This window comes from Dendropsophus ebraccatus, chromosome 1 (genome assembly GCF_027789765.1).
Source record: "Dendropsophus ebraccatus isolate aDenEbr1 chromosome 1, aDenEbr1.pat, whole genome shotgun sequence".
In the NCBI taxonomy this organism is placed as follows: Eukaryota; Metazoa; Chordata; class Amphibia; order Anura; family Hylidae; genus Dendropsophus; species Dendropsophus ebraccatus.
This window is the reverse complement of record NC_091454.1, coordinates 19,374,917-19,663,274: the sequence shown is the minus strand read 5'-3', so window position 1 is coordinate 19,663,274 and position 288,358 is coordinate 19,374,917. Positions and strand designations below refer to the sequence as shown.

The following is a 288,358-nucleotide window of genomic DNA, read 5'->3' as shown; positions in this document are numbered from 1 at the left end:
ATGTGGGTTCTCATATTCTTTATATGATGCTATTATCCATACCTTATTTCTTATTTTGCTTTTTTCTATCCTTTGGTAGTGGGTCCCGTCCAGTTTTGTTATAGGGCTCCATGAGTTCAAGTAGTCAAGTATCTGCCTCTAGTGTTCCTCTTGAGGTGACGCTCTATCCCGAAACTGGAGAGATTACATATTTTTATGTTCTTTTTAGCACTATAAGTAGCAATGGGGGCTGACTTCTTGCTGTTAGAAGTTTTCGTCAATTGACGCACGTATATTGCAGCAATTCAAGAATGAGTCAAACTATTCAGATCTTTGTTTAAATGTTCAACAAAACAAGTAGAAATAATCCGGTTGATAGAAAACTAAAAATCCTTCTTTGTTCTATGTGCTCTTATGCCCCTGACACACTGCGCCCGTGACAGCCGTATCAATATAACATCGACTTTTCAAGTGAAATTGTTTTTTATTTTCTAAACAATGTAAACAATAAAATTAGTTCTGTTTGTTCTGTTCTTTTGCTATACTTATCCCTTGCCTACAAATAGAAGTATTATGTGGGCCACAGGTATGTGGATTTATTATGGGCTATAGGCCCACATGGTATCTACTCATTAATACTGAGGTTTAGAGGCTGAGAGTTATACAGATTTGTAAATTACTTCTAGCTTACTTACTTCTAGCACTTATCAGCCGCTGTATGTCCAGCAGGAAGTGGTGTATTCTATCCAGTCTGACACAGTGCTCTCTGCTGCCACCTCTGTCCATGTCAGGAACTGTCCAGAGCAGCAGCAAATCCCCACAGAAAAACTGTACTGCACTGGAAAGTTCATTGTAATCATTGTAATTCCAAGCTGTTAGTACACCTTGAATGGAGACTAGTGTTGGGCACACCTGTCAAACTGTTAGGGTATGGCAACGGTCTCCGAACCTGAATGTTCGACATTTGATTCCCTGTGGCTGCATAAGTTGAATACCACCCTAGGGCTGCCAGAAAAACATAGATACAGCCGATGGGTGAGAGGTCCTGCTCTCATATATTATACCACTCCATTATCCGGGGAGTAGGACCATGGTGGCATTCCCTCCATGGCGTGGCCATTGGTCTCTGGACCAATGTTTGGGTATTTTTGCATCCAAGACAATAGCAGGACTTATTGCCGAATAGGATAGACCTCCATTCCAGCCTTCATTGCCATTTTGTTTTGCCCTACAGCCTACATTATCGCATAATGTATGATAACTAGACCCCCTCTATTCCAGGTGCATGGCATCCAGTGTCGGACTGGCCCACCAGAGGACTGGAGAATCCTCCGGTGGGCCCCCAGCTTTATAACCTACACTAACACTGACTCACATGTCGTCTCTCAGTGGTTCCTCATTGGTGGGCCCCAGATACCCCAGTCCGACACTGACTACATTGATTTGTTTGTGGAACGGCTAGTTCTCCGAAGGGTCCCAAGTGGCCTTGCCAAGTGGATGCTGACACCCGACACAGCCACTACACAATGAACAAAGCTAAAGCTTCATATTCTCTTTACTATGTATCGACTTTGCCCTACAGCTTTCCCTTGGGGGCACTCCACCGATCAGATATTGATGGCCTATCGATGATAGGCCATCAACCAGTTGAGTCCATATAATTCCTAACAGGAAATTGTGCATTAGTTAAATGCCTATGGGACTATTCATCTACCTTTTCAGTCCCATAGTCATTGAACGCACTCCATTCACGCATCTTTTGCAAGAAGAGAAGCAACGTCGATGAAGCTCTGCCCAGTTATGACATCAGAATGTGATGCATACACAATGGCAATTTTCAGAAGCTTTCCATTGAGATGTATTTCCGTTACGGTTACAGGCCTCGTTTGAGCTGCTTACGTTTTTTTCTATGTGATGGTTGCGGCTCATGTCGCTGATAAATGAGGCGGATTCATCAGGGATAACAGGGACCTGAGAGCAGAATGACTTTTATTGACCTGGTATTGACTATAAGTGAATGAATGTGCTCTAGCTAATGTAGCGTTCACTAAGGGGTGAAGATGCCAGACGTAAACACATTAAGTTCTGGAAAGGAAGACAGAATCATTCTCTGACCTGAGACAGAAAGAGAAAACTAGTGTAAGGGTTCCATTACGTGTATCGATAATTGGCCTACTAATGCTTCGTGTAATATAGACAATGATCAGCCGATGACAATGATCATTGGCTGGTCGTGTCTTGGTAAAAATTGTTGGCGTCTTCTTGCTTCCCAGAGCCGCCGCTGTAGCCCACCACTGGCCATGGTGGTCCCGTCCAGTGGCCTGTCAGTTCAGAGACCACTCTGAAACTACAGTGGCGGCTCCGGGAAGCGAGAAAAAGAACACCGGGAGCGTGGAGAGGTAATGTATACAGGGCTGCACTGGGCTTACCTGGGCCCAGAGAGGGAAGGGGGCCCAGTGTCTTAATGTTCAGCCTGCTCACAATAGTGGGAGGAATATCAGAAGACAGAGGAGAGGGTGCAGGACCTGCACAGAGAGAGAGAAAGGGTGAAGGACCTGATCACATGACCTGAAGGTCCTCAACCTTGCAGTGTGGAGAGCAGCAACAGAGAGGAAAAGGAAGAAAACTGAGCTGTAAGTTCTGTCAGTTTCTGTGTGTCAATGTCAGTGTCTGTGTCAGTAATGTGTGTTTGTGTATGTTAGCGGTGTCTCAAGTAATTGTGCATAGTGTGTGGATGATGGGTATATAGTCAATGGATGAAGGGCCCGCTGAGGCTCTGTACCCAAAGGGCCCGCAAAAACCTGGAGTTGACCCTGAATGTCTACAGTTTAGGGAAAGGGCTGCATGTACATCGTTATCGATGTCCGTGCATCCCTTGCTAAATGGTTATCTAGCCGTGTAATAGCCTCAGAAAAAGAGTGCCGATCTAGCAGATCAGAGCTCGTTTACATTATTGATAGGCTCGTCTAATAGGGCCTTTAAAGGGTTGTTATAAGGTCAAGAAGAAACCATCCAAGTAGTATATGAACACGGCCATCTTTACTGCCCTACTACAGCTAGGATTTTGCTTCATGCCATAAAGTGGTTTAGAATTATTTTAAATGATGTTTTTATCAGGTTTTATCAATGTGTGATTGGTAGGATCCGATTGGTGACCCCCCCAAGGATCAGAGTGGTCAGGGTAATCAGTGAACTGCTGCAATTCCTTATCTTTTTTTTTTAGACATTGAAGTCCAGGGACTATTTTAGTATTGATGATCAGCACTATTCATTTCTCTGGTCCTACTTTTTCCTTATTTTATTTTATGGTCCCCATAAAGGTCGTCTAAACTTTAGTGGGGCTGGATGACTGTCTAAAGTGAAAGGGGGTCTCCTGACTCTTTGACAGATAATAGTCAATAGGGAGAAGGCCAGGCATGACATTCACCTTCCTGACCCCTCTCCCCATGAAGAACACATTTGGCCAAGCAAGCTGATTACTCATGTATGGGTGTAACAGAAGAGATAGCTGCCAGCCGAATGAACATTTGGCTATTGAAGGAGTATTGAAGGTGGTCATGTACATTAGATAAAAGTAGGTGATGTGCGAACCTCCGAAAATTCCTGGCTTCTATACTGAATTCCAAAAATATCAGTTTCGGCCACATCCAATTTTTTAAAAAATTCAGAGCAAATTTGGTTTGTTTCAATCAGCCAGCTCCTCTCTGTCGGTCATGGTTGAGCAAATAAAAGATTGTCTGATCGCAAGCAAAGTCATTACCTATCAACGTTGTTCCAACAGGCTATACCTGATCAATAATGTTGGTTGAAGGAAGAACAAACACTGTGGGATAGGAAGACCACGCTGAATCCCACCCCTGACAATGATGCTGGGTCTCGCTCATGGCCTCCAGCTGCAAAGCCACTGCCTGGCTGATTAATTAGGATGGTGTCCCACCCCAGTCACTGATTGGTTGAGCAGGCAATCTATCAGGCCAGTGGCTGTCAGGGAGACCCGGGAGCAGCACTATGGGGCATGGGGATGGGTAAGTATACTTTCTAATTATGTTCCCGCACCCCACCTTCCTGCCTATTTTTTATTTCTCCTTTAATTGAAGACAGACCATAGGCATATTTAAAAGAACGAACCACAACGTGTTTCCATCATGGTTAAAAATGACTTCATCAGGGGACCTTAGTAAATTTATGTAGGGTTTATTGTTATTTAAGGCAGTAAGATACCATATCCTCCTTATTGTCTCAAATTAAATAGAAGCTACTACAGATTTGCTAATGGTGCGTTTACACAGGCAGATTTATCTGACAGATTTTGGAAGCCAAAGCCAGGAATGGATTTGAAAAAAAGGAGACAGCTCAGTCTTTCCTTTATGACCCGTTTATGGTCTGTTCCTGTCTTTGGCTTCAAAAATCTGTCAGATAAATCTGCCTGTGTAAACGCACCATTAGACCCCCTGATAAAGTATTTTGGAATTTATGATGGGACCCATATTTTTAACACTAAGCCTCAACAGGTAGGTTTATGGTATATAAGCGTCGCAAATTTTCAACCGATCGCTTATTTGTACTTTCTTCCAAAAACGGCTCCACGCCTGTCCTCAGGTTATGTGTGGTATTACAACTTCATTCACTTCAATAGAACTGAGCTGCAAAACCACATCCAAACTGAGGACAAGAGCGGTGCTGTTTCTGGAAGAAAGCGGCCATGTTTTCCTAACCTCTTTAAAACACTTAGAAGTAGAGGATGCCAGAATTAAAATACCCCCCTGATTGGCACAGCGACCCAGTACTAATGCCAGTAAGAAACGACTGACGAGTGACAGCAACATAGCCGGTGATGGCGAGCAGGTGCAGAGACACGAGGACGGGTGATGGAGTGACGTGCACTAGAAATGCGTCAAGAGGCCGACTCTTCTGACTGATCAAAAATATTCTTTTATAAAAAATTTTTAGTTTCCGCAGATCCTGTGCCTGCCTCATTGTTTTTTTTTCATTACTAATCCACCTCCATTAGTCCTTTATGCACGTCTTCCAAGTCTTAGAAGTAGGACATAACTTACATAACGCTTTCCGGCACGTTGTTGTCCTTCCAAAAAAGAGGCACTTCAAAAGCTTTTAAGCGGAAAATGTCTCTCTCCATGTAAAACACTGGCTGGCATTAGCTGCCACTCCATTATCCAGCAGCATGGTTCCTGCCGGCTGCCGGATCTGCTTTCTATTCGAGAAAACTGTTATCGAATTGGGAACTAATTTGGTATTTTGTTATTTAACTTCATTAAGTGACGGGCAGCAGATTGGGCACAGCGTGTACAGTACCAGGGGAGGCGCGGGCGTCCTCGAAACACATTGTACCCTCTACGGCTGTAAAACAAGATAACCGAATCAAACTGGCAAATCAGCAAAATTTACTGCAAATTAAACCCGTCCCCTAGGTTAAGTACAATGATGTCCCGAATCAGCGCTTCCGCTGTACAAAGAGTATAAAAACATCTACACAATCACACAAAGGAAATGAAATATTTAAAGGGGAACTTCTGTAAAAAAAATTTTTTCAACTGATGCCAGAAAGTTATATAGGTTTGTGAATGGCTTCTATTAAAAAAAAAAAAAAAAAAAACTCTAAACTTCCAGTGTTTATCAGCTGCTGTGTGCTCTGCAGGAAGTGGTGTTTTCTCTCCAGTCTGACACACAGATACAGATACATACAGATTTGTAAATTACTTCTAGCTTACTTACATCTAGCACTTATCAGCTGCTCTATGTCCAGCAGGAAGTGGTGTATTCTATCCAGTCTGACACAGTGCTCTCTGCTGCCACCTCTGTCCATGTCAGGAACTGTCCAGAGCAGGAGAGGTTTTCTATGGGGATTTGCTACTGCTCTGGACAGTTCCTGACATGGACACGTCAATTATTTTTGTCCGCTAGAGTGCGAACAACGGACCTTGTTCTGCACTGTGCAGACAATGTCTGACGGCTGAACATTAGATAAAGTTCAATGGTTATTTAGATTGCAGGCACACCTAAATAAATAAAAATAAAATGTTCCTACCATAGTATCATTTCAACATTTCAAACAACAGCCGCTTTTTATACAGAATGTGAACATAGCCTAAAGGGGTAGTTTACAGAAAATAATTATCTTTCAAATTAGCAGTGCCTGAAAATGCCAGAAATTTATAATTTACTTTTACTGAAAGAACTACAGTCTTTCAGTACTTTGCCACTGCTCTAGGTAGTTCCTGACATGGACAGAGGTGGCAGCAGAAAGCACTGTGTCAGACTGGAAAGAATACGCCACTTCCTGCAGAACAAACAGCGGCTGATAAGTACAGGAAGACTGGAAAAATTTCAATAGAAGTTAATTACAAATCTCTGGCACTTTTTGACACAAATTTTGTTTTGCTGGAATACCCCTTTAAGGCTATGTTCTTATGCACCATGTTCGTTGCGTATTTCAAACTGCAAATGAAACCTGATGCAAAACTAATTACGTTTGATGGATGATCAGGCTGTCAATGAGCAGGGAACCAGGAGAAGCAAGCAGGAGGGCGCTGGGGGAACGTGGACAGGTAAGCATGGTCTTTTTATTATTTTTACCATGACAGTAGCTAAATATTTAAGTTTAACAAGGCTATGGCACTATATTCTCATAGCGAATAGGTTTACGTATTCTCTACATGTCTAGGTTTACTTTGTGGGACTCAGAAGGCCTCACAATGTAAATGTATATATAAATGTAATCACCATAAGACTATGTTCAGATTAATAAAGTCAATGGAACATGTGGACATCCTTTTTTTTTTATAAATACGACATGGAGAGAAAGGAGCGCTGCACCTCACACCTATGGCTGAGACTAATACCTCTCGGCTACATTTAAAAACCAACATCAGGATGTTGGTATATAATTTGATCAAACCATATTGCCTCATGTACCACGTGCAGGTCCCCTGGCTCACATGAGTCCCTATTCTAAATCAGCACTGTGTCGGTCAGCGTCCGCTAACCCCGCAAAGCGAGTGCAAGCAGGAAAGGGAGGCCATAGAATGGCCCTGCAACCCCACAGTCACAGGACCAAACCCCAAGGGCCCCCCCAAAAACACTGCAGGCGCCGCCGGTGGAGGAAGCGGCCACCAAGCAACACAAGTGTGAACAAGGTGTTGCCACTCACCACTGCATCAAAGGTAGAATGTCCGTATTTTACTTTTCTCCCTTTTCTGAGCAGTTAGCACTCCTCCTGGTAAGACCCATGTGACCCCAGTCAGCAGGAAGCACCTGTGCACACATGGCAAGTACCTCCTATTCTTCCCATTCTACCTGCAGGAGCAATGGTGAGTAGCAAGACCATGTTCCCACTTGTGTTGCTTGGTGGCCACTTTCTCCACCGGTGGTGCCTGCTGGGTTTTGGGGGGGGGGCCTTTGGGGTTTGGTCCTGTGACATTGGGGTTGCAGGGCCATTGCATGGCCTCCCTTCCTTGCTTGCGCACACTTTGCGGGGTTAGCGGTCGCTGACCGACAAAGTGTGGAGTTAGTGTAGGGACTCAAGTGAACCAGGGGACCTGCACGTGGTACATGAGGCAATATGGTTTGATCAAATTATATACCAACATCCTGGCGTTGGTTTTTAAATATAGCCGAGAGGCATTAGTGTCAGCCATAGGTGTGAGGTGCAGCGCTCCTTTCTCTCCATGTTCGTATAGTTTTTTTTATAAATACCCAGAACCATGATGTCAACAACCCCATCCTTGCCGCCTAAGTAGTAGGTCATCTGAGGCTGACCAGGCAATCCTTTAGGGGCATCTAATCTTTGTCTCCCTTTTATTATGTTATTATGTAATAAAAAATCTTGAACTATACAAAAAAGCCTTATGAAAGCCACAAAAGACTGAAGAGAGACTGGTTATATTCTGCTATTGACAGGTCCCCTAGTGATTCACTGTAAGTATTGTTATATCACTGTCTCCTCTTCTCGGAGGTCATGGAAGGAGAAGGATCGGGGGACTCAGGACCAACTTGTGATAGATTGGGGTCCCAGAGAAGGTGTTTACCCCTATACTACTTCTACTGGTAGTTTTTTTTTTACGGTAAAGCGTTGTTACTGACTGCTGTTGTATCAAGTTTCACAACTGGAGTTGTGGATCCGCTGTACCACCGCTAGCTAAGACATAAGCCGCACCAGGCAGTGGAGTCTAAGGCTGGGTTCACACTGCGTTTTTGCAATCTGTTTTTTTCATCCGTTATTTGCAAAAAACGGATGAAAAAAACGGATGCATTTGTATGCATCCGTTTTGATCCGTTTTTCCATTGACTTCCATTGTAAAAAAAAAAACGGATCAAAACGGATCCGTTTTTTTAATGGACACAAAATTAGTGTCAGCTACGTTTTTGTGTCCGTCAAAAAAAATGGATCAGTTTTGATCCGTTTTTTTTTTACAATGTAAGTCAATGGAAAAACGGATCAAAACGGATGCACACAAATGCCTGAGCCTAAGATTTTTCCTCTTTTCAAATCCATTCCTGGCTTTGGCTTCAAATCTTTGGCAGATAATCTATCAGATAATCTTTCTGTGTAAATGGACCGATAGATAGATAGATAGATAGATAGAAGATATATAGATAGATAGATAGGAGATAGATAGGAGATAGATAGATAGATAGATAGATGGATAGATAGGAGATAGATAGATAGATAGATAGATAGATAGATAGATAGATAGATAGGAGATAGATAGATAGATAGGAGATAGATAGATGATAGATAGATAGGAGATAGATAGATAGATAGGAGATAGATAGATAGATAGATAGATAGGAGATAGATAGATGATAGATAGATAGATAGGAGATAGATAGATAGATGATAGATAGATAGATAGATAGATAGATAGATAGATAGAAGATAGATAGATAGATAATAGATAGATAGATGATAGATAGGAGATAGATAGATATATAGATAGATAATAGATAGATAGATGATAGATAGATAGATAGATAGATAGATAGATAGATAGATAGGAGATAGATAGATAGATAGATAGATAGATAGGAGATAGATAGATAGATATATAGATAGATAGATAGATAGATAGGAGATAGATAGGAGATAGGAGATAGATAGATAGATATATAGATAGATAGATAGGAGATAGATAGATAGGAGATAGATAGATAGATAGATAGATAGATAGATAAATTGATAGATAGATAGATAGATAGGAGATAGATAGATAGATAGATAATAGATAGATAGGAGATAAATAGATAGATAGATAGATAGATAGGAGATAGATAGATAGGAGATAGATAGATAGATAGATAGATAGATAGATAGATAGATAGATAGATAGATAGATAGGAGATAGATAGATAGGAGATAGATAGATAGTTAGAAGATAGATAGATAGATAGATAGATAGATAGATAGATAGATAGATAGGAGATAGATAGATAGGAGATAGATAGATAGATAGATAGATAGATAGATAGATAGATAGATAGATAGGAGATAGATAGATAAATAGATAGATAGATGATAGATAGATAGATAGATAGATAGATAGATAGATAGGAGATAGATAGATAGATAGATAGATAGATAGATAGATAGATAGATAGGAGATAGATAGATAGGAGATAGATAGATAGATAGATGATAGATAGATAGATAGATAGATATAAAACAGGAATCTCCACGGCACTCCAAATTCATCAAAATAAGTGTTTATTCCATGGTGGAAACAGCACAGCAAAGTGTCAAAAACAGCGACGTTTCGACGACCTCCGTCGTCTTTTTCAAGCGTGGTAACACTACATACATCAGATCCTCTTATACAGGTGAGTGAAATTAGTCCACAACAGTGATTGGTGCACAAGTGCACGTGACATATACTTGACAAAACAAAACATTTGTTACAGAAATTATGTTATTTGTGTTTAAGGTACAATATTTCTTGTACAAGTGCATAGTGAAGTGAAAAACAAAAAATAAATAAAAAATGCTCGAGCCAGACGGCGAGTCATGTATCAAATCCAATGGTTATATTTAGTAAATACTGATTGTAGCGGTTGCGGCTCACACCCAAATGATCCAGGAACCTCGGCAGCAGGTAGTAAGAAAAGTTCATGTCCACACCCATCAGGTGTGGAAACAAAATTGCATGTTGAGAGTAGTAGTACAATGGAAGCAAGGTACTTCAGGCCGCTCTATGTGAGATCGCATCACCCCAGTACACATGTGTGTATGGTACCGCTGTCTCACTAATTGGAGCTGCCTATTCCCCTGTTATAGGATACAAAAAACGTATAGTGTGTGAACATTCACCAACATGTTGAAAAATTGCATAATGAAAATAGTAGTATAATGGGAGCAGGGTACTTCAGGTTGCTCTATGTGAGGTCGCATCACCCCAATGCACATAAGTGCATGGTACTGCCGTCTCACTTGTAAGGGCTACCTATTCCCCTGTTCCTAACTACAAGAAAATGGTCGAGACGAGAACTTCAGTGGATTTTCAAAACAGATGCACTTACCCCAAATGGTTTAAATGTCGAGTATAAAACCTTTAAACATATGAACAGATAGGAATAAGTATGTCTTTCTATTGTGTCTTTTATTTTCTGTGGTGTCCTATGATGTAAAGTGGTGTAATAACTTCTGATCTTCTTGACATCAATCTTTATTTTCTATTTCAGACAATAATAATATATATGAATGATGGATTGCGGCGGGCTGACTCATCACCCATGGAATCTTTAACAAGAACCGAGGCATGCATGTCAACACTTTACATTGGAATTTTCCAAATTTTACAGCCACCATTCAGAAACGGCGTTTTTTTTAGCCGTGATCTGTAAGAAAAAACATGAGAAAGACCTGCAGAGGTCACAGAGAAAAGAGAGGAGACGGTACTGGAGATGTCATAAACCCGGGGTGAGGTCATACTCTCTGTCTGTCTCAGTACCATGTTGGTGACTGTTCACATATAACATGTGTTTTTGTAGTTAGGAACAGGGGAATAGGTGACTCTAATAGGTGAGACAGCGGTACCATACACAATTTTTGTGCATTGGGATGATGTGATCTCACATAGAGCGACCTGAAGTACCTTGCTCCCATTATACTACTCTAATCACCGTAATGTTCTCCCAAACATGTTGGTAACTGTTTACACACCATGCGTTTTTCTTGTAGTTAGGAACAGGGGAATAGGTAGCCCTTACAAGTGAGACGGCAGTACCATGCACTTATGTGCATTGGGGTGATGCGACCTCACATAGAGCAACCTGAAGTACCCTGCTCCCATTATACTACTATTTTCATTATGCAATTTTTCAACATGTTGGTGAATGTTCACACACTATACGTTTTTTGTATCCTATAACAGGGGAATAGGCAGCTCCAATTAGTGAGACAGCGGTACCATACACACATGTGTACTGGGGTGATGCGATCTCACATAGAGCGGCCTGAAGTACCTTGCTTCCATTGTACTACTACTCTCAACATGCAATTTTGTTTCCACACCTGATGGGTGTGGACATGAACTTTTCTTACTACCTGCTGCCGAGGTTCCTGGATCATTTGGGTGTGAGCCGCAACCGCTACAATCAGTATTTACTAAATATAACCATTGGATTTGATACATGACTCGCCGTCTGGCTCGAGCATTTTTTATTTATTTTTTGTTTTTCACTTCACTATGCACTTGTACAAGAAATATTGTACCTTAAACACAAATAACATAATTTCTGTAACAAATGTTTTGTTTTGTCAAGTATATGTCACGTGCACTTGTGCACCAATCACTGTTGTGGACTAATTTCACTCACCTGTATAAGAGGATCTGATGTATGTAGTGTTACCACGCTTGAAAAAGACGACGGAGGTCGTCGAAACGTCGCTGTTTTTGACACTTTGCTGTGCTGTTTCCACCATGGAATAAACACTTATTTTGATGAATTTGGAGTGCCGTGGAGATTCCTGTTTTATATCCAGCCTGGTCGTGGTCTCGACTGTCCGCTGGCACCCACTACACCTTGCTAGGTGGTGCCGCTCCAAGATTCATTTTATCTAGATAGATAGATAGATAGATAGATAGATAGGCGATAGATAGATAGATAGATAGATAGATAGAAGATAGATAGATAGATAGATAATAGATAGATAGATGATAGATAGGAGATAGATAGATATATATAGATAGATAATAGATAGATAGATAGATGATAGATAGATAGATAGATAGATAGATAGATAGATAGATAGGAGATAGATAGATAGATAGATAGATAGATAGATAGATAGATAGATAGATAGGAGATAGATAGATAGATAGATAGATAGATAGATAGATAGGAGATAGATAGATAGGAGATAGATAGATAGATAGATAATAGATAGATAGATAGGAGATAGAGAGATAGATAGATAGATAGATAGATAGATAGATAGATAGATAGATAGGAGATAGATAGGAGATAGATAGATAGATAGATAGATAGATAGGAGATAGATAGATAGATAGATAGATAGATAGATAGATAGATAGATAGAAGATAGATAGATAGATAGATAGATAGGAGATAGATGATTGATAGATAGATAGGTAGATAGATAGATAGATAGATAGATAGATAGGAGATAGATAGATAGGAGATAGATAGACAGACAGATAGATAGACAGACAGATAGCAATAAGCAGCATTACCATATACATTTCTGCAATTATAAACATCAACAACAACAATAATAATAATAATAATAATGATTTCTGAATTTCTTTCACATTTGTCCCAGTTTTCAAGGAAATCTTGATTGTGTTCTGCAGACGCTTTGTTATACATAATACAGGCGGTTACCTTGTTATATTTTGAAGTGCTTTAATGGATTTGTGAACCATATAATAGATTTTACCAAATGGAACCTTGCGAGAGATGTTTCTCACTTATTAATTTTGCCCTCGATCTTTCCTTTGTAAGTCCTCCTAAGCCGTGACTGCAGGAGTGTTTGTCAAAATCTGCCAATTTGGGGTATATTTGTGACAGATGAATGGCTCGGATGGCGCTTATGAAATATTGCGATAGGTCATGTGCCTTTTGCACAGAACAGGATGGGTGAAGGGGTTTTATATAAATACCCAATTGTACTTAATTTCATAAACTCTTTAACCTCTCATCTAGAGCGAGTTCTGCAGCCTCCTAACTGCTTACCAGGCACAGCGCCGTACAGTTTGTAGTGGCTGTGTCTGGTACTGCAGCTTTGGCTGAGTGGGCTGTCACCTCTGAGACAGAGCTGGGAGGACGCCAGTGTAGCACGATGAGGTAAGCCTATCTTCTTTATTGTTTTTTATATACTTGCAATGATATGCAGAAAGTTTTCTCTATCTATCAATTTGTCAATTTGCAATTTGTAGCAAACTCGTCTTCTCCTGATATGCTGCTCTTTCCCTCCGATTGTTGACAGTTCATTGTCTAGGTTACCGACCAGCGCTGTGCTCTAAAAGCAGTCCAGAGGATTTGTCCAGAGAAGGAGCAAATTTCCATAGAAAGCCTCTCCTGCTCTGGACAGTTCCTTACACGGACAGAGGTGGCAGCAGAGAGCACTGTGTCAGACTGGAATGAATCCACCACTTCCTGCAGGACATACAGCAGCTGATAAGTACTGGAAGAAGAGATTTCTTAACAGAGGTAAATTACAAATCTCTGGCACTTTCCGACACCAGTTGATTTAAAATTATTTTTTCCCCCTCGCTGTAGTACCCCTATAAGCGCTGTGTTTGCCACCATAAGAATACAGAAGAGTATAAATTCTATGTAGAGCTATAGTACTGCTAAATGATCGGAAAAAAAAGAAAGATTTTTTCCCCCGTAAATGACAGAAATCTGCCTAAAAACGTGATTGTTATGGGTTCAACACATTTTGAAACCTTTTCTGCCATTGTCCTCATATAGCTCCATATTTAGCACCCTTTTTACGTTTGCATCACTCTCTTACGTTCATTTTCTTTTTGCTCTTTTTATAGTAACAATCATCCATTTATTGAGCGAGGACGCTGCCAGGTGCTGTATAAGTACAATCTACCGGGAGGCACGCTTTGTTAAAGGAAGATTTGTCTGGCTCAGCAATGTTTTCTCATCACTTAGATGGATGGCTGTTCACGGGCGCTCATTTACCAGCACAAAAAGGCAGAAAACAATGTCCTGACAATGGTTATTGAAAACTCTGATTCTATCACCGCATTGATTTCCTGTGATCAGGTCCGTGCCTGGAATATTGTACTGTGTGGGGGGAGCCGTGACATGATGGGGGGGGGGGGGGGGGCATGACCAGCTGTACGGGCAGTAAGTGCAGAACACAAAGAGGAAATTCATTGATGCTAATAATGTCACTTCGGTTTCTACATGCCTGATAGTTGTTGCAGTCGCTTAAAGGGGCACTCTGAAGAGGAAACAAATATTTTGAAATAAACTGGTGTCGAAAAGTTATACAGATTTGTATATTCTGTTTAAGAAACTTCAAGGAGAAGTCCGGAGAAAATTTTTATTAAAGTATTGTATTGCTCCCCAAAAGTTATTCAAATTACCAATATACACTTATTACGGGAAATGCTTATAAAGTAAATGCTTTTTCCCTGCACTTACTACTGCATCATGGCTTCACTTCCTGGATAACATGGTGATGTCACTTCCTGGATAACAGGCTGATGTCACTTCCTGGATAACATGGTGATGTCACTTCCTGGATAACATGGTGATGTCACGACCCGACTCCCAGAGCTGTGAGGGCTGTGGCTGCTGGAGAGGATGATGGCAGAGGGATGCTCAGTGTCCCTCCAGTGCCCTGTGTCCCTCAGTGTGTCCATCATCTCTGTTACTAAGGGTCAAAAGTAGGGATGGTCCGAACCTGGTATTGTACGAACCCGAACTCTCGGAAATGATTCCCGCTATCTGCCCTCTCCGTGGAGAGGGTGGATACAACAAGAGGACCACCTGGACAACTGGGATACAGCCATAGCCATAGGCTGTATCCCAGTTTTCCAGGCGGTCCTCCCGCTGTATCCACCCGCTGCACGGAGCGGGCAGACAGAGGGAATCTGATGCCCAGCGTTCGGGGTCATACGAACCCGAACCTCGGCAGATTCGGACCATCCCTAGTCAAAAGGAAAAGAAGTTCATGCCCCCCCCTTGGAGATGAGGGGGGGGGGCCCAGATGGCATGAGTTTCTTTTCCTTTTTTTGACCCTTAGTAACAGAGATGATCCTGCACAGATGAAAGACGGGGGAAATAATTATGCAAAAAAATGTATAGTATGTAAGACACAACATGTGATGTCCAGCGAATAACGTAAAGAACAATTAACCCTTTAACTGAGAGGACATTTTTTTGCCCTCATCAAAGAAAAGGTCAGAAATAATTTTTTTCACTTTTCGCTTGCCTCCATCCCCGCGGTTATAACATTTATGTTTTTACGTCAAATCAGAATTGAAGAGTTCCCCATGCTTTGATTTCTCTTAGCATTTTTGCATTTTACAGTTCTAGTAAAATCTTGATTGTTCTTTTTAAACTTTTTGTAAAACCTTAAACTTTTTATTTCTTTTTTAGAATGTCACTTTTATTTTAAAGGAAAAATTTGACAAAAATCTTTAATAAAGTATTGTATTGCCCCACAAAACTTATACAAATTAGCATTATACATTTATTATGGGATATGTTTATAAAGGGCTTTTTTTCCCTGCACTTCCTACTGCATCAAGGTTTCACTTCCTGAATAACATGGTGATGTCACTTCCTGGATAAAATGGTGATGTCACTTCCTGGATAACATGGTGATGTCACTTCCTGGATAAAATGGTGATGTCACTTCCTGGATAAAATGTTGATGTCACGACCCAACTCCCAGAGCTGTGCGGGCTGTGGCTGCTGGAGAGGATGATGGCAGGGGGACACTGAGGGACACAGGGCACTGGAGGGACACTGAGCATCCCTCTGCCATCATCCTCTCCAGCAGCCACAGCCCACACAGCTCTGGGAGTTGGGTCGTGACATCAACATTTTATCCAGGAAGTGACATCACCATTTTATCCAGGAAGTGACATCACCATGTTATCCAGGAAGTGACATCACCATGTTATCCAGGAAGTGACATCACCATTTTATCCAGGAAGTGACATTACCATGTCATCCAGGAAGTTACATTACCTTTTTATCCAGGAAGTGACATCACCATGTTATCCAGGAAGTGACATCACCATGTTATCCAGGAAGTGAAGCCTTGATGCAGTAGTATGTGCAGGGAAAAAAGCACTTAATAAGCTTTTCCGGTAATAAGTGTATATTAGTGATTTGTATAACTTTAGTGGGGCAATACAATACTTAAAAAAAAATAAAAAATTCGCCCGGACTTCTCCGTTAAAGGGGTTGTCCAGGGAACTTACTTCTATTTAAATATCTCAAGTCTTCCCATACATATAAGCTACTATATATCCTTCCTGGCCGAGTCAGGAACTGTCCTGAGCAGGAGAGGTTTTCTATGGGGATTTGCTGCTGCTCAGGACAGTTCCTGACTCGGCCAGAGATGTCAGCAGAGAGCACTGTTTCTGAATGTAAATAAACAACACTTCCTGAAGGATATATAGTAGCTAGAGATGAGCGAACCTGGAGCATGCTCGAGTCTATCCGAACCCGATCGTTCGGCATTTGATTAGCGGGGGCTGCTGAAGTTGGATAAAGCCCTAAGGTTATGTACAAAACATGAATATAGTCATTGGCTGTATCCATGTTTTCCAGACAACCTTAGAGCTTTATCCAACTTCAGCAGCCCCCGCTAATCAAATGGCGAACGATCAGGTTCGGATGGACTCAAGCATGCTCGAGGTTCGCTCATCTCTAATGTAGCTTATAAGTACTGGAATACTTGAGATATTTAAATAGAAGTAAATTACAAATCTATATAACTTTCTGACACCAGTTGATTTGAAAGAAAAAAAATTTCGCTGGACAACCCCTTTAGGGTATAAACCCACACACCGTATATGCAGCGTATTTACTGCTGCGATACGCAGTAAACTCGCAGCAAACTCGCAGCATTCTAGATCTAAATAATTGAACACAGCATCAAATCTGTACCAACAAATCTGCTGCGTATTTGTTGCATATCTGCTGCGTATACGGTGTGTGGGTTTATACCCTTTAAAGGTATAAATAGTATGGGGCGGGGGTGTTTCATTTTGTAATTTTTTAATTTTGCGCAAACCAAGGAGATTTGCACAATTTTGGACAATTTGTTGATCAGTAAAGAGTCTGTTGAGGAGTGCAGAGGTAGTGAGAGCCTGCACCGAGTTTTAGCCCATCATCTGGTATACAGAGCTATATACCCAGGTTACTAAACCTTTTTAAAGCGAATGTATTATTAGTACATTCAGTGCATAGAAGAGTCAGACGGCACTCATAAATGCAAGGTCTGTTTATTGTGACATGCAATCACCGAACAGAGTGGGAGACAATGTAGTAGGCGGGAGCATTCCACAGGCGTCCTATGTGAGTTGGCAGCTGTTCACACTCCAATTATTCACCACGCCGCATAGTTCATCACGAGATTAGGAGCAGTGCCGGGTTTTCTTCTCTACTTGCCTTGCATTACTATTAGTACATTCGCCTTAAATTTAGCACATGGATAGAACGGTGCTGGCGCAGGGAAGACGATGCCGCAGTCCTTTTTTTTGAACCAAGGCCCAGTTTCTCGTGTATATCGCCGTTCTATTCCTGGGTACTGGCCATGGCTGAGACACTGAGGCGGGCAGGCCCGCCCCCAATGGGAGGAACCCCCAGCCTGGCCAGTGCCCAGGAATAGTGCGGCTCTGTATGCGAGAACCGGGCCGCGGTTCAAAAAAAGGATCCCGAGCCAACGCTGTTCTATCCATGTGCAAAATTTAAGGCAAATGTGTGGTGTCCCACCATGGGTGTTTTGTATCTCTCCTGTGCACCTCTCAAAAAAGCTTCTTACTCCAGGTTAAGTGGTGATGAAGGTATTTTTGTAGTTTCACCACTAGATGTCAGTATCGTTTATATATGTATTCTTATGAATTGCACAGCTAAGAAAGGTAATGGGTTAATGTTTTCTGTGTACCATGTGTTCTTAATGTCCAACAGGAGGTGCTCTCTACTTCTGACCTATCTCTTTCTTTCTTTATTTTTTTTGCACACAATTCTTCCCACCACTCACAGGGTAGATTACTTAGCCCCTCTAGGAAGTAGCTACTTGGTGGATGAGGTGTAGCGTCAGTTCTTACGCAGACTCTCACAGAGAAAGGACACACAGAGCAAACGTCCCTGCTGTAGCCAAGCCAGGGCCTGGCTCCTGCCAGGACCCTTGTCTGGGAGCAAAGTTTAGTTCGGAGAGGCTAGTCTGAGACACACGTGTATACAGATGCAGCTAGAGATAACCTGTTCTTCCAGTATTCCTACTATATCTACTATGCAGTGCTAAACGCTACAAAGGAAGAAGAGTCTAGGAACATCCTAACCCACACCGTGAACCAGTCTAAAAAGTGCAGGGCAGTATCCTAATATACAAGAGGACATAGCTAGGATAGGACAAAGCTACCAAGGAAGGGCTACGTATCCTATCTCGCAGCACAGGTAAATAGGACACCCCTGGGAGCTTAGCTTCAACCAGACAACCATGACTGGGGCTAAAGGTAAAGACGCACATACACTTTAAAGCCCCGCCTGGAGATCTAGGATACATCTACCAGATTACTAGACAGGCCACTGAGACTCCTTGGTGAGCCTGAGTGAAGCATCCGCTGGCCCTTTAAAGCAGAGAGTGTCCCTTCACTTTCCCAGGTTAACCGATGGCTGACAATTGGCTCTGGGTATCGCTTTAATCGTACTAACACGTGGAAAAAAATTCATGGCTTTAGTAGGGAAAAAGATAAGTAGAATTATTAGAATGTACTATATGAGTTGATTGTGGTTTCAAGGCCTCTGCTTCCTGTCATTCAATGGAAAACCTTCATACAGTATGTTCACTTCCAGTAGAACCATTATAACCACTATCATCAGAGCCCCAGAAAAGCCGCCATAGCCTTGACTTGACTATTTTCTTTCAAGACTATGCTGTACGGTATGACGTCAAGTATGAATGTGCCAAAGGAGAATGTTCTTTTGAAGAAGATAAACCCTCGAAAAATTTATTTTTGCCTTCTGCCATAGTCTTTTGTATAGCCGGGTTCCTAACATTTTATCTTCAGAGCCTCAGCTGTGGCGGCGATGAACATCTCCGAGCTCCAGTCCAGTCCCTAATAAATATTGATTAAAACCTATCTGCCTTTAGTGTCCCGCTGTTCGGCATTACCCTCCAAAATAGATGGTTACATAAATTGTAAATTGACTGTTTGCTCGGGGCTATGAATAGCTTTTCACCAATGCTTTGTCATAGCCAACAATCGGCTCAATGAGAACCGCAAGTCGAAATTTACCTCGGTTACTATACGCCTGATGCGGAATTAGAAAAAAAAAAACCTGGAGTTTTCAGAATGTATCTCTGTACATCAAAGACCACAATGATTGGCTTCATTTTCGACAATTTTCTCGGAACACAAGAGGTGACTGGATGTATTATCTTCTCTTCTTGGTAATAATTGTTTTCCCCACTTTTTGGACAATTGAGCTTATGGTCTATTCAGTTGTATTGTTATCACGCTGTGAGTTTTCGACTATTGAGACTGTTACATGAGCAGCGGGATTTTCTCGTCTGTTAGATAAACCTATTTAAGGGAAATATATACCTATTATTATATTACCTTATTTTTAGGGTGAAATACTGTGCTGAATTTTATGATATTATAATCAGTATTTTGACAATATATAATAGAATAAAAAGATAAAATTCTGGTTGTCCATGTCCATCTTTAGGGGAAGCTTACTGAATCTATATTTATATTTGTAATGGAATTTAAAGTATATAAGTGTATACAGTAAGCTCCCCCTAGTGGTGGCTTCAAGAAGCTAGAATTTTATCATTTAGAGAAGTCTGGTGCTGGGGCAAAAAATTTTTTGGGGGGTAGGGCATGGGGGAACATAATAGAGAGGGTATATTTACCCATCCTGATGCCCGTGTAGCACCATAACCCGCTCCTGAACCCTGCTGTCAGCCTGCATATCTCCCCTGCTGCTAAGATAAAATTCTGGCTGTCCATGTCCATCTTTAGGGGAAGCTTACTGAATATATATTGTATTTGTAATGGAATTTAAAGTATATAAGTGTATACAGTAAGCTCCCCCTAGTGGTGGCTTCAAGAAGCTAGAATTTTATCATTTAGAGGAGAAGTCTGGCGCTGGGGCAAAACATTTTTTTTGGGGTAGGGCATAATAGAGAGGGTATATTTACCCATCCTGATGCCCGTGTAGCACCATGACCCGCTCCTGAACCCTGCTGTCAGCCTGCATATCTCCCCTGCTGCTAAGTCATGACCCAACTGATGGATATCCCACTCAGCCAGTCAGTTACTGGGGCAGGACACTGCTGCAGTCACTGATTGGCCGGCTAAATCCCACCCCTTGGTGATGTTTCAGCCAGGTGGCGTAGCCCGAAGTCGGGAGAAAGTGACATCCGGTGGGGTTCAGGAGACCGGTAATGTGGCGCAGGGCGGGCACGTGGTCCGATAAGTATACTTTCTTTAATCTGTTCCCCCACCCCCTGCCCAAAATTATTTTTTACCCCCACACCAGACTTCTCCTTTAACTCTATGGTTGTACTAAATAGGACATGCCACATGATGAAGCAGCTATAGACCGCCAAAGAGCTTTTCTAGTAGTTTGTGGCTATTCTGAGCTTTGTGTTCTTTCGACCTGCTGGAGCCTTAAAAATAGCAACTTTACTGTGAGCTGGTTAGTGCGGGGCACAAACTTTTAAAATCTATTCTTGTTACACCTGTATTTACACAAGGGACATCTGTCCTGAGCTTTATGGGTGCCGAGAGATGAAAGGGAAGCGTTGATTTACCTTTGAAGAACAGTGTAGTCAGACTGGCTCAGTTTGAAGGTACACAGCTCAGGCTTTTTGCACATGCTCAGACCAGCTCCCATTCTCAGGCCCAGATTTATCAAAGGGTGTAAAATATACACTGATATAAACTACCCACTGCAACCAATCACAGCTTTTCTTTAATTTTACCAGAGCTGAAAGCTTAATTGGTTGTTATGGGCAGTTTACACCAGTGTATATTTTACACCCTTAAATAAATCTCCCCCTCTGTGTTTTGTCTTGCTGTATCTGTTACTAGAGACAGTTTTCCCCTAACAACAGACAGAAGACAGCAGATTTCAGGGAATGGGGGGCACCTAGTCACCTGCACATGTTAATCCTGGGTAGCACAGATCAGGGCCATTTTAATACATTGGTGGGCCCAGTGCACAGCCCTCAAAGAGTGGCCCCCCCCCCTTCCCTTTCGGCACATTGTATAATGTACTGAATTTGCCCCCACACTGTATCAAGAGCCCCAATACATACAGTAGTTACCTTATAACACTATTTCCACAATACAGTAATTACATATTACATAAAAACTGCACTAAACAAAACAAAAAGATATCACCAATGATACCATTACATAATACCGCCACACCATGACCCCTAACACTACAACCCTATAACAGAGTGCAGTTACATCCAGTGACTCACCAGGGGCGTCTTCTTCGATCAGAGTCTGTCACCTTTTCTTTTTCTCTCCATCCAGCCTGGGCCACCTTGAAGTCTTCTCCTGGCTGTGAATCTTCTCTCCAGAATCTGCCAGACAAATATTTTAGGCTCCAACACATACAGTAGTTAGGTCCCTTGTACCCCTATACAGTAGTTACACCCCTCTGTACCCCTACATAGTTACACCCCTCTGTGCCTCCATAGTTTTAAGGTGTCCCTATAGTATATAGACACTCATGTGCTCCTCCAGTTATATACAGCCCTCCTGTGCGCTCCCCCATTAGTATATAGTCCCCCTGTGCTCTCCCACAATAGTATATAGCCCCCCTATGCTCTTCCACAATAGTATATAGCCCCCCTGTGCTCTCCCCCAATAGTATATAGCCCCCCTGTGCTCTCCCCAATAGTATATAGCCCCCCTGTGCTCTCCCCCATAGTATATAGCTCCCCTGTGCTCCCCCATAGTATATAGCCCCCTGTGCTCCCCCTCCCATATAACATTTAAAAAAACAAACACTTTTACTCACCTAGGTCCCCGCGTTCCTCTTCTCTTCCCTCTTGTGGCCGCACTTCCTGCGATCACAAGAGGCTGCACTCCCCTTACCCTTGCGCCGACGCTCTAGTGACGTTGGGCGCTAGAGAGAGAGTGTGGCCTCTTGTGACCGCAGGCTGACCCTGACAGGCTGGTGGCCAGAGCCCTGTGCGACCGCAGTGGTCGCACATAGCAATGGCCGGCCTGCTCGGGGGGGCCCCTTTAACCAGTGGGCCCGGTGCACGTGCACCATGTGCCCTCTGGTTAAAGCGGCCCTGGCACAGATGGGCAGCATGTTGACTCAGTGGGCAGCACAGTGGTGTACACGTGGGTTTTCTCATGGTTCTTCAGTTTCCCCACACTCTCCAAAACATACAGAGAGGTAAACTTTGATTGTAAGCCCTAATGGAGACAGGGACCGATTTAAGCAATATTTAGAGGTAAAGCACTGTAGAAAAAGTTGGCACTATATATTTTAAAAAAATATTACTGATAGAATTTTTTTCCTCTGCAGAAAGTTCTGCAATTTGTCATGACCTAGCTGTTACTAGAGACAGATTTTCCCTGACAACAGGCACTGGACAGTAGACTGCAGGTAAGTGAGACATCTAGTGGCTAATTCTTTAGAGCTTTTTTTCTGGGGTTACAAGTCCCTTCTGGCTATTGAAGTGATTTATAAATGTGAGGAATCACCTAGGCACATGACCATATAACATGAAAGGAGGTTGTTAGCTTATTTAAAATGTGCCCATCCCACCCTGGGTCCTTGCCCCCATAGGAGCTACCCATTGTACATATTGTGCTTAGACTCCAAGTTATGAACGAATACTTATTTTCGGACTTTCTGCCAAACTTTTTTGTTGGCAGGAAGAATGAAAAGCGATGAGCGAAAAAGAGCTTGTACGGTTCACAACGAAGCTGAAACCAGCAACCTTTCTGCTTTCCCTTCACTTCCATTGATTGGTACAATTATTCTCCTGTACGGATATCAACCAGTTGCCCTTTTCTCCTACGTGTGACAAATTGAATAACTTCCTGTCTGCGCCATCAGCCCCATCCCAGGTGTAGGATCAAACTGTGCAGGCAGCCATTCCGAAATAATCCACTCGTATAATGAGCCTTCTTCAACGCTCCAAATAGAGATGGAAATGTCAATTCTACCTCTCTAAGTACTTACGTTGCATGCAAGGACGTAAAACCATTAGTAAAAGTCGGTCTAATGCCATGGCGCCTCACAACCAATTAATCACTTGTCTCATTGCGGTAAATCTCCCAGCCGCCATCCATTGGCAAATCTCATTTTAGCTGAAGAGGTAAATATTTTAGATGAAAAGAAGGTTAAGTACTCTGCATCCAAATGATATAATCACCACGCGTAAACAAGCCGAATGCGGGGCCAATGGATGACGTAGAGAGAGCCATAGATAGGCTTTCCGGAACTTGGTTTTTGTCTTAGCCCTGTATCTTTGCCAATTGGTTTATTGGTACCCTGTAGCTCCTCTAGCTATGTCACTGGAGTAGAATATTTACACAGTATTTTTTGTTAACTTGAGAGTCAAGAGCATTGGGTAACTTTTTTTTTTTTTCATTATGAAATTATAAAAATTTTTTCAAATAAGAACAACAGTACAATGAAACGCCAATTAGGCACGGGTCACAAATCACATAAACAACGTGAAAACATTACAACAAACGGAAATTAAACAGCAAATAACAAGAAGGAGACATCACAGAACTCCCACAGACATCTGGGGCATTATAAAAAGAGGTGCAGGGATCGGGCTAACACCCGAAACAACATGAAACTAGGGGGAAGAAAAAGGGGACAGAGGAGAACAGGGAGAAGAAGGGAGAGAAAAGAGGGGAAAAAAGGGGGGAGGGATGAGAACTTAGGGCCCTATTCCACGGGACGATTATCGTTCGCATAATCGTTAACGATAGACGATCCAAACGACCGCTATTGCGAAAGACCTGACATCGTTCACCCATTTACATGGAACGTTGATCGTTACTTATGATCGTTCTCGCGGTCGTCTTGTCATCGCTTTTGGCTTTGTCACTACTGCCAATGACCGAAAGACATCTTATTCAATGCAAACGATAAAAATAGGTCCAGGTCTTATTAAACGATCAACGATTTCTCGTTCGGTCGTTAATCGTTAACTGCTATTCAAACAAATGATTATCGTTTAGATTTGGACGACTTAACGATAATCTGAACGATAATCGTCCCGTGGAATAGGGCCCTAAGAGAAAGCCTGCCACATCACTGTGCTAAAAGAGATTTGTATACATCCGTATCGGTAAATTGGTCCCAATAGAACCAGGTGCTAAAAAGGGAGAGGATCAGTGGTACAATTGTGCCGTGAGGTCTTCCATACGCTTGATATCCTCAACCTTACGTATCCATATAGAGATCCTGGGAGAATGCATAGATCTTGCCGAGTTAATCAGGTGACGGAGAACAGAATGGAGGTAGGTTCTAAGAGAGATGTCCGATATGTGCAAGAGGAAGAGTGCAGGGGTGAAGGGGAGTTAGCCGTCCGTGAAAGTCGAGGTGATACGCCACACCTCCTTCCAAAAAGGGGCCAACTTGGGACAGCTCCAGAAAGTGTGTAGGAGCGAACCTTTTCCCCCACAGTTCCACCAGCACAATGGAGAAGCTTTCGGAAAAATCCGGTGGATACAGGTAGGGACATGGTACCAATGGGAGAGTAGTTTATACCCCGCTTCTTGAAGACGGGGGGAAATGGAAGAGGAATGAGTGCAGGTATACACCTAGCATTGCGTAACTTACCCATTTATGGTGGATGGTCGAAAGGAGTTCATGTTGGATTTTACCCGACATCATCTGTCCATTGAGGGTTGGGAGGTTGTCATACAGGTTCAGTCAACTTTAGTCTAAGGTGTATGGGCATCTTAAGTATTTAGTCCCAGATTTTGGTTCTCATCAAGACATTGGCCCGGTGGCATACATAGATAAGAGGATGGCTCTTAACAAAGATCTGAAGGGTGTTGCCATTTTGTTGCTAGACTTTGCTAACCGAGACAGAATGCCTTGATGTTTGTCTCCTCTTCCATGTTTTTTCCATTCGGCCAATTTCGCACCCATTGGTCTGTGTAGAGAGAGGGGGTTCAGCCTAGGATCCAATAGGGGCCAAATAGTACCAGGACCCCTTTCTTCAAAGTCACATTGTATGCCCCCATGTTTCTCTGTTGCATATACAGATCTGTGCAGCCACCATTGTCTAGTTATATAGGACCAGTTACAGCCACTGCAAACCTGTTCTTATATTGTATAGTGAAGTTCTTTGGTCTGTCTTCCTTTGGTCGTAGCTCTGTTGTTTCCTATTATCCCCGGCAGCACATTCTTATGGAGTAAAAATATGAGTAAACAAAGTCATACTTGTAACGTCGCATATAGAACATTCAGCTGTAGCCTTGATGTTACAGACATCCTAGGAGGAGATCTGGACCAATTCCTGTGAGAAGGTAAAGTACACGGAACACAAAGAACAATGATAGGACTCATACAGTAGAAATGCAAACAACATGTGTAAGTATTACAGAACATAGAGGTTAATAAAGTCACATTCCCCGGGTGCTGAATGAGGTTCCTTCATATGTAACCATCACCAATAATAGGCACTATCATAGTCATCATACATCATCATCACCAATAGTCAGCACCATCATATCCATCATACATCATTACCAATAGTGGGCACCATAATATTCATCATTACCAATAGTGGGCACCATCATTTCCATCATACATCATTACCAATAGTGGGCACCATAATATTCATCATTACCAATAGTGGGCACCATCATTTCCATCATACATCATTACCAATAGTGGGCACCATCATTTCCATCATGCATCATTACCAATAGTGGGCACCATCATTTCCATCATACATCATTACCAATAGTGGGCACCATCATATTTATCACACATCATCATTACCAATAGTGGGCACCATCATATCCATCATACATCATTACCAATAGTGGGCACCATTATATCCATCATACATCATTACCAATAGCGGGCACCATTATATCCATCATACATCATTACCAATAGTGGGCACCATTATATCCATCATACATCATTACCAATAGTGGGCACCATCATATCCATCATACATCATTACCAATAGTGGGCACCATCATTTCCATCATACATCATTACCAATAGTCGGCACCATCATATCCATCATACATCATTACCAATAGTGGGCACCATTATATCCATCATACATCATTACCAATAGTGGGCACCATCTTAATAATCATCATTACCTATAGAGAGCGCCATCATATTCATCATCATTATCAATGGTGGGAACCATCATATACATCATCATTACCAATAGTGGGCACCATCATATCCATCATACATCGTTACCAATAGTGGGCACCAAAAGTTGGACCCCAATATGAGCCTCCGCCATGTTTCATTCATAATACTAATGTCTATTCATAGGCCCAGGTGGTCCTAACAAAAACACGCCAGACCCACTTACCCCCTCATGGCTTGGTATTTGGTATATTTTTGGTATATTTTTGTAATGACAAGGGCTCGGTTAACCTCAGCTGCTATACGTGACTAAATAAAGGTTACGCTTTTCCGAATGATGAGCGCAATAGTATCCGCCATTCATATCTATGAGTCATATTGAAAACCTTGATCACTATAAGTGCGCTCTTCTCAGTTTATGCACCTGCCTCCTCTGACGGTCACAAGTAACCCTGAGGAAAGTCGCCATAGCAACCATAGCACTATCAGTCAGGTCACAGGTCAGGCCCTACTTGTTAGAAGGGCCCCCTGACAATAAGCTGATCATGGGGTGTTCCACGCTGGGACCTCCAGCGATCATCTGTGATCTGTGGTGAAACCTGACAGCAAGTATTCAATTTCTCTGCAGCACCTCCACAGGGGAAAAGAGGTATTACACATTGTCCATACAAATCAATAGGTTGTCTGTGTAATGCAGGAAAAGACAGGTCCTCCAGAGAGAGGGGCACTCTCCTTTCTGTCCAAGGCTGCGTGCACACTACGGAATTGCCGCGTATAAACCGCGGCGTATTCCGTCGCTCGTCCCCGCACGCGGCGGCGTGCTTTTCCGCCGGTGCCATAGACACTGTTCTGTGCACGGACGGACTACGCGTTCCGTCGAAAGAATTGACATGTCAATTCTTTCGACGGAACGCGTAATCCGCCCGTGCACAGAACAGTGTCTATGGCACCGGCGGAAAAGCACGCCGCCGCGTGCGGGGACGAGCGACGGAATACGCCGCGGTTTATACGCGGCAATTCCGTAGTGTGCACGCAGCCCAAGAGATGAGTACCCTGCTCAGAATACCCTAGGACGGTATAAGAAAAAAGTTTTCTAAACTGACCAATCCCTTTAAGTACCTCATTCATTCTTCACTCCCTTTCTTCCTTCCATTTAGTTCACCCCTTTATGGTGCGTTCACACCTACAGGATCTGCAGCTGATTTTCTGCAGCAGATTTTATTTAAATAACTGAACACAGCATCAAATCTGCTGCAGATCTGCTGCAAATCCTGTAGGTGTGAACGCACCCTGAAATTCCTCGTCTTTCCTTCTTTGCTTCCTTCTTCTCTCTCTCTCTAAACAAATGGGATCTGTTCAGTTCATGGTTGCTCACTTTCTCTGCTGTAAAATTGACCAGGTTTTTTTATTAAAAAAACATGGCTGCTTCTGTCCATAATCAGCCCCATTCCCCTCCATGGTGTAAGAATACTAGCAGTATGAATAGTTGCAGAGCTTTAAGGCCATATTCCACGAAACGATTATTGTTCGTATTCGGCCGATATCGGCCGCTACGGACGATAATCGTCCCGTGGAATAGAGTGCAACGATCAGCCGACATCGTTCATGTCGGCTGATCGTTGCAGTCGCTTGTTTTTCAACATGTTGAAAAACAAGCGACTGATATAGCAGCGATCTGCTGCCGTCGCTCCATTGAATAGGAGCATCGGCAGCAGACGCTGCTATATCCTATGGGCTGCCCGGATGATCAGCGATCAGCGATCAGCTCCCCGCTGCCCCTCCCGCACTCACCCGTTCGCTGCAGCCGCGCTGAATAGCGGCGGCAGCGAGCGGGGAACGAGGAGCAAACGAGCGCTGAGAGCGCTCGTTTGCTCCTCTAACGACCCGTGTAATAGGCCCATTACCTATTGCTGCCACCTTTCTGGGGTTCTAGTAATGGCTCTCCATACTCAAATGCCCCCAGGGCTTAGTAGTAGTACCTGCAGGATGATTAGTAAGTAATCACTTACAGGATGAGTGAGCAACTAATTAGGATATTTAGGAATGATAGGAGTAGTACTCACAAAGTCATACATACTAATCCCTAACCTGCAAAATACACATATGTCCTGCTCATTCCTTCATGCTCCCTGCAGTCTCTATCAGTCCTTGTGTTTCCCATCCTCTTCATTCCTGCTATAATGTGCCTGCACTTACACTCAGCTATAGACACTGCTGCTATAATGTGCCTGCACTTACACTCAGCTATAGACACTGCTGCTATAATGTGCCTGCACTTACACTCAGCTATACACACTGCTGCTATAATGTGCCTGCACTTACACTCAGCTATACACACTGCTGCTATAATTTCCTGCACTTACACTCAGCTATACACACTGCTGCTATAATGTGCCTGCACTTACACTCAGCTATACACACTGCTGCTATAATGTGCCTGCACTTACACTCAGCTATAGACACTGCTGCTATAATGTGCCTGCACTTACACTCAGCTATACACACTGCTGCTATAATGTGCCTGCACTTACACTCAGCTATACACACTGTTGCTATAATGTGCCCGCACTTACACTCAGCTATACACACTGCTGCTATAATGTGCCTCATTTACACTCAGCTATACACACTGCTGCTATAATGTGCCTGCACTTACACTCAGCTATACACACTGCTGCTATAATGTGCCTGCACTTACACTCAGCTATAGACACTGCTGCTATAATGTGCCTGCATTTACACTCAGCTATAAGCACTGTTGCTATAATGTGCCTGCACTTACACTCAGTCATTTACACTGCTGTATAGGAAAGTTTCTGTCACTGTCCTCCTATACAGCTCTGTGATTCTCCCTTCCTGGTTTGTCCATGCTGAACACCTCTTCCCCATTGCTGTGACCACACAGACCTCTGACAGCAGCCCTGCTTCTCTATTCTAGCCTGTTGTACTACGCTACTACCTTATGGGGATCTACAGCTCCATCCTATATCTACAAACTGCTGCTGTTTTTTTCATTCTTATGCAATTACCATACATTATACACCACATGCTGGTTGCTATACTGTACAGTAACTCATAATATCACATATTCAGCTGTTTCTCATTGTTTCATTTGTTTTACATGTTATTCTGAATAATAAATCATTATTTTTGGGGCCGTGGAACCAATTGTCTACATTTCTATTTCTTATGGGAAAATTTGCTTTGGTCTAAGAGTGGATTTGGATTACAAGCACGGTCCCGGAACAAATTATGCTCATATATATATATATATATATATATATATATATATATATATATATCTTCTCAAGCTCACAGCAGCCATTTTGTATCCCTTTATATAACACGTCCCCGGGCCATTGTTATAAAACAGACTTTTCTGGAACTCGTCCAGCAGACGACATTGAGCAATGGAGAATTTCTGTTTTCTTGGTTTTTCTGGTTTTTCAGCTATTTGAGTCAGGTAAAAGGAGGGCAGGTGACACTAAATATCTAGGTCACTGTATCAGCATTGATAGGATGTAAAACAGTGTCCCCTAATCTAAGGATCATTGGCTCCTGCCAAACTACAACTCCCATAGAGTTACCAGGGCATGATGGGAGTTGTAGTTTTGCAACAACTGGAGAGCCACAGTTTAACTATATGCTTGCAAATCCCCCCCGACATATGTGTGACTGATGACATATGGTAACACCTATCACTGATAGAATATCATGGCATCTTTGTAATGGATATAAAATATTTGTTTTTTTTTAGCAATTATTCAGTTAAAGAGAGAAAAAAATGTTTCAGAATCACCTGGTGTCAGAAACATATACAGATTTGTAAATTATTTCTATTAAAAGAATGAATCCAGTACTTATCAGCTGCTGTATGTCCTGCAGGAAATGGTGTACTCTTTCCAGTCTGACACAGTGCTCTCTGCTGCCACGTCTGTCCATGTTTGGAACTGTCCAGAGTATCAGTAAATCCCCATAGAAAATCTCTCCTGCTCTGGACAGTTCCTGACATGGACAGAGGTGGCAGCAGAGAGCACTGTGTCAGACTAGAAAGAATACACCCACTTCCTGCAGGACATACAGCAGCTGATAGGTATGGGAAAACTTGAGATTTTTGAATAGACGTAAATTACAAATCTATAAAACTTTCTGAAACCAGTTGATTTGAAAGAAAGATTTCGCCGGAGTACCCCTTTAAGAATAAGACATCAATACCAGATCTATGGGCTGCAGTGTATTAATTTGTCTCTTTGTAGACCTATTATACAACCGCATTATTACTCCCATTGAATCGCTTCGGGATGTCTCATACTAACCTATTTGTTGCCGACATACAGTATAAGTGCAGCGTTATAGGATATAATGGGAGGAGGAGTCCTTTCTCAGCATTTCACCTGTTTGTAATTAATATTATATAAAGAGCAAAAGTTTATGATCTGACTAAGAACTCAATAGACTATAATAAGTCAGGAATACAGTAATAAGGCTTGAATGCCGGGAGCACTGTCCATAGGTGCGGTGTCTCTAGTTTGGCTCAATCTGGGCTGTGATTCAGGAATCTCCCCTTAGGTGGCAGCAGAGAGCCGGGTTTCTTGCCTTTTATATTCTTATGTGATATCCTTCCCCCATCTGCTGGACGTTGCGGATAGCACGTGGGGACGTCATTCCTTTTAGGTTACATTTGTCACTTTGTAATGTTATATAAGATATCGGCAGCTGTGTCACATTTTATACTCAGCAGGAAGATGATTGAATCCTGGTCACAGGCAATGAGGATACAACATTGTGATATAAAAGTATAGATATGCTTAGACTGGGTTCACACTGTGTTTTCAGCATCTGTTTATCGGATCCGTTTTTTTAACGGTCAAAAAAGTATTGTCACCAGTACTTTATTGTGCGTCAAAAATGGAAGTCAATGGAAAAACGGATCAAAAACGGATGCACACAAATGCATCCGTTTTTTGCAATCCATTTTTTTTTGCAAAAAACGGATCCGTTAAACGGATGCTGAAAACGCAGTGTGAACCTAGCCTTATAAAGGAAATGCAGTAGAAGGGAAATTGTTGCAGGGCATTTAAAGTGGCTGTATCACTGCATCTAGAGGATGATGATGATGAGCTGTGAACGCTGGGGAAAGTTGTAGGTGGATATATACTGATCAACCATAACATGTACGGGACTTTAATGCTGCCCGAACCACAAGTCATCAGTCCTGTCCTGGCAAAGTGCATGCCAGGGCCGTTTCTAGGTAGTTTTGACTACAGGGCGAATCTTGCTAAAGCGTTGGGGCGTTGTTGCTATGAGTGAAGAATCAATGTTATTCAACCATTTTCAACTGGAGGCAAAAAAAAATAAAAAATCAATTAGTGACTCAGAGGTGAAGACATCTTTGACCTGAGGCCTCACTTTCCTTTTCCTCTTCTTCTGGCCCGGACCACCATAATGATTTCTTGCAGCAACAATTCATGTTTTCTGAACCTGCCACACAGACATCTTAGGCTCCGCACTTTTACAACAACTTCCACTTTTTTTGTGTCATGTGCAGTAAAGTCCGTAGATATGCATACCTCCCAACTTTTGCAAAGAGCAACATGAGCAACCCTCCATAGCCACGCCCCCATAGCAACCCTCCATAGCCACGCCCCCATAGCGACCCTCCATATCCACTTCCCTACAGTCACCACATGCTGCTGACTGAATAGTGCCCGATATAGTATCCAATCCCCCTAAAAATGCCCTATATAGTATCCAATCCCCCATATAGCGCCCCACATAGTAGCCAATCCCCCATCTCGCACCCCACATAGTAGCCAATCCCCCCATTTGTGTGGCCCGACCAGAAAAGCAATAAACCAGTAACTCACCTGTCCGCCGGTCCCAGCAGCTCCTCTCCCGGCAGAGCGCGCACTCCCGTCATCCTTCAGGCGGGCAGCGGGGTACAGAGACACTGACTGTGCCGGAAGTAATTCATGATAGAGGCTGCAGGTCACTTCCGGTACAGTCAGGATGATGGGAGGGCACGCTCTGCCGGGAGAGGAGCTGCTGGGACCGACGGACAGGTGAGTTACTGGTTTATTGTTTTTTTGGTCAGGCCACGTATAATGCGGGACACTGGGTGTCGTTCCGGGACCGTGGGACAGCACCCCGAAAACGGGACTGTCCCGTGGAATCTGGGATGGTTGGGAGATATGGTTATGTGGGTTGCCCCCTCTATCTCCTGCTGTGCCCCCAATATAGCAATAATGCCCCCTGCTGTGCCTCCATATAGTAATAATGCCCCCCTGTGCTCTGTCTCCATAGTAATAATCCTCCCCTGTGCCTCCATATACAGTGGTACCTCGGTTCTCGAACTTAATTGGTTCCGGAAGGCAGTTTGATAACTGAGCAGTATCTTCCTATAGGAAATAATGTAAATGTGATTAATTGGTTCCAGCAGCCACCAATAATTACCTACAATACTCATTTATTACACTGATAAGTGCTCAGTATAATCACTACAGTACAGTACAGAACAGCACTATACTGTACAGGACATTACACATAAGAAATGTTCATCAGAACCAGCAATTATAGTACAGTAGTCACTAACTCCTCCCCAACCTTTACTGTATAGCGTCCCCCCCATCCAAGCACTGTAATGTATGGGAGATGGTGGTGCACTGCCTGTACTACTACTGCACTGTATATGCACTCCAGCAGTCTTGAACAGCACTGTACAGTATGTGAAGCCTCACCACTGCTTAACTCGCCAGGTACAACCCACCATCCACGCTCGCAAAAACGTTCAAAAACCGAGGAAAGTTCGAATTCTAAACACTACTTCTGGGTAAATTGTTGTTCGAGTTTGAGTTCCAAAGCGTTTGAAAACCGAGGTATTACTGTAATAATAATCCCCCCTGTGCTCTGTCCCCTTAGTAATAATCCTCCCCTGTGCTCTGTCCCCATAGTAATAATCCCCCTGTGCTCTGTCCCCATAGTAATAATCCCCCTGTGCTCTGTCCCCATAGTAATAATCCCCCCTGTGCTCTGTCCCCATAGTAACAATACCCCCTGTGCTCTCTCCCCATAGTAATAATCCCCCCTGTGCTCTGTCCCCATAGTAACAATACCCCCTGTGCTCTCTCCCCATAGTAATAATCCCGCCTGTGCTGTCCCCAATAGTAATAATCCCCCCTGTGCAGTCCCCAATGGTAATAATCCCCCCTGTGCAGTCCCCAATAGTAATAATCCCCCTATGCAATCCCCATAGTAACAGTCCCCCCTGTTCTCTGTCCCTACAGTAATAATCCTCCCCTGTGCTCTGCCCCATAGTATTAACCCCCCTGGGCTTTGCCCCAAAGTAATAATCCCCATCGTGCTTTCCCCATAGTAATAATCCTCCCTCCCATGTTCGGTCCCATAGTAATAATCCCCCATGTTCGGTCCCATAGTAATAATCCCCCCCATGTTCGGTCCATAGTAATAATTCCTCTCCCATGTTCTGCCCCATAGTATTAATCCCTCTCCCATGTTCTGCCCCATAGTATTAATCCCTCTCCCATGTTCTGCCCCATAGTATTAATCCCCCCTCCCATGGTCTGCCCCAAAGTATTAATCCCCTCTCCCATGTTCTGCCCCATAGTATTAATCCCCCCTCTCATGTTCTGCCCCATAGTATTAATCCACCTCCCATGTTCTGCCCCATAGTATTAATCCACCTCCCATGTTCTGCCCCATAGTATTAATCCCCCCTCCCATGTTCTGCCCCATAGTATTAATCCCCCCTCCGATGTTCTGACCCATAATAATACTGCCCCCCCCCTTCATTGCCAAACACAAAACACACACAACAACAACAACAACAAAAACATTATACTTACCTTATTCCATACAGCGGGTCCCTCTCTCCCTCTGTTGATCTTCTCCGGCCTGTGAGGAGCAGGGCTATCCTCCAGCAGGTGCAATGACGTCATGTCAAGGCGCCTGCTGGAAAGAGATGTGTGCGGGGGCAGAAGCAACGGCATGTCAGGTAATGGGCGGCTGAGCACGGTCTCTGGGGGAGCTGCGGTCCGACAGGAGGTGATCTGCGCAGGGGATGGGGCAAAGGGGCAGGTGGTGGGGCGGGTGGAGAGGCACATAATGCGGCGGGTGGGGGCGTGCGGCTAGGTGAGGTCTGGGGATGTGCCACGAGCACCCCCTAGCTGTCGGCGCCCTGTGCGGTTGCCTGGCCCGCCCGTCGCTAGAAGCGGCTCTGGTGCATGCAGAGTCTCCCCTGATGTCTGTATAATACATATTAGCATTAGAATAGACATTTCACTTAGGTAAGCTGTCTGTGTCAGCAGTGCTGCAGCCTCCCCTGAGGCTAACGATGTCTGTGCAGCCCTTGCTGCCCGATTATTGGCCCTGGTAATAGCTCAGGAAACTAGCGCCGAACTAGCAGATCAGCTCTCGTTTACTGTTTATTATCGGCCCGTGTAATACGACCCTTACTCATTTGGTCAGAATTGAATTCACATCCTCTTACACTTGCAGTAAATCATTCCAACAGCAGATGGCGATGTTACTCTATAGAAATCAGTGACAATCCCTCCTCTACATGAACAATTTCTTGAACTTTCTGAGCTTAAAATTCTTCTTGTTCTAGAACTATAGTGCTACATCAGCCATGTTTTGGTCAGTTTAGTCACAGACTGACCTGAACTTCAATGAACGCTACATTCTCTCTTTTTCGGTTTCTCAATTTTTATCTGTTTCTTTTCAACTAAAAAATAGGGGGTGGGGGTAATGCAATTATTCCAATGTAACCCTATAGGCTTCATGCATATGTTTTTATCTGACTGTGGAATGTTTTATTGGATATATATTTCATTTATAGCATGGATTGGAGCATTGCATAATCCTGCCTGTAGGGGTCACTGTTCTCTCTAATCTTCACTGTTAAAGGGGTTGTCCAAGGAAAATCTTTTTCTCTCAAATCAACTGGTGTCAGAAAGTTATATAGATTTGTAATTTACTTCTATTTAAAAAGTCTACAGTCTTCCAGTACTTATCAGCTGCTGTATGTCCTGCATGAAGTGGTGTAGGCTTTCCAGTCTGACACAGTGCTCTCTGCTTCCACCTCTGTCCATGTCAGGAACCGTCCAGAGCAGGAGAGCTTTTCTATGGGGATTTGTAGCTGCTCTGGACAGTTCCTGACATAGACAGAGGTGGCAGCAGAGAGCACTGTGTCAGACTGGAAAGAATACACCACTTCCTGCAGGACATACAGCAGCTGATAAGTACTGGAAGACTGGAACATTTTAAATAGAAGTAAATTACAAATCTATATAACTTTCTGAAACCAGTTAATTTAAAGAAGAAAAAAAAATATTTTAGCTGGAAAACCCCTTTATGGTGCGTTCACACCTACAGGATCTGCAGCTGATTTTCTGCAGCAGATTTCATTTAAATAACTGAATACAGCATCAAATCTGCTGCAGATCCTGTAGGTGTGAACGCACCCTTAAAGGACAACTCCCGCGGGACCCCAAAAAAAAAAAAAACACAGACACACACAGACACCATACTCACCATCTCTCCGGTGACGATCGCCACTCGATTCGCCCGCCGTCCGCCTCTCCGTCGCCGCCTTTCGCCGCCTTCCGCCATGTCTCCAACTTTCGGGTCCAGGGGATGGAAAAGGCTGCCAGTGCGCTTGCGCACCGGCAGCCTTTTCATTGGCTGGAGCGCATCACATGGCTTCCAGCAAGCTCAGCCAATCAGGGCTGAGCAAGCTGGAAGCCATGTGATGCGCTCCAGCCAATGAAAAGGCTGCTGGTGCGCATGTGCACCAGCAGCCTTTTCATCCCCATTCACTTTGCATGAAGACGCCGAGGAGGAAGAAGACCCGGACCGCCCCTCGGCTCTGACGTCGTCGTCACCAGATGCCGCCCCGGAGAAGAGGACCGTGACGATCGTAATAGGTAATGTATACATTCCTTAACTTCCGGGGTGGGGGGTCGGGGGTCCGAAAGTGGGGGAAGGGGGCCAGACCGGGTATTTAACCACATTACAAAGTTATATAACTTTGTAATGTGTGTTAAATGAGCAAAAAAAAATTTTTGTGGGAGTTGTCCTTTAATGATACAGTTAAAAAATTCTGCACCCTGCAGACAAGAAGAGGGGGGGTGTATGATCAGCTATATAAGCGGCACCCTAGATAATGACAGGATGCAGAGACACCTCTCGCCATCCGATATGGACGGGTTTAGTCACAGTGACGTCCGTGTCTTGAGAATAACACTAGACTCGCTTTGCGTAACCAAGAAACCCTTCGATACGGCAGAACCATCTGTCACCCAGACCGATCCATCTAAAAATACAAGATAAAAATAGCCGAGATGAGTAAAAACTTTACAAATAGCATTAGGTACATGACATACGGAGGTGGGAGCTGGAATGAATAAACAGGAATCGGAAGCTTCCAAGCATCATTTCACACGTCTCTATGAAGCTGAATGCAGATCAAGGCTCTGGGAAATCCCATTCGGTGTAAGACAAGGGCTCCACAGTGACAAGTTATGACATCCCAGAGCCGCTGATCCTGCTGGAACTAATGATTTTTTCCTATTTTTTTTTTATTGGTGGGGGGGGGGGGGGGGGGGGGGGAATAAAATGTTTAAAATGGCTACAATAATTTTTTGGGTGCAGACTGGGTATGGCAGGGGAAAACTAGAATTTAGGTTTTCAAAAGAATTTAAAGGGGTATTCTTTCTGCAGCAGTAAGGGGAGACACAGCCTCTCTGCTGCCACTGGTGGTTGTCTCAAGAACTGCAGGGCTGCTTAAGCCCTGGTCCCGGCACAGTGGGTGGTGATGCATGAGCCTCCCCTTTAGTATATATCATACGTTTTGGCATTAGAATAAATATTACAGTTGGGGAAGCTGTCTGTGTCACTAGTGCTGCAGCCTTCCCTGATGTCTATATGTAATACACGTTAGCTTTAGAAATTCTAATCCTAACATGTATTATATAAACATAAGGAGCGCTCTAGCACTAGAAACACAGACAGCTTCCACAAGTGTAATGTCTATTCTAATTTATAATAGACATTACACTGGGAGAGCTGTCTGTGTCACTAGTGCTGCAGCCTCCCCTGATGTATATGTGATACATGTTAGCATTAGAATAAACATTACACTTGGGGAAGCTGTCTGTATCACTAGTGCTGCAGCCTCCCCCGATGTCTATATAATATATGTTAGCAATAGAATAGACATTACACTTGGGGAAGCTGTCGGTATCACTAGTGCTGCAGCCTCCCCCGATGTCTATATAATATATGTTAGCAATAGAATAGACATTACACTTGGGGAAGCTGTCGGTATCACTAGTGCTGCAGCCTCTCCCGATGTCTATATAATATATGTTAGCAATAGAATAGACATTACACTTGGGGAAGCTGTCGGTATCACTAGTGCTGCAGCCTCCCCCGATGTCTATATAATATATGTTAGCAATAGAATAGACATTACACTTGGGGAAGCTGTCGGTATCAATAGTGCTGCAGCCTCCCCCGATGTCTATATAATACATGTTAGCATTAGAATACAAATTACACTTGGGGATGGCGTCTGTGTCAGGAGCGCTGCTGCTGTGGCACCTTGTAGTAGATAACTGTCAATCACTGCTCATTCTGCTACAGGCTTCGGTGGCTGCAGCGCTTATGACACAGACAGCTTCCCCAAGTGTAATGTCCATTCTAATGTTAACATGTATCACATAGACATCAGAGGAGGCTCAGTATCTGCAGCAGCAATGCTAGTGATATGTAACTGTGCTGAGAACAGGGCTTGAACAGGGTGTAAAAGCGCTGGCAGTTATATCAGAACAGACCTAGTAGCTGGGAAGAGGGATGTAAGGCATGTGCACTGGATACTATGTGTTATGGGGCTGCCAACAATCCATACGCCATGGCAGCTAAATACAAAGCTAGAACAGAGAACAGGAATCTGCCTGAGGTGAAAAAGTCTAGCTACTACTCTGACTTAAAGAGGTTATCTAGGATTAAAAATAATAATAATAAAAAAAAGCTACTTTCTTGCAAAAACAGCGCCACCCTGTCATCAGGTTGTGTGTGGTATTACAATTTAGCTGCATTCACTTCAATGGATCTAAGCTGCAAAACCAACATCCAAACTGAGGACAAGGGTGGTGCTGTTTCTGGAAGAAAGCAGCCACGTTTTTCTAAGAATTGACACCCTTTTTAAATTTAAAGGGGTTCCCACAACGGACATTCATCGTCTACGTCTACACACAGCATAAGTGACAGGGCATGATGGGTGGAAATTCAACCACTGATCACGAGAGCTGGAGTCCCATATTCATTCATTTTCATAGAGCGTGGTCATACATATACACTACAGCTCTATGCAACTCTATGGGCCAGACAAAGATAGCCGAATGCAGAGCTCACCCAGTTAAAGGAGAGGCATGCAAAACCAGCACTCTATTCAAATAAAGGGGTGCCCCCACAAATCACAAGCTCTTACCTATACTGTGGATAGTTTGTGGGAAATAACCCCTTTATTATGATAAAGTGTTTGCCTGCTATGGCCTACAGTGGTCAACAGCAAAGTAAGGCAGTAAGTTTTCTATTTTCCTGCAGCGCCCCCACAGGCAAAGTAAAGTATTACACAGTGTCCATTCAAATCAAAGGGTTGTCTGTGTAGTGCAGGACAGGACAGGTCCTCCAGAGTGAGAGACACTCTTTGTAACCACACTTTTTTTTTTTTTCAAACCTGTATTAAGAAAGTTCTATAGATTTGTAATTAAAAATCTCAAGTCATCCAGTACTTATCAGCTGCAGGAAGTGGTGTATTTTTCCCCAGTCTGACACAGTGCTCTCTGCTGCCACTTCTGGCCATGTCAGGAACTGTCCAGAGCAGGAGAGGTTTTCTATCGGGATTCGCTACTGCTCTGGACAGAGGTGGCAGCAGAGAGCACTGTGTCAGACTGGAAAGAATACACCACTTACTGCAGGGCATACAGCAGCTGATAAGTATAGGAAGACTTGAGGGTTTTTTTTTTAAATAGGAGTAAATTACAACTCTATACAACTGAAATCAAATGATTTGAAAGAAAAAAAGATTTTCACTGGAGTACCCCTTTAAGTACTCAGCCTCTTATATATGGGGGCCTTCTTATTGACTGATTTTTCTCTTAGGCTAGGTTCACACTGCGTTTTTGCAATCGGTTTTTTTCATCTGTTTTTTGCAAAAACGGATGCATTTGTGTGCATCCGTTTTGATCCGTTTTTCCATTGACTTCCGTTGTAAAAAAAAAAGGATCAAAACGGATCCGTCTTTTTTGACGGACACAAAGACGTAGCTGACACTACTTTTGTGTCTGTTAAAAAAACCTGATCCGTTTTGATTTGTTTTTTTTTTTACAATGGAAGTCAATGGAAAAACGGATCAAAACGGATGCACACAAATGCATCCGTTTTTTGCAAAAAAACGGATTGCAAAAACGCAGTGTGAACCTAGCCTTATTTGGTCCAGTCTCTCTTTAAATCTCATGAAGCGCCCCTGATGACCTTCCCTTCTGGTGCGGGATGATCCCGTCCTTTTCTGCATATAAATATAATATAAGTACACACGATGCTGGTATAAATAAGCTGAACGTCTATATAAAAACAAGGGAAGGATGTTGTATTGTGGCCTGTCACCGGCTGCCACACCCGCTCCTGTCTCATTCATCACCGCTCGTATGTACACACACAGATCACACTAGACTGCCGCTCCGGAATGTGCGTATTCAGGTTCTGTCTTCCAGAACAGCTGACTTGTCTCCGAGCCTCTTACACAACCTGAGACATCAGCGTTTCCTGGAAACCAGCTTCCCCTGTTTTCTTCCTTAGTTTCTTTGTCTCTACGTTTCTCCAGTCTCTCTCTTCTGTAAGGACAATGCAACATTTTTTACTATTTATAATATTTATATTGAAACCTGATTTTTTTTTTTTTTTTTTTATTTGAATTTATTTTATTTTCTGATTGAATTATTCATATACTTTTTTATGTACATTTATATTGGGGCAGCCATCTTGCATGAGAACAGCACTTGTAGAGATTTGCTTTATGGCAGCTAAAGGGATGCCACAAATCTTGGAAAAATGCCAGCGGACAGATGTTAGCTGGAGGTCAATGAAAGTTTATGACCTTCCTTACGCACAGGACCGGCTCCAGCTTTTTGTGGGCACACCAACAACAGAGGCTAAGCGGGTCCCCTCATCCATCCACTATGCACCCATCATCCACACACTGTGCACAGTCACTTGAGACACCACTAACATCATAGTTGCCAACAGTCCCGGTTTTGTCGGGACTGTCCAGATTCTGAGGAGGCAGCCCGGGCAAAACCATGTCCCCCTTCCAGCGCGAGTGATGTCACTGATGCAGAGCAGGGAGAGGAGTCCCTGGGGGACTAGAGGAACGTTACTGGTGAGGTAAGTATAGCTTTTTTAGTTTAAATACAGATGAAGGGAAAAGAGGATGCTGAAGGGGGTACTGGTATGATGATGAAGGGACAAGAGGAGGATGAAGAGGAAAGTAGTATGATGATGGAGGAGGAAGGAGGATTAGAGGGGTAGTACTATGATGATGGAAGGGCAGGAGGATGAAGGGGGTAGTAGTATGATGATAGAGGGGGAAGGAGGATGAAGGGGGTAGTAGTATGATGATAGAGGGGCAGGAGGATGAAGAGGGTAGTAGTATGATGATGGAGGGGCAGGAGGATGAAGGGGATAGTGGTATGATGATATGGCGTGCAGCTGCATCATATGCATACAAACTACCAGTATATACAGTGAGTCAGTAGAGTGCCATCTCTGAGTCTCAGCCTGCTCTGAGTGGGGTGTGTAATATACTGGGGACCTAATACTGGGGTGTGTAATATACTGGGGACCTATAACTGGGGTGTGTAATAAACTGGGGACCTAATACTGGGGTGTGTAATAAACTGGGGACCTAATACTGGGGTGTGTAATATACTGGGGACCTAATACGGGGATGTGTAATATACTGGGGACCTAATACTGGGGTGTGTAATATACTGAGGACCTAATACTGGGGTGTGTAATATACTGAAGACCTAAAACTGGGGTGTGTAATATACTGGGGACCTAATACGGGGGGGGTGTAATATACTGGGGACCTAATACTGGGGTGTGTAATATACTGGAGACCTAATACGGGGAAGTGTAATATACTGGGGACCTAATACTGGGGTGTGTAATATACTGAGGACCTAATACTGGGGTGTGTAATATACTGAAGACCTAATACTGGGGTGTGTAATATACTGGGGACCTAATACTGGGGTGTGTAATATACTGGGGACCTAATACGGGGATGTGTGATATACTGGGGACCTAATACTGGGGTGTGTAATATACTGAAGACCTAATACTGGGGTGTGTAATATACTGGGGACCTAATACGGGGGGGGGGGGGGGTGTAATATACTGGGGACCTAATACTGGGGTGCGTAATATATTGAGGACCTAATACTGGGGTGTGTAATATACTGAAGACCTAATACTGGGGTGTGTAATATACTGGGGACCTAATACGGGGGGGGGGGGGGTGTAATATACTGGGGACCTAATACTGGGGTGTGTAATAAACTGAGGACCTAATACTGGGGTGTGTAATGATCCTTTTGTGTTCTTCTGACTGTAAATTCTAACTGGAAAATTTTGAACCCACACCCATGTGATCAGGTCCTTCACCCTTTTCTCTCTCTGTGCAGGTCCTGCTCCGTCTCCTCCGTCTTTTGATGTTCATCGCTCATCCTGTACTACAATGAGCCGGCTGAACATTAGAACACCGGGCCTTTCTCCCTCTCTGGGCCCCTAGAGATGCTGTGAGCCCTAGCACTTGCCTGGGTAAGCCCTGTGCTTACGCCGGCCCTGCTTACGCTCATGATGTTTTTTTGTGGTGGCGGTTTTTTCTCCGCCGATACGCCGAAACGCATTGCTCTATAAAAAAGTTTATTATCATATTTGGTACCGGAGAGTGTATCCTACAAATCCAGCGCCGAGGCTCTATCAGCTATCCACAATCTTTTCTTCATGTTTCTGGTGTTTTTGTCACCTTTTGAGATCCAGTAACTTGGTCATGCACAGCACACAAAAATACCTATACCAAAAACAAGATCATTCACACATAAAGTAAAAAAAAAATTGTCAGCTTTTTTTTTTCTTTTTTTTTGAGGCCTCAAAAATATACCACACAAAAAGGATGTGTGGGGGTACCCTAAGACCAAAGTTTTATATTCTAGTCCCATGTCAACCTAATATGCCATAAATATCTGATAGATGCTAGTCCAACCTAGTTCACACTATGTGATTTTTCGTCCGTCATTGCTGATGGCCATCAAAAAGATGTCCGATTTTTCCTAATGACGGCCACCTATAATAATCATGATCATTATAGACGCCCGTCATCTGCAAATATCAGATGTCTTTTTGATGGTAATGACAGCTCTGATTCCAGGTGTTGGCAACCCACCAGTCTGATATTGATTAGCTATCTTCAGGATAGGTCATCAATACATTTTGCATAAAAAAACAAACCCCTTTTATCAATTTTTCAAGGTATATTATTAGTTTAGCCTGGCCCCTTCTGTGTGAATATCCTCCTAAAGTAGCTTCTGTGTGAGTATCCTCCTTAGCTGTGTACGGGCGGTAGCAGAGCTGCACTGGCCACTTGCTGTTCTCTGGTGCTTTCTCTCTCTATAGCCTTACCTGATGCTGGAGAGAATGTGCATTGGGTACTTCATTAGGAAAATCTATTTAGAGATAAAGAGAGCACTATAAATAGCTGAGTACACTTAGCTGACATGGCTCTGTCATTTCCTGCTACTGCCCGTTCAGGTGCCCTATAGGTTAAAAGACCTACCTCCAAGACAGTGGACGTTTGAACTCACAGACCTTTTTATATGAACTTCTGTCTTTGTTCATTTAAAGGGGTTTCCCATAAAGATACACAGAAATGTATGAAGCTGCAGGAACTTGGGACCCCTGAGGGCTGGGGAACTTGGGACCCCCGTACTAGTAGTAGGTGGAGTTCTCCTAGTGACGTAACATTTACCACTTATTCTGTGAATTGATGATAAAGCTCTTTGGGGCATAACCTCATTAATATTTTTTTGTTGTTGTTAAAACTGCATACTTACCTTCCCTGCTCCCCCCACTGATCCCGCTTTTAGATCTTCTTGTCTTTACTGCGCGCTATTGTTTTACCAGCTTCCGATTATGCCCTATTATGTGTGTATGTAGGAGTGGGAAGTCATCAGAAACTGGCAGAACAGTAACACAGTGAGGACCAGAAGATCTCACGTTGTGAGTAGAGTGATAGCGAGAGAGGTGAGTATAAGGTCTTCTATTGTTTTAATTAGGGATGGTCCGAACCTGCTGAGGTTCGGGATCATATGAACCCGAACGCTCCGCATCATATTCCTGCTGTCTGCCCGCTCCGTGGAGCAGACGGATACAGCGGGAGGAACGCCTGGAAAACTGGGTTACAGCCTACGGCTATGGCTGTATCCCAGTTTTCCAGGCGGTCCTCCCACTGGATCCGCCTGCTCCACGGATCGGGCAGACAGCGGGAATCATTACCGAGGGTTCGGGTTCTTACGAACCCGAACCGAACTCGGTTAGGACCATCCCTAGTTTTAATCCATAAGGAGGCAGTTATCTAAGTTTTCTATTTGTCCAGAAAACCCAACCTATCATCTATCTTCAGGATAGGGTATGTAGGGTAGGGTAAGTATGTAATAAGTTTGGGTCTAGTGACTGGTTCTCCCACCCCCACCCCAAAGGAAAAAAACAGGGGTACCTTGTCCACTCTCTATGGGACTTTCAAAGTACAGCATTCAGCCATATCAGGCGCCCACCCATCATATACTGTACTTACCACCTAAATCTTGCGGTAATCCCTTTATAGATGATAAATAATGTTAATAATCACGACGGCTGCATAAAACACATTGTTCACAAATAAAACAGTCATAGAATGTTATTTTGAAAAACTCGGTCTTCATCTAAAATTTTTGATGATTGTTGTCCAGAGCAGTAGCAAATCCTTATAGAAAACCTCTCCTGCTCTGGGCAGTTCCTGACATGGACAGAGGTGGCAGCAGAGAGCACTGTGTCAGTCTGGAAAGAATACCCCACTTCCTGCAGGACATTCAGCAGCTGATAAGTATTGGAAGACTTGAAATTATTAAATAGAAGTAATTTACAAATCTATATAACTTTCTGTGTGTTTTCACCGTAAGCCTTGTGGTTATGGCCGACTACATAAGAGACATATTGGACACCACAGTAAAATATGTCCCCCCCCCTCCTGTGGTCCTCAAAGCTGGACCATGTCTGCTTTAAATTATGGCAGATATAGGTCAGAAGTCTATGGATCTCTGACGTGCGAAGATTTACAGTAACAGCGAGCTGCAATGTATATGGTATATAAGAACATGAGAAGGGCATGAGGACAGCAGAGGTCTATCGATTGTCTGCCTCTAGTTACCATATAACAATGCTTCCTTTATAGAAGAAACCTTAGAATAATCCGAAAATGAGGATAAGATGTAACGAATAAAACGTAACACAAGAATCTTACGTCTTCTTTGCTGCGAGGGAGACAGACTATCGGGTGTATCGCTTTCAAGGAGGGGCTGGTAGGGTTACTGCAGAAGGCGATGACATCATAGAGAGAACAGCGTCGGGTTATGGAGAGATATAGGGTTGTGCTGATAGATGAGATGCCCCTTCCTTACGTACAACTAAACCTGGTGATGAAGATAGGTAGGAGCAGACTGAGAGTAAAAGGAAGAATATAGGGCCTCTAGACAAGTCAATGGGTACAATAAATAGTAGTTACAGATGATATGATATAGTAAATGAACATAGTTTACTGTTAAGTTAAAAGTAGTGGTACCATGAATGGTTAAATGATCCAACAATAAATTTTTCAATTACATAGTAAAATCACATACACCTATTGGAGAAATAAAACCATAGGGGAAATATAGGGAAATGGAAAATTGGTAAAAAGAAAAAAAATGAAAAAATAATAATAATCAAAAAATAAATAAATAAAATAAAATAATTCATTTATTCATTTTTTCATTATTATTTTATTTTTATTATTATTTTTTCATTTTTTCTTTTTACCATTTTTCCATTTCCCTATATTTCCCCTATGGTTTTATTTCTCCAATAGGTGTATGTGATTTTACTATGTAATTGAAAAATTTATTGTTGGATCATTTAACCATTCATGGTACCACTACTTTTAACTTAACAGTAAACTATGTTCATTTACTATATCATATCACCTGTAACTACTATTTATTGTACCCATTGACTTGTCTAGAGGACCTATATTCTTCCTTTTTCTCTATTATACTATATACGTTAGTGTCTTGAGGGTATAGACACCCAATAGGTTAACCTCGTCAAGTCACCAGCAGTTGAACTCACACTAACCCTATCCTATGATGCAGACTGAGAGTAGTATAGGTCCACAGAGGAGTCCATACCTGCCCCATACCTAATAACTACCAACCTGGACAAGGGAACATGATCACTGAGCAGGGGGAACATGATCACTGAGCAGGGGGAAACGTGATTCTTGAGGGTGGGATGAACATGATCCTTGAGGGTGGGATGAACATGGTGCTTGAGGGTGGGATTACCATGATCCTTGAGGATAGGGTGAACATGATCCCTGAGGGTGGGTGAGCATGATTCCTGAAGGTTGTATTACCATGTTCCTTGAGGGTGGGAGGAACATGACCCTTGAGGGTGGGTTAAACATAATCCCTGAGGGTGGGTTGAACATGATCCTTGAGGGTGTGGTGTTTTTGCATATGGAGATGGGCCACCATGTTAGTCACTAACCTGGTACCTTCCTTGTTCTCAAGATAGAACCAAAGGATCAGGGAGCAGCTTATTCCTGTTTCCCTACTGAGAACACATGCAGGCTATGCTTAGCTTTGCCGAATGGCTATCTTTTGAAGTTTGTCCCCTTTCCCCTCTATACTATTGTAAGCTTGTTGCTTAGGTTCCCGATCACCGCTTTCAGCTCTGAGAGTGGTGGCCGTGGTGAGATGCCACTTGGGTGGTCGGGACAAGTGCAGATCCAGTTCCGCACTGGTGCATTCCATCCTTGCTCCCCCAAGCCGAGCCAGTAGTGCCCAGCTGAATTCTCCACCGAACAACACAGTTTTTTGTGTCTTCAGCAGAAAGCAGCAGCTCAATACTGTGGGAAGGAGACTGATATAGTAATAATAAGTATGGAACAAATTGTTAGTCTCCAGGAGGAGGATGATTTAGTGTGTATTTTACTTGAGGGGAATATCCCTTTAAGCATATTGAGTCCTGTGTAATACTTTCTTTCACCTGCGGGGGTGCTGCAGAGGGAGTGATCACTTGCTTCCAGGATCTTTCTCAAAATAAAACTTTCATTTGATTATCAGTATGATTTTAATGTGTGGGAGGGCTCCGGGGTACCCAGAAGAATCCCCCACCTACATGATAAATGACTAAGGTTAGAATCTAGAAGTCATGACTCAACTTTTTTTTTCCTTAATTTAAAAATTCAGCAAAATCTCAAAATCTTCACAGTTGAACAAAAACGAAAGAGAAATGTCACTGTATAAACTTCCTTCTACTGTACACACTAGGGTTTATTTATATCTTTATCTTCTATCTATGTAATGGGAGATACCAAGAAGTCAGTACTTGTGGTTTCACATAAGGACGGTCGGTGTTCACGCTTGGGAATTATCAGGATGTTTTTCACTTCCCTTTAAAGCTGAAATATATCAGCTGAGTAAGTGACAGCAATGTGTGTTAGATACAGTCTACATAAAACCTTAGAAAAAAAAAATCAGTGGTGGTGCCGACACCCGGTTTCCCCGCCGATCAACTACTTAGCACCCATACTACGCAGTGAAGACATGCGCTGTTCATTATATAATACTGGTGTGGCATTATATAATACTGGAATAGCTCAGCTCTGGTTTACTTCAACGGTACCTAAGCTGTAGTTACACAGTGCCACCACTACATGGTGAACGGAGCCAACGTCTTCCAGCCCCAATCACTGTGTAATATGGATGCCAAACAGCTGATAGGAGGGGTTGCACTCCGCTAAATAATTAGTTTTTCCTCAGAAAACCCCTTTAATTTATTTAGGCAGTCCAAGGTTGGAGTTTCCCAATGAAAATATTTATTCTAACCTTCTGCTAGAGACAGAGGCCATTGTGCACTAAACCACCGAGCTACCAAACTTCTCTCTGGCTCCAACTATAGGTTGTATGAACCCTGCACATTGTAGCTCCTTTCTAACTGGAGTTGCTCATGCTCATTCTAAATGGTAACTCATTCTAATTTGTAGCTGCACATGCTCAGTTGTTATAGCCACACATGCCCAGTTGTAGTTTCACATGCTTAGTTGTAGGTGTAGCTGCACATGCTCAATTGTAGTTGTAGTTGCACATGCTCAGTTGTAGGTGTAGCTGCACATGCTCAGTTTTAGGTGTAGCTGCACACGCTCAGTCATAGTTGTAGCTGCACATGCTGCACATGCATGTTAAAGCTGCACATGCTTAGTTGTAGGTGTAGCTGCACATGCTCAGTTGTAGGTGTAGCTGCACATGCTCAGTTGTTATAGCTGCACATGGTCAGTTGTAGCTGTATCTGGACATGCTCAGTTGTAGGTGTAGCTGCACATGCTCAGTTGTAGTTGTAGCTGTACATGCTCAGTTGTTGTTATAGCTGCCCATGCCTAGTTGTAGGTATAGCTGCACAGGCTCAGTTGTAGGGGTAGATGCACATGCTCAGTTGTAGGTGTAGCTACACATGCTCAGTTGTAGGTGGAGCTGCACATGCTCAGTTGTAGGTGTAGCTGCACATGCTCAGTTGTAGGTGTAGCTGCACATGCTCAGTTGTAGGTGTAGCTGCACAGGCTCAGTTGTAGGTGTAGCTGCACATGCTCAGTTGTAGGTGTAGCTACACATGCTCAGTTGTAGGTGTAGCTGCACATGATCAGTCATAGTTGTAGCTGCACATGCTCAGTTGTTGTTATAGCTGCACATGCTCAGTTGTTAAAGCTGCACATGCTTAGTTGTAGGTGTAGCTGCACATGCTCAGTTGTAGAAGTAGATGCACATGCTCAGTTGTAGGTGTAGCTGCACATGCTCAGTTGTAGGTGTAGCTGCACATGCCTAGTTGTTATAGCTGCACCTGCTCAGTTGTAGGTGTAGCTGCACAGGCTCAGTTGTAGGTGTAGCTGCACATGCCTAGTTTTTATAGCTGCACATGCTCAGTTGTGGGGGTAGATGCACATGCTCAGTTGGAGGTGTAGCTGCACAGGCTCAGTTGTAGGTGTAGCTGCACATGCTCAGTTGTAGGTGTAGCTGCACATGCTCAGTTGTAGGTGTAGCTGCACATGCCTAGTTGTTATAGCTGCACATGCTCAGTTGTAGGTATAGCTGCACATGCTCAGTTGTAGGTGTAGCTGCACATGCCTAGATGTTATAGCTGCACATGCTCAGTTGGAGGTGTAGCTGCACAGGCTCAGTTGTAGGTGTAGCTGCACATGCTCAGTTGTAGGTCTAGCTGCACAGGCTCAGTTGCAGCGGTAGCTCTGGCTGCCAGTGTATTTGGACTTTGTATATGGAATTGGATCATGCCCACAGACTGCAGCTATTTCTCCACCTGTTTCTGCAGGATAGGATGACAAACCTCCATGGAGAACAGTGGACACCCTTACATTGTAGAGGCCTCAAGGCATGTTCCCTAAGTGCCCTCCCTACAATCCCACAGCATTGTATCTCAAACTATATACCTCCAAATAGCATTGTTGTTATACTGTGATAAATAATATTGTAATCATGCCCTAAATCATATCCATCACAACCTCCATAGCCATACATCACCACCGTATTCCATCCTCTTTATCACAAGGACTCTTAGTATTACCCTCCATTATCGGGTGCTCAATCTTAAAGAAGCTGAAGACTCCTGTACAATTTCATGATTTTTTTTTCCCTTCTAAATGTAAAATCGGACTCATGATCAGACCCATGACTATCCACAACTAATCCAGAGTACAGGACGTGTCCTTAGCCCCCCTCATGCACCTCTCACAAGGCTCATCATGATGCCGCCATCGCTTCTTAGAACTAACTCTCTCACATCTCATCACATGGAGATCTCGGTCTGATTAAAAAAAAAAACAGAAGTGGTTAACAAGTGGTCAGATCCAAGACGTCCGGGAAATACACGAGTCCTCAAGTCCTGATACTCACAATGATATCTAACAATTCTCCTATTGTTTGTCCTATGACCATCATATCTGAATATTTATCGAATGATCATGACACCCACCATCTTCTATGACATGGAAGATGAGTCATGTATCTTGGGTTTAGTTTGTATTCTATATGTTTGACAAGGCATTTAATTGGTTTTATTTTTATGGTGTTTTTCCCCATTACTCAGCATGTTCACAGGGATCAGTATTGGTGTAGATTTTTTTTAACATATAGAAGTTAATGAGTTGTTTAAAAATTCATGTATAGTTCACTAGGCCATATTTTCTGCTTTTCGAATCTGTATTTCAGCAAAAACAGCAGAAAAATGTTAAGTTAGTGAAAATTGTATTTAATCCCTGGATAATTCAGTGGATTTGTGGTTGGCTGAAGGATAAGAGGGTTGTTGTCAATGGAGAGTATATTCTACATTACAAAGGGTGTCCACAAGGGTCTGTTCTAGGTCCTGTTCTTTTTAATAAATTTATAAGTGACATAAGTGAAGGTTTGGTAGGTAAGGATAGTGACAGTAGAAGGTTTGGTGGGTAAAGATAGTTATATAGGAGAAGGTTTGGTAGGTAAGGATAGTGATATAAGAGAAGGTATGGTAGGTAAGGATAGTGACATAGGAGAAGGTTTGGTAGGTAAGGATAGTGATATAAGAGAAGGTTTGGTAGGTAAGGACAGTGACATAGGAGAAGGTTTGGTAGGTAAGGATAGTGATATAAGAGAAGGTATGGTAGGTAAGGACAGTGACATAGGAGAAGGTTTGGTAGGTAAGGATAGTAACATAGGAGAAGGTTTGGTAGGTAATGTTAGGGACATAGGAGAAGGTTTGGTAGGTAAGGATAGTAACATAGGAGAAGTTTTGGTAGGTAAGGATAGTGACACAGGAGAAGGTTTGGTAGGTAAGGTTAGTGACATAGGAGAAGGTTTGGTAGGTAAGGATAGTGACATAGGAGAAGGACTGGTAGGTAAGGATACTGACATAGGAGAAGGTTTTGTAGGTAAGGATAGTGATATAGGAGAAGGTTTGGTAGGTAAGGATAGTGACATAGGAGAAGGTTTGGTAGGTAAGGATAGTGACATAGGAGAAGGTTTGGTAGGTAAGGATAGTGACATAGGAGATGGTTTGGTAGGTAAGGATAGTGACATAGGAGAAGGTTTGGTAGGTAAGGATAGTGACATAGGAGAAGGTTTGGTAGGTAAGGTTAGTGATATAGGAGAAGGTTTGGTAGGTAAGGATAGTGATATAGGAGAAGCTTTAGTAGGTAAGGTTTGTCTGTTGCTGATTACACAATACTGTGCAATAGGGTTGATATTCCTGAAGGTGTCAGTAATATGGAAAATGATTTAGCTTTACTAGATAAGTGGTCAAAACAATTGAAACAATTCAGAGATTCCAAATGTAAAATAATGCACTTGGGGAGGAGGAATCCTCTATCGTATTGGCAGTTCTGTGTTAGCAAAGACTTCAGAAGAGAAGGATTTAGGGGCAGTAATTTCTTACAGCCTTTAAATGATACTGCCCCCTACTTACTTTATGTGCGGTTCTCTGCAAGACCCACAAGCTTAGATGGTGCACATACCTGTATAAAATTTGTCTCTGTCTTCTTTCTGCTCAAAAATTGCTTAATTTCCTGGGTGGGCAGTGTCACCTAGGCAGGACATTTAAGGAGAGATGAGTCCAATGTCACCGGTGCAATGATTTCCTATGGACATAGGACCTCTGCTTTGCCATTTGCCTATTGAGCGTGCAGACGAGCAGGTGGCGGGACTGGCATCAGGAGTGGTAACGGCAAGAGGGGGTAAGTATATGAGCCTTTATCCAGGGGTAGTGTGGGTTCTGCCCCGGCTGCCAGGGTGACAGGTTAAATCTCTATTGTCTGGAGGAAAGAAGGGAAAGGGAGGACATGATGGAAACCTTTATATATGTTACAGGACTAAATAAGATTCAAGAGAGACAAACTGAACACAAGAACAAAGGGGACAATCTAAGGTTATTAGCGGAAAGATCGGAAGCAACGTGAAAAATATTACTTTACTGAAAGAGTAGTAAATACTTGGAAGAAACTTCCAGCAGATATGGTATGTAAATCTACAATAACTGAATGTAAACCTACCTGGGATAAACATATATCTGTCCTAATATAATAATATTAATAATAAGAGTGGACTAGATGGACCAGGCGATCTTTCTTCTGCCCCCAATCTTCTATGTTTCCATGACAACTTATAACAACAATGGATATAATACAGAACCAAAAACTAAAAAAAAAAAAAAAAAAAGATTAAGATTAGGCATCTGTGTTTAATTTGTATTTTCATACAGAAGTGGGAATAAGGCCCAACACTATTAACTGTGGTTTCCATTAAAGCCCATTAAAAAACAACAGACGATGGCCGCCAACCCTGTAATTCCCCACCGCTGCTCTCAGTACTCAAGTCTGGTTTGGATGGTGCCCATTGCAGTGCTGTATCTCCACAGAGGAAAGGGGCAGCACATAGGGGAGCCCATAAGATAAAGCATCTAATCCCCACTGTATGAAACCTCATTCCCTATTCATTCCTATGGGAGTTTCACTTGGCAAATATCTCTGTAGAGGAAAGGACTATGGAGACATGAGAGCAGTACATAGTGGAGCCCATGAGGGCGGATATTCCCAGAAGAAATTAAGCCCACATGGCATGAAAACCTCCTCATGATTTCCATAGAAGTGTGTCTCACTTTGGTTTGGCAATCTATTCCCACCCTCGCCTACTGCTGTACTGTCTTATATCACTGATTTACGGGATTCTAGATAGGTCCATACACAATAGCTAAGTGAATAGATGTAGTTTATTTAACCTCCTCCCGCTGCTGGGTACAAAATTAACGTAGCTGCAGCCTATGCCTGATGGTGCAGTGACGTTAATTTATGCCACAGGATGACACAGGCGCAGGAGCTGTGCCTGTGTTATCTGCGGAAGGTCCCGGCTATCAGTGATAGCCAGAGACCCGCTGCAACTCTCAGCACCAGAGCCCCACTCCGGTACTGAGAGTTAACCCTATAGATACTGCGGACAGCACGACCGCAGAATCTATAGGGCTTCTGACAGAGAATTCTCCCTCTACAGAGGGAGAATTCTCTGTCCGCTGTCCATTGGGGCTCTGCGAAGTGATCGCAGAGCCCCGATGGTAGCCATGGAAACCGGAAGCCTCAGGCTTCCGGTTTCCTGGCTACGGAGGTCGGCGGGGGGAAGGAGGGAAGGCTGGGCGCGTGCCCGTGAGCTCTGCCCCCTCCCCTTTCTCCCTTGCCGCTGTCACAAAATTGTAACAGGGGCAGGGGACAGAGGAGAGGGGGCAGACACAGGGACATCAGCTTATGGGATCATTATGTCCTAAAATTGATGCATCAATGATCCATGGTCGTGAAAGGGTTAAGATATAGTAAAAGTACAAAGAAGTAAACAAAAAAACAACATATACTTATTAATAAGTCAAGAATACAGTTAGCCATTGGGAGGCTCTGTGATGGATGGATATCCAGCGTACAATCGGTTTTGGAGCAGTTTATTCCAAACATGGCTGAGTAACCGATGTGGAGTGTGAGTGTGGACCCGCTGGTCTACACCAGGAAGCGGAGTCTAGGTGCCCTCTGGGTCTTCACCCTTTATCCCACTCCAGGAGATGTGGAAGCTGGACTTTTGCGGCAAGAGGCACCAGGTCACTCCACAGGGGTGGTCCCGGTGTGAGCAGCAGCTGGTCCCCAAGGACCAGACAGAGTCTGTGTAAGGCACTGGACACAGGTTGAGTATACATGGTCATCAAGCTGAGTTGTCAGCCGGAGATTCAGTGCAGTACCAGGGATGAGACGGATATCATATACAGATAGGCAAGGGGTCAGGACAGGTGGCTTCAGAATCAGCCATGGAAGAGGCAGGCAGTACAGACAAGGATAAGGCAGAAAGCGTAATCCAAAGAACAGGCACAGATCAGGATTCACGGGAATCCAGTAGAAACAGCAGACAGGCATCCTCACTTGGAATGCAAGAATCCAACAATGCTCAGGTGGGAAGGGGCAGGTGGAGGTAGTGTAAATAGGTGCAGGTGGCTCTGGATTGACAGATGGCAGTAGCAGGTGGAGACAAGCTTCCTCTATAAGGGTAGCTTCACACGGGCGGGCTCGCAGCGAGATTCTCGCTGCGAGCCCGGCAGGTCCTGTCAGTTTCCATAAACTACATACTTGCTGCGGACCGCAGCGAGTATGTAATTGTACCGCGCTTAACCCCTTCTACTCCCGCCGGCTCCCCCGCTGTAAGCACCATACATTACCTGTCCTTGCTGCACGGGTCCGGCGTCCTGCTCTCCCGCCCGGCCAATCAGTGGCTGCGGCTGGGCAACACACTAATTGGCCGGACGGGAGAGCAGGACGCCGGACCCGAGCAGCAAGGACAGGTAATGTATGCTGCTTACAGCGGGGGAGCCGGGCGGGAGTAGAAGGGGTTAAGCGCGGTACAATTACATACTCGCTGCGGTCCGCAGCAAGTATGTAGTTTATGGGAACTGCCAGGACCTGCCGGGCTCGCAGCGAGAATCTCGCTGCGAGCCCGCCCGTGTGAAGCTACCCTAAATCCAGAGCAGTTGGTCACATGCTTACTCTAGTGGCAAGAAGTGTCATTGCAGCAGAAAGCGGAAGAAAACGCGAGCAGCCCCAGGACAAGCATGGAGTAAAGCGAAGGAGCAGACAAGACAAAGTCAGCAAGCAGGGACCTGGATGCCTCCTCCGTTGGTAAGTATCATCCGGCAGCGTTACAGGCTGCACTTAAGTAGACTTGTTCCACAGGAACCTCTGCATAGCTCTATAGCAGTGTTCCAAAGTAAGTAAGAGATTGCAGGGGGTCTGACCTCCGTATCCCCCGGGGATTTCTGGATCACCCCCCTCGGCCCCTTTTTTGAATGCAAGTGTCCCGCGGCTTTATTTATTCTCCGTGGAGCCACCGGAAAGAGTAGAGTAGACTATGTCCATCTCCACCACACACGTCACCCCCCTCCATAACACCAGGCCTATCTTTGACTAAAATCTAATGGCTGATGGTTCTTCTTCACCAAGTGTCTAGCAGGGCTCCTTCTCCATTGGATTATTTATGCTTTCATATCTAGTTGCTGAGCTTGCATACATCCATCCAACAAGCCGACATCATAGACATTACAGATGCAAATATTTGAAATCCTTTACCCTGTATATGACGCATAAGGGAATTTTCCAGAACATCCATAATAAACAAAGCCCTATGTAAAATGTGGAGCTTGACAAGTTCTCCTTAAAATTTTTTTATTTTCCCCAAAGTCATCTATTCCCTTCCATGATTCACTTAGCGCCTCTTCTGAAGCCGCGTCAGCAGGCGTCACATCTGATATCGGCAATGTTAATAGTAGTTCTGCCGCTGCCTTGAAGTTAATGTAATCCATTTCCCTGCGTTCCCACGTCCTGGCACCTCTCCACCGATACTCGCTGTTTTCTTGAGAATCTTCTCAAACGAATTCCATTCCCTGTGTAATTATAGACATCTTTTAACATCTGTAGATTTATTTTTACTGTTCCGTGCTGCGGCCGCCTATTATTTCTTATTTTTACATTGCGCATCCCTAAAAGAAAAAAAAAAAAAAAAACTTAAAAAATGGATGTCTTTCAGATCTCCGGATTTTGGGTCATGTTGACATTTTCATTTTCTCGTGTTATTTTAAGCCGTCGTCAATGTTTAAGCTCAATCATGGCGGTGAGTCATATAAAGCTTGAGTGTTTCATCGATACCATGAGAGAGATATGGCGGTGCCTGCCGGTGGTGATAGCATTTAGCAAGCAGCAAGGACTTTTACTCTTGGTGCTTTAAGCTGGGCATACACATATAATAGCTGTCGGTCAAATGCCCCTACGCCTGCCTCCCCCAAACTTTGCTACTGAGTACAAGACAGTATAACTAAAATAGAAAACAGTCTCTACAACAGTCTTTAACGAGAAGGAGTAACCTTCTTAGAAGAGCTCAAACACTCTCCCTTGGCAGTCTCTCTCGCACCCATGGGCAACTGGTCGTTGGCACATGGGTGGGCCAGGCTCTTTTGTTGGACTTGCAAACCCACTGGATAATCTATGACTTACTATTAGTGCTAAAAGAACTTGTCGAATTGTTTGGGTTCGGCAATGTTCAGCATTTGACTTCTGGAAAACTTGGACACCAAACTAGGGAGTCCTAGAAAACATGGATAAAGCCTATGGCCTATGGATATATCCATGTTTTTCAGGACTCCATGGGCGGCATCTAACTTCTTCAGTTCCCGGGACTCAAATGCTCAGGTGCTCAAGTATTCAGGTTCGGAGAACATTGCCGGACCCAAACAGTTGGGCAAGGTCACTAAACAATACTTAGCTGTTCTTTACTGTTTTGATTTAGTAGAGTTTAGTGATGAGCAAATACTGTTCGATCGAATAGATATTCGATCGAATAGTGAGATATTCGAATATTCTATATTCGTATGGATATCCCGCGAATATTCGATAAATATTCGATAAGCGTTCATATACCCCAGCTTCCGGTTTTACCCTCCAAATGGTCAAATAGATATTTTTCACTAATCAAATACTTGTTCCCATAGACTTTAATGGGATCGAATATTCGAATATTCGCGGGATATTCGTACGAATATCGAATATTCGAATATCTCACTATTCGCTCATCACTAGTAGCGTTTTCTTTGTCCAGGCATCGGTGGAGACTTGGAATGACTTGGGCCTTGTTCCATCTTCTATTCATAATCGTTTGTTACCTGTCATCTATTCATGAGTTGCTATTCTTGTTATTTGTAGCTGTCAGCATTGATACATGCTTTTTTTTTTTTTTTATACTGTCTGCCTGTAATACAATTGTACTGTAAATCCTGGGGGTATCTGAGTACCGCGAGCCACAATTAGGATCCAGGAAAGGGGACTGCTAAAGGTGAAGTCCAGTTCTGCTGCCATGTAATACCACACTTCTCCTAGAGCAGCTACTAAAAAAGAAATATGTGGTTGTCCACAGTAAAGGGGTATTGCGACCCTAGGGTAAAAAAAAAACAAAAAACATACATACTTAGCCTCAGTTTTGCCATTGTATCCCCACAGCTCCTCTTCGGCCTTGTCCATTCCTCCCTATCTTCTCTTGGTCATCTTGAAAGTAGGACCTGCAGGCCAGGAACTCCACTCTGGACAGGGATTGGCTGAACAGGCAGGTTCTGGTCCTGAATCTTGAAAGCAGGAAGAGAGAAGCTCGAGGAGACCAGACACAGTCAAACAGAAGCAGTAAGGGAGCAGTTGGGTACTGAGGCTAGGTAAGTATTTTTTTAATTCAATTTTTTTTAACATATTTTTTTTTTTGCCTAGGGCCAGAAAACCCCTTTAAAGATGATGGCTGGAGATATTTTCCTGTTGAACCCCCAGTCCTCAGTATAGATGCTACTCACAATTTCTCAATAGTCCCAAAGAATCCCTTTAAGGTAATGGTCTGCATGATTGCTTATCCATCAATAAATTTAGCTTTAATGGTCAGGACTGGTTTACAAAACCAATGACTTCAGTTCGGCCCTTAATGTAGTTGTCCCCTGAGCATTAGCCATATACAATTAGGTCCCATCCGGCAAATGAATAATTGTCGAGTTGGGAAAAGTGGAACAAAGAGTCAATGGACGTCATTTGCAAAGTACAAAAAGTCCAATAATGTCAGGTTGACAGTCTACTCCTTGATTTGTCATAACTGTAGCTGAGCCAAGCATTATTCCGAGAGGACGCAGAAAGCTTTAAGTTAATGAAATATTCAGCTGGAGTCATGAAAGCAATAATGGTTTACACCTTGTACGCCCTTTGTAGGAAGTTCTCCAAGGACCCTTATGTCTTAGACACTGCAAAGAGCAGCAACAAAGATCTCCTCTTGCTATGGAGGACCCAGCACTTCCTTGTGTTACATGCAGCCCTCTGTAATACTTCATTTCTCCTGCAGGGGTGCTGTGGAGGAATTTATTACCTACATCCAGATTACTCCTCAGTTAGAACTGATTACTGGAAAACATTGGGGAGATTTATCAGTCTCATAGCAAAAATGTCATTTGTTGCCAACAGCAACAAGGTACTTGGGAATATCCATTATTAGAAAAGGTCTTTCAGAAACAGCGCCAATCTTGTCCGCAGGTTGTGTGTGGTATTACAACTTTATTCACTTTAATGGAACTGAGCTGTAATGCCACACATAAACTGAGGATAAGAGAGGTGTTGTTTCTCATAGAAAGCAGTAGCATTTTTCTAATCCTTAAAGGGGGTTTCCAATTTAAGTTACCCACAGCTCCATTCATTCTCTATGGAGCTGCCAAAAAGAGCCGAGTGTTGTAGTTGACTCTCTCCGGTGGTCAATCTACAGATCCCTGGGGAATATGGAGGTCAGACCCCCTGCAATCTTATACTTGTCCTCTATCCTGTGGATAGGGGACAATTAACTTTAAATCTTAAAGCCCCTTTACATTGGAATCAAAACTATCTGAAATTTTCTGGCACCAAATTTTGCTCTACAGTAAAGAAGAAAAAAATGTGAGCATTATATTGCGTTGAGTAGGCAGTATATGACACTACACTCTGGCGTAGCATTATTTCAGCACTGTATGGCAATATATTGTGCATAGTTTATGCTGCTATTCTGCATATATAGTGTGTTAGTCATATGTGGTAGCATAGTTCTATGTGTTCTACCTGTTTAGTTAGTTCTATGTGTTCTACTTATATTGTTACAGTTATATGTGTTTTATTTATATCGTTACATAGTTATGTTTTCTACTTATACACTTACATAGTTATATACTTATAAAGCTAGTTGTATGTGTTCTTCTTATATAGTTACAGTTGTATGTGTTCTACTTATATAGTTACATAGTTATATATTTTCTACTTATATAGTTACAGTTGTATGTGTTGTATATAGTTACATAGTTATATATTTTCTACTTATATAGTTACAGTTGTATGTGTTCTACTTTTATAGTTACATAGCTATGTGTTCTACTTATATAGTTTCAGCTATATGTATTTTACTTACATAGTTCTATAGTTTTATATATATATATATATATATATATATATATATATTCCACTCATATACAGTAGGTACAGTTATGTGTGTTCTACTTATATAGTTACATAGTTATATGTATTGTTATATGTATAGGTACAGCTATATGTGTTCTACTTATGTATTTATATAGTTATATATTTTCTACTTAGATACTTACATAGTTATATACTTATATAGTTTGTTATATGTGTTCTACTTATATAGTTACATAGTTATGTGTTCTACTTATATTTTTACAGTTATATGTGTTGTATATAGTTACATAGTTATATGTATTCTACCTATATAGTTACAGCTATATGTGTTCTACTTATATAGTTATATATATTCTACTTATATAGTTACAATTATATGTGTTCTACTCATAGACAGTTGGTACAGTTATATGTGTTCTGCTTATATAGTTACATAGTTATATGCATTCTACTTATATAGTTACAGCTGTATGTGTTCTACTGATATAGTTACTTAGTTATATGTGTTCTACTTATGTAGTTGCAATTATATGCGTTCAACTTATATACAGTAGGTACAGCCATATGTGTTCTACTTATATAGTTACATAGTTAATGTACATTGTTGATCTCCCAATATGCACATTTTCTATGTTTCAGCTGGGTACGGTTGTTTTTCCCTGTACAGTACGAACAGCGGCCATGTTTGCTATAGAAAGTGATTTTTTTTCCCCCTCCAGCGATGTAATTATAGTCAGCAGTAGCAGTTTGGTAGCCACGGAGCGTACTATTTCAGAAATACAGAGCGTATGATGTAGTGCCAGCACCTGTCTCCCAGACACCGGGGACCCATGTACCAGTTGGGAATCTTTTACATTCCTGAACTGCAGAGAAAGACAGAGCTGAGCATACTTGGACGGAGAATGTAGATCTGTGCCCTGGTGTACTCAGCTGTTTCCAGGACTTTCTTTGCATCTTATTCAATAAGATATATTTTTGCTGACGCTTGGTCTAGTGGTGGGATTTCTATGACAAGATTGTAGTGTGTATAGAGGGAATAAAGAAGTGTAAATAGTTAGAATCGGATAATATTTTTGACTTCAATTTATTTTTTAAATATTTCACACGTTCCATGTACAACAATTCTATTTAGATTGTAGGGTAACTCTGTTGTCCAAATAGGGTCAGGTTAAAGGGCAAGGATGGCACCAACCTTGTATACATTCACCAAAGCTTGAATAACAGGAGGGGTAAAAAACATGGGGTTAGCCACCAGGATAAAAGGCTCATCTACTAAAGTGGGATAGCCACCAGGGTAAAAGGCTCATCTACTAAAGTCAGATAGCCACCAGGGTAAAAGGCTCATCTACTAAAGTGGGATAGCCACCAGGGTAAAAGGCTCATCTACTAAAGTCAGATAGCCACCAGGGTAAAAGGCTCATCTACTAAAGTCAGATAGCCACCAGGGTAAAAGGCTCATCTACTAAAGTCAGATAGCCACCAGGGTAAAAGGCTCATCTACTAAAGTCAGATAGCCACCAGGGTAAAAGGCTCATCTACTAAAGTCAACATCACATGGCTAAATGTTCACTAAGCTGAACAATTTTTAATAGACTGTGCATCTAAAGTATATTGCGGTGCTATAACTAATATCTAATATCTAATTACAGTTGTTGGGTTAAAGAAGGATCATATATGTTGAATTTTTAGCACAGCGGTCCTTTGTTATCGGTAAAAAAAAAAAAGCAAAGGAATCTAGCAGGGGCTTATTCCCCTTTATAAACAGCATGCTTTGGCCAAGCCAAAAATCCATGTGCATGGGCTAGTCAGGTGGAAAAGCTTAAAGAGGACCTGTCACCCCCCGCGCCGGGGTGACAGGCTCCCCACCCCCAGATAGATCCCCTTATACTTACCTCATGTCACCGAGTCCCGCTGCTGGAGCCGGTCCCGGGACGGAGATATCCTGGTGAGAAGCCGGCGCGCGCGCTGTGGAGATGAGTCCAGCGTCCATAGAGAATGAATGGAGCCGGACTCATCTCTGCTGCGTGCGCACGGCTCCATTCATTCTCTATGGACGCTGGACGCTGGATCTATATGGGGGTCGGGAGCCTGTCACCCCGGCGCGGGGGGTGACAGGTCTCCTTTAAGAATTTTTGGGCTCATTTTGGGTGTGGGTTTTGTAACTCAATTCCATTGAAGTGAATGAAGCTGACATGTAAAACCACACACAACCTTAAGTCAGGGGTAGCGCTGTTTTTGCAAGACAGTAGCTATTTTTTCCAGTCCTGGAGAAGCCCTTTAAGATTTGTGTTTATTCACATGGCGCGGTCTCGCCGCAGTTATTTTCCACATTTTTTCCAGTAAAGCTCAGAAAAGATCAATTAGTAAACCACTTATTTGCTTAAACTATCAAACACGGTCATCAATATTTAATCAAAGCAGATTGAGTTTTGCTGAAAACGCAAAATAGCAGATTCCCGGAGAAAATGTTATGTATTTTGACAGCTGCAGCACAAGGTCATCGGCTCGCTGATGTATTTCGCTGCTGGGCAGCACTGATCTTGCGGAGTGATTTTACACTGTAAATAAAAGCAAAATTACAGTCTTTTTTCATGGAGAGTAGATGACAACATCGAGTCAGAGGAAAATAGGGACCGAACTGCAAAAATGTTTTCTTTTAGCTGAAAATTTTGAATAAAATTTTGAATTTCCTTCAATAGCATCAGTCACCCATATGTAAACAGCTTTCAAAATTCTTTGCAATAGGCCAACAACCCCCGACCAGCTGGCCACACAGGGGTGACTGTTCCTACTGGCTAGTATGAGACTAAGGGAGCTAATTTGGATAAAGGTTCCCATGGGACATTGTCTTTTTTGCAGAATTTGTAATGGAGATGCAGAGGTGGCACTGTCTGCCCTTGCACCCACTCAGCACCTGCTGCTCAATCACTACTAGACTTTTCATGTCACCCTAAGCTATCAGCTATCAGGAGCAGGGACTCCTGTGCAGTAAGTGGTAGTGCTGTATGCATTGCTGCTTGCTCAATACATTTGCTGGGCCACCCAGATACTGCAGTTGAGCAGCAAGGCATACACTGTATGGACAGGAACAGGGACTCTTCTCTTTTTCATGGGAGTTCCTGCTCCTGCATGTAATTTCCCTGATGTTCTAGTCATGAAATGTTCCTACAGGAGCAGGGACTCTTCTCTTTTTGATGGGAGTTCCTGCTCCTGTATGTAATTTCCCTGATGTCCTAGCCATGGAAAGTACCTATAGAAGCAGCGATGCCTCTCTTGAGTTCTTGCTACTTTATGCAATTTCTGTGATGTTCTAGCCAATGAAAGTATTTACAGAAGCAGGGATTCCTCTCTTTTTGACAGGAGTTCCCACTCCTGTATGTAATTTCTGTGATCTCCTAGCCAATGAAAGTACAGTACTTACAGGAACAGGAACTTATCTCTTTGTGATAGGAGTTCATGCTCCTGTATCTAATTTCCATTATGTTGTAGCCAATTAATGTACTAACAGGAGCAAGGACTCCCTTTTTTTAACAAGAGTTCCTGCTTCTGTATGTAATTTCTGTGATATCCTAGGCATGGAAAGTACTTAAAGGGGCAGAGACTCCTCTCTTTTTGACATTAGCTTCCACGTCTGTATGTAATTTCAGTGATGTTCTAGCCATAGAAAGTGCTTACAGGAGCAGGGACTCCTACTTTTAATAGGAGGCCCAGCTCCTGTACACTATATACAGTAGTTTTGAAGGTGCTCTTTTCCAGTTGCATAGCTCGCCTTGGGAAAGATGTAGCAGGCCACCAATCAAGTTGTAAGCATCTCTGTTAGCATCAACTATTAGGGTAAATGCACACAGGACAGTTGGTAAATCTGCAAATCCGCAAAGCAATGCAGCAGTATATGATATTATATATGTTATTATACTATACAATGTTATATACTGCACCCTCTCGGTAATGAACATTTAAAGAGGAACAGATGAATCTTTTCCATTAAAAACAACTCCTGGAAAGTATTAAAATTTATAACTTCCTGACAACTAATGTCCACGATTAAAAGAAAAACTTGTCTTTAAAGCTAGAAACATGCGCTCCCCAGAATTGACAGCATTCCACCAGCTATAACCCTCCAAAAGCCCAATAAATCAGATAGTCACAGCTTTGAACATCACCAGGGGGGTCTGCCCGCAAATTACAAAGACATTGGGTGGAATGTAACTGTACAGTGGGATTTAGCTATTTGATTAATATTTCTTAAAGGTGATTCTCCTTCTATCTTGGAGTATGTGCACGCAATGGTGATTGCGGCACAGAATCAATGTATAGAGTAGAGATGAGCGAACCTGGAGCATGCTCGAGTCGATCCGAACCCGAACTTTCGGCATTTGATTAGCGGGGGCTGCTGAAGTTGGATAAAGCCCTAAGGCTATGTGGAAATCATGGATATAGTCATTGGCTGTATCCATGTTTTCCAGACAACCTTAGCGCTTTATCCAAGTTCAGCAGCCCCAGCTAATCGAATACCGAATGTTTGGGTTTGGATCGACTCGAACCCGAACCCGGTTCGCTCATCTGTAGTATAGAGTAGTCTCCAGAAAAAAGAAAAAAAAAAATCGATGGCAGAAGTCCAGTTGGGAGACAACTTTGCACTGATCTTTTTTTTTTTTCATTACTAGTTTGTTTCTTTAAAGGGGAACTATAAGCAGCATGAATCTAAGCTGCTGATAGCTCCATAGTGCACATAGGGCGATGAAGATGAAGGTACGTCTGTTGTCTTCATCCTCCACGCCATTACTGTGACATTTGTTGTGAAATCCTTGGTCTGGTAAGGGTGGTAGGACCAATCTGGCCCACCCCCCGGATCGCTTCTCGGGGGGGGGGGGGTGAGGCCTCGCCCAACCCCAAACAACCCCCCCCCCCCCGAGAAGCGATCCGGGGGGTGGGCCAGATTGGTCCTGGGGGGGGGGGGGCGTTAGCGTTATCCCCAATGCTCTAACTGCCCTTACCGGACCAAGGATTTCAGAACAAACAGCATGGGAATGGCACTGAGGATGAAGGTAACATATCTCCATCCTAGGGATCTATCAGCAGGTTAGATCAGTCTTCATTAAAAATTACTTACCATTTACTGTAGCTTTGTGTTTTTACATGAACAGACCAGCGCTAACGTGGGGATGACTATCAAAAAGAAAATGGGCAGATACTGGGAGAGTCAATCCATCCAAATTACACAAAAAACTGTCAAAACACTGGACTAATAAGACTCTAAATTTACCCTGGATCTAAGGAATAATAAAAATACCTTTATTAATAGTGGGTATATATAATAATGTAAAGTATAAATTTAAAACGTGGGGATGACGGTGCCGCCGTCTCTTTTGTTTAACTGCCACCCATTTTTCCTCGCACAGCACCGGTCTATTCCCGAGCACCGGCCTGGCATGAAGCACTGGAGGCAGGCCCGCTGACCCCCAGTATGAAGAGTATATGGCGGCCATCCACTTAATTACAACATTATGTGAACAGAGCCTTTCTGTGTTTTCAATCCACTCCTGGTTTTAGTTGCTATGAGGACCTGACATGAGGACCAAATACTGCCTGAAATATACTGTGTGTGAACCCAGCCTTAAAGTGATTTAGCTAGTGGTACATTCGTCGATTCTCCTTGCGTTTAGAGATGTATCACACACTCTTCCTAGCTTGTATCTCTTTGACTTTGTCTTGGGATAATGGAGTGGAGATAATGTGACAGGTGACTTATTGCCTCCTTCACGGGCCAAATACTAATGCAGAGATTTGTACATAAAGAAGGTTATTTTAATCATCCGTATTATACAGAGGAAAAAAAACACTGGATCCTAGGGATCTGGCCAACAAAACTTGGCTCACCGGAAATGAAAGAAACCGTATAGGACCAGAATCATAATCTCCAGGGACAAAGAATTCAGTAGACACAAGGGACTAGGACAAAAAACACCAACATCTAGGAAAGGACCCACCGGACACATAAATTACATGACAATAAGTAAAAAGAACTAGTTCACAAAATTATAAAAAAATTCATGCCATTGCTTGGAGTCTCCATGTATATTGGGGGAGATTTATCAAACATGGTGTAAAGTGAAACTGGCTCAGTTGCCCCTAGCAACCAATCAGATTCCACCTTTCATTTTCCAAAGTGTCTGTGAGGAATGAAAGGTGGAATCTGATTGGTTGCTAGGGGCAACTGAGCCAGTTTCACTTTACACCATGTTTGATAAATCTCCCCCCATATTCAAAAAATCTCCTACATAGTTTTCAACAGGGCGTTATCCTTCTATAAACATTTTAGCTCTCTTCCATTAAAGTGCAATACCACACATAACCTGAGGATCGGTGTGGTGCTGTTCATTCCTCAACAACTCCTCTAATATAGCTTTTTTTTGCACATAGTAGTCATCTAAAGCATTAGTTATAAATCCCCATAATCCTTAACTTACAGCTGGCCGGGCCTACATCTAACACGGCGAATGTTCTGCAAAACCTACGACGCTTCAGGTTACCCAAATCTGACACACAAGCTTTATGTTTCACAGAAAAAAAATTCCCTTTGAATTTCTAACATCCTATTAGAGACCATTGTGCAAGGACAATAGGCGAAACACGCCGGGATATTAAGCTTAGGCCTCTTATCATCAGTCGGAGGAAGCGGCGAACGGTTTACTGATGCATGCAGAGAATGCGTCCGCTGTGCGGCAGGGCTAAGACGCGCGGAGGGCTCGACGGCATGTGAATAAATCACGTCCGAAGCAAAAAGACCCCAACAGCTGGCAGACCTGATAGACAGGCCGCAACCAATGTGACAAGGCCCGGGCCTGCTCCTCTGATGTACGTGGTCACGCTGAGATGTAGAATTAGCAGATAAGAATGATGGTACTGTATACGTCCCAGGTGCGGCCTGTACAATCCTTTTGAAGAATGAAGTCTGTGAAGTCCTCTGTACCATCCATAGGTCGTGGAGATGAGAGGAACACATGATTCAGAACCTTAAGTAGACTCATTTTCCTCGAATCAGAGGAACATCGACGCATTAAATTCTTAAATATTTTCGCAAATGAGCGATAATTAAACTCATTTAGTGGATGAAGAATAATTTGCCGTACACCTCGGCCAGCTTTGATGGAGCTGATGAGAAAGATGAGAGGAGGAAATGTGCTGAGCCGCCCGAATGTTAGTCAAGGAGGAAGCATAATCTTGTTCCTCACATCTTTCTACTTCAGGGTCTGATATGTAAGGAGTGGCACAAAAATGCTCGAGAGCTTTTTACTTAAGTTCAATAACAAACCCCATTAAAGTCAATAGGAGACTTGAGCATTTAACCAGGTGCCCCCTTGCTCGGCAGAGGGGAGGGTGTCTGGTACACCTGAGAAACTGGGAAAGTGGTGGAAACACCGAAATGGAACGGGAATTCGGCCTGTCACCCCTCCACCTACACAACACAGGCGCTCTCGGCCGCGCCGAATGATCGTTCCATTTCCATCAGCTGTCAGTTATTGAAGGTGGTGCAGTGGTACTGGTTTAGTGTATGTTTTTGGCTGTATACCAGTGACCAGCATTAGTATACTGTCTAATACTGTTATAGTGTAATTCAGACGTCTATTTTATAAGGTGCGCTTACTAGTCCTGAAACAGACAGAGGTTTTTATGGGCTACTGACTACTGACCTGCCTACATACATATAAACAGTGTAAACGAGCGCCGATCTGCTAGATCACTGTGCCTATTCCACGGCCCGATAATCGATTAGCGAGGGCTGCAGGGACATCATTACCGATGTCCTTGCAGTCTTGTTTATACATCATACTTTACCTCACCAGGCTGCAGGTCTTCTCCTGCGCTCCTTCTCCCGATCCCACGTGCAGCAGCAGCTTTGGAGCGGCCTGTCTGAGCTGACAGACCGCTCAGCCAATCACTGGCCGGGACCGAATAGGCACAGTAAACGAGCGCCGATCTAGCAGATCGGCGCTCGTTTACACTGTTTATCGGGCCCTGGTCGGCCCGTGGAATAGGACCCTTACACTACCTATTTTCTATACTAACACTGTCCCTCCTCCTGCATCTCTCCCTGCCTGCTGAATGATGACAACTGAGCCAAGCATCAGGTGACCTGGGCTGCGGCCAGCCAGTCACTACTATGTAGGAGTCCAAGGAAATTAGAGGAATCTATTGTCCCCCGTGTGAATAGAGTAGCACATGATTGGCCATAGGTGCATTCAGCCCCCAGAGTGAGACCCCAGACTGATCAAAATGTTTGACATGTTCCTATGACAGTGTCTATCTAAGAGAGCATTATGGCGTTGGGCCTAACCAAGTATACTTCAGGATACAATTTTTTTTTTTATATGGTAGCACTTATATAGTTAAGTTCTTTTTATACTCTTTGTGATGGGTACCCAGGATTACTACTCCATGAGGACAAGTAGCTAGCCTTCTGGGAACCATAGAGGAGCTCCATTGGAAACATAGACCCTAAAATAGACTTTCATCTTTACTAGAGATTAGCACAACTCTAGCATGTTTGAGTGCGATCGTTTGGCATTTGATTACCGGTGGCTGAAGAAGTTGAATGCCGCCCTAGGAAGTCCGGGAAAACATGGATACAGCCAAAGGTCATAGGCTGTTTCCATGATTTCCAGCACTCCCTAGGGTTGCATCCAACTTCTTTAGCCACTGGTAATCAAATAGAGAGTGATCGGACTGGAGCATGCCGGAGTTGTGCTCATCTCTAATCTTTACTCACTAGTAGAAAAGAAAAGATAAAAAGACACAAAAAAGGATTAGCCCTGCTCTATTCCCATTCTGAGTGTGTTTTCAATGCACCATGACGGTCTTCTGATAGCACATCTCCCATAGAAGCCTATGACAGCTAGGGCCTAAGGAGGTTATTCTAAGGATGGGGACCTGTAAATCCACCACAGCCCAACATTCCCTCTAAATTAAACCCTAGTTGGAACTTGAAAATCGCTCAACCAGTGAAAATCGCTCAGCTCAGACAGGCCACTCTGAAGCTGCAGCCGCGGCGCATACAGAGCGCAGAAGGCGACTCGAAGCGTGGACAGGTAATGTATTAACTGTTTGTTCAACAGTCAGCCGTCAGTCATGCATCGCCATTATACGTAGCGATGCGCCGTTGGCAGACAATGATTTTAGGTCAGTGCCTAAAGAAACCATCAATCTATAATCGGCTGATCGTTGTCTCTATTACACGGAGCTATAATCGGCCGAATCGGGCAGATTTGTAATAGGGCCCTTAGCCCTAATGCCCTATTTGTATACAGCAATGTCTGGGTAACCTATCATAGCTCTTCACCTCCATCCACTATAGTAAGCTGCTCCGTGAAACAAGAACATCAAGTAACTGATGTGACGTAAAGCCGGTAGATGGGATGACTCAGCTCCTGTCTATTACCGAGCACAAATTCTGAGGTGATTATGTAAATTGTACATTACTGTGTAATTCAGGGCAATTACACACTATTACCTAATGTGCATGTCCATCCTTTAAACACCATCGTAAAGCCCAGAAGTCACAGGACAATGCTTAGTGTATTATGTAATGTATAACCATACACCCCCCCCCAAAAGGAAACTAAAAAAATTCCTCATACTCATAATAACTAGAAAACTCCAAAACGACCCATGTGACCAAACGTGCTTACAACACAAAGACTATTTAACTCCCACCAGACTCCATTCGCATCCTGCCTTCAGGCTATCACAGGCGCCACCCCTGTCTTCAGGTTGTGGGTGGTATTACAATTCAGCTTCATTCACTTTACTGGAAGCCGAGATACAAAACCCCACGCCCCAAACTGAGTGATGATGTTTTTGGAAGAAAGCGGGCATGTTTTTCTAATCCTGGATAACCCCTTTAATAGACCAAAAGAAAGTATACATATGGAAAACAGACCAAGCACAGTCACTACTAGTAGACTATGTTCAGTATATAAAACTTACCACACCATAGCTTTTTTGCCAGTATTTTCACATTTCTTTTTCTATTTTTTAACTCTTCATTTTGAAAAGCGCTGATCTGCAAAATAAAGTTTTGCGGCAAAATGAACAGCGTAACAAAGAAATGCCTCCCTTTCTGTTTCCCTGATATAGTTTATGGTAAAATGTAGAGGGTGTCTAAAAAGTACTATTGGTCCCACAGAAAACAAGTCCTCGTATAGAAGAAAAAATTCTTGCTTTTAGACCCCCTTCACGCGTCTCTGTTCAGGAAACATTGATCAGGAGGATTCAGGAAACCATTAGCGTTTCTTGACCGTAAAAATGGAGGAGAAAAAAAAATCATACTCACCTTCTGCAGGCTGCAGTGGTGCTCCTGAGGCTTCTTCCTCTGTCTTCCGGCTTTGGGGGGAGAGAGTGACCTCTTGTGGTTGGAGGAATAATGCTGCCTCCGGCCAGAAGGCTCCCGACTCTATCAAGCACAGCTCATGATTAAATGGAATCAGCATAAACTAGTGACAAAAAATACTGAGCAGATCAGTGTATTACTTACATCATACTGTTCAGCTGTTCTCCTAATATGCAGGAGAATAGGTGTCTTGCCGCACACCTCACCTCCCCTCTAGTTGCTGATTGACAGGTGACTGCCTATACACAGCATGGATAGATAACTGTCAATCAGCAACTGGTGGGCGGAGTTTTCTGCTTCTCATGAATATCCAGGACTATTGGGCTCATGCACGTAATGGAGAAGACTATTTATTGCCCATGTTATTCAGGAGGATATCTCTGGATCAGCTGCACATAACTATGTAAGGGATACATCATTCTGTTAAGCTTCTCTGTCACTATTTAATGCTACCCTGAGATAGGACGGTCTAAACCTGCTGATAGAGTCTCTTTAACTGTATGCACTCCTGATTAGGAGCATCTATAGATAAAGGGCCAGCATCTGCAGAACTTGCCTGGGTTCTGGTGATGGCCCAGGCTAGAACACAGTGCATCCCGAATTCCGGACAGTTTCCAGACTCACATCCGGAGCTGTCCAGAATTCCGGATGCCCCCATAAAGTTCTATGGGGCATGCGTGCATGAAATTTTGAGAATTATAGGACATGTCCGGGCCTATTTTCCAGTATGGACGCCCTTCAGGCGATATCCTGAGGATGTCCATACCCATAGAACCCTATGGGTCAGGAAATCTATCTGGATTTCCTGATAACCATTGGCTCTCCAGCTGTTGCAAAACTACAATTCCCAGCTTTAGCTTTGGCTGTCCAGGCAGGATGGCAACAGCTGGAGGGCTGCAGGTTTCCCATCATTGATGTAGACCTTCCGTATAGCAGGTACAGATGGGAATCCTGTATATTTTGATCAAATATATCTTTAATCCATAATGAAAAATAAGAAAAATTAGGAAAATGTTCCATGTTTAGTCCATCCCGCCTGCAGAGCTGCGTATTTGCATAATAATCCATTAATACTTAATATTATGTAAAATATTGCATGTTCTGAGCGCCTTTTCTGGCTGTTAGACACCCTTGAACATCCATCCCCGGAGATTCCTCTCCCTGAAGCGGATAAAATGAAGATGATTAAAAACAGTGTTATGTTATGAGGAATCTGCTTAGAAGTGTTCTTATATCATTCACGTCTCTTGTGAGATTGCTGGACGTGCCTTTCTGATATATCATACATGTAAGACAACACAAAGGAACATAAAATGGGCAACCATGGAGACATTAAATCTGTGACTTTATACCCCACCAAAGTCATGGGTGGAGGGAGTGCTGGTTCTGATTGGGGAGAACTAGCTGTGTATGGAGTCTTAAGAACAATACTTCATGGGGGAAATATGCAAATTAGCTCTATTTAAGAAAGTCTCTCTAGCACCATCTATAGGTAACTACCCTGTAAGTGAATGTCAGACCTGAAAAAAGGCCTTGAAAATTGACTAGGGGTATTATCCAAACCATTGTATCTTGTAAAAGTTTGAAACTCATTTGGGGTTCTTGCCCCTCATCAGTACTAAGAAGGGTGCTTGTTGGCTGGGTGTGAGTTATTTTATGCTCTGAGGGCACTAGTTGTCGTTGAGGAGATCCAGTTGTGTATGGAGTCTCACAAGCAATGCTTCATGGGGAAAATATATGCAAATTAGTCCCACTCTGGAATGAAGAAGAATGTTTTCTAGTGCCACCTATAGGTAGTTACTCTGTAAGGGTTTGCCATATAAGAACCTTGAATTCTGGCTAGGAATTTTAGCTACATCAAAGACTTCTCCAAAAAGGAGAGACACCATCTCTAGACAGCTTTATTGAGGTGGGTGGTGTTAAGTTGTGATCATCTAATATTGATCGCAACTCCCCAGAAGGGAGGGGGGAGAAAAAAGTTTCAGCGATGGCGAGCAGAAGGCTGTAAAGTCTAGATACATCAAAGACTTCTCCAAAAAGGAGAGACACCATCTGTAGACAGCTTTATTGGGGTTCTTGACCCTTGTCAGCACAGAGAAGGACGTTGGCTGGCTATAGAATTTAATGCGGTACTGGAGCCTAATGACAACATTCAGCCGCATTGAGTCTTAAAGGGGTTGTCCAGGTAGCAGAAGACAGCTAAAGCCTTCTGCTCCTCAGCGCTCACTTTCTTAGATCAATATTGCGGAGACAAGGTGCAGCTATTGGTTGATCGTGACTTAGCCCTTCCACCTCCCCACAACTCGAAACGGAGGAGGAAAAAGTTTCAGCACCGACGAGCAGAAGGCTTTAGCCACCTTCTGTTGGACATCCCCTTTAAGGCTACCATAAACATTAGTTAAAAAATATCTAAACCCATCAACTAGAAGGGAAGGGGGGGGGGGGGGGGGGGCTACCAACTCTAATGTGTATGGGGGCCAACTAACTATCTTCCCAACCTGATTTCACTCCACTCACTTTTATGAGTATGGCATGAACAGGAGAGACAACCTCATTCCATATAAGAGACAACTCTTGGAGCTTGAGATATCCCACTTCTTGGAGCCTTTACATGCTCCTTGTTGACATTAGTGGTATCCATTATTTAGAGTGCAATCTGTCCGTCATCCTGGGCCGTGTACCGTACAGGACATGAAGCATTATACCTCTCCCCTTGAAGTCAGCAGTCCGCCATTTATTTCAGTGGTCCTCCTCAGCTGAGAACATGGATTGATGCTTTATTGAATAGATGAGACCAGAGAACCATGACAATGTCGATTATGGAAGCATGGCCAACAAATGCGTGCATTACAACAGAGAGAACATCGCTCCATCCCCCATGTTTCCTCCGGTCACGCTAGTTTAAAAAATTACACATCCCGTCCCGAATGTTTGCAGTGTCGACATCCTCTAAATGACATTTTGCCATCTCCGCTATTTTATTACACTACAACCCAAGACTAATAGTACAAGGCAAATTACACAGGAAAAGCAGGACGCCACTGAGTATCCCTTTCATGCCGCACGTTGCGGTAAATTTCTCGCTGTGCCACATTGAATTAACATAATGGAATGAAATGATAATTGTCCATGTCATTATATTCCTTAAAGGGGTTGGCCACTTTATAACAAAATTGTTTTGTGTGTAGTATAAGGCCTGATTCACACAGCGTATGACACCGGCTGTTCTGTGACAGTGAAGTTTATCCTGGCCGGTACTGCAAATGGGCAACAATGGCCGTGATTAATACAAAACTTACGTTGTGTGAACATAGTCTAATTGTAGTATTCACATTACTTACTGACAGCAGCCCACTGTGTACTACATAGATGTAAAATCAGACTCCTCTCCTCCAGGCTGTGCTGTCCTGCTCTATGGCGAATCTGTCCATCTGTCCATAAGATGGCCGACATGGAGGAGCATGTGACCATGCCCCGCCCCCAGTGTCCTCCATAGGCATATACAGGCTCAGTGGTGGACACTGGGGGTGGGGCATGGTCACATGCTCCTCCATGTCACCCATCTTATGGACAGACTCACCACAGAGCAGGACAGCACAGCCTGGAGGAGGGGAGCCTGATTTTAGTTCTATGAGATACACAAGGAGCTGCTGTCAGTATATACAGTTAGTACACAGGGAGCTGCTGTCAGTATATACAGTTAGTACACAGGGAGCTGCTGTCAGTATATACAGTGAGTACACTTACTAATACTATACACTCAGCAATTTTACTATAAAGTGGCCAACCCCTTTAAAGGAGTCGGCACCGCGGAATGAACACAACCCAGCTCCATTATTCCGCCACAAACCGGAACAGGTGGCTTCACAGTTTACGTCCCAAATAAAATATGATACTCGCCCTCTGACCCCATGTATTTTAACCAGAGGGCCATTCCCTGTAAGAAGTGTACGGAGAGGCCAGTGTGGAGCCGGTTGACCTTCTGTTTTCTTTTAGCAGGAATGTGACGCTCTGAAATAGACAAACCACATCAACAGCTTCCCGAAGAAAACCCCATGCTTCCTTTCCAGCTAGAAACATGAATGCTCGGAAGGTTTACTATATTTGCCTTTCTTTACTAGCACAACATTCTCCAAAGCTTTATGGCTCTTTAGGTATCTTTATATAGGGCCTCAGCACAGCACTCATGTTTGGCCCCTCGGGCCTTTTTACAAATGCAGAGAGTATTTATATATGAGGCTTTTTTTTTCACTTTTTTCCACAATTTCAGTTCTCTCCATCACTCTGCATTGAAAGTGAATTTTTTTTTTGAATTTGCAAAAAATTCAAAAAATTCTGTTTTCACTTTCAATGTAGAATGATGGTGGTGAGAACTGAAGCCACTATAGAAGTCATTCCACCCTCCAGTCTTCTTGGCTATGAGGTTACACGGTTTATACCTGGATTTGGGGATTTCCTGACATTCTTCGCTTTTAATCCTCTCTAGCTCTGGCAGGTTGGATGGAGGGGGCCATCAATAGAGCCATTGTTAGGTTTCTTCAGAGATGATCCATTAGACCACCGCCCTTTACGGTTCTGTATATTAAGATAACCTTAAAATAAACAGTAGTTAAAAGCACCACCGGTCTAATGCTTTATTGGTCCCTATAGTGCTACCAAAACAGCTGTGACCGATGGACATACGGACTCCAGTGGATCCTGTAAGTTGTGAGGAAGGACTTGTTCCTCTTGAACATCCCACAGATGATTGAGATAGTTGAGATGTGGAAGATCTAGAGGTCGAGTTACCACCGTTATCTCTTTCTCCTGTTCCTCATTCCTAGACAGTGTCTGCAGTGTGGCCCCCAGGCATTATCCTGCTAGTAGAGGCTGCTGGCAATAGGGTGTACGGCTACCATGATGGGGAGAACTTGGTCTGTACAATGGTTAGGTAAGTGGTCGGTGTCACAATAACATCCACAGTGATCCACAAGGTTGGACCACTTTCGGTAGGTACTAACCTTTTACATACCTGGTACATCTCACAAGACCCAGTCCTCTAGCCATTGCAATTTAACCCTTGTTGAAGTTGCTCTTATCCTTTGCACTTGGCCCATTTTTCCTGCTTTCATGACTTCAAGACTGTTGCCTAATATATACCCCCCAACATTATTGACACAGACACTGACTGACATTGATCGACTGACTGACACAGACTGACTTACACAGATACTGACACACAGAACGTACAGCTCAGTCTTCTCCCTCTTCCTCTCTGTACAGCTGCTCTCCACACTGTAAGGTTGAGGACCTTGGGGTCATGTGATCAGGTCTTTCACCCTTTACTCCTGCTCCGTCTCCTGTGTCTTCTGATGTTCAGCCCGCTCACCCAGCACTACAGTGAGTGGGCTGAACATTACAGCACTGGACCCCTCACAAGACCCAGTCCTCTAGACATTGCAATTTAACCCCTGTTAAAGTTGCTCCTATCCTTTGCACTTTGTCCATTTTTCCTGCTTTCATGACTTCAAGACTTGAACCTTCACCTGTTGCCTAATATATACCCCCCTCCCCCGACACCATTGCCATGATATTATCAATGTTAGACTTTGTTCTGCGCCTTATCCACCTGCCCATCACTGGTTTTAATATTATGGCTGATCGGGCTAAATCCTTTAAAGATCTGCAATCTGATGTCTCCAGCTACGTGATGAGTAATACCATCTATTCCACACTTACAGAGAAAAAAAAGAAACCAGATACAAGGAGGGGGGGCGGGCAAGATTTACAAGCAGGAATAGAACTTGGATGAATCCCATTGCAACAGAAGCACTGCAGTGTCACTGCTGCATTGGATTGCTGGAAGACGCCTGCATTTCATTAATTTGAGAGTAACCCATAGAGACAGGCTGCTGCATTGAAACTATTGATTTAAAGTGATTGGAGGCGGCCGCACACCGCCGCGCTCAAATGTTTTGTAAGGGATTTGGACCCTGGGAATGGAAATAGATCAGGGCAGAGTGATTAACGCAGTCAGACTACTGTGCGGAGAATAGCTCCCCCAGCCTAGCGCTCACTTATTCTGATTTGTTGGACTCTTCTCCGGATTCCAGGGCTACGGTATACATTTCCTGCTGTTGAATGACGTGTAACTCCTTCATTGCCGCAACCGCTGGGAGAGCCAGAGCTGCAGTAGGCAGGGTCTGGGCTGAGATCTGCATTGGGGATGACTGCAGAACAGCTCGCTCACCTTTATCGCCTCGGCTAATAGACGGTACAGGCGTATCATGGTGGTAAATGAGCGCACGTTTCATGCAGATTACAGCAGATTTCATGCCGATTTCTCATGCGGAGCCAGAAGCTGATGGACAAGAGGGAAAAGAAATAAGGGGGGGAGGGGGTCAGAGCCGTACTGGGCTAAATAGGTGGCTTGGTGTATCTGATTGCATAGGAAAATGTATGTAATGGATATGTACATGAGTGCTAGAGGAAGAGGAAGCTGAAGAACGTCATGTTATAAGGCTATGGAAAAATATGGGACTAATACACCTTTATAAACATCCTTGAGTTGAGTATGATGCTTAAAGGGGAACTCCGGAAATATTGTTTTTTAAATCGATTGGTGTCAGAAAGTTGTGAAGATTTGTAATTTAGTTCTATTTAAATAGTAAGGTATTCCAATATTTATCAGCTGCTGTATGTCCTGCAGGAAGTGGTGGGTTTCCAGTCTGACACAGTGCTCTCTGCTGCCACCTGTGTCTGTGTTAGGAACTGTTGGGAGCAGAAGTAGTTTTTTCTTATGGGGATTTGCAACTGCTCTGTCCTGACAAGGACAGCAGTGGCAGCAGAGAGTCAGACTGGAAAGAATCCACCACTTCCTGCAGGGCATACAGCTGATAAGTACTGGAAGAGCTTTGTATTTAAATAGAAGTAAATTATAAATCTGTGTAACTTTCTGATACCAGTTGATTTGAAAAAAATAAATAATCTTATTCAGCTATTTATTTATATTGATTGACACAGCATACAATCTGCAGCATAGCCAATATATGTGGATATACCCTAAGTACCTGCAATCTGAATCTGTCCTCCAGCTATCCTGGTCATGTACTACCTATTTAAAGGGATTGTCCAGGATTAGAAAAAAAACATAGCTGTTTTTTTTTCTAGAAATAGTACCAGTCTTGTGTGTGGTATTGCAGCTCAGTTCCATTAAAGTAAATGGTGCAGACTTGTAATACCACACACAACCTTAGTCCAGGGGTGGCGCAGTTTTTAGAAGAAAACAGCTATGTTTTTCTAATCCTGGATAAGACTACTTCTCCTGCTTGTGGTTTTCTATAGAAAAGTTGTTCCGAGAAGTCGTGCGATTCTGATTCCAGTGTTCGACATGTACCTGACATGGTTGACACAGTTTTTTATGGACAAGTTATCCAAGTTTTTTATGGACAGTCGAGATTTTTTACAGACATTGGAAAATCCTACTGAATCATAAAATCATAAGTGATATGTGTCTATAGCCGCATTTACTGTAAACTATAAAATTACAGTAATGATAACCTGTACAGGTTCCTCCAGCTTCCCTGGAAATCCCAGACACATCCAATTGTTTTTTATGGTTAGTGATGGAATAAAAAAATCCCTAATCTCCTGACTAATCCTCTACCTGACCCCTATGTAATGCATTGTCTCTGCTGGGCTTGACCTGGATTGCTTAGGACCCTATTAGAATCTAAACGATAATCGTTCGGTTGAATAGCAGTTAACGATTAACGACCGAACGAGAAATCGTTGATCGTTTAATAAGACCTGGACCTATTTTTATCGTTGCTCGTTCGCAAATCGTTCGTATTGAATAAGACGTTGTTCGGTTGTTCGCAGTAGTGACGAACGCAATAGCGATGACAAGACGACCGCAAGAACGATTATAAGTAACGATTATCATTCCATGTAAATGGGTGAACGATTTCAGGTCTTTTGCAATAGTGGTCTTTTGGATCGTTTATCGTTAACGATTATGCGAACGATAATCATCCCGTTGAATAGGGCCCTATTACACAGAGCCATAATTGACCGAATCGGTCCAATTCGGCTGACAGGCCGCTTAGACGTTGCTGCCGCTGGGATTGGGAAGCTGCGGAGCACAGGAGAGAAGACCGGAAGCGGGGAGAGGTAAGGTATCAGGTGTTTGGGCAAGGGCTGTATGGACATCGCTAATGATGTCCATGCAGCCCTTGCTACCCGATTATCGAGCCATCTAATAGATCCAGTAAATGAGCGAAGTTCACTATCTTACCTGTACCTTACTGCTTGCTCGGACCCTGACCTGCCCTACCTGACCCGTCATTGTCCCATATTAGTGTCATCTGGTCCACCAGGCCAGTCACTACCCCCATTGGGGAAACTTTTTGGAAACAACTTCAGTTCAGTTCAGTTTCCACATCCGGGACTGGGATTAAGATGAAAACCTAGATGATACTTGAGGCCGTATTACATGGCACAATATTAAGGGGGAAGCGAGCACTGACCTGTCAGGTCAGTGCTCGCTTCCCCTTCATTCCCCTCTCACTGCCTGTGCTATTACACGCACAGACAGCGAGCGGCAGGAACCAGAGGGGGTGGCCTGCGGTAGCAGTGGGAGGGGCAGCCCATTGAAGTCAGCGGAGATCTGCTACCTCGGCTCCTCTTGCATGGAGCGACAAGCAACAGATGGTCACTGACATTATCGGGCCGTGTCAACATGTTGAAAGACCATGATCAATTAACATCATGCATGTCGGCTGATCGTGGTCTTTTAATGTGCTTTTACACTCAGCGACTATCGTCCGGAATGGCTGGTGATTGGCCATGTCATTTTGTGTAATAGGACCTTCAGATTTTGTTCTTGAGTTTGGCCCAAAGTCAAACCAGTTGGGTAACAGAGTGGATCCACACAGTTAGAGTTAAAGTAGGAAACACTTGACTATAGCTGGGGTAAGGGCAATCGTCGCCCTACGATTTTAGGTCCAAACCTAAACCAACAATCAGATGATGATCATTTCATCGGCTGATTATTGTCTCTATTACACGGAATGATAGTCGGACGTAAAATAGGGCTCTAAGGGCCCTATTCCACAGTAACGATAATCGGCCGGATCGGCCCCATTTGGCCCGATTCGGCCGATTATTGTTCGGTGAAATAGAGAGAACGATCAGCTGATGATCGTGTCATCGGCTGATCGTTCATTTAGGGCCAGACCTAAAATAATTGTTCCCCCACCGCGCATCGCTACGGTTAAATAGCGGTGCGCGGCGGGCGACCGACGATTTGACAGCAGCAGCATCATCATACATTACCTGTCCAGGCTTCTTCTCCACGCTGTCTTCATCCCAGGGTCCCGCGCTCTCTATTTTCTGAATGGCCGGTCAGCTGATGGAGCGCTCAGCCAATCACAGGCCGGGACCGCCGCGGCCTGCGATTGGCTGAGTGTGGCCTGTCAGCTGACCCGCCATTCAGAAGATAGAGCGCGCGGGACCCTGGGATGAAGACAGAGCTGAGAAGACCTGCAGGTAATGTATTACTGCTGCTGCAAGGGCTGCAAGGACATCGCTAATCAGCCCTCACTCAACGATCATCGGGCCGTGGAATAGGCCCAGTAAACGAGCGGCGATCTATCAGATCGCCGCTCGTTTACATTGTTGATCGGGCCCTCCTTGGCCCGTGGAATAGGTCCCTAAGGCGGCAGTATACTCCCCCACTTTGACATTGTTACTGCAAAAGTGCACTGGCCTTAGTTCTGTTTCGGTAAATAGGGTTGAGGTACAATAGCGAATACATGTTTTGGACCTTTTTGTCAGCAATGCATAGTTTTCCACATTTCCACATTAACTAAGCTGTCTATCTCTGGTTTTAATTTTGATATTGATTTTAATAAAGGTTTTGGACAAGAAACGTAACCTGATCCTGTTGTGCTGGACTCACATTAAGGGCCCTATTCCACTGGACGATTATCGTTCAGATTATCGTTAATCGCTCGAATCTAAGCGATATTCGTTCGGTTGAAATGCAGTTAACGATTAACGACCAAACGAGAAATCGTTGATCGCTTTATAAGACCTGGACCTATTTTTATCATTGCTTGTTCGCAAATCGTTCACATTGAATAAGACGTCGTTCGGTCGTTCGCTGTAGATTCGAACGCAATTGCGAAAAAATAGCGAAAAGAAAGAACGATCGCAATTACGATCATAAGTAACGATTATCGTTCCATGGAAATGAGTGAACGTTTTCAGGTCTTTTGCAATAGCGGTCATTTGAGATCGTTAACGATTACGCGAACGATAATCGTCTGGTGGAATAGGGCCCTAAGACTGTATTAAGTTTGGAGCCGAGAATTGAGCCCGTCCGAGCACACGGATTGAGGGAGTGCCGGGTGAGCTGACTCCAACCCACTTTGCAGTTTTCCACATTTTTCCAAGGGTGCCCAATGTTTCCCTTGCCATGTAAATGCTAATATTTGAGTATGCAAAAAAAAACGTCCGTGGAACCTCAGTTACAAGTCTCAAAACACAGATTTTTCCCTTGTCATGTCACAATACTGGCAACTGAGTTCGACTTTGACGCAAAAGGGGCCACCTTGGTATTTCCCGACTTGTGTCCTAATACTTGCAACCCAGTGGGACTTTCGGGAATATATATCATGGTGGTTTGGTGATCTCCCAACTGGCAACAGGTTTCCTTCCTGGGAGGGATATCTGGCTATTCCTACGTTTTAAGACTCGTAACTGAAGCTCCACGTATCCTTTTTTTTTTTGCATACTCAAATCGTTTAGGGGGCAAAGTATCAATGGAGACTCTCCAGATTTTTTCGCAGTGATATAGTTGGAAACCTATGGTGCTATTCATAAGGTCTACAACAGAACATCTCTCAAGTCTTTGAGCGTATAACATTTATTTTAACATTCAAATAGCTCCTTCGAGATTTCCGCCATAGAGCAATTTCCAATCTCCACCTTTGTACCTCCTCCGTAACCTCCATTCTTCAGCGGATAATCTCGTCTATGGGAGGGTCAACCATTAGATGATGTCCACAGTCAGTATCGGGTAAAAGAACTTTCGCGGAACTACAGGTGAGAAGTAGTGACACATTCTCCGTAGCTATTGTACACAGCTTGCGTCTTCCCCCGCCATGAGTTGCTTGCCCTTGTTCTGTAAACCGTTCTCTCTGTCAGCGACCATAGCACACAGAGAATCAATTACGAGGCTACGGCCATGAGTCACTAGCAGCTGGGTAGGAATCAAACATCCTTTGGTTTTATTTTATTAGGTTTCCAGGAGTATATTGTCCCTTGTTGTCTCCGACGTTCCTGAAATTATCGCGGACGTTTCTTTTTGTGAGGATGTGTTATCTGACCCAACAAAGCATGGTTCACGTCCATGAGTACAGGCCACCGAAGGCTCATTATGATGGGCAGAACTAGAGAATGAAAGAGTTATAAGATAAAACAACCTTTAAATCCCCACAATGCAATTTTCCCGATCATGGTCTTGGCTTAGGTCCCGTTTCAGGTTGTAATTTGATTCAATGAGCCGCTCTGTCACATCTATAGGAACCCTCTTGTTCCCACTCATGGAAAGCGACAGGCCCAATATGACGACAATTACCGCCACTTTTACTTAGAGGATTTGACCTGTTTCAGGGAAGCCATGATCTACATCCACTCACGCCTGACGGGAAGTATACATTCATCCATCAAAACCAATAGAGGGGCTTTACGAGAAGAATTTTTTCCATTAAGAGTCAAAAACTTTCCCAAAAAGTAGACAATCAAGCTGATTCAACGTGTTGAAAAAAAAGTACAACAACAACAATGGTCTGCTGGCCGTCGCTCAAGGAGGTGACCTCAAGGCCGTGCAAGCAGACCGCCATCTCCCATGGGCTTCCCGGACAAACTAAAGATTGTCCGGGGAGCCCCTCCTGCAGCTCCCCGCGGCCCCCACTCATACCCATTTGCTGTCAGTTCGTGTAAGAGTGCCGGCAGCGAGCCAGGAACAAGCGAGGTCCAGTTCGGCCTGTATAATAGGGGCTTAGGGGTCCTTTTAGACAAAGCGATTTTTAACGATTAACAATACACGATCCCAGACGAGATCATTTATCGGTAACTTCAAATCGTTGACCATGATTCGTAGGTGTCCTTTTTTGGAGAATCAAAACGCACAAGGAACTGGTATTCCTATGGGTTCCAGTACTATTTTACATTTACCTACATTTGACCTTTGACCTCTCGTTTCGTCCCCGTATTGTACCTCATCTCTTGTGTGACTGTATGTTGCAGTACCTTTAACTCGGTCCTGTTGGCCGAACAGACCGATATTGTTTTGGTCAATAGGGCTAGGGATCTGCTTATGAGTAAAAAAAAAAAAAAAGTGTTCATTGTCTGATCCAAGAGTAGGGAACCTGGGCGCTCCAGCTGTTGCAAAACTACAACTCCCATCATGCCTGGATGATAGGAGTTGTAGTTCAGCAACAGCTGGAGAACAAAGATTCCCTACCCCCTGGTCTGATCTGTCCATCCTGAGAGGACACTAAATCATACAGGCCCGATGCCAGGAATGGCTGCATGTATAATTTATACGGTCCGGTCCTGTAAAGGGGCGTCGATCACTGTGATCAATGCTTATTTACACAATGCTCGAGTCCGACCGTGCAGCAATTGATTACCGGAGGATGAAAATGTTGGACAAATCTGTTGTCTGCAGCCTCCACAAGGGAAGCAACCACATACAAATTGATGGACTTCCATTGAAGCCAATGGGAGCATGTTCTGCAGTCTTCTCTTCTCTGAGCCTGTAACATGCAGGGTATAGCATTAAAGGGGTTGTTCGCAAAATTTTTTACTTCTATTAAATTTACTTCTATTAAAAAAATCTCCAGTCTTCCAGTACTTATCAGATGCTGTATGCCCTGCAGGAAGTGGTGTATTCTTTCCAGACTGGAGAGCAGGAGAGGTTTTCTATGGGGATTTGCTACTGTTCTGGACAGAGGTGGCAACAGAGAGCACTGTGTCAGACTGTAAATAATACCTCACTTCCTGCAGGACATACAGCAGCTGATAAGTTCTGGAAGACCAGATTATTATTATTTTTTTTAATAAAAGTAAATTACAAATCTTTGGCACTTTCTGGCACTAGTACATTTGAAAAAAAATAAATAAATAAATAAATTTTGGTGAACAACCCCTTTAATTGTACGTCCCCTTCTATCTCCACCTGTTGTAAATTTCCATACATTTCTATATAGGAGTTCAATCACTCCATAATATAATAAAAGCGTATATTCTCATTCACATACGTTAACCAAATCCTACGCTATACTGGATTACAATTTTTTTTTTTTTTTTTTTTTTTACTAAGAAATTCAAATTATACTGATATAGATGAGAAATCAATTGAAAACAAATGGGATGTTGGCTGTAATGGTATCAGCTTGGCGGCATTGCATTATCTCCGCACTATAAAAATCGTCAGCACAATCAGCCTGTGATCATTTAATAAAAAAGCTATTTATATGGACAAATGCGACGACTGAGCCATTAATCACATCCGGCAACAGCGAAAGGCAGGGATGAGAAGAAATCAGCTTGGAAAACACATGCGACCCATAATCCTATTATTTGTAGATACATAAGAGATAGCTACGTAAGGGATCAGAAAAACATGGCCGCCTTCTTTCACAAACAGCGCCACCCTCATGTGATGTGGCCATGTCTGGTATTGCAGCTTAGTGCTTAGTTCTGTTTCGGTGAATAGGGTTGAGGGACAACAGTAAACACGTGTGCATAGTTTTCCGCATTTTTTATTCTCTTGGTGTTACGTGGAAACCAACAGCAAGCAGGATATCATACAGAAGTCATCAGTTTTCCGAGTCAATGTTGAAATTGGCCAATTATGCAAAAACTTTTAGGAGGTCTACAGGTAAAAATAACCTAAAACGTAAAGGGGTACTCCATCAAGAGACAGAGATTTATAATTTACTTCTATAAAGAAATGAAAAATCAAGTCTTCCAGTACTTATTAGCTGCTGTATGTCCTGCAGAAAGTGGTGTATTCTTTCCAGTCTGACACAGCGCTGGTAATGGTACCATTTTTTGGGGGATTTTTCTTTTTACTCTTGTTTACACACGCAGTCCTGTGAATCCAGCTAGCAAGCGAGAGACCCCGTCTTGGATATTTCCCCTAATTAGGGTGATACGCTACTAGCCCAAGTGGCTTTAAGGTGAGCACAATACCACCCCTACACTCTCCACGTTTGCCTCTGGTATCACACGAGGCGCCTGTGCCTCTTTTTTCTTTATTTTCAGGAACTGTCCAGAGCAGTAGCAAATCCCCATAGAAAACCTCTCCTGCTCTGGACAGTTCCTGACAGGGACAGAGGTGGCAGCAGAGAGCACTGTGTCAGACTGGAAAAATACACCTTCCTGCAGGACATACAGCAGCTGATAAGTACTGGAAGACTCAGGATTTTTCATTAAAGTAAATTACAAAACTGCATAACTTTCTAAAATCACTTTTTTTCTGAAGTACTCCTTTAGGGTGCGTTCACACCTACAGGATCCGCAGCGGATTTTCATGCAGCCGGTTTGCAGCGAAATCAGCTGCGGATCCTGTACTGTGAAGCTCAATGGGTCCCATACACGCAGCCTGCATGGGACCCGGCCCCTTTAATCCCTGCGCTGCCGGGGCGGCGATTGGGCGTGCGGGCGGTGCGAGGGTTTAAGGGGGCCGGGTCCCATGCAGGCAGCGTGTATTGGACCCATTGAGCTTCACAGTACAGGATCTGCAGCTAATTTCGCTGCAAACTCAAAGCATGAAAATCCGCTGCTGATCCTGTAGGTGTGAATGCACCCTTAAAAGCATTTCCTAGATTATAAAAACATGGCTTTTTTTTTTTTTTAAACAGCACCACACCTGGTGCTGGTTATGTCAGGTATTACAGCTCAGCACAGCATGAATGGTGTTCTCATACACCAGTATATGTCCCCATCACCTTATTGGAGGAGATTTATCAAACATGGTTTAAAGTGAAACTGGCTCAGTTGCCCCTAGCAACCAATCAGATTCCACCTTTCATTCCTCACAGACTCTTTGGAAAATGAAAGGTGGAATCTGATTGGTTGCTAGGGGCAACTGAGCCAGTTTCACTTTACACCATGTTTGATAAATCTCCCCTATAGTCTTTATAGGGTTAACGTCCAAACAAGTAACTAAAACCAGAATACTATCTCGCAGCAGCTTGTCCTCCCGTCATCCTCTGAAGTCTTTAATTATATGATATACGACTCGGCTGCATCTTATAATGATTAGACGTGTTTGCTATTAATTTGGAGGGATCTCGCAGCGTGTTGACTTGATTCAATTATTCTCTCTGAATGCTCCCAGCCACAGCAGTCGGTGATTCAGAGCAGATATAGTCGCTGACTATTCAGCCCGTATCCAGTTAGCCGTTGTGCCTGTGCAGGTATGCGAGTTATTATCTGCAGTGCTTGGGGCTAGGGGTGTTGTCACAATGGCACTTTAAGTGGTAGTGCTGTGACCGCAATAAACTCTGGAGGGTTCATAGCTCTCAGTGATCCCTGAGGTCACGTCCACCCGTGCTCTGATGGGATTGTCACTCTCCTTCACCCCATCTTACAGTGACGGATGACTTCTTCTATATGGGGTCATAGCTATAAGGGGGCAGTGGTAGTCTACAAAAAAAAAAAATAATCGACTGGTCCCAGCAAGTGCCAGAAATTTGTAATTTACTTCTATTAAAAAATCTCAAGTCTTCCGGTACTTATCAGCTGCTGTATGTCCTACAGGAAGTGGTGTATTCTTTCCAGTCTGACACAGTGCTCCCTGCTGCCACCTTTGTCCATGTCAGGAACTGTCCAGAGCAGTAGCAAATCCTCACCCTGCTCTGGACAGTTCCTGACATGGAAAGAGGTGGCAGCAGAGAGCACTGTGTCAGACTGTAAAGAATCCACCACTTCCTGCAGGACATACAGCAGCTGATAAATACTGGAAGACTTGAGATTTTTAAAAAGAAGTAAATTACAACGATCTGCTGCTGTCACTCCGTGTAATAGAAGTGGAGGCAGCAGGCCGCCCCTTTCTCCTATGGGTTCCTGTACCCCCCCCCCCCTTACCCGCCCCGGCTTACCTGCTCTCGACGCACTTTACATTGTCGGCGATGGATATTTGGAATGGGGGCATACCTGAATGTTCCCGCATTCCAATTCTAAAAAAATGAAGTTCACAGACAGCGGCCGTTCTGTGTCACGGCCGTATCACAGAATGGCCGCTGTCACACAGCGAGTGAACCGGGCCTAATTGTGTTTACCACATGTTATGATGACAATTGTTCTTTTTCTTATCAGGCACCTGTTGATGTTTTTGTTCAAAATTTTTATAAATCCAGAATTAAAAAAAGAAAGAAATAAGATTCCAGACGTCTGAATCCGAATTGATTCAACCCTCAGACTTCAGAGTCCAAGAAGAAATGAAATCCTTTCTGATGTCACGGAGGGGCGGGGCCAAGGATGGAGCTGTGGGCGGGGCTAAGCGGCACTGTTGCCGTGAAGCCCCACCCACTTAGCACAATCCGCTGTTTATAAAAGATCACTTTTTACTTGAACAAGCACCATGACGTATGATATAAAATTAGGTGTGAAAACTGTTAAATTTACCCATTACACCTGTGTAGAGATAGTGGTGAGAGTGTCACTTTAAGACCCCAAGATGAAACTAGATCCAAGACTTCTGAATACCAAAATTGATTCAGACCCCAAATTTCAAAACCCAAGATGAAAGTCTCGGACTTCAGGACTCTAAGGGGGCGTTCACACCTACAGGATCTGCAGCAGATCTGATGGTGCAGATTTGATGCTGTGTTCAGTTATTTAAATGAAATCTGCTGCGGATCTGCTGCGGATCCGCAGCAGAAAATAAGCTGCGGATGCGGTAAGTGTGAACGTACCCTAAATGAATCCAGACCCCAGAGTTCGGACCCCTTCATCGACCACAAAACCAGTCAAATTCCTCTTCTGTTTACTGGTGAATTGGCAAATCGGAAGGAGCCCAGTTTGTTGTGGCCTGGGGCCCCATCCTGTATGAGACCAGCCCTGAGTATACAATACTAATGCAGGACGTAACCATCAGACGGACCAAACCAGACGGGGTAATACATCTTCACCTGTCAAAAAACATGTTGCTATGCTAACAAAATAACATTGTTTTCCTGTGCAATCCAATAGGAAGTCATCTCCTAGATAGGATTGTCTGGTGATGGCGGCATCAGTGTCTGACATGGAAGATTCACCGTCTGATGACTGAGACGCTCAGATCTTAACTAGTGATTCACATTTTTATATCTAGGTGTGAAATATGAGACCTTGACTAAGAGGTGGAAATTCCACAGAAACTAAAAACTGTCTCTATCTTAGCAAATACAAAATGTGTCATCATTATATCTATTTTTTATTAAAGGGGATTATATCAAATTTCACTTTATAAACTCTGCTGCCATTCCATCCCGGACGAGCCCCCAAAATTGTAGGTGTTGTAATATTAAAGGGGTACTTTTTCTTTCAAATCATCTGATTTCAGAAAGTTATATAGAGGTGTAATATACTTATAGCTAAAAATCTGAAGTCTTCCAGTACTTAAAGGAGAAGTCCGGCTAAAATTTTTATTAAAGGGAATCTGTCAGCACCTGGGCTGGTCCCGAGGTGCTGACAGTGTAGTGCAGATGTGTGTCCCACATTGTCTGGCCTCTCTTTTTGTCCGCGGTGCTATAGTTTGTCCCCAATCCGTCCCGTTACCTTGGTATTAAGTGTCATAGAGGTGTAGCAGTGAGGCATTCGTGCCGCACTTCGGCACGCCTCACCACTACTGCCTCCTCCTTGTTTGGCGTGGCTTGTCATTGCAGCCCGCCCTCCTGCTTTTCGGTTACAGAATCTTCATGCGCGCATGCCGCAAGTGCCCGTTTGCCCAGCTCGAGCCTGCGCCCTGATTTTGTGCGACCTGCGCTCTCCCGACGGCGTTGGCCTAAAGCCAATGCTCTCAGTTGGTAAGCTCAGTGCGCCTCCTCCCGCACTACGGCGCAGGTGCCTTAATGCCAGTGGGAGTGTGCAGGCTGCACACACCCAGGGCGCAGGCGCGAGCCTGGGAAGCAGGAGGGCGGGCCACAATAACCAGCCACGCCAAACAGGGTGGAGGCAGTAGTGGTGAGGCGTGCCGAAGTGCCGCACGAAGTGTGGCACGAAGGCCTCACCGCTACACCTCTATGACACTTGATACCAAGGTAACGGGACAAACTATAGCACCGAGGACAAAAAGAATGAGAGGCCAGGCAATGTCGGACACACATTTGCACTACACTGTCAGCACCTTGAGACCAGCCCAAGTTACCATCACCATGTTATCTAGGAAGTGACATCACCATGTTATCTAGAAAGTGACATCACCATGTTATCCAGGAAGTGACATCATCATGTTTTCCAGGAAGTGACATCACCATGTCATCCATGAAGTTATATCACAATTTTATCCAGGAAGTGACATCATCATGTTATCCAGGAAGTGACATCACCATTTTATCCAGGAAGTGACATCACCATGTTATCCAGGAAGTGAAGCCTTGATGCAGTAGTATGTGCAGGGAAAAAAGCACTTTATGAGCATTTCCCGTAATAAGTGTATATTGGTGATTTGTATAACTTTTACATTCATCTAGGGGACAGAGTCTGTCTATAGCCATCTATGTCCATGAGTCTTGCTGTAAAGCATATCACTAAGTGCTGTTAAAAACAGCTCAGGCAAGATGGCAGCCCCCCATAACCATGTACAAAAAGTGAAATAAAATATATTACAGTCAGAAAATAGAAATGGATTGAAATAAAAGAACAAGTTTTAGTATCTGACTCTAATCAGTAAAAGAACATTTAGGTGACACATTCCCTTTAAATTGGAAATGTTTTTTTTTAAAATGTTTTTGTCTTGTTGTTTAGAACCTCTGAGGTGCATGTGGTATGTGATTGGCATGTTGTAGCTTTCCCGCATTACCCTGTTATGACACTTGTGCATTTGCTGTATAAACACTCTTCTTGTTTTGATCAGAACTGTTAGACCTTAATGTTTCAAACAACCTTGAGTCACTCGCTTCTGTCTCTCGGCGGGGTTCTCGTGCGCTATGTAGCGGGTCACAGCTGCTGAAAGGGAATGAATTTGCAGCCGTTATCTGAGTTGATTATAGGGCTTCATCCCAGCCCTGCCATCTCGCTCGTCTATTGTCTTTTCTTTATTAATCTATTTATATCTACTGAAAAACTTTTTGTTTTTGGTCAGAATTACTTCAGACTTTGATAAAGTTTAGTTCTATTAAACCCAATGGCAAAATGGACAGTAGTTCCCATTCAGTAAAATGTTAGAAATGTAAATTTACAGGGGCAAAAGTAAGTCCTTATTTTGGCCGTTTCCAGTATTGCACTTTTTTTTTTTTTAACCATTTTTACCCGTCCCAAAAATCGCTCATTTGCAAATCACAAAAAAAAAAAAAAAAATTAAAAGTCCAAAAAATTGTCTAAAGAAATCACTTAGGAAATTTAGGAAAGTCAGTGAAAAAAAGTTGCAGTTTTAGGCTATGTTCACACAACGTATATTTTCATAAAACCATGAAAAAATATATTACGAAAATATACATTACCTTGCAGTCTATGCAGCGTATGCTGTAGTATAAGTAGTATACGCTCTGGCCGGGATCCCTAGCAGCGCCGGAAAGAACTGACTGGTCAGTTTTCTGCGGCCGCTATTCACTGAATAGCGGCCGCAGAACACTCTGGCAGTGCACACTATGGAGCGAGCGGCAAGCTCCATAGTGTGCAGTGGAGAGTTCTGATGCAGGCGCGTATGGATGCTCCCGCTTTAGAACTCTGCGGGGCTAAAGATCATCCAGCCAGTACTGCAGTACCAGCATGATCTTTTCAGAGACCGGCCGTTCCGTGACCCGGTCGGGTCACGGAACGGCCGGTCTCTTACAGAATGTGAACATAGCTTTATTGTCTAAAAACATAATTTTGGGGGGTAAAGAGGCTTATCCAGGCATACAAAAACATGTTGTTTTCCCCTCGAAAACACTCTCACTTCTCAATAGAACTGAGCTGCAATATCACACGCAAACTGGGGACAAGAGTGGTGCTGTTTCTGGGAGAAAGCAGACACATATATAAAAAAATTTTTAATCCTGTATAACCCCTTAAAAATATAGAAACATAGCTTGGCCACACGTTTCAGATAGTTGTTGGCTGAATTTTTGTTTGTCTCACCTGATCTGTGCATGTGTTGTACCTTGCTCCTCGGTGTCGGTTGTGGTAAACTGTGCACTATTAGGAGCACTGCTACGTCATCCGGCCCGCCCACTTTATTGATTATCATTAGAAAGGGCAGGCCAAAGGGCGCGACAGTGCTCCTAATGGTGTTCTGGAGCAGAGTTTACCTGACTAACAGCACGGGACTGGCGCCAAGGAGGAAGGCAAGACACATCCCTTCCATCTCAGTGTCCTCAGCGCTATAGGGGGCTATCAGCAGATTAGATTTGTCTAACCTGCTGATAGTTCCCCTTTAAAGATATTGGGGGAGATTTATTAAACATGGTGTAAAGTGAACCTGTCTCAGTTGCCCCTAGCAACCAATCAGATTCCACCTTTCATTTTCCAAAGAGTCTGTGAGGAATGAAAGGTGGAATCTGATTGGTTGCTAGGGGCAACTGGGCCAGTTTCACTTTACCCCATGTTTGATAAATCTCCCCCATTGTCTATGGCGCAGAGAAAGTTTTACCTGTTCTGCTTCTCGGTGACCCACTTCCGTCCTCTGGCTGTCTTGGAAGTATACTAGTCAAATAAGAGGGAGGCGGTGCAAATTACACCTGCACACAATGTCCAATAACCAATGTATCATCAGAGTTCATGTTCCACACTAGCGTGTCACTGCGCCTGCACCCTCTAGGATCACTACAACCTATGCACAATTCAAGAAACAAGCATTGGAGACCAAAGATCCAACCTGGAGGGGGTACAAGATTCCAGGGGTGGGACGGAGAATACAGAGACGGCGCAGGACTAGGGCACTGGCCCCTATTTACTCCACTACTAAGGAATAAAATATGATTGTTCAGACGGCACCAGCAGCATTTTAGAACAGACATCCGGGAAGGGCTTGATCTAAGGAACGGTACCAGTAGTTTTGTGGGAGTGGGTCAGTGGGTATAGATTCACTTTAAGGAAAGAATGCTGATCTCTGATCGGTTGCTTTAGCCAACCAAAACAGCTTTACTATTAACCAGTTTTAAAACATTATCGAACTGTAGCAACCAATCAGAGCGCAGTTCCAGAGCATTAATAGATACAATTGCTTATCTCTGAAATAAGGACAGTTTTATTCCGTTAGGCTCAAACTTTTAAAAAGTTTAACCCTTTAAGGTCAAAGCCAATTTTCGTTTTTGCGCTTTTGCTTTTTCCATTTTATGTTTAAAAGTCCATAGCGCTTGCATTTTTTCACAGAGAGACTTATATGAGCGCTTATTTTTTGCTAAACCAATTGTACTTTGCAATGACCGGCATTATTTTTCCATAAAATATGCTGCGAAACCGGAAAAAAATAATTTGCGCTGTCAAATTGAATACTAAAACGAATTTGTTTTCATTTCGGGGAGTTTTGCATTTACGCCGTTCGCCCTATGGTAAAACTGACTTGTTATCCATGTTCCTCAAGTCGTTACGATTACAACGATATATAACATGTATAACTTTTATTGTATCTGATGGCTTTTAAAAAAATCAAAACATTGTTAACAAATACACGTTCCTTAAAACCGCTCCATTCCCAGGCTTATAGCGCTTTTATCCTTTGGCTGTGTCAGGTGTCATTTTTTGCGCCATGATGTGTTCTTTCTATCGGTACCTTGATTGCGCATATACGACTTTTTGATCACTTTTTATTACATTTTTTCTGGATTTGATGCGACTAAAAATGCGCAATTTTGCACTTTGGAATTTTTTTGCGCTGACGCCGTTTACCGTGCGAGATCAGGAATGGGATTAATTAATAGTTCGGGCGATTACGTGTGCGGCGATACTAAATATGTTTATTTATTTATTAATTTATATTTATAAAATGGGAAAAGGGGGGTGATTTGGACTTTTATTAGGGGAGGGGATTTTTTATTAATAAAAACACTTTTTTACTTTTTTTTTGTACATACACTAGAAGCCCCCCTGGGGGGCTTGTATATACACAGCACTGATCTCTCATAGAGATCAATGCTGTTTATATACACAGCAAAGATCGATTAGATTGGTCATAGATTACTATGGCCTGCTGCAGGCCATAGCAATCTATTGCCGAGCCGGGATCAGCATCATTCCGACGCTGAGGCCCGGCACGGGCAGAAGAACGGATCTCCCCCCCGCGATCGCATCGCGGGGGGAGATCCGTCCCACTAGACACCAGGGATAGTGTGCATAAAGCACTTCAATGCAGCTGTCAGGTTTGACAGCTGCATTGAAGTGCTTAATTAGCCGGCGCGGCAACGGGACCCGCGCCGGCTAACAGAGGCACTGCCCGGCTGCACGTGTCAGCCGGGATCAGCGCCGTTCAGAGCGGGGTCCCGGCGGGACCCCGCTCTGAACACCCCCCGCGGCACCATGACGTATCAGATACGTCATGGGTCGCTAAGGGGTTAAAGGGGTTTTCCCCTTTATTGTAAAATTTCTCAGTGTATAGTATTAGTAAGTGTACTCATTGTATATACTGACAGCAGCTCCCTGTGTACTCACTGTATATACTGACAGCAGCTCCCTGTGTAGTCACTGTATATACTGACAGCAGCTCCCTGTGTAGTCACTGTATATACTGACAGCAGCTCCCTGTGTACTCACTGTATATACTGACAGCAGCTCCCTGTGTACTCACTGTATATACTGACAGCAGCTCCCTGTGTACTCACTGTATATACTGACAGCAGCTCCCTGTGTACCTCAGAGAGCTAATATCAGACTCCCCTACTTCAGGCTGTGCTGTCCTGCTCTGTGGTGAGTCTCTCCATAAAATGTCTGACATGGAGGAGTATGTGGCCATGCCCCGCCCCCCAGTGTCCACCACTGAGCCTGTATATGCCTATGGTGGACACAGGGGGAATGGTCACATGCTCCTCCATGTCGGCCATTTTATGGACAGAAACAAAAATGAGCAGGACAGCACAGCCTGGAGGAGGGGAGTCTGTTTTTGGTTCTATGATGTACACAGGGAGCTGCTGTCAGTATATACAGTGAGTACACAGGGAGCTGCTGTCAGTATATACAGTGAGTACACAGGGAGCTGCTGTCAGTATATACAGTGAGTACACAGGGAGCTGCTGTCAGTATATACAGTGAGTACACAGGGAGCTGCTGTCAGTATATACAGTGAGTACACAGGGAGCTGCTGTCAGTATATACAGTGAGTACACTAATACTGTACACTGAGCTATTTTACTGTAAAGTGGCCAACCCCTTTAACTAGAATTACTGACAGATGTGATCTATGAGACCCAATGATTAAGTTCACGATTATTCCACATATCCCGTGTGTGTCAGGTTATTGTTCTCTCACTGTAATAAATTTCCCATTCTCCATTCCTCTCCTGTAATATCCTTCCTTATTACAGGCGATCTGCTTTATTTATTGCACTTCCACAGGTAACAAGGGGATTAATAACACCAGCCGTGACGTGAACCATCGTGCCGATTCATAGCTCCTATCACACCTTCGTTAAGCCCCATTTAAAGCCTCTGCTTCCTGTGAAGTTTCATTGCCTGGATGGAGAGAATCCAGTCTTTGTTATGTGGACTATTTGCTGCTTATACACATGGTATCCTTAAAGTGGTGGTTCACCCAAATTTTTTTCTTTCAAATCAAACGATGCTAGATCAGAGATTTGTAATTTATTTATATTTAAAAATCTCCAGTCCTTCCAGTACTTATCAGCTGTATATCCTGCAGAAATTGGTGTATTTTTCCAGTCTGGAGAGCAGGAGAGGTTTTCTGTAGGGATTTGCTCCTGCTCTGGACAATTCCTGACATGGACAGAGGTGGCAGCAAAGAGCACTGTGTCAGACTGGAAAGTATACATCACTTCCTGCAGGTCATACAGCAGCTGATAAGTACTGGAGGACTGGAGATTTTTAAATAGATGTACATTACAAATCTCTGGCACTTTCTGGCACCTGTTGATTTCAAGGGGAAAAAAATGGTAAACAACCCCTTTAAAGAAGGGGAAGAATAATTTTATGCTTCCAGCATATCTTTTTTAGTCGATCCTTTGTTGCTCCTCCTGGAAATGTACAACTGATGGACTATTGGTTTGTAATTCTCCTTGTTTTTACTTGCATCAGATTTATGTTGACTGGGTAATCAATCAAGTTCTGGAAAACCCTTTTTAAAAGGATCCTTTAAGATCTCTGTGGCCTCACAAAGTAAATAAATCTTTAAAGGGGTACTCCAGAGAATTTTTTTTCCCCTCATATCAACTGGCGTCAAAAAGTGATACAAATTTGTTAATGACTTCTAGTAAAAAATATTTCAGTACTTATCAGCTGCTGTATGCCCTGCAGGAAGTGTTGTATTCTTTCCAGTCTGACACAGTGCTCTCCGCTGCCACCTCTGTCCATGTCAGGAACTGTCCAGAGCAGTAGCAAATCCCATTGAAAACCTTTCCTGCTCAGGACAGTTCCTGATATGGACAGAGGTGGCAGCAGAGAGCACTGTGTCAGACTGGAAAGAATCCACCACTTCCTGCAGGACATACAGCAGCTCATAAGTACTGGAGAGCTTGAGTGAGAGTTTTTATATAGAAGTAATTTACATATTTACATAACTTTCTGACACCAGTTCATTTGATTTTTTTTCCCTTCAGAGTGCCCCTTTAAATGACTTTTTTTTTTTTTTTTTTTTTTTTTTTTAAAAGCTCTCTGGAGTGTTGTTCTTCTGACCTATTTGGCCCTGTAGACAAATCATGTAAGGACATGTCTGATTTGCATCTAAAATAACACTCTGTTAACACTCTGATGGTAGATAGATTAGGCATAGGAGAGCAAAGGGTGCACGGAACAAAAACGTGCTATACAGATATCCAAGTACTATACTGTCACCCTTGCGAGAGTGTATATGACATAGGTGTTTTCTTGAGGCACAAATATATACCTCGTGCTTATGTGCAGAATAAAACTCTAAAAAAAAGTGCTATACAGATATACAAGTACTATAGTTAGACCCTTACGAGAGTGTAGTGGAGAGACTGCTCCTTTACTGCATTTGTGACCTTTTTCCTGCATACACCCTGTAATGGTGAATATTGAAGTCTAAAAAAAAAATTTACTTTGAGATATTGAAAAGATAATGATGTTACTGACATGTAGAGCCCTAAATTCAAATACACTACCCCCGTATCATATAGATGCTTTAAACCAGGGGTCCCCAAACTTTTCACACAGGGGGCCAGTTCACTGTCCCTAAGACCATCGGAGGGCCGGACTATAAAGAAACAAACAATAATCAAATCCCAGTGCAAAATGCCACAACTCCTCCCCCCCAAGTAAAAGCATCCCTCTTTCTTTCCACCCCTCACCCAGCCCCCACTCAACCCCTCACTCCCCCCTCAACCAGCCCCCTTACTCCCCCTTCACACCCTCAACCAGCCCCCCCCCTAACTCCCCCTTCACAGCATCAACCAGCCCCCTCACCCCACTTTCAACTCCCCCCCACTTCACCTTCACCCCCTCAAGCAGCACTCAAGCAGGTATGTGGGTTACCCTCTGTATGTAGGATCCCCTGCTGTGCCCCCATATAGTAATAATGTCCTCTGCATTGTCCTCCATGTACTAATAATGTGTCCCTGCATTGTCCCTCATATAGTAATAATGTCCCCCATATAGTAATAATGTTCCCCTGCAATGTACCCCATACAGTTATATTGTCCCCCTGCAATGTCCCTCATATAGTTATAATGTCCCACTGCAATGTCCCCCATATAGTTATATTGTCCACCAGCAATGTCCCCATATAGTTATATTGTCCCTCTGCATTGTCCCCCATATAGTTATATTGTTCCTCTGCAATGTCCCCCATATAGTTATATTGTCCCCCTGTAATGTCCCCCATATAGTTATATTGTTCCCCTGCAATGTCCCCCATATAGTTATATTGTCCCCCTGCAATGTCCCCCATATAGTTATATTGTCCCTCTGCAATGTCCCCCATATAGTTATATTGTCCCCCTGCAATGTCCCCCATATAGTTATATTGTCCCTCTGCAATGTCCCCCATATAGTTATATTGTCCCCCTGCAATGTCCCCCATATATTTATATTGTCCCCCTGCAATGTCCCCATATAGTTATATTTTCCCCCTGCAATGTCCCCCATATAGTTATATTGTCCCCCTGCAATGTCCCCATATAGTTATATTGTCCCCCTGCAATGTCCCCCATATAGTTATATTGTCCCCCTGCAATGTCCCCATATAGTTATATTGTCCCCCTGCAATGTCCCCATATAGTTATATTGTCCCTCTGCAATGTCCCCCATATAGTTATATTGTCCCCCTGCAATGTCCCCATATAGTTATATTGCCCCCCTGCAATGTCCCCCATATAGTTATATTGTCCCCCTGCAATGTCCCCCATATAGTTATATTGTCCCTCTGCAATGTCCCCCATATAGTTATATTGTCCCCCTGCAATGTCCCCCATATACTTTGAATGTCCCACTGCAATGTCCCCCATATACTTTTAATGTCCCACTGCATTGCTACAAAAAAAAAAAAGAAATAATTATACTCGCCTAATACTGTCTTCATCTCTCCTGGCCTCTTCTCTCCTCTTCAGCCGGTCAGTCGCAGGAAGGATCCCCCAGCAGGTGCAGCAACTTCATCACTGCCCCTGCCGGAGGATCCCTTAGAGATCATTTCCAGGTTACATCCGGGGCGGGGGGTTGGTGGTCCGTGTGGCGCCGAGGAGGCAGACGGCAGGGCAGACATCTCACACTGCTCCGGGAACTCCCCCCAGAGGGCGGTGCATCGGACCGCAGATCCCAGAGCAGTGTAAAATGTTTGCCCTGCCGCCTGCCTCCTCGGCGCCGCACGGACCACCAACCCCCCCACCCCGGATGTAACCTGGAAATGATCTCTGAGGGATCCTCCGGCAGGGGCAGTAATGACGTCGCTGCACCTGCTGGGGTATCCCTCCGACTAACCAGAGGGATTCCAAGAGTGTGAGGGGCTGATGACGGCACCGGCGTGGATGTGGGGCAAGGGCAGGGATAGGCAGTGGTGTGGAAGTGCGGCGGGAGCCGGATAAATAGCCTCGGGGGGCTGCATGCGCGGGCCGTAGTTTGGGGACCCCTGCTTTAAACTATGAAATCTGAAGAAATCGAAATTCGGTCAAACCCAACTTTTCAAACAAATCCGGAAGTCTGGTCGGAACGAACTTTTGAAAAGTTCGCCCATCTCTAACCATATACTGTACTATAGACCGTACAGCATCATAACTACAGTGTATGAAGCCACCAGACCATTTATAGTAGTAACTGTGCCCAGAATGGCGGAAATATAGTATGTAACAAGAAGGACGGAGCGGTGAGCAAAGAATACGTTATCATTGAGGCTACTTGTTTGTGTTATAAGGTAGGAAATTGAGAAATATCTTGGACTGGATGTAATATGTAATGTCACCCCATTACACCCTCTAACCCTTCGTACATCCTGTGGTTTTGTTACTCCAGAGATTTGTAATACGACATAAGTCATTGTATATAATGAGAGACGAGAAATGTAAAGAACAAAAGTATAATCAATATCTATCTATCTATCTATCTATCTATCTATCTATCTCCTATCTATCTATCTATCTATCTATCTATCTATCTATCTATCTCCTATCTATCTATCTATCTATCTATCTATCTATCTATCTCCTATCTATCTATCTATCTATCTATCTATCTATCTATCTATCTCCTATCTATCTATCTATCTATCTATCTATCTATCTATCTATCTATCTCCTATCTATCTATCTATCTATCTATCTATCTATCTATCTATTATCTATCTATCTATCTCCTATCTATCTATCTATCTATCTATCTATCTATCTATCTATTATCTATCTATCTATCTCCTATCTATCTATCTATCTATCTATCTATCTATCTATCTATCTATCTATCTATCTATCTATCTCCTATCTATTATCTATCTATCTATCTATCTATCTATCTATCTATCTCCTATCTATCTATCTATTTATCTATCTATCTATCTATCTCCTATCTATCTATCTATCTATCTATCTATCTCCTATCTATCTATCTATCTATCTATCTATCTATCTATCTATCTATCTCCTATCTATCTATCTATCTATCTATCTATCTATCTATCTATCTATCTCCTATCTATCTATCTATCTATCTATCTATCTATCTATCTATCTATCTATCATCTATCTATCTATCTATCTATCTATCTATCTCCTATCTATCTATCTATCTATCTATCTATCTATCTATCTCCTATCTATCTATCTATCTATCTATCTATCTATCTATCTATCTCCTATCTATTATCTATCTATTATCTATCTATCTATCTATCTATCTATCTATCTATCTATCTATCTATCTTCTATCTATCTATCTATCTATCTATCTATCTATCTATCTCCTATCTATCTATCTATCTATCTATCTATCTATCTCCTATCTATTATCTATCTATCTATCTATCTATCTATCTATCTATCTATCTATCTATCTCCTATCTATCTATCTATCTATCTATCTATCTATCTATCTATCTATCTATCTCCTATCTATCTATCTATCTATCTATCTATCTATCTCCTCAATTTTTTGAGGTGGAAAAGCTCTAGCGAATGGAAATCATTAACATAGTCTATAATCTATAACATATAAGAGCCAAGATGTCAGCTATATAGCCCATAGTAACCACATGGACACTAGAAGAATTCCTTTAATAGTCATAGTGTGATAACTTGTACAGGGGGGTAACGATATCGGTGGGATAAACAAGAAGAACCCCCCCCCCTCGAGGCTTTATCAGTAATGAGGATCGTGCCGTCGCTCGGTTTATCGTATATGTACAATAATTGGTTGGGAAATGATATATAAAGAATCCTTATTTCTCGTTTCATCTGCTTTGTGGGTCTCACACTGGGTTATAGTCCATAAAACCATAAAACTAAAAAGTGTAATTTAAAGGGCACTTGGTTTATTATGATCATTTAGAGTATTAAATGCAATAAACAGTTGTAATAAGCAATAAGCTTCCCCATCGGACGGCCACGGCCAAGCAGAAGGTCATCAATATCTATAGGGAGTCCAACGGTCACATGATTGAAGGGTTTGCTGTTCTCATAAAAGTCTCATTACCAAACACAGCGCCATATAGTGGGTAGTGGCTGTATCTGGTATTCCAGGGAAACACTGTCAGATTTTTATCAGACACAGTGCTCTCTGCTGCCACCTCTGTCCATGACATGAACTGTCCAGTGCAGTAGTAAATCCCCATAGAAAATCTTTCTTGCTTTGGACAGTTCCTGACATGGACAGAGGTGGCAGCAGAGAGCACTGTGTCAGACTGGAAAAAAGTCACCACTGGAAAAAAGTCACCACAGGGCATACAGCAGCTGATAAGTACTGGAAGACTTGAGATTTTTAAATAGAAGTACATTACAAATCTATATAACTTTCTGACACCAGTTGATTTGAAAGTAGCTCATGATGTTTGGGATTTCTCTACTCCTGTACGACGACCAGTGAGACCTATTGACATGTTGACTTCACAAAACACTATTGTTGGACTAGCGCGGACCAGAGCGGTATGATCCGACACCGGGCGCTGGAATCAGGGAGGTAAGTGGACGTCGTTGCCTTCATCCACCTCCTCCCTGGCTATAGCGAAAAAGCCCAACTGCCCGGAGTACCCCTTTAAAGGGAACCTTTCGGCATCATGTTATAGAGCAGAAGGAGCTGAGCAGATTGATATATATCTTTATGGGAAAAGATTCAGTATAACTTGTTATTTATTGATTGAAATCTCTGATGTTTCGATGCTAAAGAGTCCTGCCCAATGATTGACCCCGCCCACTGGACTCCATAACAAAGAATGAGCAGGAATTTTATTCAATTAATTACAATCTTTTCCCATAAAGATATATATCAATCTGCTCAGCTCTTCCTGCTCTATAACATAGATTAGATAGCATTGTCATGTTGACAGGTTCCCTTTAAAGCAATATATTCTGCCCAAGATGGTTTTTACTGTGTATACTAGTTTAGCTGCACCTGTCTTCTGAATGACCCCTTGTCTAGGATTCCTGAGAACTCTGGTTAGGAAACCTATTGCGTCTATTTCCTGGTTGCAGAACATTTCCCCCTGAGGGATGGGAGGGGGGGGGGGGGGGTGAGGCAGACGTTTTAAGGACAAAATATTCATTCAAATACAAGCAAATCTGCTTTTTTTTTTTTTTTTAGGAAATACCTGGAAGATGTAAGTGTTTTGACTCTTCAGACGTCACCAAAATTCATTCTTACATCTGGAAGTCGGATAAACTGGTTGGGTCACCTGTCAACCCGGAAATGAAGTAACGCTCATGTTTTCACATAGGCGAGGCCTGGAGGTGATACAGACTTCAAGTGATCTGTGAACAAATAGGAAACACCTGTACAATAGCACTATAAACACTGACTGACGAGCATGGACCAATGACTACAGAAGATGATAGGGGGCGCTGTCCATGTTGGATATCAAATACAGTACAACAAAGAAGAAGCATATTAGCCAAACCTTAAAGGGGTATTCCACTCAAACTTAACTTATGATATGTTGCTGCCCATGACGAAACTAACAATTCATTCCATACTTATTGTCTATTCAGTCTCCTTCCCCCAGTTCTGAGCTGCTGCTTTCTGCTGAAAACACAAAAATCTTTGTGTAAGCTTTTCTCTCTCCGTCTCCCTCTCCTCCCCCCTCCCTTCTGAGACGGCTCACACACAGATTTTTGTGTCTTGTGCAGAAAGCAGCAGCTCAGTACTGGGGGAAGGAGACTGATCAGATAATAACAAGTATGAAAGGAATTGTTATTCTCACCATGGGCAGCAACATATCAAAAGTTATGTTTGAGTGGAATACCCCTTTAAATCCTAGGAGGGTCCACTGCTTGTATTAGTGTAACCTTTAGCCTATTTGCCTCTTCCATGGTCTAGTTACTTTGTAGAGTAGGTGGCGACAGCGGAACTGATCTATAAGGAGCTAGGATGAGCACACCCCGGCAGAAGCCCCATCTGTCGCTATGTATTTTTAGTCCAAATGGTAAAAGGCAGTATGCACTGAATAATATTATACTGCAGATAAATGTAAAGAAAGCGGCATATTCATGCAGTCCTTAAAGGGTTTTTCCAGTTTTGTTAGGGAATAATAGAAAGGAAATCCTCTATTTTGCTTGACCAGAGTAGAGAACAGTTAGAGAGAGAGTCTCTAATTCTGCATTATACTGACAACCCGTTAATTGTGTAATGCTCAACATCGCCTGGGGTGGCGCTGCAGGGAAACTGAACACTTATTATTTTGTTTATGCTGAGATCACAGCTGATCTTTGAGGGTGCCAGTTGGAGAAAAAAACCTTTAAGAAAATCTCTCCTTTCACTGTGGTAGCTTAAGTTCAGGGAAAAAAAAGTAAAGCTTTGAATTCTTCCTCCTTAATGTGAGACTCAAGCATTTAAAGTGACACTGTCACCTCCTTTTTTGCATTCTGACTTCTCTACACAGGTGTAATGGGTAAATTTAGCAGTTTTTATACCTTATTTTATATCATACCTCATGGTGTTTGTTCCAGTAAAAAGTTACCTTTTATCATCTGCGGATTGTGCTTCTTGGGCGGGGCTTCACGACCCAAGCGCCACTTAGCCCCGCCCACAGCGCCACTGTGGGCCTCGGCCCTCCGTGACATCATTGCCGCATAGGCCCCGCCTCTCCAGTGGCCATGGGCTGACCTAGAGGGAGTGGGGCCTAGACCTTTAGGCCAACCCATTCCAATGGGCGTCGAAGGGGCAGGGTCTATGTGCCGATTATGCCATGGAGGCGGGGCTAAGTCATGAAGCCCCGCCCAGGTAGCACAATCCACAGATGATAAAAGATAACTTTTTACTGCAACAAGTACTATGACATACATAAAATAAGGTATAAAAACTGCTAAATTTACCCTTTACACCTGTGTAGAGAAGTCAGAATGCAAAAAGGGGGGCGACAGTGTCACTTTAAAGGGCAACTCCGGGTAGGGCGTTTTTTTGTAAAAATGCTGATGAGGCCTCCCTGGCCCCAGCGCTGGTTAGAGAGGGGACCCGGGTTTTGACATGTCAGGACCTCTTAGCCAGTCAGTGGCCATAATGGGGTCCTGCCTTGGCTGCTGACTGGCTGAGCGGCCCTGACACAACCCGGGTCTCCTCTCTAACTAGAAAGTGGCCGGGGGACCGGAGCGGCAGTAAGCGACATCAGCGCTGGAGTCAGGGGGCATTAGAGCACAATGGGTGAAAAGAAAAACTGGCTCAGTTGCCCCTAGCAACCAATCAGATTCCACCTCTCATTTTCCAAAGAGTCTGTGAGGAATGAAAGGTGGAATCTGATTGGTTGCTAGGGGCAACTGAGCCAGTTTCACTTTACACCATGTTTGATAAATCTCTCCCAATATTTTTTTTTAGCCTCCCCCTCCCCAACATCTTTACAGAAAATTGCCCTGGCCGGAGTTGTCCTTTAACCAGGTGCCCCTTGCTCAGCAATGCGGAGAGTTAACCTATTTAATTTTTTTGTTCCACTTTTTTTTTTTGCAAATTACATCCCTTGAAGGAAATATTCGAAAATTAGAATGAAAAAATGTAACCTAATGCTCGCTCAACGCTAGTTACTATGGATGGACCCTATTTTGGATGGATTTATTTTCATTCATGTGTTTGGAGTCAGGAAGGTTTTTTTTTTCCCCGTAAAATGAGGAAATTACAGGTTTTACAACTGCTGGAGAGCCACCCATTGGGTCACACTAAATGGACGTGGAATTAACAATGGTCATGACCTCACCAGTGGAAAATATCTCGACGAGACGCGTTTCTACGAACAGCGAGAAATTACATGATACGAATGGGCTATTTTCAGATTATGACATTAATTTTTTTAAATGACTATTTCCGTTCAGTAGCACTATGTGACACCAAGTCCCGGCCGCATCTTTATAGACAATTCTTTGTACGTCTTCTTGGCGCAATTCTAAAAACCCACCTAATGAATCATGGGTAATGGCTGACATGAAAGGGGCTATAAAGAGTCATATGTATCATTAAACATGGAATACAGAATATTGTCCATATTCTGTGAAATTGCAGAACTAAAACAAAGTTAGGAACCAACGCGTTTCAAGGTGACATAGCTATTTTGCCATGAATAAAAGGCATATCAGCTCGAAACGCATTGCTTTCTAGCCATTTTATATAATAGCTCTTATGCCACACATGAAGGCTATTGCAGCTTGAGATGCGTTGGTCTGGCTTATTTAGCTCTTATGTCATAAATAATAGCCATATCAGCTCGAAATGCATTCGTTTCTAGCCATTTTATATATTATTCAGCTCTTTAGCCATGAATAAGAGTCATATCAGCTCGAAACGCATTAGTTTCTAGCCATTTTATATATTATTCAGCTCTTATGCCACACATAAAGGCTATTGCAGCTTGAAATGCGTTGGTTATTTACTGTTTTCTGGCTTGTTCAGCTCTTATGCCATGAATAAGAGCCACATCAGCTCGAAATGCATTGGTTTCTACCCATTTTATATATTATTCAGCTCTTATGCCACACATAGGGGCTATTGCAGCTTTAAATGCGTTGATCCTTAACTTTTTTCTGTCTTAGTCAGCTCTTATGCCCTGAATAAGAGCCATATCAACTCAAAATGCATTGGTTTCTAGCCATTTTATATATTATTCAGCTCTTATGCCATGAATAAGAGCCACATCAGCTCGAAACGCATTGGTTTCTACCCATTTTATATATTATTCAGCTCTTATGCCACACATAGGGGCTATTGCAGCTTAAAATGCATCGGTTAGTTACTGTTTTCTGTCTTAGTCAACTCTTACGCCATTAATAAGAGCCAAAGCAGCTCGAAATGCATTGGTTTCTAGCCATTTATATATTATTCAGCTTTTATGCCATAAATAGGAACCATAGCAACTTGAAACGCGTCTGTTTCTACCTTTTTTCTTTCTTGTTCCGATCTTATGCCAATAAATAAGAGCCATAGCAGCTTAAAATACATTGGTTCTTTTTCTTTCTTATTCAGCTCTTATGCCGCACATAGGAGCTATAGCAGCTTGAAATGCGTTGGTTATTAACTGTTTTCTGTTTTATTGAGCTCTTATGCCATGAATAAAAGCCATATCAGCCAGAAATGCATTGGTTTTTAACCATTTTATATATTATTTAGCGTATTTATGCCTTCAATAGGATTCATAGCAGTTGAAACGCGTTAGTTATTACATTTTTTCTGTCTTATTCAGCTCTTATGATGTGAATAAGAGCCATAGCAACTTGAAACGCATTGGTTCTTGACCTTCTTCATTCTTATTCAGCTCTTATGCCATAAATAAGAGCCATAAAAGCTCAAAACGCGTTTTCACTTAAACATGACAGTATATTAATGATTGACATGAAGGAGACTATGAAGTATCACTTGCTACATTAAATATGGATGACAGTCTGCCCAGACTCCAGCTATTAGGCCTCAATGGATAGAAAATTGTCCGTTCCAAACTTCACCACAAGGTGATATACTAACATGTCCAAGATGGAAAATACGAAAACCAACACGTTTCAAGTTGCTATAGCTCTTTCTTATATAAAAAAGGCATAGCAGCTCAAAATGCGTTGGTATTAAAGGGTTACTCCAGTTTCTATGGACAGTACAGAGTACATCTATCTTTAGAAGTCATACTGAGCCATGCACATGTGTGATCATAACATGACCAGGACACACTTCCCTTGAATCACAGCAAGCAGAGATATTGAAAACAAAGAGGAATTTGTGCAAAAAAAGTATACTGGTAAATTGTACCTTCTTAAAGGGATTATGCAACCAACACCACTTAGGCCAATTGGGCACAATCCTTCGAGTGGGTTATCCAGGATTTTTTTTTAAGGCGTTTATTTTTGTGAAACAGCGCCACTCATGTTCTCAGTTTGTGTGTGGTATTGCAGCTCAGTTCCATATTGAAGGGAATAGGCTATGTTGTAATACCACATACAACCTGATCATAAGTGTGGCGCTGTTTTTGGGAAGAAAGCGGTTTTTCTAATTCTGGATAAACCCTTTTAGTTGGTGCTGTTTATACCTCTGCTACTTGTCCTGTGTATAATCTTCATTAATGATCCATTCCATCTATAAACTGCAGACACATTTATGAATCTCCCATAGATATATATATATATATATATATATATATATAAAAATATATAAAATTATATTAGGGTCTCTAGTCAATGTGAACGGAGGCCTACACATCTAATACAGCTATATATATATATATATATATATATATATATATATATATATATATATATATATACAGTCTAGACATTCCGCAACCACCTGATGATATCAATAGCACAAATCTTTTCTGCTACAATGTATCAGTCGGAGTGATCTGTATCGGCCTCAGGCCGGATGTTTATAATGCACCGGTCACAGGGGTCAGTCAGCGGGGGTCCGACAGCTGTGACTACAGTCAGTGGCCAGGCACTTTCTATTAATATCAGCAAATGTGATGGAAACACAAGACCCTAATGGTAGGACCAGAAAAACGTGTCTGACAAGTTTCCCATAGACTATGAGGCTGCAACTTACCTGAAGTAATGAATATTGTACTGAGGTTAGAAGCACTGAGGGGGGCACTAGTACTGAGAAAGAGGCCACTAGGGGGCACTAATACTGATTGAGGAGGCAGCAGTACTGAGAGGGGAGAATTAAGGGGTACCAGTACTAAGAGGGGAGAATTAAGGGGGTGCCAGTACTAAGAGGGGAGAATTAATGGGGTGCCAGTACTAAGAGGGGAGAATTAAGGGACACCAGTACTAACAGGGGGAATTAAGGGGTGCAAGTACTAACAGGGGAGAAATAATGGGGTGCCAGTACTAACAGGGGAGAAATAAGGGGGTGCCAGTACAGAGAGGGGAGAATTAAGGGGTGCCAGTACTAACAGGGGAGAATTAGGGGGTGCCAGTACTGAGAGGGGAGAATTAAGGGCGTGCCAGTACTAAGAGGGATGAATAAGGGGAGGGGGCAGTACTGAGAGGGGAGAATTAAGGGACACCACTACTAAGAGGGGAGCATTAAGGGACACCAGTCCTAACAGACGGGAATCAAGGGGTGCCAGTACTAAGAGGGGAGAATTAAGGGGCTGCCAGTACTAAGAGGGGAGAATTAGGGGGTGCCAGTACTGAGAGGGTGTGCTAAGGGGGCACCAGTACTGAGAGGGGAGAATTAAGGGGGCACAAGTACTGAGAGGGTAGAATTAAGGGGGCACAAGTACTGAGAGGGTAGAATTAAGGGGGCACCAGTACTGAGAGGGGAGAATTAAGGGGGTGCCCGTACTGAGAGGGGGCATTAAGGGGATGCCAGTACTGAGAGGCGAGAATTAAGGGGGGCACAAGTACTGAGAGGGGAGAATTAGCGGGTGTCGGTCCTGAGAGGAGGCAGGTGGCACCAGTACTAAGAGGGGGGTACTAAGGTGGCACCAGTTCTGAGAGGGGAGCATTAAGGGGGTAATAGTACTGAGAGGAGGGCATTAGGGGATGCCAGTACTGAGAGGGGAGCACTATGGGAGGCATCTATACTAAGGAGGGCACCAATTGCATTATTATTGATGGTGCTCCCTAAGGGGGGGACACTACAGGGCATCATTACTGATCCAGGGGTCACTGAGGGGGCACCAATACTGAGTGTAAGGCACTAAGAAGGATTATTACTAAGTAGGGGGTATTATCACTGAGCAAAGAAACTAAAGGGGCATCATTACTGAGCAGATGGTCACTAGGGGGCGCCATTACTCAGTGGTAGCACTAATATGCCTGTGAGGTGAGGAGGGGGAGCAGTAAGGGACATCAGTGGGCACTATGACAGTGTCGGGGGCACTGCTATATACACCTTAGTGCCTATGACTAGTCCTAGTGACCCACTGATACCATTACACACCTGTCTTATTCTAAGCAACAAGTAGTAATGGCTAACCTGGTCTAATCCCTGGGTGCTGCCCTCCCCTACAGCTCCTGGTCATGGCCGCCCTGTAGCCAGCCCCAAACCTGCATTGTGGTATAACAAGGCGAGAATGAGAAGAATTCAATCTAATTCCTCCATCTATTGACAAGTCTCTCCCTTCTTACTACCAGGCTGACATTCCAACTCCTGTCACTCGCCCCTGTACTGCTGCTGCTGCTCATTCTTCTGCCTCGCCATTGGCCAATGGCAGCTCCCAGTCCTCCTGGCCACGCCCCCTCACTTCAGCCCAGTCTCTGTGTGTCTACAGCTCGCTTCTCGCTATGATGCAGTGCAGGGCTCAGTGCTGGCTGCAAAGACGCTGGGAGAAATAGCAAAAAATTCACCGTCGGACTTTCCTTGCATTTCGCCTTTCGTTGGAGCGAGAAAAATCTTGTGGTCGACCATCCCTCGAAGAAGGGTGGGGGGGGAAACCATTGAGATCTGGAGATAAATAACTGCAGCGGTTGCTTCTCTTTTTTTTCCTCCCTTTAGTTTTACTGGTGCAGTATGAAGTGCAGTTATGGCAAGAAGAGGTAAGACAGCTGTGAGGACGCTGGAAGATTTGACCCTGGATTCTGGTTATGGTGGCGCGGCTGATTCCGTCAGGTCTTCCAACTTGTCCCTGTGTTCTGATTCTCACCCGGTAGCTTATGCCCATGGAGGAAACTGCTGGCTACTAACTGACTCCATGCACAGTAGACACAACAGCTTTGACACGGTCAATACTGTCCTGGCTGAAGACTCCGAGGTCCTGGACTGCTCAGGACAGTGCTCCAGGCTGCCTGACCTTGAGGAAGTCCCCTGGAGCCTTGAGGAGGTAGAAGCTCTTCTAAAGAAAGAGCAGATACTGACTGGTGCCAGTAGAGATGTCCTCTCCAAGCTGTCCACCCTGGTCAGCAGGTCCCTTGTTAGGATTGCCAAAGAGGCTCAACGGCTGAGCCTAAGGTTTGCCAAATGCACCAAGTACGAGATCCAAAGTGCCATGGAGATAGTCTTGGCTTGGTCGCTATCTTCCAGTTGCACCGCCTCGGCCCTCGGCGCCTTGTCCCTCTACAACATGAGCACCGGGGACAGGCTCAGCCGGGGCAAATCCGTACGTTGCGGCCTGACTTTTTCGGTTGGGAAGTTCTATAGGTGGATGGTGGACAGCAGGGTGGCCCTCAGGATCCACGAACACTCCGCCATCTACCTGACCGCCTGCATGGAAACCCTATTCAAGGAAATCTACAAGAGGATCCTGGCCATGCCTCGCCCCGAGAAGGAGAACGAGACGCCAAACTTCACCCCGGAATCCTTGGAACAAGCGATTACCAACGATTCGGAGCTATGGGGTTTACTTCAACCTTTCCAGCACCTTATATGCGGTAAAAATGCTAGTGGTGAGTAGTAGCAACAACTATGTAAGAGCAGTAAAATAAGTGTGCCCCCCCATCCCCCACCCCAGCTCATTGATATTCAAGGTGGTCATCCAATGCCTCAGCATTTAAAGAGTTACATTGCCTTCACTGACGGATGAGCTCGGTGCTTTACCTGTGATGTTGTGTGCCGTTGCTGTTCAATGCTACAACCCAATGGGGCGGAAAGATGGGATATTACGGTGGGAATGATATGATCGGCATTGATAACCGGCCAGATACATGACCTTGATGGCGTCAATGTACATATATATGTATGAATATCCTCCCATGTCACCAGTTTATTATGGTATTATCAATGGCCGATCAATTCGCTCACAATGGTTCTTCATTGCCCCGGTTTTGGCTGGTGGTCGGCTCATTCATACCAGGCTCTTACAGCTTTCCCAGCTTGTTTACTCACATTGGCACGGTGACTACATGCTGCATCAGGGTTCCTCCAGCTTGTTTCTATCAGTGGCATTCAGCCCGAGGGAGATTGGCGTGCTCCGAGCTTTACACAGGCAGCTTGGTATTTAGACCTGTGCTTGTATGCTGCACACATCCCTAGGTGTGTGTGTATGTGTGTCACACGTATAGACAGGGGATGAATGGCATTCTTCATCCAGATGGACTTTACAGCTCTGCTCAGTCTGTTGTCGCTGCTGTGTCTCGCTGGTGTTTGTAATGTTGTTTGACGTGGAACTTGTAGGTGAAGGGATAATGTATGCTGCACACGGACACGGACACGGACAGATGTAGAGGAGACAGATGTGCAAATACATACATGCAGTATGCACAGACCCATAGATATGCACACATAGATATACGGTACACACATGATATACCATATACCCATACTCTGTGTACTTGTACATAAGCATACACACACTGATGTCTATTCTATGTACACACACTCTATGTAGATATACACTCTATGCACACACACATATGGTCTATGTAGCTATACAGTCTATGTACACTCACATATAGTCTATGTAGATATACAGTCTATGTACACACACACACACACATATGGTCTATGTAGATATACAGTCTATATACACACACATTTGGTCTATGTAGATATACACTCTATGTACACACACACATATGGTCTATGTAGATATACACTCTATGTAGATATACACTCTATGTACACACACTCTATGTAGATATACACTCTATGTACACACATATGGTTTATGTAGATGTACACACATATGGTCTATGTAGATATACACTCTATGTACACACATATGGTCTATGTAGATATACACTCTATGTAGATATACACTCTATGTACACACACTCTATGTAGATATACACTCTATGTACACACATATGGTCTATGTAGATGTACACACATATGGTCTATGTAGATATACACTCTATGTACACACATATGGTCTATGTAGATATACAGTCTATATACACACACATTTGGTCTATGTAGATATACACTCTATGTACACACACACATATGGTCTATGTAGATATACACTCTATGTACACACACTCTATGTAGATATACACTCTATGTACACACATATGGTCTATGTAGATGTACACACATATGGTCTATGTAGATATACACTCTATGTACACACATATGGTCTATGTAGATATACACTATGTACACACATATGGTCTATGTAGATATACACTCTATGTAGATATACACTCTATGTACACACACTCTATGTAGATATACACTCTATGTACACACATATGGTCTATGTAGATGTACACACATATGGTCTATGTAGATATACACTCTATGTACACACATATGGTCTATGTAGATATACACTATGTACACACATATGGTCTATGTAGATATACACTCTATGTACACACACTCTATGTAGATATACACTCTATGTACACACACTCTATGTAGATATACACTCTATGTAGACACACTCTATGTAGACACACTCTATGTACACACATATGATCTATGTGGATATATAGTCTATGTACACACATATGGTCTATGTAGATATACAGTCTATGTACACACATATGGTCTATGTGGATATACAGTCTATGTACACACATATGGTCTATATAGATATACACTATGTACACACACTCTATGTAGATATACAGTCTATGTACACACATATGGTCTATGTAGATATACACTATCGGGGGGATTTATGAAGACCGGTGTACAAGTACTCGCAGGCATAAATCATGATAAATGAGGCGTGGGAGAAGGCCACGCCTCCTCTTTGCCTTGTCACGCCCCTTCAAACTCCCCCAGGCGAGTAGGGCGTACGCCTCGGGCGGGCCATTCAAAAATCTCCCCCCATGTGTACATATACGCCCTCTACACATACATATACAAACACATACACTATACTGTATATACACATACATACACTGTATACACTTGCACATAGACATACACCACATGCATATGCATATACACTCTGCAAACATAAACACTTATGCACACATACATACACACAATCAAGACCAACATACACATACAATATTAGATACACTGTATATTTCAGGGGCCACACTTACACAGTGACAACCCAAATACACACAAATAACCTATAACACATAACTACACAACACAAGGCAAAGACTTATAGCAATATAACAATATAACAATATAACAATATAGCAATCCATCAATGCAAAAAGTGGTCCTTAAATGGAATGAGCAGGACAATGTGTTATCGATTGATAGTTGTGTAGTCACAAACACACTCACTGCAGCGTGTGTCCCCATCCGTCACTGCACTGTACTCTGACACCAGCAGGCGGTCACGGTACATAGAGCCTTTGCATTGATATATGATACATGACACATGCTACTGATGTGTTCTGCAGGGTTGGACGGCAGCAGTCACTAGGTGTGATGCTTCTCCATGCCTGGTGTGCGTCGGGTTTCCTATATTTAATGACATCATCAGAGCGCTGATATTGGGATCCGCAGCTGCAGGGGTCAGAGGGGGAGTATGGTGTATCATCCATATGGATGTGGTCAAATCGGTCATGATGTTATTGCAGGTGTCCATGATGGGAAGCAGCTTATTCTGTTTTTGCATTGTAACATATAACACCCTCGGTTGTTCTTGGACCCTCTCGGTTAACATACTCTGGCTGGCCGAATATAACTGGCCATATACATTAGATGATTGAAAGTCGACCTTGTTCATTTTCATAGGATCGAGCAAGTCGGGCTTTCACCTGATCCATCTCTGGTTACTCCCATTGTCATAAATGTAATGTCTCTTCGTATGGCAGATGCTTTATAGGGGATAGCTTACAGTCTAAGGCAGGGATGGGGTACCTTCAGGCCTCCAGCTGTTGCCAAACTACAATTCCCATCACGCCTGGACAGCCAAAGCGAAGCTTTGGCTGTCCAGGCGTGATGGGAATTGTAGTTTGGCAACAGCTGGAGGCCCAAAGGTTCCCCATTCCTGGTCTAAGGCAAGGATGGGGAACCCTTAGTCCTTCCTCTGTTCCAAAACTAGAATTCCCATTGGCTGTTCAGGCATGACGAAAATTGTAGTTTTTCAACAGCTGGAAGGCCCCTCATGCCTGGTCTAAGGGCTTGAGTTCTAACTACAAACCCAACAGCCATTGAACCTGGCTTTGCAGCTGGTACTAGGCCCCCACCACTATTGCTAATGGGCACTGCCAACCTCTTCACCATATACATGGGTGGTAAGAACCAACGTAAGGGTCTGCCTAACTATCTCCTTTACAATAGATTGACCAAGTTATAGAGACCACCATTCTTGGCTTGGTGAAAAACTATTGGCGTAGGAAAAACTATTAAGACTTTTCACGCCATTTGCTTCTCCATCTAGGACCCAACTTCAGTTCTACAACCATGCGTGGTGCTGTGTGGTGGAGTCTCTCAAACTATTAGAAGAACTTAACTTTAATCTTGACTAGAACGATGATATCGTTTTCTTATAGGGTTAGATTTAGGGATGGTCCGAACTTGCCAAGGTTCGGGTTCATACAAACCCAGACTCTCGCCAATGATTCCCGCTGTCTTAAACCTCCGTGGAGAGGGTGGATAAAGCGGGAAGACCGCCTGGAAAACTGGGGTACAGCCTATGGCTGTGGCTGTATCCCGGTTTTCCAGGCGGTCCTCCCGCTGTATCCACCCTCTGCACGGAGGTTTAAGACAGTAGGAATCATTGCCAAGAGTCCGGGTTCGTACAAACCCAAACCTCGGCAGGTTCGGACCATACCTAGTTAGATTACAAAGAATCCCTTTGACCTGGCTTTGGTTTTTCTGGGTGGTTGACCCCTCTCCTCCGCCATATGAGTCAACTACTTTAGTATGTATCTCCCCTAATCATTCCTTATGATTCCCCTGCCCCTGGCACCTACAGTATCAGTCCACCCCATACTCCACCCTTCACACTGAATGAGTCAATGAGTTTATTCACCTTGTATTGTGGCCTTCTGGTTACTGACACATATTGAATAGGCGTGTTTCCCCCCCGCCGCCTTGTGTTTGCAGCTAATCTGTATTCGGCATACGTTCACAGTGTTGTTCCTATGATATGTCTAACACTACGGGTACTGTACACTTTGCTAATTTGTGGAGGCGAGATATCATACATCATTCAGTTACTGGTTTAAAGTGTCGATGGCTGCTTCACGGGTTGTCACTGTGTAGAACTGAATAAGTTATTGAGTAAAGCCTTGATTTCTCGCCATGGACATGTTCACTGTACATATGGCTTCCCTGGCATCTTTTTTCCTTTTGGGACTCTACTGCGGGCCAAGGGACAATATTCATTTTCAGAGACGTAGCTGTTAATGAAGTCTGGAGGCTAAGACCATCCATCGACCCAATGACTATAAGGGTGGTGTTCCTTTAACTACGATTACGCTTTGACCGTGATTGGGTTATGTTTTTTTTTCTGCCATTTTGAATTATGGAATTACTAAAGTGATAGTGAGAGCTAGAGGGGTATGGTCCCTTATGAAAAGATGTATGTACCATAGAGGTAGGCCATGTGACTGCATGGAATGAGGAGACCCAGACTAGGTTGCATAAAGGGAGACAACCCAAAGGAGATCTGGGCAAAAAGAGTAACCATTGTTCCATTCTTCTAGTGATCATGTGCCTATCATCTGTAGATTGGGTCCCTTCTGCCCTTCCATCAGGTTCTACATTGACTTCTCGTTGGCAAGGTGTCAAAAAGATAAGCCGATGCAGAGTATAATGTGTCCACTGACTTTGGTGGGCCTAATGGAGTCCAATTGTTTGGTCCATTGTCTGAACGTATACATTTTCTGTGCAGGACCCAGAAACATGGTCCACCATATATCAGAACCATTGACCAGAAAGAGTATATGTTCGATAAAATGGAACAAACTGAGTCAAAATTGGACTCCATTTGGCCCATTAAAGTCAATGGGCATATCGGACTCTCGAGTCCATTGGAAGGGTATGAATATACCCTGAGCGTGATATGATGACTAAACAGAGGAGCAAGTGGTGGCAAATGAAGGTTGGCTTCCCATTTTGATGGCTTGCCAATGCAGAGACAGTCAGAAGGGTCTAAATAGAGCCTGAGTGGTCTGATGACTATATTGTGGAATAAGGGTAGGCATATGATAATAGGCTTGCATATGGCTCTTATGGGTATTTTAGAATAGAGCCAAGAATCGGGTTATTACTATGCCCTCTCTACTACAAGAAAATTAAAGAAGGTGGGAAAACAAGTTCCTGGTCCCCCTGTCTTGAGATTGAATGTGGGAACCCAGAAGCAGGATTAGGCTCAAATTTTATATTTAAAACGCTATTAACCCCTATACAACGACCGAATATTGGCCTCATGTTCTCCGATGGCTTATCCTACAATGTCTCCAAAAATCCACCAGTCATTGTGAGCCATAAAATTCATAGACAGTAGGAAACAGCTTTTAAGGTGGTATCGAGCCCCCCATATAATATTAGTCCCTGGACCTTTTTTTTAATATGACGAATGACTGAAATGACTGTATACAAATAATATTCCATCTCATACATGTGGGTGGTATTTTCTTTACTTATATTTATTTGTTATTCGGTACTGTCCTGACATTTCAATAGTCACGGGGGACGCTGGGGGTTTTAATATAAAAAAAACAGCTGAATGTAAGAAAAGGCAGTGGGCAATGTAAAAAAAAGTCCATTTGAAGAAAGTCCCATAGCATCAATGAAACCAGTGTAGTAAATACAGGGTGTTCACACGTCCTTGCTGACCTGAGCTGCATGACACATGGGGCCTTGGAGCTGAGGTTGACTCATAGCTGTGGTGTAGGCTGCGGCAGGTCACTGTTACGTGTGTGGGCGTCCCCATGTAACGTGTGCTCACTTTATGACAATACTCACTTGGAAACACCCAATAAAATATGTAACAACTTCCTTTTCTCTGTTGTAAGGAAGTCATTCTGATAGAGCACTAGTCAGTAAAAAAAAAAAAATCTGGTGCTGAGCCATTGGCGGTGGTGAATACACATGGTCTGAGAGTTCACTGTCCATAGACCATGGGGGAGAAATACAGGATTCCAGGGTAATTATGAGATCAGAGTAACGTGCCAGGGACCCCGGCTACAAGCACGCCGGGAAACATGTGGCCCCTGGCACGAGACCCTGCAAATGTAAACATTTTAGCTCACCTTTAATCCCCCAATGCCCCAGGGCCTGCAAAGTGAGCGGAGAGAATGGCTGCCAGGAAAACCTTCTCTGTTCTGCGCCGCATGTTGGAGACGTCTTCTGTCCCCGGAGCGCAGAATCACTGAAATGGTTTCTTGTGCAATGTTATGTCTAAGGTTTGTAAGTATGAAGCTTATACTACCACATCACAGACAAAACACTATCTATCTATCTATCTATCTATCTATCTATCTATCTATCTATCTATCTATCTATCTATCTATCTCCTATCTATCTATTATCTATCTATCTCCTATCTATCTATCTATCTATCTATCTATCTATCTATCTATCTATCTATCTCCTATCTATCTATTATCTATCTATCTCCTATCTATCTATCTATCTATCTATCTATCGATCTATCTATCTATCTATCTATCTATCTATCTATCTATCTCCTATCTATCTATTATCTATCTATCTATCTATCTATCTATCTATCTATCTATCTATTATCTATCTATCTATCTATCTATCTATCTATCTATCTATCTATCTATCTCCTGTTATCTATCTATCTATCTCCTATCTATCTATCTATCTATCTATTATCTATCTATCTATCTATCTATCTATCTATCTATCATCTATCTATCTATGTATCTATCTATCTATCTATCTATCTATCTATCTATCTCCTATCTATCTATCTATCTATCTATCTCCTATCTATCTATCTCCTATCTATCTATCTATCTATCTATCTATCTATCTATCTATTATCTATCTATCTATCTATCTATCTATCTCCTATCTATCTATCTATCTATCTATCTATCTCCTATCTATCTATCTATCTATCTATCTATCTATCTATCTATCTATCTATCTCCTATCTATTATCTATCTATCTATCTATCTATCTATCTATCTATCTATCTATTATCTATCTATCTATCTATCTATCTATCTATTATCTATCTATCTATCTATCTATCTATCTATTATCTATCTATCTATCTATCTATCTATCTATCTCCTATCTATCTATCTATCTATCTATCTCCTATCTATCTATCTATCTATCTATCTATCTATCTATTATCTATCTATCTATCTATCTATCTATCTATTATCTATCTATCTATCTATCTATCTATCTATCATCTATCTATCTATCTATCTATCTATCTATCTATTATCCATCTATCTATCTATTATCTATCTATCTATCTATCTATTATCTATCATCTATCTATCTATCTATCTATCTATCTATCTATCTATCTATCTATCTATCTATCTCTCCCCACCATCTGTCACACATATGGGCTCTATACATTGCACATATAATACATAATATCTCATCTTCTCAGTGTATTTGCCCTGCCGTTTCCTCCCACGCTCTGATAACATACTAAGGCTAATTGGCTTCCACGTGTGTATGTGTCTTAGACTGGGAAATTAGAATGTGAGGCCCAGTGGGATGCGGGATCTATGTGACTGCATTCTGTCAGGAGCGCCGCAGAACATGTAGACACGCTTAATAATTGAGCAGATTCTGGTTCTCACACGCTTTTATAACTAAGCTCATTATCCCAAACTCTAAAGTTTTAATTACAATGATAAGAACACATTATGTAACCTAAAAAAGACAGATGTAAAACCCTCATCAACCTTCAGGGGGCGCCCTACAGGGATACAGTTACATAAATATTATTGCAAGCATCCAAAATTGGAAGAGCCTTAATTTTTTTTCTTGAATACTCACTGTAGTTGTAGACCAGAACAAGATACTAAGTAGGTCACTTAGGTCAGGCCAAGGCTTATGTTCGTAATTCCTAAAATATTCCAAAGCCAATATAGCTCAGTGCTTATTATTGCTGAGAAGTGGAGGCCAGTTATGTATCTTAAATGTAATACACCTAGGCCTCTATATAACCAGTTATAACCCAACATTGTGTCATAGATGGTGACATCATGTTGTATGTCATCGATATACCTTATAAGCACATAGGCCTCCATATAACCAGCTATACCCTGGCATTGTGTCATAGATGGTGACATCATGTTGTATGTCATCGATATACCTTATAAGCACATAGGCCTCCATATAACCAGCTATATATAACTTACTGACACCATCTGTATTTACACAAAATATACCTGCCTAAAACTTTATGGTTGGTAAAAAATAAAAGAGAAACCTTGATTTACCTTTCAGGCTCAGTGAGGTCCCTCTGGAGCACAGCATGAACCTTCTAGAAGTAGCAGACAGGTCCAGCATGCATGTACACAGTCTCTCTATCTCTCCCCTGCATATATCTAAGCTTCCTCTTCCTGTTTTCTGTCCTGGTCTCTCTGCTGGTAGAGACAGAAATCCCCTAACAACAGGCAGTGAACAGTAGTTTGCAGTGAAGTGAGACACACAGTGATTTACAGATACATTAGGCATCACTTAGACCATCACATGGTGGGAAGTTTTTATGACAACATTTAAAGGGGTAATCCGTTCAAACATAACTTTCATGTGTTGCTCCCCATGGTAAGACTAACAATTTATTTCATACTTATTAGGTTATTATCTATTCAGTCTCCTTCCCCCAGTCCTGAGCTGCTGCTTTCTGCTAAAGAAAAACAATCTGTGTGTGAGCTTTTCTTTTGCCCCCCCCCCTTCTTCTGAGATGACTGATATAAACAATGCCTTGTCAGGCTTTATCTGCAACTTTTTGTAGCTTCCTTGTAGTGCTGGGGGGGGGGGTTATTCTGAAGTCAAATTTCTAATGAACTCACTGTAATTAATTAGACACTACAACATTGCTACAAAGTTGCAGATAGGGACTTGTTTATATCAGCCATCTCAGAAGAAAGGGAGAGGAAAAGGAGATGGAGAGAGAAGCTAACAGTTTTTTTGTGCACCAGCTCAGGACTGGGGTAAGGAGACCAAATAGATAATAACAAGTATGGAAGGAATTGTTAGTCTTACCATGGGCAGCAACATATGAATAGTTATCTTTGAGTGTAGTACCCCTTTAAGTATTCATTACTATAGGACGAGGGAGCTTTGTGGTTCCGCCATACCACCCACATACAGCTCTGTTGTCTATGCTGAAGGGAACTTGTTTGCCCCCCAGTATACGGGTCAGTTTTCTATTCTTACAATGCCAGCCATTGTATATTATTCTCTGCTCAGTAGATTTAATGTGATGATAAGTAACATACACTGCTTCCCGTATCTCCAGCCTCCTTGCTACCGACTCGGCGGCTATGTTACCAGACCCCCTTTAAATCCCTTTAATTCCTATATGGATAGTAATTCTCTTTCCTCAGGCAGGCAACCGTTTGACTCCTGAGCTCCCCTGACAAAGATTTTCTTCTCTCACATTTTAATTCTGCCCCTATGGGTTTGTAATAACTCGAGCTCTGGCAAAATTTCAGCACAATATTGTTCCCAGGCCGCGCTCTCTACATTGTTGCAGCATTGAAACCACTCAAGTGATAACATTTCCCAGCGGAAGTGGCTAGATCTCTCATTCTCACATTGCTTTATCTTCGCTCATCTTATGGCGGTCATTTCTAACCAGCTTTACAACCGTTTTAACTATCAGATTGTGTGCTGGGTATGAGACCACAGTGAAAGGAAAAAAAATTGAGGATCGGTGCCCCTAGAGGTTGCGTTTTGTATTGCAAGTTCTTGACGACCACTGAGCTTCATCCAGCACTGCACAAATTGGGAACTGCTAGGTTATATGGCAAAAAAACATAAAACATATCTAAAACCAAACGACAATAATAAAACTGAAATTATACTGTAAAGGATACAGAAAGCTGAGATCTATGGTGATGTTTGCAGAGTCCTTACACTGTAGATGTAATATAGCTTCCCCTGCCTGTCAAACAAAAAGCATTAATTGGGAATGACATTCTTAAAGGGGAACTCCAGTTATGTGGTGTCAAAAATGTATATAAATTTAAAAATCTCGATCTTCCATTACTTATCAGCTGCTGCATGTCCTGCAGGAAGTGCTGTATTCTTTAGAGTATGACACAGTGCTCTCTGCTGCCACCTCTGTCCATGTCAGGAACTGTCCAGAGCAGGAGAGATTTGCTATGTGGATTTGCTACTGCTCTGGACAGTTCCTGACATGGACAGAGGTGGCAGCAGAGAGCACTGTGTCAGACTGGAAAGAATACACTAAAAAAGAGGGAGGAAAAAAAGCACTGGAAACCAGCACACCTTATAATCAAAAAATGTAAATGTTTAATAAAGCGCAGGAAAAAGATGGTTTGGAAAGAATACAAAACTTCCTGCAGGACATACAGCAGCTGATAAGTACTGGGAGACTTATTGGAAGACATTTTTAAATAGAAGTAATATACAAATCTTTATAACTTTCTAACACCAGTTGATTTGAAAGATTTTTTTTTGCTGGAGTACCCCTTTAAAAACAGACACTGCCGAATAGGTTAAATAGATGGTTTGCTCATTTTATAATCAACCTATGTAACAGGCTTCTTAAAGGGGTATTCCGGGCTGGGGGGCTTTTTTTGCCTATGGCCGGGGAGGAGGTGGATGAGGGCAATGACGTCCCCTTACCTCCCCGGTTCCAGCGCCATGTCCTAGATTGCACCGCTCCGGTCCGCGCTGGCCGGCCGCTACCTGGACTCTGACGCGGGCTTGAGACGTGACGTTTCGAGTCCGCTCAGCCAGTCAGTGGCAGGGGCGGGATCCCTCCTCTGCCACCGGCGCTGGAACCGGGAAGGTAAGGGGACGGCATTGCTCTCATCCACCTCCTCCCCAGCCATAGGCAAAACCCAGGCCGGAGCACCCCTTTAAATAAGGGGCAAGCTACTTGATCACTGATTGCGTCAGGCATTGGTCCAACCCTGTGATGTTACCCGTAGTAAAATTTCTCTTCTTCCCTACCTGTCACTTCTGTTGTGTAGCTATAGGGGTCCCAGGAGGTGAGGCGGGGTCCATAAATCAGGGGGGCTCGGAAACCTCCCTCACCTCTAAGGGTGACTGCTTATGCCTGACCTGCTAAAATTCAGCTGCAGGGCTGAGCAGTATATGGAGGTCTGTGCAGCAGCACTGACAGGAGCAGAGGTGCCACACAGGTTAGCAGATATAGCTAGATATAGCTATTTCATGTATCATGTTTCCAGGGATTTGACATAGAACTATGGGCCCTATTCCACCGGACGATTATCGTTCGCATAATCGTTAACGATCTCAAACGACCGCTATTGCGAAAGACCTGAAAACATTCACTCATTTCCATGGAACGATAATCGTTACTTATGATCGTATTTGCGGTCATTTCTTCTTCGCTATTGCGTTCGTATCTAGTGCGAACGACCGAACGACGTCTTATTTAATACGAACGTTTTGCGAACGAGCAACGATAAAAATAGGTCCAGGTCTTATAAAGCGATCAACGATTTCTCGTTCGGTCGTTAATCGTTAACTGCATTTCAACCGAACGATTATCGTTTAGATTCGAACGATTTAACGATAATCTGAACGATAATCGTCCGGTGGAATAGGGCCCTACTGTATGTGTGGGCTATGGTAGTTGTTATGCTGCAATCTCATGGCATTTGCTCTATGTTATCTGATAGGAGACATTGCATTGTATTCTATTGGGAGAATAGGCAGACAATATAACGCGTATGACATTGCGGCCATTGCCGGATCTCAGGAGCTCGGTGCTTTATGTGATACAAGACATGAGATCTGTTACCCTGGTTACTTGATACTTAGCAGCCAAGTGAATCCCAGTACTGACAAACTTAGCGATTTTCTTGTCTAAGGAGCAGATACTGTACGGAACATTTAAAGTAAACGTCCCCATTTCACCACAATTTCATTTAGGCTGCGCCAATTTAAAAAAATAAAAAAATAAAAAAAATAAATATATATATATAATATATATATATATATATATATATATATATATATATATATATATATATATATATTCATTTTTACATATATTTTTATATTTTCCTGATACAAATCTCCAAATCCCCTGCATTAAGGGGGTACTCTGGCAGAAATCTTTTTCTTTTAAATCAACTGGTGGTAAGTTATATAGATTTGTAATTTATTTCTATTTAAAAATGTACAGTTTTCCCATGCTTATCAGCTGCTGTATGTCCTGCAGGAAGTGGTGTATTTTGTCCAGTCTGACACGGTGCTCTCTGCTGCCACCTCTGTCCATGTCAGGAACTGTCCAGAGCAGCAACAAATCCCCATAGAAAACCTCTGCTGCTCTGGACAGTTCCTGACATGCACAGAGTTGGCAGCAGGGAGCACTGTGTCAGACTGGAAAGAATACACCACTTCCTGCAGGACATACAGCAGCTGATAAGTACTGGAAGACTGGAGATTTTTAAAGAAAAAGTAATTTACAGATCTGTATAACTTTCTTAAACCAGTTGATTTGAAAAGGAAAAAAAAAATGTTGGAGTTCCCCTAGAGCTTGATGGTAAATTTCTGGCTTTTAAAGTAGTGCCCCAAAATTGAAACTACCAGAAAATGGCAACTGCTAGGATCTTGCGGACAGAATTCGGGATTTTGATTCAAAATTTCACATGGAAACGTAAGGATTTCTGACACGTAAGGATTTTCTGGATTTTGAGGATTTTTTTTTTTTTTTAGTTTACCTTCATGTAATTTTAGAAAGATTTTTTAGAAATCTTAGTGTGAAAATGGTACCAAAATCAACTTTAAAGTGAATTTCTTGCAGATTTTCAAATTCAGAATTCAGAGGCAAAATAAAATGTGGGAATTACCTGTAAAAACAAAAACAAAAAAACATGATGTGGTGTTAGAGGCAAGTAGATGTGATGAGGTGTACACATGTACTTTCCACAGTGCCCTATGATCATAGCGTAGGGGAACATGGAAAGTAGGAACAGGAGCAGGGACTCCTATAGAAGCCAGAAGTCCCTGCTCCTGTATTATATACACTGTATGCATCACTGCTCACTCACTACTGTACATTCAATGGGTCAGGCACTGTGCACCCAGCCCAGTGAATATTAATCCAATAGTGTGGGACACCATGAAAAGTACACACAGAAGCAGGGACTCCTATCAAAGCCAGAAGTTCTTGCTCCTGTATTGTATACACTGTATGCATCACTGCTCACTCACTCACTCACTACTGTACATTGGATGGGTCAGGCACTGTGAACACAGCCCAGTGAATATTAATCCAATAGTGTGGGACACCATCATAAACTACAAACGGGAGCAGGGACTCCTATCACAGCCTGAAGCCCCTGCTCCTGTACTGTATACACTGTATGCATCACTGCTCACTCACTTTATACAATCGATGAGTAAGGCACTGTACACTCAGCCCAGTAAATATTAATCCAATAGTGTGGGACACCATCAAAAACTACAAACAGGAGCAGGGACTCCTATCACAGCCTGAAGCCCCTGCTCCTGTACTGTATACACTGTATGCATCACTGCTCACTCACAACTATACAATCAATGGGTCAGGCACTGTACACTCAGCCCAGTGAATATTAATCCAATAGCGTGGGACACCATTAGAAACGACAAACAGGAGCAGGGACTCCTGTCAAAGCCAGAAGTCCGTGCTCCTGTACTGTATACATTGTATGCATCACTGCTGTAGTTTTGATAGATCAGGCACTGTGCACTCTGCCCAGTAAATGTTAAGCCAATAGAGGCACCATAAAAAGTACACACAGGGACTCCTGTTAAAGAAAAAGAGTCCCTGCTCCTGCACAGTACACTTGGAGGCAGTGCATACACAGTATGTATCTCTGCTCACTCATTTTTTTCCCCATCTACATCCTGATTTCCTCTTACATATACATAATAGGAGCCGTAGCGTGACAACGCGGCAGAACTCTGTTTCACACAGGCATTTCCGCGCCGCCCGCTAATTTGGATTTTAACGAGCCATCTCTGTATCCTCGCTAACACTCGACCATGACAAGTATTCGGTATCCATGGCAGTGCGGAGCGCGGGTTAAAGCATTGCAAACAATTAGATAATTTTACAGACTGCTATCTATTCTCCTTAAAATCCACACATTATAAAGCATTAGCGACTCTCCGCAGCGAGCGAGTAAATTAAAGTGTATTTAATGCCTCGCACACAACTGCAATGACCCCCTTGGGTTTTATTTTAGCAGCAAAAATAATGGGGTTACAGGGAAATTTTTCATACGCCGAGGCCTAGTTCACTGGTAATAAGCTGATTTCTATAGGTGGTGGCTACGGGCAGAGTAGATGGAGGGTGTTTGATGTGGATGGGACTATTTTATAAGGGAGACCCCCGGCAATATGTCCTGTGAGGGATGGAGGGTCCTTGTTTAGAGTGGGACAGAAGAGCCATATGTTTGTAATTTCCCCTTTAAGGGGGCCTTACAGTCTATAATCCAGTAGGGGTCCACACTGTACATCATAGAGTTGACAGGCGTACGCGAGGGAGAAGGGGCGAATCTACACCTTCTCCCTGGTGTATGCCTTGCGCGGACATTTTATAAATGTCCCCCATAGTGTTCCTTTCTAACATGTGGCCATATCTGGTACTGCAACTCATTCTGAACTCAGCCTTATTTAAGGGGGTACTCCGGCAATATTTTTTTCTTTCAAATTTCTATCAACTGGTGTCAGAAAGTTATATAGATTTGTAATTTACTTCTATTTAAAAAATCTCAAGTCTTCCCATACTTATCAGCTGCTGTATGCCCTTTAGGTAGTGGTGACTTCTTTCCAGTCTGACACAGTGCTCTCTGCTGCCACCTCTGTCCGTGTCAGGAACTGTCCTGAGCAGTAGAGGTTTTCTATGGGGATTTGCTGCTGCTCTGTACAGTTCCTGACATGGACAGAGGTGGCAGCAGAGAGCACTGTGTCATAGTGGAAAGAATATACCACTTCCTGCAAGACATACAGCAGCCGATAAGTACTGGAAGACTAGAGATTTAAATAGAAGTCAATTACAAATCTATCTATCTTTTTGACATCTTTTGATTTACAATTCATCTCAATGTCAGCTCCATTAAAGGGCTTATCCAGTGCTACAAAAACATGGCCACTTTCTCCCAGAGACAGCCCCACTCTTGTCTCAAGCTTGGGTGGGGGTTTTCTGCTCAGTTCCATTGAAGTGAATGGAGCTTAGTTGCAAACCGCACCTGAACTAGAGACAAAAGTCATGTTGTCTCTAAAAGAAAGTATCCATGTTTTAGTAGCACTGGATAACCCCTTTAAGCCTAATTAACTTTAGCTGCAGTACTATACTTGTACAGTAATTAAGCACTATTTTGTTTTGTACAACAACCTCAACAGTGCCCCCTCTATCATGTGGCAGTTTCTGGTACTGCATTTCATTTTTGAGACTGTGACTATAAGATGATCTATATGCCTAGTTATGTTAGGTAAGTGTCCATTGGTCGGGACAGGTTTTCAGCCTTAGGATATAAACAGGAATGTTTCCATTCATTGACAGCAAGCAGACAGTGTATGTCATTATACACTTATGTGTCCGTCTGTAAAATGTATTCACGGTTGTACAAAACAATGGAGCAGGGAGGGGGAATTATGTAGGAGAAATTTCACTCCTCACCCCATGGAAGAGCTATAAATCATCCCGCTCATGGTCTATCATCGCTGTTATAATGCACAGACCCCACTGCTCTGCTCTGGATATATATTGGCCATAGTAAAGCCGCCTGCATAGGCTCTGTGTAATGTCACAGGGCTGGCGGGGCGCCAGGGGTATCAGCGTGGCACCCAATGTTCACCAACATGGCGGAATCCACCTCTCGTACGTCTCCGCCCGTGCCATAGACTCCATTCTATGCATGGGCGGAATCCGTCGTACATAGAATGGAGTCTATGACACTGGCGGAGACGCGCAAGCGGTGGATTCCGCAACAGATTTTCTGTCTATTTTCCGAAGTGTGCGCATAGCCTTGTAGATTAAGAACCTGCAGACACGTGGGGAGATTTATCAGACATGGTGTAAAGTGAAACAGGCCCAGTTGCCCCTAGCAACCAATCAGATTCCACTTTTCATTTTCCAAAGAGTCTGTAAAGAATGAAAGGTGGAATCTGATTGGTTGCTAGGGGCAACTGAGCCAGTTACACCATGTTTGATAAATCTCCCCATAGGTGTTTGGTGTAATTACAACTCCCCTTCTCCTCCCTGCTTTATCCTCTGTGACTGCCGTCTGTGTGTAACGTGACCCGGGTCGGATGGTTTGCAGTATAATGTTGGCGGTCGCCATCTGGTGCGGAGATGAAAACAAGGAGAAATGATCCCTGCTGAGAGCCGTGTCCTCGTGCTATGGTGGGCTATACATTGTGATAGAGTGTTTTATGGATGCAATGGGGATTTAAATCGTGAGGAACCATGTTGCTTGTTGGAGAGATACAAGTTTGACACACAGCACCACTTTCTATCATGTGGCCATGTCTGGTACTGCATCTCATCTTGAGAGTTTCATTAAGGTAAAGAGATTCTGTCAGTAGGTTTATATTGTCCTATCTCAGGGTAGCATAAACTAGTGACAGAGAAGCTGAACAGAATGATGTATCCCTTACATTGTTCTCTGCAGCAGATCCAGAGATATCCTCCTGAATAACATGGACAATAAGTAGTCCTCTCCATTATGTGCATGAGCACAGTAGTCCTGGATATTCATAGGCAGCAGAAAACTCCGCCCACCAGCTGCTGATTGGCAATTATCTATCCATGCTGTGTATAGGCAGTCAATCAGCAGCTGGAGGGCGGGGATAGGGGTGTGGCAAGAATCCTATTCTCCTGCATATTAGGAGAACGTCTGAACAGAATGATGTAAGTAATACACCGATCTCTAGATTATGCTGCCCTCATTTAAGGCACTATAAACCTAGTCACAGATTCCCTTTAAATCGGCCTGAGCTGCAGTACCACCACTAGTATGGCCACTAGTATAGGAATACCGTTGGGTCTTGTGCAACAATCTTGACACAGCACCACTTCTTAACATCTGGCCATGTCTAATACAGCAGTTCATCATAACCTCAGATCCAATAACTGGCAAATTCTCTTTTTCATCCCTCAGACTGCCCCCCAGTTTTAGATTGGGATTGGCTTAAAGGGCTTATCCAGGGTTTGAAAAAACAAAACAAAAAACAGAACATAGCTGTTTACTGTCATAAACTGCGCCCCTCCTGTCCTCAGGCTGTGTGTGTTATTACAACTCAGCTCTATTCACTTCAGTGGAACTGAGATGCAATACCACATCCAAACTGAGAACAAGAGGGGCGCTGTTTCTTTTCTAATTCTGAATAACACCTTTAAGATGACAAGGAGGTGAAGAAAAGACACTATACTGTACATTGAGTGTAACCTTTCCCTTTTAAGGGGGTCCCACATTTTGCACGCACCTATTAAAAGTAGGTGTTTACTGTAGTATCATTTAAGTTTAAGGGGAACTCTACATCAAATGATGTTTATATGTGGCAAAATATAAAGAGTGAGGGCCGGACTTACTGTTATATAACATTATATAGGAAAGGATATTATAATAGTAGCTAAAGCATATGATGATGGAGGGGGGGAGGGGTCACCCTTTAATTCATCGGATCAGTATGGAGAGGAGTGCTCTCCTGACAATCGCTGGATGGCGGTTATATTTGTAGATTTCCGAGATGAAATATCCGCTCTTACAATTCATCAAACGCGCTCTCATCTTAACAGAAGTGATTAGCGCTCAGCTTATTCTCACGGTAAACATTTCTCAACTACAAAGTGCTGGTCGGTGCTTTGTGAGCCGCCGCACGTGACGCGCTTCATTGCTACTTTTATGAGCTTAATTCTCCTATCATTATATGTGGTGGATCAGACGATGGGGGGGGGGGGAGTAATAATATGGTGCCTTTATTGGGTTGTATAAAATTCTCTGGTGCACATATACACATATGGATACTCACTATACATTCACTATACTTCATTCCTCCATTTTTTTTAACCAGTTTTCCCCTCTAAGGCTCCTTCTCTAATTTTCAGTTGTTTCTGACCTAGTTGGTGGAGACTAGCCGCTATGATGTCTCCCATACACTGCGCACACAAAAGAGAAAAACCTGTTCCCTTACATCTGTATAGCAGACTCTGAGCAGCAGCATAAAGGACGTTATAAAACCGTACTGAGCAGTTTAAGCTGTGAATCCTGTACTGGGTTAAGATTATATATTATATTAACCTTTCAATAAACATTCCAGGATAAGCTATTGTGTGTGTACATTTGTAATAGGTCAGTTTCTGGCTATTTTAGAGCTTGCAAATTGCATTTTTTTTCTACCAGTTTTACCCTCTTCGGCTCCGTCTCTACTTTTCAGTTGTTTCTGTCCTAGTTAGTGGAGACTAGCTGCTATGATGTCTCCCATACACTTCACATACAAAAGAGAAAATCCTGCTCCCCTACATTTGTATAGCAGACTCTCAGCAGCAGCAGCATTGAGGACATTATAGAGCCGTACTGAGCAGTTTAAGCTGTGAATCCTGTACTGGGTTATATATTATATAATATATAATTATTACATAATATTTAGATTATATATTATATACTAACCTTTCAGTAAACATTCCAGGATAAGCTATTGTGTGTGTGTACATTCGGAATAGGTCGGTTTCTGGCTATTATAGAGCTTGCAAATTGCATGTTTCACCAGTTTTCTCCTCTGGAGACTCCATCTCTAATTTTCAGTTGTCCCTAGAGACTAGCTGCAATGATGTCTGCCATACACCGCACAAACAGACAAGGAGATCCTGCTCCCCTATATCTCTATAGCACACCTTCAGTAGCAGCATGGAGGACATTATAGAGCAGTATCGAGCAGTTTAAGCTATGAATCCTCCACTGGGGTGATATCTAATATTACTAGAGGCTTCGGTAACTAACCTTTCAATAAACCATCCAAGGTGAGCTATTGTGTGTGTATGCAAGGAGTAGCACTGTTTATGAACATTATATAACATCCATATGAATTTTTTTCCCATCTGGAGGACCCATCTCTAATTTTTTAGTTGTCCCTGAAGACTAGCTGTAATGATGTCTTCCATACAATGCACACAAAGGAGGAGATCCTCCTCCCCTATATCCCCATATCAAACTCTTAGCAGCATGAAGGACATTGTTGAGCAGTACCGAACAGTTTAAGCTGCAAATTCTGCACTGGTCTGAGATCTAATATCACTAGAGCTTGTATATGTCTCTGCCTCTGCTCACTTTGATCCTGTCCATAGACTTTTGTGGGCATCATGATCCTGATCCGTCAGTCAAAAGTGTGTATGATGAGTTCAGCTCAGTTCTATTGAAGTGAATGTACAGTAGCTGAGCTGTAACATCACATATGTCACGGCCGCGGCGGCGTCCCATGCTCCGGGCCGCCGCCGCGACCTCCTCCCATCTTATGCAGCTGCCGGGGTCCCGGTGCAGGGACCCGGCGCTGCTACACGTTCGGCCCCGGGGGGCGCCTCACCTCTCCACGCTCCTGTCTCTCGCTGTGCCGGCCGGCGCGCGCGTCCCCGCCTCCTAGGGCGCGCGCGCGCCGGCTGTCTCAGATTTAAAGGGGCAGTGCGCTCCTAATTGGTAGTTGCACCAATCACTCCCCTATAAATCCCAGCATGCCCTGTCCCCTGTGTTGGAGCCTCTACATGCTTCCCATAGCGTTTGGCCCAGCTCCCTGTTGTTCCTGTGTCCTGTCCGTTACCTGGTCCCTTGTCCCTGTTCCTGGTTCCTGTTCCCCTGTCACTCCACCTGTTCCTGTGTCCAGCCAGTCACGTGCTCTCTCATCTGCAGACTATTGCCTGTGCCATCTCCTGCCACGCCTCGCCTGCCGACACCAGCAACCAAGCCAGGGGTAGCGACCTGGGGGTCGCCTGCCGCAGCAAGTCCATCCCGTTGCGGCGGGCTCTGGTGAAAACCAGCGGCCCCTTAGACTCCGCTCCCTGGTGAGGTTTGTGCCATCGCTGGTGCCGGTCCAGTGGATCCACTACTCCGGGCGTTACAGTAGGCTCCAACCATGGATCCCGGCGAGGTGCCTGATATCCGCGAGGTAGCCCGAGTGGTCGCCCTACAGGCTCAACAGATTCAGCAACAGTCACAGCTGATTCAACAACTGACTGCAGCCGTTCAACAGCATACCACAGCTCAGCAGTCATCACCTCCGGCAGCCTCTTCAAAACTACGACTGGCTCTCCCAAGTAAATATGGAGGTGACCCCAAGTTGTGCAGAGGGTTCCTGACCCAATGCACCATGTACATCGAACTTTTAAGCAGTCAGTTTGCCACCGAGCGCTCTAAAGTGGCTTTCATTATCAGCCTATTGGAGGGAAGAGCTCTGGCCTGGGCCACGCCACTATGGGACCGTAATGATCCGGTTGCTGCCAATTTTCGAATCTTCCTGGACGAGTTCCGCTCGGTCTTTGAGGAACCTGCCCGTGCGTCTTCGGCTGAGACTGCTCTCCTCAATTTATCCCAAGGGACTTCCTCCGTTGGTGATTACGCCATCCAGTTCCGCACCCTGGCTGCGGAACTAGACTGGAATGAGGCCGCTCTGATTGCCACCTTTAAAAAGGGCCTGTCCAGCCAAGTGAAGGATGTGCTCGCTGCCCGGGATCTGCCTACCTCCTTGAACGATCTTATTCTACTGGCTACCAGAGTCTACACCAGGTTTTCCGAGAGAGAGGAGGAGGTTCGGCAAGGACGGCGTCTGAGTCTGCCCCGTCGCCATCCTCGGCTGGCACCGGTGTTCCAGAATCCTGTTGCTCCTATGTCCCAGTCGCTTCCAGAGGTTCCTATGCAGGTGGAACGTGTTCGCCTGACGACTGATGAGAGGAACCGTCGACTGGACCAGAATCTCTGCCTCTATTGCGGTGGCGCGGATCACTACCGACAGAGATGTCCCCAACGCCCTCAGCGTCCGGGAAACGCCCGCACCTAGGTCCGGTGGGAGAGGCCTCCCTAGGTGTGAATGCCACCTCTCCAAGGTTGACTATGCCCGTCTCCATCCAGACACCCTCTGGGCAAGTTTTCCAGACTACTGCCCTCATCGACTCTGGCTCTGCTGGCAGTTTCATCTCTGCTTCGTTGGTCCAAAGATGGCGGCTACCCGTGATCCAGCTAGCCCAACCCCGGTCTATCTCTTCGGTTACGGGGGAGGTTCTTACCGAAGCGGTGTACAGCCAGACGGCACCCCTAGTCCTCCAGGTGGGAGCCTTACATCAGGAGAAGATCTCCTTCTATGTCTTGCGCCATTCCTCTTCCAACCTCCTGCTGGGGCTTCCTTGGCTGCAAATCCATACCCCTAAGCTGGACTGGAGAACTGGGGAGGTTCTCAGCTGGGGTCAGGACTGTCATAACCGGTGTCTGAGATCTCCTCAACCCAAGTGCTCTACAAGGTCACCTGCTTATGTCAAGCCTCTATCCGGGCTACCGGAGGACTACCAAGACTTTGTCGATGTTTTCTCGGCCAAGGAGGCGGACTCACTACCACCCCATCGGGCCTATGATTGCCCTATAGACCTCCTTCCTGGGTCTTCTCCTCCACGTGGTCGAGTATACCCTCTCTCTGTGCCCGAGACTGAAGCCATGTCCTCCTACATCCAGGAGAACTTACAAAAGGGCTTCATCCGCAAATCCACGTCTCCAGCTGGCGCCGGATTTTTCTTTGTTCAGAAGAAGGACGGTTCCCTCCGCCCATGCATAGACTATCGGGGTTTGAATAAGGTGACCGTTAAGAACCGCTATCCTCTTCCGCTTATTCCGGAACTATTCGACCGTCTTCGTGGAGCAAAGATCTTCTCCAAGCTGGATCTCAGGGGAGCGTATAACTTGGTCCGAATTCGTAAGGGAGACGAATGGAAGACCGCTTTCAACACCAGGGATGGGCACTACGAATATCTGGTCAAGCCTTTCGGCCTATGCAATGCCCCAGCGGTCTTCCAGGAATTCGTGAACGATATCTTCCGAGACCTCCTCTATGTCTGCGTCATTGTTTATTTGGACGACATTTTGGTCTTCTCCCCGGACCAGCAGACTCATGTGGCACAAGTGCGTCAGGTTCTACGAAGACTACGGGCCAATCATCTATACGCCAAGCTTGAGAAGTGCGTTTTCCATCAGCGCAGTCTTCCATTTCTTGGCTATATCGTCTCCGATCAGGGCCTACAAATGGATCCAGCCAAGCTCGCAGCTGTCCTTCAATGGCCACGCCCTGTGGGACTTAGAGCTATCCAACGTTTCCTGGGCTTCGCCAACTATTACCGGCAATTCATCCCTCACTTCTCTACCCTGGTCGCACCCATTGTGGCTCTCACTAAAAAGAAGGCGGACCCCAGACGTTGGCCTCCAGAGGCCGAACAAGCCTTCAATAGCCTCAAGTCTGCCTTTGCCTCCGCTCCTGCCCTAGTCCGCCCGGATGTCTCCAGGCCGTTTTCTCTCGAGGTCGATGCTTCTTCTGTGGGCGCAGGAGCCGTTCTCTCGCAAAGGGACACATCAGGCAAGACCAGAACCTGTGGGTTCTTCTCTAAGACTTTCTCCCCTGCCGAGAGGAACTATACCATTGGGGACCGTGAACTCCTGGCCATTAAGTTGGCACTGGAGGAGTGGCGTCATCTATTAGAGGGGGCTAAACACCCGGTTAACATCTACACGGACCACAAGAACCTCCTCTACCTCCAATCGGCTCAACGCCTCAATCCCAGGCAGGCTCGGTGGTCCCTCTTCTTCTCTCGGTTCAACTATACCATCCACTTCCGTCCAGCCGAGAAGAATCTAAAGGCCGATGCATTATCCCGAGCATCCGATGTCATGGGGCAAGAGGAATCTCCTCGTCACATAATACCTCCCGACCGCCTAGTACCAGTTGCCACTTCTGCTCTGCAGAGACTGCCTCCCGGGAAGACTTATGTGCGTCCCGCACTCCGTAAACGCATCTTGAAGTGGGGGCATTCCTCTTTGGTAGCCGGGCATCCAGGAGCCCAAAAGACCGGGCAATTGATCTCCCGTCATTACTGGTGGCCCAATCTCCTCCAGGATGTCAAGGATTTTGTGGCTTCCTGTGCAGTCTGTGCCAGGAATAAATCTCCCCGTCTAAGACCTGCCGGCCTACTATTGCCCTTGCCAGTCCCGGATCATCCCTGGCACCACATTGGGATGGATTTCATCACTGACCTACCTCCATCTGCGGGCAATACAGTTATTTGGGTGGTGACGGACCGCTTTTCTAAAATGGCTCACTTCGTGGCCCTTCCTGGTCTGCCCTCTGCTCCTCGTCTGGCTCAGTTGTTCTTCCGACACATCTTTCGCCTGCATGGACTTCCTCTTCACATTGTGTCCGACCGAGGCTCTCAATTTGTCTCTAAATTTTGGCGTGCCCTATGCTCGCAACTCCAAGTGAAGCTGGACTTCTCATCGGCCTACCATCCTCAAACCAACGGGCAAGTGGAGAGAGTCAATCAGATTCTGGGCAACTACCTACGCCATTTTGTTTCAAGCCGCCAAGACAACTGGTCCGATCTACTCCCATGGGCAGAATTCTCTTATAACCACTTGGACTCGACTTCCACAGGCAAGTCCCCTTTCTATGTGGTCTACGGGCATCATCCTCGTCCTCCTCTGCCTCTCTCTCCATCCTCTGAAGTCCCAGCCGTGGAGGAGTTGTTATCTGACCTGCAATCGATCTGGGAACAAACTCGACAGTCCTTACTCAAAGCCTCGGAACGCATGAAGGACCAGGCTGATAAGAAGAGGAGACCTGCCACGAATTTTCTCCCAGGTGACAAAGTCTGGCTCTCGGCCAAATATGTCCGACTCAAGATCCCCAGCTACAAGTTGGGCCCTCGATTCCTCGGTCCTTTCTCGGTGCTAAGACGCATCAACCCTGTCACCTACAAACTCCGCCTACCCCCCACTATGCGGATTCCGAACTCCTTCCATGTTTCCCTCTTAAAAAGTGGTCCTGAACCGGTTCTCCGATAGGTCTTCGTTCTCTGCTCCTCAAGCCGTCTCTGACGACGTCTACGCTGTTAAGGACATTCTGGCTATGAAGACTGTCAGAGGTAGAAGGTTCTTCCTGGTGGACTGGAAAGGATTTGGTCCTGAGGAGAGGTCCTGGGAACCCGAGGCTAACATCCTGGACCAAGATCTCATCAAAAGGTTCCTGCAGGTTAGAAAGAGGGGGAGGCCAAAGGGGGGGGGGTACTGTCACGGCCGCGGCGGCGTCCCATGCTCCGGGCCGCCGCCGCGACCTCCTCCCATCTTATGCAGCTGCCAGGGTCCCGGTGCAGGGACCCGGCGCTGCTACACGTTCGGCCCCGGGGGGCGCCTCACCTCTCCACGCTCCTGTCTCTCGCTGTGCCGGCCGGCGCGCGCGTCCCCGCCTCCTCGGGCGCGCGCGCGCCGGCTGTCTCAGATTTAAAGGGGCAGTGCGCTCCTAATTGGTAGTTGCACCAATCACTCCCCTATAAATCCCAGCATGCCCTGTCCCCTGTGTTGGAGCCTCTACATGCTTCCCATAGCGTTTGGCCCAGCTCCCTGTTGTTCCTGTGTCCTGTCCGTTACCTGGTCCCTTGTCCCTGTTCCTGGTTCCTGTTCCCCTGTCACTCCACCTGTTCCTGTGTCCAGCCAGTCACGTGCTCTCTCATCTGCAGACTATTGCCTGTGCCATCTACTGCCACGCCTCGCCTGCCGACACCAGCAACCAAGCCAGGGGTAGCGACCTGGGGGTCGCCTGCCGCAGCAAGTCCATCCCGCCTTGCGGCGGGCTCTGGTGAAAACCAGCGGCCCCTTAGACTCCGCTCCCTGGTGAGGTTTGTGCCATCGCTGGTGCCGGTCCAGTGGATCCACTACTCCGGGCGTTACAACATACAACAACTTTTCTAACAATTTATTCGTTTAAACGCTGATCGTTTTAAAAACCAAATCGTTGCTTCAAAATCGTTAAATGATCGATTGGGCAAATTATCGCTCCGTGTAAATGTAGCTTTATTCAAGAACACAGGATCTTATAAATGATCTTTTTTATATCCAAAACAAAAACAAATAAAATAATAATATAAAAATAACTAAATATAAATGAAATATAATATAATAATAAAACCACACAATAAAATAACAATAAATATTTTATATATATATATATATATATATGTATGTAATAAATAAAAAAAAATACAATAAATAAATAAAATATAACCAGCAACGCAATAAAATAATAGCCAATAATATAAAAAAGAAATAAAATAGAACAAACAACACAATAAAATAATAAACAATATAAAAATAAAAAAAATATAAAAAAAATTATATAACAGAACAATCCAACACGAAAAAATAATAATGAATAATATAAAAAGAAATAAAATATAACAAACAACGCAGTAAATTAATAATAAATAATATAAAAATAAATAAAATTTAACAAGTAACACAGTAAAATAATAATAAATAATATAAAAAAAAATAAAAAAAATAAAAATAAATACTACGGTAGTAGTAAGAAGCACACGGTACACCCTACACATCAATAGCTCTTTCTTTTATAGCAATTCACGTGCGAGCAGCTGAAGAAACCGGCATTGTAGTGCTGAGAATAGTCCCTTTATACGGATAAGAATTTCTCCTTTATAGCTGCTTTACTGTAAACATGGAGCCTATAGGGCTGCGGCAGGAGGACGCCTGGACGCCGGCAGTGCCCCTCCGGTGGAGGAATGGGGCCTTATAGGGGAACATGTCTCCTGCCTGTAAGCAATGGAGTCATTCAGCACCTCATAGGTATTAGCCCCCCCATCCAGCAAATGTTTAATACATTGTCATGAGATCGAGTGTCGTCCATAAAACATGACGCCATATGGAGGGCTGCGGTTTCTTAAAGGGCTCCCCACCCGCAATATAGGAGCTCATTGATTCTCTTCTTATTATAGCTAGGTGGTAATATATATTTATAGCTCTCAAATGAGTTTCCACCCAACTTTCCTTGGCTTCTGAATGGCAACTGCGTAGTAAGGCAAAGTAATTATATTGGTTGTCACCCAGCTTTCCTATACCTCTGAATGGTAACACTGCCTAGTTATGATGAGGGACATGCCACCATATATTAACCCTTAATATTATAGTCAGCACTGTCCAGAAAATGTAAGCACTGTGGTACCTATCAAAGGTCCGATGTGGATTGTCACTCAGCTTTCCTAGGCTTCTGCGTGGCAGTTCTGAAATTTTTGGGAGGGTGGCAATAACATCCTATATTGTGTAACTATATAGATTTTGGAAAGTGACAACCCCTGTGGGAGATCTGAAAGTAGCCGTACTGGTTGTCACCCAACTTTCTTGTATTTCTGCATGGCAGTTCCACCAACATAGGCAAATAAGTATGTTCTCATATTGTAAGTTAGGTGTGAACTCCTGCGATGGTCATGGCCATATTGGTTGTCACTCATCTTTCCTGTAATCTTGCATGGCAAATCAACTGGTGTCAGAAAGTGCCACAGATTTGTAATTTACTTCTATTTAAAAATCTCTAGCCTTCCAGTACTTATCAGCTGCTGTATGTCCTGCAGGAAGTGGTGTATTCTTTCCAGTCTGACACTGTGCTCTCTGCTGCCACCTCTGTTTGAATTCTTGGGGTATTCTGTCTCTGTTTCATTCTATTAGTCCTCTGTCTGGAAAAGCAGGGTGGTCACCTATATAATGCTGGCATATCTCCCACATGGGCTGTCACTCACCTTTCCCGGGCTTCTGAATGGCTGCTCTGCCTAGTTACACAAGACAATATGCTCCCATACTGCTACAGTACTATGTACATTTTCTGCTCTAATGGTGGGCCACTCAACTTTCCTATACTTCTGAAAGGCTCCAAATCTCCAGTCTGCCAATACTTATCAGCTGCTGTATGTGCTAGAGAAGTTTTCTATGGGAATTTGGACAGTTCATGGCAGCAAAGAGCACTGTGTCAGACTTGAAAGAATACACCACTTCCTGCAGGACATGCAGCAACTGATAAGTACAGGATGATTTTTTTTAAACAGAAGTAAATCACAAATCTCTGCTTCTTTCTGACACCATTTAAAATAAAAAATAAAAAATCTGTGGAGTACCCCTTTAATAGGACAGCCAGAGAACTTTTTGTATATTTCGCTCCGCGTCTAATATAAGTAATGACAAGTTGCAGGATCCGCCAATGCAAATATTCTGTTTTTTTCTTCCCTGAAGTCTTTTAGTGTTTTTTTGGCCTCTCGCATAATGACACTGAACTCATGGAGAAGCGTCCGGCTATAATGTATACGCCGCGGCCTGCTGACACTATGAGTCACATTTTGTCAGCCGTTCCTATATTAGCAATTCTGATTAGAGGCCGGGGACATAATGATTAAGGATTTATGCATTCATTGCTCAATGTGTCGGACCTGGGACAAATCGTTTGACATCGGCGCTCCTCACTTCTAAATTACGTGGGAGGGGATTTAATATGGTCAGACTCGTGCCGTATACATGGCGTACAAAGAAGTGGCAGAATGTGGGTGTAAAAGGATGGCGTGAAAATAGGATAAAAGGGCTAAACAGCGCCCCTCTTGTCTGATGGCTGTGTCTGGTGCTGCTTTGTAGATCATATCACTTGAATGTGGCTGGGTTGCAACACCAGACTCAGCCCAAGTACATGAGAGGTGCTGTTCCTGGGTGGAAAAATCAGATTTAATCTTAAAGTGTCACTGCCATTTAATTTTTTTTTGCAGAAATCAATAGTACAGGCGATTTTAAGAAACTTTCTCTATGGAGAGGGGAGGGGTGGAAGGCGGTGAGGCACCAAAACAGGACAACAAACAGTTAATTTACAGCTACATCACCGGCTATCTCCTCTGAAGTCAGCACTGACCTCTCTGACCTCTGAATACTGGCTTTCACACAGCTCCCACTGTGTAATGCTTTCGTTCTCTGCTGGCAACTAATCTCCCTCCTCCCCCCTCCCCACTCCATACATAACACAGGGCTCGACTGATGTAAACAAGACATGATTTCCTGATAATGAGCAGTGAATGAGAGAGAGGAGGGAGGGGGGGACCTGGGGAAAGTCTTTTTGAATGCAGATAATGGCATATTTGTCTAATAAACCCAATTACAAAGTTTCTTAAAATTGCCTGTACTATTGGTTTCTGCCAAAATAATAATAATGATAAAAATTTGAAAAAAAGAAAATTGGTTGAAAATGTGTTTAATTTTTTTTTTTATTGTTCTTTAATAGAGATGAGCGAACCTCGAACATGCTGGAGTCCATCCGAACCCGAACTTTCGGCATTTGATTAGCAGTGCCTACTGAAGTTGGATAAAGCCCTAAGGCTATGTGGAAAACATGGATATAGTCATTGGCTGTATCCATGTTTTCCAGACAACCTTAGAGCTTTATCCTAGTTCAGCAGCCCCCGCTAATCAAATGCCGAACGTTCGGGTTCGGATGGACTCGAACCCGAACCCGGTTCGCTCATCTCTATTCTTTAACTTTGCCTTAAAGGGAATGTATTATGTTGAAAAAGCATTCCCGTCTACTAGCATCATGTTATAGAGCAGAAGGAGCTGAGCAGATTGATATATAGTTTTGTGGGAAAATATTCACTATAACTAGTAACATTGATTGAACTTCCTGCTCATTGTGGATTAAAAGTCCAGTGGGCGGTCTCTCAGATAGATGTCATTCATTAACTAGCACTACCCACTGGAATTTTTACACAAAACTATATATCAATCTGCTCAGCTCTTCCTACTCTATAAGATGCTGCTGACAGATCAGAGTGTTTGATCCACATGATAAGTTCCCTTTAAGAAAAGTTGACAATTCATTTTTATCTGCCATCTTTCGAACCTCTCTTCACTGCATCATCCATAAATTAAAACAGATTTGTCAGATTTATTTAATTAATTAATGTATTTATTTTGTATTTATTATAATTTATCCCGGCAAACAATAAATTTTTGAATTTATTCTCGGGCGGCCTCCTCAGATGTGTCTCCAGCAATGAAATCTTTTGTTGCAGTTAAAGTAACGGCTTTAATTACAATGTCCGGTTTGTTCCTCTTTCACGTCCAATCCCGTTTGTTGACTGTTTTAATTGATTTTAGGCATTTGTGTCCTACTGCGTTTACCTTTACAAATCGAGGCATTGTAATTGATTATTATTGTAATGTAAAAATAGGACAGATGGCAGTGTATTGAGGTGCAGCTGTCGGAGAACTACAAGTTTCAGCATCCCTTATTACATTGGGTTTTAAGAACCCACATCCCAAATTGCAGTTAATTCTACTATTCATGGTATATCATCTACTCTGCTAAGTGCTCTTCTTCCCCATAGACTTCTTATTGGGGGAAGAAGAGCGCAAGAAACCATCTAGTCACCAGAAAATTACACCCATGGTGATTGTCATCCACTTGTGGACCTGACTGTAGTTAACACTTCTATTCACAGTACATGAACTACCCTGCAAAGGCTTCTTCTTCCTCATAGATGTTTACAAGGGGAAGAAGAGAACAAGAACCAATCTACTAATCACAAAGTTTAATCTATCTGTGGTTTGTGCTCATTTTTGATCCTGGTGGGGAAATATAACCCCAGGTATGGTTAGCACTTACACTCACATATGATCTACTCCATCAACAGGTGACAACCACCGTGGGTGTTTTTTGTGTTTTCCTGATTGGTTTAAGTCCTCTTCTTCCCCCAATAAGAAATCTACAAAGACGAGTCCTTAGTAGGTTGTATCATGTACACTGGTTTAAGACCAGTAATCTACCCTGCTAAGAGCTCTTCTTCCCTATAGACACTTTCATTGAGGGAAAGAAGAGGGCAAGAACCAATCAACACACCTCAGAATTAAATTCATAGTAACTATCACCCATTTGTGACCCTGGTGAGGAGATGGTACCCCTGTAGTAGATAACACTTTTTTTCAAGGTTCTGTATATGAACCATCCTACTTAAGACTCTTGTTCTCCATAGACTTCATATTGGGGGAAGAAGAGGGCAAGAGCCAATCAACACACCACATAATTAAACCCATAGTCATTGTCAACCATTTGTGACTCTGGTGAGGAGATGGTACCCCTGCAGTACATAACACTTCTATTCAAGGTATATGAACCATTCTACTCAAGACTCTTCTTCTCCATAGACTTCATATTGGGGGAAGAAGAGGACAAGAGCCAATCAACACACCTCAGAATTAAACTCATAGTAATTGTCACCCATTTGTGACCCTGGGGAGGAGATGGTACCCCTGTAGTAGATAACACATCTATTCAAGGTATATGAACCATCCTACTTAAGACTCTTCTTCTCCATAGACTTCATATTGGGGGAAGAAGAGGGCAAGAACCAATCTACACACTACAAAATTACAACCACAGTGGTTTTCACCTGTTCACCTGTTCTTGACCCTGGCAAGGTAATGAAACCACAGTAGTAGTAGGAGTAGAATCTCCCTCCCAGAGGACATACTCCACCCAACTCAAGGTCCTTCTTCTCCCGAGGCATCTTGGAGAAGTCAACCAATATGGACGCTCTAAATTGTCTATTGAACACAGGTGTCTTGAGTAGCTGGTGGCAGAGGAAGCCTTCCAAGACGCCGGGGCCTGGGTATGGTTGTTACCCCTGCCCCCTCTATTGCAATGCCCATGTCTACGCACCATGCACCATATGTAGAAGTCATTGGTCTCCATTAGCAGCTCATTGGGGTTGAATAACTTCTGAACGTTCTTTCATCATCCTGCGCCGAGCACAGACCTGGTCCATGAATTTACCCACATGGCCAAGAACAAATTGCTTTTCTATTATTTTTTTCCCCCCTTTGAGAACTAAAACATATTAAACCAATTCTTACAAACCTCAGTGCAAAATATGACATCCTGATTGATTCTACAGGAAACGTTCCTTACACATGGCGTAACTTTCCCTACAATTGGCGTGACAAATTCCTTTTAAATTTTGATGTGTTATCTAGGCTAGAAAAATGGTTATTAGGCGTATTGAAGTAATAGAGAAGAGGCCCCAGGAGCCTCCTGTTAGCTGTAAAGCCCCCTCATCTGGGGGAACCCCCCCTCCAAATCATAACATATGAAACCCCACACCTCCTGCCATCAGTTTCAATCTAAAGAAAATATAAAAAATAAGCTCTTTGAGACCTGTTTTTTTTTTTTTAGATCATACAGTAGGGGCCAGTAGTCTGTATTATATTATGGGTTTTGATCTGGGATCTGTATTAGTTGAGAGGGTCTAGCCTTGGGGGTCTATATTGTGGTGGTGGTGGTGGTGGGGGTGATGTTTATATTTAATTAGGTCTGTTGAGCCTATTTAAATAGGGCATGGAGTCTGCATTTGTCTAGGGCGTCTAGAGTCTGGTCTGGAGTCTGCATTTATGTAAGAGCTTGGTCTGGAGTCTGCACTTGTCAAGGGGTCTTGTCTGGAGTCTGCATTTGTTTAGGGGTCTAGAGTTTGGTCTGGAGTCTGCATTTATCTAAAAGCTTGCTCTGGAGTCTGCATTTGTCTAGGGGTCTTGTCTTGAGTCTGCATTTGTCTAGGGTCTGGTCTGGAGTCTACATTTGTCTAGAAGTTTGGTCTGGGGTCTGCATTTGCCTATGAATTTGGTCTGGAGTCTCCAGTTGTCTATGGGTTTGGAGTATTCATTTGTCTAGGGGTCTGGTCTGGAGTCTGCATTTGTCTAGGGGTCTGGTCTGGAGTCTGCGTTTGTTTAGGGGGTCTAGAGTCTGGTCTGGAGTCTGCTGTTATCTAAGAGCTAGGTCTGGACTCTGCATTTGTCTAGAGGTCTGGTCTGGAGTCTGCATTTGTCTAGAAGTTTGGTCTGGAGTCTGAATTTTTCTATGAGTTTGGTCTGGAGTCTGCATTTGTTTATGAGTTTGGTCTGGAGTCTCTATTTATCTAGGAGTTTGGTCTGGAATCTGCATTTGTCTAGGGGTCTGGAGTATTCATTTGTCTAAGGGTCTGGTCTCTAGTCTGCATTTGTTTAGGGGTCTGGTCTGGAGTCTTCATTTTTCAAGGGGTCTGGTCTGGAGTCTACAGTTTTCTATTGGTCTGGAGTCAGCATTTGTTTAAGGGGTCTGGTCTGGAGTCTGCATTTATCTAGAAGTCTGGTCTGGAGTCTACATTTGTATAGGGGGTCTCGTCCGCCATTTGTATTAGTTTTATAGGGCCTGTTTTAGGTTTTCCCTCTCCTCAGCTGAGCAATGTCATTTTTGCAAAGGAGGTATATACTAGTTTGGTGGTCCGGGATCAGGCCAATTCGGCAGATTATCACTCTGTATAATAAAGACAGGGATCAGAAGAAGAAATGATCATCAGCTGATCGTCAGTAAGTGAGTGCCGATCTAGTAGATCAGTGCTCGCTTTCTTGGAAAATTTCGAGCCGTCTGGTACGGCCCTCAATTTATGGGGCCTTTGTTAGGTTTGTACTAGTTTAGGGTTAGGTCTGGGGTGATATTGTAGGTGGTCATGTCTGGGGTCTCTGCTAGTTTATAGTAAAAGTTCAGTCTCGGCACTCACCGTAAATGGTTCATAATTTTTATTACAGAAAAAAATCCATCACAAAAATACAACAACAAAAAAAATATGGAACGCTCCACAAATTCGCATGTCACGACAAGCAAATTCTTGAAGCGTTCCCTATTTTTTTTTCTTGTATTTTTGTGTTGGATTTTTTTCTGTCATAAAAATTATGAACCATTTACGGTGAGTGCCGAGACTGAACTTTTACAATATTGCTGGGATTTTTCTTCTTACTGCGAGCACCATTTATTTAAATGGTTTGAGGTCTGCATTTGTTTAGGGGTTCGGTTTGGGAACCTATATGGAATTAGGTGCCTAGGTATGTATTCATTTTGGAATATGATGAAGAGAGGCCCTATATTTGGCTAGCTGCATGTCTTATATAAATAGGTGGGGGCCCTGTTTACCCCCAGGGTTCACTAACAGCTTTATTCATCGCTTTTCCCAATCTCCCTAATGTCACAAAGTAGACTGCAAAGTCAACCAATAGAAGGGCGACAGCTAGTCCTTCCTGATCAATCCATCACAAGACACATAGATGGCCTATAGTCATGAGCCTAATGGTTCTACTAATTCCATCGTGAAGGTATTTTAATGACTCTGAACACTCATCAGGAGGCCACACACCATGAAAGCTCTGCACCACAACGATCCAAAGGACTAAATTGTCCGGCTTCCTCGCACACAAGGTCCGCTATACCCCGATCTGTAAACACATTCACTTAGCAGAATGTTTTTTTTTACGGAATTAAGTTTGTGGTTGAAACTGGAGTTTTCCAGATTTTTGTGCAAAGAAAAAAATTTTTTTTAAATAATAACTTTTCATGCAAGAAAACGATTATAGACTGTGAGAATATGCTGACAGCAGCTGACAGGGCTTCATGTGATGTGCGGGATGGCTCACATGCCATTCATTCAGGCTACCAGGAATGTTGGTATAAGGCCTGCAGGCAGTGCTAGAAATGTTTATCTAGATTCTTCTGACAAGAGCCTAGAGCCTTTTTTTTTTCAGTCAGTGACATTTTGCACCGTAAGGACAAATCTCCAGCACATTCCTTTAAGGCTAAGGGTGTTGGGGTGAAGAAGATAAAGCAGCACGTCCTGTGGTTGTAGAATCAGGAGTGGGCACGGCAATGGGCACCAACCTAGCACCTCACAAATGCGAAAAGTAATTTACTTGATTGATTTTATATAGACTTCCCCTTATAAGAACAACCGCCATATTGTATGTCACTTAGGGTTGACTGGGGGTAGAATTATGACTTTGATATGACAGAATGAGAGTTGGCTGTTAGTCTTGAGAAAAATTGATTTGTAGCAAATTAGTTTTGCTCAAATTTACCCAAAAATTTTAATTTGTTCAAATTGTTTTTAGTGATTCACTTCGGGTTTAACTGAGTGACCAGATATACACCCTGGGGAACTGTTGTGAAAATGCTCAATGTTTCCTGCTGCTGTCAGGTCCGGACCGGCATCTTCCTGTGCACTGTAGAGTGGTTTTACTATATTCACGGAGCAGAAGGCATACAGTGTATGCATCCTGCTCACTAAGTAGTTTCTCTAGCACCCTAACATAGGGCACCAGAGAAACTATGTAGAAAGCAGGGACTCCTGACATTTTGAAAGGAGTCCCTGTTCTTATACAGTAAACAGCAACTATGCCCAGGGAGATAGTTGACAATGCTACTGGCCCCAGACAGTGTAAGGCTAATTCTGAAATGAATTTGACGACTGATTCTAGAGAAACCTCCCAAAATGAATCTTGCAACAACCAATATTGCTCCAATTTCTGTTGTCACTTTTTCAAAATGTTCCCATATGAACCAAAAAAATTCCAATATCTAAAGTAACTAATACTTATAGTTTTGACTCATTGGCAGATCTAACTCTTATATGGGCAAATTACTATTACTATTATATGGGCAGTTACTATTACCAATATAAGGCTTTCGATAGAAAGTGTTATATGTCTGTCTCTATCATGTGACTATGCGGATGAGCATCTTAAAAGAGTTTTTATAAGATTAAAAACATGACAGCTACCGGAAGCAGTGCCACTCAGGCTATGTTTGGTATTGCAGCCTAAATTCTGCAATACCAGATACAGCCTACAAACAAGAGTGGCGCTGTTTTAGGGAGAAAGCAGCCATGTTTTTTATGGTTTCTTTTCCCATTCTTCAGAATAATTTTCCTTTTCAGACGTTTTTCCGTATTTTAGAATATATACGAACTGTGATTTCTGTCACCTGTTATTTTAAGCTTTTCTCATTACCTATAAAGCAGATTTTTTTTTTTTTACTATGCTGCAGAATGTAGTCATAGGCTACGTTTCAGGTTACAAAGCAGGTTGCGATGGGGGAATGTTCAATGTCACAAAGTCTCTCCGGTAGAAGAAGCTGGTTTAGCAGCCCATCCCCCTCTCCGCCAAGTTTTCCTCCGCAGGTTTCTAAAGTGTTTTCATTTCCAAAGTCAGCCAGAGTCCAAGCTGATATCCAGATGTTAGCAATGCTGAAATCACTTGGCAGCGGATCAGGATTGGTTTGATGTAAACGCTCAGAGTATGATATAGTCTAAATAACCCACATACTGAATAAGAAATTAACTACCACAATTTATTTTATAATAAGTAACGTAGAATATAGTGCCACAGTGCTACAGGAAAATGGCCGCCTCTCTTACTGGTATAAATTTAAAGGGATTCGTTTTAAATTTTTGGAAATAGGGCAGAAGTAATAAGGAAGACAAATATGCCTGACACAGATCCGATTTCTATGATTCATAGGCCCTTATATATACCCACATGTTGTTTTAGTACTTTAAAATAGACGGACAATAGATAAGGTGGACAGGTCTATTAATACTTACCGTAAATGTTTAAATAGAAAATTTTTTTTTTTTTACAAACTCTAAAATGGACCCTCTTTTTGTGACCCCTCTATCTCTCTATTCAGGAAGTGTCCCAACTTAGTATTGATGCTTCCTTTCTGCCATCACTTAGCAAAAGTCTACCCCTTTAGTCATAATCTCTTTTTTGTGCCCCCACTCTGCAACGGGGTCCTTAGTTGGTAATAATTTCCCATTTGTGCCCCTACTCATATACTTATTTAATAATAATCTCCCCTTAGTGCCCCCACTTAGCAATAATGTCCCTATTTAATATTAATCTTTTTTGTGCCCCCACTCAGTAATAGTGCTACCATTGTTGCCCCCCACTCAGTAATAGTGTCCCCTTAGTGTCACCACTTAGTATTAATGCTTCTTTTGTGCCATCACTCAGCAAAAGGGTCCCTATTTAAGTAATAGTCGCCCTTTTTGTGCCCCCACTTAGCAACAATGTTTGTATTGAGTAATAATGTCCCATTTTGTGCCCCCCACTTAGCAATAATGTCTCTATTGAGTAATAATGTTCCATTTTGTGCCCCCCACTTAGCAATAGTGTCTCTATTGAGTAATAATGTTCCATTTTGTGTCCCCACAACAATAATGTCCATATTTAGTAATAATCTCCCCTTTTGTGCCCCCTTAGCAATAATGTCTCCATTTCCTAGTAATCTCCCCTTTATGCATTTAACAATAGTCTGCCTGTTTAATAATATTCTCCCTTTTGTGCCCTACTCAACAATAGTGCTACCATTGTTGGCCCCAGTCAGTTATAGTATTCCCACTTAGTATTAATGCCTCCTTTGTGCCATCACTCAATATTAGTGTCCCCATTTAGTAATAGTCTCACTTTTGTGCCCCCACTTAGCAATAGTGTCCCCATTTAGTAATAATCTCACTTGTGTGCCCCCACTCAGCAATTGTGCAACCATTGTTTGCCCCAATCAGTTATAGCGTCCCCATTTAGTATTAATGCCTCCTTTGTGCCATCACTCAGCAAAAGTGTCCCCATTTAGTAATAGCCTTACTTGTGTGCCCCCACTTAGCAATAGTGCTATCTTTGTTAGCCCCAATCAGAAATAATGCCCTGTAAGTGTCCCCACTTAGTATGAATACCTCCTCTGTGCCATTACTCAGCAGTAATATCCACATTTTATAATAATCTCCCCTTTTGTGTCCCCACTTAGCAATAATGTCCCCATTTAATAATATTCTCCCCTTTTGTGCCCCCACTTAGAAATAGTGCCTCCTTTGTTCTTATGAAAATAGAAAAGTTTCCTTTACAAGTTTTTTGTATGGCTCCTCAGGCTTCTTTCCGTCTGTGCCATCCCTTTGTAGGCCTGTTGTCTGAGATACTGGGTACCCTGAAGTACCCAGTGCCTTGTACCCTGGGTACCCTACAATACAATGGTGTCATTGTGCCACCTGTTATCCCTTACATTCTCAGTGGTGTATGGAAACGTACTATGGCAGATGAGAGCAGATGGTGAGGCTGGGAGTCAATAGTTCTCTGCCTTAGCCCCACCCATTTGACAAAACCACACCCCTTAATTATTCTCTAGTTAAAATAAATGAGATAAGGAGCTTTCTCTCCCAGATTTCCACAAGTTTTTCTCCGGAGCGTGCACAATGTCTTGCCGTTTGTCAAATAGTATAGAGTATTTTTTCTTTATTCTGTTTTTTACTTTTTTTTCTTTTCTGGGTTTAATGTCCCTTTAAATTACATTAACGGCTGACAAGCTTGCCAACTACTGCACCTGGGAATCAGGTTAACAATGATGAAAACCAGGCATAGAACAAAGTATAAAAGTCTAGGCGCTTCTCAGCCATACCATGAATCTCTTTTACTATGTAAAATCTATCCCGACTGTCACTATATTTAAGTCTTGATGCATTCTCCTCCGTACATTTGTCGGTAGTTATTTTGGTTTTATTCTACTCGGTGTCGATCTTCCTAAAAAGCTTAGTAAGTAACATACTGATGGAAAGCAGGGTGTTGGTAAGCTGGTACTTGCTATAGTTGTATCTAGTCATGGACTGACGCACCAGACAATGGCCCATTGGGATTTAGCTGGCCATATACGTAAAGGAATATACCCATCCCAGTGGGTGGTGAGGGCAGAGCAGGGGAGGGTCCCTTCATTTTCAGGTTTGGTGTGGGTCCTACAGGTACCCTATGGATCCCAACAATTTTCCACCACTTTACGAAATGGGAATACCTATTTAAGAAGGCTATTCTTCTTGACTCCATCATGAACGTACAATTCTCTTGGCCGCATATGCATGTTTTTTCATTGGGAAGAGGTGAATAAGCTGCTGCCAGACACCTTTTCCAAGGATTTATTACATGTGGGAACCAAGGATTGAACGTAAAAATATCCAACTTGCCAACACCGTTCTTCCTCCAACCACTGCAGTCAGAGAAGAGGTGGGTCGTCCCAATAAACATTAAATAATAGGTCAATGCTTTGAAAATTGTAAGATTTGGCCAACATTTATCTAATATCTAAGACCACCTTTAGCCTGTTAAACTTTTTTTAACCCTAAAAGCCCAAATACTTTAGAGGAAAAAGTCGATCACAGCATTTTCGGACAAATTTCTAGTGTGTATGGCGGCCTCCTCCCTACAGATGAAGTAGAATTTGGGTGTGTTGGTTACTATTTGTATTATACTTCTGTTCTCACTGAGATAAGCCAGGGTGAGAGGGGTCTCAACATATCTAACACATGAATTCGCCATTGAGTTGAGCGTTCATTGGAAGAGATAGCTGTTGGCTAATTGAACCTTTGGCCAACAGCTATTTAAGGGGTATACACATCTTGATATAGTAAGGTCCCGAAGGTCTATCACAACCACATTTAGGTTGGTGGCCAACGTAATAGGCCGAGGCAAAGCTGAGGTCAAGAACAAGGCTGTGTAGGTAGTCGGAGATGCTAATGGTTAGTTTCACGGTCACATCCTAACACGATAGAATCCCATTATGGTCGATGATGATGTAATCTGTAGAAGAGTGTACGTCATCTCCGTAGATCATGGAACACCTCATTTTATATATAATTGATTAGAGATGAGCGAACCGGGTTCGGGTTCGAGTCCATCCGGACCCGAACGATTGGCATTTGATTAGCGGGGGCTGCTGAACTTGGATAAAGCTCTAAGGTTGTCTGGAAAACATGGATACAGCCAATGACTATATCCATGTTTTCCACATAGCCTTAGGGCTTTATCCAACTTCAGCAGCCACCGCTAATCAAATGCCGAAAGTTCGGGTTCGGATCGACTCGAGCATGCTCCAGGTACCCTCATCTCTATAAATGATCCATGATGTTTGGGAGAATTTTTCATTCTAAGTGAATTTTTTGTAATGCCTTTTAGAACCCATTATAGTAATATGGTGACCAACTTAATAGGCCGAAGCAAAGCATAGGTCAAGAACATGGCTGTGTAGGTGGTTGGAGGTGGTAAGGTCCTTGTGATCTTGGGGAATCTACATGCGCACAGAGGTCTCGCCAACAGTGGGTTATGTTGAGGCATTGGTCAATCTATGGCCAACATCATATATATAAAGTTTTCCAATATAGAGTTTCAGGTCAACCCTGAACCATATTCTTTTGACCAAGATCTCTATTTAGGTATCTTTCATGGACCATGCACTATGAAGCCACAGAGGTCTCGCCAATAATAGGTTTTGTTGAGGTATTAGCCAATCTATGACCAACCTTAGAGATATCAAGTGTGCCTATAGTGAGTTTTGGGTAAACCCTAAACCATAACAACCATACGCACACAAGAAAAAGTTAGCCAAAAAGTTCAACAGGATCGGATGACTGTCTAATGTATAGGGGGGTAGATGAAGTCGGGGAGAGAAGAATGAATTGACCTTGGAGCCAATCACTTACTACTAGAGTCTATTCCTTATAGATTGGTCCACGAATAACCTTATAGACCATAGCTCATGCGTGTACTCGGGACAGGCAAGATTATGATGGAATATAAATAGATGGGTACTTGTTCTGTATTCCAGTCCAATGATTCTTGTATCTATGGTTGAGCAGCTATTCTATGAAGTGACTGGAGCACATAGAGGATTAGTCTACGTGACATCAGCATCTGAGGATGATTAACTTTTCCATAACTACAACGATGCGGCAGATTAGTCAATCTGAGACGTAAATCTCCACTCTCTCGCTTTCTCTCTTTTTTTTTTCTCCTTGTCCTAATTGTTCACAAGCTCAAACGGATGTCAAGCCTCGAAATAACTTTCAGTGATGAGAAAACATTTTCACTAAACTACACAACAGGAAGCGAGTAAATAATTTAGGAAGTGTATTCAGCGCAGGGATGTGTCGTTTATAGGTGGAAATTGTGTCGAATTTAATAGTACATTAAACAGAATTATAAACAGAATTGTATTCTTTTAACAGCTGTAAAAAAAAAAAAAAAAACACGCGTTTCGAAAGTTTTTTCCAAGGGTTACTGTAACAATGGGTTCTCTGCAGTTCAGCTTGGAGAGATGGAGCTCATGCTGGGAGATTGAACTGCAGATGCAACAATCCCATGCATTAATTAGAATAGGGCTTGTGTATGGAACTTGCTGGTCTCAGGACGTAACCATCCTGTGCGTTAATTAGAATAGGGCTTGTGCATGGAACTTGCTGGTCTCTGGACGCAACCATCCCATGCATTAATTAGAATAGGGCTTGTGCATGGAACTTGCTGGTCTCTGGACGCAACCATCCCATGCATTAATTAGAATAGGGCCTGTGCATGGAGCTTGCTGGTCTCTGGATGCAACTATCCACTGCATTAATTAGAATAGGGCTGGTTTTCTCCATACCCTGACCACTTGGCACCACTTGGCACTGACCAATTGAGAACCCCTATTCTAATAATTGGTGAGGTCATTTATCACCTATAAACGTAGTAAGCTGAAATGTCCCTTTAAGTTACAAATAAAGGCTTATTATATATATATTAATACATGTATGGATATTTTTTCCCATTGTGCAAATTTTGAAGGCCCCTAGAGACCCGTTACAATGATATAGTATAATATATCATTCTGGATACTCCTGTTTTCGCCTTGTTCCACTTGGCTCATTCTTGGGTTTTGACTGGGATCATGACCCAAAAAATATCAGTTATTGACTCTCAACCTCAAGCTCCCAAGTTTAATCTTTTCATCTCTCCTTCATTATCAAGAAAGTACAACAAGTGAAGAATAAGGCGATGGTCTATGTTATTCCAACCACATCATGGTCCCAAGCCAGGCATTTATGTACGATTATGATTACTTTCACGGTCACACCCTAACACAATAGAATCCCATTATGGTTGATGATGACGTCAATTCCATCTGCTGTAGAAGAGTGTAGATCATCTCTGTAACTTGGATTGCCCTATAGAATCCATCATAGTAATATGGTGGCCAACATTACAGACTGTAATGTAAAACAAGGCTGTGTAGGTGTTCAGAAGTGGTAAAGTCCTTGTGATTTTGAAGAATCTACATGTGAACAGATGTCTTGCCAACAGAGGGTTTTGTTGAGGCATTGGCCAATCTACGGCCTACCTTATATTCTTTTGACCAAGATCTCTACTTAGGTGTACTGCATGGGACCCCTAAGTATCATCCATGGATGGTTCCCAATCATAGACCATGCACTATGGAGCCACATATAGTTGTTTGAAGAAGAATTAGAAGCAATTTCATCCTCTGCACTCTATATCTACGATGGACCAACATGTACTCATAATGGTTGCATTAATTGGTGCCCAAGGTCTAGAGAATAAAAGAGTCATAGGTCATAGAGGATCCAAGTAGGAAATTTTACTGAATGTAATTCGGTGTCTAGAAACCCATTATTTTGGAGGAAACTCTACTATTAGAACATCAAACTAGAGCTGACTTATGAGGGCAACATTGCATCCAACATGACTTAGGGCCCTATTACACAAAACGATAAGCGTCTGAATCGGCCCTAACCGGCCGATTATCGTTCCGTGTAATAAACACAACAATCAGCCAATGACAACGATCATTGGCTGATCGTTGATATAGGTTTGGATGTGTAATAGTGATGTATGGCCAGCGGCTGACGAGATGCAAAGTGCATACATTACCTATCCATGGTCCAGGGGACCTCCTGCGCTCTGCTTCTCTCCGGGTCCCGTGCGCTGCAGCTTCAGAGCAGCCTGTCTTAGATGACAGGCCGCTCAGCTAATCACTGGTCGATACCGCCGCGGCAAGTGATTGACTGAAGCTCTGAAGCTGCAGGGCACAGGACCCGGGGAGAAGCGGACTGCAAGAGGGGCCCTGGACCATGGATAGGTAATGTATGCAGTTAAAGCAAGGCCTGCAAGGACATCCGTAACGATGTCCATGCAGCCCTTGTTAAACGATTATCGGGCAGTGTAATAGGCCCAGTAAATGAGCGCTGATCTAGCAGATTGGCACTCATTTACAGTTATTATCGGGCCCCCATCGGCCCGTGCAATAGTACCTTTACATTCTAGGCTAAACCTAAATTTTGTTGACTCTGATCACTACCGATCGCCATTTAGGGGCAAGATCATGTAACAAAGTTCCAAAAATATCCTTGTAACTAGGGATGGTCCGAACCTGCCGAGGTTCGGGTTCGTACGAACCTGGACTCTTGGCAATGATTCTCGCTGTCTTAAACCTCCGTGGAGCGGGTGGATAAAGCGGGAGGACCGCCTGGAAAACTGGGGTATAGCCTATGGCTGTGGCTGTATCCCGGTTTTCCAGGCGGTCCTCCGCTGTATCCACCCTCTCCACATACAGCGGGAGGACCATCCCTACTTGTATACAGCAGGTTCGGACCATCCCTACTTGTAACCTGACTACAGTAACAAAAATCATATCAAAATTCACACACCGTCTTTTTTTTTTTTTTTTTTGTCCATTCGAGGGCTGTCTTTTTGGACGTCTGTCATTTTGAAACGCCCAATAATAGACGTTATTTGGCCTCAAAACGATGGACGTTGAAAAAGAGGGTTGCCGAATGGCCAAAAAAAGACAATGGGGGAGATTTATCAAACTGGTGTAAAGTGAAACTGGCTCAGTTGCCCCTAGCAACCAATCAGATTCCACCTTTTATTCCTCACAGTCTCTTTGGAAAATGAAAGGTGGAATCTGATTGGTTGCTAGGGGCAACTGAGCCAGTTTCACTTTAAACCATGTTTGATAAATCTCCCCCAGTGTGTGAACTTAGCCATAATCTAGACTAGTGGTCTTCAGCCATCGACATGTGATATTATAACCCCCGATAAGGTATGCCGGAGAGACAACTCCCTTAGGCTGTGCCCCATAAATTTTGCCCTCCAATGTATATTTTTTAGAGTTTTATGACCATCGGTAATCACCAAAAACATTGATTTTAGGACATAAAAGCAAATATAGACGGCAAAGGAAACCGTTTTACTGCCCTTATGTAACGTCGTCCACCTCAGCAGTGCGGAGTCTGCGTTACATAAATGTTTTTGGAAGAAAGAAATCAGCTATGGAACTATTTTCTGAAATCTAAACTTGAACGCCGAGAAAATATTCTTAACATCAGGGCTTCGTCGCTCTCTCAAAAATGAGAACCACCTGTCAAAACAGCGGAGACGCTCCACAATTAGCGCAGGAGGAATGGAGAACGTGGAAACAACCTTGGCTCTACTATTATTCTCAGCATTCGGAAAACGAAGCTTAAGGTGGCCTGAACTGTATAGAGTGTGGAAATAACAATTTTCTTGTTGTTTTATTTTTTATTTTTTGTTCGAAAACAGAGTTTTTCTCATAGTATTTTTTTTTTTTTTTTTTTTTTTAGAATAAAACAGTGACATGCTTTAAAGGGGTACTTCATCAATTTTTTTGTTTCTTTCAAATCAGCTGGTGCCAGAAAGTTAGATAGATTTGTAATTTTTTTCTGTTTAAAAATCTTAACTCTTCCAGTACTTATCAGCTGCTGTATGTCCTGCAGGAAGTGGTGTATTCATCCAGTCTGACACAGTGCTCTCTGCTGCCACATCTGTCCATGTCAGAAACGGTCCAGAGCAGGAGAGGTTTTCTATGGGGATTTGCTGCTGCTCTGGACAGTTCCTGACATGGACAGAGGTGGCAGCAGAGAGCGTTGTGTCAGACTGGAAAAAATAAACCACTTCCTGCAGGACATACAGCAGCTGATAAGTATGAGAAGACTGGAGATTGTTAAATAGAAATATATTACAAAACTGTATAACTTTCTGACACTAGTTGATTTAAAGGAAAAATTATTTTGCCGGAGTACCCCTTTAACATATCCTATATTCTCCACTTTTTCTAGTACAGGAAAATAGGGTTGCCTCCCTTAGGTGCCATTAATCCTATACACTTATATATGGGTCTAATCCCACCATCATATTGCTGACCCATAGGCACTTTTTGTGTTATTATGGAACCTCCATGGGGCACCATATTGTCCAAGATTATAAAGTATGGACCCATAGTTTATTATTATGGATATATGTAGTATGGACCCATAGGTGGAGATTTATCAAACATGGTGTAAAGTGAAACTGGCTCAGTTGCCCCTAGCAACCAATCAGATTCCACCTTTCATTTTCCAAAGAGTCTGTGAGGAATGAAAGGTGGAATCTGATTGGTTGCTAGGGGCAACTGAGCCAGTTTCACTTTACAACATGTTTGATAAATTTCCCCCATAGTTTAGTACTATGGATATATGTAGTATGGACCCATAGTTTAGTATTATGGACCCACGTGCCTAAGGCTTAACTATAGTCCCATGAAAGTAACGATTGTTTGTCTGGTATGACTGATAATGTGCGTCTGGAATCAGCTATGCGTGTCTGAGAGCCAAATGACCGGGTCTAACCGACTGAAGAATTGAAAAATATTTGTAGAATTTATGGGAAATGTTTTGCTTTCCTCTTTATTTGATCTTTGTTGTGCGAGCGTGACACGTGTCTGACCTCTAGTGCGCTGTATACTGTCAGTAGACGGATCGGGAATGTAGGATACTGATCACATTATGATAGGCTGTTTAGGTTTATGCGATATGTGACCAAAATTATTTGACCTTTTTGAAAATTTTTGAAAAGTTGTTATAGTGTCTTGCTGATAGTTTGGGGTTTGGCTGCTGGCCCGGGTGTGTAACTCCAACAGAGTGTGCAGGTGGGTGTCTGCACACCAGACATACGAGTCCATACGAGTCCATTAGACTTTCTCGGTAGGTCCTACAGGACTAATGTTTTATTGAAGGTCATTCTCAACACCATAGTGATCGACCGTCACTAACTTAAAGGGGTTGGCCACATTATGGTAACATCGCTCAGTGTACAGTATTAGTAAGTTTCGACACATTACTTACTGACAGCAGCTCCCTGTGTACTACATAGAGCTAAAATCAGACTCCCCTCCTCCAGGCTGTGCTGTCCTGCTCTGTGGTGAGTCTGTCTATAAGATGGCCGACATGGAGGAGCATGTGACCATGCTCCGCCCCCCCGAGTCCTCCATAGACATATACAGGGACAGTGATGGACACTGGAGGGCGGGGCATGGTCACATGCTCCTCCATGGCCGACATCTTATGGACAGACTCACCACAGAGTAGGACAGCACAGCCTGGATGAGGGGAGTCTGATTTTAGCTCTATGAGGTACACAGGGAGCTGCTGTCAGTATATATAGTGAGTACACTTACTTATACTGTACACTGAGCAATTTACTATTAAGCAGTCAAACATAGCACCATTGAGCCTTGTCATGTGTTCTCTGTATAATGGTTTTATATGAGCACAGTATGGCAGTATTATATGTACATTATTGTTCGGCACTATATGGTAACTTGGAGCATTGTATGTCACTATATGAGCACTGTATGGCAGTATTATACATTCATCATTATTTGCCTCTATATGGTAGTATATAGGCACTGTATGTCAATATACTGTATAAACACTGTATGGCAGTATTATATGTTCATCATTATTTGGCACAATATAGTATGGGCATGTCACTATATGAGCACTGTATGGCAGTATTATATGTTCATCATTATTTGGGCCCTATATGATAGTATATGAGCACTGTATGGCAGTTTTATATGTTCTTCAGTATTTGGCACTAGATGGTAATATATAGGCACTGTATGTCCCTATATGAGCACTGTATCGCACTATTATATGTTCATCGTCTGACTCTATATGGTAGTATATGAGCACTGTATGTTGCTATATGGTAGTATATAAGTAAGCACTATATAAGAAATGTATGGCAGTATTTTATGTTCATCATTATTTGGCACTATATAATAATATATGAGCACTGTATGTCACTATTTGAGCATTGTAGCGCAGAATTATTTGTTAATTATTATTTGGCTCTATGTGGTAGTATATGAGCACTGTATGTCACTATATGAGCACTGTATTGCAGTATTGCTTGTTTATTATTATTTGGCTCTATGTGGTAGTATATGAGCACTCTATGTTACTACATGAGCACTGTTTTGGAGTATTATATGTTCAGCATTATTCGGAACTATATGGTAATGTATGTTCGCAGTATTATATGTTCATCGTTTTCTGGCTCTATATGGTAGTATATGAGCACTGTATGTTACGATATGAGCAATGTATTGCACTATTATATGTTCATTGTTGTCTGGCTCTATATGGTAGTATATGAGAACTGTATGTCACTATATGAGCACTGTATCGCAGTACTATATGTTCATCGTTGTCTGGCTCTATATGGTAGTATATGAGAACTGTATATTACTATGTGAGCATTGTATGTCAGTTTTATATGTTCATTGTTATTTAGCACTATATGGTGGCATTTTAGCACTGTGTGATTATCTACTCAGTATTGTGTTCTATTATATTACTATTAATGGCAAAGAAAGTCAAAACTCTCGAAACATCTTAGAAATACCCCTTTAAATCTGGCTATATTCATATGATGGCTGTTGACAGAACGCCATGTCTTCAAGTGAAGGGGAGTAAACTGCTGCCAGACTCCTCTGACGGCAGCTTATCTCCCAAAGAACACAAGGATTAGTCAGTAGAAATTAAATGGGCCTGATCCTTCTCTGTGACAGTAGGGAGGCCCCCATACAAATGGCATGGCCAGCCAGTCCTACCAGAACCCTCAAATTTGGCTGACGTGTAATAACTTACTATATAATTAACATATATCTTCATTTATTACTAGAAGCTGTAAATTTTTGTCACTTTCTTTCCGCACAAGTGATTTGATATTCCACCTATGTAATTACTTTATGGATTACGGTACAATTACATGTGGTTTATTTGCTGCTTTTGTAGCGTCGTCCAAAGGTATTTAAATGTCAGGCGTGTTAATGCATTGATCAATGGGCAGATTTTATTTTTTTTTTTCTTGAAATTACTTTTTTTTTTTTTTTTTATTTGGCATTTGGAGGTTTAGAGCAGCCGCGGATTTCCTTTTTAACGGCCAAGAGCCGTGATCTCGGCTGAACCCGTATGGCGATGCCTTTATACCACACACAAATTATTCATGTTGTTTTGAAAGCGGAGCTGAAGTCATCAGATATTTATCATCATCAGTCATAGTCGCAGGTTACAGAGGGAGACAGGAGGATGGCAGCTACGTGTTCTCCATCTACTTGTGGTCATGTGTGAATTTCCTCAGGGGTTGCATGTGTGTGTAGGCATGGTAGCAGAAGTAATATATATACATATATATATATATATATATATATATATATATATATATATATATATATACAGGGTGGTCCAAAAGTAGGTGGCAGTATGTGTAATAGGGCTATAAAGGGAGAGATTAATCAAACATGGTGCAAAGTGAAACTAGCTCAGCTGCCCCTAGCAACCAATCAGATTCCACCTTTCATTTTCCAAAGTGTCTGTGAGGAATGAAAGGAGGAATCTGATTGGTTGCTAGGGGCAACTGAGCCAGTTTCACTTTACACCATGTTTGATAAATCTCCCCCATGGTGTAAAGTGAAACTGGCCCAGTTGCCCCTAGCAACCAATCAGATTCCACCTTTCATCCCTCACAGACTCTTTGGAAAATTAAAGGTGGAATCTGATTGGTTGCTAGGGGCAACTGAGTCAGTTTCACTTTACACCATGGGGGAGATTTATCAAACATGGTGTAAAGTGAAACTGGCTCAGTTGCCCCTAGCAACCAATCAGATTCCACCTTTCATTCCTCACAGACTTTTTGGAAAATTAAAGGTGGAATCTGATTGGTTGCTAGGGGCAGCTGAGCTAGTTTCACTTTGCACCATGTTTAATTAATCTCTCCCTTTATAGCCCTATTACAAATATTGTCCACCTACTTTTGGACATATATATATATATATATATATATATATATATATATATATATATATATATATATATATATATATATATATTAAAGGGGACTCTCACAAAAAATTCTTTTAAATCATAAAGTTATATACATTTGTAATTTGTTTCTGTTTAAAAATCTCTAGCCTTTCAGTACTTATCAGCTGCTGTATGTCCTGCAGGAAGTGGTGTATTCTTCCCAGTATGACTCAGTGCACTCTGCTGCCACTTCTGTCCATGTCAGGAACTGTTCAGAGAAGTGGCAATTCCCCATAGAAAACAGATCCTCCTCTGGACAGTTCCTGACATGGACAGAGGTGGCAGCAGAGAGGACTGTCAAAGCCAAATATATTTCTAATCAGAAGGTGGACAGTAATGATAAGGTTTGATATGGTTTGTAAAGATGAAAACATTTCCCAGCATTTGTTTTGATCCACCTAATCTGACAGATTTTGTTTGCCCTGATTGCAAAGTGATTTACCATGCAAGATATGTAAAGGAGCAGGGACACCTGTCAAAGACAGAAGTCCTTGCTCCTGTACAGTACATAAAGCAGCTGAATATGTTTAGTGCAGGGTTTATCCGGCCTAATGAATGTATTGAGGATAATTTGTAATGTATATGTCTGTGTACAGGAGCCGGGACAGCACAAATGAGATTTTTTATGATTTTCGGACCCAATGTAATTCAAACTAAATCGATTGACTCGTGTTATCCCAGAGCGGAGGAGATGATGATCTCTTTAAGAGCCCAGCTGGAGTTGATAATATGGGCTCCTCCGATAGAAAACGTGCTCTTTCTTACATAATGATATTGACATATTTTACCATTCGCCTGCATTCCTTTAATAACCCGTACACTCGCAGTCATTATGTGGGTGTTTTCTGCAATTATTCCATCTTTTCTCTAGTTAATTGGGAATTGTTCATCTGACTCCAGAAGACATGTCGTGTTCAGACACGAGCGATCCTTTACACACTGGAAAGCTGCACATTCCTGGCTTGGATATTTAGTCATCTGTTTCCATCTAAACAGGAGAATCCAACACACCGGGGAGCGGCTTAAAGGGGGGGGGGGGGGTTACTTTGCTTTTAGGATTTTTTTTTTATTTGTATAGTGAGAGTAAATTTTTATTTACTATTGCAGATTACAAGCTGATACAGCAGAATTTAAACTGTGAATATGGATCAGAGTTGCCATATAGGCCTGTAGCCTGTAGGAGTTGCCATATAGGCCTGTCTTCATAGACATGCATAGCCCCTGCTGACTCCTCCTTTCTCTTCTTGTCAATTATTAAATTCAATTCCTAGTTGATCCTCAGGGTCGGGATTGTTCCTCGGGGGCGGGACTTAAAAGTCCTGATTTTTGCCTTTTAAAATGTTGGTAAATATAATAGAAAAATCTGCTTAGATATTAGTCAACCAAACCTACCAATTATGGCAGAACTAGACAACCCTCAAGGCTGGGTTCATGCATAGCATTTTAGGTAATACTTTTTAGCCAAACCCAGAAATAAAACTGACCCAGAAGAGTAACATGGAAAAAATTGCACTTTTCCTTTTCCTGCAAAAAATTTAACTGAAAATTAAAAAAAATATATATATAATTTAAAGGAGAAGTCTGTCGAAAATTTTTATTAAAGTTTTGTATAGTCCCCCAAAAGTTATACAAATCACCAATATACACTTATTATGGGAAATGTTTTTTTCCTGCACTTACTACTGCATCAAGGCTTCACTTCCTGGATAAAATAATGATGTCACTTCCTGGATAAAATGGTGATGTCACCTCCTGGATAACAGGGTGATGTCACTTCCTAGATAACATGGTGATGTCACTTCCTGGATAAAATGGTGATGTTACGCCCCGACTCCCAGAGCTGTGCGGGCTGTGGCTGCTGGAGAGAATGATGGCAGAGGGACACTGAGGGACACAGGGCACTGATGGGAAACTGGGCATCCCTCTGCCTTCATCCTCTCCAGCAGCCACAGCCAGCACAGCTCTGGGAGTCTGGTCGTGACATCACCATTTTATCCAGGAAGTGACATTACCATGTTATCCAGGAAGTGACATCACCATCTTATCCAGGAAGTGACATCACCATCTTATCCAGGAAGTGACATCACCATCTTATCCAGGAAGTGAAGCCTTGATGCATTAGTAAGTGCAGGGAAAAAGGCCCTTTATCTGCATTTTCCATAATAAGTGTATTTTGGTAACTTGTATAACTTTTGGGAGGCAATACAATACTTTAATAAACATTTTCGCTAGACTTCTCCTCTAAATTTTAAAATATTGTCTAAAAATCCTTTATGTGAACCCAGCCAAATGCGTGTTGGCTTTCCTCTTCCTTAATGGCAGAGGTCGAAGGAGATGAGGATTGAGTATATTGGATATAAACTTCCTGGTCCTTTTGTTCTTGGAAAGATGAGCCGCTGGTGGAGGAATCTGGCAAGGGCTCACCCCTTCTATTCAGAACATATGCACGCTCGGTCAAGTTAAGTGTGCATATGTTTATGGAAATTGGGATATCTGTCAGTTGAGTAAAGATGGATAAAGCCGGAGTGGATGGACAACTCTTTTCCTGTTGGAACACTGGATCTGACCTATGTCCTTTCAGCTTTGGCAAAATGACAGATTGTGGAACATACAGATAGGGCACATAGAGGATATAGATAGGGCACATAGAGGATATAGATAGGACACATAGAGGAAATAGATAGGGCATATGGAGGATATAGAAAGGGCATATGGCCCCTAGAGGATATAGATAGAACACATAGAGGATAAAGATAGGGCACATAGAGGATATAGATAGGGCACATAGAGGATATAGATAGGGCACATAGAGGATATAGATAAGGCACATAGAGGATATAGAAAGGGCATAGGGCACATAGAGGATATAGATAGGGCACATAGAGGATATAGATAGGGCACATAGAGGATATAGATAAGGCACATAGAGGATATAGATAGGGCACATAGAGGATATAGAAAGGGCATAGGGCACATAGAGGATATAGATAGGGCACATAGAGGATATAGATAGGGCACATAGAGGATATAGATAGGGCACATAGAGGATATAGATAAGGCACATAGAGGATATAGATAGGGCACATAGAGGATATAGAAAGGGCATAGGGCACATAGAGGATATAGATAGGGCACATAGAGGATATAGATAGGGCACATAGAGGATATAGATAAGGCACATAGAGGATATAGATAGGGCACATAGAGGATATAGAAAGGGCATAGGGCACATAGAGGATATAGATAAGGCACATAGAGGATATAGATAGGGCACATAGAGGATATAGAAAGGGCATAGGGCACATAGAGGATATAGATAGGGCACATAGAGGATATAGATAGGGCACATAGAGGATATTGAAAGGGCATAGGGCACATAGAGGATATAGATAGGGCACATACATAACATAGAAGGGGTTTCCCTGATAGGGACACCCCCCCTATATAAGCCACAACCCCTAACAAGCAGTGGGATGGACAGACCCTCCCTGTATTACACTGCCATGTAAATATACATTTAGATGAATCACATTGCCAAACCGTAGCACGTGAATACACCCTTAACATTAGTCTTGGGCTACATGCCGCGCCACATCTCGGCTGAGGTCACGGTGACATAAGATAATAAGACCCGTGACTCATTTTACAGAGACTTTACTTTCACTCCTTCGCAGCCTCATCATTCGAATGCAATATCATGAATTCTCCGGCAATTATAACGCGGTCCATAAAACATGGAGGAGTTGTGAGAGGTGTCTGTCTTTGAAAGTGGTTTACTACATTGTGTGTATAATTATAGGATATCTGGGTGTGGATGTAATTTGGCTGCCGCTCTGGGCCCGCAGGAAAGTGAGAAACGAAGCGTGGGAAAATAAGTTTTCTTTGCATCACTTCAAGGTTATTTGCATAGGTGTATCCCGAGATGTTTGTGCCCTGCCATATTCTTCTATTGGGCTGCTGTGGTTAGCAAGCTCCATATCACTTGTAGGTTTAGTGTACACAGCGCATGCCGACAAGATAAAAGCCGTAATAAAATTTTTGATAAAAACTAATTTGGATCAAGTTTAAGGGGTACTCTGGATAAAAAAAAGGTTTTTAAATCATCTGGTGCCAGAAAGTTATAGAGATTTGTCATTTATTTCTATTAAAAAAAAAATGTCAAATCTTCCAGTACTTATCAGCTGCTGTATGTCCTGCAGGAAGTGGTGTATTCTTTCCAGTCTGACACAGTGCTCTCTGCTGCCACCTCTGTCCATGTCAGGAACTGTCCAGAGCAGGAGAAGGTTTCTGTAGGGATATGCTACTGCTCTGGAAAGTTCCTGACATGGACAGAGATGGCAGACTGGAAAGAAGGCAACACTTCCTGCAGGACATACAGCAGCTGATAAGTACTGGAAGACTGCAGTTTTTTAATAGAAGTAAAATACAAATCTTTGGAACTTTCTGACACCAATTGATATGAATTTTTGTTCTTTGAAATACCCCTCCACAAGCCCCATCCACAACTAAAGAAAGTTGCCTGTAGTAGAAAATGCTAAATATGGTGATTTATAACTATGGTGTATATGCATTTTACTACTGCTCCATATATGTATTTTTTTTTTAAAGGAAATAGCAAAGCAAGAATGATAAGCAGTGTGCCTAGCGGAGTGACAGAGGTGAAGGGGTATGACACAAGTAATCCCTATTGGGGGCTGACATCTTGCCTCAGCTATATTTAACAGCATTTTGTGACACACTTTATGGCAAGCCTTATGGTCATAGATGGTAATAGACAGGACCTGTCTCCTTGAATGTGAAACATCACTAAGCATATTTTGTGACCTTTAAACAGGCGATTCCAATTCCACATGGAGCTGCTTTTGTCTTATACTGATGTCATCTATCTACTGGTGTCACCTGTTGCTGCAATGCTGTAGAGATCACTTTACAGCAGACTCCTCCTTATCATCACAGACAGAACTGGAAGTCATAGCTTAGTTTTAGGTCTTGTGGCAAGAATGAAAACTGATTATTTTGTTATTATTATTATTAGTAATAAGAATTATAATAATAATTTATTATTTAGTATACGAATAATATATAGTAAATTAGAAAAAAAATTCTAATAAAAATAATGTTTAACATAAAAACTTTATTTAAACAATAGGTGACACATTCCCTTTAAGCCTGCACAGGTGTCAAACTCAGGCCCGCCAGCTGTTACAAAACTACAGCTTTAGCTGTCCAGGCATGATGGGAATTGTAGTTTTATAACAGCTGGAGGGCCGCAGTTTGACACCCTTGCTTCAAGGCCTCCCATTCTTGGCAACTGTAGATCCAGGAAACATGGTGGCAAAAGTTGGAGCAGTCATGTGAGCAAAATGGAGGGAACCATATTCACCCTAGGGGACTAGCAGTAAATATTGTGGTTCCATTTCTGAGTCAGTATTATGGCCACAACTCCTGGCAGAACCAGGGGTCTGATAACACGAATTGACAGCATCATAGACAGCTACCATGATACCAGTCCTGACACTTGGACCAAGATATGTGGCCATAATACATACGCGGAACCCATCTGGGGCCAGTTCACACTGAGGATTTAGAGCTGAATCAGCGAGGAAAGTGTTCTTGTGGAATTCTCGCAGAATTCCGCTTGGAATCCGCGAGGAAAGTGTTCCGCCCGGAATCATTCCACGCAAATTCGATTTTCATTTAATCAAATTAATTCATTTTTCCAAATTCCGCGCTGATTCCACGCTGAAAAATGTCAGAGCAGAAACTCACTGCTCAATTCATTTCAATGGGATTCCGCCAGAGAAATCCGCCGGAAGAAAGCGGATCCGCCACAGAGGAAATTCCGCTGGGTGAACTGCAGAGCAAATTCTATGGAACTCAATGGAATTTGGCTCTGTACTATATTTTCGGTGAGGAATCAGCGCTGAAATTCAGTGCTGATTCCTTAGTGTGAACTGGGCCTAAAACTGAGAGTTCTCAGTGATAAATAATTGGAGCCAAATCGGGTGTTTTACAAGAATTTCCTTTGCTTTTTGACACCTCGTGTGACTTGTATACTCAGCAGAGCTTCTCTTCATGGGAGCTGCACGCGCCTCGATGTGCAACAACAGCTCTGACCGGTTCCTCCTAAACTTCAAAGCATCACATACTAAATGTGAGTGACATTTGGTTCACATGTGTGACATCCTCCGAGGCTGGCGACAGCATCACAACGTGTGAGCGGCGCTGACAGCTCCGCTCTAACATTCTCACCCAAACCACGAAAGGTGTCGCCGAGCAGCCGAAACAGATGTGACACCAAGAGAAAGGGAAGCAAGAAAAACCTATTTATATGGAGGCTAATGCTGTGTCCGCCCATAAAACAACTCATTAAACACCTTGAGGCTGGGAGAGAGGCCCGACTTAGCCTATTTCACATGACCAATATCCGCATATTAAAAAAAAAAAAAATAAATAAATAAAAAATTATATATTTTTATTAATAAAGACTGGCGTACGAGGCTTGTGGACACCAGTATTACTTGTATTATAGTTGTATGGGGCTCCCATTATTACTGTACACTAGCCATTCTTTGGCAAGAGCAAAAACAGCACCACTGTTGTCATCAGTTTGGGTGTGGTATTGCAGCTGAGCTTTTTTTGAAGTTGTAATACCATAGATAACCTGAAGACAGGGGGTGGCGCTGTTTTGGGGGAGAAAGCAGCTATGGTTTTCTAATTGGGAAAAAAATCTTTTAAGGGTGAGAAGAGAAAATAATTCATCAGACTCCTGGCTCCTGGTTTAACTCTAAGACAATGCTATGAGTGACCCGCTATGAGTGTTTGGTGGCGGATGTCTTAGATGTCTCAGATAGTCAACTAGATTGTAGTATTATAAGGAACCTTCTTATACTTCTAATTTTGGCTTGTATTGTAAGCACTAGATATTATAGGCACGTGTAGGCACTAGATATTATAGATTCTTGTACTGTAGGCTCTAGATACTATAGTGTCCCATATAGTAGTCATCCCCCCTCAATAGTTCCCCATATAGCACTTAGCCCCCCCCCCCTCAATAGTGCCCCATATAGTAATCATTACCCTCCAATAGTGCCCCATATAGTAATCATTACCCTCCAATAGTGCCCCATATAGTAGTCAGCCCCCCTCAATGATGCCCCCTTATAGTACTTACTCCCCAAATGGTGCCCCATATAGTAATCAGTCCCTCCCAATAGTGCCCCCTATAGTAGTCAGCCCCCCTCAATGGTGCCCCTTATAGTATTTACTCCTCCAATGGTGCCCCATATAGTAATCATTACCCTCCAATAGTGCCCCACAAAGTTGTTAAGTACCACAGCAGCTCCTCCACCTGCAGGACGCACTTGGTGACTGTCTGATTTCCTCTGCGGGCCAAAATTAATGGCACACTTGTACTATAGGTACTAGATACTGTAGGCTCTTGTACTGTAGTTACTAGATATTACAGGCACTTGTACTATAGGCACTAGACATTATAGGCTATTATATTGTAGGCACTAGATGGGGAGGAGATTTATCAAAATGGTGTAAAGTGAAACTGGCTCAGTTGCCCCTAGCAACCAATCAGATTCCACCTTTCATTTTCCAAAGAGTCTGTGAGGAATGAAAGGTGGAATCTGATTGGTTGCTAGGGGCAACTGAGCCAGTTTCACTTTACACCATGGGGGAGAGTTATCAAACATGCTGTAAAGTTAAACTGGCTCAGTTGCCCCTAGCAACCAATCAGATTCCTCCTTTCATTCCTCACAGACTCTTTGGAAAATGAAAGGTGGAATCTGATTGGTTGCTAGGGCCCTTTACACCATGTTTGATAAATCTCCCCCACAGTGTGTATGTTTTGTACGCGCACCATGGGGAATGCAGCACTAACACTATAAGCTGTACAGGTCACCCTGTAACATAGATCTGACCCCGGCATACATTACAGGAGGAGTTGCACTTTAATTCACCTATAGCTTTTATACACTTAATTCTTACGGGTTTATGGTGTCCTAAGTGCACATTAATATATGTATGTTTTTCAGTTGTGCCCTAAATTTTAAGAGCAAAAAGAAGTGGTAATAATATCCTGCAAACAATGCAGCAACCTCCTGGCGACAGTTAAATATGGGTTGATTGGTTAATTAAGTGCTAATTAGAGCCGTCTCGGCAGCCTCACCTGCTGCTGCCGCTGCTGCTAGTGGAGTGCCGCTCAGCCTGTACTTGTCCATTTTTTGTAATTAAAATTTATATATATATATATATATATATAATAAAATGAAGAAGGTAGACGGCACTCCAATAAAGTAAATAAGTGCAGGTTTATTCACCCGTATACGTACAGCGACGTTTCGACTCACCAATTGAGTCTTTCTCAAGCAAGTACAAAGTGTCATACATGTGGTATTTATACAAAAGGTAACACCCAGAGGGGTATGTCTCTCAATCAATGATGTCATACATAAACAATGGAAAATTATATACATAAATACACTCATCTAGTGCAGTCACGTGAAAAATATATGCATAACTATACATTATGTTACATAGCGATCCTAGTGAGAAATCCATTGTGCATAGAAAATCCCTTCAAAGTCCTCAAATATACAAAAATAACAATTGTCCATCTTAGTAATGGTTAATCCGGAGGTCGGACTAAACTCACCACCCCCCTGTGCCGCCAATCCTATTCAGCCGTGGCCATGCTTCATTCAGCGTGTAAACAAGCGAAGTGCGCAGAACAGGATGTACGCAATGTTACGGCTCCACGTGACCGTTTGCGATCCCGTGACATACTGCGCGCATGCGCTATAACATCATCCCCTGCCGGAGCGCCATCTTGGAGTAGGGAAAGACTCTCTGGTGCCCGAACTGGGTGAAGGTGAATAATGCAAAAGACTAGAGGGAATGAGAGATAAAGCAGGACGTGCCTCCCAGTTTCTGAGATTGTCACACGTAGCGTACACAGCAGCATAGACGTAGTCCCACTCTTATTTGGTGAACTTTCACTCTTCATGAGCATCGGACTCCGTCCTTGTCATCTTAGCTGCCAGACGCCTAATATGACCATTCTCTGGGGCACATCCGTCTCTCTTCCCATCAGATTAGCATCGATTGCTTCACCAAAAGATTGCATAACGGTTGTATCAGGATAGAATATTGAGTAGGATTTAAGCGGAATTAGACAGGGTCCAACGGGTTAGGTGAGTATCAGTCCTTGCTCCATCTAAATTAATAGAGAAAAAAGGGACAGATTAGATATTGGTGAAGTGTGATAAATTTATATACAATAAAACTTAGTACTCTTTTCTAACAGCAGCAACAAGTAGGTAGCACAGTGGTAATGCTCATAAGAAGGCTTTCAGTGAAAAATCCACATTAAGCCCTAATGGCTGTAAGGCATTAAGGCGAGTGATCCATTGTGCTTCTCTTTGTTTTAACATTTTCTGTCTGTTACCACCTCGGCGTGGTACTGGTATATGATCAATAACCATAAATCTCAATTGTTGGACAGTGTGCCCCGCCTCTACGAAATGTCTGGAAACAGGGAGGTCTAATCTACCAGTACGAATGGAGGACTTGTGGTTATTAAGCCGTATACGGCACTCATTAGTGGTCTCGCCAACATAAATATAAGGACAGGGACACTGCAAGACATAAATTACATGGTCAGTCTTGCAAGTCGCATAATACCTCAGTTTATATCTGCGATCAGTAGTTGGATGGCAAAATACATCACCCTTCATCATTAGACCACAACTCTCGCAACCTAGACATGGGTAACTGCCTGGTTTAAGTGATGAGGGAAGATCAAGCTTCTTTTTTTGACACTCTGCACGTACTAGTTTATCTCTGATACTAGTTGACCTCCTATATGAAAAGAGAGGTAAAGTGTTTAATACAGGAACATTGTTATGGAAGTCAGCTACAATATTCCAATGGCGACGGATTATCTGAGCTATATGTTGGCTCTGCTCATTAAAGGTTGTAATGAATGGAATTCTTTCAAGTGTTTTTTTCTTTACTACCATGGGGGAATCCCGTTGTGATCGAACCTCAGTGATGCTTTTAAGGACAAGTTTCTTGGGGTATCCCCGTTGCACAAAACGGTGTCCCATTTCTTGCAATCTGTGATCAAGTTTGGACACATCGTCTACAATTCTGTGGACCCTCAATAATTGACTACGGGGGAGTGACTCAACCATCCTCCTGGGATGCATACTATTGAACCTTAACAAATTGTTTCGGTCAGTTGGCTTAAGGTAAATGTCAGTCCGGAGCACGTCTCCCTCTGCATAGACCCATGTATCCAAAAATTGGACACCTACAGTCGAGCTGACCATTGTGAATTTGATATCTGAATCAATGGAATTAATGTAGTCAAAAAATTCCCCCAGCTCCTCCTGAGAACCCGTCCAGATCAAGAAGATATCGTCTATGTATCTCCACCACCCGAGCAAATTGCTCCGGTGGTGGGACACATAGACGTAAGACTCCTCAAGCTCGGCCATAACAATGTTGGCATAGGTCGGAGCCATATTTGACCCCATGGCCGTTCCCTTAATTTGAACATAAAACCTGTCATGAAATGAAAAATAATTACAAGTGAGCAGAATTTCCAACAGGCTCAGAACGAACTCCTTACCCTCATTCGTGTATGTAGATCCTTCTAGCACCTTTCTAACACAGTGCAGGCCCCTTTCATGATTAATACACGTGTACAAACTTGTAACATCAAATGAAGCAAGGATGTAGTGCGATGGTAGAGTGATGTTCTTGATTTTTTCCAAAAAGTCTGCTGTGTCTCGGATGTAGGATTTTGTGTTAACTGCATACTGTCTCAACACTTTATCAACAAACACAGCCGCAGGGCTAAAAATAGAGTCACACCCTGACACTATAGGCCTGCCCGGTGGATCCACCAACGATTTGTGTATCTTGGGCAGGCAATACAGTGTAGGGGTGACGGGATGGCTTGGTAGGAGGTAGTCATGCAATTGTTCATCAATGACGTCTCCTGCGAAGGCATCATCAACCAGTAATCTGAGTCTACGAAAAAATACATTTTTAGGATCAACAGCTGTTTCTCTGTATACCTCTTGATCACCCAATTGTCTCATAATCTCATTTACATATTTGTCTTTGTCCATAACGACGACAGCACCCCCTTTATCAGCGGGTTTCACCACAATGTCGTCGTTATGGGACAAGTTATTTAAAGCATCCATTTGTTTTTTTGAAAAATTGGGTTTACCTCGTCCCTCACTAACGAGTTTGGTTTTTAGGTTTTCAAAGTCACGCAAGACTAAAGTTTCAAACATACTAACCGCATCAGATGCTGGAGGAAAAAAATCACTCTTGTTAGATAAACAATAGTCTTTAAGACGTAATTCTGATTGTGTTGGTTTCCCTAAAGCCGAAATCTCGGTCTTATTGGAAAACCAAACTTTCAAATTAATATTCCTCAAAAACATTTGAAAATCAACATTAAGTTGTAACCAATTAATGTTAGTAGTAGGACAAAATGACAGGCCATGATTAAGTACATCCAATTCATCGACAGTCAAGGTATGAGAGGAGATATTTACCACAAGTGAGGGAGAAGTATCAGAGTCCTTAGTTATTTCTTCGTTGCCTTTCCTTTCCTGGTCGAGACGCCGCCACCGTTGTTTTCCTCCACGGCCCCTCCTGACGTTCCTCCGCCTCCCGCAACATCCATTTTGTCCTGCTCTAAAAAAGTAGACTTTTCCTTTTTTGAAGTAGATTTCTTTGATGCGTCTTTATTACGAGGTTTTTCCTCCTTCTTTCCATCCTTCTGCCAGTCATAAACAAATCCGGTCTTATAGTCCTCGCAATCCCGATGCCACTTCTGTCTTTTAAGTTCCTCCTGTTCTTTCTTATATTTTTCTAAAGTAATCTGTACTCTCTCCTTGTACTTGGTAACCTCATCAGCATCCATGACATCGGTCAAAGCGCTGGCACTAAGTTCCAATTTTTGCTCCACCTGCAAAATCTCATCTTGTAAGTACGAGATATTTAATAACACCAAGTCCAAAGCGTATTTATTGGTAAGACCTTCAAAACGGGCACAGAACTCCTTGTTCTTAGGGAACAGATTAGGTCTCAAATGTGGACGCAGCCCTCTTGGAATCATTTTGGTTTGGTAGTAATTAGACAGCAATGATAAATGTAAATTTAACGTGATAAGTCTCTTAGAATCAGATTCGTAAGTCCGTTTAGTATCTAATTTAGAGGGAACACTCAAATAAGCCCGATCACCAAGGCGACCACTTAATATGCGACTTACATCTTCGCTGCTGAAAGAATACGTAACGGGTGTTGTATCTTGAGATTCCATTATGCTTGACACGTGCTCAGTTCACAGGGTCCACAACAGAAAAATGATTGGGTTGAACGGCACTGTGCAGACTTAAAGTCAAATGGCTTCCAGCCGATGGGTGCACGTCCTTGGCAGTCGACCCCCGACTCCACAGATAATGCAATAAAATGAAGAAGGTAGACGGCACTCCAATAAAGTAAATAAGTGCAGGTTTATTCACCCGTATACGTACAGCGACGTTTCGACTCACCAATTGAGTCTTTCTCAAGCAAGTACAAAGTGTCATACATGTGGTATTTATACAAAAGGTAACACCCAGAGGGGTATGTCTCTCAATCAATGATGTCATACATAAACAATGGAAAATTATATACATAAATACACTCATCTAGTGCAGTCACGTGAAAAATATATGCATAACTATACATTATGTTACATAGCGATCCTAGTGAGAAATCCATTGTGCATAGAAAATCCCTTCAAAGTCCTCAAATATACAAAAATAACAATTGTCCATCTTAGTAATGGTTAATCCGGAGGTCGGACTAAACTCACCACCCCCCTGTGCCGCCAATCCTATTCAGCCGTGGCCATGCTTCATTCAGCGTGTAAACAAGCGAAGTGCGCAGAACAGGATGTACGCAATGTTACGGCTCCACGTGACCGTTTGCGATCCCGTGACATACTGCGCGCATGCGCTATAACATCATCCCCTGCCGGAGCGCCATCTTGGAGTAGGGAAAGACTCTCCGGTGCCCGAACTGGGTGAAGGTGAATAATGCAAAAGACTAGAGGGAATGAGAGATAAAGCAGGACGTGCCTCCCAGTTTCTGAGATTGTCACACGTAGCGTACACAGCAGCATAGACGTAGTCCCACTCTTATTTGGTGAACTTTCACTCTTCATGAGCATCGGACTCCGTCCTTGTCATCTTAGCTGCCAGACGCCTAATATGACCATTCTCTGGGGCACATCCGTCTCTCTTCCCATCAGATTAGCATCGATTGCTTCACCAAAAGATTGCATAACGGTTGTATCAGGATAGAATATTGAGTAGGATTTAAGCGGAATTAGACAGGGTCCAACGGGTTAGGTGAGTATCAGTCCTTGCTCCATCTAAATTAATAGAGAAAAACAACTCATTAAACACCTTGAGGCTGGGAGAGAGGCCCGACTTAGCCTATTTCACATGACCAATATCCGCATATTAAAAAAAAAAAAAATAAATAAATAAAAAATTATATATTTTTATTAATAAAGACTGGCGTACGAGGCTTGTGGACACCAGTATTACTTGTATTATAGTTGTATGGGGCTCCCATTATTACTGTACACTAGCCATTCTTTGGCAAGAGCAAAAACAGCACCACTGTTGTCATCAGTTTGGGTGTGGTATTGCAGCTGAGCTTTTTTTGAAGTTGTAATACCATAGATAACCTGAAGACAGGGGGTGGCGCTGTTTTGGGGGAGAAAGCAGCTATGGTTTTCTAATTGGGAAAAAAATCTTTTAAGGGTGAGAAGAGAAAATAATTCATCAGACTCCTGGCTCCTGGTTTAACTCTAAGACAATGCTATGAGTGACCCGCTATGAGTGTTTGGTGGCGGATGTCTTAGATGTCTCAGATAGTCAACTAGATTGTAGTATTATAAGGAACCTTCTTATACTTCTAATTTTGGCTTGTATTGTAAGCACTAGATATTATAGGCACGTGTAGGCACTAGATATTATAGATTCTTGTACTGTAGGCTCTAGATACTATAGTGTCCCATATAGTAGTCATCCCCCCTCAATAGTTCCCCATATAGCACTTAGCCCCCCCCCCCCCTCAATAGTGCCCCATATAGTAATCATTACCCTCCAATAGTGCCCCATATAGTAATCATTACCCTCCAATAGTGCCCCATATAGTAGTCAGCCCCCCTCAATGATGCCCCCTTATAGTACTTACTCCCCAAATGGTGCCCCATATAGTAATCAGTCCCTCCCAATAGTGCCCCCTATAGTAGTCAGCCCCCCTCAATGGTGCCCCTTATAGTATTTACTCCTCCAATGGTGCCCCATATAGTAATCATTACCCTCCAATAGTGCCCCACAAAGTTGTTAAGTACCACAGCAGCTCCTCCACCTGCAGGACGCACTTGGTGACTGTCTGATTTCCTCTGCGGGCCAAAATTAATGGCACACTTGTACTATAGGTACTAGATACTGTAGGCTCTTGTACTGTAGTTACTAGATATTACAGGCACTTGTACTATAGGCACTAGACATTATAGGCTATTATATTGTAGGCACTAGATGGGGAGGAGATTTATCAAAATGGTGTAAAGTGAAACTGGCTCAGTTGCCCCTAGCAACCAATCAGATTCCACCTTTCATTTTCCAAAGAGTCTGTGAGGAATGAAAGGTGGAATCTGATTGGTTGCTAGGGGCAACTGAGCCAGTTTCACTTTACACCATGGGGGAGAGTTATCAAACATGCTGTAAAGTTAAACTGGCTCAGTTGCCCCTAGCAACCAATCAGATTCCTCCTTTCATTCCTCACAGACTCTTTGGAAAATGAAAGGTGGACTCTGATTGGTTGCTAGGGGCAACTGAGCCAGTTTCCCTTTACACCATGTTTGATAAATCTCCCCCACAGTGTGTATGTTTTGTACGCGCACCATGGGGAATGCAGCACTAACACTATAAGCTGTACAGGTCACCCTGTAACATAGATCTGACCCCGGCATACATTACAGGAGGAGTTGCACTTTAATTCACCTATAGCTTTTATACACTTAATTCTTACGGGTTTATGGTGTCCTAAGTGCACATTAATATATGTATGTTTTCCAGTTGTGCCCTAAATTTTAAGAGCAAAAAGAAGTAGTAATAATATCCTGCAAACAATGCAGCAACCTCCTGGCGACAGTTAAATATGGGTTGATTGGTTAATTAAGTGCTAATTAGAGCCGTCTCGGCAGCCTCACCTGCTGCTGCCGCTGCTGCTAGTGGAGTGCCGCTCAGCCTGTACTTGTCCATTTTTTGTAATTAAAATTTATATATATATATATATATATATATAATATATATATATATATATATACAAGGGGCTCCTGAAATTAATGATTTTTTTTTTTTCTGGACGCTTCCAGCGGTTATAGGACAGCGTGTAACTTCCATACTACGAAATCCACCTTCATTACCGTTTGACATCTGAAGGTAAATGGTAAACTGAGATCCAGGCTGTTTAAATTATTTAAGAGGGTAGCGTTGCCTGTGAAGCCGCTCCTTGCAATTAGATACACTGGAGGACCTAATTAATCCCGTACAAGTCCCTACAATTAAAAGATTACTAAATAACAAGGCGGGATGCAGAAGGCTATAGGCGGCAGAGCGCTGTATGTCGGGGAGGCAGCTGCCTGCCGCTATTTATCAATACAAATGACTGTGTTTTTTTAAATGAAGAACGCGGGGGGAGACGAGACAACTTCATCTCGTAACTTGGATTCGGCTCATAGACGACTGTTATTAAGGGGTTCCATTGGGTTCTATGGGTAAGGCGTTATTATACTACGGGTATAGTCATCTATGAGCCTATACTATACGTCAGTTTTCAATAGGAATCTGTCAGCAGTTTAGAGTCGTAAAAACTGCTGATAGGCCTATACAGAGGTCGGGGAGTGAGGGTAACATTATCCGCTGTTTCCGTTAAAGTGGTTGTATGGAACAGAGATGATTATTGTTTTTAAGGGACATCTCATCTGGGCATGTTATCCCCCATGGTTAGGATAAGGAATAACAAGCTGATCGCTGAGGTCCACCCACCCACCCAGCGCGTGCCGACAAGATGAGAGCAGTAATAATGTAAAATTTTGGATAAAAAAACTATTTGGATTAAGTTAAAGGGATACTCCGGAGAAAAACAAAATTGTTTTCAAATCTCAAATCTTCCAGTACTTATCAGCTGCTGTATGTCCTGCAGGAAGTGGTGTATTCTTCCCAGCCTGACACAGCACTCTCTTCTGCCTGTCTGGGGATTTGTTACTGTTCTGGACAGTTTCTGACATGGACAGAGGTGGCAGCAGAGAGCACTGTGTCAGACTGGAAAGAATAACAAGCTAATCGCTTGGACACAATCTCCGCTTGGTGGTGGTGGCCCCATACTCGGCGATCAGCTTGTTATCCCTTATGCTATGGATAGGGGATAACATGCCCAGATGAGAATACCCTTTTAGGTTATGTTCACACGGCCGGGTCACGGAACGGCCGGTCTCTGCCCGCATCAGAGCTTCCCATAGCCCACAGTGAAGCGAGCGGCCGGAGCCGCTTGCTTCACTGTGTGAACTGACAGGTCTTTCTACGGCCGGAATTCATTGAATTCCGGCCACAGAAAACTGACATGTCAGTTTTTTGCGGCCCCTCATGGGCTCCCGGCCAGAGCGTATACGATGTGTGTATGCTCCGGCCGGGATCCCATTCATCAATAGGCATTGTTCCACCCCGCAAAACTATGGCCTTAGTTCTGCGGCGAGAACTACGGCCGTAGTTGTACGTTGTGTGAACATAGCCCTAGGGTGCGTTCACACGTACAGGATCTGCAGCAGATCCGCAGCAGATTTGATGGTGAAGATTTGATGCTGTGTTCAGCTATTTAGATTAAATCTGCTGCAGATCTGCTGCAGATCCGCAGCAGAAAATACGCTGCGGATCCAGTATGTGTGAACGTACCCTTAAAGGGAATGCGTCATCATCAATAAATGAACTATTGTTAAAAGTAAGGAGAAGATTTTGATGTTATTTGTTTTTAGTACTAAATGGTGTTTAGAGCATTTTAGACAGGATCGCAGGCTCATTCTAATGTAGTAATAGAAATAGAAACACGTTAGAGAAGAAAAACGATATATAAGGACATATACTCACCTACCCTGTTCCCCCACCGCTTCCACACTTCCTCTGTTCCGTTTCAAGATGCAGGAAATGCCTGTATAGCCAATCACTAGTGGTTAGTGGCACATCACATATTCTTCCTTCATGGTCTTAGTCTGTTTTCTAGAACTCAGAGTCCAAATAGAAAGTAGCTACCATTCAGAAGGACCAGACATGACTTTAATGGGGTTGTTACTAGGTGGACAGAAAAAGAAACAGATTAGAAAAGAAAAACTATATATAAGAACATATATACTCACCTACCCTGATCCCCCACCGCTTCCACACTTCCTCTGTTCCGTTTTGATATGCAAGAAATGCCTGTATAGCCAATAGCTCGTGGTTAGTGGCATGTCACATATTCTTCCTTCATGGTCTTGGTCTATTTTCTAGAATTCAGATCCCCGATAGAGAGTATGTCTTATGTATTGGATGACTTCAAGGGGGTTGTTGCTAGGAGGGCAATCCCTTTAGGGCAACATGGCCACCATTAGCTCTTTATAGCAATGGGAATTTCATAGTCCTACATTGTTGCATGTTGTGCTTTTCTCCAGCATGGTGTTACATGACCATGAAAACCAATCGGAGGCTAAAGAAGTCCTGTAATGTGGCCCTGGAAGATGTCACCCTATGGTGAGAAGTCAGTAGTGTCCTCCTCTTCCCCAAACCTGTGGTTCCCCAGCATGTTCCCAACATGCCTGGAAGGCCAATTGACGTCCATATTGGTTATTGTAGAGTTTACTTTGAATAGTGGACAGAAAAATAAAATCTCCGATAGAGAAATCAGATTCTGCTTAAAGAAAAGATTGCCATTTAGACTGTCTATCATATTGTTCTGCTGCCAGAGGGCAGACAGAGGTCAGAGCAGCTCCTCACATGTCACCATCAGCAGACCGCAGAATCAGAGCTCGGAACAGGGTTGTAAAAAGAAAAGAAAAAAGTAGAGTGTTTTCACCTCCCTTAACTCTTGAAATGCCGAGAAGAAAAAGGAAGCATCTGCTGGCACCTGACATTGTGGTCTGAAAGCTGTTTTCGTTCTACGTTACACCCATCTCCGGAAATAAAACCGAGCGGCAGGCTTTCTGTGTGATGGGACTGTAGTGTACACAGCTTTAATGTTATAACCGTTAGTGAGGATATTACATAAATCATGACTCCAACAAGAACCGCATTGGAGACGTTACGAGAAGGAAAAGACGCTGGTTACTGGCCCAAAAGTTACATAGGTTCTTTAGTGAGGGGGTTTCCTAAAAAGTTACATTGGGACCATCTTAATTCCACAACCCCCTAGTGATGTGTCCACATCCAGTGCTTGGTCAAGGTTGGGGGTCCTATCATCCCAGGGGAGGGATAGGGAACCCTCCGGCCTCCAGCTGTTGCAAAACTTCAATTCTCATCATTTATGGAGGGCCAAAGGTTCCCCATCCCTGTCCTAGGCACTGATGGTTGGGTTTCCACCTATACGGTATTGATGACATGGCCAACTTTAGCTTGTCTGCTCCTATTTCGATTGAAGCTATAAGACAGCTCCACCACATGATGTCCTGACCCCACCATGTCTCCTGGACCACCACCAGCTCTTGACCTATTACTATGAAGAGTGGATCTACAGTAACTGTAGCCAAACATAGAAGCCATTGATTCATTTCGTTCTGAGACCTTCAGTCCCAGTGGCCTGCTTGCCCGGAAAAGTCAGGTGTGACCGGTTGAGGTCAGGTGTGGCACAATGAGGTCTCTGGGGACTGTATCTAAGACTAATACTGAATTTTTACAATTTTTTAAATTTAAAAATTCAATTTGGATTTAGATGTGTAGAGTGACTGACCTCTAATGTTCTGTCTAATAAATGAACACATATCCATAAATAACATTATTTTACTACCTTTCTGTGGTTTTTCATGCTTTCTTTCTGCTTCTGATACAGGTTGCCTGCTCTGTTGTCTTCAATGCCTATAGTGTGCATTCTGTAATGGTCTTCCTGTTCCTGCTGTACACACTAGCTAGGAAATTAGCCAACTCTATTTCCCTCCTCTATTAAGGTGGCTCCTGGGAGTATAGGGTTATAATGATCATGGTGTGGTGGGAAAAAGATAGATTATGCCGAAGAGTTTAGAGCAGGAACAGGAAGTCCATTAAATGATGTACACTAGACAGGAAGTGTGGCAAGAAAACAACAGAAGGAGGTAGAAAGCATGGAAAACCACTAAAACATAGTAAAATAACACCAATAATTTTTAATTTAGTTAAAATAAATTTAATCATAGAAAACCCCTTTAAATGGTACCTCCAAAGACTCTCCTAGCTACAGCTCCTGATAGCAGAAGACATAGTTGGCACTAATTGAATGATTCTAGAAGCCTCTCCACCATGGTGGATCCACCATCATATAGTTGGGATATGTGGCTTCATTTGGTTTGACCAGGAGTTAGGTTTCTTGTCTTTTTGCGGAATTTTTGTGTTCTACACTTGATATTCTTTGGATGTTCTAGAACTTTGAGAATTCTGGCACTGGAACTTTACAGATTCAGCATAATCTAGAATAACTGAAGGATTTTTCATCGCCACAACTTCCATTACCTGAGGCTTTCATCTGGTAATGAGTCTGAATATAGTAATTTACCTTGGGGCTTTGTTTAGCGTGAAAAAAGATTTCTGTTCCTTTGATTGACTGTTTACCCCCGTACGAAGGACACACAATGAAAGACTGTGGCATTTCCACATAACTGCGGAATATATTAACGCTTCGGAAAAAGGAAAAAAAAAATGTCTGTCATGGAGACCTCGTTCTTTTCATTATTGCTGAAAATTATTGTTTATGTAGACAGACAGAAAACTCAGTTCAGAAGCAATAGTCACATTACCAGAGCGTCAATTAACATGCCATGTACAGATTACAAACATGTAATTTCTTTTTTGTATGTATCATTTAAGGATTTTTTTTTTGTACATGGAGTTTTAGAATGAAAGGTGGATTATGTTTCTTAGGTGGCCTCTAATACATATGGGTGAGAGAACCTTACAGTGGTTGTTTGGGTTAGCTATACCCATTGCATGTGCTTGATTGAGGTATAAAGACATCATCGAGAGGGGACTTAAAAAAATAAAATAAAAAAATGATAATGTTGACCATTAAAGGAGAAGTCCGGCCAGACCCATTTTTTAAGCAAGTGCTGGGGAGGGGTAAGAGAAAAGAAATAACATGCGCTTACCTGCCCTGCTCCAGCAGTAGTGGCTGCATACCAGTGCCCGATTCCCCTGCTGTTTCCTGGTCTGAGCGGGGACCCGGGTCATGACATGTGAGGTCCACTCGGCCAGTCAGCGGCCAAGGTGGGGACCCACTATGGCCACTGACTGGCTGTGCGGACCTCACACGTCATGATGACCCACGTTCCCGCTCAGACCAGAAAGTGTCTGGGGATCCAGAGTCCATAGCGGTGGTATGTGGCCAACAGCGCTGGAGCGGGGAAGGTAGGTGCATGTTATTTCTTTTATCCTCCCCAGCACTTTCTAAAAAAAAGGGTCCGGCTAGACTCCTCCTTTAACTTTAATATGTGTCATGTTTTGCTACATATCCCTCCTTACATACAACTACAGATAAAAGATTTTGGGTATGATTTGGTGAATCTCACCAATTAGTTTTAGATCCCGATTTGGATGTGCCTCGATTTATCCATTAAAAAACGTATGTACAGGAGCAGGGACACCTATTAAAGGTGAGTGTCCCTGCTCCTGTACAGTACACCGAGTGGTTGGGCCAGGTACTGAGTACCCAGCACAGTTAATGAGTGAATGTAGTGGAAGTTGCAACGCATACAGCATTGCTGCATATCTCCAGGCCAGTGTACAGGAGCGGTGACAAAACTAATTCAACAAAACTTTTCTAATTTGAAGTTAAATTTTAAGATTTTAATCAAATTTTTTGTGATTTTTTTTAATGGTCAATTTGTGTCGATATTATATTTAATTATATTCTACGAATCAGTTCACTTACTCCTATGGTCAGCACATTGACATCAGACCTTTCACATGGATAGGAGTTGGCCAAGATGATCAAGTGGCTATTTGGGGATTTAATTTATGTACCAGGTGTAATTTAAAAAAAAAAGCACCAATTGTAGTAATTTTTAGAGTTCTTATCTAACAATGGTACAGCAGCATACATGGAGTCCCATAGTAATGGGAATCCTCCACAAATTCCCACCTGACAGACAGGGAAATGGAACCAACAAAAGTGTACATGGCTTGGTTTGGTTCCACTCCCCGATTTTGCTTATGCAAACCCTACCCAAACATTTTTATTCTAGGGATGTCTCTGGGTGAGTACGAAGTACGTATGAATACGGGGGGAGGAAAATTCCCCCCCAAACAAGTAATTGTAAGACAAATAAAAAAATTAGAGTTGAAGATAACCGGAGAGAGTAAAAATATCATTCAATTTTGGATCCCAGTTGACAGTAAGAAAACAGATCAGTCGGCTTTATTGGCTTTTTGTTCCTTGTCAGATTCATTTTAGACCTTGCCAAGTGATACAAGCCTGATTATCACTTTTACTGATGGATAAGTAGGAAATAATAAAGTTTACACAGATTGCTCCCGGGGGGAACCCTGAACAGTTTCTTTTACCGGGATACATTGTGTATAAATTTACATTTTGAAGCTTTGAGATCATTTTTGGATGTTCTTTGCTGTCACGACCGTTTTCCTCAAATTTTTTACATGTTGGTGTTTATTTTTTTTGCATTATTTGAGCACCTGCTGGTCACATGATGATGCCGCTCGCTATAAATAACAAAGTTCCTTTTCTTATTTATAGAAAATTTCAATCTTTTGTGCCCGTCACCTGGCGGACTTCAAAAGAAAGAATGTCGTAGCCGCTTCCAGAGACGTAGCTCTACTCTTTAGTCGAGTCAGTTTACACATCCACATGCTTTGTTTTTCTTGGCTTTATGTTGTGTGGATTTACAAGGGATGGTTTCGAGTCTTAACCTGCACTTTTTAGGTACCTGGCAAGAATACAATGACAGGATTTGGCAGAGACAAAGAAGGAGGTAAAGCTCATCTACTGGGAGTCTAGACGAGGAGTTAGATTTCAGTTAATTCACAGATCATTTACTATAGTGCTGACTGCCACATTGGGGCACACATATAGGCAGAACTTGGAGCTTCTGGACCCCAATGCACAGTGTGTAACCAGAGACCCCCAACTTATATGTGCCAATCATAATAGTGGAGTATTTTGTGTATTTTAAGCCTTCTTTTTTCACCTAATTTTCACAAATTGATCCCATTTGTCAACCACTCTAATTTAACAGGTAACTTGATCTCATCCTAACTTAAGGCCCTATTACACCAAGTGACTATCGGCCTTATTTGGCCGATTATCGGCCACTACGGCCACTATTTGTGTAACAAAAGGCAAGGATCAGCCAACATGCATGATCTCGGCTGATCGTTGCCTTTCAACATTTTTCAACCTGTTGAAAGAGTAATAACTAGCATAGCAACGATCTGCTGATCTGTGTAATAGGATCGGTGGCAACAGACCAACGCTATCTCCTATGGACTCCTTGGATGATCTAAAGATCTTTCTGGGAGCCCCTCCAGCAGCCCCCCCTCCCCCCCCCCCCCCCCACACACACACTTACCTGCTCGCACTTACCTGAGCGGGGAACGAGGAGCAAATGAGCACTGACCCGACAGGTTGACGTTTGCTTGCTCCCGCTGTTTATGCTGTGTAATAGGGGCTTTAGTTTGTTACCCCCGTATCTATAGCTGATCTTTGAGGGACCAACCATCAGGGCCTCTACTGATCCCGAGAATGGGGGCGCAATGAATGGAGTGCGCAACGTGCCGTGTACTCCATCCATCTTCTATGGAAACGCGAAACACTTTCGAGCTAAACTCTATAGCAGAGATGAGCAGACTTGCAGATGAACCTGAACCTTTGGCCCTTGATAAACGCTACCTGGAAAACATGAATACAGCACTAGGAATGGCCTGGAAAACATGGATACAGCACAAGGAAACCTAGGGATTTCTTGCTGGACTTTTCCAGGCTGCAGACTAAAGCAATCAACGTCCAAAAGTCCGGCTTTGGACAATCCTGAACTTACTGTTCTCTCATCTACTCTGAAGCATTCAGTGGTCCCTTTGAGAATAAGCATTTCATTCTATGGAGAGGTGAAGGTCCCAGCGGTCAGACGCTAGTGATCCAATTGTTATTTCCTATCCCTCGAAAGAGGATTACCTCTTTAACTCCTCTTTTTTTAAATAATCTTTCTATTTCTTTGGTTCTTGTCCTTGGTATTTCTTGGTCCTTGCATTTCAGTGTTTGAAGTATTTTCCTTGAGTCCTAGCCTACTTATTTTTTTCTGCTAGGAAAAGTTAGTCAAGGGTTTCCCTAGGGACATTGCAGGGATAGTCTGTGATAAGTACAAAAAGTTGCAATAAGTTAGTTAGTGCCGGTGTTTAGAAGTATTCGCCCATTTGTCATCTTCTGCCATCGTAATCAGTAATTTTTTTCCATTTTCTCTATTCCAGTCATCTCTTAGTGAGTCTCTACTCTTGTTACATATCAATAATGTTTGGGTTTCAGCAACATTCTCCGAACCTAAAAGCTCAGCATTAGACTACCGACTGCTGGAGAAGTTGGAATCCTATAGGGAATCCTATAAAACATGGCTGTATCCATGTTTTCTTGGCAGTCCTAGGATAGCATGCAACTTCTCCAGCCGCTGGCAGTCAAATGCCGGGCGCTAGAGTTTGGAGAACGTTGCTGGAACCCGAACAGCTTGCCAAGTCCGCTCAACACTATCAGGACTACTTTGAGCTTTGTATGTTCTTCTTGCTTGTTACACTATTCAGTTCTATGTGTTTTCATAGAATTGTTACTAGTTGAACATATATATTTTTTTCAGTGTTCACTTTTGTCTATAAAACCGGAGAACGGCTACATATCTCTTAGGCTGTGAAGTTGGACCGCCCATATGAAATCCGGCTATAACTTTGAAGAATGGAACGACCTTGCGGGATAATTAAAAATTCATCCTTTTCAGGTTCTTTTTTTTTGTGCATTTATCTTATGAAAGTTCATTAGCTTAAATAGATGATGCTAGCACTTTGATTTTTTTTTTTTTTAACGGTAACATGGCACTATAGTTGAAAGCCTCATGGAAAATCCATTCCGTATGTTAAGTAGGGCTATCAAAGAGTCTCGGCACGTACTGTCAACTGGGAATGCCATTTCCTTAATAATTAGCAGCATCGTGTAACGGCGCATGTCACTGTGGATTTCAGCAAGAACGCCAACACCCTTCCAGCCAGCCTGCAGCTAACAATATTAATATGTGATGGCGAGCCACTGACGGCCATGCGGTAACAGATGAGATTGTAGATGACCGCTCTGCGTCATCCTGCGGATAGTTCAGGGAGTTTACATTATTGTGGAGCAATGATTTTCTCGTCCAGGCAGTTGTCAAGGTGATAAGAAGGGAGTAAATTGGATTTGATTCTCACTTTATCAGTTTCTGGGGTGAGGGTGGGGGGAAGCTATCAGCATTTGTTAACTCTGTATTAACTTGGCCACGTAACCCTCTGACAACTTTGTTGTCTATGTAGAAGTTAAAGGGGGCCAATGTCAATGATCAAAAATGGGGGTTGGATCAGTTTTCAACCTTCTTATTGTTGGACCAAAGAGGGTCCGGAACTTTTTCGCCTTTGGCTTTGGCTGTCCAGGCATGAAGGAAATTGTAGTTTTGCAACAGATGGAGGGCCGAAGGTTCCCTATCCCTGGTCTATAGGGAGGAAGCCATATACAAGTGCACATCATCCATGGTGGACCAACCTGAGCCAGTGTCCCTCCTAAATGGAATATTCCAGTTTTATTATTACATATATAACATGTCATAAATGGAGGACCCAGGGAAAGCTACTACACTAAAGGTGGTCATATACATTAGATTGATGTCGGCAACACCTGAAAATTTCCTGAGAACCAGCCAACTATCCACTGTGTATGAGAGTCTCCCAATTTCCATCCAACAATCGATGTCAGGGACAGAAAAATCAATGGTTGTTTTTCAGCAAACCCAATCCTTTGTTCTTAATAGAAGATAGGCGGCTATACCTCTGGCAGAGGCTTTGGTTCCTATTACACGGGCCGAAAATATTGTAAACTAGTGCCAATCTGGACCTATACAAAGCCTGATAATAGTTAAGCAAGGGCTGCACGGACATTGTTTGCGATGTCTGTGCAGCCCTTTTCCAAATAGTTAATACATTACCTGTCCACGATCCCGGTCTGCTCCTGCCCTCTGCATGTCTTAACTGTTCAATTGTCGGCCATTGGCCACGCAACACTATTAAAGGCAGCGATCCATACCCAACGCCCAATGATTTTAGGCCTGGGCCTAAAAAAACAATCAGCCAATGATCGTTTCGTTGGCTGATGGTCTCTATTACACGGAACGATAGTCAACCGAATTGGCCCGACTTGGCCAATTATCACTCTGTATAAAATGGCCATAAGGCTGGGTTCACACTGCATTTTTCCTGTCCATTTATCGGATCCATTTAATGGAAAAAACAAATGGAAAAACAACTGAAAAAACGGATGTATTTGTGTGCATCCATTTTTGTCTGTTTTTTAATTGACTTCTTAAAAAAAAATGGATCAAAGAGCATCCTTTTTTTTAGCGTACACAAAAACCTGGTCGTGATCGTGATGATTGGAAGTCATTGGAAAAAAAACGGATCAAAACAATTACAAATACATCTGTTTTTCATCCATTTTCATCAGTTTTTTTTCCATTAAACGGATACGTTAAACAGACAGAAAAAATGTCTTATTGTACTTTTCTATTCAGAACATGTGAGGGGGGATTGTAAATTTGTCAGATTACAATACCCCTTTAAGGAGGAGTTGTAAGAAAATAGAAAAACTTGTCTTCTTTCTTCCAACAACAGCGCCACTCTTGTCTGTGGCTGAAATTAGTACTGCAGCTTTAGTTCTAAAACTAGACAGCTCAAGGGCGTCTCTGGAAGTAAGCAGCCTTTTTTTTTCTCTTCTCTCCCATCCCCTTTGAAACCTGTTGGCTTCGATACTATTAATCATGGGCGTGATGTAATGATCCGTTCCAGCATTGCAGTTGATATTCTGCAGTGTATCCATGACTACAACATTGCAGCTAAATAAAATCTATACCATAAAGTATGAATAGAGAATGAATCAAACCGCTTCATTATTCTCGGGCTGTCACTACTCATCAGCGCAGACAGTTTACTGCAGAATCAATTTCCAAAATGCACTTTATGCTGTCGTTCGCCCATAAAATATGCTGACACCGAAGGAACCGGTATAATTTGGCCACGTTCCCGTAAGTCTGTGCCCAAGGTCTGCGAATTATAACTGTTATAAGTTTGTCATTTCGGTTACTATTGCGTGCAAGCTGACTCACACTGTGACTGGCTATTGTCGAGAATGTGATGGCCAATCAGAACGTAATCAGCGCTAAATCGGATCGTTTCGGATCAAATGGCGCTTAGAATATAAAGTATCTTCCAGATAAAGTATCTGTCCACACTCCCGGTCTTCTCCTGCGATGTGTATGCCAATGATCGTTTCGTCGGCTGATCGCTGTCTCTATTACATGGAGCAATAATTGCCTGAATCGGGCCGATGCGGCCGATTACCGCACCATGTCATAGGGCCCTTACTCTGGGTATAGCCATCTTTATCTGCCACTCAGCAAAACTTGGGCATGACTAATACCTCTGCCCAGGACTGTTAGAAGACAGAGTGCCGAGTGACTATTTTCTCTATTCGGCAACATAGACCGTGATGGAGCCAAGAAATTATGTATTCTCCTTTAACGTCTCCAGAAAAGCAGACAAAAGAGCTGTAAAATGGGTGTAAACCATCTCATTTGCACCTCATATCAGATTGGCACCAAGCTCCTTTATTATTTTATCTCCGCCATTAATCCTGATTTTCCGCCCGCGTGCCGCGTTCTATGCAGGGAGCTCATCAACGCATGTGTCACGGTAGAACGGTAGATGTACAGGACGCTTGTCTCGTGGCGCTAGCAGCAAATTGTTTTTACTTAAAGTTATCAGAGACAAAACTTGCAATTATTCCATAGCGCGGCGCCTCTAAGGTATTCCGTCGTAGAATTAACTGTCCTACTGGCAGCGGAGCCGGTAATTAACATTGCATATACATGTGGCTAAGTGAAGACGTACAAAATCACAGCGACAGGCTTATTGGATTCTGAGGCTAGGCCTCTGATAAGTCACAGATCTGGGAATTTTTTTTATTTTATGCCTGGAATTTACACTGTGGGAAAGAAGCCTAGCTTATGTACAGTAATTCTTCTATTTATGGGTGTAGGTAAAACAGGAATTAGCAGATGGATAGGACCCCATGGTCCTAAAAGCTGCTGTGGGCATCTGGGCAATGTATGAAGAACCGATGACATTAGGTGAGCTCCCAATATGTTCATATAATATGCTATATAAGGCTTTTTGTTATTAGGCAAATTAGACTCAAGTGTCCAATGGGTGTTCCCCAGTACAAGAAGAGTCCAGGCAAGCCCAGCCCATCTTCTCTTTATACTGTCCTTAGACGTCTTACATTTTTCTATTATAGAAAAGATGGGATAGACTTGACTGGATGTAAAAGGTATTTTTGGAAATTCTGATGACTGGCCCTATCGAGCCAGTAACTTTTTTTACACCCCTGTTTCCCTGCAGACAGGTCTCCTTCAAAGCCCACCCCGGCACTGGTAAGTATTGCATTTCTAACAATAACAAACAAAGAGCCCATAGTGGAGCCTACAGCAGCCAATCCAGAGATTTCAGTAGAAATTATTTGATTGGACGCATTTGACTCCTCCACATTTTCATATGGTCTTCCCCGCTACTTGTCGGTGTCTCAGTACCGCTCTCACAGAATGTAGATTGTAGAGTGAGCTTCCCATATGGAATTCATCAATGAAACCACAGACTCAATCGTTTACATTGAGGCTTGAGTCTTAACATCTCTGATTATTCAAGAAATAACAGAGCTATCCATCAAGGCCTGGAGAACCCTGCTGAGTAAGCCGACGGGATCCTACTACAGGACTCTACGTGGAGATATAGCAGAGATATGAACACCATGGCGCCATGCTTCTGCTTACTATATACACTGCGCCTACTGATCCACCCTGCCAAGTAACAGAGGGAAGCTTTTTTCTAGAACTTTTGCTGTTAAACAAGTGGCTTTTATCACCTTCAAAACGCTAAATTCTGTAGCGGTCAAGTGAAATATGTGGGTGTGCCCGGGGTAAGCCCATCAACATAGTGAACCAGAGGTTAGCTAAGGGTAGTTGTGTTCCATTTGACCCCTGTATCTAAAGCAATGTATCGCCTTATGTGACTTCTCCGGTAGGGGCAAAGCTGAAGAAGAGAATCCATTGACTATGTAGATGGCACCAGTTCATGGGAAGAAGCTTTGATTTTGCCCTTTTTTTACACATTTCTTAAATTGCCTCTTTGGGTATTGCTTTCTTTAAAGGGGTGTTCCACTTTTAACAATCTTTTAGTTACAAGAATAATAGCAGGAAGTGAACAATTACCCTACAGCACCCACACAGGCGAAGTGAAGTATTACACCCTGGCTATGAAAATGAATAGGCTGTGGGTCTTCCAGATCGACAAGTATTCCTTTTCCTATTATCAAAAAACATACCTTTTCTATGGTCAGACTAGCAATCATTCCATACTTGTTATTATCTATTTATTCTCCTTGCCCCAGTTCTGAGCTGCTGCTTTCTGCTGAAGACACAAAAAACTGTGTGTGAGCTTTTCTCTCCAAATTCTCTCCTCCCCCCTCCCTTCTGAGTCAGCTGTAAACAAGTCCCTATCTGCAACTTTGTAATGCCGGGAGGGTTAATCGCAGTGAGTTCATCAGCAACTTGACCTCAGATGAATCCTCCCAACATTACAAAGAAGCTACAAAGTTGCAGATAAAGCCTGCCAGTGACTTTTTTACATCAGCTGTCTCAAAATAGAGGGGGGAGGAGGGGGAGACAGAGAAAAAAAGCTCACACACAGTTTTTTGTGTCTTCAGCAGAAAGCAGCAGCACATAACTGGGGGAAGGAGACTGAATAGATAACTGTTATGGGATGAATTATTAGTCTCACCATAGGTAGCAACATATTAAAAGTTATGTTTGAGTAGAATACCCCTTTAACTTAAAATTGTAACAGAGCTTTTGCCTCAACATCTATGAATTTTTAACACAATGGCCAGATTTTTTTTTTTTAATTAGTGGTTTATTTTCTCCAAAGTCATATAAATAGTGAAAATAACTATATTAAAAAATGACACATAAAATTCTAGACTTTATTTGGAAATGAGGCAAAAAAAAACACAACTCGTGTGTGTGTGTGTGGGGGGGGGGGGGGGGGCTGGGGGGTGCTGTCTGTTGAGGGTCCGGTCCCATGGTTCAAGTGAAGTAAAGTGAAACTGGCTCAGTTGCCCCTAGCAACCAATCAGATTCCACCTTTCATTCCTCACAGACTCTTTGGAAAATGAAAGGTGGAATCTGATTGGTTGCTAGGGGCGACTGAGCCAGTTTAACTTTACACCATGTTTGATAAATCTCCCCCATGGTTTTTCATCAGCAGCTGGAAATCTACAGTCTACTGAGATCTGATAAAATCCAATGTACAACTACTGGAAGAATTTAAGAACTTGAAAAAAAATAAAATTTAGAGGCTTTTTTTTTTTTTTTTTTTAAATCCTGAACTTGCAGAGCATATGGTGCCCAGATGTTCCACCCTCCTTCCTAAATGTTACAAAATAAGCACAGTTACAGGTATTATTTTAGACATTTGTGGAATTCCTAATGTAGAAAAATAAAAATTCTGTTTGCTAATATTATTATTACAGCTGGGAGCGGGGCTCAGCTGACTGTCGGTACAGGTCACATAAATTTTATTATTCACAATCAGGGGCGTAGATATAAGAAGTGCAGGGGGAGCAGTTGTCTATGGGTTCTGGGTAGGCCCAAAGGCCGGGCTGCTGTAAAACAAGACAGTGGTATTATTGATAGCAGATGGTGGGTAGGGGCCAGAGATTTTGCATTAAGGCTCAGGGGATTCAGGTTACGTCTCTGTTCATTATGATTTCCTTTTCCTATCTACATGTGTCTCTGTTTAGGTAACAATGTAGTTATTTGTAGATTACAAGTCAAAAAAGAAAAAAAACTAACCAAAAAAAAAAACTAAAGTAAAAAGGCAAATAATGAGATAAATGGATGCTCATGCCATAAGCTAAACTTGGTTCACCTTTAGGCACTTCTTTACACCTCTTATCAACCATGATCTAGACCACATCCTGGGACTTAAGGCCTTATTCCACAGAACGATACGGCCGATATCAGCCATTACGGCCGATAATCGTCCCGTGGAATAGAAGGCAACGATTAGCCGACATAGTTCATGTCGGCTGATCGTTGCAGTCGTTTGTCTTTTAACCATGTTAAAAAACCAACGACTGTGATAGCAGCGACCTGGTGCCGTTGCTCCATGGAACAGGAGCGGCGGCAGCAGACCATCCCCTATAGGCTACCTGGACAATCTAGCGATCCCCTGGGCAGCCTCCCCGGAGCTTACGCACTCACCTGCTCGCGGGGAATGAGGAGAAAACGAGTGCCTTCATGCTCCATAGTCTAGAAGACTTCCTGGGGCTAATGCTCCATGGTCTACAACATATTCTGTGGCTAATACTCCATGGTCTAGAACACATCTTGGGGTTTATACTCCATGGTCTTCACGGCCACCAACAGGTCATGTTATGAGGATTTCCTTAGGATTTTACAAGAGATATAATATAAGTATTATCACAGGTGTTCTTTGCATGCAATATCCTCAAAACATGAATTGTTGGTGGCCATGAGGACTGGAATTGAGAAGCACTGTTCTAGAACACATCCCAGGGCTTAAGCTCTGTTTTCTAGAACACATCCTAGAGTTTAGGATCTATGGTTTAGAAAGCATTCCAGGATCTATGATCCATGGTCTAGAACACATCCCAGGGCTTATGCTCCATAGTCTAGAAATAATCCTGAGGCTTATGCTTCATGGTCTAGAACACATACCAAAGCTTATGCTTTATCGTCTAGATTACATCCCTGGGCTTATGATCCATGGTCTAGAACACATCTTGGGCTTATGTTTTATTGCCTAGAACACATTCTGGGGCTTATGTTTCATGGTGTACAACATATACCAGGGCTTATGCTCCATGGTCTACAACATATACCAGGGCTTATGTCCCATGGTCTTGAACACATTCTGGGGTTTATGATCCATGGTCTAGAACACATGTTGTGGCTTACGTTTTATGGCCTAGAACTAGGGATGGTCCAAACCTGCTCGGCAGCAGATTCACGCTGTCTGCCCGCTCTGTGGAGCGGGCGGATACAGCGGGAGGAACGCCTGGAAAACTGGGATACAGCCTATGGCTATGGCTGTATCCCAGTTTTCCAGGCGGTCCTCCCGCCCACGGAGCGGGCAGACAGCTAGAATCATTACCAAGGGTTCGGGTTCGTACAAACCCTAACCGAACTCGGTTCGGACCATGCCTACCTAGAACACATCCTGGAGCTTATGTCCCATGGTCTACAACATATACCAGGGCTTATGTCCCATGGTCTTGAACACATTCTGGGGCTTATGTTTCATGATCTAGTGCCCAGGCTAAAATAAGCAGCAGATTCAGTTGTCGGGAGTCCCAATACTCCACTGACCTTTGTATTAGCTAAGCAGCTAAACAGAAAACTGTTGTTTCAGCAATTATCCAATATCCAGATTTTAATGTAGGGTTTGAAGACCAATTCTAGCTGCCCCATGGATGGGATCTTTCCAATTAGAACAGAAAACCCCTTAATCCTCTCATTTATATCCTGTAGTTCTGACGTCTTGTTACCAAATGTTCCCATTTCCTAAAGATAGACTCAGCTTTTAAAGATGTTTCCCCAGAGGATCTCACTTTTGGAAAATTCATTGCTAAAGACAGACCAGCTGTATATTTAGACAGGAGGGCTCGTAGCTATGAAATATAACATGCTGGTTAAGACAATGACCTGTATAAAGCATTAAAAGGAAGCTCCAGCCAATATATACGACTCCCCCGCTGCTTTGTGACACTATCCTTGCTTTACCTGTGCAGATGTTTTAAATTTTTGGCCCTGGGTCCATGAGATCCATCACACACAATCACCGAATGTACAGTTTCATCTATTAATGGTGACAACTCTTCCCTTTCTTATCCTAGCTCCATCCATCTCTGTGCTCCTAGATGCAAATTAGCTTTCCTCCAACATGAAAGAAAAAATAATTCCCCAATGCCATCTGGTAGAAGAAGCTACCCTGTCTTTACTTCCAACAGGTGGCACTAAAGAGCCAGCTTTCTTCCTTCGAGAGAAGAGCTAATTTGCATACCCTTTCCCAGGATACATTGCTTTGCCTATAAATTGCAAAGTAACAGCTTAGCAGTCTCCTCAAGTAGGAACACTACCGCTCATATAATCACTAAATAAATTCATTATTAGAGATGAACGAATCTCAAGCACGCTTAGGTCCATCTGAACCAGAGTGAGCGGCCTTTGAGTCCTGGAACACGTGAAGACCTATCCATGTTTTCAAGGCAGCCTTAGGGCCCTATTACACGAATCGGCCGATTAACACTCTGTGTAATAGAGACAACAATCAGCCGATGACAACAATCATCGTCCGGATCGTTGGCCATAGCCATAGGCTATATCCCAGTTTTCCAGGCGGTCCTCCCGCTGTATCCACCCTCTGCACGGAGCGGCCAGACAGCGGGAATCTGATGCCAAGCGTTCGGGTTCATACGAACCCGAACCTCGGCAGGTTCGGACCATCCTTAATTAGAACACCAAAAGCACAGAATGCTCTTCATCCCCCAGAATAGGTGAAGAGACTGTAAGAAACAAGATTTCTCTTGCAACCAAGACTCCCTAGCAACCAATCAGATTCCACCTTTCATTTTCCATAGAATCTGTGAAGGATGAAAAGTGAAACCTGATTGGTTGCTAGGAGCAACTGGGCCTGTTCTACTTTACACCAGTTTGTTAAATCTCCCCCTATGTCTTCTATTGAACTCACTGTATGTTGTATAAGGCCATAGCACATTTTGCACTGAAAGTTTATAACAATTTTGCATCGGAAACCCAAATTTTGCCTCATTTACCATCGAAACCTTACTGCCTTTATTTTGTAGCTCGTACTAGCAGATATGGGCAACCCTGGGTGACACCTCCATATAGGGGCTGTTATATGTATAACACTGGAAATTCACATGCAATGGTTTATACAAGGATCACTATGTACAGTACATGAATAAGACCCTCTTTGTCTTCCTGCCTAAACATTGAGTCCCATGCCGCTGGTAGTAAATCATTTCGTGTGGTTTACTATACATACTGAGATCAGTCAGCGCCCAGCCCTCACTGTTTGTATTCTATGAAATTATACTCTATTAATTGGAAAGTTTAAGCTGCCGGTTAAACAAAGGTCTTTCTATAACCCGACATTCATCTAACTTCTCTTCTCCTCCTAATGGATCATTAACGTAGAGGAAATACGCTTATCACAAGCACTTCTCGGCTAAGCTAAATACAATGTACTTTTTGAGTTATAATTCTTTTGATTTTTTTCTCTCTTTTTTTGGTGTTGTAGCACATCCTTGAAGAGAAAAGAGGTTCCAGTCTTGGAGGTCTGGAGGCGTTTATGTGAATGTTGATTTTAGGGATAGGAGATGTATGTGACATGTTTGAAGCCTATATGGAGAGGAGCGGGGCTTCAAAGCAAAAACTGAAAGGAGGCCTCTCTTTGTTCGAGAACTAGACCATAGATTTTAGCTGTAGATGGTGGTCAAAGATGAAGCTGTGCCGGAAAACTGTTGACAATGACTTTGACTTAATAGGGCTTTAATGATGCCAAGCTCTGTTCATTTAGAGTGTGTGGATGTCATAGATGGAGGTGGAGGGCCCCCACTATCAATTTAAATAGAGATTCTACAGACTCTAAAGGTCCTTATACACCTTAGACCTATGTCTGCCAAACCCGCTGTTCACTGCGGATTCGGATGTTAGTCTAGCGTGTATGGGGCCATCGCAAACCACCATCGAAAGATAATGTTGGTAGTAATTGGGGTCGGCTGTGATGGAAAATCATGGCCCACCCCTTTGTTTACAGCAAGTATGGGGAACCTTCGGCCCTCCAGCTGTCTAAGCATGATGGTAATAGTAGTTTTTCAACAGCTAAAGGACTGAAGGTTCCCTATCCCTGGTTTAAGGAGTGAAAAGCAACAGCAAGAGCTCTCCCCCTGTCTCTGCGGCTTACCCCTCCCCCCTATAGAAAACATAGGAGCACTCAACCTATCCCAATGTTCCTGTGTATAGGGAGGACGGGTGGCGGGCGGGAGAGATGACTTTACATGAAGGAAATGAACAGCCATTGTTCTTGAAGGATGGGTATGGATTTCCTGGCCTTTTCAATTAAAGAAAAACTTCAAAATGGGTCACATCTCAGTTCCCACTGCGGAGTATCCCCTATCCACTCAAAAGTGCAGGGATCTGACTACAGGTCCCTTTCGATTTCCGGAATTGGGGGACACTCTTTTAACTACTCTCCAAAGGAGTTGCTCCATGGGCAATAAATGTAGCAGTAGAGCACGTGCTAATCTGACGCTTCATCTAAAACAAGGGACCCCATTGGAGAGATCAGTTGGAACCCCCCATAATCTTACACTTATACCCTATCCTGTGGCTAGGGAATAAGTTGAGTTGGAATACCTATTAAGCCTGGAAGTCATGACCACATTTTGATGGCGTTTGCACTAACCCTGCCCATTTTCCAGACTTGTTGGTGGGACCAAAATTGGAACCAACAAATGGTGTAATGTAATGGCCTTAGGGCTAATCAAATGCCGAAAGTTCGGGTTCGGGTGGACTCAAGCATACTCGAGGTTCGCTCATCTCTAATGGTAAACATTCAACAGACAAGTACAAAGGAGAGATTGAGTGCTCAAATGTATGGCCAGTGTATAGGAATTTTAAAAAGGTAAAAAAAATAATAAAATAGATTCTCTTTCTTAAGTGACCCACAACATCCATCATATAATCCAGCACAGGAAGCTACAGATATAGAACTAATCAAATATCATTTTCTACAAGCTTCCGAAAATAATTTTTATCATATGGAAAAGTGGAGTGACCGCGGATTGAACCTGGGCCTAAGAGTAAATTACAATATTAAAAAACACTCCCTCCCCCGACCCCCCCAACCCCGTCATCAGCAGAATGGAAAAATAAAACAAAATCTTCTGAAATTTAGCAGGGCGATTCTTTAAGGTTGAAACATTTTCTGAAAGGTTTCATTGTTGCTTGTGTGGAATATTTCCAGGAAAAACTGACTTTTAAGTAGTCTCAGCTTTCTCGGCAATGGAGAAGGCATCTTAAAAATAGTTTTATGAATGCTGCATTGGAAGAACGGTATTAGAAATGGCATTTGTGGGTAGACATTGTGCGGAGATCCTGAAAGCCAGGATATTAAAAATAAAGCTTCTGGAGGATGGTTGTAGTGGAGACTACATGGATAAAGTATGTGAATTGAAGCTCTTCTTACAGAATTTATTGTCAGATGAAGAATAGATAACAGGGTTAAAATGGTCCCATTGTTATGGTGCTTGGTAGTGCCAACCATATCAGTAGTGCAAAAGTACTGTGGAGACACCATCACGTGTTTCTCAACGTCAATGAGCTAGCCAGACCTTCCTCCGGGAAGAAACAACCAAGCCAAGGGGGGGTCTCCAATCAAGGAAACCACCTTCCAACAACCCACAATCAAAAAATGACTGGACTCAAAATAGTTTAGAGGTTGAGAAACACGTGATGGTGTCTCCACAGTGTTTTGGTTGATCTTCCTGCGGTCAAACATCATCCTCTTGAACTCTGCCATCAGTAGGGCCTGGTGCTTGTTCCTCCTGCCCATCTTATTCCATGATTCTTGTGCCAATTGCTCCCACTCATGTTCCTACCATTGCCTTGCCTAAGGAGAATGGCGTCCTTCATAGGTTCTGAAAACCTACAGCATATGGACATGTCTAGAACAAAAATTGAGGGTGTTGCACCAAAAATTTTTCGACTTTTTTTGCAGCAGCCAATCTTAAAGAGGTTGTCCAGGAAAAATCAACTCGAAAAGTAGGAAGTCGCAAGGGGTCCAATCTCTGTACCCCCCGACGATCTCTGTGTCGGGTCCTGCTGGCTCTGTTAATAAAGCTGAATAAAGCTGCAGGTCCGGCGCGTGACCAGCAGCTCTATTTCTTCATATGGAGCAACGAGACGAGTACACTGGAAGAGCGCCGTACTTAGCTCTTTTCATCAGCTCCATAGGAATGAATAGACCCGTGACTCCTCCACAGGATAGGGGAAAAGTCAATTTTTCCTGGACACCCTCTTTAAATAAAAATTAGGGATGGTCCGAACCTGCCGAGGTTCGGGTTTGTATGAACCCGAACTCTCTGCAATGATTCCCACTGTCTGCCCACTCCGTGGAGAGGGTGGATACAGGGGGAGGACCGCCTGGAAAACTGGGATACAGCCATAGCCATAGGCTGTATCCCAGTTTTCCAGGCGGTCCTCCCGCTGTATCCACCCGCTGCACGGAGCGGCCAGACAACGGGAATCTGATGCCGAGCGTTCGGGTTCATATGAACCCGAACCTCGGCAGGTTCGGATCATCCTTAATAAAAACTGCCAAAAAACGGAACAAATAAAAAAAAAGTTATAAACTTGAAAATTTAAATAAAATTTTTAAAAAAATGTCAAAACACATATCTCTCGTCTTGCGTGACTTGTAAATTTTCCGTTCTCAGCACAACGTCCCCTCATACTTTCCATAATATACATTCTTAAAATAGCTGCCCTGTCATTTTCACATGGACCTCAGCTTTGATGAGGATGAATGACATTATTCACGGTTCGCGAGACGTCCTTTCTCTCGGCACAATATTTACCCCCTGTTCGTGCGCTCTTGCTGTGGAGTTAGATATTTTAGTCCATAAGTTTTCTTATATCCTCTAGAGTCCCATGACATTTCTGGAACATAATGAGGAGCAAAGCTAATGACAATGCATGAATAGCATTAGCCTACTTCTCAGAAATACACAGCTTATTTTAGCATTAAGTATAGTGTAAATTCCCAGTTAATGATACACTCAGCTATTTAGTATGGTTTTTGTTGCTTTATGTTGTGTTTTTCCTTTGGAGAAAGGTTAATTCAGATGAATAAATTATGTGTGGATATTAAGCTCTTTCTCCAAAGGGTCTACTACCTAATAACAAAGTGTTATGGTCCCTAGTGATCAGCAGTAAATTGTGGAGGAACCCACTATCAAGTATTCAGTTTCCCTGCAGCACCTCTACAGGGGGAATTGGGAATTGCACCCTAGGAGCCATTGAAACTAATGGGCTCTCACCTTAATTAACCTTTTTAATTTTGGCTTATAGATGGCAGTCTATAGACAATTTATAACGCATGAGAGTCTATAACCTTACAATTCAACCAACAAAAATTCAAAAAATATAGCTTTTCCTATTAAGGTCTCAGAAAATGTACTGCATATACAGAAATATTCTGTGTTCTGAACCGTACATACAGTGTTAGAAAAATCATTGTAAAAGCACATTCAATAAACCTCATAAAATTTATATTTTAGTATTATATGAAGTAGTAGTATATGTATATGTAGTAAAGGAAGTGATTTGGAGAATCCAAGATAGATTTCCCATTAAGGGGATACTTCATTCAATAGAGAAGGTACCCTGTTATAAAGTGACTGTACCACCAGGCCCAGGCTGAAGCACTGGAGGCGGGCCGACCCACCCACAGTGGGAAGAAACCACAGCCCCTCCATGTCGTGACTCCATTAAAATCAATGGAACCCTATCATAGAGGGGCTAGGGTTTCCTCCCACTAAGGGTGGGTCGGCCCGCCTCCAGTGCTTCAGCCTGGGCCTGGTGGTACAGTCATTTTAAGTTCCTATTATGGTCCTTTTACACGTAGTGATAATTGTTCAAATCTGTGTGATAATGATGGCATTTTAGCGATTATCGGCTTGTGTAAATGCAGCTAACGATTAAGCGACGAGCGAGAAATCGTTCATCGTGATCTTTCAACATGTTCTCAAATCATCAATGGACATTCGCTGATAATTTGCAGATCGCTCCAGCTAAACACTCTTTTAAAGATTCACCCTAGTGCGTGCAACTGGCTTAAAGGGGTATTCAGTAAAAACCCCAGAACCCCCCGGCAATCTCTGTATCAGATCCTGGCTGGCTCTGTTATGAATAGAGTCCTGGGTTGGCCCGCCACCCGCGGCTCTATTCATTCTTATGGAGAGACGGAAAGAGCCGAGTACAGCGCTCTTCCGGCGCACTCGGCTCGACCCGTTAAACAATTGATTGAGCGATTTATCATTCCGTGTAAAAGGACCATTAGACGAAGTGATTTGTAACGATAAACGATTACCGATAAACACAAACAACGATACAGAATGATAGTCGTTAGATCCGATCGTTTACTCCATCTGATCCCATTACAGTGAACGATTAGTGAAGGAATGCGGAATGACAGCGAACGATTAACAATGATTTTGGGGTCAGATCTAAATCAACAATCAATGACACACAGATTTTTCGATTGTTGCCTGCAATTACACAGGATGATCATAGTTAAAATTTGAACGATATAACGATTTTCCGCACGATAATCGGGCCCTAAGACTCCCGTCCATAAGGCAGAACAGATTGCAGATGCAAAGATTATGTTTAGCTCTAGAGGGCCCATGTCTTACATGTCCATTGATTTGGAGGACAATTGCGTAATGCTTAATTTCACCTGTGGGGGCACTGCAAGAAAATCCCATCACGGTTTAAAGCCAATCACTAGAGGTCTCAATCCATTGTATGTTTGTCCTGTAGTTGTAATTTGGTAATATATAGAATATTTATGGAAAATTTTCTTTACTGAATATCCATCTTATAAAAGGAAACCCTCTGCTCGAGAGAACCTTGTATTAGAGAAAGTGGATAAGTAACAGGAGACCTATACAAGGAAAACATACTCTGATCTTAAAGCTGATGAGAAATATATGATTTACAATGTAACCCGAATTTCCCAATGTTTTTTCCTGTCTCCAAACACATCTGAATCTATAGAAATAGTTACTGTATATTTAGGGAACAAAAGTTGCCATAAGTCATTGTTAAAGTTCGTGACATCTGAACATTTCACAAGCTTTGTCTCTTGACCTGTATTTCTTAGATAAAGTTTTCGACTGGAAACATTTGGGGTCCCTTGAGACTCAGAAGTTAAGTAACAATACCCAAGTGCTACGGGTTAATAGGTCAGACCGAGGAAGCAAACAAAAGTTTTTATTACAATGTACCATAAATCAGACATTTATTGTGTCTACCAGGGATACTTATTGCAACTTTAGCTTCCTACTTCGACTATGTTAAAAGTGAAGGTGTTAAATGGTGAACCGAATAGTCGGTTAGTACTCAACGGGAAGCCAAAGCTGGCCCTACTTTGTAGTAGAAGTCGGGCACAGAAAACATTGGTAGAAGATACTAAAGACAACTGGCTCGAAAAGGTTGCTGCTACAAATATAGCCCTCTATCCAACAGGGGTGAAGGGGAGCTGTGTAAACTCCGATACATAACAGAAAAAAGTTGCTCTAGCACACGTCTATATGTATAAGTGAAGTTTCATTTTTTCAACCCAAAGTGCATATGGGCCAAAATGTAGATCTATGATTTACCAATCTAATACTGTCTTCACTATGGGTTGAAACATTGACTCTTCATTAGAGATGAGCGAACTTTGAGCATGTTCGGGTTCGCCTGAACTCAAACACTCCGTATTGAGTGGACTTGGCAAACTCTTGGCTTTGACTCCTGGCATCTGGAGAAGTTGGATGCAGCCTTGAGGCTGCCTGGAAAACATAGATACAGCCTATGGCCTATGGCTGCATCCATGTTTTCCAGGATTCCCTATGGCTGCATCCAACTTCTTCAGTCACCGGTAATAAATGTAGAGTTTTTGGGTTAGGACAAACCCAAGCATGCTTGAGATTCGCTCACCTCAACTATTTACCTGCATATATCTTTAAAGACCTGTCTGTTCTATGGGTCGAAACATTGACCTTTAAGTATCTTTAAAGACCTGTCTATACTATGGATCATGGATGAAAACGGGCCACGGTTAAAAAAAAACACATTGCGCCACCAGCATCCCCATACCGGCACCAGTCTACTCATGTAAAAAACTCAAAGCGATGTGCCAGAGGTTACATTCGCTTTAAGGGATTTTTTTTTTTTTATAAAATTGACTCAAATTGGCTTAATAAAAAAAATATGGAACACTCACCTGTCCCACATCCTACCAGTGATGTGCCCAGTCCCTGCTAATAGGTACTTCCTAGATTACATCAGTGACAAACCATTTGGTCTCTATTATAAATTTATCTGTATACATCGGGAGCTTTCCCAATGTACGCATGAGATGTAGAGGAAACCTGGCCTGCGTGCTGTGACCCCAAGGACGGTCATAGATCGGCAGGTGTCTCGCTGTGAGGGTTCCCAGACTATCAATATCCTCACATCATCATGTGACAGTAAGATTAATTATACCATATTCTTTGGCATCTTCACCGGCAGAATGTAGTCAGGACTATTCATGGAAGGAATCGAGGAGAAACGAGGGGGCGGTATATTTTTTTTAACAGATGAATGCATCCTGTTTGCCATCAGTCAGTCCTCCGCATGTTTTAAATAAAATAGGTGGATCTCCTCCAGATAACAGTGATTAATAGCCCCGCTCTTACATGGCTGTCATACATCGCTTTACGTAGGATTCCGAAACATTCTGTTCTTGGCTGATCTCTCAAATTCTGCATTTTACTTTTTATTCCTGGAGTCCAACGAAGACAATGAGGGAGATTTATCAAACTGGTGTAAAGTAGAATTGTCTTAGTTGCCCCTAGCAACCAATCAGATTCCACTTTTCTTTTCCCGCAGATTCTTTGGAAAATGAAAGGTGGAATCTGATTGGTTGCTAGAGGCAACTAAGACAATTCTACTTTACACCAGTTTAATAAATCTCCCCCAATGTGATTAGTATGGTAAAGTATAGGACATCAACATAACTATAGGCCTATATAAGCCAACTATAACTAATGGGCTGTATAGAAACAGAAAAAGAAACATGGCCGCTTTCTATCACCTGTCTTTAGGTTGTGGCTGGCATCGCAGTTCAGCTTTATTGAAGTGATGGGGCTGTGCTGAAAACCACATACACCTGTGGACAGGTGTGGATGTTACTTCTGGGAGAAAACAGGGACTTGTTTTGAAACATTCTCAATCCCTTTAAAGGGGGTACTCTTTTTCTTTCAAATCGACTGATATCGGAAAGTTATATAGATTTGTAATTTACTTCTATTTAAAAATCTTAAGTCTACCAGTACTTATCAGCTGCTGTATGTGCTGCAGGAAGTGGTGTTTTCTTTTCAGTCTGACACAGTGCTCTCTGCTGCCACCTCTGTTCATGTCAGGAACTTCAAGAGCAGGAAAGGTTTTCTATAGTGATTTTCTACTGCCCTGGACAATTCCTGAAATGGCAGCAGAGAGCAATGTGTCAGACTAAAAAAATACACCACTTCCTGCAGGACATACAGCAGCTAATAAGTACTGGAAGACTGGAGGTTTTTTTTTAAATAGAAGTAAATTACAAATCTATATAACTTTCTGACACCAGTTAAATTGAAAGAAAAAGATTTTTGCTGGATAAGCCCTTAAGGTACATGAAGACACCTAAAAAAAAATCGTGAAAGGGGGGGGGGGGGGGTTATCCTAATCTTGCCCAAATATTGACATTTCAGTACCGGTCCTTGGTGTTTCTGGACTATTCCTGGCCGGCCTTACAGGGGTTGTCCAGCAAAAATCTTTTTCTTTCAAATCAACTGGTGTGAGAAAGTTATATAGATTTGTAATTTGCTTCTACTAAAAAATCTCAAGTCTTCCTATAGTTATCAGCTGCTGAAAATAAATCAACATTTCCTGCAGGACAAACAGTAGCTAATAAGTATGGGAAGACTTGAGATTTTTTAATAGAAATAAATTACAAATCTATATAACTTTCTCACACCAGTTGATTTGAAAGAAAAAGATTTTCGCTGGACAACCCCTTTAAATGGGTTCTCCAGCGCTACAAAAACATGGCCACTTTTTTTTCAGAGGCAACACGACTCTTGTCTCCAGTTCAGGTGCGGTTTGTAATTAAGCTCCATTTACTTCAATGGAACTGAGCAGCAAAACACCACCCAATCTGGAGACAAGAGTGGGGCTGTCTATGGAAGAAAGTGGCCATGTTTTTGTAGCGCTGGACAACTCCTTTAATGTCACGATTTTGGTTTTATAAGGTAGCTATCTCCCCATATGTATGTAACATTGGTATCTTCCAACCTGACAAGGGGTCCTTTGAACCCCTTAGAAACCGAGGCTCTTGGCCGACCAATATCCTTGCACCTCCTATGCTACGCCTCTATTATTTGAGAAAAAATTCACTTCTTAAAGGGCTTTGATGTTCCCAACGTCTATTATGCGGCCGACCAAATGAAAACAAAAAGTTTGCATGAACTAATAACATACAATAATGGGGGTCAACCAAACCCTTGTTCCTAAGTAGATTTTTTTTTTTTCAAGAAACCAAACAGTTCAAAGCTTCTACTTTACAAAACGAGATATTTGCTTTTAAAGTCCTAGGGTGTGACCCCTTTAATGTTGGCGCAGTCCCATTCATCATTGTCATCTAGTCTTTAGCATCGGATCCCTTCTTCTTATACAGTATTGTCAGACGTCCCATAATAGACCTTGGACGGGTATTTTCAAGGGGATTACTGAGGGTTCCAATAGGAAAATAAAAATCTAGAATTTTTGTCTCTGTGTATTGAGGTGGTTTACATGAAGTAATAGAAAACTTTTGCTTTCAGCTTTGCTACTTTTTGGTTTTTTTTAGCTTTGTGAATAGGGAAAGTCCTTTGTAGTCGAGGGATAATCTGCTTTTTTAATTGGCCTGGATTTGAGTCTTTGTGTTAAGTTGATTGATCATTAAAAATAATAATAATAAATAAATAAATAATAATAACAGAAAAAAAAATAATAATATATACACATATATATATATATATATATATATATATATATATATATATATATATATCTCACAAATAAATAAATAATAATGGCTTGGTTTGGGCCATTTGTCCTACCCTAAAAGCATGATGTGAATAGGACCCTGCTGTGATCCAGCTACAATCTGTATAGAACTCTAGTAGTAAGTGTTAAGCTTCCCTACAGCTCCTCCACAGGGCAAAGTAGGAATTACAATTATTAGTTGTAGTTGACTTGATCATATATTATGCGGTCATTCCTAATTAAAATGGCCGTGTAATACCCCATTCCTCCGAGCTGACAGCAGCACCTGATCGCAGGCAGGTACTCAAGAGTTCTACAGCTTTGGAAGTATATATATATATGTATACACATTACAATCACAATGAATATGACTTCTGTTGTCCCATCATGTGCTATGTGTACTATGTGTGTATGCTTGTACTCTTTGCATTGCACCTTTTTTCCACTATTGTGCTTACGCTCATGTTAGTGCTTGCAGACAGGCGGGTCACATGTAGGCAGCTATGTTATGTAATGAGCATTGTACATAAACATTGGTTCAGGCTGCATTGTGAAGTTGAAGAATTCCTTCTGCCTTTTATGTGGGATGTGGTTTTAACTCCTTGGCTCTCTATAAAACTCATTTCCTGTCCAGGGCTTCAAGCATAGCTCCACTGCTCGACAACATTTTGCTTTACTTATTATATACTCAGGCTTTATATCTCGGTACATAAACAGGGTTTTTTTTATTTTGTTGTGGGTGCTATAAAAAAATATAGGGGTATACTCATTTACCCTGGTCCTCCCGCTGCTCTTGGTGTGACGTTATCTAGTCCCCTGCTGCTCCTGGTGTGACGTCATATATTGCCCTGCTGCTCCTGGTGTGATGTCACCTAGTCCCCTACTGATGCTGGTGTGACATCACATAGTCCCCTGCTGCTCCTGGTATGACATCATATAGTCCCCTGCTGCTCCTGGTGTGATGTCACCTAGTCCCCTACTGATGCTGGTGTGACATCACATAGTCCCCTGCTGCTCCTGGTATGACATCATATAGTCCCCTGCTGCTCCTGGTGTGACGTCATATATTGCCCTGCTGCTCCTGGTGTGACATCATATAGTCCCCTGCTGCTCCTGGTATGACATCATATAGTCCCCTGCTGCTCCTGGTGTGATGTCACCTAGTCCCCTACTGATGCTGGTGTGACATCACATAGTCCCCTGCTGCTCCTGGTATGACATCATATAGTCCCCTGCTGCTCCTGGTGTGACATCATATAGTCCCCTGCTGCTCCTGGTGTGACATCATATAGTCCCCTGCTGCTCCTGGTGTGACATCATATAGTCCTCTGCTGCTCCTGGTGTAACATCATATAGTCCCCTGCTGCTCCTGGTGTGACATCATATAGTCCTCTGCTGCTCCTGGTGTGACATCATATAGTCCCCTGCTGCTCCTGGTGTGATATCATATAGTCCCCTGCTGCTCCTGGTGTGATGTCATATAGTCCCCTGCTGCTCCTGGTGTAACATCATATAGTCCCCTGCTGCTCCTGGGGTGACTTCATATAGTCCCCTGCTGCTCCTGGTGTGATGTCATATAGTCCTCTGCTGCTCCTGGTGTAACATCATATAGTCCCCTGCTGCTCCTGGGGTGACTTTATATAGTCCCCTGCTGCTCCTGGTGTGACGTCATATAGTCCTCTGCTGCTCCTGGTGTGACATCATCTAGTCCCCTGCTGCTCCTGGGGTGACATCATATAGTCCTCTGCTGCTCCTGGTGTGACATCATCTAGTCCCCTGCTGCTCCTAGTGTGATGTCATATAGTCCTCTGCTGCTCCTGGTGTGACATCATATAGTCCCCTGCTGCTTCTGGTATGACATCATATAGTCCTCTGCTGCTCCTGGTGTAAAGTCATCTAGTCTTTGTTGCTCCTGGTGTGACATCATATAGTCCCCTGCTGCTCCTGGTGTGACATCATATAGTCCCCTGCTGCTTCTGGTATGACATCATATAGTCCCCTGCTGCTCCTGGTGTAAAGTCATCTAGTCTTTGTTGCTCCTGGTGTGACGCCATCTAGTCCTCTACTTGTCCCACTACTTTCTATATCTGAGATAGAACTCCTCTCATAAGTGACTGGTTGACAGGGTTGTACCTGCTGAGAAAAGTACATCTAAGAAGTAGGGGCCGGATGATGTCACACCAGGAGCTGCAGGTGACACGGGTAGGTAAGTATGTTGTTGTTTTTCTTTTCATAGCACCCACAGCAAAATAATTTAATACAAATTACACCCTAATAACCCCTTAAAGGTGGCCATATACCTTCAGTAGCTCTCAACTGAACGCTTTTTCAGCAGATATCAATTTCTCCCTGCCCATACACATCTATTCTCTGTTTTTAATGTGAAGAGGGGAGTAAGGACCCAATAACATGGCCTGAAACTCCATGTAAATGAGTGCTGATCTTATAGATCGCCGATCGTTTACTGAGCCTATTACAAGGCTTAACTATTGTGCCAGTAGGGCCAAATGGACGATCTCTGGATCATTTGTGCAGCCCTTTGTACGGCCATCGAATGGTGACAAAACAAACCAATCAGCTTATCAATGAGCAAACACTCCGCCACACAACTCTGACTGTGTCTTATGTCCAAGAGGAACAAAAGGATTGGGCACTGCCATTCAACATGCTCGATCTTTCTCTTGATATCATCTGTGGGAGGGGAGTTTGGAGGTCCCTATGCACATAGGGAATCTGTGGGTTTAGCCAACTTTATTGTAATGTCTATGAGGGTCTGGTTGTGATTAGAGATGATCGAACACCGGAAAAAGTCAGGTTCTATAGAACTCGAACCTTGTTGAATCTCCGCATTTGATTCCCGATGCCTTCCCGTTCCGTGGGGAAGGAGGAGGCAGCCCGAATATCACCTGGAATTCCGGGATACAGCCTAGGTAATAGGCTGTATCCCAGAATTCCAGGCAGTACTCGGGCTGTCTCCTCCTTCCCCGCGGAACGGGAAGGCATCGGGAATCAAATGCGGAAGGTTCAACAAGGTTCTAGTTCGATAGAACCTAACTTTTCCGTTGTTCGATCATCTCTAGTTGTGATGACTTGGACACCCTTGACTGTATAGTGTTATTCTGGTTCCTTATGGCAATGGTATTGGGCCACTGTTTGGCACTCGATAGAACCCTGAAAAGCTTGCCTTGTGTTCATGGCTTCTTTATGGTCTGTAATATGGCACGCATATTACCATGGGCCCATCACCGTGTACCTCTGCAGGCCATATTGGGCAGGCAGCACCCGTTAGAAGATATAGATACCATTCTGCAACTCAAAAGAAGCCTAGTGTTAGTACTCTTGAGCATGTGCCACCATATCACAGCATTGCATATGGTTTCAAAGGTCTAAAGTAAGAAATGGCTCCAAACTTCTACTACTGTTGAGCCAACTTCTACTACAGTGCTTTTGGTGAGGGCAATCATTTAGCCATAGGAACCCCAAGATATAGCAGAGCTGGGTTTGTCAGATATGCTGCCATTGTCAAATGTAGCAAAGATGAGTTTGTTATTGTATTTTTTTAATATTTCTTCTATTTTGTAATGCAAGCAAATTCAGCTCTGCTACATGAGTATGAACCAAATTAACAAATATGCATTGTTTTTTTTTTTAGCATTGTTTTTCCTAAACTGAGCAACCACAAATGGAGCTCTTCAAGGAGGAGTCCTTCAAAGGCGAATGTTCTTGGGTTGCTTAGTTCAGAAGGAACAAAGCAGAAGTAGTCATTTATTCATAAGCCAGCCATTAAAGGGGGATTCTGATGGTTAAACCTACTTTCTACTTAAAGAAGTTGTCCAGGGAAATCTTAAAATATGCATACTTGCCTCCCTGTGGCTGAAGGCAACAAACATGCTATCTTTTCCTCCCTTGCTGCCTCTGCTGCTACCGCTGTGCCACCTTCCGGTCCCGGCTGTTTTACCATTCTGCCGACTTCCAATGACATCCTGCCCTCTGCTCAGCCAATCACAAAGATCGAGGGGGCAGGAAATAAGTGGAAGCCATCAGAAGAGAAACACAGCCAGGACCGGAAGATTGCACAGCAAAAGCAGCAGAGGGAACAAGGGGGGTAAGTACGCCTCATTTTATGCCATGAGGAGCTAGCATAGTTTAAGATTTTCCTGGACAACCACTTTAACCACTGTGGTCTTTAATGTTTTTCTTATACTTTTGATACAAATTTCTTTGTTGTCTTCATTGCCCTACTTCCTGTTTGGTATACATCCTTTAACGGACTTCCTGTTCCTGCTGTACACTTTGACAGTTCCTCCTTCCACTACATCTTCCTGACTGTAATACTACCCACTAAATCCACAAATAGTGGGAAGAAGATAAAGCTGGCTGAATTCTCAGCTAGAGTGTACAGCAAGAACAGGAAGTCCAACACAGACAGGAAATTGGGCAATGAAAGCAATATAGCAGTCAGTTTATTAGAAAAGGAAGGAAAACATAAAAGACCTCTGCTTCAGATAGGTTTCATTGTCTACAAACCCCTATAACCCAATGTTCCCCAACCTGTGGCTCTCCAGCGGTTGCAAAGCTACAATTCCCGTCATAACAGCCCTGACAGCCTTTGGCAACCGCTAGAGAACCTTAGGTCAGGGAACGATGCCTTAAGCATATTTAGTTGACCTTTTTCTTCTAAGGCTAAGAGAGCAGCAATCTTATTTCTTTTGGTTTTGTATTTTCAGGAGTCCTCTGCCTTCCAGACAGTTTGAACCTCCATAGAGATCACCAAAGACCAAATAAACCAGGTGATGTACAGATGTTTAGCCAATCAGAACTGAGGACTATAGAGCAGTCTTTGCTTGCCACACGTGTGGGAAGTATTGCAGAGCTCAGTAAGTACCAGTATGTAAATATTCTTTCTTCCTCTCCCCTTCTCCCCTGTCTTCTTCAGCTACCGATTCCGTGGGAAAGAACCGCGGCAACTACAACATATGCAATTTATTTTAGGGCCCCTTTAAAGAGGTCCAAGGGCTCCCTGTGATCCCTGTGATCGAGGCTTGTTTAGGGATCCTTTGGTCAATCGCCCGTGCGGGCATTTAAACCTATGATTATCGCCCTTGCATCCCCTGTGTGGCTAATAATAATGATTTTATTGGCCGCTCAAAAGGTGCGATCAGCTGATGAACAACCGTTTTCTCTTCTTATTTTTTTTTTTCTAATCCTGGGAAATACCTTTAAAGGGGTAGTCCCATCTGGAGAAGTTATGCCCAGCCCAGCGGTATGCTTAGGATAGGGCATAACTAAAGGTCATAAAACACGGCACGATATTGAGGGTGAAGCGAGCGCCGGCCTGTCGCTCAGCGCTCTCCTTGTTTCCCGATCGCTGCCTGTGCTATTACACGCACAGATGGATGGAGCAGGGGGGCCACAGGAGGGGCTGCCTGGACCTTCCTTAGATTGTCCGGGCTGTCCATTAAAGTCAGCAGCAGACCGTCACTGACATGATCAGGATCTTTTTCAACACGTTGAAAGACCATGATCAGCTGACATTGTGCATGTCGACTGATCGTGGTCTTTTAAGATGTCTTATTACACCAAACGATTATCGTTCAGAATGGCCAAGTACGGCTGATAATTGCTGGTGTAATAGGGCCTGAAGAGGTCAGAACAATCTTGAGTTTGGAGACCCCAAACTCAAGCCTGAAGCTCTTCCTACCCAGGATTTAGGGGTCCCGAGGGGTTGTCCTTCTGCTTCCCGGTAATCAGAAGTAATCCTTCCGAGACATGGTGAGGCTAAAGGCCCTATTACACGAGCCGACAGTGAGGAGCAAACGAGCGCTGTCAGCGCTCGTTTGCTCCTCGTTCCCCGCTTGCTGCCGCCGCTATTCCACGCGGCAGCAGCGAGCGGGTGAGTGCGGGAGAGGCCGGGGGAAGCTGCGGAGGGGCTGCCCGGGTGATCGCTGATCGTCCAGGCAGCCCATCGGATATAGCAGCGGTCTGCTGCCGCCGCTCCTGTTCCTCGGAGTGACGGCAGTAGATCGTTGCTATATAAGTTTTTTGTCTTTCAACATGAAAGACAAACGACTTCAACAATTAACCGACATGAATGATGTTGGCTGATCGTTGCCTCCTATTCCACGGGACGATTATCGGCCGTAACGGCCAAAATTCGCCGAATGCGGCCGATAATCGTTGCGTGAAATAGGGCCTTAAGTCACAATCTATGCAGAGACACTGTGCAACAATTGTACATTGATCGTGACTCAAGGGCCCATTACACAAAGCACTTATCGCCCGCGTTTGGCCCTCCATTACGGCCGATAATCGCTTTGTATAATAAAAGGCAAGGATCAGCCAACATGCACGATATTGGCTGATCATAGTCTTTCAATGTCTTTCAACATGTTGAAAAACGAACGACTAGGATAACAACTATCTGCTGCCGCTGTCACTTCGTATGGCAATCTAAAGATTACCTGGAACGAGGAGCAAGCGAGTCCTGATCTGACAGGTCGGAGCTCTGCTGCTCCCGCTGTAATAGGGGCTTTAGTCTCACCCCCAATATCTCAGAAGAAGTGTGAGGGTGGGGGTGGGGGGTGAGTTTTAGCTCTGGTGAGCAGAGGACTTTAGCTGACTTCTGCTCCCTGGACCACCCCTTTAATGTATTTATAATACGATAATCAACTTAGTAAACACTTTATTACTTATACTCTCATTTCTCCTATAATTTCTATACTTTACACCTGTCTTTCTATTACTTATACTGATATAGAGTCTGTATAGTGTATAAGAAATATAGAGGATAAGCTTAAGTATAATAGTCATTGGGGGAGATTTATCAAACATGGTGTAAAGTGAGACTGGCTCAGTTGCCCCTAGCAACCAATCAGATTCCACCTCTCATTCCTCACAGACTCTTTGGAAAATGAAAGGTGGAATCTGATTGGTTGCTAGGGGCAACTGAGCCAGTTTCACTTTACACCATGTTTGACAAATCTCCCCCATTGTTTATATGTCATAAAATGCAGAATATAACAATTTTTTTTAAAGGAGACTTTTAAGAATACATGTAACTGCATGAGGAACTGACGGTAATATTATAAATTCATTGGCAGTGTGTCATGGTTGTGTAGTTTCTTATATATTCATCTTTTTTTCCCATTTATTTGTATTATTTTGGTCTGGTTTCCTATCAAAGAGACTAAGGGGGGGGGGGGGGGATTTATCAAACATGGTGTAAAGTGAAACTGTCTCAGTTGCCCCTAGCAACCAATCAGATTCCACCTTTCATTTTCCAAAAAGTCTGTGAGGCATGAAAGGTGGAATCTGATTGGTTGCTAGGGGCAACTGAGCCAGTTTCACTTAACGCCATGTTTGATAAATCTCCCACACAGAGTTTGTTACCTTGGCTGGGTAACTCGTTGTTCTAGCTTGGCCAATCTTTAAAGGGCTGATCATTGTCTTGTAGAGACGGCACCTCCAATAGGTGGCACCAGAGAGTAAGCATTCACTTGAAGGAGACCTAATTTGCATATTTTTTCCCAGTGGAGCTTGCATGGCCTATAAGACTCTACACACTCTCCTCAAGCAAAATCATTACCCCTTCACTGCATCTGAAGTCGCTTGTATATAGATGTGAGGAGGCGTCATAGCAAAGAATACAATGGTGCCCCCTACAGGTTGTGGTTAATACCAACACACACCTAACCACCTGCGACTGGAGGACCCCATATTTCCGCACAGTTTACCTCTATGGTACATATACACTTACTTATGGTCTCAGCGCAAATTTATCATGATGGTGCCGTTATACGGTGTGGGTGGAAATCTTAACTACAGCCTGGTGATTATACCTTCCTATATGAAAACACCCCGACGTTGACCTTTAAGATGGATGCACTTATTAGAAGTGGTTACCATGGAAACCATAAGAATTGTTATTATGAATATAATATTATAAATTGACACAGTCATCCTCGTGTCCGTGGTTACTGAACCCGGGGCCGTAACTTATTGTCAAACTTATTCTTAGATTTGAAAAAAATAAGACGGCACAGATCGGTATAGATAGTCATCTGTCAGGATTACATTTTTTTTTTTCATAGAACTTTATTGACATGTTTTCTCCACTTTAAATGGGTTAAAGTAACTACTATGCTTCACCAAAGATCTGATCCCACCATACATTTTTGGATTTGCCAAGTGTTCAATGTTGGGGGACTCAACCTAGCTTATCTCCTCAAGAACATAAGGATCAGGCAGTTGAAATCGAGCTGGCTGATCCTTTTCTAACATTTCAATTAGATTACGTTATAAGTCATAACATAACATAGCTATTGGGCCCCCAGTGTAAAATCTGTTACAAGGCTTTCCCGTGCCATATATAATACTGGTGCCTTGAGGCCCCCAAGGGCCCAGGTAAAGCTACTATCTCAACACCCCTTCTAGTTACAGTATACACCTGATTGGAGGGGATCACCAACGTAAGAAGCTTTGGCTTCCAAAACATGCTGTATAGACATAGAGACAATGAACATCTCCAGACACTATTCTTTGTATGCGGCAAATTTATAAGCATGCTCTGTGACCTCTTCACAGGGGAGGCTTAAAGGGGTTATGCAGCGCTACAAAAACATGGCCAATTTTCCCCCCTCTCTTGTCTCCAGATTGGGTAGGGTTTCAAACTCAGCTCCATTGAAGTAAATGGAGATTAATTGCAAACCACACCTGAACTGGAGATAAGAGAGGGGGAAAAAGTGGCCATGTTTTTGTAGCATTGGATAACCCCTTTAACTCCCATCGTCTTCTCTATCTGCCAATATTGCCTGTTAGTGTATTCTGTAGAGATTCTGTATAGATCATTCTCCAGAACCCTCCTCTTTATCATCATCACAGACAGAGCAGAAAGCCTCCGCTTAGTATTAGGCTTAGTGGTCAGAATGGAAACTACAATATGTTATAATATAGACAGGAAAAAAAAATCTGGAAAGAAAAGTCACAAAAAAAAATCTTTAAAAATGTAAAAACATAAATCTGAAAACAAATCACTAAAAATTATTTTAAAAAAATTAAAAACTTGATTTAAGCAATAAATTCTCATTATACTGGTAAATAGATTTGTAGTTTACTTCTATTAAAAAACATCTCAAGTCTTCCAGTACTTATCAACTGCTGAATGTTCTGCAGGAAGTGGTGTATTCTTTTCAGTCTGACACAGTGCTCTCTGCTGCCACCTCTGTCCGTGTCAGGAACTGTTCAGAGTAGTAGCAAATCCCCATGGAAAACCTCTTCTGCTCTGAACAGTTCCTGACATGGACAGAGGTGGCAGCAGAGAGAACTGTGTCAGACTGGAAAGAATACACTTCCTGCAGGACATACAGCAGCTGATAAGTACTGGAAGACTTGAGATTTTTTAATAGAAGTAAATTACAAATCTATATAACTTTCTGGCACCAGTTGATCTGACACCGTAGTCCATGGAGCTTAATGGGTCAACGAGACAAAGCCACCATATCAGTAATTCCCCTATTTTGGAGGTCTTTCTATCTGATATATTATTTAATCTTCCCCGTTACGCCAGTCGTCTGATCGGAGATGCAGAAGATGAAATTAAACACAGTCGGACGCCGGGGTTGTTTATGGATTGCGCAGGCAGAACGCTTATCGTACAGGACGATCTCGGGATGTCATTCGGAGAGCAGCATGACCGCCACAAATAGATTAACCGGTGGAAAATGGATAAAAAAAAAGAGTCCCTCTGCTGCTAGCAATAATAGGATCCGTCCGACCTGCAAAACCGCCGTGTATTCATATGTAGACGCACAGCTTGCGCTCAGATCAGGTGATTTATCATCGCCTTTTACCGCTTGCCAGGCCTCATGTGCGCACATAATATATTTTCTGATCTACATTGACCTCTGAACAGGCAGAATTCCCTGGAATGTCTTTTTTTTTTTTTTCTTAATACCAACTAAGTAAAAAGCGGACGGAGTGATTTCCATTGGGAACACTGGGGAGCGCTATATGTTTTATAGTTTCTTGTTGGCGACTTATCAGAGCTAACCAAGACAGATGGACGTAGGGGGATTGCAGGCTTACGGAACGGTCCTGTGTTCTTATAAGGCCGTGATGAATGAGGATGAACGTAAACCGGCCTTTCTGGAGTGAAATAAGAGAAGGGCTGGGGGGAGGGGGAGTACTTTTAGAAAACGCTATACATATGTGAATGCATGTGTGTGTATACATAGGCATATGTGATCGTAATTATGTATATACACCTGTACACACATTGAACACATCACAATTGGGTGATGGTGGGGAAAAACTGCCTTAAAGGGAAAGTATCACCTAGATTTTCTTATACTGAATAGATCCAAATACTGAAACGTGTTCTCTTTTATAATCTGATTGTAATTTTTGTATTTCATTCTTTGTACTTTATTATTATAAGCTGTTTTGTTTTACAGCATTTAGTGATATGCTTTACAGCAAGACCCATGGACATAGACAACAATAGCCAGCAACTGTCCCCATTTAGGTCAGAAATGGGAAATTTTGGCCTTCTAGATGTTGCAAAACTACAATTTTCATTATACCTGGACAACCAAAGATATGGCTATGGCTGCCAGGGTGTGATGGGAATTGTAGCTTTCCAACAGCTGGAGTGCCGAAGATTTGCCATTACTGGAATAGTTCATTTCACAGGGAAGGGAAGGCTGAGCTGCAAGCTTCATCTATTGTTTTGTCGATCTACTGGTGTCATCTTTTACTGTATTTCTGTACAGATCACTATTTTGCAATTTCCTCCTTATCATCACAAAGAATCTGCATAGTTTTATATGTTTAACATAAACCTTCATTCAAACAATAGGTCATTTTATCATTACATCTTCCCTTTTATATTTATTTCTGACAAAGGGGAGGGCCCACTATAAAGGGTGTGGCTTCTGTTAAAGGGGTGTGGTTTAATTTGTAACATAAAGGTCTAAACATCCACCTGAATTTTTATGCAAGATTCTTCCGCAGTTTTTAAGGGGGTTTTCCACTTTCTTGCAGAGACAGCTTCACTCTTGTCTCCAGTTTGGGTAAGGTGCAGTCTTAGACTGTCTAGTCTAAGTTTAGACTGTCCTAAGAAATCTGCCAACTAGAACCTTACAGAGCCTCAAAACAGCGCCACTTCTGTCTAAACACTATATCTGGAAGTACAGCCAAGCCCCATTTGCTTAAATTAATTAAACTGTAATACCAAACATCACCTCCAGATGAAAGTGGCGCTGTGTTCAGTTAGTCAGTCATCTCAATTGGCTTCATGCATAGAATGAAGGTTATTTGCCCCCCTGGGCTCCATAGCCCGGGTGTGACTCTGACCTCTGTACCCTTATAGCTGTCACCTTAATACTTTACTCTTCTTTTCTGCTTTAAGGGTCTCTTTTATATTGAAAGGCTTCATGCTTCTTGGTTTTGCAAGGGGTTGGGTACTGATGCCAGTGAGGGATCTATAGTCAAACCGCTAGGCCTTGCCTTTTCATTGGGTACATTGTCATACTAAAGCAAGACTGTTGCCACAAATGACTGCTTTCCATCACTCCGGCCACCGCCTGGCACTGACTACGATGATCTCAGGCCTATGTGGGCCGCTTGCCTAATCCATGAAGCTTTTGATGAACAGTTTTGCTTATGTGCAGTTATTATATTATATTTTATATCTGTATGTCATGTGACATCCACAGTGGCTGCTATGCCAGCTCTTGCTAAAACTTTTTTTTTATAAGAGCTGTAATTTTGTACATATTGGTTGTCACCCAACGTTAAAATCAGGGCTCTGACAACCTATTTAAAGGTTAAAATCTATGTTCTTAAAAATCATCTAGTTTCAGAAAGTATATATATAAGTATATAGATTTGTAATTTACTTCTATTTAAAAAATCTCAAGTCTTCCAATACGTATAAGCTGCTGTATGTCCTGCAGGAAGAGGTGTTTTCTTTCCACTCTGACACGGTGCTCTCTGCTGCCACCTCTGTCCATGTCCGTAGCAAATCCCCATAGAAAACCTCTCTTGCTCTGGTCAGAGGTGGCAGCAGAGGGCACTGTGTCAGACTGGAAAGAAAATACCACTTCCTGCTGGACATACAGCAGCTGATAAGTATTGGAAGACGAGATTTTTTAACTAGAAGTAAATTACAAACCTATATAACTATCTGAAAGCAGTTGATTTGAAAAATCTGAAAAAATTTGAAAAAAGATTTCCGCTGGAGTACCCTTTTAATACGAGATCAGCTGATTGCCACAGGTTCTGCTTCAGGTTATTTTCCCTGCAGCGGCCACTACAGGCAATGTGTAGTATTACATGCATTTAAATGCAATCTATGGAAGGACCAGAAGATCTCTCATAAAATCTATATTGGGCATTTGGAAATAGGTTGTATTCCCTAATACCTAATATTATGGGATGTTTAGGGAAATTCTAGGCAGATGAATTATATAACACACAATGGAGGAGATTTATCAAACATGGTGTAAAGTGAAACTGGCTCAGTTGCCCCTAGCAACCAATCAGATTCCACCTTTTATTCCTCACAGACTCTTTGGAAAATGTAAGGTGGAATCTGATTGGTTGCTAGGGGCAACTGAGCCAGTTTCACTTTACACCATGTTTGATAAATCTCCTCCATTATATATAAAGGATGGAATTGCTATATATGCACACATGAAGGGTCCCCTGAGGCGCGCCTAACAGCATCTCAATCCTTTCCATATCAATCCCAGAACAGAGCTATTGGAAGGATTGTACAATGTGGAGCTGAGCTGTGATCTCTGCAGTCACATGTGGTTTCATCTGCTGTAACATCACGGCTGCTGCCTCCCACATCACAAAATGGCTCTGTGATTGACCATGATCAGAATCCTGCCGCAGCGTCGCCTCTCAAAATAACTTGTGTCTGACAGAACCTGTCAGGGTATTGACTGCAGTATCATGCACATTAAATTGAGAACATTCCCCGGCACATCTATCATTACCTCCAGTCACAGCCGAAAGGGAGAGAAGGGAAGAAAAGGGGATGGAATATCTATTATAACCGCGATTACCATAAGGAGAGGAGGACAGGGGATTAATACAGAATATCTACAATGATTTTCTAAACCAAGAATTATAGAAATTCTATCTATCTATCTCCTATCTATCTATCTATCTATCTATCTATCTCCTATCTATCTATCTATTATCTATCTATCTATCTATCTATCTATTTATCTATCTATCTATCTATCTATCTATCTATCTATCTATCTATCTCCTATCTATCTATTATCTATCTATCTATCTATCTATCTCCTATCTATCTATCTATCTATCTATCTATCTATCTATCTATCTATCTATCTATCTATCTCCTATCTATCTATCTATCTACTTACTATCTATTTATCTATCTGTCTATCTATCTATCTGTCTATCTATCTATCTATCTATCTATCTATCTTCTATTTATCTATCTGTCTATCTATCTATCTACTTACTATCTATCTATTTATCTATCTGTCTATCTATCTATCTATCTATCCATCTATCCATCCATCCATCCATCCGTCTGTCTATCTATCTATCTATCTATCTATCTATCTATCTATCTATCTCCTATCTATCTATCTATCTATCTATCTATCTCCTATCTATCTATCTATCTATCTATCTATCTATCTATCTATCTATCTATCTGTCTCCTTCCTATCTATCTATCTATCTATCTATCTATCTCCTATCTATCTATCTCCTATCTATCTATCTATCTATCTATCTATCTATCTATCTATCTATCTCCTAATCTATCTATCTATCTATTATCTATCTATCTATCTATCTCCTATCTATCTATCTATCTATCTATCTATCTATCTATCTATCTCCTATCTATCTATCTCCTATCTATCTATCTATCTATCTATCTATCTATTATCTATCTATCTATTATCTATCTATCTATCTATCTATCTATCTATCTATCTATCATCTATCTCCTATCTATCATCTATCTCCTATCTATCTATCTCCTATCTATCTATCTATCTATCTATCTATTTATCTATCTGTCTATCTATCTATCTATCTATCTCCTATCTATCTATCTATCTATCTGTCTGTCTGACTGTCTGTCTGTCTATCTATCTATCTATCTATCTATCTATCTATCTATCTATCTATCTATCTATTATCTATCTATCTATCTCCTATCTATCTATCTATCTACTTACTATCTATCTATCTATTTATCTATCTGTCTATCTATCTATCTATCTATCTATCCATCTATCCATCCATCCGTCTGTTTATCTATCTATCTATCTATCTCCTATCTATCTATCTGTCTGTCTGTCTGTCTGTCTGTCTATCTATCTATCTATCTTCTATTTATCTGTCAGTCTATCGAGATATTCCTCTAGTATAGATGCTTCAGTACAGTGTCCATGCACATTACAATGCTGTGTCCATAGACTCCCAGTCAGCCTGCTAAGATCCCACTATGTATTCTCTCCCTTTTGCCTGCACAGGTTCTCACCACCAAGTAGCAGATTGATGGCCCCAACCAGTACCCGGCCCCAGGGCCCTCTATGATATGTACAGTCTTGAATCTTTTTCTATGTTTGCAACTATTTCCTAACAGGGCCGATAGCTCTACATTTCCTGTAAGCAGATACCTATCTGTTCTTATTTCTTCACATAATCCTTCATAAGATGTGACTTCTCCAGCTTTCCCCTGCTCGGGAGTATCTGGTATCTTGCTCAATACTGCAGAGATTACTGTCTGAATCTCATTTCTCCTATGCAGGCTAATAAATAGCAGATCCAGGCCTGGTACGCTCGCTCGCCCGCTCTGCTGTGGGGACGTGGGGTTGCAGCTGCAACATAGTTGAATATTGAATTAGAGGGGGCATACACCATCCCACCTACATTCAATGAAATGCGTGGGAAGCCTCTGAGTTTATATCACAAGGAAATGGATTTTCCTGATAGGATAGTCAGCAAAGCCGATGGATATTTCTCTACTCTGTACTAAACGTTCCAGAAAGCTGAATATTACATGGAGTATTGCCACTCTCCCCACCTCTAATGCCGTGTTGGCCCCATTTACCACATTGCGCAATATCCTTTCCTGGAATATTCCAAGAGAGAAGAACCTTCTGCCAGGAAAGTAAAAAAAAATTAAATCAGAGTCAAGTCTGAATTTCCTTTTTTGAACGGTATTTTCACTTAAAAGCAAAAATATATAAAATATATTGTAATATAGGTAGAGCAGGTTCCGCGGGGGCGGGGCAGACATTCAAAGTGAGTAAGAGAGACCGCCCACTCGGGACCTGACATAGGTTAAAATGCATTAGCTTTGCCCAAAGAACTTTAAAAACTTGAAGAACTCTATCGCTATGTATAACTTTATGTGATGTGCCTAGAAAATTACTGTTGGGGGCGCAACATTTATTATAGTTTAACTGAATAGAAGGACTTCTTATTTCATTCATCAGCTATTGTGTGCTATTTGATTTAAATGTGATACTCTAGACAAAAAATTATAAATACAACTATTGCCCAGTCTCACCTACATGGACTCATCCATGAAGTCATTCGGAGATTAAATGGAAGTCTTTTAGCAGAGCGATCCAAAAAACACTGATAGAACCTATAACGGTATCCATATTTTCCAGGACTCTCCAGGGCACCATCTAACTCCTCAGCCTTCGGGAGTCAAATGCCAAGTGTTTGTGTTCGGACAAACATTGTCGGACCTGAACACTCTGAATTTGACTCCTGGTATCTGGAAAAGTTGGATGCAGTTTTAGGGCTGCCAAGAAAACACTAATACAACCTATGGCGGTATCTATATTTTCCAGGACACTCTAGGGCAGCATCTAACTCCTCAGCCTTCGGGAGTCAAATGCCAAGTTTTTGGGTTCCGAAAAATGAAAAACAAACCCGAGTTTTTGGCAAGTTTGCCCAACACTAACCCATCCAAGGACCTATATGACTTAGCCATTCTTTAACCAGGCCATCATGTTATGAGATAAACAGATCGCTGATCTCAGGGAGACCAGCCAAATGATAACTTTGCCGGCTGCTAGTGAAAGCGCTCAATGCAGTGAAATCCTAGGTGCATTGCCCCTAGGTTTTGGTGGTTTCTTTACAGGAGCCACCCCTTGGCTGGGTCCTTCCCGGAGGGATATCTGGCTAGTCCTGTGTTTCAAGACTCTTCGATGAGGCTTCACAGGGTATTCTTTTGCATATTCATGTTTCCCAGGGGCAATGCACCTAGAATATCACTGCATTGAGCGCTTTCACTAGCAGCAGCAGTGTTATTTTTTGGCTGGTCTCCCTCGGATCAGCGATCTGTTTCTCTTATGGCTCTACTAGGCATTGCTCCCACCTAGCCAGAATCCTGCTCCAGACTGATGAGGGGCAACACCCCGAAACAGCTGTCTGTGGATGGATACCTGGCCTTGGTTTACCCCTTGTCATTACATTGATTTATAGGGCCACTTAATATGGTGGTTTTGGTGGTTTCCCTACAGGAGTCACCCCTTGGCTGGGTCCTTCCCGGGGGATTTCTGGCTAATCCTGTGTTTCAAGACAGTATGCTTGTTGACAGATGCCGCCCTAACCTGTTTAGCAGTACTATTACATTCCAGTCTACATCTGATTACTGCACCAGATAAACGTACCATCACACAATGCAAATGACCAAAAATAAGGCATTCTGGGAGATTTCAGCTCTGAAGCTTGCAGAATTGTGAATACAGCACTGGAGTGTAACACAGCCAGAATGAGAAAAACATAAGTACTGGAACCTATTTACTAAGTTACTTAACTCTGTATGCAAATGTATTATTCATAGGCGAGCCGGCCTCTAAGGTTTGGCAGTAGCAATCATTCTTTAAGTGTGTTTGTTGTTTGGCTCCTCGCCCTTTTCCAGGCGGTGGATTCATTGCTGCCATCCATCCCTCTGGAAATGAATCAGTTAATTGTATGCTGCGCAATAGGACACATCGGCATCATCTGGGCGCTCTCGTGGGCACGGTTTATTTATTGCTGGTTTTTTGTTTGTTTTTGTGGCTCCCGCCCTATCCTCTATGCTTCATTCTCCTCCATTCTCCGCCGCCTTTTCCCACATTCCCCGCAATACAAAATAAACTTTCGGAGGCTGTTTTTTTTTTTTTTTTTTCCCCTTCACCAGCGGGTATCGTGTTGATTCTATTAATTTGCTTACATTGAGATGGTCTACTAGTTTATTATATTTGCTTTACTCCTCAGCTAAACGCCTACTAGCCATCACTGATTCCAGAATTTTAAAGTGCAAGAGATTTGTAATTTACTTTTATTAAAATATAAATCTTCAGTCTTCCAGTACTTATCAACTGCTGTATGCCCTGCAGGAAGTGGTGTTTTCTTTCCAGTCTGACACATTGCTCTCTGCTGCCACCTCTGTCCATGTCAGGAACTGCCCAGAGCAGGAGAGGTTTTCTATGGGGATTTGCTACTGCTCTGGGCAGTTCCTGACATGGACAGAGGTGGCAGCAGAGAGCACTGTGTCAGACTGGAAAGAATATAACACTTTCTGCAGGACGTACAGCAGCTGAAGTGGTGTATTCTTTTCAGTCTGACACAGTTCTCTTTGCTGCCACTTCCAGAGCAGGAGAGGTTTTTCTATGGGGGTTTGCAATGGCTCTGGACAGAGAGCGCTGTGTTAGGCTATGTTCAGACGCTGTAAGAGACCGGCCGTTCCGTAACCCAGTACCAGCCGGATGATCTTTAGCGCCGCTGAATTCTGATGCGGGCACATCCGTGTGCGCGCCCGCATCAGCATTCCCTACTGCACACAATGGAAGGTGCGGCCTGAGCTGCACGCTCCATTGTGTGAACTGACAGGGGTTTCTATTCAATTAATAGCGTCCGCAGAAAACTGACATGTCAGTTTCTCATGGCGCCACTAGAGATCCCGGCCGGAGTGTATACTATGGGGGAGGTTTATAAAACATGGTGTAAAGTGAAACTGGCTCAGTTGCCCCTAGCAACCAATCAGATTCCACCTTTCATTCCTCACAGACTCTTTGGAAAATGACAGGTGGAATCTGATTGGTTGCTAGGGGCAACTAAGCCAGTTTCACTTTACACCATGTTTGATAAATCTCCTCCTATGTGTATACACTGGATTCCCTCAGCCTTCAGCACAACGTAAGTTCCGCACTAATCACAGCCGTTGTAACAACGGCCGTGATTAGTACGGAACTTACGTTGTGTGAGCCTAAGACTAAAAAGAATCCACCACTTCCTGCAGGACATACAGCAGCATCTGATACAATATGGAGATCCCGTATACGCCATATGCATAGGGTCTTATTCCAACACCTGAGTTGAATTATGGGAAGTTTGCGTTCTACATATCACTTGCAGTTCCCATGGCAACCCCGTGATTGTCTATGTTCCCTTTATGAACCGGTTGACTTGTTTACATTAACTAGATTGCATTAGTAGAGTATTAGATTTTCTTGTCAATTATTTTCTGGGTGAGGAATGGCTCAGGATTGGCGTACCTGATGAGGAGCTGCATTCAATTACTCCACCGTACCGCTCAATGGCTTTACGCCGCTAAACCCAGCGGAAATATCCAGTAATTATTAGTAGGAGCCAATGAGTAGGAAAGGTTATTGTACACGGGCAGATTAGCGGAGTAGTCTGTTCCGGGGGGGGATTATAAACAATGGGGCGACAAGCGTTGCAGGACCCGTAATACATTTTCTCGTAATATCAGTGTATGACAGGAAGGCTGGGTTCACACTATGGGGGAGATTTATCAAACATGGTGTAAAGTGAAACTGGATCAGTTGCCCCTAGCAACCAATCAGATTCCACCTTTCATTTTCCAAAGAGTCTGTGAGGAATGAAAGGCGGAATCTGATTGGTTGCTAGGGGCAACTTTCACTTTACACCATGTGTGAGAAATCTCCCGCTATGTGTTTTTTTAATCCGTTTTTGCATAAAACGGATGGAAAACGGATGCATTTGTCTGCCTTTGATCCATTTTTCCATTGACTTCCATTATTTAAAAAAAAACTGATCAAAACACATCAGTTTTGGATACCAAATTGTTGTGTATGTTAAAAAACTGGATGCGTTTTGATCCGTGTTTTTTTTTTTTTAAAATAATGGAAGTCAATGGAAAAATGGATCAAAATGGAGGCACAAAAATGCCCCAGTTTTCCATCCGTTTTTTGCAAAAACAGTTAAAAAAAAAACATGGTGTGAACCCGGCCTAATAGCATTCCACCATCATAGTGCTGCGATAATACTGCCCATATAATACTACCATATAGCGCCTAAATAATAATAAAGAATACTCCCCTATATCATAATTTTATACACTTTATTTCCCATATAAATACCCGTATATATACTCTAACTAAATAATACTCTCTTATATCATACTATATCATACTATCATATACTGTAGTTCCCATATAAATATATACTCTAACTAAATAATACTCCCTTATAGCGCCCATATATTGGACATCTGGTACAGCCTTACAACTCATGTGTTTCTCATGGCGATCAGAGACTGAGTCCTCCAAGAGCAATAGGGTCCCGTCACACCCGACACTTCCCCCCACCTACATCATTTGTTGATCGAGAGTTGGGAAGCCCCCATACACCTTATACAATCAGACAGAACTGGTTCAGTTGACTTTAGTAATAAGTATGGGCACCTAAAGAAGAACTTGCCGCTTTTAGTTTGGCACTGGGGTTTCTGTCCTTAAAGGGGTACTCCTGTGATTTTCTTTTCTTTTAAATCAACTGATTTCAGAAAGTGAAATAGATTTGTAATTGATGTCTATTTAAAAAAAAATCTCAAGATTTCCAGTACTTATCAGCTGCTGTATGTCCTGCAGGAAATGGTGTATTCTTTCCAGTCTGACACAGTGCTCTCTGCTGCCACCTCTGTCCATGTCAGGAACTGGGCAGAGCAGGAGAGGTTTTCTATGGGGATTTGCAACAGCTCTGGACAGAGGTGGCAGCAGAGAGCACTGTGTCAGACTGGAAAGAATACACCACTTCCTGCAGAACATACAGCAGCTGATAAGTACTGGAAGACTTGAGATTTTTAAATAGAGTATATAATAGATTTTTAAATAGAGTATATAAGTTAAATAGATTTGTAATTTACTTCTATTTAAAAATCTCAAGTCTTCCTATACTCATCAGCTGCTGTATGTCCTGTAGGTGGTGTATTCTTTCCAGTCTGACACAGTGCTCACTGCTGCCACTTCGGTCCAGAGCAGTAGCAAATCCCCTTAGAAAACCTCTCCTGCTCTGGTCAGTTCCTGACATGGACGGAGGAGGCAGCAAAGAGGCAGACTGGAGAGAATACACCACTTCCTGCAGAACATACAGCAGCTGAAAAATTGATTTTTTTTAAATAGAAGTAAATTACAACTTTTTACCATCTGTGGATTTGAAAACAAATTTTCTTCTCGCCCGGGGACCCCTTTACAAAGCAGACTGAATTTTGAGAATGAAGAGATCGACGGCTAATTGATTGATTGGATTTGGGTTCGTCAACTCTAGGGCCACTTCTCTTCCCCCACTGCAGGGGGCAGCAATGAGCACAAGAGAAAAATCTCCCCCCCCCCCCCCCCCCCCCCAGCCCAAAAGGATCTGTGCCTCATCCCGAGCAGCAACGGGAAGGATATTAACAATCAAAATCCCATTAGAAGTGTGGATGTTTATCTAGAGTGTATGAGAGCGGAGAGGTTACATCTGCGCAGGGTGTGTCCCGTTTATCCCAGTGTCAGACTCTATGATCAGCCTCACTCGATAGTTTATATCTCACAGCCTATTAATAATAACGTGATGATGATTGCCGCCATATGTTGGATGTTGCACCCTCAACTAAATATTTTGAGATAGCAGCTTGAGGAACATGTTCGCTGTAAATCAACTGATTTATCACGTGTGTCCTGGTCGTTTTTAAAAAAAAAAAAAATTAGGATCGTGATGCCTTGTATTTTTGGCGCTGTCTGTGACAGCCATATGTTCTCCTCCTAAGCTTAAAAAAAGTATCTTTTCCCAATACAGTACATTGTGTTTTGAGCTGTGTTCAGTGAGAGGGTAACATTATCCTAATGTATAGTCCTGCTGCGTAATAACCATTATAAGTCCATCACATGATGGTGTTGAGCGGAGGAGAGACCTATGTCTGATCATTTTATAGATTATATAGTACAGGGAAATCTATTGATGCAGGAAACAATTAGCAGAAATAGGTTTTTGTTGACAGCTCTTAATATTCTTTTTATACTTTTGCATTAAGTACTGTGAGTGCACATGGGTGAAATTTCCTCGATGAGATGCGATTAACTTATTAAGGTAGTTGGATTAGAAATCTCAAAAAAGAATTTAGACTTAAAGGAGAACTCTGGCCAAAATTAAAAAATATGGTGCAGGTAGGGGGGTGCTGAGACATAATAAAGAATCAATACTTACCTGTCCCTGTGCTCCATCACCATTACCAGACCATTGCCAGCTTCCTTCAACTCCCGCTCCTGCCATGTGAGGATCAGTCAGTTATTGGGGTGAGACACCTCTGCAGTCACTGACTGGCTAAGTGGGCCTTTCTCACTGGGTCATGACAACAAACCAGAGAGAAACTGGAGCCTGCCGGTGGTCAGGGAGCCTGTGGCCTGCGGGGGCATGGAGATGGGTAAGTATAAATTCATTATTAGGTGTATATGGCTCGGGGTGTGTGAGAATAAACAATAAGTCATACTTACCTCCCCTGATCCACTGCAGCTCCTGTTCCACCATCTTCCTGGCTCTGAGGCAAATTATCCCAGTGAGAACTGAACCAATCATTGATTGAGATGGGACACCTCTGTGACCATTGATTGCATAAGTGGGCTGTTTCTGCTAAGATGTCTTGTCTGGGAACCAGGAAGAAGCGGTAATGAGTAGGGATCAGGAGATGGCAGAACAGTAGCTGTGAGGAATTGGCGTAGGTGAGTATAACTTATTATTTAGGTCGCCATACAATTTAGTTGGCTGACACCAGTGGTCCCACCGACTTTAGTATAAGGTATATGGACACCTAAGCTGTGACCAGTCTGGTTGGTTTTGAACGTCTTTCTTTGACAGATGATATTTTGTGAACTAAGTAGTCACGATAATTCACAGTGAAGATCACCAGATGCATCTGATCTCCATGCTTCACGTCTTTTCATAGAAATCCCCTTGAAATAAAAGTTGGAGCATTTTACATACTTATCCTAATCCCCTGATATTTACTGGATTCAGATAGAGAATTTAATGTTCAGATATATTCCCCAGAAACTCATATTACAGCTTTTAACACAAACCAGAGGAACAGACCCCACGTAACCCCCCGAAATCCATATCACATTACACGATAAGAACACCGCAGGAATGCCTGGTGTCTTCACCAACTCCTCAGCTACTTTGTGGTTCCGTTGTAATTTTTCACATTGATCTCTCATTGAGGGAGTTGGGGCTTGAGTGAGTAACATATGGTTCACATATCTGCTGCATGCAACATCTACAGTATATTATTGGCATCAGTTTACTCTGTTCGCGGTGGAACCATGAGAACTTTGATGGATCAATTTTTAAGGGTTCCATATGAATCTTGACGGATCCCATTGACTTATAATGGGATGCTTCTCATTGGTGTTTGGTGCTTTTCAACAGAAAGAATGGTGGTGCACCCTTTGCTGTTAAGTAGTCAACTGAACGCCCATTCACATGATAATTGACTTGTAAGGGGCCTTTACTATAACACCACCTTTCCACATTTAGGCCAAGTTCACACAAGGTAAATTTTCAATAAATAAAGGCAGTTGCAACACTGGCCGCTATTTATTGAAAATTAAAATTACATTGTGTCCTATGGAATCTCTTTGGAAACATGTCAGTTTTGTGCGGCCGCTATTCATTGAATAGTGGCCAAACAAAACTAACAGTGCAGACAATGTAAAGTGCGGCACTTTACATTGTCGGCTATGGTGATTTGGAATGCGGGCACATCCGAATGCACCCATGTTCCAAATCAAAAGAAGTGAAGTTCATCTGGCCAGTACTGTCGTATTGGCCAGCGTTAACTTCACAGACAGCAGGCTTTTTGTGACACAGCCGTGTCACGGAACGGCCGCTGTGATACACTGTGTAAACTCGGCATTAATTCATATTTTAAATGCAAAATCTGGCATCCTTATAAAGTATCGAAAAGTAGATTAGAAAGAATGAGTTAAGGTTGCTGTAATATCTACTCATCTCTACTTAGTACTTTGAGTGCACAAGGGTGTATTGATGTAAATGTGACTTGAATCTAACTAGTTTATTAAAGGGGTGTTCCACGATAGACATTCAAGATAGACCACTTTTGTGACCCACACCGATCACTAAAATGGAGGTACTGAGCACCCTTTTTGTGTAATGACTTTAATGGTAGGATACAAACCATGGTTTTCCATTCCATCTCCATTGGACTGACATTGCCATCTGAGCCCTGTACGGCAAGGTCAGCCATTACCGCTTCTATAAGGATTGGCATCCAGACACCATCTTAATAAGTGGTGGACCCATTCCTCTTTAGAGGGTACCAGATGTGTCCATATAGATCCATATAAATAGTGACTATAGAGATGAAACATGAGTGGGTGGGGGTCCTCAAGTTATAGTAATGGAGGACCCGGCCCATGGATTCAATGTTTCTTTGATAAAGAGCATGATACAACAACAAGAATCTTCAGTTTTCTCTGTATCAGAGGCGTCTTAGTCATGGCACTAGTCTTCCTAATCTCTGTCCTCTCTACCTAAGGCCATTTACAATTTCCAGGTTGGCGAACTTCAAGTAACATACTTATTTTCTAAATTCCCGAGTGAAAACACACAAGCTTTTGTAAAAAAAAAAAAAAAAAATACAAAGAAAGTCCATTTTGTGCTGTTTTACGGTCTCCTGGTACATCGTTGAACGTTCGGCGACTGGAGTTGTTACCATAGTAACGCAGACCAAGACATAATCAACAGATGATAAAACTCAATACAAATGTTTTATAAGGTGGAGAAACAATGTGAGGGGAGAAAACATCTATAGGATGCCTCGTGGGTGTTATATAAGCTATATAGAAGCTATTATACAACGTTATATGGGTTTTTTTTCACTTTTAAAGGACAGTTCTAGGCAATACTTTCACACTTTTTTTGTCTATAGGGGGCAGTAACAGAATTTTAGTATTAGCGCTGTATCAAGCCGTATATAGTTTACGCTCCATAGTGACGGCTGTGTGTAGTCAATATGACAGTGTCTCGACCATAGCGATTGCTACGTGTAGTCAATATGACAGTGTCTCGGCCATAGTGGGGCCTATGTGTAGTCAATATGACAGTGTCTCGGCCATAGTGATGGCTACGTGTAGTCAATATGACAGTGTTATGGTCATAGTGGTGGCTACGTGTAGTCAATATGACAGTGTCTCGGCCATAGTGGTGGTTACAGAGAGTCAATATGACAGTGTCGTGGCATAGTGGTGGTTACAAATAGTCAATATACCAGTGTGACGGCCATAGTGGGGGCTATCTGTAGTCAATATGACAGTGTCATGGCCATAGTGGGGGCTATCTGTAGTCAATATGACAGTGTTACGGCCATAGTGGGGGCTATATGTAGTCAATATGACAGTGTCACGGCCATAGTGGGGGCTATATGTAGTCAATATGACAGTGTTACGGCCATAGTGGGGGCTATATGTAGTCAATATGACAGTGTCACGGCCATAGTGGGGGCTATATGTAGTCAATATAACAGTGTCACGGCCATAGTGGAGGCTATATGTAGTCAATATGACAGTGTTATGGCCATATTGGGGGCTACAGATAGTCAATATGTCAGTGTCACGGTTATAGTGGTGGCTATGTGTAGTCAATATGACAGTGTCACGGCCATAGTGGGACCTATGTGTTGTCAATATGACAGTGTCACAGCCATATTGGCATCTATGCATAGTCAATATGACAGTGTCACGGCCATAGTGGGGGCTACAGATAGTCAATATGACAGTGTCACGGCCTTAGTGGTGGCTATATATAGTCAATATGACAGTGTCACGGCCTTAGTGGTGGCTATATATAGTCTATATGACAGTGTCACGGCCATAGTGGGGGCTACAGATCAGAACAAGGCCATGTACTGTGATTTTTCATTATGGTTTGGACAAGATTCTCAGTAAATATGTTGTTGTTTTTTTGTCAACAGGCGACCTAGTGTCTCGAGCAATGCATCACCTCCAACCCCTCAATATAAAGCAGCATGGTAATGGCACCCCAATGCACAGCAAACAAGGACCACTGTATTGGGAGCCCGAGGCCCTATATACTCTCTGTTACTTCATGCACTGCCCCCAGATTGAGTGGGAGAACCCCAACGTGGAGCCATCTAAAGTGACGCTACAGACAGAACGGTAAGGCTTTCTATGACGTATAGCTTTGTTATTTGAGCAATGTTTCGCTCTATTATGTGTTCAGTCTTTTCTATGGCGGTATTATGTGGGCAGTGAATTGTACTCTTTATAGGGTATATAGCACCACATCACCTCTTCAGAGAGATGGAGAGGAGGCAATGCCTAGTGAAGCCTATCATGCAGCCGGCTCTGTCACCCATCCACATGCTTCTCATCTGCTTTATTCCAAAACTTATAGAAAACTCCGGAATCCAGTAATAGTTTTCCAAGACTTGTTTCACCTTATAAAATTTTATTCTGTCATAAATAACCGAAACACAACTCTGCGTCTTTGATACCCGACCAATAAGAATCTGCAATCCCCTCAGATGCTGGAATCCACTAAAATAATATCATAAAAACACACAAAAAAAGCCTCAACAGAGCTATATGATTAATAAACTCCTCAGACGCATTGTGATCAGTACAATATTTTCTAGCTTTTCTCTCATTCTTTCTCTTTCTCCCCCTTCTATCCTCTTCCCCTTTTCTCTACTGCTTTCCCTCCTTCCTTGTCAGCACTTTGATATTTTCTTCCTTTCCTATTTTCTTCCTTTTTCCTTCTTAGTTTTCCTCTGTTCCTCCCTTCCCTTTTCTCTATCACTTTCCTTCCTTCCTTTTAAGAACAATTCTTCCTTCCTTCCTTCCTTCCTTCCTTCCTTCCTTCCTTCCTTCCTTCCTTCCTTCCTTCCTTCCCTTTTCATTATGACTTTCCTTCCTTCCTTGTAAGCTCCTCAATATGTCCTTCCCTCCCTCTCTTCCTTCCTTTCTTCCTAGCTCCTTCCCTCCCTTTTCTCTCTCTCACCTTCCTTCCTTCCTTCCTTCCTTCCTTCCTTCATTCCTCCCTTCCTCCTTCCTTCCCTTTTCTCTCTCCCTTCCCTTCCTTCCTTGTGAGCACTTCTTCAATACTTCTTCACAATGTTTCCTTCTTCCCCTTTTCTTTACTACTTTCCTTCCTTCTTTGTGAGCACTTCAACATTCCTTCCTTCTTTTCTGTCTCTATTCTTTTTCCTTACCTTCCTTCCTTCTTTCCTTCCTCTCTTCCCCCCTTCATTCCTCCCTTCCTCCTTCCTTCCCTTTTCTCTCTCCCTTCTCTTCCTTCCTTGTGAGAACTTCCCTCCTTCCTTCTTTTCTGCCTCTATTCTTTTTCCTTACCTTCTTTCCTCCCTCCCTTCCTTCCTTCCTTCCTTCCTTCCTTCCTTCCTTCTTTCCTTCCTTCCTTCTTTCCTTCCTTCCTTCCTTTTTTTCTCCCTTCCTCCTTCCTTCCCTTTTCTCTCTTACTTTCCTTCCTTAGTTGTGAGAACTTTTTCAATATATCTTCACAATGTTTCCTTCCTTCCCTTTTCTCAATCACTTTCCCTCCTTCCGTGTGAACACTTCAATATTTTGTCCTTCATTATTTCCTTCCTTCCTCCCTCTCTTCCTTCCTTCCTTACTTCCTTCCCTGCTCCCTTTCTTCCCTCCTTTCGTCCTCTCTTCCCTACTTCCTTCCTTAATGCCTTCCCTCCCTCCTTCCTCCCTCCCTCCCTTCTTTTCTTCATTCCCTCCATCTTTTCTTCGTTCCTTCCTTCCCTCGTTCCTTCCTCCCTCCTTCTTTCCTTCCTTGTGAGAACTTCTTCAATATTTCTTCACAATGTTTGCTTCCTTCCATTTTCTCTATAACTTTCCCTCCTTCCGTGTGAGCACTTCAATATTTTGTCCTTCATTATTTCCTTCCTTCCTCCCTCCTTCCTACTTTCTTTCCTTCCTTCCCTCTTTCCCTCCCTCCCTTCTCCCTTCCTTCCTCCGTCTATCTTTCCTTCCTTCCCTCCTTCTTTTCTTCGTTCATTCCTTCCTTCCCTCCTCCCTTCCTTCTTTTCTTCGTTCTTTCTTTCCCTCATTCCTTCCTTCCTTCCTCCCTTCCTTCCTTCCTTCCTTCCTTCCCTCCTTCCTCCCTTCCCTCCTTCTTTTCTTCGTTCCTTCCCTCCTTCTTTTCTTCGTTCATTCCTTCCTCCCTTCTTTCCTTCCTTCCTTCCCTCCTCCCTTCCCTCCTTCTTTTCTTCGTCCCTTCCTTCCCTCCCTCCCTCCGTCCCTCCCTCCTTCTTTTCTTCGTTCCTTCCTTCCCTCCGTCCTCCCTCCGTCCTTTCTTCGTTCCTTCCTTCCTTTCTTTCCCTCCCTCCCTTCTCCCTTCCTTCCTTCCTTCCTTCTTCCGTCTATCTTTCCTTCCTTCCCTCCTTCTTTTCTTCGTTCATTCCTTCCTTCCCTCCTCCCTTCCTTCTTTTCTTCGTTCCTTCTTTCCCTCATTCCTTCCTTCCTCCCTTCCTTCCTTCCTTCCTCCCCTCCTTCCCTCCCTCCTCCCTTCCCTCCTTCTTTTCTTCGTCCCTTCCTTCCCTCCCTCCCTCCGTCCCTCCCTCCTTCTTTTCTTCGTTCCTTCCTTCCCTCCGTCCTCCCTCCGTCCTTTCTTCGTTCCTTCCTTCCTTTCTTTCCCTCCCTCCCTTCTCCCTTCCTTCCTTCCTTCTTCCGTCTATCTTTCCTTCCTTCCCTCCTTCTTTTCTTCGTTCATTCCTTCCTTCCCTCCTCCCTTCCTTCTTTTCTTCGTTCCTTCTTTCCCTCATTCCTTCCTTCCTCCCTTCCTTCCTTCCTTCCCTCCTTCCCTCCCTCCTCCCTTCCCTCCTTCTTTTCTTCGTTCCTTCCTTCCCTCCGTCCTTTCTTCTTTCCTCCCTTCCCTCCTTATTTTTTTCGTTCATTCCTTCCCTCCTCCCTTCCTTCCTTCTTTTCTTCGTTCCTTCGTTCCTTCCCTCCCTCCCCCCCTCCCTCCCTCCTTCCTTCCCTCCCTCCCCCCCTCCCTCCCTCCTTCCTTCCGTCTGTCCTTCCTTCCTTCCCTCCCTCCTCCCTTCCCTCCTTCTTTTCTTCGTTCCTTCCTTCCCTCAGTCCTCCCTCCGTCCTTTCTTCTTTCCTTCTATCCTTCCTTTCTTTCCCTCTACTTCATTTATTTTCTCTCTGTTCCACGTCTAAGGTGACAGTTTTCCTGAAGCCCCTATGCCCCTTAAAGTAGGCCACATCTACGCTCCTGAATATCTTCCATATATGTGTCTGTGTATCAGTACATATAATTTCCACATGAACACAACCCATCTATACATCCATATGTAATTGTTCTCCCTAGCAGGCGACCCTCCCTCAGGGCCCCCTATAGGCTCGGGCCTACTGTGCCTACAGCTAAATCTGGAACACTGAATCTTCTCACAGACATTTTGCTCGTCTTTTTATGGAGCTTCTTAGAAATCCACAATGCAGATTGCTTGGAGATGAATGCTTGTTCATGTGTCCTGAGCCCTGTCCTGAAAAAATCCATCTAAAGCCCCGGGTCACTCCACCATCCTCATACAGGAGTCACTCTCTGGATACAGTTACTAGGGATTTTTTTTTTCAAGAAATCATTTGCTGCAGATATTCACTGCATAGAAAAAAAAGCTTTTGCAAACCATTATATTGGATTTTGCAGGGCGACCCTTCACACTATGATTTATTCCAGTCTCATATATAGAACTAGATGGTATGCAGACAGCAATGCATGATGGGGCAGATGCTTAGGACTAAGCCTGTTATGACTCAGTATGTAAAGACTGGAACGGCTGTGCAGGACGAGCAGGTAACAAGCAAAATTAATTAGAAATTAAAAAAAAAAAATTACAAAAAAAATTCTGTTGCTCGTAGCAACCAATCAGATGTTAGTGACAGCTATGGGATCCACTGCTATCGGTGGCAGCACAGTGTTGCCCTCCATCAAGCGAATCTGCTTCCTAAAACACAAAGGGGGGGATTTATCAAACATGGTGTATGAAAGGTTGTACTATCTTGGCCCTGTCTTCCTTCCCTCTCTCTCTTACCTTCTTTTCTTTGTGAGCACTTTGCTATGTCCTTCCTTTCTCCCCTTGTTTTCTCCCTTTCCTCTTTCTGTTCTTTCTCCTTTTGTCTTTCTCATTCCTATTCCCTTCCTTCTTCACTTCCCTGTTTCTATGTTTACCCTTCCTCCCTTTTCCATTCTTATACTTCCTCTCCTATCCTTTCTTTGCTAATTCTATTCTTACCCTTCCTCCCCTATCCTTTCTTTGCTAATTCTATTCTTACCCTTCCTCCCCTATCCTTTCTTTGCTAATTCTATTCTTACCCTTCCTCCCCTTACTTTTTCTGTTTCTATTCTTACCCTTCCTCATCTTTCTTCCTCCTCTTCCTCCCCCCCTCCTTCCTTCCCTGTTTCTATTTGTACCCTTCTTCCCCTTCCATTCTTCTTACCGTTTCTACTCTTCCCCTTCTTCCCCTTCCTTCCTTTGTTCCTTCCTTCCTCCTCCCCTTTCCTGTTTCTATTCTTACACTTCCTCCCCTTTCATGCTTCTTCCCCTCTTTCTACTCTTACCCTTCCTCCCCTTCCCTCCTTCCTTCCTCCTCAGTCTACTAGAGAGAGAGCAGATCCTTTGTGCATGCTTGCATTATTTGCTGATAAGTAAATCCCTTCTCTCTCAGCTCTACAAGAGGAATCACATGGTCACATCCAATGCACATCGAGACAGGTGACACGATAGTGCCCACATTATAATAAGGGCGTATTCATACATACTATGAAACGCAGGCTTCCAAGGCAACGCTATCCGTGTATCATGAAATGTGTGAATAAGCCCTAAAACTCTGAATCAAGTGCAAGTTCCCCATCTTAAAGTCTTAAATGTCTGACAGTGCAGAAGAAAGTTCCAGGGTCAGGCATCCTTTCATAAAGAAATTGATTAAAAAAAAATAAAAGGGAAAACAGATGACAAAAAAAGAAGAGTACCTACAAAGAGTGTCTCTTATTCTGGAAGACCCAGAATGCTCATGCATGATATTGATTGCAATAAGCTTTATGTAATACTTAATTTCCCCTGTGGTGGCGCTAGATGGGAAGTGAACACTTGACTCCAGGTTCCCTCATGATTTATGGACGTCTTAGCTGGAGGATAACCTGACGTCAGGGCCAAGGGACTCTTCTAGTCAAAGTGCTTTGTTCTGTACGGCCTTGTCTATATGGGGTTATACCCGAGTCAGCAGAGATTCATCAGAGATTCAGAGGGAATCATCTTTTTTGTGGTTTCGTGCAGATTCCAGGTGTCCATGCCGCACTATATATAAAACCAGTCAATTTTCTACTTTGAGCAGAAATTGCAGTATGATTATTGTAGTTTCAGGAGGTGTCTCGGCACCATTATCCGGCCCTGGGTAAAACCAGCTTTCAGTGTGATTTTATTGTCCTACTGTCTCCATTTTCACGCCAGCAAGATGCGACCTTCCCATGATGAGAGGCAGGGAATCCTTTTAGTCTGTGATATAACAATGTCACCTTCATATGGATTTCTGATCAAATTACCAGCCGGCCCGTCCTCCTCTCCTGTTCCGCTCTTTATCTGTAATATCAGACATTTTCTGTTTGATACATGGCGGCTGTATATGTATAAAATAGGGATGGATAAAGTGATCTGGTAAATTGTTTTTAAGGGGTCCCCACCTTATTTCCTTACAAAAAAGATATATATATATATATACATACACACACATATATGTATATATATATATATTTCCACCATTATACGATTCTAAAATAATACTGATATACCAGTCTCCAGATAACAGTGCCATATGGCACTGTTACAAAATTATATATTTTTTAATCAACACGTGTTGTGATCTCAAGCAGTTTTGCAAAATATTTTCTTGCTTTTTTTTTTTTTTTCTTCTATGTTTAAATTAATGGTATGCCTATGGCCACTAGGTGTCTCCCTTCACTCTGCATGTGTACTGCTGCTATGCATCCACATTCAGTAGCAGAGAATCTTGAGGGTGCTTGCATTGTATGGTCAGCTCTCCTGTCACACAGCACCAAAACCTCTGTAATCACACAGTGAAATTATACTGACTGAATTGTTGCATTACAACAAAGAGCATTGTCTCCTGGTAAGCATGCATAGCTGATAATAGAATAAGCAAAGAACATCTCCTATAGGTCAGCATAAAACACATAGTACAACAACAACATTAACCCATTACTACCTTCAGCTGTGCAATACATATATATAAAATACTGACACCTAGTGGTGAAACCTTAGCATACCTCATTACCACTTTAACCTGAGAGAAAAAGGCTTTTTGACAGGTGCACAGGAGAGACAAAAACACTCGTGGTGGGACACCACAACAGCTTATGGTTGTATTCATGTTTTCCAGGCAGCCTTAGGGCTGCATCCAACTTCTTTAGCGACCGGGGTTGGGTTTGGACTAACCCAAGAGTGCTCAAGGTTTGATCATGTCTAGTTTCAATCTCTTTTCATGGTTTGCTGTACCCAAACACCATCAATAGTTCATTGTGATCTCTATGTTTTTCTGTTGCTGGGCTTCACAATTCTCTGTTGGAAGGGAGAAGCCAGAGACTTAAAGGGAACTGTTACCAGGACACTCTCTTTCCATAAGGTTCATTAATGATAAATTGGTACGAACATTTGTACCCACTAAATAGCCTCCCAAAGTGCCAGTCAGGGCCACCAAGTGTAATACGCGAAATGTCAATCAGTGAAAAATATGTTAATATCCTGCACGACGTCTCCGATTCCAGAAGAGAAGATCTATCCCATAAGCTAATGAATGACATAACTCATGTCGGCAGTGTAATACACACTAAAGCTACTCGTGAAGATTCACAGATGGCACGAGAAAAAAAACAAACAGAAACATAAAAAATCTGGTTCTAATGATGTTGTTTTCGCCAGTTTCAACTGGAAACTTTTTCTCGTTAATGTGACTTGCAACACATTTATCTTCCTATCTTAAAGGGACGTAGGTAATTCCGAGTCGGTCTGTTATCGGCGGAAATGAGGAGACAGTAGGAGATAGTTTGTCTTTTTATCTGGCTCCTTTTCTCTTGTGGCTGCAGTGGGCTCCCCCTAGTGGTAGGGTTTGTAGCCAAAAAGTTGAGGAAGCAGGTCAGTGTGTTGCACTTCCCACATTTGTTCTGCGTTCAAAAGATCTTATTAAATCCGATCAGTTTCAATTGCGGGGTATGATTTTGGTTCAGATTCAGAGTCATATTCTATGGTGTCAGTAACAGAGCAGAACTTCTGTAAAAAGGTTGCAGTCTTGGCTCCTATAAAGCACACTGTGGTCATATACATTCACTGGGTCAGGAGCAAAGTATCTAGTCCAGCAAGTGTGCTAGCATTCTGCCCAGTGTTTAGGAACAGGGACTTCATCATTTGACAGGTGTCCCTGCTCCTTTGAGTACTTTCCATGGCACTCTATGCTCTATGTTTCAGGAAGTGAATGTGGACTTGCTGTTCTACTGAACTGGCTTGGTTTGGGGACATACCTGGAGGAGGATATGCAAAAGAACACTGCAGAGAAACCATCACGTGTCTCGATGTCAGTGAACTAGCCAGACCTTCCTCCGGGAAGGAACAACCAAGCCAAGGGATGTCTTCAATTAAGGAAACCACCTAAGCAAGGTTTCCATCCACAGACAGCTGTTTCAGGGTTTTTGCCCCTCATCAGTGTGGAGTAGGCTTCTGGCTAGTGGGAACAAAGCTTAGTTAGTGCATGCAAAAGGACGCTGGTTGACCTCAGGGAGATCAATCAAAACACCACAGAGACACCATCACGTGTCTCAACATCAGTGTATTCTAGAACATTGCCCCCTGGGAAATCAAATATGAAAAAGAACACTGCAGAGACACCATCACGTGTCTCGACGTCAGTGAACTAGCCAGACCTTCCTCCGGGAAAGAACAACCAAGCCAAGGAATGTCTCCAATCAAGGAAACCACCTAAGCAAGGTATCCATCCCGGGGTTTTGGCTAGTTCACTGACGTCGAGACACATGATTTTGTCTCTGCAGTGTTCTTTTGCATATTTGATTTCCAAGGGGGCAATGTTCTAGAATACACTGATGTTGAGACACGTGATGATGTCTCTGCGGTGTTTTGGTTGATCTCCCTGAGGTCAACCAGCGTCCTTTTGCATACCTGGAAGAGGAGTCTAGGTACTCCCTTAGTCTTCACCCTCTATTCTGCTCCAGAATACAGAAGATGGACTTGTGCACTAGACGAAACTGGGTCGCTCCACAAGAGTGGTTCTGATTTGAGTAACGGTTGATCCGGCAAACCAGATGGTACAAGTGTGTGGAGGTAAGGCAGGTAAACACAGTCAAGCTGGCCAGGTCATACACTGGAAAGTCAGAACAGTACTGGGGATGAGACAAAGGTGGAGTCCAATACAGCCAGGTGGTCGAGATGTATCTACGTAGACATTTGTACAGTTGTAGCTATTGGCAGATATTGTTTGTTCCTGTGGAGATTGCTAGCTAGCTTAGGGAGACTAACGGCAATGCTCCCTGGGAAAAAAAAGGTATGCAAATTAGCATACTCCAGAAGGTCCCTAAAGTGACACCCATAGGCAGCTACTGGGTATTTCGGACTTATATTGTCTGATTTATCTGACAAATTTTAGCCAAAGAAGAAAAAAGTTTACTCTTCTAAGTACCTCCCAAGTTTTTTTTTTTTTTTGCACTTTGTATAGTTTTTCGCACATGTTGTTTTTACACTGTGTTTTTCATATCTTAGAATCTGTTGAGAGAAGCCACTGTGGGATGTGGTTGCTTACAGAGTAAGCACTTTTTTTCTTTTATTTTTCCTTCCTCTTAAATTTGCGGTTTATTTTGGAAAGAGACGAGATTTGTTCGGGTTACTCTGTAATGTAATGTGCACAGATGCAAGTCAACACGAGAGAAAATAAAAAAGATGTTGGAGACGTGCCCAGACAGATTTAAATTGTGCTCTGTACTGTGACAGAGGTTGCCATGCAACATCCCGGCCCTGTCACAGCGGAGGTGGAGAATATTTGGGACATCTTTTTAACTTACTGCACTTTGAACACTGGTTGTTTATAATTTTTTTTTTTTTTTTATAATTTTTTTTTTTTAAAGCAATCCATCTCTGATAAGGAAATCATTCCTCATATTCACATCCACAGTTGTTTCCTTTGGCCAAAAGTTATTTCTCCCGAGACCCACCGCCACACACACACTTGGCTTGACAAATGGGCATGTCTTGTAAATGGGGAAAGGGAAATAAGCTACTGCCAGACACCTCTGCCAATGGCCTATCCACCCTGGGAAAAAAGGATCAGGCAACCAGCAACCAGATACTTCTTTCTGCTGACATTTGGCATTGGGGGCAAGTCGGGACACCCCATACACTTTATCAGGGATGGGGAACCTTCTGCCACCACGGCTGTTGCAGAACTACTATTGTAGTTTTTTAACAGCTGGAGGGCTGAAGGTTCCCCATGCCTGCTTTTAGATAGTTGGCCAGTCCTGTCGCAATTAGAAAGTTTTTCCAACATTAAAGAGTTTTTTCAGGAAAAAAAAATTACTTTTCCCCTATCCACAGTAAAAATAGGAGGTTGCGGGTAGAGATGAGCGAACCTCGAGCATGCTCGAGTCCATCCGAACCCGTACGTTCGGCATTTGATTAGCGGAGGCTGCTGAACTTGGATAAAGCTCTAAGGTTGTCTGTAAAACATGGATACAGCCAATGACTATCTCCATGTTTTCCACATAGCCTTAGGGCTTTATCCAAGTTCAGCAGCCACCGCTAATCAAATGCCGAACGTTCGGGTTCGGATGGACTCGAGCATGCTCAAGGTTCGCTCATCTCTAGTTGCGGGGGATCCGACCTCTGTACCCCCCCCCCCCCCCCTCACTAGCACCATATGAGACCTCGCCTGTTCTGTTACGAACAGAGCCGTGGGTACGGCTTGGTACCTGCGGCTCTATTCAAGCCTATGGAGCCAATGGAAAAAGCCAAGTACAGCGCTCTTCCGGTGTTCTCGGCTAGTTCCGTCACTTCATTGGAAAAACAGTACAGAGGTCGGACCCCCCCCCCCCCCCCCCCCCGCGACCACCTACTTTTCCTGTGGATAGGGGAAAAATATTTTTTTTTCTGAACAACTTCTTCAAAGGAGTGGTCTCACAAAAGAAAAAAAGGGGTACTCACATTCCATCCAACTTCTTCAGCCACTGGGTTTAGACGTACCTGATCGTGCTCAAGGTTTTTCTCCTCTCTAGTTAGAACAAATAACAGTAATGCTTTACAGCCAAAGACCAAAGAAGTTTTCAGTACATTAGAAGAAAATAAGGAAAATATTGCTACCTTTGGCCATCAACCTCGAATGTCCTTTAAGAACCAATGTCTACCTCAACCTCTATGTCAAAGGCTCTGACTCTTAGTCTAGCTTTCTCATGTTGGCGCCCAATCTTACTGACAGCTTCCAAGTATTTAGGCTAACTTCTAATTCCGTTGCCCCTTCTTGCTCTGGTATGAACCTTATATAACATCTTCCTATGTGTTCTACGATGAACGGATATTGCTCAATGACAATATCAAATCACTGGACAAATTAAGAGTTGCCAGGAGGAAGATGGCCTCTAGAAACCCTACGTTGGTTCAATATGTCCCCCATTACTGCTTCTTTATTGTTTAAAACATTTTTTTTTTAATGCAACATTCCGATCCTTTATTCATTGTAAAGATGAGTGAATTTCCCACAATTTTGGTTGAATCAGCCATTATATAAAATTTTTAATTTGAAAGTGCACCAACTCTCTCCAGGGAATCCTAAACTTTTGGGATTTGTTTCGGGCAAATTGATAATAAAAGTGGCCACCATTTAAGTGATCCGAAGAAGGCTTAGTTGTTGGGGTAAGGTTATGGTCAGACCCTAAAGTCCCTATTCCACGGAACGATTATCGGCCATATGTGGCCGATATCGGCCATTACGGCCGATAATCGTCCCGTGGAATGGGAGGCAACGATCAGCCGACATCGTTCGTGTCGGCTGATCGTTGAAGTCGTTTGTCTTTCAACATTTTGAATAGGAGCGGCGGTATATCCTATGGGCTGCCCAGACGATCATCAATCACCTGGGCAGCCCCCCGCAGCTTCCCCCGGCCCTCCCTGGACTCACTCGCTCGCTGCAATAGCGGCCACAGCGCTCGTTTGCTCCTCAGAGTCGGGCCGTGTAATACAGCCTTAAGTCTACATTCCTTAACCCTTTAACTGTCCAAGTCCAACTATATCCAAGCTCTTTAATGTCAAGACAGCAAAACTTTAAAGGGTTACGAATTGTACACTTAAAGGCCCTATTACACAAAACGATTATCGGCTGTATTCGGCCGATATCAACCCATTTGGCCGATAATCGCTTTGTGTAACAGAAGATAACGATCATCCAACATGCAGGGTCGGCTGATCGTTATCTTCAGACCGCCGCTGTCTCCTACGGGCTGCCCGGACGATCTGATGATCACCCGGGCAGCCCCCGCGGCCCCCTGGCTCTTATCTGCTCCTCCTCGCTCTGACCTATGTAATAGGGGCTTTAGGGTCTGACCATAACCTTACCCTAATAACCCTTTTTCTGATCGCTAAAATGGTGCCCACTTTTTATAAGCAGTTTGCCCAAACCAAATCCCAAAAATTTAGGATTCCCTAAAATCTAATTTTTTGGGAGAAATTCAGAACAAATTCTATTTTTGCAAATTGATCTATTCATCTCTTAGGTCTTCCTCAAGCTTGTCGGAACATTGGTTGAAGCCTTAATATTGATCCTATTGGCATGTATTGTCCTCCTTAGACAACTCTTAGCTCTAACTCAACCCTACACGTGATCTGTGATGGTCCCACCATGCTTAGCGTTAGATCAATAAGTGGATTCTAACTTGGTAAAGACTAGCATTTCTTCAGGTACCATCAAAGAAGACCGGACCAGAAGAGCAAGGTCATAGGAGCAATAAGAACTATAAGAATGTACATGTAAAGCCATGGAAAGAATCCGGAAAATCTTCTTTGTATTTCTTACGTTTCCAAGTCAATCCTGTTTATCTGGCAGTGTCGTTCTTGTCAGATGCCCAAACCTCGGAAGATAAGGAGTGAGCGGCGGAGAGATACGGCAAGTGAATAGCTACTTGAGTTGAAGTAGGTGTTTTCTGTCCTTTTCACAAAACCACATTCACCGTGGTAGAGCGGCTCTTGGCGAGTGGTATCTGACAGAACTATCGCTGAAGATAACAACGTCCTTTTTTCTTTCATGCCGCCATTGTATTATTATCCAGATGCCCGAGAATCTGTCGCATCTCTGGCATGGACTCTTTACCTTCATCGATTTCTAACAATACAAACATCCAGCCGGGTTGGTAAGCCATAGAGTTAAAGAGGTAGAGCAAATATAGAGAATATGGTGGCTAATATGGAGCATAGAAATTGAAACCGTTTTGGAGCTCCAGGATCATATTGAATCATTCCGGAATCCGGAGAACATCATCCATGCACGGACCGTAGTCATGGAATGCTTCAATGCCCCCTAACATTCATGATGTGGCTGCCACTTGCTCTGTTTCTTAGGGCCTTGTTACAGGGAACGATTATCGTTCGAAAAATCGTTAGATCGTTCGGATTTGAACGCCGACGGGTTTGAATAGCAGGCAACGATTAAACGACCAACGACAAATCATTAGTTGTTTAATAGAGTTTGGACCTATTTTTATCGTTGATCGTTCGCAAAACGTTCGCATGGAATAAGACGTCGTTCGGTCGTTTGCAGTAGTGCCAAACGCAATAGCGACGACAAGACAAAAGCAAGAACGATCATAAGTAAGTCATTGTTCCGTGTAATTGGGCGAACGATTCCAGGTCGTTTGCAATAGCGGTCTTTTGAGATCGCTTATCGTTAATCATTGATTGTTTATCGTTAATCAGGTGTAGTGTAGCTTGCTTTAGCTTGGGTGCGCTGCTGCTTACTTACAGTATGCTGCTTGTTATGGGCACACTCTTATTGGTGCTGCTTAGTCTGTTATGGCTGCACCCTGGTTCGATCCTGCACAGTGTTGCTTGCTTTGTTAAGGGTGCTCTCCTATGGATGCACTGTTGCTTGCTTTTTTATGGGTACATTGTTTGCTCTAATGGATGTGTTGATGCTTTCGTATGGATACACTGTTGCTTGCTCTGTTATGGATACACGGTAGCTTGCATTTTTTAAGGTTTTAGGGTATAAACCCACACACCGTATATGCAGAGTATTTACTACTGCGATACGCAGCAAATACGCAGCAGATTAGATCTAAATAACTGAACACAGCATCAAATCTTCACCATCACATTTGCTGCGTATTTGCTGCGTATACGGTGTGTGGGTTTGTACCCTTAATGTTGCTTGCTCTTTTATGGATGCACAGTAGGTTGCTTTCTTATGGATACACTGTTGCTGTGATTTTCTCTTTTGCTTGCTCTGTTACTAGTGTTCATTGTTGCTCTGTTGTGTGCTCAGTCATGGATGCACTGTTGCTTGCTGTGTTATGGATGCACTGTTGCTCGCTCTGTTATGGATGCACTGTTGCTCGCTCTGTTATGGATGCACTGTTGTAAATTTTATGGATGCACTGTTGCTTGCTGTGTTATGGATGCGCTGTTGCTTGCTGTGTTATGGATGCGCTGTTGCTCGCTCTGTTATGGATGCGCTGTTGCTCGCTCTGTTATGGATGCACTGTTGCTCGCTCAGTCATGGATGTGCTGTTGCTTGCCCTGTTATGGATACACTATTGCTAGCTCTGTTATGGATGCACTGTTGCTTGTTCTGCTATGGATCCACTGTTGCTTGTTCTGTTGTGGATGCACTGTTGCTTGCTGTGTTATGGACAGACCCGCTTCTGCCATGAGGCGGAATGAGCATTCCACCTCAGGCAGCAGATTTTGCGGTCCGGCAGGTGGCGGCATAATGTTCCCCCGCTGTCATTTTTGTTAAGTTTCACTTAACAAATTACAGCAGCAGCCGTGCAGCCGCTTACCTGTCCACAGCCGGCCCGCCGCCCGCGCTCACTGCTGTCCGCACGTCTTGATTGGCTCCTGCGAAGTCACTCAGCAGCACTCCTGGGTTACTTGGCTGTGGTGAGTGGCCGGAGTCGTCGGGGTTCACGCTGCGGCGACCGCGTCTCCGGGGGGGGGGCGGGTTCGGGGCTTACTGTGGATGGGTCGCGGGCGTTCGGGGCTTGCTGCAGGTGGGCGCGGGGGTTCGGGGCTCGCTGCGGGTGGGCGCGCGGGGGGGTGTTCGGGCGCTAGTGAGGGGGCGGCCGCCTGAGGTTTGCCTCAGGCGGCAGAGACCCCAGAATCGGCCCTGGTTATGGATGCACTGTTGCTCTCTCTGTTATGGATGTACTGTTGCTTGCTGTGTTATGGATGCACTCTTGCTTGCTCTGTTATGGATGCACTGTTGCTTGCTGTTATGGATGTGCTGTTGCTTTCTTTATTATGGATGCGCTGTTGCTTGATCTGTTATGGATGCACTGTTGCTTGCTCTGTTATGGATGCACTGTTGCTTCCCCTGTTATTGCTACATTGTTGCTTGCTCTGTTATGGATGCATTGTTGCTCGCTCTGTTATGGATGCGCTGTTGCTTCCTCTGTTATGGATGCGCTGTTGCTTCCTCTGTTATGGATACACTGTTGCTTTCTCTGTTATGGATGCACCGTTGCTTGCTCTGTTATTGATGCACTGTTGCTTTCTCTATTATGGATGCGCTGTTGCTTGCTCTGTTATGGATGCGCTGTTGCTTTCTCTATTATGAATGCACTGTTGCTTTCTCTATTATGGATGCACTGTTGCCTTCTCTATTATGGATGCACTGTTGCTTTCTCTATTATGGATGCACTGTTGCTTTCTCTATTATGGATGCACTGTTGCCTTCTCTATTATGGATGCACTGTTGCTTTCTCTATTATGGATGCACTGTTGCTTGCTCTGTTATGGATGCACTGTTGCGTTCTCTATTATGGATGCACTGTTGCTTTCTCTATTATGAATGCACTGTTGCTTGCTCTGTTATGGATGCACTGTTGCTTGCTCTGTTATGGATGCACTGTTGCGTTCTCTATTATGGATGCACTGTTGCTTTCTTTATTATGAATGCACTGTTGCTTGCTCTGTTATGGATGCACTGTTGCTTGCTCTGTTATGGATGCACTGTTGCTTGCTCTGTTATGGATGCACTGTTGCTCTCTCTGTTATGGATGCACTGTTGCTTTCTCTATTATGGATGCACTGTTGCTTTCTCTATTATGGATGCGCTGTTGCTTTCTCTATTATGGATGCACTGTTGCTTGCTCTGTTATGGATGCGCTGTTGCTCGCTCTGTTATGGATGCACTGTGGCTTGCTGTATTGTGTGTTCAGCTATGGATGCACTCTTGCTTGCACTGTTATGGATGCACTGTTGCTCGCTCTGTTAAGAGTGCACTGTGCTTTGCTCTTTGTAATTTTATGGGTGCACTGTGACCAGCAATGTTAAATTACGAATAGAAAAAAAAAATGGTGTGTGAAAATGTGCGACACCTCATCCATGCAGGGATGATTGAACTGTCCAGAACGCTGCAGGGTATAAGTCAGTATTTCAGGGCCATGAAAATCCCTTTAATAAGATTACAGCTTGGGCGGAATCCTAATGAAAACTGCCAGAAAATCACCGTATCTGCAAGAAGATCCAGCGCCCCTCTCCATCCTCACTTTGTGGCTGTGTGCCGCCTGCCAAGGTCATATATGTCCCAGTGAGATTTCCCTCGTCCGCCGGCGCGTCCATTATATAATTTGTCACTGGTCTGAAGCATATAGAAGACATTTCTGCTTGTGCCTGTAATATATATATATATGTAGCTCCTGAATATTTTAGCAAGGTTGCCTTGAAGGTGTTGTTAAGTGATCCGAAATGCACATCAGTGATGGCGAGAACATTGGCGTTCCTGGGCAGGGGAATAAAGTGGCGGTGAGTTAAACACTATAGAGCGGTTTAGTATTGACCTACGTAATTCAATCACTATGTCTGCTGCTCTCTGTTAATGAAGCACAAGGTTGTAATGAATATTTAAAGGTTATTTCATAAGAGATCCATAGATCTTAAAGGAATTATTTCCGGTAAACCACTGATATTATTGAAGGATATGCAAGAACATCATTTATAGATGATTAACAGGTCACTGGCGGAAAACCAAAGCATATTATAAGTATTACAGTATAGGTCCTGTGACCCTGGGGGCACCATCATGTACTGCCAATACCATCATAGGAAAAGTAAAAAAATGGCAATGGGAATGGTCTTTTGCTTCTAAATTAAAGGGTCCTCCTATATTTTGGGAAAATAAAGTTATATATCTTTATAATATACTAATAGGAAATGTATTCGCTGAATAACACCAGGAAAAAAATTGCTATTTTTTTCCCCTTTAAGTCCCACCCACTTTTTGGATTTAAAGCACATTTTTACAGGTTGTTCGTTCGGTTTGGGCTGAAGGAACTTGTCTCCAGCAGTAGGATACATGATGATATAATTGAAATAAACTGATTTCAGTGTGCAGCAATAGGAAAGACAAAGATAGTATGTAAATGTTGGTAAAATTTGCTACTGTTTCCTTTAAAAAAAAAAAGGCTTATTAGGAGAGGTTGACCTCCCATGGTTTGACACATTTACTATAATTGTTATACACTGTAACTGAATTCAATTTCACGTTGTGGTAAAAAAAAATTAAAATTTTGGTAAAATTTGCTACATTTGGTTTTGTTTTCATATGACTTTAAACACTTAAAGAGTATCTGTTATTAAAAATAACTTTTCATAAATTAAATAACTAATCACTAAGTTATTGATGTCAGTGGGTCTTACTGCTAAGACCCATTACAATTAGGAGATATAGCCTTTGAGAGAGTACAGCAGCAGTGTGATCCACTCCCAGGTCGCTGCCTAATCTTATCTATGTAGCCTCATAGACTTATATTGTCAGAATTAGCTGATTGGGACATACAGCCGGTGAGTGGATAGCGCTGCTGCCTCGCTCTCTCTCAGGCTATGTCTTACTGATCACAGTGGGTTTGAGCAGTGAAACCCACTACAATCAACAGATTTTCACATGCCTGATGATATGTCGAAAGTCATTTTTAATGTCAGGTACCATTTATAAAATAAAGTGTCAGTGCTTATTGAGAAGAATGTGGTCTCCAATGGCTCACAACAATTTGTCGTAAATGTTCATTGATGTTTGGGGCCACAGGGATCTACAATGGTGGAAAAAAAAATTTAACTTTTTGTTTTATGCTGGTCTTGACACCTTTATTAAAAAAAAAAAAAGTGGTTCGGTGGTATGTAAATTGATTTCCATTTGTGGGAAAATTTTGGTAAAATTTTCTGTTTTCCTTTTTGCCTTTACACCACACTGTAAAATATACATACCTTACCATGGGGTCTTCCAGCAGCATGACACACTTATTTTAAGTGGCATGAATTGTATACAAATTAATTTAATTTCTTTTTGTGCTACATTGACTACCACAGATGGTGGAATGAGATGAAAATTTTGGTAAAATTTGCAACATATTATTTTCTTGACTTTTTTTTAGGTAGGTTGCTGCTTGTCAAAAGGTGTATTATTTCCTGTGCCAGCTCACACACACACACAATTGTAAAATAAATTGATTCCAAGTTGAGTTGCACAGACAGCCTCACGTCATTCCTTTACATAAGTCCTCCAAGTACTGCAGCGAAAAACCTTAACATGGGAACGCACCCTAAGTAATCTAAAAAGCCCTGCAGCTGTATATTGACAGGTTGGACGTAAAATTATATAGCGTGTAAAAATGGACATGCCCTTTAAGGTGTTTATGGTATTTACAACATGTTAATTTTCTTTTATTCTACAAGGGAAACTTATACAGCAATATGTGTGAAAGTGATACCCCCAACCCATCCCCCCCCCATCCCCAACCCCCGTTCCCCACTGCTACCATATCTGTATTGAATTAAGTCATGACATCATCACATATGACAGCTGATTTCAGGAGGGGATTACGGAAAATCCAAGTTGATCTGTATTAATATCAACCAGTACGAGACACAAAGCGGCTATTATGGAAAACATGTGCATTCAGTTACATTATTGAGGAAACGGTGTAGGGTGTATATAGGCTGTCGGGCGTTTGGTCAGCTGAAAGTGATGATACATTGCGGTGCGGGAACGCTGCCAACCACAAGAGGGACGCCAGCTGAGATCAATTTTCTTATCACATCTGAAAAACACACAGGGCTAGAAAATTCTGGAACGCAACACTGACAACTTTGTGTTTTTTCTTTCTCCTATGACAGGCCGTTCCTGATGCTCCCACCATTAATGGAATGGATCCGCGTTGCCGTAGCTCATGCCGGATACCGACGCAGTTTCTCGGTAGATAGTGATGATGTCCGACAGGCCGCCCGTCTTCTACTTCCTGGTGTGGACTGTGAACCGCGACAACTAAAGTATGAGCATCAGTGATAAATCATTTTCTTAAAGGGGGTCTCCTATTAGGAGTAGAACTAACTAGACACAGCTTGAAGGGATTGTCCCATAATAGGTCGCATGGATTTGATTTACAGGGAGTTTTCTGTATATAACAATTTTTGCTTAAAAATTAGTTTTTTTCTAATGGCGTGCCCAATTTTTTTGTAAACTACGCCAACCCCTACTATTGGGAAGTTTAAGGGTTCTATTACACGGCCGGATAATAAACTGTATTGAGCGAGGATCTGCTAGATCGGTGCTCGTTTACAGAGCAATTAGACAGGCTGACTAGCGGGCAGCAAGGGCTGCACGGACATCGTTAGCGATGTCTGTGCAGCACTTGGCTTTAGTATAAAATAATAAAGTAATAACTTACTTTACCACGTTCCCAGGTGTACTTGGGCCTTCCCTGGTGTCCTCGAAGGCCTCCCCCAGTGTCTGCAGCTCTGCCTTCTCTGCACTGACAGGCCAACGGCAGCTCAGCCAATCACAGGTCTCGGCCAGTGATTGGGTGAGCAGCTTGTCTCGGCCTGTGATTGGCTGAGCGGCCAGCAGCCTGTCAGTGCAGAGAAGGCAGAGCTGCAAACACCGAGGAAGGCCTCTGAGGACACCAGGGAACGGGGTAAGAGGAGTTAGTATTTTATTATTTTTTATATTACAATTACTAGCCACCAGCCGCGCATCGCTATTCCACGTAGCGGTGCCCACCTGACACCCCATGATTTTAGGTCGGACATAACAATGTGGCATAAAAACACTAAAAAGGACTCAAGATAAGAGATGGTTCCATTAAATTCGGCCAAAGAACAAAATGGCTGCCACCTCTGTGGGTGAAATTAGTGTAAATGTCAAGTAGACATGGATGCGTTATACTAGATTTCAGAATAGAAAAAACACCCTGGTATGTAATGAATCATCTACATGGTACATTCAACTACGGCCGACCCGGGGCAGGAAATTATGTATACAGTATGTGGCGTGCATGTCAGGATAAAAATGAGGCTGTCACCCCGCTCCTCTCCCCAAGCCGGAGGATAATATCTAATAGATGGAAGATGGATTTAGATCTGAGGAGGAAATATAGATATGACACATTGCACCTTAAACACCATTTAACCCTATATACAAACAAATCCTATAGACCTACGTCTCCTAGGATACCAGCTATAACTATGGCCGCTCTCTGTCTCTGTCCTCCTCAGGGCCGACGACTGTTTTTGCGCATCCCGTAAACTAGACGCGGTAGCCACAGAAGCAAAGTTTAAGCAGGATCTTGGATTTAGGATGCTAAACTGTGGGAGGACGGACCTGGTCAAGCAAGCTGTGACGCTGCTTGGCCCTGAAGGAATCAACAGCATGAGCGAACAAGTAAGTAGGGCGCCATCTTCATGTTTTGACTTGTTTTGATATATGTTAAGGAAAGCGTGTGTCTTCTTGAAGAGACCACCAAGCTGGCGTATAGAGTCTTATAGAGGCTGGGAAAAATATGCAAATTAGCTTTTCTGCAGAAAGAAAAGTACTTGTTCTCTGGTGCCACCTATTGGAGGTTTCTTGTAAGTGAATACTTAAAGAGCCTTAAAACATGACTGGGGACTATTACCAAACAAAAATCCACTATAAAAGGAAAAGACATCCATTTTTAGACAGCTACTTTAGGATTCTTGCCACTCGGGTGGGTCTTAGAGGGCTGGTTTGGATGTATGCAATGTGTATGTCATGTGTACAACAACACTGATGTCATTCTTTACCACTTCTCTAGGGGATGACCCCATTGATGTACGCCTGTGTCAGGGGAGACGAAGCTATGGTACAAATGCTCCTGGATGCCGGCGCTGAACTTAACGTTGAGGTAAGAAATGGAGGGGGAGATTTATCAAACATGGTGTAAAGTTAAACTGGCTCAGTTGCCCCTAGCAACCAATCAGATTCCACCTTTCATTCCTCACAGACTCTTTGGAAAATGAAAGGTGGAATCTGATTGGTTGCTAGGGGCAACTGGGCCTGTTTCACTTTACACCATGTTTGATAAATCTCCCCCAGAGGATGTATACTGGAACTGGAACGCACATACTGTACAGTGACTGCCCTAGGCTCTATTCATGCTCGTTCTGATATCAGAATTATTAGTCTGTGTATGAATACCATTGGACCCATTCTATTCTATGGGACAATGCACATGCCATTATATGGTGGTCCGGGCTCCTATGACTGACTCTATGGCCGCCCGTGCCATGTACACTGCACTGCAGGAGGCCTAAGCCTTCAGCTTCTCCGTACATAGTTTATACATGTGTTTTTAATACATAACCCAGGTTTCTGCCAGTGCATTCTATAGAACAATATAATGACAGGATGCCGGGGATCATCTATATAATGGCTCCATGTCTTATCTTTATTACAGGTCCCCAGCACAGCTCATAAATATCCATCTGTTCACCCTGAGACCCGTCACTGGACTGCACTGACATTCGCCGTCCTCCAGGGTCATATTCCGGTTGTACAGGTACCATCAGCTATCCCTCATTCTACTTCTATATCACTAACATGGACATAGGTTTCATTTACCTTTAGGCCATGTTCACACAATGTAAGTTGTGTATTAATCACAAAATTTAGGAACAACGGCCGTGATTAATACAGAACTTACGTGCACTGCAGTTAGAGGGAATCCTGGCTGGAGTGTATACACATAGTATACACTCCAGCCAGGATCGCTAGCGGCCGCACAAAAACCTGACAGGTCACACAATGGAGAGTGCGGCTCTGTGTGCGCCCGCATCCCAATTCAGCACAAATGAAGATCATCCGGACAGTACTACAGAACTGGCCGGGATGAAATTCACTAACACCGGCCGTTCTGTGACCCGGTGTTTCACGTTTTGTAAACATGGCCATAGATAGATAGATAGATAGATAGATAGATAGATGATAGATAATAGATAGATAGATAGATAGATAGATAGATAGATAGATAGATAGATAGATAGATAATAGATAGATAGATAGATAGATAGATAGATAGATAGATAGATGATAGATAGATAATTGATAGATGATAGATAGATAATAGATAGATAGATAGATAGATAATAGATAGGAGATAGATAATAGATAGATAGATAGATAGATAGATAGATAGATAGATAGGAAATAAGAGATAGATAGATAGATAGATAGATAGATAGATAGATAGATAGATAGATAGATAATAGATAGATAGATAGGTAGATAGGTAGATAGATAGATAGATAGATAGATAGGAGATAGATAGATAGATAGATAGATAGATAGATAGATAGATAGATAGATAGATAGATAGATAGGAGATAGATAATAGATAGATAGATAGATAGGAGACAGATAGATAGATAGATAGATAGATAGAATTATTCTTATGTATGATGTACGTTCTTCTCTCTCCAGCTGCTCTTGGATGCAGGCGCTAATGTAGAGGGATCTTTAGAAGCGGGTGAAGAAAATTACTCAGAAACTCCGTTACAACTGGCAGCAGCTGCAGGCGAGTATTTTCCTTGGCAGATGCATTTACTATATAACTCCAGCCATGTTTATAGAAAAACCCTTCTACACAGATGTAATAACCATCAGTTACCTCCCAACTTCTCAATCCCCGGTCGATGAAAATTTTAGTCAAAATCCGAAATTGCTAACTTTCAATATGTTATGTTTGCCTATTCTAGAAAAGAATAAAGGAAATAATACAAGGGCAGACTAGGACTTTAATTCCCACTATGGGAGGAAGAACACAGTTTAGATTTTCTGTATACAATGTAGAAGGAATCTAGACCATGGGAGGCTTTCACCACGTCTAGTTGGGTGGGTGACCAAGCATTAGGTTCTCATGACCCCAGATAGGTGTATCTCATGGGACATGACAACACATGGACGATGTCCCAGAATGCTCTAGGGCCTCATCTCCTCTAGGCTTTCTTCTTCTACTTGCTGTACTCGTTCGGTAACATTTCCAAAACTCTGAACGTCCACAGGAAACTTTGAGCTTGTGACTTTGCTGCTGGAGCGAGGAGGGGATCCCATGATAGGAACAATGTACAGAAACGGAATTTCTACGGCACCTCAAGGAGACATGAATTCCTTCAGCCAGGCTGCTGCACACGGGCACAGGTAATTTATATACACGCTAACATTCGGGCTCTTACGCATAATGTTTGTTCTTCACTAAATGCTTGGAGAGGTATTGACTCCCTAGGAGAAGATTGGAGCTAACAAAAGCGACGTTATGGGTCTAGATCGCCTTTATTCTAGTCTACAAGTTTCCCATAAGGTTTTTCTTATCCTTTGAGGTATCACTAGTGGTTGGCATCAGTCAGTGAGTGCACAAGCCCTTAATGGGAATTGTGTAATACCCTGTTTCACCTGCGGAGGCACTGCAGGGGAATAGAACACTTGTTGCTGAATTTCCCCTATAGATTATATTAGTCTAAGAAAAAAAAAAATTACAAAACAATTGTTCAAGATGGTATAGGCTGCAGAACCATGACCCTTCTATATATAACTAATTGCAATGGGATATATATATATATATATATATATATATATTTATTTTATTTAATCAATTTACCCATATATATCATTTAGGAATGTATTTAGGAAGCTGCTCTCCCAACCAGAGAAAGAGAAGAGTGACATCTTATCCCTGGAAGAGATTCTAGCCGAAGGGACAGATTTACCCGATACGACCAATGCTACGTTGTGTCCGAGCCGAAACAGCAAAGCTAAACTGAAGGCGCTAAAAGAGGCCATGTATCACAGTGCCGAACACGGATATGTGGATATAACCATCGATATAAGGAGTTTAGGTGAGTTCATTTTTTGATGTGTTGAATGTGGAGGGTTTCCGCCCTTCTCTCAGAAATAGGGGCATGCATAAGAATCGTAGGACCCAATAGCAAAACTTAGAATGGGTTATACCCAGAAGGCCAAGAAGAAAATATTGGAATTTCACTTTATATTTTAATAATTCCATTCTTTGACCATGTGATAGAAAGTAGTAGAGACGTTGCCGGGGTCATCTCTGTATTCTTAAGATAGCCATGTGTTCTCCAAACCCACCGATTTCTAAGAGAGAATTCAGCCATCTACCATGTATGAGGGCTTCCCCACTCTTGAGATGGAATGGGTATGTTGGAGTTTAAATAGCCACTCATTCTGTTCTTGGGTTCCCAGCTTATGTGTATGGAAGTACAACTCTTCCCAAACATATGAATGAAGCCAGAAACAGACAGCGCCATACATTATGTTGTGGTCATAATGAGTTAATAATTAGAGATGAGCGAACCTCGAACTTGCTCGAGTCGATCCGAACCTAAACGTTCGGCATTTGATTCGCGGTGGCTGCTGAACTTGGATAAAGCCCTAAGGCTATGTGGAAATCATGGATATAGTCATTGGCTGTATCCATGTTTTCCAGAGAACCTTAGAGCTTTATCCAAGTTCAGCAGTCCCAACTAATCAAATGCCGAACGATCGGGTTCGGATGGACGCGAACCCGAACCCGGTTCACTCATCTCTATTAATAATGCTTAGCTCCCATTAAACCGAGCTGCAGTAACCTAACACAGCCACTTAACAGTGTATGGAGCTGTCTACTTCTGGATCCACAGCTCTGGTAAACTTATTGATCTGACATAACGATATTGATGGCCTGTCCTGGAGTCCTGGGAAACCCCTTAGCCGAACAGCATGTAATATCATGGATGTTTGCAGTAAAAAATCCAACCCATGACGTGTATCTATGTGTATACGTATAACTCTATGTATACAGCTATTTTTTTCCTTGCTTCGCGTACATTATAAGGCTAATAGTAGTCACTGAGGACTTCAGCATAGCCAACCTGGGACAACACGGTAACCATTTATCATCTGTATTCGGCTCAACTATTTCTATAGTCCAGACAACAAATCTTTAGCGGATTGAGCAGTTGCACTACAAGAACGTGAGTCACAGTCTTCATCCTCCATTAGGGAAGCATGGGCTTATGTTACAGAAATTCAATGTGACAGCAGAATGAATCCAGTTGTATCCCGAAAGAAAATAACCATTTCATTCCCTGACTCTAAAAAAATCATAAAAAGTTCCTCTATTCCAATGACATGCCTCCCTGCACATCCACTGCTCCCCTTCCAGCAACTAATGAGCCATACGTTTCATTTGCCACCTGGGGGCCTTGAAGACCAGCAGTGCTCTGGAGGAAGCAAGCCGCCGGCACTAGGTTTTACTTTGCCTTTTAGGGTCCATTTATTAAGCATCTTTATATAGAAGCAAACAAAGAGTCGTATGTTGAGTAAGATAGAGAACGTTTCCTTCATTTCTTTCTTTCCTTATTTCATGCAAATACTATACTACAGTAGGATGGGCCCATTGGTAGGCCCGTCTGTCCTCAAAAAGGGTATTCCTATCTCTTAAAGTGATGGCATGTCACTTGGATGCACTATGATTGTGGACGTCCAACCTCCACGACCTCCAGGGTTAGTCAGGTTCACTGAACTTTAATGTAAAGTTCAGGTTTGTCTAAACCAAACTTTAAACCGCACTAAAACAGCAAAAAAATTACAGGCATTTAGCTGTTTTAGTGCGGTTTAAAAAAATTTGCTCATCTATACTTACCAAACCGCACTCCCCCGATGTCCTTCTTCTTCAGTCTCCACAGCTGCCAAAATCCTGTTCATCCATGACGGGACAGTGCCACGGCTATTGATTGGGTGAGCCAGCTGTCTCTCTAGTGACAGCCGGCTCACCCAATCACTGTCTGCGGCACTGTCCCATCTTAGTCATCCAATCATTGGCTGAATTAGACAAGGCAGCAACACGGTCAGTCATTGGCTGAGCGAGCTGTCACTTTTGTTTCAAGAGTGAAAGCCCACTCAGCCAATCATGCTGCGGCGCTGTCCCAACTCAAATGCACCTTAGACTAAGACCCCTTTTACACATCAATTTTATACTGTCTGCAATTATGGGTTTGTCAACTCTCCCCCAAAAAACAATGTCGGTCATATTGGATTTTTACCACCTGATCTTGTTGTTTCAGGAGAGATAAACTGTCTAGTGGCAGCTTAACCCTTCTCTCCCCATAGAGGAAATATAAACATTCAGCCATGCTGAACGTTGAAGTGTATGAGAAATTTGGAACAGATAGATATTGAAAGTTTATGCTAAAAGTGTTGAAAGTAATAAACAAGAAGCAGCAATATCAATATAAAGTTGTGGTACCTTGAATGTTTTTCCTTGCTCCTGGTTCCCCAACTGTGCAGGAAGTGGCGGCCTACCGGATTCAAATAGAGCTGTGCTTCACTTCCCCTACCGAGAAGCCCTTGTGCTGGGAAAGACTGCAAAGTGGTGATTGTGCTGAATTTGTGCTGTGGCACCTTCATTTTCTGGATTGATGAAGGTTCTAGAAGTTGGACTTGGACCAATCATAAAATGGTGGCTTATTCTAGCAACGGGAATGTCCCTTTATGTGTTAGAGAATAGGGACAGATTTAAATTAAAAGAGGTTCCATAAAGAGGTCATGGCCAGAGGCAGTTTAAGCCGGGGGGGGGGGGTTATATACAGTATTTGGACAGGGATTACTCTTTAAATGGGACCTGTCATGTTGAAAATGTAGACCAATCTGTATGCCGCATTGTATAGAGTCGGAGGAGCTGAGCAGATTGATATACAAATTTATTGAAAAAGTTTCAATATAACTTGTAATTAATCCCTTTCAACTTCTGCTCGTTCTAGGCTTAGGAGTCCAGTGGGCGGTCCGACACAGTAAGTCCAGAATAAGCATAGGATTATATAAATAAATTACAAAATATACTGAATTTTACCCCAAATAAAATATATATCAATCAGCTCAGGTAATTTTGCTCTACAACATGGTGCCTGCAGTTTTGAGTAGATTTTCAATGTGAAAAGTTCCCCTTTAAGTAAAACCTGTATTTTTTTAGGTTATGTCCCAAAGACACACTTTATATTTTTATCCCAGCCAAAAAGACATAGGCAGAGCAATTGCCCAGGCCTTACTAATGGTTAATGAAGCGACGCCTTATAATTTAATTTCCACTAACTCAGTTACATTTGTCGTTTAAAAATCCCCTCGCTGGATTTAAATTGCTTTTTTAGTACAATCCACAAACCCTCGTAATTGAAGGTTTCAGAATTAAAAGAAAACCAGAGCCGGTGTCACAGGTGTTTAAATCGACTCCCCGCTGTGCGGAAATGGAACTTCCTGGAGAAGGAGAAGACATTTTCTTCGACATAGGTATCAGAAGAAATAATAAAGAGCAGAATACCGTGAACAGACTGGTTTGGTTAAAGGGTTTCTCTGACTAAAAATACACATTTGGTCATGCCGATTTGGCGGGGAAGTAGTGCACTTCATGCCAGACTTGGAATACTCCATAGGGCTGTAGTTGGCATCCACCGAGTTTGTCCCTAACGGCAACTGTCAGGAGGACGCCCAATACATATCAAACTGTCTAGACCTTACAACATTGGTTGCATCCACTCAAAGTTATCTATTGGTAGCCACAAAGTGTAAGACGTTGGGGCAAATGTACCAATATTGTAGCTAGATAGTGTAAACTTAGACTAGTGATTACATGCATTCGGAAAAAAAAAAGTTGTGTCCTTGAAAAACTTTTAACACTTTTATTCTGCCACTTCCTTGTAGGAGTGCCGTGGACCCTTCACACTTGGTTGGAATCGTTACGCATTTCATTTCACCAACATAGACGTCCTCTGATTCAATGTTTGCTGAAAGAGTTCAAGTCCATCCAAGAAGAGGAATACACGGAGGAGCTGATCACGCAGGGTCTGCCGCTGATGTTCGAGATTCTGAAAGCTAGCAAGGTATTTATCATCGTATACTTACTCAATTATTAGCTGTGAAGGTATCATTGGAGAAGACCATAGAAGGAGTGGACATACTATATGGGCAACTTGCGTAACCTGAGAGCCATAGGGACCATATCTTAGTTGTGCACATAGCCCTGCTGTCCATTTTTTCCTTCATGTTACATAGAACAACGCACCCAGCAACGATATGGTACATCCAGATTAAAATATAACTTTTTTGCAGTTCTACCCTCGGATTTCCACTAAGAACAATGCTCAGCTCTCGAAAGGTGAACAGAGTAAATCAATCTAACACCTAACTCTCCTATATATTCTTGACCAATTCTTGCTTTTGTCCTTGACTGACTTGACGGAGAGTTATCAAAAATTGCTCATAAATTATCGCTTCATATTTGCAATGGACGTTTGCGCTTGGCCGGAGGATGACCACCTGACGAATCAGCACAATTCTGTACCAGGAAGGCTTGCCAAGAAAAATATTTCTTTTGCTTTATACCGAAGCGGTATAACTAGTAACACACATGGTTCCACCTCATCACACAACAAGCTCCCGTACCACCGATAACAAATGACTTTGGTGCCACCTTCAGGACCAACCAATGGATCAGGACGTCCTTCTCTGTGGGCAAGCTTCATAAATCTCTCTGCTAATTGCTTTATATGCTGACCTGGCACTTCATAAAGCTACATGGGTCTGTAAATGAAAGATAAGTGCGATAATAATAGAGTACGGATGTCCAGAAGACTGTTCTATAAGTGAAAACTGGAAGGAGGCTTGCTGAGAAATCTTCATGTATCGAGACTTGTCAAAAGGGATGCCAGGGTATTGCGATGGGCCTATTGACCCAAATGGGAAATTCACTCACCACTATCATAATCTTCAATGTTTATTGGGTTTCCATAACCATACAAGTGTGAACATACAGCAGAACATGTTTCAGCAACTGTTTTTGACAAAGGCGGGTGCCGAAATACGTTCTGTTGTATTTTCACACTTGTATGGTTATGGAAACCCAATAAACATTATAGATTGTAGATTATGATATTGGTGAGTGCCGGGATTTCCTATTGAACTTGGCTGGGATTATATTTTTTTCCTCGTACACCACTTGAGCCTACACGGCGTGTCGCTCTGAACTCTTTTCACATTGACCCGAACGGGCAGAAAACATTGTCACTACATTCAGTCCATTTCTTGGACATATAAATTTTTTATATAGGACTCAAAAGCATAGTCAACTATGTTCTGCCCATTCAAGTCAGTAGGTTTGTTGGCTATAGGTTAGCATCACTTTTTGCACAATTTACTACATATATCCCGACACTGGGTCAGAAAACTAGGTCTGAACCTTGCCCAACACTAGAGAGCACCAACAACAATGTAGCTGACGACTGTAAACCAACACTAACTCATATTTATTAGGGACTCTAAATGGAATTGCAACATTATCCCCGATACTGTCTCCAAAATTAGTTCCTACACTAGAACTGCACCGTCCCTTTTAACCTATGATGTCACTTCCAGATCAGTTCCCGGTTAAATGGCCCCCTCGGTCGCCCTCTTGGCTCCTGGGCTCATAAGATGTCAGATCTGTTATAGATGTTATGATTGTTCTGTCTTATTCCATTTGTCAAAAATATGTGTGCAGTGACCTTATGAAGAACTCATGGATTATCCCACTATATATGAGCAAGGGGTGAATAGCATCGAATGTATCTCCAACAAAGAATCTAACTTGCTGATCATGACGTTGCTCCCATCCCATCATCTCTGCAATCGTCTCATTACTCGTCCCCAAGGATGTAACTTTCCTTCTCGCCCAGGGTTTCCCGAAGTTCACTTCACAGCTGTGATTTTAGATGTAATTTCCAAGTTTATTCTTGGCAGATCTCCCAGCGTTTAGTCTGATGGGGCTTTTTATTCTTCCCTTCATTTCATTCCGGTCTACTGAGGAAAAGCTTTCATCTTCTTTGAAAAAAAAAAACTAAACCTTTTGTAGATCAGTTTCCGACCATGGATCTTACAGACCTCGGAGCTATACTGAGATGCTGATTGTTTTTAATTACACCGATCACATTGGTAAGAAGTACCTGTACTCTGGAGTGAAATGTAATCAGTTTTACTATAGTCGACAATAAGAAGTATTCCGGAGAGTCCTAGACTGCCAGGACAGAGCTGAAAGATTTGGGAGACGTTCAACACTTCATCAGTTTTCATTGCTTTAGTGAGTTGGAAAATACAAAAGAATAAAAGTTTACTTGTGCTGTCAATAACATACAAAGGAATAAGGAAGACAGATAAAATGGGTCATTGCTTTTTCACAATTAATTGTGGACCTTACGGGGTTGCACTGAGGTTCCTTTGGCCCAATGGAAAAAATTACACTGGAGGCCCGCCAGGGAAAATTATGCTGGAGTCCCATAAGAAGAGATGATAATTTAGACCCACCAAAGGTAATTATACTAAAGGCCAACCAGAAGAAATTACTAAAGGCCTATTAGAGGAAGAGATATTGTAGGCCCACCAGGGAAATGATACCGGAGACCCACTATATGAAAAAAAAATGGAGACCCACCAGAAGAGATGATATTGTAGATCTACCAAAGAAAATTATACTAAAGGCCCACCAGAAGAAATTATACTAAAGGACTATTAGAGAAACATATACAAGCCCACCAAGGAAATGATACTGGAGGCCCACTAGACGAAAAAAAAAAAATACTGGACACCCACCGGAAGAGTTGATATTGTAGACCTACCAGAGGAATTTATACTAGAGATCTACCAGAAGAAATGATACTGAAGGTCTACCTCAGGAAATTATACTGAAGGCCCACTAGACAAATTGGTATTAAAGGCCCACCAGAAGAAATAATATTGAAGGCCCACCAGAAGAGATGACTGTAGAAAGTCTGTAGAAATTGTATTACATGACAAGTGGAAGTTCCCTAGAGAAGAAATGTAATTGAAAGCCCACTAGGTGTATGATACTGAAGACCTACCAGAAGACATGATACTGAAAGTTGACACAGTACAGTATAATACTGAAGGACTACTATAGGAAATGATAATGATGGCCCAGGAGAACAAATGATGCTGAAGGCCTACTAGAAGATAAGAGATAAGACCCAGCAAAAGAAAATTACGGTAGAGGTGTACCCTCTATCTTGTACGACTTTATTCAGGCTATTCTTAGGAGAACACAAAAAGTTATCAACGTCTGAGTAATTCATAAGCTTCATTGGCTGCTTCAGAAGAGTTTGTCTACTAGTGACCTTCATAGGCCTTCTTACAGACTGGCTCCATTATCATATCAGAGCCTGATCCCTCTTTCCTTCTTGTGTGATAGTCCGACCTTTAGTACACTAGCCAAAGAGTATAGGGAACCATGTGGAAAGTGAGTTTAAAATGTTTCAAATCTTGAATTTCCTAAAGTCAATCATTTGTGTCCCATAGGTCTTGACAGTCTTAATAAGTGTCCACCAAAAATGGACATCGATAATGGATTCTACAAACTCCCCCATTACCCACATCAGTTGTATTAGGAGAGGAGTATTAGAACTCTTTATTAACTATTGGGTATGGGTTATCTCTCACCTGGCACAACTCTACTTCTAGTGTTTGGAGATGGTGGTTGTCCCCACTGTTCTTCTTCAAATGAGGCCACCTGTCCAGTGCTAGTCAGGTCAGGGTGGGATTACTGGCCGGTATGAGTAGGGGGATCCAATGACTGAATCATCTTTTGGTTCCTGAAGTAAGAGATCTTGTGAAAAAACATAATAGCTAAATATATAATCCATGGAGGCCATGGGTCTACTCGTGAAAAAAACATAAGAGCTAAACATTATAAATGTCATTGTAACTTTGTTTTCCAAAGATAACCCTGGTGGGAGATCGTGAACTGAACTGATTAATCTAATCACGCCAATATCAACATTAGCTCAGGGATTGATGATGTATAACCCATGGAGGCCCACATGGTGGGAGTCTCAGTTTACGACCCCTTACCGATGCTATCTCCTCACATCTCTATGATATGTCAAAACATAGACAACTCTGAAAGATCAGGATCTGAATTACAATTATATCATGGGAATTGTCTTCTTTTCGTTACAGAATGAGGTTATCAGTCAACAATTGGCCGTCATATTCAGCCAGTGCTACGGTCCTTACCCCATCCCAAAGCTGACCGAGATAAAGCGCAAGCAAACGTCTCGGCTTGGTAAGTGTTCACAAATGTTGCGTTGAAATTGTAGTTTATTCATGTTTTTTGTGCATTGCTACCCCAGAAATGAAAGATATGCAAACACCGATGAACCATCGGAGCCCTTGAAGCTCATCAGTAGTCCGCACCATGCGCAATTCCTCTCTGTACTTTTAGATCATGCCTGCTACGCCCGGTTGGAGCATTTGCTTTACAATGCCGTTCTCATTTATATTGATAAGCAGCTTTTTCAAGATTCCCACAATGACAGGTGCGATTTAATTGATGTTCGAGGGCTAAACAACTCCAGAAACATTGGGAGAATACGGGATGATCCTCTTAGGCATTTAGGTTGTCTTCATCCATGCATATCCCGAGACTTTAATCTACCACCATTTTACAAATGACAAGAGCTCTGAAGCTCATCAGACGTCAGGATTATTGATCTGGTGCTTGCATAGCTTTACGTCAGGTAGGCAGCAGGGTAATCCATGGATGAAAGACCAGAACTAAAAAGATCTTGCCTTCAGATCACTGTTGATCTTCTTGACCATGCTTTTTAAGGTGGCCATACATCTACAATAACTGTCGTCCAAATGATCGTTCAGCTGCCAGTTATTTCTTCTGTACTCCCCATAAACGTGAGCGTTCAGCACGGCCGAACATTCCTGGGTTCTCTATAGGGAGGTGTAATCTGCAGTCAGACAGCTCTGGTGATGCTTTATTTCCTGGAGAACAAAGGGGTCAGGCAGTGAAATTCCATCCCACCCGAACCTTATCTCCACCAGAATTATCTGTTGGCGGCGTCTTGGGAGTTCCATAAATATTTTATACTGATGGCCAAATCCGCCATGAACAGTTGAGACTTTCAAGGGTGTGGCTGCTGTGGGACCCCGGGAGAGATGTCTTCCCAATTTCAATAGATGGTGAAAACTTAAAGCGACTGTACCAGCAGTACATCGCTTTTCTGTGTTTACCATGAATCGACTGGTGATGGCCCGGGGATGCCAGTGCTGCGGTCCTTTTTTTGAACTTGCGCCCGGTCTATTACCAAGCACCGGCCCAGCCTGAAGCACTGGAGGCGGGCCGGCCAACCCCCAGTGGGAGGAAACCCCCGCCCCTCTATGACATTGCTCCATTGATTTTAATGCCCTATTCTCCATGATCTCTATGATCAGGGAAAAACTAGCTGATCATAGAGGCCCCTGTTCTTGAGATCATGTGGGCCCCAGTGATTGGTCCCCTGGGATTAGCTTTTTAAGTTGGGAATACCCCCTTAAGACATATTTTATGCTTACCTAAATACTCTTGAAATGAACCCAGCCCCACCAGCTTCGTTTGATCCTGTTTTGATATAGAGGGAGATTTCAAAGCCAATGGGGGGGGGGGGGGAATAGGCCAATGGAGACCAACCCAATGTCTTATGGTTTAAGCTGTAAGAAAGTGATGACAGGTCCCCCGAGCTTGAGCACAAGACATCAACCATGGACATCAGTGGCACTTTTTCTAGAAAACAATTTCTATGTTTAATCCTGGAGGACTAAGTAGTAGAAGTTCCTTATTCCATAAACAATAATTTCCTTTTTGCTTCTTTGTAGATCCTCATTTTCTCAACAACAAAGAGATGTCGGATGTCACCTTTATCGTGGAAGGACGGCCCTTTTATGCACACAAAGTGCTGCTATTCACAGCATCTCCAAGGTAGAAAACTACCAGAGACCGGGGTTGAGCAGAGGGTCCGGGAACCAACTGCTTACATTAACTATCTTTGCATTTTGGAACATTCATGTTCAGACAGGAAATAGTAATTAACAGCGCCCTCTATGGGTTGGGATTAAACTTCTTCTTCATCACTGAAAACTGATGGAAAGCTGGAAAAAGTGGAGCATAACACAGGGATTCTCCCATTCTGTTTTTTAATGCTATATGTCAGGCTCCACCCCTGAGGAACTGCTGTAGTCATTGTTGTTGACTGTAAGGGCCCTTTTACACAGGCTGATTATGGGTAATGAGCATCCCTAGAAACACTCATTTGCCCCATTAGTTGACCTGTTTAAAAAGTAGGAAAATGCTCGCTTGTCGGCTGATCACGTTTTTTGTGCAGTGGTAAAATTTTTCGTTATCGAACGAACATCTCTCTGTGTAAACAATGTAAACACAATGAATGTAAATGGACGCACAAACGATACCACAATCGTTTGTGCACCCTGGCCGCTTGATCGATTGTGCCATGTGAAGGCACTGCAAACGAGCGCCAGTCTCAACGGGGAGTTGTTTAGCAGAAAAAAAACATAGCTTGTGTATAAGTGTCTAACATGTATAAAAAATAAACCTATTTTACTATCTTTTTGTGACCCCCCAACTTCCTACCAGTGTATATCTTGTTATAGACTTCCTGTTCCTGCTGTACACTCTAGCTTGGAATTCAGCCAACTATATCTTCCTTCCATTACACACTCTTGACTGGGACTCCTCCCACATAATGGAAAATAGATTGAATTTGCTGGGTTCCAGGCTAGAGTGTACAACAGGAGCTGGATGTGTTATCATAAGTTACAGGAAATACACTAGGCAGAAAGTGGGGAAAGGAAGACAACTAAACAGACAGTTTGGCTCAGAAGCAGGAGGAAAGCATACAAGTATTCCTTTATTTTATACCCTACATTACTGACTGCCATCATTGCCGGTGAGTCTGCAGTTACTAACTATAAATTGTTTTGAAGGTTTAAAGCTCTTCTGACCAACAAGTCGACTGCAGAAAACAGCTGCATTGAAATCAATTACGTGAAGTATCACATCTTTCAGGTAGGTGTGCAAGATCATCTTATATTACGTAAGTGGGTATACACAGAAATCCTGTATACTATAGTAGTTAAATCTGGATATACATAACTGTCTAGCATTTATACAATGCCTGTTGGGAACCCATTGGGAGCTGTGTAAATCTGTATATATTGAGCTCCCCCTAGAGGCAGGGGCAGGTAACCAGAATTTTATGATGAAATGTATTGGGAGAATTTAGTGCCCCTCTCATCATGGGACCTGTTGTGGACTGTTGTAGGTACAGTATGCTACCAAATATAGACTTCAGTACCAGATATGACCAATATGTGGTGCTAGCGGTACTGTTATTAATAGAAACGTTTGACTGCAGTCCAGACGTATCAAAAGCTTACATGGCACTGGGTCTAAGGGTCCCATTACTACTGCCCGATCAATTTAGTAAACGAGCGCCGATCTGCTAGATTGGGGCTCATTTACTGGACCTATTAGACCGCCTGATAATCAGGTAGCAAGGCCTGCATGGACATCGTTAGCGATGTCCATGCAGCCCTTGCCCAAACACCTGACACCTTACCTCTCCCCACTCCTGGTCTTCTCTCCTGTGGTCTGCAGCTTCCCTGTCCTGGCAGCAGTAGCGTCTGAGTGGCTTGCCAGCTGGCAGGCCACTCTGCCAATCACAGGACGGGACCACCGGGGCTTGTGATTGGCTGAGCGACCTGTCAGCTGACAGGACGCTCAGACGCTGCTGCCGCCGGGTCAGGAAGCTATGGAGCACAGGAGAGAAAACCGGGATCGGGGAGAGGTAAGGTGTCAGGTGTTTGGGCACTCGTCAGCTATCAGCCACTATTACACGTAGCGATGCGTAGCGACGATTTTACGTCCAAACCTAAACCAACGGTCAGCCGACGATCGTTTCAATGGCTGATCGTTGTCTCTATTACACAGAGCGATAATCACTTCATGTAATAGGGGACTTAGCCCACTGCGATTGTAAGCAACCACCAAGGAAAGTGCATGGCAGTGAGCTTCACTCCTCAATCGGCCACTCAGTTCAACAGATTACAGGAGTTGGGCTCCATTATAGTCTATTATTGTCCCACTAAGTCTAATTCTATCCTTAGGAGACAAGATAAATGATCGTGGGAAAGATCTGATCATTGGGACCCAATATGCTATCTCAGCTCCCTCCCCATTGAATGGACATGTGACCACCACTCCATTCATTCTTTATGGGAGCCATTGGTGGTAGTTGAGCTGTACTTAGCTATATCTTACAGCTCCCCTTGAGAATCAATGAAGGGGTGGCGTGCATGTGTGACCACCATTTCCAGATCATGTTGGGGTCTGAGTGCAGGGGGTCAAATTAGTTATCAACTATACCGGGGATAGGTCAGAACATGATTTTGTGGGACAACTCCTTTATCAGTGCCGGACTGGCCAACCAGAAGACTGGAGAATCCTCCGGCGGGCCCCCAGCTTTAGAATCCGCACTAACACTGACTGACATGTCGTTTCTCACTGGTTCTTCATTGGTGGGCCCCCAGGATCATTTCCTCTGGTGGGCCCCAGAGACCCCAGTCCAACACTGTCCTTTATAACTGACCGGCCATACACCTACGGTATTGCACCTTCAAAAACTGACAGCTAAACTATGGTTCAGCCATCAGTTACCTCCCCAACGTCCTTCTCATACACAGGAAAGTTTGGCATGGCCAAGTGATCCTGTGTTCTCTATAGGGGAGGGGGTAAGCTCTGGCTGCGGCTTATCTCTCCCAGAACAAAAGGGTCAGGTGGAGATTTTACCATCACGCCCAACCACTATCTCCACCAACATCATCTGTCGGTGGACGATTGGGAGAGCCCCCCCAACAAAAGTATAAGGTGCCTTAGGATCCCCCTTCCCATAAGTATATGGCCAGCCTCAAAACTGACTCCATTGTGACTCAGGTAGCTGGTAAGGCACTCATGAGTTTTAAAGCCCGAGGGGCCGGATAACTTAAAGTATGAGAACATTAACTGCTGTACATTGGATTCATCTATATTTGGCAGAGTTTCATTGTAAAGAACATTTTGACGTTTTAATGTAAGATTTACTTTGATATAATTTGACATATCAGGTTACAATGGTTTATGAATTATGCAGAGCGTATTAATAATACCGCATAGTCTGAGCAGCCGCCATCAATTATGTATTATGCAATATCCTCACTGAAGAGCGGCATTAATACAATCGCCCTCGCAGAATCCATTTCATCAGTCTATTCAACACTCAGACCACAGTGGAGTCAGTCACCCAGGACAGTGCCACGAGGCATGGCTACACCCTCCGTTATATACTCTACTACTGCAGGAGGATGGTAAAGGAGGATATCTGGAATAAGGAAAAACAAACTGTGTTCTTCCAAAATTAGCGCCACCCCTGTCCTCAGGTTTTAAGGTGTATTACAACTTGCTTCATTGGAAGTGAGTTGCAATACCACACTCAAACTGAGGATAAGAGTGGCGCTGTTTCTGGAAGAAAGCAGCTATGATTCCCTAATCCTGGACAGCTCCTTTAATAGTACCATAGCTCTGGGGCTGACTATATTTCTATTTAAAAATCTCCAGTCTTCCAGTATTTATCAGCTGCTGTGGTGTTTTTTATTTCCAGTCTGACACAGTGTTCTCTGCTGCCACCTCTGTCCATGTTAGGAACTGTCCAGAGAAGTAGAGGTTTTCTATAGGAATTTGCTACTGCTCTGAATAGAGGTGGCAGCAGAGAGCACTGTGTCAGACTGGAGAGATTACACCACTTCCTGCAGGACATACAGCTGCTGATTAATATTGGAAGTCTGGAGATTTTTTTTATAGAAGTAACTTACATATCTATATAACTTATTTACTCTTTTTTTAAAAAAAAATAAATAAATCTATTATATACTCTATTTAAAAATCTCCAGTCTTGCAGTACTTATCAGCTGCTGTATGTGCTGCAGGAAGTGATGTATTCTTTCCAGTCTATCACAGTGCTCTCTGCTGCCACCTCTGCCCATGTCAGGAACTGTCCAGAGCAGGAGACGTTTTCTATGGAGATTTGCTGCTCTGGACAGTTCCTGACATGGACAGAGGTGGCAGCAGAGAGCACTGTGTCAGACTGGAGAAAATACACCACTTCCTGCAGCACATACAGCAGATGATAAGTACTGAAAGACTGGAGATTTTTAAATAGAAGTAATTTTCAAATCTATATAACTTTCTGGTACCAGTTGATTTGATTTTTTTCACCTCTGGAGTACCACTTTAATATTAAAGGAGTTGGCTGAAATTAGAAAAGAGGATATTTTTCCTATTGGCCGTGTTTGGTATTGCAGCTTATCACCATTCAAGTAGATAAAGCTGAGCTGCAATACCGGAGACATCCTATGGACAAGAGTGGCGCTGTATCCCAAAAAATTAAAAAATAAAAATAAAAAATTCTCGTTCTCTATCTATTTCTTCTACATAAGCTGTGCCTTTGTTACAATCTATCTTTTTTTTTTTTTTTCTAGCTGGTCATGCAGTACCTATACTGTGGCGGCACAGAATCACTCCTCATTAAGAATAATGAAATCATGGAGGTAAGATGCGCATTGGGGTCGTCTTCAATAAAGGAGATCTCCAGGCTTAACCAGCCGCAGATGTTCAGAAGAGAAAGTGTTTAGTCGCAGCTGACGATAAGGCGGGCGCTTTACCGCAATGCCAATTTCCTAATGATTGATAATCCGATATTGACGGCATATTTACAGTGTTTGGTCTCAGTCCTGCTGCATGAGATTAGTTTATTAATGCTGCTATTCTACCTCTGCCATCAGGAATTCATTATCCTCTTCTCTCTCTCTCTCTCTCGCAGCTCTTGTCCGCCAGCAAGTTTTTTCACCTGGAAGCTCTGCAACGCCACTGTGAAATTATCTGTGCAAAAAGCATTAATACAGAAAACTGTGTGGATATTTATAACCATGCCAAGGTACTGGAGGTCCTGCAAGTGGCGCAGCGGGTCCTAGCATTAAATCAACAGGAAATCAGCAAAAAAATATTTAAGGGGGGGGGCAAGACTTTTTCAATAGGGGGAGGTACAGAATGCACAGTCAGGCTGCTATATATATGGTCTAGACTATACATCATAAGTCCTCTTTTAAGGGGAGGTCCAGACTACACAACCAGACTGCTGTTACAACGGGAGGTCCAGATTACACAATCAGACTGCTGTTATAGGGGGAGGTCCAGACTACACAGCCAGACTGCTGTTACAGGGGGAGGTCCAGACTACACAGCCAGACTGCTGTTCTAAAGGGAGGTCCAGACTACACAGCCAGATTGCTGTTATAGGTGGAGGTCTAGTCTACACAGCCAGACTGCTGTTATAGGGGGAGGTCCAGACTACACAACCAGACAGCTGTTATAGGGGGAGGTCCAGACTATACAGACAGACTGCTGTTATAGGGGGAGGTCCAGACCGCACAGCCAGACTGCTGTTATAGGGGGGGGTCTAGACTACACATCCAGACTGCTGTTATAGGGGGAGGTCCAGACTACATAGCCAGACTGCTGTTATAGGGGAGGTCCAGACTACACAGACAGACTGCTGTTATAGGGGGAGGTCCAGACTACACAGCCAGACTGCTTTTATAGGGGGAGGTCCAGACTACATAGCCAGACTGCTGTTATAGGGGGAGGTCCAGACTACACAGACAGACTGCTGTTATAGGGGTAGGTCCAGACCGCACAGCCAGACTGCTGTTATAGGGGGAGGTCTAGACTACACAGCCCGACTTCTGTTATAGGGAGAGGTCCAGACGACACAACCAGACAGCTGTTATAGGGGGAGGTCCAGACTACACATCCAGACTGCTTTTATAGGGGGAGGTCCAGACTACACACCCAGACTGCTGTTGCAATGGGAGGTCCAGATTACACACCCAGACTGCTGAGAAGCACTGTCTCAGACTAGAAAGAATGCACCACTTCCTGCAGGACATGCAGTGGCTGATAAGTATGGGGAGAATTGGGATTTTTAAATAGAAGTAAATTACAAATCTATATAACTTTCTGAAACCAGTTGAATAATACCCCAATATTACTTAGTGTTTTTATTTTATATATATATATATATATATATATATATATATATATATATATAGAGTTTATATTTTAATCTCGGGCAGTTAGATGTTAGATTTATTTTTTTCTTTTTGCACCGTTACAGATATCCAGCTATGTAAGAACTAAGGTTGGAAAAAAAAGATGGCCGTCTAGTTAATCTTGTGACTAATCCGACTCTGTCCTCTAACTCTTTATATCTCTGTGTTTGCAGTTTCTTGGTGTCCCTGAGTTATCGTCGTACTGTGAAGGCTACTTCCTAAAAAATATGATGCTCCTCATCGAAAATGAAGCCTTTAAGCAACTATTGTATGATAAAAACAGTGAGACATCGGGCCAGGATGTTCTGGGTGACTTACAAAGGACGTTGGCGACAAGGATACAGTCTATTCATCTATCCTCTTCCAAAGGATCTATAGTATAGAGTCAGTGGCCGTCATGGTGGACAGTGTATAGTGTTTACTCTTAAAGGCTTATATGAAGATAAAATGCTTTTCCTTTTACCGGATTTCCTATTTTTCTGACGGCTTAAGGCAAAGATTCTGGATCTTCCTAACTTGGAAAAAAAAATATATAAAAAAAAAAATTATTTTTGTTAAAAAAAAAATAGACATTTATTATAAAAACAAAAAGAGAATGACTCTACAATTTTTTCCAAAGGAAATCATGACTGCTTCAACCTATGAATGAGCGATGGATGCAACGTAGCCAGAAAATCTACTATGAAAAATGGATGGATGTCAATCGAAAGAAAAGAGATATTTTTTGAATTTCTCAGCTTTACGCAACTCTTGGGAAAGAAAATATATAGAACTGCCTCAATGGACTAAAATAATTCCTGACTACGACTACGACTGCACCATCCCAAGGAACAGAGCTGGAAGATTTTTAAGAGTACATGACTTTTTAAAGATTTCTAAAAAAAAAAAATTTACAAAAAATTGGGGTGGCCTTGTAAGTTAAAAAAAAAAAATACAAAGACTTTTCGTATTCGTTTCTCAAAAAGTTGTAAGTAATACGTCCACCCAGTGACTTTATTTTTCCTGATGCAAGTCTGAAGCAGTCTAATAATTATTCAGGTTGCTCAGGATTGGAGCAGAAAATATTTTTCAAAAAAAAAAAGTTGAAAATTGGCATGTGAATAATTACTTTGAACAAAATTTAGCAAACTCAGATTTGCATGGTGTTATCGTGTTTCATTTTGCCAAGAATTCCACCGTTTGATCCCATTTGTGAAGTACCAAAAAGACAACTCCAAAAAAAAACAAAAAACAACTCACTGTGAATATGTTAAATCGATTGTAGGTATTAGTTTTTACATCACATAGTAAACAAAAATGGTGCAGATTTTTAGTTTTTATTATTATTTTTTTCTGTTTTTGTAATATAGGGTCATTAACTTTCTACAGTTTGTAGAGATAACCCGGCGCGTTGCAGTGTTTTCGGTTTTGGAAAGCCATAAGGACCATCATTCGCTTTATCTCTCGTTATCGGTTCTCGGACATCATAGACGTTAAAAAAAAAAAACAATTACCCAGCCCTAACATGTATGTTTTGTTGTACGTGTCAAAACTTACTTTAGTGTATGCACATTTGTTACGTGCCACATTTTTCGAGACACTTTTTTGCTTCACAGTCGATTTTGCATGGCAAAAATAAATGTACAAAAACTAAAAAAAAAAAAATTTTAATTGTGAGACGACGACTGATTTTTGGTTCCTATCTCAAAACGAATAGGGCATTGTTCATTTAGATCAGCATGCCGGTTCTCACTAAAGACAAGACTGGTAGATGTAGATAGCCGCCTGACAATGCAATGTAAGTTTTTGGAACATTGTTTAAGGTCTAATGATGTTTCACGTCTACGTCTTTTTGGAATATCAAGCTTTTTTCCCCAGAGCTTTGACCAGTAAGGCCAGGTTTACATTGTCAGGATCTCCAATTCTATATGGTCAACTATAAAAACCATATAAAACATCACCAGTGAGATGCCATCTATCGGCAAAGTTGACCCACTATTGGAACCCAATAGTAAACCGCCACTGATCAAAGACCGAGCCGATTGTACATGCTTTTACCACTTTCTGTTGACTATCCAATAGATCACAAATAACTGCCTACTATAAATTCTATTTATATTGAATATATGAAAAAAAAAAAAAAATGAAATAAATTTAGCATGATAACTTAATGAATTGTATAGAAGATTTGTTAACATCCGGTCCTGTCCTAATATATTGTCTGAAGTATTTGACTGATGGATGTCATATGTAAATATTGTACAATGCTATAGAGTCGGGGGGGAGGGGAGGGGATGGATGTGAAGACGGACATTGGATTGTTGGAGACGTGATTATCCGGTGTGTTTTTCATCTGTTTTTAAGAAGAAGAAAAGAACTTAAAAAAAAAACTAGATTCCTATATGTTCTGTAAACTGTTACTAGAAGAGGAATGGAGAAAGTACCGAAAAATCTATAATTTCAAATGTAAAAAAATAAAACATTCTGAGAGCATGAAATTATATTTATTAGGAAAAAGACCGATCTCCATTACAATAAATTTCAGCTAAAAAAATAAGATGCTTTTGTATGTATTTTGAAACCTAAAAAAGGTGGAATGTACAAAATGTGTATATATATATATATATATATATATATATATATATATATATATATATATTTAATGTGTGTATATACATATATATATATATATATATATATATATATATATAAAAAACTGTGCTCTACTTTTTATAGCCATCTATCTCCTATCTATTATCTATCTATCTATCTCCTATCTATTATCTATCTCCTATCTATCTATCTATCTATCTATCTCCTATCTATCTATCTCCTATCTATCTATCTATCTATCTATCTATCTATCTATTTACCGTGTTTCTCCAAAAATAAGACCTACCCTGAAAATAGGCCCTAGCTTCATAATTCAGGGCTTAAAATATAAGCCCTACTCCAAATATAAGCCCTAGTTGCAGTACCCAGCACTAGGTAAGGTCACATTCTATAGCAGCTGATATGGCAAAAATGACAAGAAGGCGTGGCCTGCACCATAAAGAGAATGGACGTGCATGCATCTTATACTTCTGTTTGCGGTGGTTTTGGCCATCAATATAAGGTGTATGGGCCTCTCCTGAATGACCACTGACAGAAGATGTCGGAAATGATAGTCGTCGTCCGTAATTGGAAAACCCCCACACAACCCCTTTGTTCTGAGAGAAATAAGCTGAAACCAGAGTTCTCTGGCTGCAGCTTACCCCTCCCCATAGAGAATATAGGAACACTGTGTCGAATGCTCCTGTGTATGGCGAGTATGGGGTGGACCTTGAGCAGTGTATGGCGAGTATGGGGTGGACCTAGAGCAGTGTATGGCGAGTATGGGGTGGACCTTGAGCAGTGTATGGCGAGTATGGGGTGGACCTTGAGCAGTGTATGGCGAGTATGGGGTGGACCTTGAGCAGTGTATGGCGACTATGGGGTGGACCTTGAGCAGTGTATGGCGAGTATGGGGTGGACCTTAAGCAGTGTATGGCGAGTATGGGGTGGACCTTGAGCAGTGTATGGCGAGTATGGGGTGGACCTTGAGCACTGTATGGCGAGTATGGGGTGGACCTTGAGCAGTGTATGGCGAGTATGGGGTGGACCTTGAGCAGTGTATGGCGAGTATAGGGTGGACCTTAAGCAGTGTATGGCGAGTATAGGGTGGACCTTAAGCAGTGTATGGCGAGTATGGGGTGGACCTTGAGCAGTGTATGGCGATTATGGGGTCGACCTTGAGCAGTGTATGGCGAGTATAGGGTGGACCTTGAGCAGTTCAGTAGAAAACTTCAGATACATAAAGTCTGTTGCCGCTATTTGCCACTTTTTTTTCCATAGAAAAAGACACTGCATATCCATACAGCTCAACGGAGTTTAGGTCTGACAACCTATCTTGTATCAGTCCTGTCCTCCTGGCTGCACCCCAAAAAGTAACAACTTGGCTCCACAAACCATATAAAGAGCATGGCCCTCCATACTATACAAGAGCAACGAGAGGTCAACTACAAAACGCGTAGATCACAGGAGGAGAGCGCGACCCGTCTGACAGCCGAAATCCGCAAGGTTAATCTGGGCAATACTAATATTTGATCTGGAGATGTAAGTCTGGAGGTTTTTCATCCTCGCTAAGCTTTACTTAACATCCTCTCACCATCTTTGAACGTCTTCCTTTTCATCTCGGCTTGTAAACTACATTAAAAGAGTTTCTGTCTGCGACGAGCGAGTGAAGGAAAAAAAAAAAAAAAGAGGAGAACAGAAACAAAAAACAAATGGAAATATAAGGAGCTATAACAATACACTCGAGACACGGCTAAAATTGCCAATAAATCTGTGAAATAGAAGAAGACGCGGCCACTGTTGGGCTCATGGTCAAAGACATTGATCTTAATTTCTTTGTTGTAAATATTAAAGGGTGTTTATACTTTTGCAACATTATTGCTCCGAAACATCTAAAAGAAAAGAAAATAAATAAATTTTAATGAGAAACTATTGTTTAGTCTCTAAAGCAGCAAAGCAGATTAAGGTGTCTCCATGGTTACAGACTACAAAAAACATTATGTAGTCTGGTCTGTAATTATATTCCCAACTGCCATCGTCTTGGTAACATAAAAGAGGATAGAAGAAAGCAAAAAGTATGTAACCATGGGGACACATAGCTTAAAGAGACTCTGTCAGCAGGGTTATGCTGTCCTAGCTCAGGGTGGCAAAAACTAGTGACAGAGAAGCTGAACAGAATGATGTATCACTTACATTGTTCTGTGCAGCTGATTTGGACAATAAGTAATCCATGAGCCCAGTAGTTCTAGATATTCATGAGCACCAGCACACCCCGCCCACCAGCTGCTGATTGGCAGTTATCTATCCATGCTGTGTATAGGCAGTCAACTGTCAATCAGCAGCTGGTGGGCCGGGGGGAGGGGTGTGGCAAGAATCCTATTCTCCTGCATATTAGGAGACAGGGTGAACAGGATGATGTAAGTAACACACCGATCTGTTCAGTATTTATATCACTAGTTTATGCTGCCCTTATTTAAGGCAACATATACCTAATGACAGATTCCCTTTAAGACCTAGAATGATAAGAGATTTTAAAAGAAACGTTAGGCTATGTTCCAACATAGGATTGTTGCTCAGTATTTTGCAACCAAAACCAGGATTTGATTTAAAACACAGAAAGGCTCTGTTCACACACTGTTGAAATAGAGTGGATGGCCGCCATTAAATGGCAAATAATGGAACTGTGACATTAATTTAATACAGGGGCTCTCGTCAAAGGTGGAATATTGATACAGAGCATCTGAATAAATTTAGAGCAGCTGGTCTGGGGTCTGATATTAAAGGGGTGCTCCAACAAAAAACGTTTTCCTTTCAAATCAATTAGTGTCAGAAAGTGCCAGAGATTTATAATTTACTTCTAATCCGTACTTATCAGCGGCTGTATGTTCTGCAGGAAGTGATGTATGCTTTCCAGTCTGAAAGAGTACTCTCTGCTGCCACCTCTGTCCATGTCAGGAACTGTCCAGAGCAGCAGCAAATCCCCATAGAAAACCTCTCCTGCTGTCCACACTGGAAAGAATACACCACTTCCTGCAGGACATACAGCATCTGATAAGTACTGGAAGACTGGAGATTTTGAAATAGAAGTCATTTACAAATCTCTGGCACCAGTTCATTTGAAAGAATTCTTTTTTATTTTTTAGGGATTTGTTCTGGGGACCAGTATTAAAGGGGTATGTTAATCTCATCAAGGTATTCATTATCCACAGAATGGGTACAACAAGGTTATCATGGGGGCTTCTGAACCCTGATTTCAGGAGATAGTTCACCTCCATTCTCAAGACTGGGTCAGACCCTCACCGATCACCTTGTTAGTCTCTAGGAGGACTGGGGTCCAATATTCAAAATAAGGGTCTGAATATATTTCGAGGGCCTAGGGGCTGATAGTAACATAGGGGTCTGAATATATTTAAAGGGTTTGTTCTGGGGTCTGGTATAAATATACGGGGGGCTGAATATGCATAAACCTGCTAATTTATTTCTTAAACCATGACCAATGCTCAAGTGTCACCCAATAAACAATAATTCCAGCAAAGCCCCCTTATAAGCCCACACCCCATGTAGTTGAAGAGCTTTGCATTAACCACGCTCCTTCAAAATCTGTTCATATTTGCTATAGCAAATTCTGTTCTCTGCTGAAAGCCTCACATCATGAACACATAAAAGATTTATTGCGCCACCCAGTGGCCAAATGTGAGTATGCAGCTTGTACTTCAAACTATTATACCAAGATCGAATATTCCATAAATATTCGATGAGCGTTCAAATCCCCCAGCTTCCGGTTTCACCCTCCAAATGGTCAAATAGATGTTTTTCACTAATGGAATACTTGTTCCCATAGACTTTAATGGGATCGAATATTCGATTGAATATTTGAATATTCGCGGGATATTCATACGAATATCAAATATTCAAATATCTCACTATTCGCTCATCACTACTATACAGTCATTGTATGGGTGTAATGTACAAAGCCGATGGTCTAAAGCTTAAACAGTTGTATAGGATTAGAGAATGTGGCAGCTTTCTACCAGAGACAGCGCCACCCCTGTCCTTAGGTGGTATTACAACTCAGCTCCATTCACTTGAATGGAACCAAGTTATAATACCCATACCCAAACTGAGGACAAGAGTGGCGCTGTTTAAGGAAGAAAGGGGTCATGCTTTTCTAAGCCTGGATATCCTTTTTAATATACAGTATACATGCAGTTAAAGGGATATTTGCAGAACCCGGGAGGCCTGCTCAGCCACTTGGTGCTGCATATGATGACAGCTCAGGGGGCCCAGTGTATTGCAGAAGCGGGAAACGGGGCCTCCTGATGCAGCAGGCCCCATAGCAGCTGCTATGGCTGCTATAGTGGTAGCTACGCCTCTGGCCATAACATTAAAACCACCTTATGTTACATACCCCCCCCCCCCTGCTGCACATCCCATCCCAAAATCTTGATCTCTTTGTCCTGCTCCTCATTCCTGAACAATGCCTGCTGTGTAGCCCCCTGGGGCATTATGCTGCTGATAGAGGCCGCCGCCATTATAGGGTCCACCTGCCATAAAGACACAAGGGGGGAGATTTATCAATCTGATTTCAAGTAGAATTGACTTAGTTGCCCCTAGCAACCAATCAGATTCCACCTTTCATTTTTCAAAGAATCTGTGAGGAATGAAAGGTGGAATCTGATACAATCTGAGACAATTCTACTTTATTCTAATTTGATAAATCTCCCCCAAGGTCTCCAGCAGAACATTGCCCATCACACTTGTCTTCTTCCCATAATACATGACACATTTGCACCCGGCCGTCCTCATAATGGAAAACATCACCCATCAGCCCAGATGCCTTCCTCTATTACTCCATATTCCACGGAAGACACATGTTGGGGACAGGGAGTCAGCATGGGTGCTCTGAACTCTCTGCGGCTGTGATTTTTTTTTTCAACAGTTTGCTTTACAGCAGTTCCTCTGCAGCTTCAGCCTTCACCACTAAACATATCAGATTGCCTAGGGAGTCCATGACCCTTCTGGCTGTCCTTCTGTGGTCCACTTCAACAGACACTTCATCTCTTAACGGGGGGGGATATCCCACAGGACTGGCCATTCCCACGAGACCCTGTCATCCTGTTTTCAACTTACTTTCGAGGACTGGTCACTTGATAGTTTGGTGAGCCCCAGGATGATGTTGTAGCGGAGGGACGGCCGGTCACTTGCTAGGTGGAAGCGTGACGCCACTTCTTTTGGTCGATGGCCGAGATACAGCTGGACCTTAAGGGTTTTGTCACATGATGCCAGTGCCTGGTGGGCACACAGGTGTGATGGCACGCCTGCTTTTAAAGTATAAGGCCAGCTGTCCCCTTCTCCCCTGTGGCCGGTGTCCTGTCGGGCTGCTGCAGGGTCCCTTGGGATAATGTTGTCACAGGTCGTTAGAGTGGTGAGAGTGGTGTAGTAACCCTCCCGAATAGTGGTAGGACCCGCCACCACAGATAGGGGAAATGTCCCAAGGTTACGGTGTAAGTGCTGTGCAGGTGGTGGTGAATAATCACAGACTCAGTTGGTAACGTTGACTTGGTTTACTACTTGAAATCAGCAGCAGGGAATACAACGAATCTTGGAATACACTTGATACAGTTCCAATAAATAGATGAACATAGAACCACCAGATCTGTGAAATAAGTGCTGAGTAGGATGTAGTAGAGTTGATAAGGTTATACTGAGGTAGTAGAGAGGAGGGTGCCGTGAGAGTCTCAACCCAATTAGTAATGTTCTCTGCCGGGAGGATGGAGTGCTTAGAAGAATACTTGAAGAAGAGGAAGAAACAGAAGAAAAAACAACCTGTGCCTGTGTTTTGACCTTTCCTATAGTCTTCACACCACCTTATGCCCACTAGCTTTGGCTGAACCGTACTAATGGGTGACACAGGCCCCAGACCCTGTTACCTGGGATGAGCGGAATGGTTAGGATTACCAAGTACACCCGCGCTGCGAGATTGAGTTCATCGACTTTTAGTAACTTTGTTCCACCCAGATCAGTTCCTAGCTCTTTGGCTCTTTTGCGGATACTGTCCTGCACTGCAGTGACTCCTAGTCCTCAGCGTGGGTTGAGGTGATCTGTAGGCTAGTCCTCTCTTGAAGGGTTTAGCAGTGCATCATACAGCATGTTTGATGCTTTAAAAAAGAAGAACTAACTGGTAGGGTGGACCTTGCAGAGGGCCAGGGCCCAGGTAGAACCACAGTGGAGAGCTATCTGAGCTGCGTACTTTCTCCATTAAAGCTTGGCTAAGACTCCTCCTTCACCCAAGGGACTAACTTCCTAACCAGCATGTGTAATGCGCTGTGGTTGGGTAGAAAGAGTGCAATAGAAAAGGGGAAAAGAAAGAGAGAATAGGATAGAAGAGAGAAAGGAGTTATCCTACTGGCTAACAGAATCTGGTACATACACACACAAATAACCTTCGAGATACTTCAGCAGTGCAGCTTCTAGACCTTAGCTACACAGTACAGCAACACCTAGTGGTCATCTTTGGTAATTCTACAGTTACAATAAGACCACAGACAAGTACAGACTTTTATGAGGGGTTTAAAGGATAGCAACACCCACAGTGGGACACCACAATAGGAGCCATTGATGCCAGATAATCAACATTATTGACTTTAGCCATCAGTGGTTTTAATGTTATGGCTAATTGATTGATTGATTGATGGATAGTGACGGTATATAACAGACACAGGTCCAGGGACACCAAGTCAGCACTTCCTGAGACCTATATATGACCAATCATATAATCAGCAGTGAGGACCTTCATGACAACGTCTATTAATATGTCTATCAATATGTAAGGATCTTACATATATAGGGGGAGATTTATCAAACATGGTGTAAAGTGAAACTGGCTCAGTTGCCCCTAGCAACCAATCAGATTCCACTTTTCATTGCTCACAGAGTCCTTGGAAAATGAAAGGTGGAATCTGATTGGTTGCTAGGGGCGACTAAACCAATTCTACTTTACACCAGTTTGATAAATCTCCCCCTTAGTGTGTGGAAATAGAAAAAGGTGAGTATGTTGTGTAGCAACTGGGAGACATGACAGTGTGTGGAATGAGGGAAGGGTGAGTATACTGTATACTGGGAGAGAGAGGTGAGTATGCATGCTATGCGGCAATCGGGCGCCACAACACTTAAAGCCCTATTACACAAAGCGATTATCGGACAGATTTGGCTGATATCGGCGTAATGGCCAATAATCGTATTGTGTAATAGAAGACAACAATCGGTCAACATGCACGATGTCGGTTGATCATTATCTTTCAACATAAAAATAAATGATGAAGATAGCAGCGATATGCTGCTGCAGACCATCGCTATCTTCTATGGGCTGCCCGGACGATCTAGCTATCACCCGGGTAGGTCCCCCTGCTCTTACCTGCTCGCTGCCGACGCGTTTAATGTGTAATAACGCTGGCAGCGAGCGGGGAATGAGAAGCAAGCGAGCGCTGACTCGACGAGGGAGAGGTGAGTATGCAAGGTAGCAAGTGGGAGCTATGACACATAGATCCATACATACTGCTGCACCTCCCGATATGTAGTGGGTGTCACATACATTATAACATGAGGTCTCATGAGCCGCACCAGGTCTGCTTCTGGGGAGAAGATGACTGATGTCCCTTCGTGTGGATCTCTCTCTCTCCGTCTCACTATTATTTCTATGGGACCAGTATAGATGGGGTCAGTATTCAGTAACAATGTAATTTTCCTGTCCATATTAATAAATCCTGCATCGGCTATAATATAAAACATATGCCACAAAATATCTGCCCCCGGTTAGCATCAGGATTATAGGTGATAGGACGGAAGGGCCATTGTTTCTTTAATGTATAATCCATAGAATATTCCACTTAGTAAGTCTACAGGAATGTACCACATGCTGAAATGTGTCATCAATGGCAAATGCATCACACTCACAGAGGGCTGGGGTTTCACTCGCATCCTCCACGTTGGCAGCGTTTCATACGGCAAGCGGCACAGTTGTTTCCGAGGCTGGAAAAGAAAACAAAGGATAGAATTATCCCGATACAAGTGTGTCCTGGATCACTACCGAGCGATGACCCTGACCCCACCACACCAAAATATTACTCTATTCAGCTGTCTCGGTCTGTCTGTTCTTGGAAAAGCTGGGTGATGTCCAATAAAACTTACAGTTTTCTATTGTTTGTACTGCAGGGGGCGCTACAAGAAGCTATAGTATTGTATGTCGACCATTCAAATGAATCCTGCATTATATACCTGGGTCGGGTTTAGTGTTGAGTAGACTTGCCGAACTTTGTGGCAACGCTCTTCGAACTTGGACACTTGGCATTGTGTCTAGAGAAGTTGGATGCCGCCCTAGGATTGATAGGAACAGATAGATACAGCTTATAGCCTTTAGCTGTATTTATATTTTACAGGATTTTCCCTAGAGCAGCATCCAACTTCTCCACATGCCAGGAGTCAAATACCAAACATTCTGGTTTGGAGAACGTTGCGGAGTTTGGTAAATCCACTCAACACTAGTCAGGTTCACCATAGTGCTTTCCCGCTATGTGGGTGATTTATCAAACATGATGTAAAATGAAACTGGCTCAGTTGCCCCTAGTAACCAATCAAATTCCACCTTTCATTTTCCAAAGTGTCTGTGAGGAATAAAAGGTAGACTCTGATTGGTTGCTAGGGGCAACAGCCAGTTTTACTTTACCTCATGTTTGATAAATTTCCCTCATGGTGTAAAGTGAAACTGGCTCAGTTGCCCCTAGCAACCAATCAGATTCCACCTTTCATTCCTCACAGACTCTTTGGAAAATGAAAGGTGGAATCTGATTGGTTGCTAGGGGCAACTGAGCCAGTTTCACTTTACACCAGTTTGATAAATCTCCCCCTAAGAATCATGTCTTTCTGTTGCCACAAAGCGTACTCACCTCTCCCTCTTTCCCTAAAAATAAAAGTTCTTAGAGAAGATTACGGAGAGAAGATTATGCAAAGTAAAACTACTGTAGAGGATGAAAGCATCCAGATCAGCATGGAAGGGCCTCACGTAGGTGGCACGGATGAAGATGATGTTACAGCACCGGGAAGACCCCCATCCTCCTCTTTGTTGTCTTCGGCCCCCGTATCTGTACATCTAGCTGAAATCACTTGCAGATGTCTCTTCCAGTGAGTCACAAACAGCTTCGATTTTACTTCTCCAATCACACAACCTATGCTGTTCTCCCACACAGTGACACTGGCCCCTCCATTCCCCCCACCCCCGACTGGAGAAAATAGCAATGTGTCCCTTCGGTACAAAAAATATCTGAAGTGGGAGGCGGCGCTGTCATCTATGATATATTATTATATTATATAATTATATTGTTATATATAGTATATATCATTCACGTAATTACCCTAATCACAGATCTCCGATTGATTTATAAACTACGTCATGGAGAACATTATCATCTATGAGGGTCATGTCCCTGTAGGGGGTGGTAATCTGAGCTAGGCCCGACTGCTGCCCCTTAGTCACAGGTAGGTGGGAGCCCTGTTACTTGTTATTATACACGCCATCTAGAAGTAAGATATGGTTGGTTCTTACAATCCAGAACTAGTGGATACCTTCATGTTTCTAGCACTATTGCCCCCTATTGGTCCATTCACCTTCAGTTCTTTAATACAGTTAGATAAGTTTATATAGGTAAAAGTATATTTATTAAAGAAAATCTTGTAAGATTTTTACAATAAAGGGGTATTCTGGAGGATAAAAATCATAAAATTTTTTCTTCTTCTTCTTCTTATTAGTAGTAGTAGTAGTAGTAGTAGTATTATATAATCTAATCTAATATATATATATATGTATATGTATACACACCCAGTATATATATATATATATATATATATATATATATATATATATATTCTACTTATTTATTCTTATTTATATATTATTAATTCTAAATGTATCATTAATAATAATAAAATTTAATAATTGTTATTATTGTTATTATATATTTTTAATTTTTTTTTACATTTTTTGGCTCACCTGCTTCCACCATTGGCTGTATGTGGAACTGCAGGGCTGCCCAAGCCCCAATATATTACAAATCGAGTCTCCCCTAATGTCTATAGAATACATATTAGCATTAGAATAGACGTTACACTTGTTGCAGCTGCCTGTGTCACTAGTGCTGCGGAGGCGTCACACTGTAGCAGATCTCGCTCTATCACACTTTGCCGCAGCTGCAGCACTACTGACAGCTTCCCCAAGTGTAGTGTCTAATACTAACATGTAATAGAACATACATCAGGAGAAGCTCTGTATATGTAACTATACCCTGACCAGGGCTTGTGCAACCCTGCAGTTCCCCACATAGCCATTGGTGGCAGCAGAGGAGCCATGTCGCCCCCTTACTGCTGCCTCTCAATTTAAAAAAAAATAAAAATACATTTTCTTTATTAAAGTTATATTAAAAAGTTTAAATATTTTCTCTTCCCTGTAGGACTATAATCATTTTACGACAATCGGACGATATTTCATTAGATGGTGACTGTCCTAAAGATATTTTTTTTGGTCTAGCACGCATCAGGTGTCATACATGCTTCATCCTAAACCATTTCTTGTATATCTATTAAGAAAGGATCCGGTTTACAAATTTAATATACGTTTAACATTATTCCGCATTCGAAAATATAAAGAGAACTTCCATTGATATTGTCAATGGAAGACAATATCGCCATCTACTGGTAGAACACAGGCATTGCTGGCAGCACAAATCTTCTCTGTAATAGATTTTACACCCCCAGTTAGTCAGTATATGTTGTGTACATTGCAGATTTGCTCTGGATTTTCTCCATTGACTCTAAAAGGGAAGTCAAAATCTGCAGTTAATCTGTCAATATTATAGTATTTTTAACTCTTTTTAGACTGCCAGGCACCCCTGCCCACCAGCTGTTTTAAGAGGCCCTGGCATTTGTGCTGGCAATGTAGCCTCTCTACTAATAGGACAGCAATGCAAGTAGAAGTGCAGGTCAATTAAAGGGATTATTCAGGATTAGAAAAAAATTATATGGTTTCTTTCTTCGAAAAAAAAGCGACACATCTTGTCCTCAGTTTGTATGTTGTATTGCAGATTAGTTCCATTAAAGTGAATGAAGCTGAGTTGTAATTCCACACACAACCTGAGGACAGAGGTGGCGCTGTTTTTGGAAGAAATTAGTTTTCCTAATCACCCAATTAAAGGGTACTCCGACAAAAACATTGTTAATTTCAAATTAAAGGTGTCGAAAAGCTATGTAGGTTTGTAATTTAATTCTATTTAAAAATCCCAACCCCTACAGTACTTATCAGCTGCTGTATGTCCTGCAGAAGTGCTGTATTCTTTCTAGTCTGACAAAGTGCTCTCTGCTGCCACCTCTGTCCATGACAGGAACTGTCTAGAGCAGGAGAGGTTTTCTATGGGGATTTGCTGCTGCTCTGGACAGTTCCTGACATGGACAGAGGTGGCAGCAGAGAGCACTGTGTTAGACTAGAAAGAATACACCACTTCCTGCAGGACATCCAGCAGCTGATATGTACCGGAAGACTGGATATTTTAAAAAGTAAATTACAAATCTGTAAAACCACCAATTGATTTGAGTAAAAAATGATTGTTGAAGGACCCCCTGTATTTCCAATATTGATAGAGTATTCTGACTATAGGCTATCAATTTTACAAGATAATCCCTTTAAGACAGTGGTGTCAAACTCATGACCCTCCAGCTGTGGCAAAACTACAATTCCCAACATGCCAGGACAGCCAAAGCTTTAGCTGACATTATTGCAGTACTTCCTTCATACATTGGGTGGCGCTATAGGATAACTGTTCTGCATCTGGTAAACTAGAGAAGAGATTTCTACCCTGTAAAACAATATTTACTTCTATAAAACTGCAATTCCTGGCAGCGGCATTCTCATTTTCTCATCCCTTTTATATTTTTCCATTTTGAGTGAATTATGTGGGATTAATGACTATTTTAAAAACTACTAGTATCTGTATGAGGCTTTTTTGAGGGTGTGTTGTATACATGAGTTGTATAGGCCAGCTTCCTCTCTCATCCCAGCCAGGACCTTCTTGTCTTCTTAGATTTAAAAGGCCAGTATGCTCTTAGTTATTTTTCTCCACCTTTACTGTTTTTCCTGCACCAATTTAAACCTCTCTGGCTGTCCCTCCTTGCCTAAGTGTTGTTGGTTCCTTGCATTCCTGTGTTTGCTGTTACATATATCTTTACCAGTGCCTGTGCCTTGCCAGTGTGGTGTCCCACCACGGGTGTTGCTATTAGTTACACCCTTCGTAAAAGCCTGTGCTTTTTGGATGTAAGTGGTGATGTAGTAGTAACAAAGTTTCACCACAAGATGTCGCTATTGTAAGTATGTGTATTCATTTATTGCACAGCTGTAGTATTGAAGGGGTTATGGTTTGTTTATATGTCACATGGATCTGTAGACCAATGAAAGTACTTTCTTCTTCTGTTCTATCATTTCTCTCTTTACTTCTCACATATGCACTCTTCACCCATTCACAGCACACCTTACAGGGGCTGTAGATAGGAAGTCACATGGGTAAAGAAAGTGAAGTGCGTCTTTTGTCGCTAGACTCAGTAGAGACAGGATGCAACCTATAGTTTTTTCTCAAGTAACTCCACTCAACACTATGCAGTGTTAAAACCTTCACTAGAGAGGACAAGTCAGAGATCATCTCAACCCACGCCATGGACAAGGAGAGACACAGTGCAGGACACTATCCGTAAAGAAAAGTCAAGGAACTGATCCGGATAGAGCAAAGTTGCTAGAAATCTATGAACTCTATCGCAGGGTGGGTGTAAGCAGGGAACCATCAGCACTCCGCTGATTGCAGGTAACAAGGTCTGGGGCTTGTGTCACCTACTAGGACGGGTCCCCCAACACTGGTAGGGCAATAGGTGGTGCAAAAACCGAAGAGTCAAAACACAGGCTTCTCTCTTTCTCAAGTATTCTTCTGTTTCTACCTCCAACCTCCCGGCAGAGCACAGTACTACTTGGGTTGGGACTCTCTCCTCTCTGCTCCTCTGATTCTTCTTTGTACCTCTCAGCACGTAACCCAGTCGGCACGACTGTACCACTTTCTACACTCTCATCATAGATCTGGACCCTAAGGCTATGTTCACACTACGTAAGTTTCCGGCCGTAGCGCGTTCTGTGAATAAGCGGACGGAGGTTTACGTAGTTTGCGTACAATGGAAAGTATAGGATCTACGGCTGCACAGTTCACACTACGTAAGAACTTACGCCCAGATCGTATGCGGCGCCGTAAAAAATTAACCGGACCATTGTTTGGGGACGGAAATGCTGTAACTTACGCCCGTAGCGTAACATGCGGTCCCGTACGTAGTGGTGATTTCTTCCTTTTTGCACTTTGATTTGCAGATCCAAAAGGTTCTGTGGGGTGTCTGGGGCTAGCCGAAGATTTCCAAGTAAAAGACCGCTGTCAGAGCGCTACGTTGGGCGCTCAGGAAGCGTAAGTAGACTACGGGCGTAAGTTCGCGGACCGTACGTAGCCGGCCGGAACTTACAAAAATCCCCGGCCGGATTTTCACACGTATATGTCCGTAAAATATTCGGCCGAACATATACGTAGTGTGAACATAGCCTAAACTATCAAGTGTCTTATCAAGTGTAAAGTCTTATATTAATGCAAGGCTGTATGATCTGCTGCACACAAGTATCTTCAGAGTAAACCAGATTTTATTTATGCTAAAGAGACTCTGTGATTCTTCATCAAGCACCAACACAGTATACACACATTCCTTAGGTCATCTCCCCTTTCTGTGGGTGGCAGTACCAATAGTCCAGGTGGGTCACTATTCCACTCTGGACCACCATGACAACAGCCCAAGGGACCCCACAACAACCTGGCATGATCTGACACAGTGCTCTCTGCTGCCACCTCTGTCCATGAGCAGGATAGATTTTCTATGGGGATTTGCTACTGCTCTGGACATTGATGTCTGAAGAAGGGAAAGGCATAGTTAAATAAATAAATAAATAATAATAAAATATATATATATATATATATATATATATATTTATTATTATTTTTTTTTTTTTTTCAAATCAACTGGTGCCAGAAAGTGCCAGAGATTTGTAATTTACTTCTATTCAAAAATCTCAAAGCTTCCAGTACTTATCAGCTGTTGTATGTCCTGCCAGAAGTGGTGTATTTTTTTTCAGTCTGGAGAGCAGGAGAGGACAGTTCCTGTCATGGACAGAGGTGGCAGCAGGGAGCACTGTGTCAGACTGGAAAGAATACACCACTTCCTTCAGGACATACAGCAGCTGATAAGTACCGGAAGTATTTTAAATAGAAGTAATTTACACATCTGTATGACTTTCTGACATCAGTTTATTTAAAAGCAATTTTTTTTTCCTCTGGAGTACCCCTTTAAAGTCATATTCTAAGCAAAACCTTCCCACTGTGTAATGCCTTAAAGTGTCACTGTTGTTTAATTATTTTTTTTTGCAGAAATCTAGTACAGGCGATTGTAAGAAACTTTGTAATTGGGTTTATTAGCTGAAAAATGCATTTTTATCATGAGAAAGCAGTTTGAAGCCCCCCCCCTGTCTTCATGGTTCTCTTATGGAGAGGGGAGGGGTGGAGGGAGATGAGGCACCAAAACAAGGCAACAAAGAGTTAATGTACAGCTACATAACTGGGCTATCTCCTCTGACAGTCAGCACTGACCTCTCTGACCTCTGAATACCAGCTTCCACACAAGGTATAATCCTTTGTTATCTGCTGGCAACTTATCTCCCTCCTCCCTCCTCCCCCCTCCCCTCTCCATAGGTTACACAGGGCCCGACTGATGTAAAAGAGTCGAGATTTCCTGATAATGAGCAGAGAATGAGAGAAAGGAGAGGGGGGGGACCTTGGGAAAGGCTTTTTGACTGCAGATAATGGCAGATTTGCCTAATAAACCCAATTACAAAGTTTCTTAAAATCGCCTGGACTATTGATTTCTGCAAAAAAAAAAAAAAAAACACGACAGTGACACTTTAATAGTCTGAGGGGAGGAGCATTGCTCATTGAGGATCTATTCTAATAATCATGCACTGCCCCCTGTAGCCTCTGATAATAACCCTCCCCAAATATTCTTTACCATTACAGCCGCAGCGGTGAATACACCGGATCAGGGATCAGGACGGGTTAAAATGTGATAAAGAGGAGAAGAGGCGCAGAACTTCTCACTTCTGAGACGTCACTCATAAAAAACAAAATGTTCTCAGCTTCTCCGACTTCATTAAAATAAAACATTAAGGTCGAACATTCTCCCAGCTCCAATATAATGAAATTATTGAGCAGCTAAGAAATGCTGAAATACTGTGATGTATTATTGATAAAGGAGGAACGCTCAGAAATGAACTTTGTATTCAAATCACACCGAGCCCGGGCCGGATCTCCCCATACCGGTGTATCAGAGATATTACCACGAGAAGCGATCAGAGACATGGCTGTTATAGAAAAACAAACGGTTAACGCATAAAAGGTCGTTCAATAAAGAATCTAAGAGTAAATAAAACTTATATAGGTATACAGTATATATAGCTATAGTATATATATATACAGTGGTACCTTTGTTTAGGAGTAACTTGGATTAAGAGCGTTTTGCAAGAAGAGCTGACAGTTTTTCAAAATTGTAACTTAGTTTAAGAGCATTGCTTTGGTTTAAGAGCTCCCTGTACTGGGTGGGAGGGCGAGTTGGGGGGGGGGGTATAGCAAGGTCTACAGCTCTGCACCCTGACCCAGGAAGTCTCCCTCACCTTCCAAATCATAACAGATCAATTTCCTTCCTACTTCATGCTCCCTGCAGTCTCTGTCAGCCCTTGTGTTTTCCATCCTCTCCATTCCTGCTATAATGTGCCTGCACTTACACTCAGCTATACACACTGCTGCTATAATGTGCCTGCACTTACATTCAGCTATACACACTGCTGCTATAATGTGCCTGCACTTACACTCAGCTCTACACACTGCTGCTATAATGTGCCTGCACTTACATTCAGCTATACACACTGCTGCTATAATGTGCCTGCACTTACACTCAGCTATACACACTGCTGCTATAATGTGCCTGCACTTACATTCAGCTATACACACTGCTGCTATAATGTGTCTGCACTTACACTCAGCTATACACACTGCTGTATAGAAAAGTTTCTGTCACTGTCCTCTTGCTCAGCCCTGTGACTCTCACTTTCTGATTGGTCCATGCAGAACCCCTGTCATTCAGGGGTTACAGCTATGAAGAGATTACCTCCACAGTCCTGTCCCCTGATGTAAGCCCCAGCCTGAAATGGATGTGCTATGATTTGGAAGGTGAGGGAGACTTCCTGGGTCAGAGTACAGTGCTGTAGACCCCGCTATGCAAACCATGCCCCTCCCCCCACCCCCCCTCCCACCCAGTACAGGGAGCTCTTAAACCAAAGCAATGTTCTTAAACCAAGTCACAATTTTGAAAAACTGTGAGCTCTTAAACCAAAACGCTCTTAAACCAAGTTACTCTTAAACCAATGTACCACTGTGTGTGTGTGTGTGTGTGTGTGTATATATATATATATATATATATATATATATATATACATATCAGACTTGTTTCTCTAGCACATTTCACAGATCGATCAGATTAAGATCTGGGTGATTTGGGAGCTCAATCACCACCTTGACTTATATTTATCATACTAATTCACCTGAGTGCGTTATATATCATTCACCCATAGACCAATGGCAAAGCGCATTTATTAAAGGGATACTCCTACTTATAGTTATCCACTGGACAGGTATGCTTGCAAGGAATCCTTGATCAGTTTTGATTGTTTGGGGTCTAAGTTTTCAGACCACTATGATCTCCAGATATAGCTGTGAGAAGCACCTAGCTAAGCTCTTCACTCCCTGGTCTCCTGCTGCATGATTACAGAGAGCCAGGAAGTAAAGCGATCAGCCACGCTATATCTAGTATTATAACTTTCACTATAATAACAGGGACACCTTAATTTATTAAAAAAAATAATACTAGCATAGTGCTCCCCTTTAGGCAGCCACAGACTACAATAACAAGGGCAGTTGCCTTAGTGTTATTTTGTTCAAAGGTCACATGCAGATCTATGTGTCTCCATGGTAACAGACTACAAAAAAAAATCTATGTAGTCTGATAATGTTGTCATATTACCTTCCGCTAGTCACCTACTTCTCTCTGACCTATAAAATGTATGCTAGTAAGGGTGCACTTAGTTAAGACAAAATGTAGTTAGGGTCCATTTTATGTGAATTTTTTTATAATTTTAGTTGGATGTTGAAACTGTATTCACAGCACGCATTCCTGTCACTGTGCCCTTTTGGAGGCCTAAGGGGTATATGGGCCCATTAACCTTGACTGCCCATCTGGGTGGACACAGGAAGCCAGTACAAATTGTTTTCAGGAAAAAGACATGCTCTTCCTAAGCTTTGGTCAACTGCGGTCATCATCACCCAACCCTTGTAGGCCCAACTAGCTTAGACTAATGATAAAGGTTCCTCGGGACCTATATTTTTTGCATCCTTTATGTGGCACCGTGCCCTTTATATGCTCCTGGCTGCTAGCACAAATTTAAACAAAAAAGAAGAAAAAAAATGTAGGAGTACTCTAGCAACAGACTACATAAGATTTCTATGTAGTCTGTTGCTATGGAGACACATTAGTCAGCATAGAATCTGTACAAACAAAAGTGTAGGGAATTTTTTAATTAGGACTATTAGAAAAACTGTGGCTTCTGACTGCGGAGTCATCAAAAGGCCATGTTTGATTGCTGTATTTGTTTATAAAAATAACGGCCGTTGTTTTCAGGCTTCAATGATTTGATGTCTATGAAAAAAAGTCCATTAACACAATGAATAAAAAAAAACGACCGTTGTTCTCAGTGGCCGTCAAATTAGTGTTCAGCACACTTATTGGCGGACGGTATTTTAAGAATATTTTTTATGGCCGTCCTTTCAACTAAATTCAATGGACCTTTGATAACAGCTACAACCAAAAGGGTGTTGAAAGCGGCCATCATTCAACCTAAACTAGGATAATGTACCATTGCAATGACGGCCGCCAAAGTGTGTTAACAACGGCCGTTATCTGGTATTCAAAACAAGGGCCGTTATTTTGAGTATCAAATAACGTCTGTTAAAAATCGTTGTTTGAACACAGCCAAAAAGTGGTAAGGACGGTAATGTCTATCTAATATGCTGGTGTAAAAGTGGCCCTAGTTCACACTATGGGATTTTATGTCCGCCATTGCCTACGGCTGTCAAAAAGACGCTCTATATTTGCCGATGACGGACGTTTATAAGTTATAGACAACCGTCATCTTCAAATATGACGGCAATGACGGACGCAAAATCTCGACTATAAGACAGGCTGCAATACTCAATGTTCCCCTGTAGGTGGTGCTATGCACTATGTAATCTGTGAAAACGAACGCAAATGAGTAGAAATTACTTAAAAACCCAGAAGAAAAAAAAGTCCTTGATTTATAAATCGCCAACCACACGATAAGGAGAGTTACGGCCATCCCCGGAGTTTGGTAACTATATATTAATATCCCGGACTGGCACATAAATAGACGGCTCCGTTGTAAATCCCGGTGTTCATCGTCTTATTTAATCTGATGTTGCATTTTCTCGTCCCATTTGCCAGTGTTTATAAGCTAAATGAATCACCATCAGCGGATCCGTAACCAGAACAGGGCTATAACTAAGCTCGGATTAATTCCATTATGTCAGGTGTTATGGAGGCCAATGCAGTTTTATGGCCCCTATCCCCGGCCTATAATAAAGGTAATGCATGGACTGTGCACATATCAGGAGCGTACACAGGATCCTACATCACCTACATGTCAGCAGGTTACCACATCAGAGGAGGCCGGAGCCTCATTCAGCTTCTGTTCCGTCTCTAGATTACATGTAGTATTTTATATATATTATTATATAGTAGCGTGGTAGTATGGTGGCATTGTTTGGTCATGGCGTTGCGGTATTATATAGTAGTAATATGGTGCATCGTTTGGTCATAGTGTGGCAGTATTATAATAGTTGCAGTACGGTGGCATTGTCTGGTCATAGTGTGATGTCCCACCACGGGTGTTCCTTATATGGCACCTGTCGCAAAAGCCTTTGCACTCAAAAGTAAGGTGGTGATGAAGATGTTTAATGGTTTCACCACCAGATGTCAGTATTTTGTGTATGAGCCTGTATATATATGTTACACAGCTGTAGTTAACAAAGGGTTACTATATATTTATTTTTTGTATTCTGTGATCTTGTGGTCTAATGGAGATACTTCTTTTCTTTTTACCTATCTTTGCACCTCTTTCTTTGCACACTCTCTTCTCCACCACTCACAGGGACTCTTACACATCCTGGTAGGAAGTAGTCACTTGGTGGGAGGAAGTGTAGCGTCGGTTTCTCTGATTCTCTGGGGAGGAGGACACACACACAGAACAGGCATCCCTGCTGAGCTTAGCCAGGGCCTGGCCCTGCCAAGATCCCTGTCCAGGACAGCCGAGTTGAGTTGTGTTAGCAAAGTGAGGACACAAGTGTATGGAGAACCTAGAGACTTTTACTTCTAAGAGTATCACTATATACACCAGTGTTAGACCACAAAAGGAGGACAAATCAGAGATCACCCCAGCCCATGCCGTGAACCTCTTGAAAGAGTGGTATCCTAGGACAGAGGAACTGACCCGGATAGAGCAAAGCAACCATAACGAAGGTCTCTATACTCTATCTCGCAGCGCAGGTGACCCCAGATAATTTTCGGATACTTAGCTAATCTCAGGTAACCAAAACTGGGGCTTGTGTGACCCTGATAGGACGGGTACCCTGACACTGCAGGGCAGAAAGTGGTTAGCTGAAACACAGGCATATGTATTCTTCTCTTCTCTCAAGTATCTCTCTCTCAAGTTCCGTCAGAGCACACTACTACCTTGGATTGGGGCTCTCACGACTGCTCGTATCCTGTATCACAAGAGACTATTAGTAAAGCCATTTTATTTATTTTACTGGGACTCAGTGATGATTGCACCAGCACCTACACCTCTCAGCTATACACTTCTTGGGTCACTCTCCCCTTTCTGTGGGTGGCGGTACCGACAGTCCGGGTGGGTCATCTCCCCACTCTGGACCACTGTGACAGGAGCCCAAGGAACTCATCACAACCCGGTAAGCCACCGACCATTGGTCAGCCATAACATAAAATCTATGAGCTGAACTAGCACTGGCATCAAAACAGTACCATCACTGGCAGAGCTGTATCACAATCACCAGCACATGGTGGTGCCCACAATAGCATGGTGGTATTATATAGTAGTATGGTGGCATTGTCTGGTCATAGCATGGCGGTATTATATTGTAGCAGTACAGTGGTTTAATCCCACTGTGTGATAGTAAAATGTGATCATGGTGTGGCGGCATTATTATTCTTTTTAACCCCCTTCCCCTGGAGAAAATCCTGTGTATGAAGTCATGGCTGGGTGACTTGCTGGGAGAT

General features: G+C 42.8%; 1 protein-coding gene across 2 annotated transcripts; it reads left to right on the top strand.

Moving 5' to 3' along the window:
• Positions 1-107,066: 107,066 nt before the first annotated feature.
• Positions 107,067-267,707, top strand: ABTB3 (ankyrin repeat and BTB domain containing 3). Of its 2 annotated transcripts, XM_069968613.1 has the most exons (18): positions 107,067-108,145; positions 204,971-205,120; positions 225,538-225,742; positions 244,006-244,158; positions 245,383-245,548; positions 245,940-246,029; positions 246,582-246,683; positions 247,604-247,697; positions 248,185-248,320; positions 248,795-249,015; positions 251,941-251,970; positions 252,875-253,053; positions 257,177-257,282; positions 258,863-258,965; positions 259,988-260,069; positions 263,576-263,644; positions 263,917-264,030; positions 265,378-267,707. In XM_069968613.1, exons 1-18 carry the CDS (start codon positions 107,287-107,289, stop codon positions 265,585-265,587), a joined length of 3,069 nt encoding a protein of 1,022 aa, XP_069824714.1. In that variant the 5' UTR covers positions 107,067-107,286; the 3' UTR covers positions 265,588-267,707. The 2 variants fall into 2 exon arrangements, with proteins under 2 accessions (XP_069824714.1, XP_069824724.1); XM_069968623.1 differs by lacking the exon at positions 251,941-251,970.
• The last annotated feature ends 20,651 nt before the right edge of the window (positions 267,708-288,358 follow it).

Excerpts from the sequence above, each read along its gene's own strand:
- ABTB3 (XM_069968613.1), top strand. The coding sequence starts at position 107,287 with ATGGCAAGAAGAGGTAAGACAGCTGTGAGGACGCTGGAAGATTTGACC. Across the intron at positions 245,549-245,939 it reads TCAACAGCATGAGCGAACAA|GGGATGACCCCATTGATGTA; the intron begins GTAAGTAGGGCG and ends CCACTTCTCTAG. Across the intron at positions 251,971-252,874 it reads CCAGTGGGCGGTCCGACACA|GAGTGCCGTGGACCCTTCAC; the intron begins GTAAGTCCAGAA and ends ACTTCCTTGTAG.